Raw genomic sequence first — 288,358 nt, forward strand, 5'->3', positions numbered from 1 at the left:
TTTATGATTTTTATTGCGAACGTTATACAAAAAGTATAGTTATATCGCGAAGTTATCACATAATATTTGTTGCAATGATAGAAAAAATTAAATAGCAAATTTTAACTTCACATAATATTTTACTCTACCTATAACATTTTTTTTATATTTGGATACGCTACAATTGGTACAGTTAATAAAGTAAGACATTAAAAATGTAAATTTATTTTTAAATAAAAATTACAGTTTGAAAGTAATTTTCATGACATGAAGAATACTATATTTTTAATGAATCTAATATAATTCAAGGTATATGTGTGACAGTTCACTTAGCATAAACAAATGCAGCGAGGCGCCAGTGACGCCTTGCACCGCCGCTTGAATATGACAAATAACATCAAAAATGAAACTACACGAATACCAACATAAAATAAAAATGTCAAAAATTTAAATTAAGGATTAAAATATTTAAATTTAGTACGCGCGTCCCGCTCGCGCTCCGCGGCGACGGGCGAGTCTGCGTCCCTTCGGGCCTGATGATGCCTGCCATGGAAACGGACTTTATTTGTTCTGGCAACAAGTTAAATATAAAACATATGTTGTTAATAAATATATTTAAAACGTTATATTAATATATTAATTGTTCCTTTTGTTTCAAGTCAATATTTATATAGCTGTGAAAATATTTTTGTGTCTGTAGTGATATAGAACATATTTAGTGTGAACGTTGCAATACAATATGGGATTTTTTTACAATAAGGGAAAGTTTAAATGGGAATACTAAAATCAGCAGAAATTTAAACCATTGTGATTTGAATGTTAATATTAATTTACGTTAAAAGAACAACAAAAATAAATCAATTGTTGTATTGCTCAAATACTACTTAATAAAACTATTATTACGAATAAAAAGAAGCCTTCTCCATATTTTTTCGACGGGTCCCAATACTATAAATTAATGGAGTGTACTCTGCCAGAAATTTTAAATATTTGAAAGCATTATACGGTTTAGAAAAAAAAATCAAAGTCTCCAACAACATAATATATTACATAAAATAAATAATACAATCATAAAGTAGTTATAAATGCAGTGTTTATAAAATGTAATTGCGGTTTTATGGTCCATATATTTTCGGGATGGATGGAGCGTCACTCGGGGTCGAAAATCGGGAAGGACTATTATGGGCCCGAATAAGGCGATTAGTTTTAATTAGAAGACGAGACGGTACGGCCCATCCATACTAAATAAACAAACTCGATAGTGTTTGTTTACATAATGATCGAACCAAACAACAGGTAATTAATACTTGTCCGTGAAGGATACTTTTTTTTATCTAGAACATTCCGAGCATAGACAAAAAATTAGAACTGTGCCCTTAATAATAAATCTAACTTTCTTTGACATAAACGTACCTCTGTCAACATTTATATAAACAGGTTTTTTTTTTTAATTATACTCAAAAAACATATTAAATTATAATTTAAAATATTATTAATTTGTAATGGTCGTTAGCGAGATTGGTTTAAAAAGCATGGTTTTTCAATATAACTGCTAGAATATCCACAAACATAAATGAATAAACGATTATGAAATCCATATCTTCCACATGAGGGACACGAGGGAAACGTCTGAATTAGTCGCAGGTATATCCTGCTAGTGACAGCTTATAATCGCGCCCCCAGCCCTCGCTGCACTCGACAGCGACCTTTGTACACTAATCGTAGCTACTGTATCAGTACTGCCGTTGACACCCCGCAAAAATGAGGAAACGCAATTTCTTTTTGACAGCAAAGTTTAAGAACGAATCGATCACAGATTGCAATAATCAAAATTAAATTGTAGAGTTCCAAGACTTATAAATTATAACTATGTGTAATGTTTTTTTTTTCTGTTTTAGACTTACACGGCACTGTGTGTGGCGTTGTCTTTAATAACCTTTATCCCAAATTTCAAGCTTTGATTAAAGGACAAACATCGAAGTGAACACTTTTTTTTATTTTTTTGTTTAGGTAATTTCTCTAATAAACACAACATGAAAAATATTTACTAAATTATTTTGTGTAACACAAAGGGAAAAGATATAAGATTATATATACATTATACGTGATACGGATGATCAGTGACTCTTAAAAGTGTGGAAGACGAGAGCGGAACTCTTTCATAGCTTTCATTTCTTTCAATTGGTTGGCGGACGAGCATATGGGCCACCTGAAGGTAAGTGGTCACCACCGACCATAGACAAAGGCGCTGTAAGAAATATTAACCATTCCTTACATCACCTATGCGCCACCAACCTTGGGAACTAAGATGTTATGTCCCTTGTGCCTGTGATTACACTGGCTCACTCACCCTTCTAACCGGAACACAACAATACAGTGTACTGTTATTTGGCGGTAGAATATCTGATGAGTGGGTGGTACCTACCCAGACGGGCTTGCACATAGCCCTACCACCAAGTAAATTGTGTTATGGAAAGTCAGAAGTAATTACGGTACCACATACACCCAGACCCAAGAAAACATAGAAAACTAGTGAACTTTTTCTACATCGACTCGGCCGGGAATCGAATCCAGGACCTCAGAGTGGCGTACCCATGAAAACCGGTGCACACACTACTCGACCACGGAGGTCGTATACTAGGTTATCCTCACTCTGATAAGCCGATGTATCAGCAAACCAACACTGCCGAGGAGATATCAAGCGCAGCGCAACAGTATGTGCTTTAAGAGGCACTGGTATAGTAGCGAGCTACTGCCTAAGAATTATCAAATTTCTTCATAAAGCTCTACGTCTATTTTTTTTCGGCCCACGATTTGACTTACTGCTATGTAAGCCACATTGTTGTGTATTTACTAATTTAACGAGTAAGTTGTTCAAAATTAATTATGAAATTCGCTAGTAATGCAAAAGCATAATTGAACCAAAACGCTTCAGTGTATAGAATCCATGTACTCATGTATCTAAATCGAAAGTTTGCCTTAAATCCATTTAAGGGCCATCGAGTTTCAAGATCTTTATTTGTGTTTGTAATGTATTTCGCGTCGGGGGTGAAGAAAAACATCGTGAGAAAACCTTTATCTCATAAAATTCTGCTACAAGACTACTAAACATACACGTTCTAATTAGGTAAAGGGCCCTAACATTGGAACATTTGTGATATTGTATAGTACTTTACTTTTTCCATATATGTAATAAGTAAAAAAACTATAGATATATATATATAAATCAGGTAAATTATTATTAGTAGTAATAATTAAATTATTTAGTAGTAATATGATTTCTTTAATTAACAAGCCTACTTTTAATGATAGTTAAGAAACTTATTAAAAACAAGACCAAAATATAAAATAGCTTTTCGGTCTTTTTGTGGATCCCAGTAAATATTATTTTAAATAGAGTCATTCGTCTCGATTCATAATGGGTAATGCAAAAATAATACAACGTGTCAAATTATTATGTTTTAGCTAAAATAAAAACGTTTTAGCTAAACAACTTTTTTTTTTATTTAAATTTTATAACATCAATTAAAACTATACAAGGAAAAACCTGACTGTTAACGTGTTGAATGAAAAATTTAAATAAAAAGCCCTCTGTTTCAAATTGAATAATTATATAAAGTCGCTTTCTATTAAAACTTACAAGTAATGTAACTCTAACACGCCAACAATATTTTTTTTTACATTTTTAACAATTGACGTCTCAGAGGTCAATGATACAACTCGGATCCAATGTTTCGTTTATTTGTTTACCTATTCGCAATTTCCACAATTATCTGCCGTCAGTATGTTTCAGGTGAAAGCAGAGTGAAAGGAAAAGGGATGTCAGGAGGTGAAGGCGAGGGTCGTATCGATTGCCACGCCCACCCGCCGCGCGTTGCCAAGCGACGCACGCCCGCCTTACCCAGGGCAGAAAATATCTTGTTTTACGCTACGCTTACATATCATAACGAATTCGGTTCCTTGAACGATGAGTTTAATTCATAAAATAACTATGTGTTATTTATATGTGAATACCAAAATACTATATTTAATTTTAGTGCAATTCATGCAGGCTTAAATAGTGTAATTTTTGCGTTCGAAGTAAGAACGGTATATCTCTCTAGTGTGTAACAATATTGAAAGTCTTTGTCGTCGAGTCATTGTGGAACTGTGATTTTACAATTAACAGTGCAAGATTGAATATGGGTGTTAGTATTTTGTAACTGGCTGATGTTGATATTCAAACTATAATAAAAACAATAGAACTCCTTTTTTAACTTATGTATGTGTGTTATAAAAAAAAATCTAAATGTTTCATAAAATACAACTCTTTTCTAAAATATTTCGATCTCACAAAATATTAAGACAATTATATGAACTATGATTATTGTGCTCTGAAGTTGTTCAAGATGTTAAATAAGTATATGCTCGTATAATAAATATATATCCTTGTTCAGCAGTAAATATCCATTAAAAATGTCAATCTGTACGATTGAATAGACATAACAGTACAAATATTATAAATAAATTTCCACATCATCTTATTAAAGATTTTATATTCATACGATGACCTCATATTACGATTATGAACTCTCTCAACATTTGAAACAAAATGACCGTGAAGTAGGTATGTTTGTCAATGGTCAGATACATAAGTTTAAAAAATATTTAATGAAATAAGATATGATATGATGGTAGCTTGTTCCGATTTACATACACGATAAGGTCCAAGGGTTAATAATTCGTTTCTTTCGTCGGCATGAGCGACGCACACAAAACAATCACAACACAAGCAAATTTTATTTTCATTATACTTATATAAGCTTAAACGTAAATAAATGTTATTATGCTTTCATATTTAAACATATTTTAAATTATTTCTATTATATGTAAAATAAATAACTCATTTTCTCGTTTCCAAATTCATATGGTCATTGATATTTAATTAAACAAGCTGCTTCGTTGGTGTAGTGGCTGGTTCAGAAGACAGCAGCATCCTGATTTGCAAGAATGAGTACCGTTTGGGCAAAATAATGCGATTTCCTGTCGAAAAAATCTCAATATCAGTCTGGATTTGGATGTGTTTGCGCCCTTGCGCCTCTCGAAAGTCATTGTTCCTCTATTGGAACTATTTTCGGTCGTGGCAGATTTCCCTTCGGATTTAATGAAGGATAAAATATACAGCACACTTATGTTTACACATCAACCTAGTCTCTTTTAAGGATTACCACGTGGTGAAGTTTCTCAGTAGGTCTATGAGCATATGAGCAAACGTCTAAACGGTAAGTCTTAAAAAAAGATTAATTTTAAAAATACAACCTTTGAAAGAATTGAATAATGGATGAAAATTCATTAGAAATTCATTAGAAGTTCGAAATATGAGAGTGGGGTTGAGCTTTAGCTTATAAACAACATTAAACTGCATCAATCAGCATTTTAGAAAATATTCATACCATAATGGAATTAAATAAGGTATCGAATCTTGTATGGAGTTTTATCACTTAAGAAGTGCCAATGCCCAGTGCAGATTTGCAAAAATAAGTTAGTACCCAAAAGTATAGAAAATACAGATGATTTTTTAACAGTGATTAAGAAATAACAAATTAATCTAGTCATTATTTCGAACCTTTAGGACGGAAATATAATATATCTACTTATAAGTATTTAAATTGTTTTATTTTTCATGTGTTGCCCCTAGGAGCCTTAAGCTAAGCCGCAGATCGTTGTTTTAGGAAATTCATACCTTACAAGTGTTAAATATTTGATAACAGAGTGTATAACTACAATATACCTATGTAGTTCCTGCAATTTCATATGGAAATACCAACCGGCTATTTATCGAAATAAATATACAAAACCATCATTTACATTCTTTATACATTCATGGTTATACAATATAAGCACGTGAAAAAAATAAAGATAAACACTTTTTTACAATTATAAAATATGCCTACATTTATAAAAAGATAATTATATTATATAGGTATGTACACCTGTATCTATTGTGGTCACACGAAACTTTCTTAATGTAAGTTTTTTTTTTTAATTACACCATAAAAAAGTCAAAAATATTAAAGTCCAAGATCCAAACATTTTATTCCAGTTAAACATTTTAACTATAAAAATATTAATGATAAAAAAGTGGGTGCCCCTTACAACCCTAAAACCTAGTGTTATTTACGACCCTTTTATCTCGAATAGCCATCATCTTTTGTCGCAGCCGCAGTTTTTATAAAAAACACTGTCTTGAAAAAGCATTGATTGCACAAACCGCCATCGCCTACGCGGATTACTTTATAGATCCGATCTTTATTGTTTTAAAATATGTCGATGTCAGAGATACATTTTTTTTTGTTTAAATTAAGGAAATTGACTTAGCTTTAATTTAATTGTTGATGTTTTTAAGGACAAAGAAGGTCGTTTATAAAATTAGTATCGTATCCGTGCAAAAAATATATTCATTAATTTATTTAATATATCCTTATTAATGATGTATTAAAAAAACTAAAAAATGACAAACAATGAAAAGTTTTGCTTATCTTCAGTCCCACTGCTGAGTTTTTATTCATGCATACTTTCGTTTTAAGTAGACGACATGAAGCACAAAAATTCAATGCTTGTCCGATTTTGAATCTGCAATCTTTTCGTGATTCTCGGCGAAGAGTCTCGTATTCTAACAATTGGACCATCGGCATCGGTCTTCGCTATAATATAATAAGGATTTACTACATTCCAAGTTGTTTACTAAATATTCGATTCAAATAAAAAAAGAATAGAAGATAACATCTCGTATCTAACATTCAGAAATAAAATATATTATACACCTATCATATTAAAATTATAACCTATAATTTAATTTTCAAAACGGCTACATAAAAAACAAAGGTTTGGTGTTGTCAGGTGAAAAAAGTGGTCGCACATTCGTTTGTTTTTTTTTTTATATGTTAACCCACGTTACAGTTTAGTGGTTCGGAATAGATAAATGAATCGTGTTCTAGGAAAACGTTTCATATTTTATAATATTATAGGTACCATTTACCACGATACCATAAATATATATTAATCATTGAAAAATATGTATCGCTGCACTGTTGTAACGCTGTTCATGTTGATCTTATTAAAAAAATAACTTAATTGATTGTACGTCTTATTTGTAATTACTGGATTTATTTTAACACCGCTGTGCTCTGAGCACAAATGCCTTTTTAGACTTGCTTTTTCAGATGACTCTTTCGGTTTACATGGTATCTCTGGCCATTTGCGATTCGGTCAAAGTCGGATCGAAATAATCGGAATTGTATCGATACCGATATAAATAAGTAGAATTGGTACCCAGTTACAATTAATCTGAGGCAAATTTTTTTACAAATAGACGAAGTTGGATCGGAGTAGAATCGGGAAAGTATTACCCTTATAATTCTACTGAATTGACCCCCAGACTTCTCGACAAACTACGGGAGAACTATGCAATGTGTCATTCAAGAACTGCTAATTCATTCTATGTACAATAAAAAATCAATATCAGATATAATTTTAATAACGTTTTTGTTGAAATCAGTAAATATGTTCTGTCCATTTATAAATATGCAACAATTTATGCACGGATCTTTATTTTCCCACGAAGAAACGAGTTACCACGAGTCTGACGGACGACTCCCATGACAGGACATCGTCTGGATCGATCAATACTCAGATTGATGACTTACAGGTAAAATTTAATTTTTTTTATACATAAATGTTGCATCTTATTTTTTTTTTCGTGTTATATAGAAGTACAATACGTATAGAAGTATATAAACTGATACTGAACTGACGGCTATAAAACCAGCATATCTATTCTTAATAATAAATAATAATAAATAAATATTGGACAACATCACATACATTACTCTGATCCCAATGTAAGTAGCTAAAGCACTTGTGTTATGGAAAATCAGAAGTAACGACCACAAACACCCAGACCCAAGACAACATAGAAAACTAATGAACTTCTTCTACATCGACTCGGCCAGAAATCGAACCCGGGACCTCGGAGTGGCGTACCCATGAATACCGGTGTACAAACTACTCGACCACGGAGGTCATCAAAGTATTATATTCTTTAAAGTATTATAAAGTAATTCTGTCTGTCTGTTGCTTTTTCAGGGCCAAGCCACTAAACCGAATTTGATGAAATTTGCTATGAAGTAAGTTTGATGAACTGCAAGGAAAGACAGAAGCTTATTTTTTATATTTATATTATAACGACCAATCCCTAAACGTAATCAAAGCCGCGGATTACAAGTAGTTCAATATAAACTTTAAAAAAATATATTATCAGCTCACAAATACATTAAAAACTATTTTTTAAGACCTTTATGCGCTTTAATATAGAAATTGGTTACCGCTTAATAAGACTAATTGGACTTTTTTTAAAAACTTCAATAAAAGAGGAGGTTTAAATTTGAATGTGTATGTATTTTTAATATATGTTCGGGCGTAACTCCGTCACTGGATTTGCAATTTTTTTTTTGTTTGTATTGAGTTTATTCCGAAAAGGTCTCATTTAAATGTCGTACAGATCTGATGATGAGTTTCGTAGACATAAAACGGAATTCTTCAATAAATACCTGTAAATCAACCGCAATTGTTGTTATATTACTGCTATTAAATACATGACTTCTTTTCTTTATACATTTATCAAAAACACGAAGACTCGTTATACGTCTTAATTATTTTTCTAAGTTAATTTAATTCTGAATAGATTTTATAACATTGCAAAAAAGTCTGACCAAGAAACTAACTTTAAAGCCTATAAAAAAAAAATTAAAATTTTCATGGTTTGCTTGTAGTATTAAGTCATAATAATTTCTAATAGAGAAAATAAGTATTTATAATAATTCATAAAACTATATAATATACTGAGAGGTATTTATAGTTTAGTAGGATATATTATTATGACTTAAATTATTCAACATTTTTTTGTATCATCGAGTGCTGTGAATCTTTTGAACTATGATTCTTAATATAACCATTAAGATGACCTTATCTGCTATACAATAAAAAATCTCAGAGGTTTTTGTAATAAGGTACAACTATTTTATCGTAATTTATTTTGTTGTTCCTTCTAAATTCAATCAAAACCGTTATTTCCATTAACAGGTGGTGAAGTTTTTGAACTTAACAATGGTATAGAGATCCATCTCTGACAATGGATTGCTCGATCTACAAGTCGGCGCAACAGATGCAACAATACAACCTCGAATGATTAATTGTACGAAACTACAAACGTTTTACATGCAGAAATAAAAAATATAACAAAAATGAAACAAAACATTTTTGCCTTTTGTTTATTGCGACGACGCCAACTTGTCTGCACCAGACCGATTCGAATTTAGAACGCCGATCATTAATTATATTTTTGTCTTACTCACGCATTCCATTATCGAATCGATATGATCTATAGATCGCATCTACGGGTCTATCGATCACGTGCTGTGGAATCTAAATTTTATTCATTTAGTCGCATGTTTTTGCACATGGCTTTTATTGGTGGGCACCATGAAATGTAAAATTAATGATTAAATTTTTTTACTTACTGTATTTTTAGGAAATAAAGGTCGTACTGAGTATGCTTAATATAGTTAGGACTTTTAGGTATATTATTAAAAATAGGTTGAAAAAATATGATCAGTTTTAATTATATTTTTATTAATAAGCATCGTAAAATATTTTTTTACATAATAATAATATCTAGTGCTTACATTATACACTTCTGGCTTTTAATAATCATTAAAGAACGTTATTTAATAATTTGAATATGTATTAAATATTAAAAATGTTCATAGAAAATACTTTAATAAAGAGAACTAATTATCTGTAAACAATATTTCATCTTCGGAGATGGCATGACGCGAGACAAAAAACGAAAGGTCGAAAAGACCGCGCCAAAACCAAAACGCTCCGTTCAAAAACAAATAAAAGCTAAACAAAAAATGACGATTGTTAATAAGCTGGATGACATTTGGGAATTTAAAAAATGTATCCTAAGCATTATTAACAGCGTTCATGAAATGGACTCTATATGATTATTAAAATGAGAAGACAACAATTACTTACCTACCCTAAGACCGAAGTCCATCAATTAACCCGGCGGACTGTTTCGGATACATGTATATATATTTTATTGTTTTATTGGTCGGACATGACGTTTTATAAACGTTATTCGACGAGCCAGTCTTGTTTCGTTTCGAAGATTGCTTCTTCGTAACAAGCTTCGGATGGCGTGATAGCAAATAATTTTATAAGGACCTTTAACAATATGTCAAGCCCGTTCGTATTCATTTTTTTCTTGCTTTCAATAAATAATACGTTTGGTCATAAGTTTACATTGTTCGATTTCGAGCGAGACGCAGCTTTGGAACGATATTTTTCAAAATTTCTTTATTTTCATAAAAAAAGACTACAAAGCGGATTCTTTATGCATTTCGTGGATGCATTTGTTATTATGGGAGAATGATAATGTGATTATTGTTTTGCGAGCTTTAGGATGATTGATAGTCAATTGTCACGGCTAATGAAGTATTTTGGAGTCTTTAAATTTTATACCTTGAAGGTTCGACAAAATGAAACATCGATTAATTTTTAATTCACTGATTGATAGTTTGCGATGGGGTCTATTAATTTGATAGTTTTTATACAACTTCTTACTTATTCGTCCTCAGAATAAAAATAAAAATTTCAATAAATATATTTGACTGCAAAAAGATTATATATCTAATCTGAAAAAAAAGCCTTGGCATTACCAGTTATTACAATTGTCATGTTTATAAATAAATTCAAATATCGAATTGTAAACTAAGAACGTGGTTCAATGGCTTCTATCGATGACCACACTACTTTGAGTTTAATTTCATCAATTCTATTCATAATGTTTTTCTATCGGGACAATGTCGGATAAATTAATAATCCACGCCTTTAACATTATAAGTAATTTTAATTTAGTCTATTGGTGCTTTCGACACGCTCTCTCATAAGAAAGCGGTTTTTTTGTTAATATAATTGTTATTGTTGTAGCTCGTGTCGATCTTTACGATTGTAGGCATCGGCGATTGACCGATAGCTTAACTATTGAGCTCTAATAACATTTATAGAGGCACAACTAGTAAAGTAAATTGCTAGACGAAGTTGCTTCAATGTATTTTGATTCTTATACGATAACGACTCTAAGTCGATTTTATATATATAAAACCTTTTATTTGTAATATTTGATTTAATGTACCGACTTTTTATCTGGGTTATTATTTTCTAAGGTTACAACCTCTAACCTACAGATTTCAATGTCTTATTAGCGAACTCAATAATAATTTAGAAATTCGTTTTACATGTTTCAGATGGTATGGCAGTTGTCAACAAATATACCAAAAAAAAATATCCCGAAAAATTTACTTTGCATTATATAAATACACCTGAATCGTCGGTCTAATTGCTTATTACAGATCCTTTAGGTCCAGATTCAAACAAAAATGTCCAATCGTGTCGACTTACCCCTGTGCAAACTATCTCCTCGAAATTGAATACTCTTTTTGATTGGTTACTTTATCTGAAGTCCTCTCAGGACTTTGTTATTATTATTCCGCGTTTTATCATCCGTAGTCTGTTAAAGTATAGTACAAAATCAGCGTGTCCACCTGATGGACTTAGATGTAATGTCTCTGACATTATTCCACCTTGCTCTTGCTCCAATGCATCTTTCACCGCGAAGCATAATGAATTATAAACATTTTTTAATGATATAGGTAGCCGGACTAGCAAATAAGTCACTGGATGATACCACCACCGCTCATCCGCAATTGGGCTTTAAGAAATATTAACTATTCCTTACATCGCCAATGCGCCACCAACCTTGGGAATTAAGATGTTATGTCCCTTGTGCTTGTAGTTACACTGGCTCACTAACCCTTCAAACCGGAACAAACAATACTGAATACCTTATAACACCCAGTGGGTGGTACCTACCCAGACGGACTTGCACAAAAGCTTGTAAAAACAAAGTGGTAAGCACTTTGTTCATCTGATAACTCGTCAATTACAAAAAGATTCTAAATAAATACTTATAATTCTAAATGATTCTACCTTCTGGAATACTAGCAAAACCTGGCAGACGTTATCCTGCTTGTGTATGCATTGTCATGGCTAATAAAACGATCTTAAGTTTATGTGATGTAGCGCCATCTAGCGGCTAGTGAGATAAAGTGAATAGTATAAAAAAAAACTTCTAGAATAAACATATATAGGTACTAGGTTTCATGGTAATCAGTCAATCCGTGTTAAAGTATATTGGTGATATACAAATATATATACATATATACAATATGGTATATATTTTTATATAATTTATTATATAGAGCTACGAAAACTATTAGAATGCGACATACGATATAAAAACTTTTTACTAAAATTATAAGATTAATTCTATAGACCTAAAAATAACATTATATTTTATAGCACTAATTCAGTTTTGTAAAATAATAGCTGTTACTACGAAGTCTCGTCAATTTATGAACATCTCTTTCAAATTAAGTACTTTGATCTAGAGACATTTATAACCTTTTATTTATTGGAATGTTTACTCAAATACTTAAGCGATCCTTTTTTAAAAAAATAAAAGGATCTTAATATTCGTAGGCGGGGCTGCTCCTCCCTGGATGACCAACCCGGCTATTATCCACTTAACCGAATCACTTCTGTATCAAATAATTTATTTGTAGCCCAAAGCGTACAATTTTTTCGCGTTGGCCATAATCAAATAAATTATTTTTGTTAAAATATTTATTAATAAAAAAAAACTTAAATGAACACTCATTTATCACAAAGGCGAAAATAAAAGAGGACTGATTGATGATTAAGTACTTTTATTAATTATTTGAGATCATGATATTCTATTACTAATATACAACGAGCCACAATTTCTTGTCATATTACCTACATAGTAAGACAAGGAGATAAATAGAGTGTACTAATAATATAAAAAAAGTAATGAAAACCAAAATTAATATTATTATCATAATTGTCCAACAATAATAATTGTATCCTAATGACATAATAATATTTTTAAATATTATAAACGCAAAAAAATGTAACTTTAAAAAAATATTAAGTAAGAACATAACATATCAGGAAATATTAAGCGAAGAAGTACATTTCACAACATATTTAAATATATTTATTAGTGATGTACCGTGGACTAATTACAATAATTATCTATATATATATTCATTATTTCAGAACACATATACATTATTAGATAAGTTTATTTCTGAAAAGTTTCTTTATTAAATTATAAATTAATGGGCAGTAATGGGTAACCCTTTAAGAACAACAAAAGTACTTTATATTGTATAAAGCTAAATGAAATAACCCTGTTACGAAAGGGAGCCCGTGAAGAGATTCCTCTGGGAGCAACTAGTTCGAATTTTTGTCCCCTATATAATTAGATTTGCCACAAACACTTGTAACTGTGGGAAAGGAAAGTAAATTAATTGTGTGCGATCTAATACAATTGTTGCAAGTTATTTAGATGGCATTTGTTAACAAATATTATCTATACATAGATTGTATATGGTTACCTATAACTTGACCACTAAAACTGCATTGTAAATGCAAAATTTGAATTTTAATAAAGATGATTTCAAATTCTACTTTTTAATTTTCTTGAATTAAATAGTTAAATTAGTGCTTTATTTTTGTACAATCTCTGGTGCTGGTAGAACAAACTCGAAAGTCACAGCAGAACATGCTCGTGAAATGTCAGAATTGACAATGGCATAAATATAACGTTGAAATGGTCCACGTAACAAAATAGTGTATCAATGTGTAAATCAGTATTCAACATTTTACGACTGTAGTACGATGTCAGTTATTATTTTTGAGTGAATGTATCTATAGTAAAAAAAAAATACTATTTAAATCATACCAATATTATAAAGAGGTGTTGTACACCAAAAATTAGATTAAATTAAAAGATTAGCGATCTTCTCCGCTTTTATTATTTCCATTAACTTATTTTTTTTTATCACGAGAGAACTACAATTCGGATTCATATGAAACTTTCATATTCTTACTAACAAAGCATTCCTTTTATTAAACAAGATAACTTTAATGTTCTATTACTATTAATAATAAAAAACAATAATGGTTTCTGTCACTAACAATCTTGTACACTAGTCCGTTTCTTGTACACAAGCTTAATAAATTATTTTATATAATTCAATCTTTATTTAATTTTTTCTGGTAGGGCTTTGTACAAGCTAGCCCAGGTACCACTCACTCATCACATATTCTACCGACAACAGTAACAACTGAGCTAAGGCCTCCTCTCCCTTTGAGGAGGTTTAGAGCTAATTCTACCACGCTGTTCCAATACGGATTGGTGGATATATATGTGGCAGAATTTCTTTATTTAGACACATGCAGGATTCCTAAAGATGTTTTATTTCACCGCCGAGCACGAGATGAATTATAAACATAAATTGGAAGTTCAGTGGTGCTTGCCGGGGCTGAACCCGCAATCATCGGTTAAGATGCACGCGTTCTAACCACTGGACCATCTCGGCTCGAAACGAATATATTATACTGCCGAACAAGCAAGCAAGCAACTTAGTATTATTGTGTTCCAGTTTAAATAGTAAGTGAGCCAGTGTAACTAGGTACATGCACAACATACCTAACATCAAGTATTCAAGATTACTGACACATTGGCGATTTAAGATGACGACTCATCATCAGGTGGCCTATTTGTCAGTCTGCCACCCATATGAAATAAAAACATATTGGTTTCCATTTTTTTATATTAATAATCTTTATAGTTTTGATAATAGATTGATAACTTTAATATTAAGGGATGTTTTTATAATTCAGTTAATACTGATGCATTGTCTTTTTAATAATAGGGTTCTGTTATTGGTTTTTGTTGTACGGTCCTAAGTCCTCTAAATCAAAAAATAATCAACTTTTTTATTCCACAGTAAATCTTGTTGGCTAATAAACTCGACTTAACCATTCACCCTTGCTGTAATCAATGTCTAATTCCGTATTCGCAGCTTACGATAATGATTAACGACAAACTTTATTAATTCGATCTGCTGGGATTAGATGATGCCACGTAGTGAAGGGTAGGTGGAAAAAACAAACGAATTTTGCAAGGGATCCGGCGCCGAGGGATCTTTTAAACTCCCTCGAATAGGGCATTCAACTGTACTTTAACTTTAATACGTATTTATTTTTTATTTTACAGATAAATATCAGAAATATTGTACCCAATAATTGTATACTTGATGGTACCTGTTGGTAATGCTGTTAATGGTGGTGGTAGGTACGATAATAGCCGCAAGGATTAGATTAAAATCTGCTTTTGTTAATCAGTAGAATATTAAGGTATCGAGCTATATCAATGACATCTCTAATTAAACAAGCAATAAAAAATGAATGTACTGTACCAATATTACAAAAAACAAATCAGTCTTTTTTCTTCCGTGTTTACACAGATAAATAAACAAACACAAGATATACTTAAATAAAACAATGATAACATTATACGTCGGGTGTACTTATTTTGATTTATTGTTAAGTATTTTTTACCATAACACCAATGGCATGTGAGTAAGATTACGGTAAATAGAACTGATTTAATATGATTCCATTATACACTATTTTGATAAGAGCTTATTGTTTTCTCTTTCTTACAAATGGAGTTGAAAAAGATAGTAAGTATATAATTTAGTCCCGTCAAATAGTCAGACAATAGTATAAGTCAAAGACAATATGTACAACTAAATTGCATTTGTAATTTATAACCGCAAAGAACTTTTGGATTATGTATATATTAAATATTATTATTATTTTTAAAGTTTATATAAATGCGGCATTTTTTTAGGCGGCAGCCCTAGTTTATCAAATCTGTGTGTCAACAAACGGGGTTGTTTTGTCTGCCTCGGGGGATCTATACGTTTTTAATAAACATATTTACAGTGCAATAACGTTTATACTAGTTACGTTTAAAATATCAACATTTTGTTACAGATAAAAACTATTTCATAACAGAGACAAGAAGTTCATTAAGAGAGTTCAAATATAAAAAAAAAAAAAAACGTTTATAAGCCATGCAACTATGTATTTACAACTGCACTAATAATAAAGATAGTAATACCTAATATGTGGATTGTGTAATTTTCCTTCAAATTAGAAATTAGTCACACCATCTTAATTTGTTAATATTGTTATAGCAGCCTGAGGATTTTTTTCGGTCTATATATATTAATATCATAGGTACTTACACCCTGAAGAGCTCTTAGTAGTATCTAGGCGACTGACAAGCAACCAGTAATTACAGACACAAAGGACATAACATGTCAGTTCCCGAGGTTAGTGTAATAAAATCATCCTATTAGAATAAGCGTTTTTAATATTGGCGTCAGGCAACAATTTACTTAACTAAATTGCAATCTACGGCTGGAGCTCTTCAAAATGTGACCATAACCTAATTTTTATATGCAGATATCGTCACATAATCACAGGGACAAATATCGGCTTACGCTATTAATATATAAAATATATTAAATTAATGGTTGCGTTACATGGTTTATTTATAGACACGGGACATAATATCTAAAATTTCATCGGTCGTGAGAATAGATATCAATTTATATAAATCTCCAGGGCCGAGTTCGACAGCGGAGATGACCACTTCAAACAGGGAATTTGCTTTTAAATTATTGGTAACAATAATAGACAAAAAGTACTACAATATTTTGAGCCTTCCACATGAACGTGCTATCAGTATAAATGAAATGATAAACTAGTATAAAATTCACATAGAAGAATCATTGAACGAAATAAATCACGTAAACCACCTTTGGGTAAATCCGCGTGCGCACGTAGTGATAATCACAAGTCCGTCACGCATCAACCTCAAGACGCCTCAGTAATGGTATAAGTTGGTTTGTGTGTCTGTTTGTTACTCAATCATCTATTCGAAAAGAATTTAACATAAATGTCAATTATGTTGTGAAATAGAACAGCTTATGATTTAATTAACTTCACCTGTTATAGAGATATTGTAACTGATTTCAAATTTCTAACCGAACCAATTGAGCTGACATTTCGCACAACTTTTGGTACATACTGGTGTTGAAACACAAGCATATCTCATGCTTTTTTTATTAATGAGATATACACCAGAATTAATAAGTAATCTCATGGCGTCACGTTCTTGATTCATTCTTAGTCTTATCTAACTCCAAACGGAATGTCATATTCAATATCTTAAGTACCTATCTGCCTTATCTTAAACATAACAATAATGTACAATCAAAAAAAGAATTTACTATATTAAACTATGCATCTTTTTTTCTGGAAATATATTTTTTTTATTTTAACCGCGAACTCACAAATATTTCGTAAATGCGTAACGAATAACGACCGTGTGCCATTAAACCTGGAATAAATATTTCAAAAGACATGAGAAGACTATTTTAAAATTTTCATAACTACTCAATTAATTTAGTATATTATTAGATACTTATTCATATTGTAAACGAATACTTCGAAACAGTATAAATTATTTTAATAAATCATGACAATAACATTATTTTCTGCAGATAGAATTAGGTGTAGCACTTGACACTTGGCAGAGAACAGTTATGATACTCCTCTGATGGTGGTGTTAAGTTTTCTTTAATATGATAAGTTGACGGACAGGCAGCCGAGCCACCTACTGTTATGTGGTCACAGCGCATAGATATTAGCGCCGTTAGAAATACTAACCATTCCTTACATCGCCTATGCGCCATCAACATTGGGAGCTAAGATATTATGTCCCTTGTACCAGTAGTTACACGGCCTATCTCACGCTTGAAACCGGAAACAACAATAGTAAGTATTGCTTTTTAGCAGCAAAATACTCGATGAGTGGGTGGTACCTAAATGAGCTTACCATCCACTTTCCAGATATTCTAAGGACAATGAAAATGGTGAACCAATAAAATTACCGGTATAATTGGTATATCACTTTAGATTCATAATATAATTTCCGTTATTGGCGTAATTGCGACATGAGAAGTGGTTCGTTGGTAGCGGTAGTGCAGAAAACTTGGTTTGGGCCGAAGACGATTTTACATCACGTGACATTTGCTCGACTACCATCATAAAAAATAAAAAACTTGTAATCGTAACAACATAGGATATATCATATAAAGTATGCCCAAACCGAAGTCGAACACTACACAACATATGAATATTAATGATTTCACAATTCGTTACGCGTTATCATTTCGTAACCATTTACAAAATACGTAAAACTGACACGAATAGTCTCAATGAAGTCATTCAACTTAGTGAAAGAAATAAAATATACACCCATTAAAAATTAAGTTACGTGATTATCCAATAAAATATTGACCTCGTCTGTGAACTACTTAACAAGAAACATACAAGATTAAATCCTTACAAAGAACAAAGTATATTTTCAACAACGCAATCAATATAAAAATACATTTGTTTTGCTACGCTAATATACAAAGTATTAAATGACGAGCAGGAAAATAATTTAATCGCAATGTAATAGTTTCATCGACACTTTCCTTATTATTTTACCAACCTCAACTCATTTTATCTCATGTGACGGCAAATAGCAGATGTGTGGTTTTATTTAAAACAAAAAATAATAAAACTTATAGCGCGGAAATAAGAACTAAACATTTTATTACGCGCCTGTAAATATTTTAAGGAGGTACTCGACAGATAATAATTCGTGAATCTTTGTTTTCTTTACGAGTTGCATGTTATTTGAGTGGAAAATGGTAAGTTATTGTATTTTACAAAATTTTTAAATAAATATAAGAAAATATTTTAGCTTTCTATTTATTATGTCAATGTAATTTTGTTGATTTATTTAGTAATTAATGTCTATCTAACAAATTAATCGTTTAGTAAATAATGTAACCTTGTGCACCTACTGCAACAAATTCGAGGTCATAAGCGTGATTACAAAATTATTTTATAATTTTTATGCATTTTATACAAGTAATAATGATTATATAAACAACAAAAAAACTATAGTAATCAATTGTTATGTAAAAAAAAATTCTAATATAAAACAACTTACTTTTTCAGACTAAAGGAAAAGCGTTAAGTCTAACTGGAGTAGTTGTGCTTCTTGTGATTGGAGGCTTAACGGTAGCATTTGCAACTCCCATTGCGTCGGATCCAACCAAATCCATCAACAATGGACCTGATTCTTGTTCACCGGTTATTATTGCACATCGAGGCGCAAGTGGTTATGTACCAGAACATACGCTTGGGTCATATGCCCTCGCTATAACAATGGGAGCTGACTACGTTGAACCTGATCTTGTAATGACAAAAGACGGACATCTAATATCAAGACATGACAATGTACTAGGATTAACTACAGATGTTGCGAGTCATCCAGAGTTTGCCAATCGTCACCGGACTCAGACAGTTGATGGAACCGAAATTAGTGGTTGGTTCACGGAGGACTTTACCCTAGCTGAAATTAAAACTTTGAGAGCCGTTGAACGTATACCGGATATAAGACCAGGCAATGCACGAATGGACGGCGCTTTTCAAATCGCTACTTTCCAAGAAATTATTGATCTTGTAAAAGGTATGCAAAGAAGTCAACGACGAACAATTGGTATTTATCCTGAAATAAAACATAGTAGTCACTTCAGTAATATAGGTTTGCCAATGGAAGAGCTTGTCGTCAATACATTCCATAGAAATGGATATTTAGATTCCAACTCTCCGGTTTACATTCAATCATTTGAAGTAAACAATTTGAAAGAATTAAAGAAACTAACTAATCTTAGACTACTGCAATTATTCGAAAGTGACAAATCCCTCCAACCAGCAGATCAAGCTTTGCTTAATACCAGCCTTACGTATGGCAATATGTCTACTCCGGAAGGATTAGCTGAAGTTGCAAAATATGCTGCAGCAGTTGGTCCAGACAAGAGCTTCATAATTCCCCGTAACGAGGATAACACTCTCGGCGAGCCTACCAGCTTTGTCGAAGATGCTCATGCAGTCGGTCTAAAAGTGCACCCTTATACATTCCGTGCTGAAAACACTTACTTGCCTAAGGAATTTCAGAGTGACAATCCAGCAAAATCTGCTTCCGGTGACTTAATGGGTGAACTGCGAAAGTTTATTGAGGCTGGAATTGATGGACTTTTCTCAGATCAGCCGGACATTGCCGTACGGCTACGAGGCCCATGCTTATAAGCCGACCGATTTTATGTAGTATGCAATTTATACTTAAATACTAGCTAATATTATATTATTTTTCTGTAAATATTAATAATCTGATTCGATTCTACGTTAGTCAATGGTATTACGGCAGACACAGTTGCAGCAGTTGCTGCACTCGCGTAAAGATTAACAAAAGTTTCAATTCAATCATTCGAACGAAGCATTTTTGATACAAATGTAGCATCGAATATGAACAAAAGCAAACATGATTAATATTAAGTAACATTGCTTTTAAAATATTTGAATCGTCTAATTAATACATTAACAATAAATGTATATAATATTATAGTTCTTTACTGTTATTCCATATAAGAACGTATTTCACAGTATTAGAATAATGTTAATGTTATTTTGGTTAATCATTAAAAGAGATTGTATTATCTTCTTCTGAATGACAATTCAAAGATTACAGAAAGAGAAAAATCTAATTTTAATTAAGCAACGCTTTTACGAGTACATAGTAAGACCGTAAATAAATAACATATCCGTCAACCCTTGATTAGCCTAAGTTTTATCATTTATAACAACACTTGAGAAACTCACCAATACATTTTTGTTAACAATCACAAACCGACCTTTAGTGTAAAACTTTAAATATCGCATTAAACATATTATTTTAATTTGTGTTTAAGCTAAATAGTCTTGTTTCTTTAAATCGGTCCTATTTTCTCAATAGTATATCTGAGGTCGCTATAGTTATTGGAATTGCAACTATTTTATTGTACAAATGACAAATATTAAAAAAAATATCTTCACAAATTTTATTTTACTTTTCAACAATAATTTATACTAAATTCTAAATAGTCATGTACTTATAAGAATAGTTGATAAAATTATATTTAAAACTAGTTAAACGTTACCACAATTTCCTTTTGATTTCTTGGAAACCCATAATATCGATTCAATGACTTAATATGCGCTTGTTGAGTATGAAATTTTAACCATTCCTTGCAACGCCAATGTGACCAGCTGTTGGTGCATGTAGTTGCACTGGCTCACTCGCCCTTTAAACCAGAAGACTGTAATACTAATTATTGTTGCTTAGAGGTAGAATATACATGTATAAGTGGGCGGTTGCACAAAGCCCTAGCGCCAAGTAAACGCACAACGAAGAAATTCGGCAACTCTTTTCTGTGTCGCACCGCCAAAAACTGGAATTCTCTACCAGCATAAGTGTTCCCCTCCTCTTATACGCTGGGTTCCCTCAAATGAGGCATGAAGAGGCATCTTGCGTGCCGGCATGGCGAGGGCGACTATTGCAGTTCATTCTCCTTGACTGTAGTTGCCGTCTTCGCGTTTAGACTCCACTACCACTTACCATCAGGTGGAGAGGAGTCATACTACTAGCCGGTTAATATAACAAAACATATATGACGATATAGAATGCAGACATTTTTTTCCATTATCGTTCAACAAAAATTGTTTTGCTTGACTATACAAATTATCATTTTGTAAAGAATTAACGAAGGATTAATGATAAACAAACTAGATATATAAATTAATAACATTTAAAATATATTAATTAACAATTTCCCGTAACATAAAGATAAAATTAATCAACACAAAAATATAATATTGATCTCTGTGATTTCATAATAACTGCCTTTTAATATGGCTATCTGCGATTTACCAAAATTAAATCAACTGTTCGTTTTAAATACAAAACTAATTACGTTCATTCAGCAAAGAATAAATTCAATAACATAATCAGAAATTACAAAGAGCTTAATCAATTTGCGTATTTTTAATTTTAAGACCAGATTGAATATATTCGTTTTATCTTTATTATTATATTCATGATAACTTAGTATAAATTCAACCATGAAGGAAAAAAGACGTGTTATATTACTCCTTGTTGAGGTTCTCGTCTTTAATATTGTAAACGCTACATCGTTTTCCGATTTGAATTTAAAAAGACGTGGTGCTGATGATTGCAAACCAGTAGTTGTAGCCCATAGAGGTGCTAGTGGCTATGTACCTGAACACACACTTGGTGCCTATGCCCTGGCAATAACAATGGGAGCCGATTACGTCGAGCCCGACTTAGTGATGACTAGTGACGGACATTTAATCTCACGCCATGAAAATGAACTGGGCCATACTTCTGATGTTTCCCAACGTCCTGAATTTGCTCAACGTTATCGTACCCAAAATGTGAGTGGAAAAACTGTTACAGGTTGGTTTTCAGAAGACTTTACACTAGCAGAAATAAAAACATTGAGAGCCACAGAGCCAATACCAATCATACGGCCGGGAAATGCAAGACTGGATAAAGCCTACGACATACCAACATTCCAAGAAATAATTGATCTAGTAAAGGCCCTAGAAATAAGTGAAAATCGTACAATTGGAATTTATCCAGAATTGAAATATGGCTTGCATTTCCAAAACCTAGGATTAGCGATGGAACCAAAAGTAGTAGACATATTTCATAGAAACGGCTATACTGAGAAAAATGATCCGGTTTATATACAATCATTTGAAGTCAGCAATTTAAAAAAGCTAAAAAAACTTACAAATCTTCGGCTTTTGCAATTATATGGGGCTCCGACAGCAAGACCGTTTGATCAAGCTGAACTTGGTACTTGCCTTACTTATGCTAAAATGGCAACTCCAAAGGGACTTGCGAATGTAGCTGAATATGCTGCAGCTGTAGGACCACAAAAGAGCTATATTATTCCTCGAAATTTAGCGAATAATTTGGGTTCGCCAACAAATTTTGTAAAAGATGCTCATGCTGCGGGCCTTGAAGTTCATCCATGGACTTTTCGAGCAGAAAATGTATACCTGCCAAAAGAGTTCCAAAGTAATAATTCATCTATCGCATTTGGTGATCTTGAAAGTGAAATTAAAGCATTTCTAGACGCGGGTGTGGATGGTTTATTTGTCGACCAGCCTGATATACTGGTGCGCGTTCGAGGGCAGTGCAGTGACTGACATTATTTAACTAAAATCATATCTCAAGTGTCACATGTTCCTATTAACTAAAACCTATGCTATATATTTATAAATAAAAAAAAAAAACAATTTATCTGAAATTATATATTAAAATCTGAATAAAACTCATTTTTGTAATTGTATGTTTACTGCTTCGAAGATTTCCAAAAATAGATGGTAATATTTTGCGTGTACGTATATCATTAACCCCAACAAAGTAAGTAAATACATAAGCCCTTTATTTATTACTTTACACATTTGAGTAAATATGCGTCTTTTAAAACCTAAGTATAATTCAACTCCCAATACTGTATAACAAAACAAAGACTAAATCTATATGACTTTATCTGGATAAAAATCAGAATTTGTGCCTCATGAACGAACCATATACTTTTCCTCATTGTAAAATTTGGAATACCCGCAAATCTCGTGCTTTTGAGAAATTTCTCTTTCACATCTATATATATTTAAAAAATACCAACTAACAGTGACTAGTAATTTCGGTGCCATTCGTCATAATTTAATCGATCTTATAATCTTTATCCTCTTATAGACTTAGAATTAGTATTAAATGATTTGTTATCAAAATTGTTGTCAACAGAATATTTTTTTCCTAATTATATACAGTATGAAAGGTCTCAAACGATATAATACATATATCAAAAAGTAGATAGACGGACCAGCAAATACACCACCTGATGGAAAATGTTCCACCCACTCGTCACATATTTTACCGGAAGGAACGGTAATGTTTTTTATTTACGGTGCCAACGTATCTAGACAGGGTTAATACCATAACTAAACAACACTTTTTTCAATTCGTAAAAAATTAACAATTTTGTGAATTTAATAAGCTAATAATGAGCAACTTAAAGTTATACGGTTATTTACATCTTATCTAAACCCGAATGATTACAAACGAACTAATTTATTTATTACTAATTTAATATCATTCTTTTAATATAAAAAATACAGAAATTTTTATAATGTTTTTTTATTCGTGATTATTAATTTTATTTACACCTGAATTTACCGATTTTCGGACCTTTTTCGGATTTATGATATGATAATTGGATTCTCCGTTTTTTGATACAAGGAAACCGAAGTGCAATGTTCGTAATTGCAATATTGTTAACAAATAAAATGAATCATTAAACTCTTTCCAATTTTTTTTCAATCCATTGTTACGCCATACTTATTTTGGAAATATATTGAACAAAAAACAGGCGAATGACGGTACATTTCGGTCCTCTTGTGATTTTGATTCGACGCAGGATATGAAACACTGAAGTCGCATTTGGAAAGTGGCAGCAAAAATGCCCTATACTTCAGCGCCTATTTGCATAATTAAATTATAAATATCTGAGAGGATATATTCAAGATATTCAGGGAAGTCAGTTTCTTCAATACTGAACATTTCTAGAACTGAACATTGTAGATTTAAATTACTTTTACGATAGAACTTTCTACAATTTTTTCTTATTTCTGATCTTACTGGCAAAGGCAGTATCGTTCATGCAACCGGTTAAAAATCAATGGAATAGATACTACAAGTTGTATTGGTAAAGATGATGGTGCTTCAGCGATGAGTGAAAGCTAAAGCACCAAACGACTTACCAGCATTACGTAGACCTTTTGGACCCGACGAAGCGACTATAATGATAAGATGTACGAATATTTGTGATATGCAACTTCTTTGTCTACAAAAGTGATGCCGCCATAAACTTCTTGGCAGCAGATCATATCCAGGACACGCCCTGTAAAGCGGCAAATGCTGATGTACTTATTTACTCTAATTACTTTAGTATAACCTACCTTTGAACTGGTCCGCACTTCTGGTAACCCGAGAGATCATACAATATTATCTTTTATTTACACGTATTAATTGAATCAATATCTTTTAAAAAATATATAATGTGAATGCATAGGCCTTAGCTATATTACATCATCATCCTCCTGCCCTTATCCCAATTTTTGGGATCCCTTGGGATCGGCGCAGCATGCCTTTTTCCATACTTCTCTGTCGGACGTCATCTTACAAGTAACATTATTTATAACCATATCGTCTTTCACATAACACACTCGTCGTTTCTTTGGTCTTAACTATAATACATTGAGACATATATAGATAGTTTATGTATAGTTATGTCCTACATTTTCTAATAAAAATAATCTTATTAGCCAAAAATCTTAAAATAATATTATTTTAAACTTTCCAATGATAAATATGATCATATATTTTTTTATTATTATTAGATTATAGCTTAAAACACACAAACTTACTCAACGTATATATATTCTTTCGTTGATACTAATAAAGACACGAACGGTAGTCTTAGTTAAATATATCTAATTATTATACGCCACTAATTTTCTAGCGAAGAACTGAGTTGACGTATAATCAATTTGTTTTTACCAATAGATACTAAAAGCAAATATGGGTAAGATAGTATTATTATAATTAATTTGGAATACACTTTATTTATGTACTTTGAAATTCATTTCGAATCATTAACATTAAACATAAAAAACATTCCGTATAAAATTAAGAATACACATCCAATATAATTAAATTATTAATCTATTCCAACATTTTTACTTTTTTTATGTAGACCGTACTTTTAGTACTGAACCAACTTATTGCTCAAAGAGACCGTTCAATTCCCTAATCGAACGGTCTCTGAGTAAATGCCTTCATTTACGCATTAAGATTTAAGGGCTTAACCTCAAAGCCTTAAGCTAAAATAAAAAAAATATCAATGTCATTCCGTGTTGTTCACCTTCCGTCAAATTGTCAAAGTCAATATTGTCAAAATCATACTGTAGTTGCATGAGTTTAATTTTGTGGTTTGTTTATTTTTCAAAAGTTTGATAATAAACTAGTTATTGACAAATTAATATGTAACGTTGCATTAAATCAAAAAATCAATTCAAGGGACGAAATGTGAACATAAGCAATAAATTTGTACTTTCAGAAATGATAAGACAATCATTAAAATTTCGAAAGACTGTAACCATCGTTTGTGTTTTATCTTTACGTAAGTACATAAACTTAAATAATTGTATTTTAGCCATTAAATGCAATAATAAATTTCATGTCACGAATAAGATACACGCCTGATTGCTTGTAAAATTTAATTTCACCACGTAATATACATTACTATTATTTTTGCAGTTATCCTTATATTTCTTATTCTTAGGCAAGATCAAATAAATAGTACAGGAAACGTCAGACAAAACCAAAGAATAGATAAGGAGTTCCAGGACATAGCATACCGAGATTTTAATCACAGACCAAAGAAAAATGATTTCAATCAGAATATCTTAAAAGACATGGATACTAATAAAGTTGCTGACAATTCAAAACAAGAGCTCGCTGAAGCAAAAGCGCGAATAGAACTATTAGAGAAAAAATTAGCTATTTTAGAAGGGAGAATACCTCAGAAATATCCTGATGTCAAATATCTTGGTTATAAGGAACGAAAGAGAATATTGGTAAGTCTTCATTTTATACTGAAACATGGTTATAAATATATATTTTTTGTTGCTATTACGACATGTCAAATGAAATAAAACTAGTAATAAAAAACATCATAATAATCTTAGAAACATAGATATGACAAGTTTATCATGTTGGGATCCTATTAATTTAACAATTATTAGAAACCCAACATATATTTGAATATTAATCAATTCTAATTTAGAACAAAATCTTTCAATGAACATTCTCCTAAAATTTTCTTGTTTTCTGATAAACATCAAATTCTACAATATTTCAAGTCTTAATATCTTCTATCAAAGTTTTTCTAAATAGAATAATAATTTTGAGTGTTATTTATTATTTCTTACAGGTCACTGGTGGGGCAGGATTTGTCGGATCCCACCTTGTCGACATTCTCATGACACAAGGCCATGAAGTAATTGTTGTTGACAATTTTTTCACAGGCCGCAAAAGAAATGTTGAACATTGGTTTGGACACAGAAATTTTGAGATGATTCATCATGACATAGTGAATCCATTATATATAGAGGTATAATAAATACAAATGTTTCTATATTATAAGCTCTAAGCCGTAATGATCCCATGTTTTTATAAAAATCCTATCATTTGTATCTATACAAGGGTAATTTTCCTGACAATTTTTGTATGGCTTAATGTAGCAAACAGACAGATAAGAGCTACATTTGCATTTATAGTTTCAGTCTTCAACAAAAGCAGACATAATTTCCTTAGCTAAGACCCACTTTACATATGTAGAGTATTGATTGAAAATTTTATCTTAGACCAATCTATAAAATTAATAACTTTTGATGAAATTGAATAAATTGACTTTCACATGTTATGCCACATCAGTTTACTTCACATTGTCAAATTTGTCACAATATTATGCCATATGGGACCATGTCTTGTATCTTACTCTGAGCATGTAATGATACTGTTTTGTACATCCATATTATGTATTATAGTATAGCACTTGTTCCATGTGTCCTGCAAGCATGTTCCCTTAAATTTATTGATAAGACTACCCTTTCCTTTACTATGTTTCTGTTTGTTGTGTTTGATATTATTTATTAGTATTTACATATTGAATATAAATAAAAATAGTTCAATAACTATAATATGGAACATTCTAATTGTCACAATATTAATGTTCATGCATAATATTTTTATTAAATATAAAGTTTAAGATAGTCATATAACTGAAATATATTGACATACTTTGCCAGACTTTAGAAAGTTGATTGAAAATTATTTTACATTGTATACACTTTTTTATTTATATATAATTATTTATTTTTCATTTTAACCTATCCATTGTTATTTTAAACATTTTATATATCTCCTATCCTATTGTTCACAACAATGAAGTTGCAATGTGCAGAAATTAAAAATGGCCGAAATGTTCAAATACATTTTCTTCTAAGTTATAATAGTGTTTTTGTATTATTGGTATAAATAAATTAAGCTGAATTAGATAACTTGTTGTTGTTACAAACTGTTATTCAAAGTACAAGTTCAATTATAAATTTCTTATAAAAATTTAGACTTTTTCATTTAATATTTTTTTAAAAATTATAACTATGATATGACATGAACTTCAACTACATATACCTAACTTTTTCTGTTAAAAAAGATTTAAATTTCAACATTGTTTTACGATTTCAGTTCTCGAGTTATATAATTAAATAATATATCCCAAATAGACATTAAAATCAACTGTGTACTAAGTTTACGAACATTTTCTTCTTGGTAAAGTTTCTGTGTAGGCCCACTCACTCATCACATACATATTCTACCACCAAACAGCAATACATTGTATTTTTGTGTTCCAATATGAAGGGTGAGTGAGCCAATAAGACTACAGACACATATCTGGTGATATACTTCTAACAACACCAATATCTAGGGGCAATATTAACTTACCATGAAGTTGCCCCTTACGAACATACTTATTCTGTAGAAAAAAACTATTGAGTTGTGACAAACTCCATAGGTTTTACTTGTAAACTTAAAACATTTTATTATTATTTTAGGCAGATGAAATATATCACTTAGCTAGCCCTGCGAGCCCACCTCATTATATGCAAAACCCTGTGAAGACAATCAAAACAAATACTTTGGGAACAATCAATATGCTTGGTAACTATAATTCTTTGTTAATGACATGTATTAAACAAATTATCAATAAATAAATACATACTAATTAATAATACTGATATATAACATTTTAAAAACTTTTAAAAACTCTTCTTAAACCAAGTCTCATCTAGATCGTCTGGGTAGGTATCCCACTCAACTCACCCTCGAGGTGATTGTAAGGAATTAATTAAACTACAAACAAGACATATATTTTTTTGCCATGGTTGGCAGTTCGTTGATTAAGTAATTGTTAACATATCTTACTTTGCCAGTGTCTATTGAAATGGTGAATTTATCACCTGGTGACCCATATGTAGACTAATTTTAGACTCATTAATTAGGTGTTGCAATAAACATATTACAGGTTTAGCGAGGAGAGTGGGAGCGAAAATTTTAATAGCAAGCACTTCAGAAGTCTATGGTGACCCAATGGTTCACCCACAGCCAGAATCTTACTGGGGCCATGTCAATCCAATAGGTATGTAACAAAATACTATCAAAACCTATTTTGCCAGTGTCGCCCGTGCTTTACCGTACTGTTACCTCATCCAGTGCGAAATTCTTAAGATTAGAACATTTGAAATTAGTATAAAAGTACCAAACAAATATATGACAATTAATGACCTTAATTGGAAAGTAAACTATATTTTTCCAACATATACAAATCGAATCAAACAACGTATACAAATGACAGATAAGAAACACCAAAATGTATAGAAATTACATTAGTACTCAATAGTTTAACCGTAGAACATTTACAGGCTGTTACTGTGAGTTTTTTTTATATTTTATTTACAGGGCCGCGTGCGTGCTACGACGAAGGCAAGAGAGTGGCAGAAACATTAGCGTACTCATACGCTAAGCAGGAGAACGTGTCTGTACGAGTTGCTAGAATATTTAATACTTATGGACCTCGGATGCACGTTTCGGATGGAAGAGTCGTGTCCAATTTCATCATGCAAGCTATACAAAATTTGACTATTACAGTAAGGAAACTATAAATAGTTTTAAGCTAGTAATATTTGATAGATTATAAAAAATTAAGGCCCAGTACTGAGATCAAAATTCGAAACGGGTCAATAAGCAATTCTTAGTATCAGCTCGTAGTCTGGAAGTTAAGTGTGGGTTAAGCACGGAATGTTTAAAAATATACGTAAATTTGTTGGTCATGCTCCTGAACTCTTGGGTCCCGTTGGATCTTCCAACCACAACCAAAAATTTATTGGATAAAAAAAATTTGCTAATATAATACACACATTTTTTTACTGAACAATTTTTGTTTTCTGTTAAATAATGTTGTATACAATCACAAGGCTTTCATAGCCGAAGTATAATTTTGTACATTAATATATTTCTTTGAAGAAATTAGTATTTTAAGCATATTTTTTTTCCTAAGTTTTTAACATTTATTTCTTATCAGGTTTATGGCAATGGGAAACAAACGCGGTCCTTTTGTTATGTCTCAGATCTGGTAGATGGTCTGCTGGCACTAATGGCTTCCAGTTACACTTTACCAGTTAATATTGGAAATCCAGTAGAACACACTATAGAAGGTACATTTTCTTCTTCATCTACTCCAATCAAAGTAAGACATTATTAAATAATTAATAAATAATAATGAAAATGTATTCCAGAATTTGCTGTAATAATAAAGAATCTAGTCCCCGGGTGCCGTAGTACCGTGGCTACTGGTGCTGCTGTCGAAGATGACCCTCAGCGCCGTCGTCCAGATATAACCCTTGCTGAAACGCATCTCAATTGGTCTCCTAAGGTATTATCAATTATATATTTTTGTCTAATATATTGTTTGGTTGATTTAAATGCAAGCCAAGTTTAGGACATGTTTATACCAAATACAAACAAAAAATACAACTAAGAAACTTACTTACATAATATGTGTATACCGTAATAATTAGGTTTAGATACCAATTTAAATTATATTTTTTATAAATGGATACTTCTTAAATAGAAATGATATTTATATTTCCCATATTAATATTTTGTACATATGTTCATCAGTTGTTCCTTTATGATGGACAAGCATATCGCTCTCACTTGTCAGTTCACAAATTTCAATATTAATATTCATGATGGTTTGCTGGGTAGTAGGCATGTGTGCAAGTCCATCTGGGTAGGTACCACCCACTCATTAAATAGTCTACCGTTAAGCCTGTACTTAGTATTGTTGTGCTCCGGTTTCAATAGTGAGTGGACTAGTTTAACTACATGCACAAGGGATATAACATCTTAGTTCCCAAGGTCGGTGGCGCATGGGCGATGTAAGGAATATTTAACATATCTTACAGCGTCAATGTCTATGGTTGGTGTTGACCACTTACCATCAGGAGGCCCACTTGCCCATCCGCCTATCTATATCGTGCAAAACGATCTTTCTTACACACTTACGCAATTATAGTGATATAATTTAAACGACGATTTCAATATATTTTTTTTATTTAGATATCTCTACAAGATGGGTTGCAAAGAACAATTGATTATTTCAAAGAGGAGTTGTCGAGAACAACCTTCTACAACAACCAAACATACATGGATGTAAAAGTAAAAAGTCGACATTAGATATAAACTAGAAATCCTCTATGAATGTGATATTAGCATTACTGTAGGTATTTTCAAAATAGAATCTGGAAATCTAATCTAAAAATCTCTTATAAATATGGCGTTCTGTGTTGAGATTCTGTTCCATTTATTTTTGAAGTTATTTAAACGAGTGAGAATTTAAATTTTTTATGTAGATCTAGCACAGATAACAAATTTTATTAGATCTGCATTTACGCACATCTTTAATAAAAACTAAGTTTATGGAGCTTTTGATGTCTATGGTTCCCAGTTACTGTCAGATTTATGTCATAAAGGTGGCGTTTTCTGTGTTAAACATTTATATATAGCATATTGCATTGGTGAGTATATCAATTAAATTTTTAGTATTTAGTAAGAAAATTGCTTTGATAATTTCATAAGATTAATAGATATTAAAAACAGCACATATTTTTCACATGGGATTTAATTTCCATGACGTCTTTCATTACCATTAAAATAAGTTATTTTAAACTTACAACTTGAATAAATGTTAGTTTTTTATAATGTGTTTATTAAATTTGCATTTTATTTATATTATTATTTTTTATTACAATTATTATGTTTGACAAATGTTTTGTGTTCAAATTTCTTAATAAAAATCCTTGCTGTTATAAAAGTTGTTTTTATTGATTGCTGAAAATGATTTCACTTTCATCTCGACTTTGTAAATCAAGCCTACTTTACTTTATTCAAACCAATACACATTAGACTTAATTAAATTTATATTATATATAAATTGCACAAATAAATTTCACACACAGTACAAGCCCAATTTTAAGTTACAGAACAGCAGTAACCACATAATCATCAAATTGTATAAAACGATCCACACAATTTAATAAGAAATACAAAAAATACTATTATAATATAGACTAGAAATTTTATATCTCACTAACTCAAAGTATGCATGAAATTTATAAAAAAGAAGAGTTGTTGTGATGAGATTAAATTTTTTAAAAAGAAAAATGTACTAATTTGTCTATTTACAACATATACTTGGCAGTGCATTCCAATTATAATGATAAGATTTTCTTAAAGCTGATTCAGTCTTGCATAGTTTAGTTCCCTGTGAATGAATTAATGTTTTATACATCTGGAACATATCCATGGGTGTTTGTTTATGGCGGACAAGCATATTGCTGTCACAGCCTCGAGATTTCCATTCTGTATCAAATCTGGTATCATGTACTCTATTGATACCATCAAGGGCCGCTGTCCAAACTCCCATTGAAACATCTTCTGAATTATAATGACTGAAAACAATACAAATACTGTTTTTATTATATTTGCCAAAAAATTTATGATACAAATTTGTTTGTTTTAGGCAAAAATATATCCTCATGTAATTACATAAATAAATAATACCAATTAGTTTAAGTACTAAGTAGCTGTTTGCAGTGAGCCAAGGAAATATAAATAGAGCCTAATATTATTCAAAGATATTTGATAATGTGATAGGACATTTTCTTTAGTATGTGGTATATTTATTTTTAATTACAGCACCAAAATCTATGGGCATGGATGACTACTTACCATCAGGTCCACCTTTTACATAAAAAAATATGGTGACATATATAAGCTGTTATTATTACAGATATTGATGGTAGTTTACTGGTTTTCAAAGCTTTTTTGACATAGGTATTATATATAATGTCTGTGTGATAACTACATAATATATATTTAGCAATTTGGTGTTATAAAATTCTATAGAAACACTATTTATTTAAATTGAGAAATATTTATTTAAATTAAAGAAGCCTATATTGTGAAAAGTTATTACCTTAGAAATTGTGAATTTTTGGCTATGTAGTCAACAATACTACGGGAAATAACATAGCCTCCCCCAAGCGCATATGGTAGATATGTGTCACATAGAAACCATTCTTTTTCTTGCCATTTACCATTTAAAAACACCTTCGCTCTACCATCAAAATAACCCCAATATAAACCTTTATATGTAGGTAGAGATTTCTGAAACAAATAAAATATTTTTAGCTTGAAAATTATCCTGAGTATACCTAAATGTAAGTATGCAATATGAAATATATGTTTTAGGTATATTATGTACCTTATAAGTGACATATTGGCTGATCGTTGGTCCACTCATTTCTGGAGCAAAAGCCTCAAGATCTCTTACAATTAAGTCAACTCTAACAAATGAGTCATCATCACACTTAATGACATATTTTAGATCTTTTAAATTATTACTCATCCATTCTAAAGAGTGAATTAATTTTTTAGCTAAGTTTTTGTAACTATCCTCAAAATTATTCAAAAGTAGTAAATCATTACTTCTAGTGTGTTCAGCTTGGATCTTTTTCATCCTCTCTGTGTCCAAGCCTTCAGTTCCCACAATGAAAAAACATTTAATAAGTTCATGTTTAATACTGTTCCCAGTCCAAGTATGATTCCATTTATATAAATGTTCACCATTTTCTATAAATATATTATCAATAAAATTAGCCCATGTTGCTCTTATCGCATCACGTTTCGCCTCATTCAAGGGGTTGCTGATGATTAACACAGCATATTCTATTTTATCTAAATTGTTGTCAAAGTTTTCCTTACTTTTTCTTGTGCTAGCGTTTGATGTTGGAGATGCACATTCTATCCTAATGAAACTTAAAGTAATACCACAACCTAAATAAAAAAATAATATACTAGCGAGGATCATGCCTTTATATCGTTTTAAGAACACAGCAAACATTCTATATAATACAATTGATAAATCATTCTTCAAATGAGTCTGATCACTAAAATTACTTGTTTTGCGAATTGTTTAAATTATCAAATAATATGTTCGTAGCACTTACATTCCGGTTTTAAAGTAAATAATATTGAACAGTTATCTCTCGATAGTTAATAAGGTTTTTTGAAGAGTTAAAACTCACAGTCAAACAAAAAATATTTAAACACAGCTCGAAGACTTGAACAGCTTATGCCTTGCTGGTATGACAATTGACAGTTGATACTTGACAAGTTGACATTTAACAATAAGGGTGATATTGGCGAAATATTCTGTGCCTTTTTGGCACAAATAAAAACCAGAAAAAAAAGGAGAATCTCGTTACCTGTATTCTTCATACCAACTTCTGTCAATATTACTATGATTTTTAAAAGAACCGCTTAGAAGTAAATTCAGCGCAAGCTCCGTATGGATAATAATAATTTAGCTTAACAATTTGTTTAAATAAAACAATAGTATAGTAAAAAAAATACTTTGTCGATAGAACTAACACAGATTATACATAAACAGCATTTGGAACTTAAGAGTGCATTTTATTTATTTATTTTCTAAATAAACAACATTATATAATATACAATTAAAACAAATGACGAACTAACGGTATACAATAATTGGTTACATTTACATAATAAATTAAACCCTATTGTTAAGTAATATACTATAAACTAATTTACACCTACCTTATTAAAATTATATACAATTTCTTAATTTTTATCTATCTTGGGGCTAAGACCGAGATATTGTATCTACATATACATAAATACCGGCTAACATATAAACAAGTATATAATCTATTATATATTTTGAGCAAAATTTGATCATGGAAACCGAAACAAAACGCATTTATTTGAGGTCGTAACGTGTAATAGAGTCATAATAAGGTAATGACATAAGCTATAGACGGTCAGTGTGCAAGGCATAAGACAGCTGCAGGAATGACTTAAACGTCAAATTAGTACCAATTTTTCTGTAGTAGCGAATAGGTTATTGTAACGGTGCAAATAATTTCAGTTGAATAAAATAATATTATTATAAATAAATAACAATTTTCATACTACATAATATTTACAAATTATACAATTTTAGTGTCATAATTACGTATTTTCATAGGCGAATCACTATAAACTTACTCGTGATAGCAAATTTGTAAGGGTACAAATAAAATAAATTGGCACAGAACCGTGTATTTGAAGTGGCGCCATGCACTTATTTATCAGATCCTAAACTTATTCTACACCAACAAAAACGTAAGAGTTAGTATTTGAAATTACTAAATAAATAATACTTTGCTGTTTGTTGTGTAAATTACGTTACCATAACTATTTTTATTTTCGTAAATTTATTATAAAAAATAAACTTTGTTAATAATTTGAATACCCTCATATTTTTTTAATAATGCGTTAAATGTGTTTGGTATACATAAAATTATAAGTTGTTTAAGTGAATTTAGGTATTAAAATATTGTTCTTGCAGTTTCAATAAACTTATAAACAATGGAATCAACAAAAAAAAAGGGAAAGCCACCCCATCCTCGGGCTAAGGCGAACCCATTTTCTGCATTGACTTTTGCGTAAGTTTTTTTCAAAATAATATTTAAATAAGTTATATTTATTCATATTCTAAAACATTAAAATAAAATATTGTTATTTATAAATTGTAATATTTAGATGGACTTTACCAATATTTTGGAGTGGCCTTAAGAAAGAATTGGAAGAATGTGATTTATATGAACCTTTAGATGAACATGCCTCAGGTAAGTTTAATTCCTTACTAAATCTACTTATATTATACAGTAACTTGTTTTTTTTATACTTCGAATTTTGATAATGAAAAACTAGTTGCCTTATGTTATTAGATTTTGTCACATTTACTACAAGTACATTTAGATAAAAAAAAAAACATTTTTTTTAATCTGTCTCAATATGCTCAAGGTAAACTACCTATATATCCAGACAATCTTATCCAGTTGAAATATCACCTATTATTAGTTCTGCAATATCAAAATTCTTTGTGTACATTCCAATTTAATTATAATACTAACAAAAATATATTTAGTTAATAATATGTTGTTTTAAAATTATTTTCTTTAAATTATTAATATTTACTGAGTAAATTACATCATAGGAATATCCATCTCTATTTTAATATTAATGTTTTGAATGAAAATTGTTTGTTTGTTTGTAATATCTAAAACAAATGAACCATTTCTAAAAATTTTCACTGGTATAAAACTGTAATATTCCCAAGAGTGATACAGGTTTCTAGTAAATAATAAATTATTAAACAATAAATATGCAATCTATGTATGCTACAAAATATATAATACAACAATCATTAATATTAACATATTAGTAATTTATTTAAATGTATCAACAAAAAATATTCAGGGAAGCTACAACATTGTCGCTACTATACACAAATGATTAATGATCTTTATACTGTCTAGCGTCGTGACATACTTGTCTTATTCTTTAATTGACAGGCAGCCAATATTCATTAGACCGTTTATATTTCATAACGAACATGAGACATACTACTTACGAAGCACATGTTAGCTTAAAAGCTGTTAAAGTAATTAAATTGTTATAAAATTTTAATAAATGTCTTTATTTTAATACAAACAGTTCGGTACAGTTTTCCCCATATTAAACATTACTACTCTGTTATTCTCATTAAATAGGCTGATGCAAAAATAAATTATCCAATCTGCCTGATAGATCCTTAGACTATCACATTCAAAGGAAAATAAAATATTTTACCGATTTCAGATACGGTTATGGATACTAATTTATTTCGGATTATACGATTGTTTCAGATAGTATCAATTACAAAAAAAAACAAAACTAAAATTCTAAATGAAAAAAAAAAACAATATATGAATTTGACTTTATTTAATTTTAAATATAATCACAGAAAATTAAAATCACGAATAGCTTTAAAATATAATTAGCTACTCTCTTTAAGTATAACAATATGCAAAAACAGTTTGGATTACAGTTACAGGTAGATTTTTATTTCGGTAATCCGACAGTTTCGGTTACGGTTAAGGAGCTCCATAACATCCTGTCTTATATTCTTTTAACTATTATATTTAATGTAATGGAAGGGAAATGAAATTCAGCAATCCAAACACAGATATTTACATAATGTGAAAAAAAGAACTATTGTCTCTGTCCATATAAGTATACATATATTTCGACCACACATTATGTACTCTGTCATTACTGTCCTATTATACAGCCGGTATAATTGTTGTTCTGTGGTAATTGAGTGTTGATACCATGTGGGATTTATTGATGTAGAAATGATGTTAATGAATTTGTATTTTGTTGAATGTTTGTAATCATGAAGTATTTATTGTATACTTATCTCGATTATTTAACTACGATTGTAATAATTACGTGCACGTAATTGTTATTTTCAATCTAGTGCAAATGTTTTGTTGTTAGTCTTGCGTTTTTATCTTATAGAGAAAATCTTAATTCCAAATTTAAAAAAAACTTGTCTTATTCGTAATCTAAATATTTTTAGTTGTCTTGATTAATAAAATTATATATTATTATAGCGTTTGTCTAATTTCAATCAGGTCCTCTTGGAGATAAGTTCGCTCGTTTGTGGGAAGAAGAGGTGGCCCGTGCGCAAGGGAAACGTACGCCCAGCCTTCTAAGAGTGATTCTTAAAGCGTACGCAGCGCGATGCATGCTTTATGGATTCGTCCTCTGCTTTATGGAATGCGGTATTCGGTAAGTTCCTAACAATACTATTAATTTTTATAAAATATATTATTATTGATTTACTTTTTTAAGCATATAAAATTAAGCATTTTAAAATTATGCTCTAAATCCTTTTTATAACTAGATCGTTGGTCGCCTCGTTGGTCTAGTGGCTATCTAATAAAACAAATTCCTGATCGAGGCAATAGTGAGATTATAATAATAGCTCTCCGGAGTTTAATTCTATGACTTAGAATGCGTAAAGCTTTTGGTCCTGCGTCCAAACTTTCTCCGACCGTGTCGGTTTCGCTCTTCCACTGGGTATGAGAGTAAGGGTATAGAATGTGCATGCGCACTTATGCACTAAAACATATTTTGTGTCGGGTAGGACTTTGATACATATAATATGTCAAATATTTGAAATTCCTATTTAGCTTTCATTGAAAGCTTATCATTGGTGTTATAAGAGGTCAGGATCGATCCTGTGATTATTTACATCACTTGGCGACCTGAAAAACCATTGCGCTACTGATGCTAAAACTAGTAATTATCAATACCCAAGTACTTAGACCGAAGCAGCAGTACTCATCCTGAGTATTGATTTTATGATAAACGAAACATTAAATGATTGTATGTTTATGTGGTGATAAGAAACATTGAAAAGATATGTCAAAAGACACCTCATTTATTATAGCTTTTTACAATAAAAGCAACAAAAAAAAAATCAGTAAAGTTTTGGAAATGATTGAAAAATAACATAGCACGTGTAACGCACACGTGGCAAAGATTAAAATCCTTATTGCGTCAAATATTTTGAAATTTCAATCTCAAATCGGTAAATTCCACCGCGGTTTTACCCACATGTGGGGGAAGGTTTTGGGTACTCCTTGTCTATGTCCTTTTCTGTACTTTCGACAACATATATACAAATGTTCTGATGATCGGATAAGGAGTTAAGACGTGAAATCATAACAAACACAAGAATTTATTTGGTGGTAGGAATCTGTGCAGGCCTGTTGGGTAGGTACCAGTTACGACCCACTCATGAGATATTGTTCATCAAAATAGCAATTAGAATTGTTATATTCCGATTTGAAGGGTGTGAGTGAGCTGATGACTATAGGCACAAGGGACGTAACATCTTAGTTTCCAAGTTACGCACTGGCGCACTGGCGATGAAAGTATTTGTCTTTTTTCTTACATGCCATTGCCGCCCGTCCGCTAACCTATAAAATAAATAAAGTAATTGACGAATCACATTTATAATATTATATAGTATAAACAATTTTTATTAAATACATTTATACTTTGTGAAAAGAAAACTAATTAAAATAAACTAGGTATTTATCGTTGTGTTGCAATTTCTTAACGAAATAATATTTTTTTATTACTCTCGAGATATATTATGCGAATTACGCGTGATGTTTGTGATATTCCGGGGGTTAACGTATTCTCATTTGCGGACAAGGTGAAGTGACACTCAATAAATTGTTTAATTAGGAGATTAACTTAATATTCGTAACACCAAAACAATTTAATAACTTTATTGCAATCGTAACGCAACTAAATGAGTCATTATCGCGTGCCCTTTGACCGTATTGTTGTTTGTTTTAGACGGTTTAAGGACAGTGGGGTAGCTATGCCAGTGCAATTAATGCGATTGTATTAGTCTCCTGATTTAAACGAGCTCCAGCAATATATAACGATTATTTAATTTCAAACCTTATGTTTGAACAAGAGAGAAGCTCATAGTTGTTTAAAAAACCATAAGAAATAAAAATAAATAAATATAATAAACTATAGCTTAATCTAATTGAAGAAGGATTAAATATAACAGCCTAGCCTTTAGATTTTTTTAATGAAATAGGTAAATAGGCGCTCGAGTAAATGTCTAGATGACTGGAGAACTAGATGGTACATACTACTTTTTTATAACTTCTCATAACACCTGATGACCAAACCCTTAAACGCTACCGAAGCCGCACGCCACAACTAGTACTATATATTAAATGACTGCTTCATGAATACGATGACCTCGTAACCAAAATTTGAATTCAAATAACTTTTTCTTGAAATTCCGTTTCTTTTGTGGTAAGGATTTTAAGCTATTGTATGATATTACATATTATTTGTTGTAAGTATGTATATGTCATAATCTGCCATACGAACATAGATAGGCCTTTATATTATAATTAAAATATTATTTTCGATTTTATGTAATAAAATATACATTTAGATTATTGTTAATAATATAGAACCGAGTTAGTTTTATAAGTTGGATTTATCTGCTAAATCAGATTACCCCAAATAAGATTACGTTGTATAATTCTATTTAATATTTTTTTTTTTATTAAAATCTGCACACAGAACAAGTGATAAATCCGACGAATTAAAAGGTAGAAGTCTATTAGGTTTAGTTTAGCAATAGAAGTATCTTTTATTAGAATAGAAATGGGGACCGTATATAATGGATTGTCGCGACTCTCGACTATCACGCGAAATACGAATTGATTCCTAACGAAATACTTTTCGATTGTATCGTTAGATAAAGCGATTTTAGCTGGTTCATAGAATATCTTCGTAAGTGGAATGTACGTGTGTCTTCAAACAACTATATGGTTCTCGTTACGTGATAGTACGTACAGAAAATCGTGCGTATTTTTCATAACATGACGCGTTTGCGCTAAGTATATCTATTAATATAGTATGTCCGTGGCGGTGATAGTAATATTGGCTAGATATTGGAGGTATACTGACTTAAAACAAAGTAATATATTTGACGCATAATAAAAAGAATCAATCTTAGTCGATATTTATCTATCTCTGTGTAACAAAGAACAACGAGAGTCGGATGTAATTATGAAATATGACGCTGCATTAATCTGTTATATAGTTTCGATGAATATACACATTGCACATATAATATATAATACGAAACTGTAAACAGTTATACCGTAAGCAGATACCTACATTTTTTTATCGCAAAGAGGAAAATTTGTAAAATTATTTTCGTTTGCAAATGTATTTTGTAATGTAACGATATTGCCTTTGATTAGTGGAGCATTTTGAAAATAATTTTATAGGAATAAAAGGGAATGGGAATTATTTTAGTGCAGGATCAGTGCAACAGAATTGTTACCGTTCTTTTTTGTGTCGCGCTGCCTCATTGGTTAGTACCTAGCTTTTGAGAACACTTGAGTTGAAAAATTAAACGCCTAGCCATCCTAGTTGGTCAAATTAAATTTAGTTTTTTTGGTAAGAAATAAGTAGTAACACGTAGAGATAGAATGTTAGTATGTTATATCCGACCGTTACGAGATTATGGGAGTTAGGCAGTACGCATCTGAGTTTGCACATAAATATATCTATCTAAATTCGACATAGTTGTATTTGGTCGTCGTGTTCGTATACGGTCAGGAGTAATAATTGTTGCCGATCGCCTTCCACCAAAATAAATATGAGTGAATTTCGGCCACACTTGATTCTAGCTACCTATTATTCTTACTGTTTGAATACGTTACGTCGTTACGTGACATGCATTAGACATATTTTAATAACTAGCATGGTGACAGCTTTACATGTAACAGCGTACTTAGGAAAATACCTTTGATAATTACACTCGTAGTAATTTTTACATAGCATTTACGATAGACATTAAACGAATTTAATAAAAGTGATGTAAGGAAGTCGCATTTCAAAGCGATTATTAATCTGTAATCTTTATTGCACTGTCAGTTTTTTTAGAAGTATGTGAAGTACTGGCTGGTCGCTTTAATAAAAATAATTACTTTCGACATTTTCTATTGGTTAGTCGTTGACTACGTAATGTTTTATATTGAATACATATGTATATATTGTTATTTCAAAAGGTCGTAAAGTTTAACTGTATATAAATAAGTTCCGAAATGAATAATTTGGTCATGAAACTCAAAGAAATAATCAGTTTTGATATTCTCGTATAAATTGTATCATTTATATGTACATACGACCTTGTTTTAAGTATAAAATAAAACACCATGTATAATTTTTGTAAATTGTGTGCATTGGAACATACATTTATTTAAATGTATTCTACCAACGAATTTACGTATAATATATGTAATGTACACAAAAACGAAATCGTAGAATGGAAAGATATCACATGTATTTCTGCACTTATACGTGTATAGCAATATAGGTAACATCAATTTGATAGAATCGTTATAAATACAATTCTTATGTAAATTAGACGGTTTATGTTGTCCGTAATTTAGTTTTTTTTTTTTTTTATATAAATTGAACAGCTCATTTTTAATTTACTTGGTAAAGTTGATAACTATAAATGATAAGGTCTAATCATTATTGCAATTAATGTGTGGGTTCAGCTACGAAGTAGATACGGACAAGTTTCCGATGAATATGGATTTCTTCACGACATCTTTCTTTAAAGCCGAGCGCGAGATGCATTTGAAATAGAATTTACTTAAGATACTCGGCGGTGTTGATTGAAATTCTCGACCTTTCGACCTTGGGACTCACGTGTTCTGTTCGGTTTGGCTATCTCGTCTAATTTTGTCAAGGCTGCAGATCTTTTGATTTGATGTCGTTCTATGAGATAAAAGTGCATCTATGTTTAAGCACTATAATGACTGAAACGTAAGTAAGCCACTATAAATACATTAACTAGGGTATTCTTAATTTCTTTGGTAGGCGGGCCTTTAGTGGTGAAAAAGGGTGGGTTTATACTTCGTATAGTACCATCGTTCATCAACAGTCAGAATCTACTTCAATTTTTATCCAACAAAAGCCTCACCACATCTCGAGAAAGAGCTTACTCTTGTTGATTCGTGTTGTTTTGATACAGCCGAGACATTTTAAGTATGGATATACTTGACTTTTAGGTTTCTCAAAGCGGTAACTCCTGATACTCGAAGGTTTTTTATTTTATGTTATAGGCAAGTGTTCAGGCACCACTGTTCGTAGTCAATAGGGTATTTTACTTGGTGGTAGGACTTTGTGCAAGCCCATCTAGCTAGGTGCCATTCTCTTATCATACAGTCTAAGTCAATTTAATTGCCAAGCAGCAACCGCGTACAGCATTAGAGTGAGCCAGTATAACTATAAGCATAAGGGACATAACAGTTTAGTTGACAAGGTTAGTGGCGCATTGGATATGTAATAAATAAAGATTAAAATTTCTGATGGCGCGCGCTGGCGTCTATGGCTACTTACCGTATACCAAATAAATATACTTATTATATATTGTATCTATATGTGGTCGATACATATAAGTATGTAGCGATTCGAATGTTGTTAGCGGCTAACCGCTAGTTACTGAAACAACTACAACCAATTGCTAAAAATTATTTTACTGTCATCGTTAAATTAATTCTATATGTTAATGCTATATGGGTATTAAGGGTATAAGTTATATTAATATCATATATTATTAAAAAATTGCACTCGTGCGAAGCCGGTGTCTGTTGCTCGTAATCTAATAATTTGAAAAATAAATTTGTTGGATTTCTAAAATGCTCAATAATCATAAGTACCTACATATATTATTTTATAGCTACGCATTTTCTGATAAAAAAGGCAACAAAAGACTCATCAATGGGTTTTATTTATTCCCAGGATGCTCGGAAAATATTTCGACATAATTACAGCTAATTACAGCACGACTAGTTTGAACAGCTGCAATTAAATATTTCATTTATAATAAAACAGTAACTCGTTAATTATTTGATTGATACACAATTTTATAATTTTTTTTATGAAGTCTAGTTTCTATGAAGTATCTTTTTTCTTGACAAAGCGAAATAATTTACTTTATTACATATTTTAATTGCTAAATTAGTGTTTTTTTGTCAACTAAGATTTTGTAACGTATTTCCTAGAACTTATTTATCGTAATATTTCAGCTGATGGCACGTTCTAAAAGATGAACGAAACGAACGATCCTTTCTATAAAGCAGAAAAAAAATCTAACCCTAGAATTAGACTTTATATTTGATTCCCTTTTCCTGTAAATACATAAAAAAAATTTCAACGATGTACGGAAAATTTCGTGATATGAAACCAGCCTTGGCTTTTGTAGTCTTTACACTGTAATTATCCAAACATTGACCTTTTAAAGAATGTATGGAAAATAATGATTCCTAAAATTAATCCGCTATAAGTGGCTTATTTGTGTCTCCTTTTTTATATATATAACATTGGCAGACGGTGACGACCTGGGTCACTGATGGTTAGTGTTCAACATTGCCCATAGACAAAGGTATCGTAAGAAGTAATAACCATTCCATATATCGCCAATGCGCCACCATGTCCCTTGTGCAAATTAAATCAAAATATACTTTATCCAGGTAAGCGTTTACCGTTATTTTATAGCACTTTTGAATCGTAATTTTGCACAACTATATTAAAGCTATACCTACCACTGATTCCGAATGTAGATTCTATAGAGATGATCCAGCAAGAAAATCAGTACTCTTTTCCAACATTTGATATACAACATGTACAAGTAGGTACGTGACGTTTCACGAATACTTATAATACCAAGCGTTTCGAATAAATACAGATAAGGCGTGAAATCATCTTTCCGCGTCGAGTTTCCTTGTTATAATAATGCGGTTTATCTTCGATTCAAGAATTTACTTGGAATCCTTTAGGCAGACATCTTTCGTCACGGTAGCATGCGAAAGCGATTTCGTGACGCCCGCCGAATAGACGGAGGGAGTACCTACCGCTGGTTTTTTTATGGGTATTCCGGCGTACTAGGACGCCTAATGCGCCCCATTAGGCGTCCTGGGTATCGGCGAGTCCCAGGTACACCATTTCACTCGGGGGAAACGCATACCGCGAGAAAAAAAGGCATGGCTATCCTTGAATACTTAAACTATCTTAAAAGATATACTAGAAACATATAATCACTACATAGTACTGTCTGTCCCTGTTTAGGTCTTCAAAAATACGCAACCGATTTTAATGTGTTTTTTTTAATAGATAGAGTGATTCAAGAGGAAGGTTTATATATATAATTCATGCATAATATAGAAGAGACACACTGATAATTTTAAAACTTTACTGGCTTATTTACGAAGCGATTTTATGCTATACAGAGTTAATCCTTATCCAATTAAGTACCTTAAATACATTAATATGGTCTTTACAGAATGTCATTTTAATGTATATTTTCGAAGATGTTACATTGCAGGGACATAGCGGTTTGAATTGTCTAATGTCAAAAAAGCTGTGAAAGTTGTATATAAAGACATTCTGTAGTATATTAAGTATCAGCATTGCACCTGCGCGAAGCCAGAGCTAGTATAATACTAAAGAAAGGCTTTAGTGTATACGTATATATAAATCATAACTATAATTCAAATTTATCTTTCGTAGTATCCAACAGCCACGGATGCTCGGTCTGTTCATCGGCTATTTCGGACAAGAAAATCAACTTTTTATGCATAACCGTCTCATGGACCTCAAAGGAAAGGTTATGCGTGTGCGGCAAAATAACACACTCACAAAGTGAGATAAATAAAGAACAATTAGTGTAGTTATTGGTCTTGTTAGTTAAGACTACAGCGGTAGTATGATTATTTTCATGGAATTTCACGGAAATCGTGTCAACCATATATTCGTACCGTAAGAGGTTCAATGATCCCGAGGTAGATCGATCGTAGTCTAATTTTAGATTTAATTAAGGTTACATTTGTGGACCGGCAAGCTAATTGTATTTATTCTGCGATAATTGATGGTTTTCGATTTGATAATTGATTAATTATTAGATAATTATATATTTTTTGGTAGTTTTTTTTTTTCGTGAAAATACGCATTTAATTCGACTTCAATTGTGATTGCGAACTCAAGTACAATCAGTCTGCCGTTACAACCGTACAATTGTAGTAGGTATATAGTGATTACTCTTATTAGGTAGTGAGTATATATTTCTAATGCTGAATAATTGGAAATTTTGTTTTCAATGTAAGTTATTAGAAAATGATACTGTATTTTTTGTTAGAAAAATTGTATATAGTGTGGTCACTTCTCAACAATGAATAGCATTTAAAAAATCGAAAATAGCAGTTGTTGAAATGGAAACAATCCTTTCGTATTGTCATAATAAGTATTCAATCCATAGATTTAGAATCATGTTGAAGTAGTATTGGTTGTAATGAATAGGAATAATTTTATTAATATGTAGTTTTTTTCAGCATCGCGCAGCCAATTTTCCTCGGATGGCTTGTGGAATACTACAGTCCTGATCAGAAAACAGTAAAGCCAACTGAAGCTTATCTCTACGCTGGTGCCGTTGTACTGTGTTCAGCGCTCAATGTCTTCGTCGTACATCCTTACATGATGGCTATTCTACATATGGGTATGAAGTTCAGGGTCGCTTGCTGCTCGCTCATATATAGAAAGGTGAGTCCGATAAATAACTATTTATAAATGCAATACATCAGTTTCCAATGAAGGTTGTATGCTCGTGTAATAAAAAAATATACAGGTTCACAAAACTCCTAACTCCAAATTAGGTAACAAAGATACATTACATCTCTTTATAAAGTATATCCGTGATTAGTCTGTCGCACTGAATCTCAATACGATATATGTAGGGTTATGTATTATTATTATTGTAACTCTGAAAATCCTTGTTAATTATTTCAATATAAATCATAAATTGTACAGAACACTGAATAAACGAAACAAGTTTTTTTCCTACTTACACGGTTTAACGCCTTGTCTTGAAATAAGTAAAATAACAATGTTGCGTGCTGTATCACTGTGACGTCATATTCTGTAAGAATCGAGGTCAGCAGGATAAAAAATTGCCTAAATAAGTGATTACTTTCGAAAGGGCTGTATCGTTATCGTTATACATAAATGTGTTTGAATCACGCTACATTTAAACCTAATATAAATAAAACGTATATTATTTTATATTTATACAAAATGTCTTTTATGTATACAAACAATATTGGATTTACTTACTAGTTGATACTAGATGGAATATCTATGTTTGCGTGTACAACGTACATGGATGGGGTGTTTAAATAGCCTCGAAATGTTCGCACATTATTTTCGTATCTACTAATAACATCTACACGATGCGCTCCGAGAAAAAAATTGCAAGTCATTTTTATTTGAAAAGATTTGTAAGATTTTGAAAAACTATTTTGTAGTGTGTAATATTCAACCTTTTTTAGCAATATTAAATATACTTTGTGTATGAAATTTATAATATAATAAAAAAAACATTACAATTTAAAGGTATGTCTATAACACGGAAGTAACTCTGTCTGTTTCCTCTTCACGCTTTAACCGCTGAACCGATTAGGGAACGAGATAGGCTATTTATATATTATTTATTTTAATTCACCCCTCGATTGAGTAAAATGGGTTGACAATAAAGTTAAAGTTTTATAAAGTTTCCGCGGGTTAAGCCGCCGATTCAGCTAGTTAATAATATAATTTAAATGTAATCTGTGGTTTTGTTAAACTGCTCTATAAAATCGATTCATCTCTACAAGATATTGCCTATTAAACGTATTCTTAACTTCTAACGAACTAGACAAAATAACGAGCTAATCCGATGTGTGTATATAAAAAATATAAACATAAAAACATTCAAAATATAAAAATATAAACATTAATTTATTATAAAATGAATGTAGGTATTTAATAGTTGTTTTAAAAATGTCAATTTCTAAAAGGTCTTATACCTTAGGGATGGCACGGTACAATTATTGTTGCCATTAAATTCTACATCCAAATGAAGGAATATAAATTACCCTTTTATTTTTATATATATGTATTGTTAATTACATACGCATTAATGCTTTTCGTATTCACCTATATATTTATTTCCCTGATTATTTCTGTATGTTCGTTTTAAATCCAAATTCCGCGAATCATTAAAATTGGTAATTGAGTCACTGGCAGGAATTAATGATTAGACGACCTTCGCTGAAAATTTATACACAATTGCGGTTCAGTAGTTTGGTCATGAAAGAGCAATAGATAGTTACTTGTGGATTTATAATATTAGTATAGATATTTTGTATTATTTTACATTACGTAAGGTTTTATTGTTATATGGAACATCTTTTGTTTTGAGAAATGAGCAAAATGATATTTTGACTTGTTACCAAATTTTAAAGATTCGGTATTTGATATTCGGTACTCTATCAAAGTAAAAATTAACATATATACATTTATCATGAAAGATCTCCTCTGTTTTTAGTGTTGTTATAATGAGCAAAAAAAAAATAGGTTTATTATTGAAAAACTTCAAAATGCCCACTATCTGTCATGTTGCTAACCAGATTTCCAAAATGTAATTGCCATACAGCCCTTTTATTATTCGAATTGCCTTTGCCATAAATCTAAAAAAAAATGCCGTAAAAAAATTATATTCAGTATTTAGTTTCGTACGTTCGTATTCACAGTTGGAGGAAATTGCGTGCGGAGTAATCATTAACTGTCATTGTTTACGTAACGACTGCCTTGAGTATTTCCCATCTTCCAAGACTGACCGATGACTATGAATTGATTTTATAATTAGATGCTCATTGTCAGTCATATTTACAGAGAATCTTTAAAATTTTGACTCTTTGTCCAAGTTATTGTTGAGTAATTTGCCATGTTCGTAAATTATGTAAATATACACAAGTTTTCAGTATTACAATGGTGTTAATTATACGTAGATATGTGTTACATTTGGGCCTGTTAGGGGAACTGTATTTTGTCACGACTATATTAATCAGACTTTTTGGGTTATACCCATAAAAATATCATTAGCATTATTTATGTAAAGGCGACATGATCATAAGAAGATTAAACTAACGAATCACAAAAAAAGTAAAGAAAATAAGTTCAAAAGTAGAGGTCTCGTTTTTCTTTGGTTGTGTGTCTATTAACAGACTACATGCTTCAGAATCAAAATCATGCTAAATCCATCATCCTCCGGGTACTGTTAGTACTAAAATATCAGCTTTCAGTTCAAGCCTTGTTTCATTAAAGGAAAATCGTGTAAAAAAACGATTACGTTTTTAATAGAATAATTGGTAGTGAATTGCATAATGATATTTATTATAAATAAATACCAGTTTGTACGACAGACATGTCTATGTGTATGTCAGGAGTCAGTTTGGAGTTTATTCCTGCTCTAATATGGGTTGGTGGACGAAAACTAAGTCTACTAATCTATTATCTGCTTCGTCCTTAGTCACTACGGCTCTCGAAGACCGCCCTGGGGGAGACGACAGTCGGTCAAGTTGTGAATCTGCTCTCCAACGACGTGAACCGCTTCGACGTGGCCGTTATCTTCGTGCACTATCTCTGGATCGGGCCCCTGGCGACTGTTATCATAACATTCCTGATGTGGTGCGAGATTAACTGGGCGGCGGTCGTCGGCGTCGGCTTCATGCTCGCGTTTATACCGTTGCAAGGTAGGATTACATATATGTCAAGGATATGTATATTTACAACACAGCGAGCAGTAAGCAGATGTTGAACTGCATCGAGGTATTACATAAATTATGAATAGATAATGAAAAAAAGAAGCAAGAAATGCAACAAAATACCTTTTTGTACACATTTTTTTAACTTATTAGATAAAGAGCGTACAAAGTTGACCTTATTGCTTTAAGCAATCTCTCACAGGCAATATTTATCATAATATGAACATATGTATGGTATAACTAAATCAAAAACATAATGATTACGGATAGACCATACAAATGCTGAATTATAAAAAATAGTAACGGTTTTAAGTATCTAAGGCTGTTTGTTTGTACATGTTCCACTGGAGAGGTTTGGTTTTGAGAGTCACAGATGTCTGATTTGAAGCTGATTACTTTGTTCCCAAACGCTGGTGAATGCGTCTTAAACATAAAACACCTGTAAATTTGCGTTCGTTAGTTAGGATCCACATTCATAACTATAAATAACTTTATTACTGTAAAAATTCAAACATTTTTTTATTACTTTTTCTTGAGAAAATGAATTTCCTGATACAGAATTCTTCGACGTCTTGCGTTTACGTGATGAAGTAACAAAATATGTTTTTCAATACTGCAGAACGCAGGCATTCATGGTCTGCTTATGTCGGGTATACTTAGTAATTGTTGCAATTGAATTGCCGAGCAACAATGCTTTCGTGTTTGTATCTTTGGACGCAAATGGTGTGCGGTGTCAGTGAGCTAGTATTACATCGTTTTACAACGATCAAGCTTCACTTTATGGTGAGGTTCGAAATTTTACTCATTAAATCGTTGACAGTTTTAATTATTTTAAGAAATTAATAAACAAAAAAGTAAATTCAAGGTCATATTTATTCATTTGCAAAGATCCGTTTTCGGTAATACAATAAGTTTGAGTTTCGCTAAAAAAACTATCAGATGCAAATATAAATATAAATATAAAATGACATATCCTATTATAAAATCACGAGTTAATCTTATAATAATTCTAGTGACTATAAATTTCATTAAATTCAGTCCTGTGGTTTAATGCAAAAGAAATCATATCAAAATATTCTTTATTAAAGTAGGCTCATAAAAGCACTTTGGAATCGTCATGTTAACAGTATTGAATGAAATGTAAAGCTACCACCGGTTCGGAAAGTATATTCTACCGAGACGACCGGCAAGAAACTCATTAGTTACTCTTTTTCACCCTTTTAATTACATATTATGTTCGTAAAGTACAAGTAATTTTTTATATATCCAGTCTAGAAAGTCTTGGCCGTTCAAGCGTAACAGGCAGATTTATCATGACATTATCAGCCTGTAAATTTCCCACTGCTGGGCTAAGGCCTCGCTGTTCCGATGCGGGTTGGTGGATACACAAGTGTCAGAATTTCGTTGAAATTGGACATATACAGATTTCCTCACGATGTTTTACTTCACCGCCGAACACGAGAGGATTATAAACACAAATTAGGCACATGAAAATTCACTGGTGCTTGCCTGGGTTTGAACCCGCAATCATCGGTTAAGATGCACGCGTTCTAACCACTGGGCCATCTCGGCCCGGCAGATTTGTAATATTCCTATACTAATATTATAAATGCGAATTTAAAATATTAATATAGATCCATTTACTAACCAATTCTTAATTTAACAGTGACAAAATTTAATTAAAAAAATGAGTAACTCTTAAATGTTTGTCACTTTGGACAAGAGCCTCTTACAAAGTATGAATAGAACGATTTCGAGTTTATCCTATCACGAGTACCGCGCTAATTGACTGCGGACACGAATATATAAATAGTACAGTAGTACATTTTTTTTCTCGCGTTTGTTTCCTCGTGACGTTTTCCTTCGCCGATGAGTACGAAACGATTTATAAATATAACAAAAAATTTTGTAAACGGAAAACTGTGTTGATCTTGGCCGGTTAGACCCTGCGGTTTTTTATAACAACCACGTGTCCATTACGCAATCTCGCCTCTTAAGTTATTGACTTAGAATATTATGTTAAAAAAGTTTAATATTAGTATTTTTAAAATCATCGTTTTTCAAAATTATATAAAATTTTTAAGTGCTCACGAATTTTTACATGATACTCAAACAAATATATACAAATTTAAAATTCTTGTCTGTCTGTTTGTTACCGGTAATCTCCGAAACGGTTTAACCGACTTTGACGAGACCTAAAACTAATACTAATTTATTTTTAAAAATGTTGAACATGGAAAAATTAACACCCTCAAAAAAAAAGTCTGTTCGGGCGGGACAAAATCTCCCACTAGAATAAAAAATAGTATAAAACTAAGCCACTTCGCACCGTTTGTACGCGTCTATACAAAAAGTGTTATAAGGGGAAGGTTTATATTTATTGTATTAACATATTGTAGAGAAAAGCCGTGAATTTCAACGATCCCAGCCGGAAAAAAAAACAAGATTTTTTAATTTTTATGTGTTTTCTTTTATCGAAAAGTTCCATATAGACATGTAACCCATGTAAAGCCTGGACGGAAAGCTAGTATAAATATAAATCTAGTTCATGTTAGTAGTAGTATTATCCCCGGTTACGTGTAAATAGTGGAAAACGCACTTGACACATTAGAGAGTCGATTTAATCTTACTTAATACGTACTGGCTTACCTTATACGGATTTCGAAGGTTAATCGTAATATCTAGATTTAAACTAATGCGACGCCACGTCGTTAGGAAATAAAATATGAGAAAGGTAGACTAAATTATTCGTAGTTGAAGCCATGTTATGTGAGACCATACTTGTCCGAGACAGCTACACATCTTGTTTAATTAAACCGTCTTCGTTAAGCCAATTGAAATCCACTATTGGATAAAATTATGATTATTAATGATAAAAAACTTAGTAATTATTGATTTCCAGGTAGGATTCATATAAATGTAATTGTACTTTATGTACTGTAATTGAAATAGTTGAAAAGAGTAACTACTGAATCTCTTACCGGTTCTTCTTGGTACTACCTTCTAGGTTCCGAGCAGAGGTAGCTTTACATTTTTAATTCAATATTGCAATACGACGTTTCAGAAGTGCTTTTATGAGTACTCGAATAATTAATACTAGATTTTTGAATCTCGAAATATCAAAATCAAAATACCCGTACCTCCGACCATAGCCATAACTCTTGATGAGTTTTCAATCTTCAAATCAGGGCCCCATCACTTATTATAGAATATCTGAAATGTATTGCTTCTATAATTTTTAGTCAAATAAGATATTTTTAATTAATTACGTTTACCAGCGATTGTAACATTACGATATAAGTTAATCAATTAGCTGCTATGAAAATAATTGACTATATTTTTGTATGTTATTTTTAATTTATAATGTAACAAAAAAGCGAGCGATAGATCGAGGTCACGCGGTGCATTGATCTATTCGGATCCAAACAGATAATGGGGAGGGCGTCCTTTGAGACGAACGAATATCAATTGATTACAATTATGCAACGGTTATTGAACTGGAGTTTGTTTTGTTATTATTCAATAATAAAATTATTTAATACCTTGTAGCATTTGTAAAAATAATGACTGTGTTGTTTCGGTGGAACTTCGATAGATGTTTGTATAATTAAAGATATTAAATCATATCACCTCTGGCGAAGGACAAAATTTGATGTTTTGTTTTATAATGTTAATAGTTTTATAATAAAATGCACCGGGATGTTCGGAAATGTTTCGGAAACTACCGAAATACTAATACAAGAACATCAAAGAAATCAGTTTACTCATCCATACGAGATTAAATTTGATAGTTAATATTATTTTTCGTTCATATGTTTTTCTTGACATTTGATTGAGCTTCGCTTTGTATAAATCATGATTAAAATATAGATTTTTCTCTTCAATATATAACTCGCTTTCACAACAAGAGCTGACTAAAATATTTTGTATGTTAAGCGCCCCTTAGTCTTAACGATACGCGGCACCAGCCAAAGCTTCCCAAACTTATCGTCAGGTAAACGATCGACCGTTGTAATTTACAAAATGCATAATTTTACATTGTTAATTTTTTTTATAATACATATTATACGAACTGCGGTGATTTCGTATAAATTTTATGAGAAAAATTGGTTGATTATATATTTTTTAAACAGCATATTTGGGCAAGCGTACGTCAGTGCTACGGCTGAAAACAGCGTTAAGAACGGACGAGCGCGTGCGACTCATGAACGAAATCCTCTCCGGCATCCAGGTGATCAAGATGTACACGTGGGAGAAGCCGTTTGCGGATTTAGTAGCAAAAGCCAGAAAGTGAGTACTATATAAACTATATCAATATACAATGCACATATAATTCTATATAACTGAACTGCGTTTATACAGATGTATGTATATAAAGAAAAATAACTATCTGTTAATGTCCTACTGCTGGTCTAAGACATCATCTGCTGCAGGTCTAGTCAGCATCTGATGCAGGATTCCTTACGATGTTTTTGTTCACCGTTGAGCAAGAGTGGTGGATTTGAACTCAGAGTCATCGGTTAAGGTTCACGTCTACTAACAACTGGAGCTTTTCAATATACAACTAGGGGTCGTGATATGGATTTGTAGTGTTAAATTATATGTACTTACCAATTAGGTTTTAGATGTAAAAATTACAGGTAGATACGGTATTAAACACTCAAACGCATATTTCTAGACTGTATAAAATATGACAATTCAATTAAAATAATTTGATATTCATGTCACATTACTAATTTTTAAATACCACTTTGTAAAAAAATTAGCAATTTAATATAATATTAAATAGAGGAATATTATAGTACATAGTAAATACTTTTATTAAAATATAATTTTAATAAAAGTATTTACTAAAAAGTTCTACTTCGCGTTAAAAGTATCCTCTCATATACCCCCTATATCCCTACTATTCCATCACGCAACTCTACGGGTTGAATATCAATGTTGAGGCATTCTGCCTCATCACAAAACACATCGAGATTTTCTCACGATGAAGGGAAACCCCTTGACGTCGACCGCAAAATAAATTGTTTTATAAATTTGGTGCGTGAAAACTTTATAATGCTTACCCGGGTTCAAGACCTAGACTCTCAAGAAAAGTAATATATTTAACTGTTAATTACAGACAAGAAATAAAGCAGATACGTGCAACGTCGTACATCCGTGGTGTGCTGACTTCGTTTATAATGTTTACAACGAGAATATGTTTGTTCTGCTCGATACTCGCGTACGTGCTGGAGAACAACGTTATAAGCGCCAAACAGGTGTTCGTGGTCACCAGCTTCTATAACATACTGAGACAAACTATGACTGTGTTCTTTCCCCAAGGTGAGTTCTTTATTAACATTAAAATAATATTATATTTTACGTATTTCAAATAATCTTCTTTCATATACATTCTAATTTCACATACACACAGAAAACAAAATTTGGTAATTAAAATATATTACTTATCTTCTTAATATTGCACGAATATTGCTTAAAAAATATTGTTTATTTTTGTTTCGTTGATATTTGTGCAACCTAAACAATCGAAGATCGTTTATTTTTTCAGGTATAGCACAAGTAGCTGAAGCTTCAATATCTATAAAACGACTTCAAAGTTTCATGTTGTACGAAGACACGAGTAAACCAGTGCCAGGTCTGGCGGACATCATAACGTCTGCGAAACGAAAAGGGAAAGACTCGAAGGAGAAAAAAACAGACGCTGCTCCGTTAATCAAAGACATTCCGGAAACTAAAGAAACATTACCCGCCCAAGATTTAGGTCCACTTGTAAAGAAAGATGAAGCGAAACTAAGTGGTGAGTTACAGTGAAGGCTTTCATTTAATTTTAACATTTAAGGAGAGTCGATGTCAAATTATAATGGCTCATTGATGTGTAACATCTTCCCTCTCGCTTTTCCGCAATCTTTATGAGTAAATTCGTGAAAAGGGACGGAGGTGTGTAACAGGAAGCCGGGTAAGCGCGCGCTATTTGTTTTGACCAATGAGCGCGCGCGTATCTAGAGCTGGCTGTCAGATGGTGCCAACACATTTTCTAAGAGCATAAATTAAGTTTCCTGATTACCAAAGGGAAATATCAGATGTTAGACATCATATTCGACTACTGTAAATCGCAATTTCGATGTATGAGGTATCATTAGAATTATCTTTATTCCGAATGTCAAAGAAATTATTTAAAATAATAAGATCTATTTTCCGACATATTGCATGTACTGAGTGCTATTTTGGACATTACTAACAGATAAGAGTAATGCACCACTAGAATCGGGCGAGGAGGACGACGAAGAATTGGCAACTCGGGTTGAAGAGGACGCGAGAGGGGTCAGACTGAAACACGCTAACGCCAAGTGGATCGTCTCCCACGCCGAGAACACGCTGACTGACCTATCCCTCACCGTGAAACCTGGCAAGTTAGTATTATTATTTAATAATATAATTATTTATTAAACACTAAATAATGTAACTACATCTACTATCTACCCCCAAACGGCAGTACTAATTATTGTTGTGTTCCGGTTTGAAGGGTGAGTGAGCCAGTGTAACTACAGGCACAAGAGACATAACATCTTAGTTCCCAAGGTTGGTGGCGCATTGGTGACATAAGAAATGGTTAATATATCTTACAGCTCCATTGACTATGGGCAGTGGTGACCACTTACCATCAGGTGGCCCAATTGCTCGTTCGCCTATCTATATCATAACAAAATCGTCTTGAGCGAATTTTGGCCATTTTCTTAAAACTAGACTAAACTAGCCACAGTATGAAATCTCGTGCACCAACTGTCTGTGGTACAGACTAAGACAATTTGAAGGTGAACATAGATGAACTCATTATTCCCTCAATGGTTATGTTATATTTTACGTAGGTTCATTGGTACATTAATGCACGATCGTACTTTTTGTTAGGACTACCAAGTAATCCTTGATAGGAAACCATAATAAATTTATATGCTCGACCCGAAGTTCTAGCCAAAATTAGCTACTAGACCAAAGATATTGTTAAAATTTTCGCTTAGAAGTCGTATTTTAATTGAAATAAAAAAAAATGTCGATCTTTTTATAAGGAACATATAATAAATGTCAGTGAATTCAAGAAACTATTAATTTTACAGGTTAATCGCAGTAATAGGTCCAGTTGGCGCTGGGAAGTCTTCGTTGCTGCATGTTTTGCTGAAAGAGCTACCACTTCAGTCCGGCAGTGTTCACATCGGAGGCACCATTTCGTATGCCAGTCAGGAACCATGGCTATTTGCAGGTAAACGAGTCATAGAATAAAAATATTTATCATTATTTACCTTATATTTTTGAATATCAATACTGTTTTTTTTAAATGTCCCTGAAGTTGTACATTTGAAAAAATAGTTAAAAGAGACTTGTGTGGTCTGCAGGCAGCGTGCGGCAGAACATACTGTTCGGGCAGGCGATGGACCGGCCGCGGTACAACGCCGTGGTGCGGCGCTGTGCGCTCGACCGGGACTTCTCGCTGCTGCCGCACGGGGACAAGACCGTCGTCGGCGAGCGCGGGGTCAGCCTCAGCGGAGGTAAGCATAAGTTCTGTGTACCGGTAACGGTAGCATGCGAAAGCAATCTCGTGACACCCCCGAAGTGGCGGAGAGAGTAGCACTGGTGTTATAGTGGGTGTTCCGGTGTACCAGTGCGCATTAAGCGCGCTGGGTACTGGCAAAAAAAAAGGATCGGTGTACCTGCATGAATCATTTGTCAGCAGAGAGTGAAATATTTGAAGTGTTATTTGTAACATAATTATGAAAAAATGCGTGCGTATAGACTACCTAGAGTCTATTGCAACCGCAATAGGAGTAAAAGTGGATATGTAGCGGAGTGGAATTGCATTATTCTTAAATAATGAGACACTAAAAAAGAACTGTTCGTAGTGTACAATATACCAGAGATTTGCTTATATATACTCCTAATGGAAGGCCCTGGAATACATGATTTTGTTCATACTGGTTTTAACAATATTTCGACCTAGTAGCGACGTGTGTATGTTGCACGTTCCAGGCCAGCGCGCACGCATCTCGCTGGCCCGCGCGGTGTACAAGCGCGCCGACATCTACCTGCTGGACGACCCGCTGTCGGCGGTGGACGCGCACGTGGGCCGACACCTGTTCGAGTCGTGCGTGGTGGGCTACCTGCGGAACACCACACGCGTGCTCGTCACGCACCAGTTGCAGTTCCTGAGGGACGTCGACCAGGTCATACATACATCTTTTATTAACAGAATAACACAATTGCAATCACAAAAATTAAACTGTGACTATCATAATAAATTATCATTGATTTACTCCATCATTCTGTATAAATAAATATACAGTAAATATCAACAAATACCAGGGACCTTCATTTTTAACGATTATTAATATATAGTTATATAGGCTGTAAAATTTTGTAAGAATAGTTAAATATTAATAATATGTAAATACTGATAATGATAATAACAAACAATTGAATCAACAGATTATTATATTGAAGAACGGCTCTATAGCGGCCGCAGGTGACTTTGAAACACTAAGCGCATCCGGTCTTGATTTTGCGACGTTACTCGCGAGAGACGAACAGGACGACGACAAACCTAACGCCGACGACAAAACTAACACGGACAACGAGGAGTCGGTGCTGCAGGGCAGCTTCAGAAAGAGACAAATGAGCATTCACTCCGTAAGTTCTTATTTTTATTGCAATTTGCTATTATTAAAGCTTATAAAGAAATATATGAAATAATCTAAGATAATTTTACGTAAATATTGTAAAATCAAATAATTGTAATTTTAGTTTGTCACAACAAATAGAAATCATTAAAAATCAGTAAAAACTGTATTTTAATTTTTGAAAACGACTAGGTGATGATAATTACATTTAATGGTAGTTTACAAGTCAGTGCTATAAAACCCGCGCCCCCCAGGTGAGCTCGGTGGACAACCTGACGGCGACGGCGCCGCCCGAGGGCGCGCGCGAGGAGGCGGAGATGCGCTCGGCCGGCGCCGTGTCGGGCCGCGTGTACGGCGCCTACCTGCGCGCCAGCGGACACCCGCTGCTCGTCACGCTCATGGTGCTCGTGGCCGTGCTGGCGCAGCTGCTGGGCTCCGCCTCCGACTGGTGGACCAGCTTCTGGTGAGCTACCGTGCAACTCTTATTATATCGTGAATGCCTCGCAAACCGTGAGATATAACCAAACTGGATTCCGACCGACCCAGCAATACAGAGGAATGTTCTTAGGCGGTAGCGTCACTAGAGGGTTAGTAGTGCTATCCAAACGGGCAGCGATTCACTCGAGATGTCGACTATAAAATTGACGTCTAAAAGCTAAAATGATTTGACTCTTGTGCCTTTGTTGGTTATAAAAGCTGATTCACTCTCAACGTTAGCAACAGAATGAGCTTTGATGAAAGAATATTTGCAACGATTGCCTCGATTGGGTTATTCCCTCGAAAAATTTGGTATTGTTTACATCCCCTTACCTCGGAAAGCATTTAAAGGCGTCGGTTTATCTCTTGAACTCTATCCGATCGTGGTGGATTTGCCTTCTCATCGAATAATGAGAGTGTATTTGCTTATTTTATTATGCGCACACATGTCATTTGTCTACCCAGACAGCTAATATCCAAATGAGAGAATGGTCGCAGTGGAACTTTTCTGAATTATGTTATTTAGTAGGTGACGATATTTATCATATTCTGTTCGCGTTCTTTAAAGGGTCAATCAAGAGGAAGATCATCCAAGATCAGTAATAGAAAACTTAGATTCGCAAAACGTGACCAACCCACTGCAGTTTACATCCAACTTCACGAGATCGCTTCCTGAAAATGCATACTTTAAATCTGGTTTAACTAGATATCAGTGTATTTATATTTATACAAGTGAGTACATAATTCAAATATTTTTAGCTTGTTTTTTTTTTGTTGTTATAATATTTCTTAAGTACTAAATAAAAGTATGTATATAGCTTAAAATATCACAATGGTATTTGTTTTGTCAACCCTATTACAGTGGAAAGAGGGCCGAATGGAGATCTAAGTATTTATTACGCAGTATTGAAATTAAAATGAAGTCATATACAGTCATAGTCAAGAATAAATTCTAAGTTTCAATCAAATCTGGGTAAGATATATTCAAGGTTAAATCTAACCTAACATGTCGATTAATACGTAATCTTTTTTCAGTTATGGTGGTGGCGCTAGTGATAGTCTCCCTACTCCGCTCCTTCATGTTCTTCTCGATGGCGATGCGAGCGTCGACGCGCCTGCACAACAACATGTTCTCGTCCATCACACGGGCGCCGATGCGGTTCTTCCACACCAATCCGTCCGGACGGATCCTGAACCGATTCTCCAAGGACATGGGGGCTGTTGATGAAGTGTTGCCCTCTGCTTTACTTGATGTATTGCAGGTCAGTCGTGAAAAAAATTAACTTAGATACAGCAAAAGTGAAAACCGATATCAGTTTCGAGTTATTATTTGTTCATTTTCATATACCATATGTAGGAGGACGGGGAAATGGGCCACCTGTTGTTAAGTGGTAACCACTGTTCATAGACAATGGCAGCGTAATTTCTTTAACCATCCTTACATTGCCAATGCCCTATTATCCTTGAAAACTAAGATGGAAACACTGGCTCACTCAAACTTCAAACCGGAACACAACAATACTACGCATTGAAGAAGAAGAAGAACAACAACAACAACAACAACAACAACAACAACAACACTTTTATTTGGGACCGTACAAAACATTTACACAAAAGAACATAAAAAAAAATAATATTAACAATAAAAAATGAATTGATACAAAAAAGGGTTAAAAGAAACAAACAAAAAAAATACTATATTACAATAAACATATATGACGTGTCCCAAATAGGTAATTATACTTGATTTGAATTTTGAAATTGCTGCATGACGGTAGAATATATGATATGTGGGAGATACCTAACCAGACAGGCTTGTTAAAGTCCCTACCATCAGGTAAAGTGTAATGCTTAGGATTATTAATATGAGACGAATAAAGCGAACTAAAGTTTATTATTTTCACTTTATTAGTTTGTATAAAATAAATTTTACAGATCGGTCTCTCGCTGATCGGTATTGTGGTGGTGGTGGCGGTGGTAAACTACTGGCTGCTGGTGCCGACGCTGGCCATTGGGCTGGTTTTCTATGGGCTGCGTATCTTCTACATCGCCTCAAGCCGCAGCATCAAACGCCTCGAGGGTGTGAGTGAGTCATCTCTGAGGCTAACTGCCATGACCCTTGCTATATCACATACATACACTACCTTTAACTGTTATATTTAAGTTAGATTTGATTCAGCTTCGTAGCTTCCTGTATATTTATGATTATTGTTTAGCACTGAACTAGTTTAGTGCACCTTCATGTGAATGTCTTAAGAGCGAGTTTTCCTTACCCGTGCGTCCTGTGTCGTAATAATCATCTGTTGCATTTTATTTAATATGATATATGCTAAGCTATAATTGCTATAAGCAAGCACATTTTTTTAATTTATTTATTATAATGTTTGTAAGTAGCAAATTTAAGTACCATAAGTATTGTTTCTTTAGAAAAGTTTTTCATATAGCCAAAATTAAAAAATGCCCTTTTAAGCAGTACTTAAAAAGGTATTTTATCTCTCCCTTTCCAAATTACTTTTTTGTTCTTATATAACAGAATGCCATGAATTGTTAAACTGGCATTTGGGCTACCAAAAAGGAAGTGGTCATCACCACCCATAGACATTGCTATACAAGTTTCAACATTGCGAACTCAGATTTAATGTCCCTTGTGCCTGTAGTTACACTGGGTCACTCATCTTTCAAACATAACAACAATATTAAGTATTGAGGAAATGAGGAGTGGGTCGTACTTACTCAGACGAGCTTTGTGCAAGTATTTAAAGTACATAGTTATCAGATTAATGACCAAAAAATTTGTAACATTTAAATTTTTCAACACAAATGTCATTGTGCACAGAAATTATACTGACAAAAACTATATTCTTAATGCTATAATTGTAATATATTAAATAAATTATTTTAACCAATAAGGTGTGACTAGCACCCACTCAAAATCTATTGGCCTCTAGCAAGATATCTTGCTTTGTTCCGGTCATTGAAAAGTTTCAAGTTACTGTGACTACAGACACTAAGAATATACATCTTTGATATTCTGCAGTTTGCATTTTCGGTGTGAGGAGTGGTCTTCCTCCTTTATCACCTTCATACGGGAATTGTGCTCAGACAGCCATACTCTTGTCTGACTCCAAAATTATATAATCGTTTTGAACACCGGTATTATCTGTGTCATTATAATTATGTATTAGGGTTCCACACGAGTTAAAATGATCCCTATGGTCCCTGTGGGTGATAGTGGTGTGGTAATGTTATTATACAGTGTAAAACATTTTTAAATGAGCGAAAAATATTTTTGTCAATTGGCGGTAGATTTTTAGATTAACGCGTTCAAATATACAATTAATAATCAAACAAACTCTTCAGCTTTATAATATATAGCTATATAATTAGTTAAGATAATGTATTACTGCCTCGTTGATCTAATGATTAGATATGAGATTTTGGGATCCTGGGTTCAAACTTCGGGGAGGGTCGATTAAAAGTTAATAGGTTTTTCTGTAGATTTAAGCGCGGAGTCTGGAAGTTTGAAGTATGTACAGAAGTGTGTTGGTCCTGTGCCTGAACTCTCTCCGGTCATGTCGGATCTATCGTACCATCGGATACGAACACGCATTTAGATACACTTTTTATTCTCCTTCGCACTTCGCAGTTGTGCACTATAAATTGTCCTGCGTAGGTGGCTAGTCTTTCTTTCGAGAGATCTGTTAGGACGACATCAATAGATAATGAAGTTGAATTCTGTTATAGTGTATCCTTTTCCCCGCAGCACGTAGTCCTGTATTCTCTCATCTCAACGCGTCTCTGCAAGGCATCACGACAATACGAGCGTTCGGTGCTCAGGAAGCTCTTATAAGAGAGTTTGATAACCATCAAGACCTTCATAGCTCTGCTTGGTGAGTGGGCTATCGTTTTGTACAAGTTTATGTCGCTTTCATATTTCAATATCGGGTATTGCTTTTGTTATGTGCAATTTTATAGAAATATTTCGTAATTTTATTACTCTGTGTCGTTCCTCTGTCTGTCATCTAACACACATGACACAAAAAGAATCGATGACATCTTGAATTATATGACTAACCGATTTTTCATTATGAAATATTACAAAACGTTTAATATAGCTATCAATAAACTAGGAAAAATTCTTTAATAAACTCAGAATAGAATTTGTAATATTTTGCGCCATAAATTGACTACAACAGTGACGTCATGATCCTTGTTATAGGTATTTATTCATCGCGAGTTCCCGTGCCTTTGGTTTTTGGCTGGACCTTGTGTGTGTCGTTTACATAGCTGTAGTCACATTAAGTTTTCTCGTGTTCGGTCAAGGTAAGACAATATTTATATAAACATTTGAATTGCTTCAATTATTTCGATGTTTTTTTTAAATGATACAGTTTTTTTATTTATATTTAATTAAATGTATTTATTGTGTTCATGTTATAGAGGAGTACGGTGGTAACGTGGGTCTGGCTATCACGCAGGCGATGGGTTTGACCGGCATGTTCCAGTGGGGCATGCGACAGTCCACTGAGTTAGAGAACCAGATGACCAGCGTTGAAAGGCAAGGAAATTTAGGAAAAATGATTTTGAGAGTAAACTGTATTGTATGTACCTTAATAAAAATAAATTTATTTTTACAGAATACAAGAATATTCGCACATCAAATCCGAACCGCCATTAGAGTCGGAGCCCAACAAGAAGCCGCCGCCATCTTGGCCGGATATGGGTCGCTTGAGTTTCAATCACGTGTACCTATACTACTCGCCCGAAGAACCTCCGGTCTTAAAGGACCTCACTCTGGACATACTGCCGAAAGAAAAAGTTGGAATTGTCGGTCGCACTGGTGCTGGAAAATCTTCGCTGATAAATGCCTTGTTTAGGTAACTAGTTGATATCTATAAGCAAAATTATAATTATAAAATTATACGACATTTCTCTCTTATAAATCTATAGCAGAAAAAAACACGATTAATAAACATAAAATCAAACAAGGTATTTTGTAAGATTTGATGGTTTTACAAGTAAATAAAATAATTGTAATAAAGTTGTAACAAAAACGTTTTAATAATTAATTAATAAATTATTGCACTGATATTATTTCTTTCACAGGTTAGCTACAATCGAAGGTGAAATCATAATAGACGGTCGTGAGACGTCCACCCTGGGTCTGCACGAGCTGCGCAGTCAGATATCTATCATTCCACAAGAGCCCGTTCTGTTCTCTGGCACCATGCGGCATAATCTAGACCCCTTCGACGAGTATCCGGATCAAGTTCTGTGGCGGGCTCTCGAAGAGGTTTGTGCTTTTCACTCTTCCACTTAAATTTTATAATGACTATTATTCACCAACCCACAATGGATGAACACCGAGGTGGGACATTTTCGAGCTGCTGTCTATGTGGTGTCGCAGGTGGAGCTGAAGGAGGCGGTGACGGAGCTGCCGGCCGGGTTGAGCTCGCGCATGTCGGAGGGCGGCGGGAACTTCTCGGTGGGGCAGCGCCAACTCGTGTGCCTCGCGCGCGCCATCGTGCGCCGCAACCGCCTGCTCGTGCTGGACGAGGCCACGGCCAACGTCGACCCGCAGTCAGTGCCTCGCCCATACGCCATGTCGGACTTGTGCGACTCGCGCCCGACTCCGAGAAACACCTTGATTACTTAATAGGGCTCGAGAGAGACCGAATTAATCATGTCTAGTCCAAAATAAGTTATTTCCTTTAAGATTTTGTTGACTGGGTGTTGTATTTTGTTTGTAGCTTTCTAAAGGAGATGAATAAATTAGGTAATAATTTTATTAATTATTTTGATCTTTCACAGAACGGATGCCTTGATTCAAACGACGATAAGAAACAAATTCGCGGACTGCACTGTACTTACCATTGCTCACAGATTACACACTGTCATGGACTCGGATAAGGTACAACATCCTCTAAATAAATACTTTATATAGAATGAAATTTCTTAAACAAGTGTTATAAAATGTATTTCAGTGATTTCGGCCAAACAAACAGACATACAATATATTGTACATAATTCATATATCATGATTAAAATGTTTGTATGATTTTTATTGATTTTATTGATGAAATAAATAATCTTTTCAATAAATATATATATATTTTTTTTTAATGGAATGTATCTATTACTTGCCTTACATTTTGGTTTTCAATATATGTAATAGGTGATGTTTTGTTTATTAGGTGCTGGTAATGGACGCGGGTCAGATGGTAGAATTCGATCACCCGCACATGTTGCTACAGAAAGAGGGCGGAGTGCTCCGTGGAATGGTGGACCAGACCGGCCGAGCCATGGCCGAGACTCTCGCTAGAGTTGCACTACAAGTAAGTTTTAACACTGACTCAATATCAGCATAAATGCCTGTATGACTCTACATAGCTCTGCTGTCGAAACAAAATGAACAACTTTAATATTGAATAGACATATCTGGAGGAGATCTCAGTCTATGGCATTCTATATAGATTCGTGGAAAGATGGCGTATTGAATATTGACAATGTTGTTATTAGAATTTCGGAATACAATTGAAGTTGATAGAAGTATTTCAGTGTAATCGTGTTGTATTAATAGCGTATTGATCAAAAGCTGTTTGGAGTGCATAATATTGAAAAGCTTAAACAAATGGCGTGGAATAGTAAATGTAACATTTCTGTTTAATTTCTGGCGACGTTTATGTCATATTTGTGACTAGCTGTTCCGCCCGCGACTTCATGCGTGTTTGAATTTAACAAAAAAGTTATTGTTGTAGCCTAAGTTACTCCTTAAAACATTAGCTTTCTGCCAGTGAAAGTCCCGTCAAAATCGGTCTAGCCGTTCCAGAGATTAGCCGGAACAAACCGACAGACAAAAATTGAAAAAAAAATTATGTTGGTTTATTTACCGCGTATACATATATACGCATTTAGTAAAAAGCGGTTATTTTAATATTACAAACAGACACTACAATTTTACTAAAACCAAAAATATCCAATCAACGCAATATCCGCATAATACAGTAAAGTGCGCCGTTACATTAATATTTGTGTTATTTTGTTCCAGGCGTACAAAAAAAAGAACTCACTAGAACAAGAAGCAACGGAGTGATGCTTCATAAGTTGTAGAAAATTAGAATGATTATTTACTTAACTAATATTAGTAACTGCTTCGAATTTTGAAAGATCTAAGATGTATGAGATTATGCTTCAAAAAGTGTTTAAAATGTCGTTTACATAATTTTAACCTATGGTTAATTAGGGGTTGACGCTATTATTTTATATTAACCAATTGTATATTAAAAATATATACAACTCCTAAATCATTATAGGTTATTTTTAATAGATCTTATTATTAAGAATAGAATATAAATTAATGTTACGTGAGTTTATAGAAACTTATAAACGAAATTGTTTGTGCCGTTCTAACATTAAATGAGACGAATCGTAATAAAATTTTGAGGTTTGTAATATTTTGTAATATTCAAGAGACTATCGAAAATAATGTTCCTGATATAAATTATTAATATGAGCTATAATTGATTTTGATTTACTTATCATACGCGGGGATTAAAATAGGTAGTAATAAATTATCTAAGTTCGAAGAGAGCATACAAGTCTATAAACTCGAAATATATTTATTAGGGTTAATTAAATTTCGGGATCCCGGAAATAGTTGTAGTACTGGTTACACATGAAATTGAAAGCGTTGGTTTTCTAGCAATTTAATAGAATATAAACAATATCGAAGATTATAGCAAGTATCTTTTTAACCGACTTAGCTGAATTAACACTACCGATTTCGATCGCCGCTTTTTATACGAAAGTACGGATTGTGTACTTAAATGTAAGCATGTCTAATTAATTTGTTACTTATTTTCACAATTGCGTCCCGCAATCATGTTAAATTATTATAATGTACTTAGAATAAATGATGATGAAATTTTTGTGATTTTTGGTTACCGTTGATGAAGATTTTGATAATCTGTGAGAAACTTTAAGTTATTGTTAAAGTTTCGCAGAGTGATTCCTAATGTTACTTAAAAGTAATATGTGTGATATTGATTATAATGTGTCCAGTGCCTGGCTACTTATGAAACTTATTTTTTATGAGAAATTGTTAGATCATTATTACAACGAAATACAATTTTTATATTTGCTAATCTAGTATTTTATTTCCTTTCCATGTTTCACACCGATTTTATTATTTCATTATATTGCTTTGCTAAAGAATATTTTATTTATGTAATAAACGTGTATCCTCCACTTAACAATTGTGATCCCACAATTGTTAAGTGTAAGTTACACTTAACAATCTAAAACGAAAACGTTGAACTAATCGTTCAATAAAGTACCTAACTATCTCCTCTAGACAGTCTTCTTTAGGTTTTTTGAAGCATATCCAATCCAACTCCAGAAAAGTTTTGGTTATTACAAATCCGACATATTTTAGCTTCCATACCATTATTTAGTCCTTTCATTTTATTGAGTCTATAAGGTTTTTAATGAAAAAAAAAACATAAATATTAGCTCATAATAGGAGGAAATATTATTGCAATACATAACACGTCGAAATGTTGTCCTTTTTAAAATCTGCCATTCATGCATACTTACAATTGTCAGTATGCAGTCCGTCAAAATACACGCATAATTGACATATTATCAAATAATAAACACAAATAAAACCACAATTAACTTTATCATTTTATTTTGAGGTTTATATAATTTTATACAGTAAGTTTATATTAACTTAAGATTACTATAAAAAAATCTGGAATGTAATGAGTATATAATACTACAAAGGATGAACTACTGGTTTTACAAACTACACATTATAATGTGGGAAAATACTATGCAACAATTTACAGTCAAACAAACACTTGCAAGACTTAGAAACGGCAGTGTGTCAAGAAGTAAAACGTCATGTTTAAAATTATACAATACTAAATGCTATAGCAGCCTTTTCGAAATTTCAATGGAGGACATTCGTTATGAATATAATAATTAAACTATAAATAATATTATTTAATCAGTCCGTTAACTTTTTTTAAAGTATAACAAAATTTCTATAATCATTACTTTGTAAATTAGTTTTCACCTCGGACGACCCTCCTTAAATAGTACAGTAAAATTTTTGTTAAATTATCTAGTATATATGTCACCGTATAATTAACGATATTTGCAATTATAAGGCGGCGTATACATTTAATGTAATATTTTTAAATACAGAACGTCTTCACACACTGCTGTACATTCTACGTATCGATTATCACAGACCTCAAAACCGTCACTTTTTTTTTAATTTAGACATTTTACAAGAAATTAAATTAAAAATCGACGAAACTAGGAAATAGCAAATGGAAAGAAACACTTATTAAATTAATACTCATTTTCTTTACGATAGTAAATTATGCATAAACATAAATAAAATAAATAAAATACAACCGAACATTTAAATATTAATTGTCATGTTTGCAATTTCCCTTTGGCACAAGAAAGAGAAATGGAAAGAAGTTCGTAAGTATGAGAGAAGTAGATACTGAGATCTTAGAAAACTGTATACAGATTTCAAGTTGACTTATAACTAACTAAAATACCATTAATGTGATCGAAAAGTTTTTATAACTAATATCTACTCACAGTCTTCATACTATTGGCGGCACAGACGTTCATTATGAAAACCACGCAACATAGTCTTGTCCAGTGTCACACACTACCTATCACTATTTTATACACATTTCATAACTGCCTCGTTTCTGTACAGCTGTGCACGAGTCTCGGACGAAGTCTTCATGCAGTGTTTCACACGAGCGCCGTGAGACTTCCCGAACGAGAATTTTTGCTCTCCTCCGTTTCAATCGTTTTCGATTTTTCCTGCAACGACATAATGATGCATTTTTATTTAACCCACTAATGTCCATCTAAAACTAAAGGTAAAGAACGGTAAAAGTTAACATATCGCGAATGGGTGCCGTCCAAAGAGTGATGCAATTGTGGCAATTGTTGTCTAGCGGTATATTTATCCCAATAGGTTTTCGTGACATAGTATGGGGGGCCCACCTCCCGTGCGGGCGCGGCGGGCTTGGGCGGCGGCGGCAGCGGCAGCGCGAGGCGCAGCGCGGTCCAGAAGGCGCGCTCGTGCACGTGTCGCCACGCCACGAGGCGCGTGCGGCGCAGCACCTCCACCAGGCTCTCCCCCGCGTCCTTCGCCTCGCGCTTCAGCTTTGGCAGATCCTGTTCACCATTTCCCATTCGATTAGTATTTATTCATTTAACAGAATACGATTACAAATATTTATATATATATATATTTTGTGATATAAATAGGCGTACGTGCAAATGGGATCACTGTCCATAGGAATTGGCGCTGTATGCATTATAACGCGTATGCATTACCAACCATACTAAAATGTTATCTCCGTTGTGTCTGTGGTTACACTGGCTCACTCACCCTACAAACCGCAGCACAATAACACTTAGTGTTGCTGTTTGACGGTAGAATATCTGATGACTAGGTGTCATCTGATTGAAATTCCAAAATTTTTTATAAGTTTACAGACCTACCTACCACCAAGTTTTGGGTGTCACGATATATTTTATACTATTATCTTTGGGTTCCTTGTTAACCTACTTACTGAACAAATTGAAGATTACTGTATTATATTGTATTATACATATTGTTTATCGAAGCAAACACGTAAGAAGCTTAAGTCTACTTATATCATATATTTCTTAACATATCTGAGAAACCTTAAAGTTTTGTTTTAATGTATTGAAAATACCTTGCAATTGTTATTTTAAAGAATTTGTTTTATCATTGGATCGAACCTGCAGCAGTACGACGACAGGGGGTACGGGTAGGGCTCGCAATTGTCTTAACGCAGTGAGCAGCTGCTGCGGAGTGTACTGAGCGGGAGACAGCACCGCCACCAGCGACCGGCCGCGGGACACCTCGCCGACCAGCTCACTGTACCCTGAGGACCAAATAATATTCAATTTATTTGCGTATATTTCCTTCTACTATATCTACTATAATTATGTTGTTGATGATGTTATTTTGTATGGTTAAATAACGATATTGATAAAATAGATAGGCAGACTGATAAAAGAGTCATCTGATTGTATGTGGTCACCACCACCATAACATATACATAATAAAAATACTAACCATCAAACCTTACATCGACACCACCTATTTAAGGAACACAGAAGTTAAGTCCCTTGTACTTATAGTTACACTGGCTCACTCACCCTTTAAACCACGACGGAAAATAGAAGCTGTTTGACGATAATATGTGATCAGTGGGTGGTATCAACCCCGATAGGCACGTACAAAGATCTACCACCATAAAGACTACGAAATTTATTCCATCATGTATGTCATACCTTCGTTCTATCCAAAAAGAATTTTTAACTTTAAAATTTTCTTGGGAGCCGATCATAACCTAACTGATATTTATTGCGTCTTTTTCATTTTTTTGATATAGTGCCTGGCTTGTATGACTTTATATCATGAGGCTTCGGATTCTCATCGGACTGTGAGAGTGCAGCAGTGCACACACTTGTGCTCGACGTATTGACTACCCTGGGCGAACGGGCGGTACTCACAGTGGTCGGGCTGCGTGGACAGCGTGACGGCGTGCACGCGGTACTTGTACTTGATGGCGAGCGTGGGCAGCAGCGCGCCACGCACCAGCTCGCCGTCCACCGCCGTCCAGCTCACCACCACGTCGAACTCCTTCTCCAGCACTGGCGACATCACACACAGTTGAATTACTTATTCTAGCAGTGAGGCGTAGCAAGCATTTCTTTGACTCGAAGATTATAAACATTGTTGTAAGTCGAACTGCCGATTCCGTTATAAACAATCTCTGTGCTGACTCAATGGGACAGTACTTGATATATCATGAGAGTATGACATTAAAGAAAACGGTAACAGGCAAGTATTTGAGTTCTGTTCATTAAGATGAAGAGATTGAGTAGAACGAAATCGGCAACACCGTCTCGACTAAATCCTAGTTTCTTGGAAATTTACTTTTCTTTGCTATCGGAAAAAAGAGTATAGATAGAAGACGTAGGCATATTTTTTTAATAAGTGAATTACTTTAATTCTGACGTGGGCCAATAGGAGTCTTGAACGAGCTCGACCCGTCTGCCTCCGCCCCCCCTATGTGAGCAGACAAAATAGAGTCAACGTTAATTCTGTGAAGAGCATCGGGAAAGTCGGGAACTGTAGCTCGTATACTTTGATCTATCTCTCTGAGGGTACGCTTTAGCTCCTATAGTTAGCCAACTACGCAGCAAGTGCGTGTGTTGTCGGTTCATTGTGGTGGTGTGTGGTACCTCTGGCGCGGTGCGCGGCGGTGGCGGCGCGCGCGCGGGCGTGTCGCGCGGCCAGCAGCAGGCGCGGCGTGCAGCGGCGGTGGCAGGCCAGCACAGACAGCAGAAGCAGCGCACCTGCCGCGCCGCCCAGCGCCAGCGCGCGCCACGGTACCTCCGCGCCGCCGCACCACGAGGCCTCGTCCGCCGCCCCGCTATCTGCATGCGCACAGAAAAGCCAATATTTACCATTAAAGAAAAAATAGTGTTTATTAAATAAATACTTAAAAGTACAACCGAAAACCGATAAAATGAAAAACATTCATATTATGGCTATTAGACGTCGAAAGCAACAGTCTCTCGTAATCTGACTGGCTAGAGAAGACCCGATCTAGAGCGAGAAATAATTAAAACTTTTCAAATTAATAAGCCCAAATTGGGACCAACAACATAAAAAGTTGATCCGTTATTCAAATTTCATTTATTGAAAAAAAAAACAAGGCATCGGCATGCTTACAGTTTAGTAAACAAACCTAATCTGAAAGGAACACAAATTTGTTTTATTAATAATTCCCTTACGTTTGTAATGTACGGTGACGTAGTTTCTGGAGACGACCTCGTTGCTGTGCACAACGCACACGTACGTGCCGTAGTCCTGCGCAGACACCCGCTTTATGCTGAGGTAGGAACCGATTATTTCTTTCACGTCCTCTCTGAAATATTAATAACTCTTTAATTTTAAACATTTATATCGTATAAGAACCGCCATATCTATAAACGTTGTATACATTTATAACATTATTTATACATGGTTATACATTGATTTGATATTCGTAAGAAGAAGACACAGTAATATTAAACTAATCACCTCTCAAACAATAATTTTAAATACGTGCACCATTTCTATGTAAATCTATAAAATATAAATAAATAACAGTAACAGCCTGTAAATTTCTCGGTGCTGGGCTAAGACCTCCCCTCCCTTTTTCGAGGAGAAGGTTAGGAGCATACTACACGCTGCTCCAATGCTGATCGGTGGATTCACATGCATCCACCGTTCGTTCTTTCGTTGAAATTAACATGCAGGTTTCATCACGATATTTTCCTTCACCACCGAGCACGAGATGAATTATAAACACAAATTAAACACATGAAAATTTTATGGTGCTTGCCTGGGTTTGAACCCGCACTCATCGGTTAATATGTAACATTCTCATCACTCGGCACTAATAATTATATAAAATATTATTTAAATAGGCTTATACGAGGTTACTTGTACCGTTTTTTGTAAGATTTAAAGCTATAACTTTCGTAATATAAATTCTACTAATACTAATTAATTAATTAATCATTCCATTTAGGAAATCCTGTGTAGAAATGAACCGATTCGAACGCCGGCCTTTTTTGTACCCGTATTTTTTTATAGAATAATATAATTTGTCGTATGTTGTCTTTACAAACCGTTTTATTTGCATATTATATTAAAATCAAACGGGTAAAAAAGTATTACATATGTATATTTTTGAAGAGTATTTATTGCTATAAATGACTTTAAAAATATTAAAAGACCAATGTAACGTTCTGTGTAAGTATATATATTAACGACACAGGTTAGTGGACGGGCAAGTGGGCCACCCGATGGTAAATCTTAACAACTGTTCACAGTTATTAGCGCCATATGAAAATTTGGTCACTTCTTACATAACTAGTTCGCTACCAACCTTGGTAACTAACTTGTTACATTTAGTTACACTGGCTCACTCACCCATCAAACCGGAACACAAACATACCAAATATTGCTGCTGTATATAATTATCTATAATAATATAATAAATACGAAAGTAACTCTGTCCGTCTGTTTGTTGCTCTTTCACAACCAAAACAGTGAACTTCGATGAAATTTTGGTATGGAGGAAAGTTGAACTCCACGGAAGGACATAGAGCTTTTTAGCCTAATACTTGTCAACCAAACCCTAAAACGGGAGTAAAACCGCGGACGACAACTAGATTAATAATTATATTACTTAGTCACTTTATAGTTTACACTTATACACTTTCCCGTTTAATCCAATCACCGTAGTCAGTTACGTAACAATAAAAACTTAAGTATCCTTAATCAATGCAATGTTTTATTCTTATGTATGTAATTAAATTAATATACATATATTATATTCGATATGATAATCAGTAATCTATTGGTACCAAACTTTATCTAAATTAAAATTAAAATATCTTAGTAATTATATAAACAAAAAAATCGATTTTCTGTATCCGTAATTATGACCGAATAATTGTAAAAAACTGTCCATATATTATTAATTAACTTTAATTACTTCTTATTTCAAATCACAGATCGAATCTGCTTCAAACGAATAGTTTTTATGAATTTCCAAATTCATACGTCCGACTTCACTTCGAATTTCAACGTCAAAGCCGAGTAAGTATTACGTTTTTATATTTTTCAGATACGAGATTTAATTACATTTATTTCATACGAAAATGAAACATAACTATAATAATTTGCGTTATATTAAAATTAGCCATCATTCGCTATGTGTCTCTAATACGCGGAAAATCTAATTCTGACTTTCCAGAACTGAATTAAGTAATTTTGCTAATGGATGCAAGCCGTAATCCACTTAACGGAGATGACATTACGTGCACATATTTCCGCTGTATTTTCAGACGATCAAAAATTACACGGAAGATATTTAAATTGAGTTTTTCCTGAACTATGAATATTTTAAACACGTTCTCATTGTATGTTATATATATGTACATACGTATTTATCATAAGGCCGGGTTTCTAGAGGAATAGTGTAACCTATTCAACTGAAGTTTTTTTTTTTTTAAATATAAATCATTAATCGAGTACTCAACGAGTTAACTATAGTAAAGTAATAGCCAGGAAATTCCCTAAATGTTGTCAAAGGAGGTTTTAGCGTGAAGAAGAAAAAGTTGGACTTTTTTTTTGAGGCGAAGATTTGGAGCTTATTCCACCATGCTGATCTAATGGGAAAGGACCATTATGGCGGCGTGAAACCAACTGAACTACGAAGACATTTCTAAAGAGCCTTAACGTAAACCAACCATCGACTCCAAATACATGAGATGAGGAAAAGTTAATGATGACGATATCCCAATCATAAAATATAAGTTATTGTTTATGAATAAATAAATATCTTATCTATATATCGTTCAAATTTGATACGTACCTCGTGGTTTTGGTCTCGTTCTGTGTTACTAAAAGTTCACCGTCAGTGCCATTTGGCCACACCTTCCACCAACGAAGGTCGCTTCTAGCATCCGCCAAGTACGATCGACCTATAATTAAATGTGCCGTTGAGAAAAACTGAGAGAATAATATAAAAAAAATAATCATGTTGACTCTGAAAACGCATGCGAATATTAATTTTTTACAATCAGTAAAAAAAGATGAATATCGAATTGGATGTTGTTCGCAATTCACGGAAAATAGAACACGGGAGAGATCAAGTGTAAAGACGCGGCGAAGAGCCATTTATTAAGTTATTTTTTATAACAGTGGTGTAACAAGCTTTTTGGCACCTAATGCACATAAATGGTAGTACCCTTTACTTATTATGACAACGAAAATGGACTGCTGAACGACTGAACTCAAAGAACTATTCTAGGACTTGTAAACTATACACGTTCGTTGTCCTCGTAAAAAACTTTTAAGTATTTATGAGAATCCTTTAAAAAATTTTTATATTTTGTAATAAAATAAAAAATCATTTGTGCCTAGCTGGGAGCTGCTGGAATCAGACCCAATGTGACCGCATTGGTTACACTGGTATCGCTACGCCACTGGATCACATATATTTTAGAATTAAATGAGAGCTCAAATAAAATAAAATAATTACATATATTAGATAAAATAACAATACACACCCACGTAGTATATTTCGTCGCTTTAATTGGTAACGTAATGAGTAGCTGCTAAAAATACAGCCGGCTAATTTCTACGAAAACCGCTGGCAACATTCGTGAGCGGACGAGTGTCAATTATAAAGGGTCAGAGATGTGTTATTAATATTTTATTTCGGTAATTGTAAAAGTGAAAACTTACCAATCAACGCTTCGCAGAACAGCCGAAGTTCGATCCCTTCCTCCACCCACTGGTCCTTCGAAATGAACATTGTTTTCGGCGCATCCGTTGGTTTTTCTGTGAAAACACGTTCGTTGAAGCGTTTCAAACGGTCATTTTTATTTTATATTTTTATTAGCAATAACGAGAATTTATTTACGATAAGAATCTTTATTAAATATTGTCTTCCTCGTTCGGGTGAAAGCGTAAAAATATAACTTTCTTATATTTAGATCTCAATGTAACGCTGAGAAAGGCTCAAAGCAATATGCTTTCTAAATACTTAAACATCGTACTTTTTAGACAAATTACGATGAACAAATCATCGAAATCAGACGAATATCACTGAGTCATCATGTGCTTAATTTGACTTTATAATCATATCGTGCTTGACCTGACGAAATAATCGTGATGTAACCTGACGAAATTCCAGCGCATTTGAATACATCAATCCTGTATGTCGTGTATGCATCAGCGTGTCAGCGACTCCAATCCTTAAGAGGAGAAGAAAGCCTTTCGTAGCTATGAAATACTTACTGGCTGTAATATAATAGCTCACTTAAATTCAAAACAGCTTGAGATAACCTGTATTTGTTAATATAAATTAAGGATCATCACCCGTACTGCATTGGAGAAGCGTTATAGACTAAGCTCAAAAACCTTTTCCAACTTTTAGCAAGATGGAAGGCATTTGCCTAACCGTAGGACTGTTACAGACTGTTACTTTCAAGACTCACCTAATATATCTAATCTGACTGTATGCGTTTCGCTGTGCGTCTCGTTGCTGAGTCGGCAGGTATAGTTTCCGGAGTCAGCGCGGGCGGCGCGCCTCGTGTATAGCGTCTGATTCGCCGCCTCGGGATACAGGATTAGGTTGGACACGCCCGCAGACCAAGGATAAGCTACGCCATCTTTGAACCTGGACAAACGAAAGAGATTAATTAATGGTGATATTTCACACTAAAGTAAAAGCAATTAAAAATGAATCTCTAATCATCAATAAATCAAATATGAACTTGTAAAAGTATTCCGAAACATAACAATGTTCGAACGCGACTAATCTGACTTGTAGTCCGGAACGATAATGGTCTGGTTTTGATTTGACCGTCTATAATCTCAATCGAATTTTTACTCTGGTATTATTATTATATGTAACCAGGCACCCATCCCGATATGCACGTATTATACATATAAACCTTCCCCTCAAATCACTCTATTTATGAACATTGCATAAAAACCGTAGCGTAGTTGAAAAGATCTAAGCCTAAAAATAATACAAGACAAAGGGCCCACTACAAATTTTTTCAACATTACGGTGCAAATCTAATATATATATTTTTTTTTTATTGTAAATATATATTATAAATAACGTAAATCTATACGACATCAAGATACACCGAAATCGCGGAGAACACATATGCGGATATCGTATTGATAGACGAGAATGGGAATGTACGACAAATAGTGGATACCTAGTTTTTAAATTGATATTGTTCAATCATTGCGTCTCAATTCAACAAATCAAAGAACGCTACACTCAATAATATTATGTCTGTTTTCGATTTACACACGATTTAAATGAGAAATATAAATATTTATAACCGTTTTTCTTTTGTTTTTCATATCTAGCGAACAATTTATCTTGAATTATATATAATATAATAAAGTAGGTATAAGATATTGTGAAACAGACAAGTAGGTACTTTTTATAATAAATGCGAAAGTAGCTCTGTCCGTTACGTCTTCACGCTTAAACCGCTGAATTGATTGAGGTGAAATTTGGTATGGGGATAATTTGACTTCCGTGGAAAGACATAGGCTAGTTTTTTCGTCGAGGGGAATAGGGTTGACGGTTTGTGTGCTTTAGTTAGAGTTTTATAAATTTCGTGCAGGTAAAGCCGCAGGTTCAGCTAGTATCTTATATATAATTTGAGTGTACTTTTTTGTATAATATTTGTAACGATAACAATATTTCGTAATATTTTCAATCTTATTGAGATTGAAATCAAGATAAAATCGGTTCAATTCGAATATCATGATTTTAACATGTAAAAAAATATAATTACAGTGTAATTAGGTATTATTTATCTACGTACATATATAAAATTGTAACTAGATTTTTTTTGTGAAGTTTTTATCTTTGTTCCGAAATCAAAGGAATCCAAGAAGAACTGAATATCAAATGTAATTAAACATTTTTTGGTAAAATTTGTTTCAGTTGTATATTGTAGAAGTTCCTTGGAACCAAGTGCCTAATTCTTAAAAAAAAATAACATTGGTGGAAATTTATATTATTCCCATGTGATAAAAGGTACACCAGTACCGTACAAATTGCACCCGTGCGAAGTCGGGTCAAGTCGCTTTTATTTATAACATTAAAAATATTTTTAGACATATGAATGTTTTACATGTACTGTTAATTTATCAATTAACAAGATTAAATTAAATTTAATTCATCGAGTGCTATCAAGGATTTGGTGAATTAGTGAGAATTTCGGTTATCCTTTTACTAATCGAATGGAATACTTATGTATATAGTTGGTATACAATAAATATATATATAATGTATCAAACACGCATATTATCATTTCTATTGTATTGTATAAATTAATATGTCATGTCTATTAATGTTTGTGTAATATCCGAGTTTATTATGACAATATATTATTATATAAATTGGCAAATTAGAAGTGTATGGGAGTTTTTTTTTGTATGATGATAACTGTGTCGAAAACAAATTTTAATTTATAAAAATACGTAATAAAACTACTTCGAAATTGTGCAATGGTAAAAACGTGGGCATCTTAACCGATGATTGCGAGTACAAACCTTGTCGAGGACCATTAAATTTTCACGTGCTTAATTTTTGTTAATAATTCGTCTCGTTAGGTAGTGAAGGAAAACATCATAGTGTCTAATTTTAATGAAATTCTGCCACATGTGTATCTACCAGTCGCATTGGATCAGCGTAATGGAATAAGCACTACCGGGAGTGGCACAATTAAAGCCGTTACCTTACTATTGATATACGTGAATATTCAATGTAAGGGTCATGTTCTCATGAAACAAATCACCAACGATCAGCGTTTACAGAAACAATATAAAAAATAAAATTAAGTCGGTAGTTAATAACGAAAAAAAAAAATGAAGTTACAGTTTTTATCTTTACTATAACTTATCATTAACTAAAAAACTATTAGTTTGCTAATAAATTAATTTATGAATTACGTTATTAATTATTTCATCATAGAAATACTGTCAGTTAACGAGCTCATATAATCACGGTAGTCATATTTGTCGCGAATAATTAATATTTGAAACTTGTATACATTAAGTAATTTACGCAACACACGTAATCAAAAGTCTACCTTTTATAGTGAGTCATTTGTCCAACTTTTTGCCAATATACGTCATCCCTGAACGAGAAGGTTGCTAGGCGGCGCGCACGCAATGAGAATCGAAATCGTGGGAGCATTTATAACGATAACACATGCGGATGATGACATATGTATAATGGGCTTCTAATTTTATCCGTTTATCTTACACCCGTCGAACCTAGAAGGTAAGTGCTGAAACAGATTCCTTGAATTTTATAAATTTAAACAGTCTCTTCAATCGATGTAATCATAATATAGATACAGATGCTATCACAGAATCACGTCAGTTGTATTATGTGTATAAACAATTTACATTAATTCAGATAAAGATCGTAGAGATTACGCATAAAAATGTTCATAACAAACGTTCACGATATGTAATGAGGTATTGTGCGTTCTTATTATTCGCAGTGGCGTTTGAAGAAAAAAGATCAGATTCAATGACACTAGATAACAATTAGGAAGCAAAGTGGACTGTCATTCCGGGCGGTCGCGGACCGACGATGATGGCGGGAAGCGCCCGGTGGGTTGCGTCGCGAGTCGCAGCCGGTGGCGCAATGCATTTGCAGCTGCCGATTGTCAGCTATTCCGAGAAATGGGGATTACATTATTAAACTCTCGCAAGCGGGGAAATCGTTATTCTCTAAGGCTTCAAATGACATTCAGGCGACGTTAAATCTCACCGTGAGCGAGAGCGAGTACCTCTAAGAAACGGCGAAGGCTAAATATTTAGATTCCCATAATTCCGATAGAGTCATACCAGCTGTAAAGTGTTCAGGGAACGAAGCTCGCACAAACAAAACGTCACAAGAACCAACGATTCCCGCGAACAGTAAAATTTTGCGGTAGCCGTTTTTGAATCGTTTGAAAGTAAAACAAACATTTGTTCGATGTTTCATCGCAAGGCCGCGTGGGGATCGTTTCCGAGAATCGGCGCCGGAGCGCAACCTGGTGTATATCCATTAGGTAGATTCACCGGTAATATCCGCTTGTTCGCAAAGATAACTTGCGTGTATAACTGTACCGTGAAACATTATCTTGGAACATTTAAAGCTGATGGAACTTTCAAATCGTTCCACATATTGCTTGCTCCCATTACGCAAAACACGTACATAGTTTACTTTACAATGTGCTTCTAAGAAAAAGTATTTAAAAGTGTGCGTATGTTTACAGAACTCGGTCCCTGGGAGAACGTTGCCAATATTTATATCTTTTATGACAATGACTCATGCATCGTTCATATAAAACACAACAAAATTCAATTATAATTGATGGACTTGATTTGGATGTGTAAAGAACTTATTGTATAATTATACTGTCATATAAAATACGAATAATATTGTAAAGTAATACGTAACCATTCAACATAACTGTGTGTCACTCGCTGGCAATTATTTTTCCGCAAGAGCGAAGATTCGAAGAAAAATTATTGAAACGAGTTGTGTTGCACGCACGCGGTTTTGCCAACGGAAATCCATAACATTGTAACAGAGTAAAGGGGAAAAAGAATAAAAAGTCGAATGCAGACGGAGTGCGGTGCACTTTGTAGGCTCCGCTCCGCTGTTTTTTGTATCTCGGTGCAAATGTTCATGACGTGAGACGTCTCCGGTAACTCGAGGGCAATTATTTTGAAATTAGTCTGTCAGTGTATGATTTTTTTTTTGTGATATTTTGTGGGAAAAGGAGTATAATCTGTGAAACGGAGTAAATTAGTACCGTAATTATATTTGCGATTATTGGATGGTCTATACTTAAAACCTTGTTTTTTTTTTTTTAAATTACAACTAAATAACAAGTCTAACAAATATTATTAATAATATTTTTTTATTGAAGTATGTAGTTAAATTAATAGGTATATAATAGAAAGAACCTTTTTGAACATTTAAATGTCAATAGTGCCTATAATAATAGTTTAACGGTAGAAGGGCTTGCTGGCAACTCTTAAGGTCGCCCTGACCCCTTGGCCTATTGTCGACATTGTCGTACGCACTCTTAGAACATTATTTACATTTCAAATACAGTTAGACAGGAAATTCTATGCTTACAATCCTGACTAATATTATTATTGGGAAAATGCGTTTGTTTGTTATGTTTCAGTTCTTAACTATTCAATACAGAAGAGGATCTAGCACGTGACCCCCTCTCCTCTTAAACCCAGGCGAACCCGCAAACAGAAACCAGTTTCGAATAACTATCCTAGCGACGCATTCCTGTGATAAAAAAGAAATCCCTCCACATCCTTCAAAACCAACAAAAAAATATCTGTTTTCTTACATAAAATGAATAATACGAAAACGAAATAAAATTAAAAAAAATCTCCGAGATGAGGTCATTGCGTCTCGTCCGGCCATGCATCTCGCGAATATTTCCGAAAGGCGAACCGGTCTTTGACCCGAGTGTCGGATTGCAGTCAGGATCCAGCCACAAATCATTCGTGCATCCAACACCGCACAATGGATACATACAAATAAAACGAACACATATATACCACCTATGTGTGTATTTATACACACACATAAACAAGATAGCTTTTATTTTATCCCATCTTATATTTCAAACGGTTATTCCACCAGGTAGCCATGAGTGAGGACTGAGGTTTCAAAACAATGTACACTGGCAATAGCATTGAGATGAAGAATGATGGGGCTGACGCTAAGTACTGATAAATAATATTCCTCACACATACTTAGATCGTTAACAAATTTAAATATTTGGAATTTATGGTAAAATAGATACGCGCCTGTTCTACTTAACATTTTATTATAATGTTTGAAAAACATCTAATTTGGCAAAACGCTAGAACACGTGAATCTCAATCGAAGCACTATTGAATTTTCACCGACTCGAGTCGTAAATAGTATCTCCCCTGTTCGTTAATAATTAAAAAAAATCAAGAGGTAACAACTGTGTATCGGATGAAATTCTATCACATGTATATCCTAATATATATGTATATATTAATGTACTGAAGCAGTGTCTGAGATTAGCTTTTTAGTATTTTCCCAGCAATGGAACATAAATATTAATTTTTAAAATCTTCACGTCACTATTATTAATTAATTAAAATTAAAAAAAGCAAACAAACCTTAGTTACTATTGTACGAAATGAAATTTGAATATAAGAACAGCTCACCAAAGACAATATTAACATTTAAGAGAACTTGAAATCTATGCTAATACTATAATTGTGAAAGTAACCCTTTTATCGCTTCAAGCTTAAACCGCTGAACCCATTTAGATGAAATTCGCTGTGGAGATAGTTAGAGTCCAGAGGCAAGATATAGGCTACCACTTTTAATTCAATCCTCTATTGTAAAATGGGGGTTGACGGTTTGTGTGCGAGTTTCACAGGTTCAGCTAGTAAAATGTAAATAAGAAATGATTTGAAAAGTAATATACTTGAAAGATAAGCAGAGACAAAAAGTATTGTGACATTAAGTTTATATAGACATCATTAGATAGCATAAAACAAAGTCACTTACCGCTGTCTGTCTCTACGTATGCTTAGATTATTAAAATTACACAACGGATTTTGATTTTTTTTAATAGATAGATTGATTCAAGAGAGGGGTTTATATATACAATACATGTACAATATAGTAGAGTAACACTGATAATTTTAGAGGTTTCTGAAGTTATGTCGTAAATAAAAAATTTTTTTTGCGCTTACATTATGAACGCTGGCTGAAAGCTACGAGATAGATCAAATTAATGTATTACAGTATTATGCACCTTAAAAAGTTCTTTAATAAAGTCACCGATGGTATGTGTCTATCTCTTAGGGATAACCTACAATAACCATTTTTTATCCTTTACTTTTTACGAGAGATAATGGCTTATTAGTACCTTAAATACATTGCGCATTTAATATAGATCAATATGGCTCTTTGCAGTCTATAATTTAAATGAATATTTTCTAAGATATTACAGATTTAAAACGCAGGGACATAGCGGTTTGTATTGTCTAACGACCGAATAACTGTAAACGTTTGAATTGCAGCAATGCACCCGTGAGAAGCCGGGGCGGGTCGCTGGTTTACTATAAAATCATACTTTTTAATGATTACAACGAATTAAAATGATCGTTAAATAATAATTATAGAATTATCTCAAGTTGATACATTCGACGATACGGAGATTTGTAATAAAACTCGTTTAAGATACGACATAATTATCTTTATTTACCTAAAATTTTACACGACTTTTGGACAACAATTTCCTGTCTCTTATTAAATATTTCATTGGAAAAAGTTTAAATAATTTAATATTCCAAGTCTATCTATTAAAATATTATAAATGCGAAAGTAACTCTGTCTGTGATTCTTTCACGGCCAAACCACCAAATTGAATTTGATAGGAAAGATTACTGCAAAAGTGTATGAGCAATGATAAATGCGATCTCTATTCACTAACCTAGTATCGGTAGGACAGCAAAACGAACTCGATCGGAAAAAATGAGCCGCAGGACCTACGTGCTTTCTGAGGATTGGGAGTAGAGATTCGTGTAGTTTTTAGTCAAGATGTTGTAGTGTAGTTAGTGTAGTATTTAATTTAGTTGAGTCCAGTATGCTAAAATCATATTTTTTTTATTGGTTCGCCCCTGGGTATTCCTAGGCTCTTTGGAATCTGCATACTATAACCTATGCATTGACAACGAGGCAATTATACAAGGATAACCTACTTCAAATTTAAAACGGATATAACAACGACAAAACTAATAAAACATAAATCCTATTTGAGATGAACGGTTTTGCTGAAACAGATTTTTTATAATAAAGTAAGTAGTCAACAAAAACAAATCATACAAGTGACTTTCCGAAGAAATACCAACTATTTCAGTAAACACGCAACTTTAGAAATAATAGAATGTAATATTTCTGAGCCCTTGCTTTTCCAAGTGGCTTGACCTTCGAACAGTGAACTTTTCGTCAGGGTTTTCCAAATCATGTTTACTCAATCAAAACCAGTTATATAATCATTTAAAGCATAACATTTAAAAGTATTTCTTATTATTCACAGGTAAATAGAGTTAAAATTACATCTAAAGACATTTCTTATCTGGACAATAAAATTTACATAACAAATTACGAAAGACAAATAAAGTAACTAAACGTACGTTCAGATAGACAGACGCGGCGGGGAATTTTGTTTTATAATATTAAATGATTATAATTTGTTGGTTTTTCAAACAGTCATGTAAAACTCTACATGCCACAAGCTATTGTGGTTTGTGACCCGACTACCGAATTTAGGGTTATTTTTTAAACGAGCACTTACAAGGGGAATCACAAAACTTCAACTATATTCTTAATTGCGACTAAAATCACTACATATTGTTTGACGTAATTAGCTAATATAGCGTCAAGGTCAAGTAATTTTTATACTATCTCGTATATAGAAGATAATATCCTCCTGACCAATTATTTTTACCGCTAACCAATTTTAATGGAGACTAGAGAAAACACAGGATATTATTGTGCACGAGCGAGCGCGCAAATACAGGTGCACTCTTTATACCCTCACCCCCTTAATCCATTGGTACGTTAATTCAATACTACCCGAGATAATTCAGGCGCAGAAATTACGGCTTTAATTGCTTTCCGACGCACGGGAGTACAAGTGTATTTTTCATCATCATCAGCTTCTGAGAATTTCATGACACAAAAACCGAATAACTTTTATTTGACGCGAATCGGGATTTGAACTCGGGAACTGAAGCTTTATAAACTAGCCCCAAAGATGCGGATGTACGACCAGCGGGTAATAATGTCGTTTCATCATATTTTTTCATGTTATCAACTTTAATGTTAACCACCTATTATTATTAAATAGATCCGGTTTATATTACAAATTAATTGCATGAACTTGGTTCATCCCGGTCATTAAGCGTATTAGAGATAATAATTTTGTCATTTTCTTTCTCATTCGCTACGCATTTGAAACATGAATAAAACGTATTTTAATAAACCCTTTAGAGAGTATTTCAGCCTTTTCATCATTAAAAAAAAACTACTTTTAAAGTCGATGTATTGTCCCAAGAATCATAAAAATATATATATTTTGGGCTGGATATGATTAGTCATTATACCAACTAACCAAAAATCTAATATGATTTCTACTTAAGATTAATTATAACAATTATTTAATATGAAGTTTTTCGAATAGGTATAATAAGACTTCAAATATGGTAACTAAATGACTTGCCATTCAATATGTAATCATAATACGCAATCACTTGTAATTGGAATCCTGGAACGAAGTCACCAATGTGGTATGAACATGTGTTGTTGTGATTTGTCATTGCTGATACATCGCTTAATTAGTTTTTGTATGTTGATTGTAGTTGGTAGTATACTTTATATATTTGCTGGTCAATATCCCACAGCTTGAAGATTTTCTTTCGATATCTTTCTTCTTGCAGATATTATGAAAACATAAAACGCGTGAAAAGTCATTGGATTTTAAATCATTGGTAATGATTCTCGTGTTACATTCGCAAAGTCATCTGAGATTTTTGTATTATGACTGAAAACATTTACATAGTTAAGTGTAACGTTATCTAGTAATTTAACATCCGTCCGAGAAACTCCGACAAACCATCGCACCCTTTGTTGTCGGTATGATGATCGTTTCTTTGAAACGACCACAATTATATACATTTCTTGTGTTCACTTGTCACACGCCGGTGAAACGACATCGCCCTTACATTGCTCCATAATCACATGTTTGTCCGTCACGCACCGACGACAATAATGGTACTATCAACTGCGTGCTTGTGGGAAATGGAAAATAAACAACGTTGTTATTTACTAAAAACAAGAATATAATGCCTTTGTTATTTATATATCTGTCGCGGAACATTCGCGAGTGCAGCGATGAATAAAATGATGCTGGTTGAAATTAATTAAGTTTTATTTAATTACAATGAATGAAAAAAGAGAAAGTAGTCGAGGTCTTTGCCGGTTCTTCTCAGTATAATCTAAATTCCGAATCGTTGCTTTGGTAGCTTTACATTTATATTTCTTGAAAAATTATGATACAAAAGTCACTGCCTACTACAATAAAATACATTTCTATTTTGATTACTTTCCATAAAATATATAGTTAAAGTGGTATTAAACCGGTCGAATAGTTTTAAAATGTTTATTATTAAAATGGTGTTCCTAAAATATATTGGTACAGTATTATCATTGTCTCAAAGATTAAAAACGGCAAATAAACTTATTTTACATACTACGATCAACCAAGATTACTTAAAAAAAAGCCTTTGTTTGTTTTTATCATTCTAAATTTTAAATGTTCAACTCTTTTTAGTACGCAGTGTACACAAGTTTAGATATACGCAATAATATTCGTGTAGGAAAAAGTGTGTAGTTTTCTATTGTGTCAAAGAAAAGACTTCAATGAGAAAATTGACATACAATAAACCTCATGAAGCACGAGATACAATCATTAAATCAATAAGACACTACCACAATACCTACTTGTGTAATTGAATTTCCGAGACATTCAATGGCGTAATAATAAATTGAGAAAAAACATTGAAAGAGTTTCTACTTTCGCAATGGTGTCATCGCTCTTAACGAAGTTACGAAGCAGAAAAGCAACGCGTCAATAAACGGACATCCACAAGCAGCAGCACGCGACGCGCCGCACCATATACACCGCGATTCGCGATAAACTCATGATTTATTGAATCCTCTCTTTGAATTTATATCCAGTTGATATTCGAAATCATTTAATAAATCCTACCGATATAACGATGTACATATTATACACCCATATATTACTTTTTACGAGAACGACCAACAATTAAGATACGACGTACGTTTTTCCTGCAAGAATGATGGGCACCTAGTTGTTACCGGTTACAAAGGCGGCATGAGTAATTATATAGGAGCAAAGAATGTTGAACTACATGTTGGCATTTCAATTAATAGCAGCCTCGCAGAAATAATATGGCTAGCGAGCGAGTGGCGGCAGCAGTAGCGTTCCTCCGGTAATACTCGTTGTATCGCCACTTCTTACAGTTACCGCGGGACGTGATGCGAGGGATGTGCGGTGTGAAATTAGAAACAGCGAAACAAACTGTTACAAAGCCCCTCAGGCGCTCTGTTAATAAACCGGAGTCATCATTGCTATAGATGAGCAAGCATTACTACTTTGTTAAGCACATAACATAGTATAGTACAATTTTCGAACGAAAGGTTTGTAATCATTTGAATTCGACTACCTTGCCCTGATTTGCTTTTATATTTAGGAAATGAATAAGATTTTAGGAGATGCGTCATCTGTCATGCACATATTTAAACTTATGTTCCTGGAACGTTTTTAAGTGAAATATATCGTAAAAATACTACGCTTAACTAACAATAACTTCAATGTATTGAATTATTTTTGTAATAACCGATCAACTTTAATTTTCAAGCTGCCATCGTTTAATGCCATCTTACAAATGTTACCTACATACTAGGCTGTTAACCCTCACGTAGGTGTTCGAACACATGTGTATTTAACGTGTCTTACAAGTTTTCTTGCTACATGCTCTGCCTTATATGAAATTTAGAGTGTCTATTTCACATAAAAAGGTAAGGGCGGGTTACGTAAGTAGCTTGGTCATATAACGCATATAACGCGAGTGCGGTGTTCCTCGGCGACGGTAGCGCGCAGGAAACGCGGTAAAAACTACCAAGAGGAAGAGAGCACTTTGTGATTGCTGTCTTGGTGTCCAGGGAATGTATTCTAGAGGTACGTAATGACGCGTCCCGGAACAGACAGGTGGCTCGCGCGGCTGCGTATGGGCAAGGAATGCCGCCGCGCTTTGCCTCGCCTGGGAACATGACGCCCGTCAGCTCGCACTGATCGCTATACATCTGTAAAACTTGATCCAGGTACTTGATAACGGCCTTCCTAGTATCGCTCGTATCATTATGACCAGACAAAGGTCTAAGATTTCTTCGGTTTACCCGATGAGTCATTTGACTCTATATAGCAGGCAGTTTTATTGTAATAGATTTACTATACTATAGACTTAAAATAGTCACTATTTCTTTGTTAAGAAATCGATTAGCGAATGTCTATTTATCCTGTATGATTTCTAAGAACAAGTGAGTGTAGTTTATGTATCGGTGGCATTAACGATCGTTTTTCTACTGCAACGATTTGGGCGGACGTGTATCCATAACAGTAGTGCGAACGCTACCGGTGTTGGAACGATGTCTTTGTATTTAAATGAGGTGAGTGTAGTCGGAAACAGGAACCATTCACCTATCAACTTTTGGTGATAAGCCTAGCATAACAAATACAGGATATATCGTAACCTCTGATGATCATAAGTTTTGCAGTAGGTATCGCAATCGACTTATGTACCTACACCATTATATGGTATCAGTTTGAAGATTTATCAAACAATGGTCATTTAACATTCGGTAGCCGATCACGGTTTCTTGGCACTACGTGAAACTGCAAGTGCACAGGAATTTATTATTGCTATAAGTCACGCGACGAATGTTAAATAGGCAGGTATTCACAGACTACAGAATCGTCCGTGCGTGCTCTTGCGACGTGTATTCGATTGTGCGAAATATTAAATATCAAATTCCGCGAATCGGCCGGAAATGGCTCTTTCATTATGCACGACGGGTGCGTGAAATGATCGATTTGGATGACGAGGGCTCCGACGGCGCCGCTCTTCTTCAAATTCCTCGATAACATCGTTCTTAGAGGCGCGGACGTGGGACATCGTTCATAATAAAGGTCACGTTTCGATCATATTCTTAAAAGGGGTCCGGACATATTTGAATCAAATAATAATACACCACATGTTATATCATGTTGGTATACAACCAAATAAAACATAAAACGAACATAAACCATGCGAATACGGAGTTTAGATATGAGGAGTAAGTTATTCTAAAGCGTACGTGCGAAGTAATGTATGGTGACCACCGCAGGAGATGGGGACCGACGAGCAGTGCACGGCGACAGCATAATAAAGTCCTTATGGACATCACTGTCAAGATGCGCGTGCGATAGCACCTTAGACGAGCTCCGTTTATACATTACAACCTTACGATATCATGGTATAGGCAATATTAGTTTCTAATGTTTAAAGCTTTATCGTTATTTATATTTAGAAGTTAATATATCGTCTAATATTGCAATATGTATTATTCAAGTGTTTAGTACCTGGCTCGGTGCCATTCATCCGTTAATAGCAATTGTAATGTTTCGTTGTTTGACGAATGTTACAAAGGCTTTATTCATATTTATTAGTAGCCTGCATATTATGAGCAGGAACATGTATTAGTTGAGTTCATTAAATCATAATTAATTTTATTCAAATAAACCAAAGAAGCGGAATAAAGTTTTCCATACAGCTCTTACATGTACTTTTTTCTTTACAAGAATGATTGAACGTTAAGCTACCATCAGCTTCGAATGTACCTCACGAAAAGAAACGAAAGTAAACTATGTAGTTATTATTTTATATAGATTATAATAGGTGGCGAATTATTTATGAACAAATTATTTTATCATATCAACACTATTTAACATCTATATTTTTATGTAATGCCTTTTTTATGGATGTTTTTCAGAAAAACGTTATAAAGAAAACATATCATCTAAAAAATTTAAATTGCCTCAAAATTAATAAAGTTGTATACCAAGCTTAAATGAAGTCTCGTTCTTACATTTCTGAACTACATAACAATTACTAATAGGTATAAAATAACTGACATTCATTTGTTCTAAATGTAATGTTGTGTAATTGTTACCTTTTCTAAAATAGTAATAAGATGTTGAAGTCGGCCTAGTTCTTCGATTGTGAAATGTAAAACTGCAAGGTACGTTTTGTGTATTTTGAAACTTTCCGAGATCTTATTTGGACTTGACATCGTCATTGCGTACACTTCGCTCGGAAGAAAAACATTTCAGGACATAATTTAAAAATTCTGGGATAGAAGAATAGTACTATTATCTAACAATAGGGCTTAAACATTATCAGTTAATCAAAGAGCTTAATCAATACATTATGAGATATTTTACATTTCATGTTTTGGGTTCATGTTTGATTTAACCAGTCTATCAATTCGTAGCCTTGATATTCAGAGAATTGACATAATGTCAATCAAGGTTCAATTTGTCAAAATGTCAATGAGGATTTTGTGTTTGGCGGGAGTCACATCACTTGATCCATCGTGTTAGGAGAATCCAGACGAATCCCGACCATCTGGCAACGCTACTTGCAATACTAGAGAACGTCAATGCGTGTTCGCGTGCAGTGCGGCGGTAGCCTCGAGGGCCCGTCGGCAGATCTTATAAGCACGCAACGATCTTCCAGCTAATCGGACGATGTATCGCCGACCTCACTTAGCAATTAGTCTTCTCGGTAGCAAATCGCACTATTATATTAAAATTAAAAAATGTATCCTTATTAGAGACCCAGTTATAGAATAAATTCGTTGTATTGTCGAGTGGAGTCATTATTCGAAAAAAGTAACGTCTACTATTACAGAACTGGTTGGAACCCGACGTTTGTGATGAAGTAAAAAGTAGGGATATGCAAATTGCAATAAAGGCTACGGAGATGTCTTTAAAAGCCACGATGTGGGATAAAAAATTAAACCATACTATTATGACTTGCGGTCCTTGAACCTTTGTAACTTGTACTTATTGCTTCTTAAAAGGAAATAGAACCAAGATGGATGGCCGAGTGGTGAGAACGCGTGCATATTAACCGATGATTGCGGGTTCCAACCCAGACAAGCATCACTGAATTTCAATGAGCTTAATTTGTGTTTTTAATTCATCTCGTCTATTATCAATGAAATTCTGGCACAAGAGACCTTGGCAGTAACAAGCCGACGTTAACAGGCTGTAAGGTTAATTTTTAACTAATAGGAAATAAAAGTTGAGTATAAAAAGTGGTGTCAGCACTGACTCACCAGTTCACTTAATGTTATAGAACACGAATCAACATATTATGTCAAAATAGGTATTGTAAAGGAAACATACTCAATATTATGACTACTATCATAAGCACGCCCAAGCGATCGCAATTTCTTAACTCACCTTAATTAAAAATCGCGTAAAAACAGCGCTGAAAAGCCGCTTTCTCATTCATTTTGGTCGATGAGTAAAAAACTGTGTACGTACCGGTACTAAGAATGCAACACCTCGACGGAGGTCTGGAGTATGGACCAATATTTATTTAAGAGGTGAGCTGTATGGGGGGAGGGTGACCGGCTCGCCGTGATGCTGGCCGAATGTTAATTTTCACGATGAAGCCATTTAACGGACGTGCACAGACGATTTAACGAGCTCGCGCTACATTTCTTGAAACCCATACGATACGACGGCCGTGCAATGTCTATTATCGCATGAATTATTATGCGATTTTATTGAATTCGTATTAGAGATATCATACTCGCTACATCGGTGCGTTTGTTATGCATGAGTTTCATGTAGGAAGGCAGTGGGAGGAATTGTTGAATTGCTTTAATGTAATTGCATCAATAAGATTTTAAATATAACTTCAGCAATATTTTGAGTTAAGTAATAAATATCCTATAAATGTGACATAGCTGGAATTCCCAAATTAAGAAGAAAGTTTTGGAGCTTATTCCACCGCGCTGCTTCAATGCGCGTTGGTAGATGGCTTGACATATGAGACAGACTTATCTAAGAAATACAGGTTACCATAGGTTTACGATGTTTTCCTTCACAGGCTAGAGATGACATAAACACAAATTTAGCCCATGAAAATTCGCCATGTTGCTTTCGCGAGTTTGGACCTGTAACCTTTGAGTCCCCTCGTCTTCAATATTTTAGAAATTAATTTTATATAACCTGTTCGTTATTGACTAAAGAGTTAAAAGTATCTAATTATAAGTAAATGTGACACCTTTGTTGTTGTGACAATGAATACGCCTTGCGTGATTCCATTCATGGTTCTTTTGAACTTCGGTGTCAAGTTTCCCATACGACATTCCTCGCTGCCGGCGAACACGGTGGTCCCGAGATGAGATATATCATTACAGTGTAATAATAATGTAGGAAAGATTCGCATCATTAATGATGTCGAACAATAACAAAGAAAAATATTTTTTTATTTATTTTAAATGACCAACATAATAGTGCCCAGTATTCGAGCATAAGAATGTTTAAGAAATGCCTCATATTTCTTATTTTTAAAATATATATATACCTGATTACTTTTAAATAAAAATAGCTTGGAACAAGTTATTATGGTATTTACTATGCACGTTTTACCTGCCTACCACTTATATGTATATTCTCATTATATTTCAGTGGTATGTTTTTTCATTCAAAAAATCTTAATGTAGGATTATTAGGATACTATGTTATGATAATATAGGATTCTTAACTATATAACTGTCTAGTATATAATACTGAAATTATAATATGCGGAGCAGTCAAATACACGCCCCCGACGAGTCAACATCACTGTGGTTCGATATTTGTATAGAAGAGATGTGTACACTAGAAGCAAAAGGGATCGTGTGAACTAGCGCGGGCGGAGGCTGCGGGGTATCCGATCTCGGCAAACTGACATTTCCGTTTGAAATCATTACCGCTCATTAGCTTTCATTTAAACGCGTGTAAACAATACGTGTATCGTTCGACTTTTAAAAGAGATAAGAAAACTACAGTCACATCAAACATTTTCCCTTTGCTTCCATTGTTCGAAATAGAAACTTGATATTTTGTGTATTTAACATTTATATTTTGTATTAATATAATTAGTTTTTATTTTGACTTAATGATATGTTATTTATTAATTTATTTTAAATAAAAAGTATTAAAATCTTTCGTTAGTGTATAGGTATTTAATTCATTGATTATTATCAAGTTGCAATTATTTCGTAAGATATAATAGTTTCTCAATAAAAGACGATGCAAAGTTTGTATATTTTAAATAGATAGAAATCATATACATAAGTATATTGCAGTATGGTATTCACAGGGCAGGTAGACGACTAGACGGTTGTGAGAGCCAATTTATTGGGTATTCAACGAGCGTCTGAGAATTTTGAATAGAAGAGCCTCCAGCAATTTAAAAAATAATACGGAACTGAATCAACTTCATAAATTCATAAGTAATAGGTGCAATTACTGTAAATATTATACATAAAATTCTAAATAAAACCTCTTTTGGATGAGACTCTTCATAGTACTTTTTAATCATAATTTCTGATTTATCACTGGTTTGTATTTTAACCTAGCGAGAAGAACGAGAAAGCAATTATGTTGTTACTCTCTAACGGCGATTAAATTACCTAAGTATGTAAATTGAATACAATTGAATTATTATTTATCCTGCATAAAATCAACGAACGCTAACTCCACTTTTTTATCGTCTTCATAAACTCTTATCGAGGAATACGCTTAATTTATCAGTGTTTTAAACGTGGTATTTAAATGTATTAATTGGCTAAACTATAACTTATATACTCGTATATACTTCGAAGTATGTGTTACAGTTCTTAATTTTATGTTAAGCTAGATCAAGACCATTCAAATTATAGATTTTTAAAATAAGGTTCAATATACATAATTTTTTTTTTACGTAGATAGTTCAGTTTAAACTAATTTATACTTTGCATAACGATTTAATTTCGGAATGATTTAATATATCAGACCATATAACATTGAAATTGTTAGAAAAAAAATATACTAGATATTGCAAAATGTTGTTTTTATTCAATGGGTGTATCCGATACTCAGCTGTCAAAGTAATTGACATTTGCATATTTTTTTGATGCGCTGCTTTGGATGGACAACATGTGAAAACTATTTACCGAGCCGATAATTCCTAGAGCCATTCACTTTTTATACTAAATTTATTCAAATGTGAATGCTGAATTTACTGAAATGTGTGAAATACGATACGAAAAGGAATTTTAAATAACATTTATCAAGAATTTGCAATGACTAATATTCGTTGCATGTGAGTGCAATGACCATCTTTATCTTTTCTTTCTGAATTCATATCATTCATTTCAAAATTTTTGACATGAGAATAAAATATATACCAAATACGATATAATATATGTATAATATGATCGATTTTTAAATTACCTTTCATTACATAGCCCGCGATTATGTGACATATTGTCGTTAATAATAACCACAAAATGCAAAAGTCATAAAAGAAATGCAGAAATACAGAATAGCAACAATTATTAAAAAAAAGAACTAAAAGTTTTATCTCTTTAAATTTAATGTTTATAAAATAATTTATGTACCGACAACCGTATCCTTTATAAATCGAGTAAGCCAATATTTATTTTGTCAATAGGCGTGCCTTTCTTGACTCGATACAAAAATCAATAATACCTTTATAATTAAGTATTATTCACACCGAACCGTTTGTCCCCCAGTTACTTCTGAAGTCAATAAAAAAAATCCTAACAATGCTATTGTATTTCGAGAGTGGAAGTGGATGCGAGAACAGTGAACTGTCAAAGATCATACAAGAGATAAATAAAAAGGACCATTGTGAACACTGCAACTGTTCGTGTTTAATGGGCCCGATCTCTGCTATTCATAACAATATTTAATATGAACGCGAAGGTCCTCTGAGCTTTCGGCCGCTATTTTACACTTTGATAATGTGTAACTAAATTATTTCACGACTGATACGTTAGTTCTTAAGTGTCAATAAATACGAAGCTTCGTTATGTTTAGTTACTAGAAGAATGAGTAATATGCGAAAAATTTGAAAAAAGGCGTTCAGAGCCCCTCAATATGTGCCTAGTTTCTTTGATTGAATACACGAAAAACTAAAATTACTGTAATTGGCACACTAATTTTTATTCATAACTTGTACTTCTTCATAAATGTTTTGAACATTTCAGTCAGACAACTATAAAAATCGGTTGTGTGGATTCTGAAATAGTGTCGCAAACACAAACGGATCCATCGTATCTTAAGTCGGTTAAATCCATCGCGTTAATCAAATTCACGCCTTTGACGCAGGAAGCATTTCAACTGCGCCAGGCAATTATCGACAAACTATAGAAATAAAATGTGTCAAGTTGATTTCTAGCTAATTAACGCCGAGTGTTGCAGTTATACCGAAAATACTCAGTATTTTCACAATCACTCATTAAAGTCACTCAGAAACGATATTTCAACAACGGTTTCCGTTTATTATTAGACTGTTTCTCAGGTTAGCTTAACTGAGATTTCGTTTGAAAAGCATATTATCCTTAAAAACACCAATTACTTGCTAGACTAGACTAGTATTCCATAGAGAATTTAATCTTTAAATCGAAAAGATTTTACAAGAAAAATATTTATCCGTGTAAATTTATATTAGTATTTGCTATAAATCCATAATGAATATCCGTGTTTAAAATTCTAGATATAATAAAGCGTATAAAATATAAATTATTAACACCCGGTTAAACGTATCATGTCAAATATGATGGACTCTTACATTCAAAGGACGACTAACGAATTTGTGAAACAATGCGACCCTACCTGTACGGGCGGCGGCTTTTAAAGCCCAAATAATCGGTTCAACAAATCGAGTCGTTTTAACATGTCAAGACAAGCTTCGCTTTTTTTTCGTGTGAGGAAACAGTGGGACGCCTTTAGATGTTTTGTATATTTTATGGCCACTTCATTAGTTGTATTGAATTTAAAACGACCACTGGGAACACCTTTATTGACACATCAGAGATTAGCGGGAAGGTTAAAAGTAAAATAAACAAAGAATAGATAGGTTCTTAATTTTATTAATTTTTAAACATTTTTCTACGTTAACCACCATTTGGAACTAGACATTTTTGTACAGGACGTAGGTCAATAACTAAACGAACTTACAATAAAGTAAACAACTGAGTTATTCATTATATAATATTGTTTCACAAATGACAATAATAACGCTTAAATATTAGGTTTCATATTTAAAAAGAAAAAAAAACAGTCCTTTGAACAAATAGATAAAAGATACTAACTGTGACAATCACTACTGCGAGGATGTAATAAAAAGACAAGCAAATCTCATAGAATGCACACTAGATGCACGAAGCAGGCTGCGCGGGCGATGCAAGCCGTAGGGGCGAGACGACGGGGGGAACGGGTCGCGGTGCGCAACAAAGAGCCTTCCGGGAACCGCCACAATACAGGTTTGCGACGTGCGATACCTTCGCAGATACGGGCTGCGACCGACCAGGTACTCACCGAGCCCTTTTGTCAACCATAACGACACAACGGTTTACGGTACTCGTTAAACGAGTTTCGTACTTATTGGAAATTCAGCGAGCGGATTTAGCTTGACGACATACAAAAAAGTCACGTCGATAGATTAGAATTTGATAAGTTAGCACAAAAAAAGTGTTTTGAATTCTAACATGTGCGAACACGGATCACGATAGCGTCATGATTCGCAGTAGCTCTAATAAAAATTAAAAACGAAGTCACGGAAAAGTATCGAAGATTGATCACGTGTCGAAAATTATGTCACACGATAATGATGTGCGATGTTTATGAAAGTACAAGTAAAAACTAGATATGTTTGAAGTAGATAAGAGTAGAGGTGAAAGTAAAAGTGGGATAATAAAATTAGTTCCCGAGGAGATGAACAACTCGTCCATCGGCGCGGACGCAGCCTTTAGATTTATGAGGACTAGAGACGATTTTCTCGATTCTCCATGGGTCATCACACATATAACTCACCTCGCTGCTTTGATTTTAGGTCGATAAATTGAGGAATCTTAATTACTATCTATGAATGTATTACGATTATGAATAATTAATTTTAATATGAAAATAATTACTTACATATATATTCAAAGAATAATTTCCTTAAGATATTAATATGTATGAAGTAATATTTAATGTATCATAATGATTTTTCTCAAGTTCAAGATAAACCAGGTGTCACGATTTTAACATTGAACGGTAATAAAAAACGTATGTAATATTTTTGACGGATTAGATTAGGAACGATTTGGTTAAAAAAAGACACACCAACGAGTCGTTACCGCATTTTCTTAGAATTGCTGCCGGTAAATAAACTAACACATTCGTAAGCGTGTCAACAATACATATAATATACTTGTGTTAATAATGACGTATGTCGATACGTAAAGCGATACACGGGATACCCTTTTTGAAATGTTGAACTTCTTCATCGATATTTTTATCTTAAAGTTATAAATTACTGAAGCCTTGGTGTCTAAAATTCAATCCGAATAAGCATGTTTACTTTAAATTTCCGACATTTTTCTGTTATCAATTTAATGTTTTATTTATTGTATAAAATAAAGAGAACTCGTATTAAAAGGAAAACCGATCCAACTAGTAATATAATTACAGTTTTAAGAAATAGATTGCGTCAGCTTCTTATCTAGCACATTTTAATACAAATCCTTTACTAGAGTTTATTCAGAAATTTTATAAATAATGTATAAATTATAAAATTCACCCAGATATTCAATCATTTATAGAGTTATTTTTAGCAGCATTCGTATTGAATGTTCACGACCCCGGAACCGAATCGAAGGAAAAAAACAACCTCTCGTGTCACAAGCAGCGTGTACTTCTTAGAACTGTCTATCTAGGATGATGATTTTATACATTGCAATTTAACAAGTTAAAACAAGTGGATAATGACATAATCCATTCGCCCGCCGGCCTAGTGTTTCATATCAGAAATGTTGTGAGTCACGCGAATCAATTAAACACATTTGAACAATACTTATTATTAACCTACTACTTATTGTTAGATAAACTCCTTGATCGCTATCTCTTTTCTAAGACGTTGACTAAACAATGTTCTACGATTAAAATCCACAATTATAATGTGATTGCTTTTTAATGCCTGTTTTCGTATTTGATTTACGACTAACTCGCCGTTAAAGTATATCCTAAAAGTTTTTACGTCATGTACTTTCGACGTCTAAATTCGGCCTCGTAGCCATTTCTATCATCCGTAAGCAAAACAAATCGTTTCTTGAATAACCGGACATAAGTTTGATTACAAAAAAAAACCTTTTAAACATTGTTTTTATTTGATTCATATTACGGGAAAATATTAATAGGTTTAGTTGTAGGATACTAGATTGTATTATTATCATTTTGCCAATGAGTGTGCAAAATCTATTCACATTTTGATACTACTACGTGTTACTAAGAACCTAGTGATATTTGTACAACTATATATCAAGAACTAAATTGACACGAGGATGGATTTCAAGAAATCATCCCTTTCAATTCGCTTTAGTATCCGCTATGAAGCTATAATATCATCTTGTTTCATTTATGAGTAAAGTACACATTATTGTCACAGATGGAACACGATACGTAGAAGTAGGCGTGGGCGAATCGAGCGATGTCGAGTGAAGCAGCAATCAGCACTTCTGAGAAGCTCAGTTGTTTTTGCGCAGGTGCAATCAAGTAATGTTTTATTATAACCAACGCTGACCGCTAGCGCTATGAACGCGATTGTTCACAGCCTATAGATAGAAATTTTAGTTCCGTGTCATTAACAATCACGTATTTCTTACTACGAATAACATAAAATCAATGCGTTTTTCAGGATCTATAGTCAGGGCCGAAAGTAAGCGGTTAGGTATTGAATAAAACTCTACGTTATAGGTAGCATTATAAATATACTAATATATGTATAGTAAATAGTTGTGATCGAATCGTGGAAGTATGAGAAAATAAGTTATGCTAATATAGGTAATAAACTGACCAGGTATAATAATTATATCATACGTATATACACAATCAATGTAATTGCTATGTGAAAACTGGTTGTAAATACATACGAGCTATTCGAAGGAGCGGCCCAGGAAAACAATTACGAACCAATATTAAAGAAGCGAATAAAACGCCGCTAGCATACGATTCTACGAAGTCCGATAATAATTGAAAGAAATAATAGAAGGAAATATATTTTTTTCATTGTACCTCGGAAATGGTACGAAGGCGCGTCAAATGCAGTCCATTTATAAAAAGTTAAGTTATTTAAATAAGATCTATAACGATTTAAAAATATATTGTATTGTGATTTTTTTACGACAAGATGTACCCACTATTATGTTTGACGGTTCACTTGGTGTTACAAGAATTCGTTTATTATTATCAGACAGTGTTCGCTCAGACAGTACTTGTGGACATTTGAATAATCGTAGACTCCCATGGCACCCAGACATTGACGCACTAAAGGCGATTATAATTTTATTCGCGAACACAATGGATAAAAATTCCAAGAGTTTTAATGTTCGTCGATCGACACCTGTGTATTGTCCATCGAAAATATTTGACAGAGCAATTTTATAGTCGTGAGTGAAATTTGATTACGTAATTAAAATAATTGCCACTCACCACTCGATGCTCCTGTAACGTTTCACGCAGCAGTGAATGCTCTTGAACTTGTCCTGGAAACCGTATTCGTATGGGATCGGTTCCTTGCTGAAGTGCATCGAGGATGTGTTCGTTGGGAATGTGTTTGTGGAACAGTACCCGGCGGCAAGCACTCTTGACGCGCTCGTCACCACACCCAGCACCAATATAAGCCACATGATGGATTTACATCCTGTGAAAAAAGAAACGATACAATATTAAAAATTAATGAATGAATGATCGATGAATGAATGATATTGATTAGAATGAAATATCGTAGGCATGTTAAAGCGAGATATCTATATATTTCGTTAGATTATTGTAATTCATTGTCAAAGAGAATGAATGAACATAATAAATCACGGATGTTAAAGCGTCGTCAACGGACAATCACCTTTACACAGAATTATCAATAGCTAATTGTTTTACTCCTGCTTGGAAAGTTCGAACCGGTTTTAGAAGCGAAAATAATCGATTGCATCGTTTTTTATGGAAAAGCTGAGGATTATGATAAGAATAATAAAAGTAGAAGATTAAGAATTATTCGGACAATTAGAGGTTTAGTCGTAACTCGAACAGTCCATTGACATCCGTTATGAATTATGATATATAGAATTAAACTATTGCAGCTATGACATTAGTACAAACAATTACATATGATATATTTTTAACAAAGCATATTATAAATTTAAATTTATGAAAAAAAAGTTATAATATTATTCAATGCATCGAGTCGAGTTATGTAAGAGTTTGTGCAAGTTAAACGAATTTAATTGTTCTTCAGTAACTTCTATTATCTTAGTAGTAATTATTCGAAAAAGTAACTAGGTAGTTTCTTGCCGGTTCGTCTCGATATAATCCTACCTGGTGGTAACTTTACGCTTAATATAATCTTGTATAATTACGATTTAAAAGTGCACGCAAGCTTAGTTTAATTAAATGTATTTAGGTTTTTTAACTATTAGTTTTGTATTATTTGTCAATGTTTAATTTGTCAAATTAATATCTCAATTAAAAGGTTACTATATCTTTTAGAATAAATTCACGACAAAAGTAAAGGATATAAGTAAATTATCAGCTAATTAGATTTTACTAGTATGTTGATTGAGAAATACAAATAACATTTAATTCATGGCTACTAGATTGTTTATATAGCTTTGTTAAAAACAGGGCTTAAAGTACTTTCTGGGTTAATAAGTAAAATTTAAACTTAACATGCCTTTAATAATAAATTATCCCATATACGATTTAAAAAAAAATACAAACAATTATTATTTAAACATGGTCGTTTAATGGGCGTGCAAAAAAGTTTTTTGCAAAGTAAATTAAAATAATTTTGATTGTATTTTAAATAAACGACAATATATTGAAATGAAAACAAGGACATCTAGAATTTTTGTTTAACTTAAAAACTTATCTTGAGAAACGAGTGCCGGCTTACATAGCTCGCAAGACTCGTCGGTGAAGTTGCGCACACAAAAAATTAAAGGTAAAAACTTCTTTAAAAGGCGTAAATGGACAGGATATAATAACCTAGATGCCAGGACAAAATACCTAGTGTAGTAACCGAATGACTACAATTCCAGGAATGTTGTAGTTTCGCAAGTGAATAGGTGTTTTCCAAGAAAGACTAATGTGTGTATCTGAAGTACTGTTTTTATACTTGCCAGCCCTACATATTAGAATTCCAATAAATTAGAATTAATTATTTTTTTACTGACAGCCACCCCATTCGGTTAATAATCCTCTCGGAATAATAGGTTTCGAATTTCAAGTTAATAGCATAATGCATTAGAAGTTACGTAAACAACTTCAACTTAAGTGACCGCGCTGAATCGACACGCCTGATGTTTTGTTATATAGATGTATTTTTATTTGGATGACATTTATAGGCTATAATTTTTGCTAAATTATAGTCATAGTACTTGGTAGGTACCGAGATTTGCTTGGCTATATATATGGTATATATAATAGTAATAATGAGTTATAAAAAAGGTAACTTGTTTGGGAAAAATTTTGTTTTTTTTCTGGAATGACGCTTATGAAATTCATATAGTTAGATAAAAGATAAAAGCAAAACTTTATCTATATACAAGATTTTAGGAAATTGTACCTACTTGATAATATCCATTACAAAGAGTATACAAATTTATTTTAAATATAATAACTCTTAACATTGGTAATATAGTGGATATAAGTATGACTAACTTACGAAAACGTGTCATTAAATTAAAAACTAAACTACACAAGTTTCTTACCGTTTCTTTTAGGTAGAAGCTGTTTTCCGAAATGGTGGTAGAGTTAAAGTATTTACATTATTTAATATTATACATTTGATTTTTAATATAATATTAAATATTTTAGTCGCATTTTAATATTTTAAAATATATTTAAACTGACTTAAGAATTGAAAATAAATGGGTCGAGTCTTGATTCTGTTTCTGAAAATGATGTGTAATGATTGGGTACTTATTTTACCAGGATATGTTCGTTCTTACAACAGTAAGTAAAACTAAAGATGTATTATTATAGTACTGTTGATTTCAAACTTAGTATTAAAACATTGAACAGCGTCTAATATTTTTTTTATTCATTGGTAGGTAGGTACATTATAAATGCCATTAATGGCAAACACAATATTTCTTCCAAGACCACAGATATCCATAAAAATGAAAAATTATAACCCCTTTTCTGGACTTCATAAAAAATATTTAACATTCATAATGGATGAATTACGTAGTTTTTTCGATTCATACTTAAGCTGCGGGCGAGTTAGATTTTTTAAAACACCTTATACTTAGTAATTTTACTACTAATGTTACATTATTTTTAAGATTGGGTAACGAAAACTAAGTGTAAATATAACACAAAGGCATTGTATCCTACATCCCATGGTCGGTTATACCTATATTAAAAATAAGAATAGTTTAGTAAGTAGGTACGTAAATACCTAACAATTTCTTACATTGGCATTTTCATTTAATTAAAAGAAGTGACCATTTAAAAACATTTGCCTGTCAGTTACAGTAAATAAAAAATAGGACGAGACAGTTTCATCGTTAAACATTTAATCTTCTACGGCTTTACATACCTTTTAAATGCTGTATAGAGGCTAATTAGTTAAACTATCATAAAATTATTTCTTTTACTTAACAATTTTAACTACACAAGTAAAATTAAGTACCCAAGGCCACTAATCTATAAGTCTTACTCAATCGAAATCTCTAGAACATTTAGATGACTTTTAAAACAAACAATAGTCTCAACGGACGTCTATCGACTCATGTTATATACGACAAGGATCAAAAGCTCGTTCGTTGCGATGAGACGAGTGATTTTTGCAATTACCGACAAACGGCACACATATCTGAGGGCAATTTGCCGCCCCTCTCCGCAAGCTCTGCTGATCGCCTTCTCGGAAAAGCAGTTGCATCAAGTGTGCTGCGCTAGGGCGATTAACGTACTAATTACTGCGCACTGTCGCCGCCGTATACCACGGAACGGAAAGGCATAGCAAAAAAATCTCACTAGTTTCTCTATATACGCAATAAGGTAGATCGACTTAGACTCGTTTGTTAAGTTACATATACGACTTGTGTAAGATTTTTTTATTATTTAATATACACAGAGTACAATTCTACATATTTTATTTAGGTGTAATTAAAGCTATTCTGGGAAATAACTTACTCAGCTGCGATTTACAATTTAAAATTATATATAAATATTTATTATCAATTACATCGGTATTTAATGGATAATTTAAGCAAAACAGGAGATAATATTATGAATGTTGATTTAATCATGGTACCTATGCAATAAAAAGGTTGTAAGATTTTTTTTCAACTGTGTAGCAAGTAAGAACTAAAAGCAAATTCTAACAAAAATACAGTCTTGTTGTTTTTTTCTGATAGCTGAAAGCCACTGTCTTTAATCAATTTTAATATCACAAATGCAAAAATAGCTCTATCTGTCTGTCTGTGTGTTACTTTTTTTTTTAACTAGTTAAACGAATTTGTTGAAATATGGTATAAAGGAAGCTTGAACCCAAGGAAGGCTTTTTACTTTTTTATACCTAACACCTGACGACTAAACCCTAAAATATGGCGAAAATACAAAGCCGCGGGCGACAATTAGTATTATATATATTTTATTTATATCATAACAGCTATATAATTTTATATAATAATTTGACCTATGATAATATCGTTTCGATAAATCTCAACTACGGCATATTTTCGCAGGGGCACCCGAGAGATATTATAATGTTCAACTATGTGCAAACACATAGTTCTACTCTCTATTCCCTTAATATGATAGTTCGGTGGAATAATAATTCAACATAAACAGTTGTATCAAACAAAGATAGTGACTTGAAAGCTTAAGCTTAGGATCTGTAGCGATATATGCTAGCCATTAAAAATATTACGCAATCCTGCCTTTGTAATATATATAAACTAATTATTTATATATTAATTTATTTTGTTATTATGAAAACAATTGTTTTACAAAGCATGATTTATTTATATTTAATTGATTCACAATAATAAATTCCCAAAAGATTGCCATTACTTTAAAATTTAAAGAGCTCATCTAAGAGGACAAAACATAAAAAAAATTCATAAGCTTGGCGGTAGGGCTTTGTGCAAGTCCATCTAGATAGAAACCTCCTACTCATCATATATGCAATGGCTAAACTGGAATAGTTAGTATTATTGAGTTATTATTTGAAGGGTGAGTCAGCCAGCGTTATAGCCCAAGGGACATAATATCTTAATTCCCAAGGTGTACATTGGTGATGTGATGAGTTGTTAATATTTCTTATTATACGATTGTCTATGAACCGTGGTGACAACCAAGCTATCAGATGGTCTATTTACTAGTATATCTATATATATAAATTCAAAATATCAAAAACCTATATAATGAAAACATTATTACTCTTCATATTTAAAAAATATTGACCACTGCACCACTCATAATCATAAAGGTGAAGTATATAATTAAAGCATAATGTTAATTGAAGCTTTATATCAGAGATTTATTAAAATATATATGATAAAAAAATTAAAAATTTATAAAAATGTATGATAGGTGCTGCAATCCTGTGATTTTTTTCATTCAGAAATCATTTTGATAATTTTATTGTCCCAAGAAACAGGTACAAGATTAACTTTTAAGAATTAAAAATAAAATATGCTTAAACTATAAATATTATTGTGTATGTGTTTTTTTTTTAAACAATATTTTTGATATTATACTTAATATAGCCTTTGTTTGTTTAAATCATTACTTAATGCTAGAAGTAAAAATATGTAACAAATAAAAAAATAAAATAATATTGTAATCCCACATCAACAGCAAATTTATAGTAATTTACATATAACAATGATTTGGGTTTTTATTAAATAATAAGTTATAATTAAATAAATTTTAGAGCATTAAAAAGCATTAAACTGTATTTCTTAGTAGATAAAATTGCTGAAAAAGAACCATTCCAAGTAAAAAACGTTACTCACCAAAACCAAAGATGATAAAATCCAAATTTCCCAGAAATGTAACTGCAAAAACTTATTTCAAACTACAATGGCACGGTTTAGTCACTACACATTTTTGAGTAAGAGTTTATATTATAAAGTTCCTAAACTAGATTTAAATATATTACTTAAGTTTCTGTAATAAATAAACAAATCGAAATATAATAATAAGAAAAATATTCGTTACAATATTAACGACATGTCACCGGTTTCGAAGTGAAAACGTAACTGAATTGTCATGTGTCAGTGTTGTATGAAGTTGACAACTCTCCAACAGCCATGCTTTAGTTGACACTGACAGTCTGAACATTGAAAAAAAAACTTTGGGCGTTCCGTTTTACAATGACCGACTAGTTTAAAATATATTTACATTTTTTATACTAGTATAAAATATTATATTTAAAAACACGGATGAAACAGTATATTTGTTTATACAATTTTTGAGTTATTTCGAATCGCAGAAAAAAGACAAGACAAATAGGCAACTCTTGAAAATTCCGTAACGTAATATTAATTTGATAATGTTTTCAATAAATCTTTAATGTTATTAACATTAAATACATTATAATTATGGACTATGTTTGCGTTGTAAATTTATGATATTTTATAAAGTGATTGGATCAAATTAGTGACGTTTGGTAATCCGTTTTTTTTTTTACCTATTAAACACCTAGTCATTCAAATGCAATTAATTTTAAGAATTTTAAAATCTACTATCTAATAATGAATCATAATTATTGTATAAAACCTATAATTTTACCTCTTAACATATGTATGAAATGTGACAGGTAAAAGGTTTATTCGAATGAAAATCAACATACTGGCTAATATTTTATTACATTACATAACTTTTTGCTCACTTGCAGGGTCAGATTTAAAGGATTTAAGTGTTATTTTGGTGGAGGCCCATAATAATTAACAGTTCTAGGACAGTAAACGCCCTTAGAAGTCATATTCAAACATTGAACATATTGAGGAGGCCCTTTTCTTGTGGAGACCGCAGGGCAAGAGCCTCTATATACCTTCCCCAAATCCAGCCCTGCATACTTCTATTTTAAATTTTATTCTAGGATATATAAAAGAGAAAAATATTCGTAGATATATACCAAACCTATTATAATGGGAAAATGGAATTGAATATTGTTTTATAATTTATGAGACATTATTTCTTTTTATTTTTCGGCATGTTTTTTTTTACGTTCCGTAAGTAACGGAACGTTCCTATCGCGCGGCGCACCATGACGCCTCGCCACCACGCTTGAACGCGCGTAGCGGCTCGGCGCAAGCGGTCTTCACGGGCAAGTCTGGCTGCGCGCTCTTTTTTGAAAGTCAGCCATGCACGCATCTCGCCCTCGTGTAATTTGTACTGCAGAACATAGAACTATTTAATATTATAATGAATTAACATTAAAAGTTAGAATGTTTTTATTATTACAATCAAACCGAAATATACATTTCTTCATCATCATACACATAATATATTGTATAACAAAATATATTGTAAACTGCTCAGTAAGTCTTTTGGCTTGTTCAGCTGTAGACCATGACCATTACCAAATCGTCCTTTAAAATACTTTTTGTATATTTTTTATCTGTGAATAGAAATCTAATCTATTCTCTCCTCTCTATCCTATTACAGATAACTGGTTCATATTAAGGGATAAAAAAAATATATATAATAATCAAGATGGCAAATTTTTTTTTATATCAGCTATGAAAAGCCAATAACAGTATATATACTTATATTCATATTTGAAATATATCCGTATATATATAGAATATTATCAATAATGAAATGATCAGTTTTTACTGAAACATCATAAAAATGTACAAATAATATAATTATTGGTGCATGTTTTTACAATCCATCATAATTTAAAACTACTTATAAGATAATTTATTGAGCGAGAACAACTCGCTATTTAGCTAAGAAGTCAAGGCTCTAGATTGGTCGCTCAAGTTATTAATTAAATATTTTTAAAATAATGAAATTTAAGTTGACAAAAATAATGCAAGAAATATAAGTTAAAGAAAAACTAGCGTTTAAGATCTAGAATAACTAATTTTTTATATCATAAAATATAAATGTAAAACGATAGGCGGTTCAAATTATAAACTTTTAGACTCCTTGGCACGCTCAAAGGAACCCTCGATGGGAATAGTGAACCTCCATTTCCCCAACGGCAGGTGAAACAGTATACATGGCATTCGTATGGAATTTGCTACTACACTGTAAGTCTACGGAACACTGGCTCTCAGTCTATGTTGAATTCGGTTGCTTGACAGCAAACGAGAGAAAGTACTTAAAAAGAACAATCTGTAGGTATTAATTTAAACACTTGGCTAGTATTTTTTTTTTCAGTTACGCTTTCAAACTTATTAAGTACCCCACGCTGCTCCAAAGAGGTTGAACAAGTATACGCGAAGTATTAGATGTTCGGTACTCCAATGTCCTTTCTATACCACTGATGACGTAAAATTGTATATAACGTAAAATTTCATTCATAATATTATTTAGAATTACCAAAGACTCTAACTCTCCTCGGCGTTTCACTGTGACTCGTAATTTTTCGCACTGTTCGGTGAGTCGACTTTCTATATCGACAGTATCATTAGCGTACCGCGATTTCCAGTATTCCAATAACTCTTCCCGTTCCTAAAAGGGAGAAAATCAACAACAATATATACATACATATATCCTGAAATTCCGAAACAACATTTTAATTATTAATAAAATTACTGTGTGGTAGAAAAAAGTATATTGTCCGGTCCTGCCGACCTTGTAATCAATTTGTATTGTACAACTATTTTATACTTAAATTATTAAAATAATGTAATATAGATAAAAAATATTTTGTTTCTGTAATTCATACTTAGATACAACAGTTATAGCCTGACATGTTAGGTTCATTTATTTATATACAGTTAGTTCCAGTTACTTTAAGTCCCGGCTATTGCGGGGGTTCTATATATACTATTTAATGATAAAAACAGTCGCTATAATATGAAATCGTTTATGTATTTCTAATTTTATTAATGTAAATGACTATTTTTTTATAATGTTATTTTTCAATGATTAGTTTAGCTAATAATGTGAAAAATTGTGAAATATTTATTTTTAGGATCATTTGGAGCCAACAAACTATTTCTGTTAAATAAGTAACAGAATGCTTGGTCGTCTTCTTCCGAATGTCAAATTACCTAATTATTAATGCTAGGTATGGTCTCCAGACTGACAGCCCTGTCTTAACACGAGGTCCGTCGTTGACAAGGCGCCCATTTTATCGATTGTTATAAAAAACCTCCGGAATAGCTCAATTTCAGCGCATATAATAAGTTTTTTTTTTCGTTTTTAATTTTAGTAAGGAAGTAAAACTGATTTCTAAAACACTTGGTTTAATAAATATTGACCTCCTTTTCATTTAATTATTAATTATTTTTTTCGTACATATTTTCTTCTATCGTCTATTGATTACCTAAAGAAAATCATTTATAATACTTCAAGAATCCCAAGAATTTCAAGAAGTTAAAAGTTTTATGTGTCACAAAAGCATTTAAACTTAAAAGTAAGTTTGAGCGAACGCTATTACAATATTCTAAGACTAAGTCACCTTAAGCGTAACAAGTACTCGGATACAAGCACTGTCGTGATGAACCTCTTACTCTCCCTCTGCAAAGTCTCTTAAAAATACTTTTAAGGGACCTTGTCCAGTCGACTTGACTCGAAAGTCCAAAACTTGACCATCATCTGCTGTCGAATTTTTTACACCTATTACACCCTGGATTAAGACAGGTCTAAGCCTTGTATACGATATAACCTTTATCTGTAGAGTATAAGCTCGTAGCAGTTCATCATGCACGCAGTCCTCAAACTCAAGCCGTGGTGCTGGTGTGATCTTGGTTTGTGTTTGTAGTTCCACAGATTCAGCACGTGCGGTTAACCATTTATCCACATAGTTAAATTGAAGACGCGTATTCAAGACGCTATCCTAAAAATAAAAGTACAACGATTAATAAAATCTATAAATATACACCTAATAAAAATAACATTGTTTTTAATACTATTTTTTAGTATTATTATAATTTTTTTTATGTTTACCTTTATATTATCACGAAGAAACGCTATTTTTATGTCACAATTACGAAGATCAAGTGACCATTGCTGCCTGTTTCGTTGCAATTCCATCGTGATATCTTCTATTGACCTTGAAAAAGAAATAGTTCATGGTTAAATGACGTGTGAGTATTTGTTTTTTTTTTTTAATAAATACTTTACCAACGTTTTTGTCTTTTGATATTGAGCCTTGAGAGATGCGCCGGAATTGGCTGTGGATTCCAACATATTCACAGCTTGTTTTAGCGTATACCAATCACCACCTTCGACCAATTCAACCAGAGTTCTTAAAAAAACTTCCTTTACAATTTTACTGAAATAAAAATAAATATCTGCAGGACATGTGATTGTGATACTAAAGAGGAAAGGTAGAATATATTATTTATGTTAAATTAGAACTTATTAAAAGCCATCATACTTAATTTTTTTGTATTAACGCCTGTTTGTTTGATCTAGTAATAGCGATTGCGCTACAGCGCCATCTACATATTACTGGTGGAACTCACCGATCTCTAACAAGTTTGTCATAGAGTTGTTTTTGTTTCTTACTTCGAATCCCGCAAGCTGGAAATCTTCGTTGAGCACTCCTATCTAAAAGTTTATAATGTCGAAAGATGGAGCCAGGGGTAGAATGAAGCCAACACAAATTTATAGACCTATTCACTCACGGAGAGCGCTTTATACGTTAAATTAATTATGTTTTAATGCAATAAACTTAACAAATATAATCTAATTTGTACTTTTTTTGCTGTCTTTACTCACAATCGATTCACGCATACTAAGACATATTGTATGCATGAGCGTTACTCACTCACGCTAATGCACGCTGATAATAATTTAAAATGAAGGGTCGCGCTTAAAATATGTTTTGATATGTTAAGAAAATATAAAATAAATATGACTTACCTAAAATGCCCATTTGAAGCAACACGACTTCTAAGTCAATGGCGAATAATAGTGCGTCCATAATGGCTATTCTGTTATAAGAAAAACTTTATCAAAATATTAGCCAAGATTATCTGTATTACAAGAGCGTGTATTATCACTTAGATCACAAATTCAATTTAATCATGTTTTCTTTGCATAGAACTTATTAATTTTTAGATCATATTTTAGTGTTGTATCGCATCGCCTAGACAATAAGTAGGTAGTTCAAATGAAAATGGCAAATGACGTATACCTATAATATATATATATATTGATAGGGATTGCATTTGGGTCAGTATCATCCAATCAGTCACGACCACAACATTTCTATCAAACAGCAACAGTCTTTGTATTCCTGTTCTCTGGTTTGAAGGCTAAGTGAGCCAATAAATAATCAATGTACGTGTGTGTGACGTACAAATGTTATATCTTAAATACCATAGACATCTAAACGTCATCTAAACGTCATCCAGGATCAATATTCACAAAATATAATAATTTAATGTAATTATACAGTACTTAGTAAGTAATTTATTATTGAGAAAAAAGTAACTATTGTTCTGTAGCTGATTCTTCTGGATATAGTCTTATATTTCGAAGCTGTATTCAATTTAAATTTAATTTAATCTTCAATTGTGACTTTTAAAAGGGAGCTTGTATGTTTTGTTTTACAAGCTTTTGTTTAACTCGCAGTGTTTTTTGATTCAGGTTAAATCTTACAAGCTAAATCAGAACCACGTGCTTTTATCCTACAGACTTGAAATTGAACATATCAGTTTAATTCCGATGACAATGCATTTTTATATAAAGCATGACTTGTTTCTAAATCAGGATTGTCTCCAGACGTCGCAACTGCTCAACGGGAAACAGTATAAAAACGAAATTTTGTATTCTTAAAATGTGTTTACTTTTAATTTTAAAAGTTGCCCCTTTGCCTGTTATCCTATTACAAATAAAACAAGGATAAATATATATTTAATCTACCAATAAAATAGTTACTTTTACTATATATATATATATATATATAAACATTGCTTTTGTCCTTACTTGATGAAGCATTGTGTGACAGTTTACTGATTAAACATTTTGTGGTCGCGAAATGCAATTTCCGTATCATTACCATCGTATTAATTTTATAACGGGCACGAGGAACGTTAATTTTTTCATATTGGTTTTGACGTTTTATTTATTCATAATCTATATAAAAATACTTTTCTTTCATATTTTATAATAATACTATTTAAGTTACTTATATATCGCCAAGATGGATGGCTGTTTGAACACGTGAATCCGAGACTGCGGGTTCAAACACGTGCCAAAAACTACTGGATTTTATACATGTTTAATTTGCGTTAATTTTCATCTCGTACTCGACGATGAGCGAAAACATCGTGAGTAAATCTGCATAAAAGTCAGCCACATGTGCATCCTGCATTGGAGCATCGTGGTGGAATGTAAGACAAACCATATTCTCAAAATGACAGGATTTATCATTTATGAACTAAAATTAGCAATTTTTTATCTTAATTTCAATAAGATATATAATTTTAAATTACTTATTAATACCCGACGGGTTGAATGCGTGAACATATAATCGTCGTGCGGCGCGACGTTATCATCATCACATTTATAACAGTCCAGATATAAGTGTTTATTAACTATTGTTACATAAAAAATTATAACTAAGTTGTGCTTTGTCTTATTGGCAATACAAAGATTTTCAATATTTTTTTATGACACGCCTATGTGAGTTAATGTTATAAGTACCTCGTATGCGGTTACGGACCTCAACGCAGGAAATCCGTTTAAAGATTGTGCATACACACATTGGGCGTTGTCATTCCAAGGGACATTCTGTAATTATCAGAAGAGATACCTTTTAGCCCCTAATAGGGTGTCTGGGGAAATGTTTTTTGTCAAAACGTTTCATGGTTACAAAGAGGCAATAAACGTAGATAGGGTAAGACAAAAATAATCTTTTTAACTTGAAAAACATTAAGCTTCGTCTTTAAAGATATTTTTCAACCAAGTCCCAAATGCTCAACCGTTTAAGAGACGCCTTAGATGTAAAATTCGCAGACTCTATCCTGGACCCTTACGTCACTTCCGTTCTCACTCCTACTCCAACCAAATAAACGCTTGAATGTAGTGGAAAAATTACAATAAGTAATTTTATGCGTCTCGCTAATGTGGAATATCGCAATTGATGTCATTTGAAGGCGTTTATATTATACTTCGAAAACATTATTAAGTTTGTATTAAAGCTAATTCTATTTATATAAGAAATGAAAATCCCTAAATTCAGATAATAAAATCAAGTTTACTTGGAATGTAATTAACAGTATTTGTTGAAAACCTAAAAAGAAAATTTCGGTATGGGATTAACCTGTGGAAATAGAAATGAACATTTGAATTTGGAGGTGGCAAATACTTACGAATTTTCTTCAACCCACCGAAATAACTTCCCATTCAGTCATCTACTTTAGAACCCAATAAATTACTAACAAATAATGTTCCCAAATGTAGCGTTGAATTATCATTTGAACGATTTATTAGCATTAGATATTATAAAGGTATTTAAGAGTCTAACATTAAATAAACTAAAGACCTTTGGGGTCTGTGCACTAATCAATACTAATAATAATTATGATATAGCTGCGTGTGTGTATACTCTTTTTTAAAAGTGCTCAGGATTATATTAATAAAATGATACAGTTGCTTCAACAACAAAAACAACAATATTATGTATATTCATAATAATATAGATATTTTTTAAAGAGACGGTGACAATCATTGTATAGACACGAAGAGAGGAAAGGTAAACTAATAATACCTAGTTTCCGACTTCGCAAAGTTAATACATCCTTCCTGGGGCACGGTATTCGTTTCTTTTTTAAGTTTCCGCAGTGATTTTTTTGAACTTGCCCTATTAAAAAAAATGCTTAAGATCATGTCAAAAAAAAAACATTGCTAAATAAATCGTAGACTTAATATTTAGTAATTTCTAAGCAGGCATATGAGAATTTGATTGTACTATTCTGAGTTTGTTGCCGGTACTTCTCGGTAGAATCTACTTTCCGAACCGATGGTATCTTTACATTTAAAACAACACGGTAACACAAAGCAAAATTATATTTCTCTACAAAATAGTGAGAGATGTAACCGACTATTACTATGTATAAACCTCTATAGTCTATTCCAACCATAAGATAAAACAATTACGAGATAAACAAAATATATAATTTTGACATTCAATTGACGCGATATCATTGGTCGAAATCTTGAATAATAATCAATGATATTCATTGTGGATTCGCGAAAAAATGGCATTTTAAATTTCGCCGAAATCGTTATCGGAACATTGGATCTTAAATTATAATGCATTGATAGTGAAGTGGGATATTTTTTTAATCAATTAATAAAAATCAAGAACTGTTTGTTGTGCATCATATACTAGACTATAAGCAAATCGCATGGAATATATAAACTTCTGGTTTGTTTATTTAACTCTTTCTTCAATTGGAATATATAGGAAGTATACTTTGTTACTTTTTAATTTTATACGTGGTTAATGAATCTAATAAGATTGTATTTACATTAGAGATTATAGTTTTATATTTTCTTCTGGTTAACGAACACTTATATCTTTACTTCACACTTCAACACTAAACTATTTTTGTATTAAAACTATCAACACGATTGCTTTCGAGTGGAATATTTTTAAAGCAAATGGTTTTATTTTTAAAAATATACAACATTTATCAGCCGTACCGAAAGTGTGTGCAACATATTTGGTCATTCAGTTGAGTAGGACTGATTAAATATTCAGGTCCAATAGTTGATGCGCGCCAACGCGCATTATAAACAGGAAAAGTTAAATAAAAAGATGTAAAAAACGTTTAAGTGTATTTTAGTTTATCGACATTATCATAATGCCATTTGACGATGCTAAGAGGCAATACATTTTATATATTAGTAATAAAAACTCAACCAAAATAAATAATTATTGATTTTATTTAAAAAATAATCATGATTGATATGTATTTTATGAATCGGGTGAAATTGTTTTGAGGTTCAAGTCATAATTATTTATCCTTAAGATATGCGAAGAAAATTAAACACCGAATTTTAGCTTAGTAACCTGTCTCAAATCTTAATCCGTTACATCGGAGATACGGAGAGCGTATTATCGTGCAAAATTTTGCATAAATACAGGTGCATTTCGAGATGATTTTACATCATGTCTGAGAGACGAAAGTATTCCTATGACACCATTACTTTCCTGATTCGTTCTGCTACTGAGATTTACTCAAGTGAAATTCCAAACCCAAGATTTGAATCTGAATCCCCTGGGTCTACAGTCTTATTAAGCTAGACATTAAACCATTTTGGCCAACACACACATCAATCTCAAAACTACCAACTTTAAGAACTTTGGGCACCTTAGAACCTGGACTACTAAAACTTGGATCCAATTGTTCAAGTCACGAAACTTCTAGCATCCTAAGAATCTTCCTAAAATAATTCGTTTTCGAAGTAGAGTTTAAATTATAATTTAAAATTATTATTAGTCATTTCCGATGTAAATTGATGTTAAGCTTTTGTTCTCTAGCCTTGGTTGAACTGATTACTGATTGATGGTTATAATACTTATTAAATTATTCAACAAAATTTTACTATAGAATACCAATCTGAATTTTATTAAAATAAATTAACAATAAAAACCTTTTTAAAAACAAGCTTTCAAATGTGTCAAATGTGAAATGACGTCATAAGTTAACAGTAAAAGTTTGACATAGCATAACAAGTTTTTTTTAAATAAATGATTGTTTTTAAAAAGAAAAAACCTTTTAATTTATTTTTACTTTTTAGTAATAAAGTTTATTTACATCATTTGATACCCATATTGTAGGAATAAATTAAAAAATATACTTATATCCGCCATTTTGGGTGTTCCGCCATGCAGGATTTAGAATGACGTCACACAGTTAACTATGCTTTGTCTTCCAAACTGTACAAAATGTGCACAAAATTTCAGTGTAATTGGTTAAAGATATCGGCTTCTAAATTGAGTTGCAAGGTTTCACCTGAACATACCTATGTACATTACAGGTTAAATAAGAGCTTGTGAAAGAAAAGAAATAGCGTGACAGAAAGGTAATTTTCCGTCATACGAATATGTCGTCAAATGTGTTTAATTTTGCTTCGTACTTAAAGACATTGCCAAAGAAATATTTCACATGGAACCTTTGAAGCCTTTCAGTGAATCCTAATTAATCATATTATAATATTATCTTATTATATTAATATATATTATGTAGATAACAATATTGTTTTAGTAATAACATTTTGTCACCATATTTAGTAACAGTAGGGTGCAATTCAATTCAGTCTACAAATTATATTGGTGCGAAATATACACTGACTTAACTAATAGAGGAAATGAAATACAATGTATTGAATTGAGGGATATATCAACCTATAATAATTACTATTTGTAACCGCTTCTTCGCAGTAATTTAGCTAAACTGTATATAGGAATTATAAACCTAAATAATTGAATTATTAGAAAGGAGAGATAGTTTGGTTTGAGTACACCAAGCTATCGAACATTGAATGCGATTTGTTTATAGTTTGCTGAGATAATAAAGAAGTACCTTTTATGGTTAATTTTTTTAACTTAAAAAACGGAGAAAATATAATAAAATACATCCTAATCCTTAGATTGGAGTTGGAAAACCTTAAAATTGAGTTGATTATTTCTATTGCTGAATAAATCGATCTATGCCAAGTTTTAAAAATTAAAAATACTTAATGTTGAGGTCTTTAGGCCTTAAGGTGTCTAAATATCTAAAATCAGTGTCCATATTCTAGACAAAGTACGGAATTTTTTATAATATCATTATTAGGTACCTACTAGCTACTTAACTAGGTACTTATAAATGGAAGCCATACTTCTTTTATTTTGATTATATTTATTGAATATATAAGATAATAAAATAATAATTAATAATGAAAATAATAAAGTTAATAACAGGATCATCAAATTAAAAAGAAATTGAATTTTGACGACAAACTTAATCTGATGATAATGATGGTAAGTGGTCACCACTAATCACCCATAGATATTGTCATGTTGTCAGAAATATTATTAAACCGCCAATGCGCCACCGACCTTATAAGCTATGTTATTTCCCTTGTGCCTGTAGTTACATTGGCTCATTGACAATTCGAACTGGAACACAACGATAATATGTATTGCTGCTTGCCGATAGAATATAATATATAGTGGTATAGGTTAAGTGGTACCCACCGAGGTACCAGGTAAAGGTTTGCACAAACCCAAGGATACTTTTTGTAATGCCTACTACCCCATATATTCGATTCGTTTTAAAAAAAACTCACAGCTTATCGTTACTGTTATACATCGTTGGTCTAGTGGCTTAATATGAAGTCACTAATCCTGAGGTTCTGGGTTCCAATACCAGATCGGGCCGATAAAAAGTTTTTGGGTTTTTCTGTCAATAAAATCTCAATAACAGCCCGAATTTCCAACTTTCAGACAAAGTTGGAAGTGTACATTCATATTGATCGAAAGGGCGCGTACAGCCGTTGGTCCTGCACCTGAACTCTTCCGGTCTTGTTGGATTTGACATCCCATCGGCGTATGAGACTGACAGAATATAGAGTACCTATACTCTCTATTCCACATTATTCGCACACACGTGCGTACTGGGAGTGAGCTATAGAGAATATCATCTGTGTGTGCGTACACACTTGTGCACTATTATATGTCGCGCGTAGTTGGTTTGTCCCATGAGATAGGCCGCCGTAAACGAAATTAGAAAAGACGACATCATCACGTCTATTATTAAATATTTATATTTTAAACCTTAAGTTATTCAAATAGGAAGTATTATTAATTAGCATAAAAAATAAAGTATCCTATCCGTTCTTAGAGGTTCATCCTAGTTCAAACCAAATTTCATCTAAATTGGTTTTGCCGTGAAATGATAATAGAGAGACACTGAATTACTTTCGCTTTTATGATATTAATATATATATATATAAAATTATACGATATAGTTATTTAAATTTCAAATACGATATTATTAATAAAGTATATCAAAATATTTGGAGTGTCAATTAAAAAGTTATGAGTTTGTTTGTACGTTGTGGTGACCCTTAGCCGTTTTGAAACTAACAAATTTTTCTAGCTATCTATTCATATAAACTTTTATTCATAATTGTTCCACAGAATATCTGTAACCAAAGTTTCAATGCATAACGTATTTTGTATTTGTAAGCCGATTGATACAAAACTAACACTAAATGTAAATTGAGGCTTATTTAAAATCGGTAAAGACGTTACTGAGATAAAAACGCGCAGACAAAAATAAAAAATCTGATAACCATAATTAAAAGATCTAAATCGTTACTATATTTACTACCCCGAGTAATCTGTTTTTTTTTTCCATTTACAGACATCGATCGGTTTCTGTTTTATTATATTATGTATAGAGTAGCGACCCGTCCCTGCTTCACACGGGTGCAATTTTTTAATAACTTGTTATGATATAAACATAATTTATACCAAATAGCATTCAGAAATAATGTACATTTCTAACAAAATCATCAAGCGGCAAGCCGCATTAAATTGATTTTATTGAACAGAATTGAAATTGTAAGTAACTAGGATGAAGAGCATAAGAGGTCAGCATTTGAAAATTTTATTAGACTCAATAAATGGGAAAATCATTTCAGATATATTCATATCTTACAATTTAAATATTGTGATCTAACCTCTGTATTAATTCTACTGTCGTCGTTTATAGACATTAGCAATGTGTCACACAACACTTCACCTCTCGCTTGCTTGTTTTGTTTAAAAACCAAGAGCAGTAAACAGACTAAAGCTTTAATGATCATCACTGATGATGTTGTCGCCTTATCAGAAAGTAAGTTTTTATTCTATAATGTTTAATTTCATCAATGCTCGTGTATAGACTGGTGCGTTTTATTTTAAATTTTCTAAATTAATGAACTTACCTTCCATTTCCGTCCATATTGGTCAAGGAATTGATGCTTTTTCTAGGTTTTAACTTTTTTTGTGTTTTTCGGTCGAAGATAGATGTTTTACGTGGCACACTATTCGCCTATAAATAGAACCATCACTTAGCAACGACTTATATTTGATCAATCATTATGTGAGTGAAACACTCGGATGATGAAGGGGCAAGGCGCCCATCTCATTACCTGATGTATGAGAGCTTATTATAATTTCATTTTTGTGCACCTTGGTGTAGTGGCTAGCTTGTGAGGCCGTTGATTCCGAGGTCCAAGATTCACTACCAGCGGCTGGTAATAAGTTATTGGTTTTTCTATCAGGAATTTATCAGTACCAGCTCAGCGTTTGCAAGCAATTCTTATACTCGTAAAAGAACAAAGAGTGAACATGTTTGTACACTCACTTGTGCAGTAGGTATATAGTCGTATTATTTGTAGTTAGCTACTCCCTACAAAAATGGTTGAGCGCCGAATTCAGCCAGAAAAATAAGGTCATTTAATATGATTTGAAAAATTCCATAGCATATGATTCATTATTATGGTTGGATAGCTCGGACAGCTGATATGTGTTACTACCAGATTAATATTGTTCTAAGCGTCCAAATTAATATCTATTTATAATAAAAACAGAATTCTAACAAAAATTAAACTGACATTTCGTTATATTATATTCTGTTAGTTATAGGCATTTAAAAATGTGTAGTATGCATCGCAGTTAAAAAAAAAACAATGTACACAAGGTATGGTGTGCAATCTCGTTTAGATTTCAAACTGTTAACCGCATTCCATTTCAAATTTACCTTTCATGATAACCGCTTTTACCTAAAATTATTTAAATACAACATTAAGGAAAATGCCGTAGGAATTTACTGAAAACAAAAGAATTTATAACTTCAATAATAAATGGTTAGCTTACATAGTTTTAGTATAAAGTTTTACTCAGCGTTTTAGCATTGTTATAAATGAATTAAACACCTGAAACGGATAGAGGAGTAATATAACTGTCTGGTGGTTTTAATGGCTTCAGAAACATTTATCCGACTCGCTTTAATTTTATAAATAAGTGGCTGCTAGTAAAATTAATTTGTTAAAGTGTGTAAACGTCCCACGTTCACATTCAGGAGAATGTTTGGAGTTGATTTCATACCGCTGCTCCAATGCGACACCACCGAGCACTCTTAGTGCTTAATTTGGCTATAAAAATCTGCCATATGTGTACTCACCATTATCACCTAAAGCAGAGTGGTGTAACAATTTCCAAGCTGAAAACTTCATGCTCTTAAGAGGACGGAGGGACATTTACAAGCTTTAATTTTTCACATAACTTCTTTAGGTGACGCGAGTCACTTCTATAACTTGTATTAATGTGCAAGTGATTTTTTAGTAGTGCAAAAAAAGGTTTTGAAAGTTTTAAATGCAAATGATATGCATGCACGTTATATATGCATGTTACATCAACAAAAACAGTATCAGCACTTTTGATTGTATTGACGTTTTTAATTAATGAATATATTGAGAAATATATAAAAATCAAAATCAGAGATTTCAAATTTCATTTTTAATATATTTTCACTGTTCATTGTCGAATGCAATTTAAGAATAATGTATAACTTTAAAAGGTGTGAGCGACTAAGTTTTTTTTATTGTATTCAGTTAAACAATTTTACAAATTTATTTAAAATGTTTAATTAAATAGCAACGTTGACAAACTTACATAGAGTCTTTAAATATTGTAGTAATAATAATGTAATACCCAATTCCGGGTAAAAATTATGAATCAAAATAAAGTTTTAAAGCTTCTATAACCTCGTTTCTTCGATTATCGTTAAGCGCTAATGAGGTATAGAGTTTTATATAATTATATTATATTAGTATAGAGATTTATATAATTTATTTTTAGTTTTATACATCTAAACAAATACTTTCAAAATAATGCAAGGCTAAATTGATAATTTGCTGTAATTTAAGCAGAAATATTATTAAAACTTTCTCAAGAAGAAATTCAGCTGTAAAAAATCGCGTTCTCACATCAATGAGAAAAGTTTTACAAAGCGTACTGGAATCCTCTGGAAATATTTTAAAACAAAAAATCTCTGCGTAGATTGTTTAATATACATTTCTTCATCATCATACACATAATATACATCTATATCATTTGATCTCAAGGCAAGGTAATTAAGATTTTTCTTTTATTAGGGTTATTTTTAATATAGTTCTACCCTCCACCTACTTTTTGTTGCTTTGACATCTCAAGATTTTAGATTGTTTTACCATAGGAATATTTATATATTAATTCATAAGTTACGATATAACGAACCGTAGTATATATATATCCGGGATAAAATACCTTGCAGAGAAAGAAAGAGTATATTCTCAGAGTACTTTTTTTTGTATTATATTTTTTTATAATTTCATAGGTACCTGACCTATAAAGATATAAGCAATTGCATAACATTGCATTATTACCCAAAAATATATACAGTAAAATTATTTAAAGCAATTAATAAGAATCTTAGAAGATGTATCTCAATCGGTGTACCAAGTGTATTAATGTGGTGGATATAATAACATGAACAATAAACAAACTATACGTTTTTGCAAAAAGTAGCTACTTGCAAACTACTTTTATAGTTATCTCATATTTGAATATACGTTTGAAATTATTAGGTATGAAATGAATTTAATTTGACCTTAATGGAACTTTCGAAGTACGAATTATAATGAGTGAAAATCGCAATTCATTCCACGGAGTATTCGAAACACGCAATATATAAGCTCTATTTCAGGTACCTAAGACAATATTTAAACGTAAACGTTAAACGATCCAAATAGTTTCCACGACAGCCGTCTTGTTCAATTTGATCGAGAATATGAAAAGTATTATTAATGGTAGGATTTCGAATTATTAATTCGTAATGTCCGGTATTTAAACCACATACCTAAGTGGACCTTACCTTACCATGACATTGTTAAATAAAATATTTAAATATAATATAAATATTTTTTGTCGTGGTGATTATTGTGAGCTGTTGTTCGTGTTTTGTTTCGTTTCTACTCGGAGTTCACACGTTCGCCAAAACTGTCATAGCATTATCTGATTAATTTTATCTTGAATTCGTACATTTTACAATGTTATAATATTTTATTTAACGAATGTTATACGTGTTTTACTATTGTATTGTATTGTATACTTTAATTAATGATTTATGTTTATTTCATGGATATTGCTTGTTATGTCCTATCTAGATAGATTAATTCAGGAAGGAAGGCTAATAAAACAGGAGACTTCTTTTTTATATTAATTTGAAAATAACTGGTATACATCTTATTTATACCAGTTATTTTACAATTATATTAGACCAATATTATATTATAGTAAATAAAGCTTATATCAGAAGATGTCGTGCGTTTCTGAAAAGGTTTTAGTATATAGAACAAGACAACGTTTGCCGGAGGTTTTGCGTGTTTTCTAATGTACAATGTTTGGTGTTTAGAATTATAATTATATATACTTTTGTATTGAAAAATGTGTTAAGCCATAGGCGTTCAGTATTATTCTATTTATTTTATATTAACATAAAACGTTATTCAACAATTTATTTACTATCAAGATGGTTAGTAGTTGTACTTCTGACTTATGAATAAGAAGAAATTATTATGCGTTATTTTATTTGAGATTAAATGTACAAGCATTTTCAATGATCATCGTATTAATAGACAGACAACAATTATTAATTTCGAAAGTTACTCTCTCTGTCTGTCTGTTACTTTCATATTCAAAACACTGAGTCGCATTCGATGAAATTCCGATGAAGGATGGACATCCTTGTCTATGCCTATGACCTGGTAGGTCCACACGACACAGACTTTTGTCGCACAGACTTACAATTCTGACAAGAAAATGTCTGTAAGGACTTTTCATTACCTCCGACTTTTAGTTTTGCGGATGCAGAGTTTTTCAATCATTTTTCTTAGCAGTATCCTTGCAAACCTCGGTGCGAATAAACTGTTCTTGGTGATATATATTGATAAAAAAAAAATGATTTAAACGGTAAATGTATGTATAATGGGACCGTCAGTTGGAGAAGGGGGGAGGATGTAGGAGTTCCATGAACATCATCTTTGAAGATAAAAAGTAGGGTTCGAAAAGTTTCAGTGACAAAATAATAGATATTTTTTCCTCGGGTATTTCATTAATTTTTCAGTAAAAAATTAATCAATTAATCATTATTCACTGATCAATTATTTTGCTCCAAATAATACGCAGACATACATACATACAACTTTCATGCAGAGCTCAGACTCTTCCAATACACCGACTTTTGTCTGCGCTGCTAAGATGCAGAGACAATATTCAATAGAAGTCTGTGTCAAGTCTGTGTCGTGTGGCCCACCATAAAGCGCGACCAAAGCCGCGCGCGACAACTAGTAAGATATAAAATAGACGCCAACAGTTTGACATTCGCGTAGGGATTGGTTACAACGCTTACTATAATATTAGATGTCTAGACATAGTACGTAGATAAATTTTCGTTTACATGAAATTTAAAAAGAAAATGTACGACTATTTTTACCATTTTTTGATTACAAAAATATGCAATTAATATAAGTGGCGATGCAAAGGGCTCTTTACTTGACGAAAACGCGTCGAGAAGTGGGTAATAAAATCATGTGGCTCTCGGCGCGCCGCTTTAAATTAAATCACCTTTAATTATCACTTGACGTTCGTAGACTCGTAGCGTCGTCCCGCTGGCGAGCCTTCAGGCGTAGCATTAGCGCAACTGTTATACTAATGTGCAATAATAGCTAAAACACGCACTACAATCCGTAATGTAAGAGTTTTATATCTTCGCAAAAACTCATTAAGGTAATGACGAGGTTTTTATGCTCCTACACACGTTATCAAATGATTCGGCAATGATTCTCAATCATTAATAGATAGAGATTAGATCTTTCAGAAGAACATGCACTTCGCATTACGATTAAGATATAAGACAGAAACACTAACAAAACCTATTTTATAAAATATATATTTTATAAAATTAAATTTAAATAGCCTGTGTCTGAGGAGACTTTTATTGATAATCTGTATAAAAAAATGTTTTAAAATAATAGGTAAGTAATACATCGATTACAAAATTCGAACATAATTTAAGCATCGAACGATATTTGTTTCATCATTTCTATAATAATCAATAATATGTTTAACGCTACAGAGTATAAGTAATACTGAAAACAGAGTCTTATAACTCTTTAAGGAAACACAAAATTCAAACATAACATAAAGTCCTGAAATTTATTGTCGATACTTAAGATTTTATCATCCTTCTTCTGAAGTCTATTTTAAAATACACTATAGTATGGTTTATTGTTATTGTGTTGAGGAATCGATTTTCTATCCTTAATTATATAATCAAAATCGTGCTGAATTTTTCGGACATCGATAAATAGAAGATACAAAATATGCGCACAAATTTAATTACTTTCCACGTTTAATTTTTTTAATATACTAGAGACATGCCTCATAAGTATAGAATTCCTGATGGCAAATAGTTACCTTCGAAAAAAAGTATTTCCGCTAGCTCTAGCGTTAATGATGTAGTGGTAAAAAATTACATTTCTTCAAAAGACTTGTTATATTACGCACTAACTGTTGCCCGCGGCTTTGCTCGCGTGGAAGTTGAATATATTTACAGATTAATTAAAAATATTACGTTAATTTAAGAGCCCTTTGATCACATTGGTTTGTATTTCACCCCTTAGGTTAGAATATCCAGAAACGCTTAAGTACGTATCTACTCATTTATAATCAGTGAACCTAAAAATAAAGTTTTATGCTTCTTAATACAAAAATGACGGACTTCCACACGAAAAGTCAACCTCTATTTTCCACCCCTTAGAGGTAAAATATCCAGAAACAATATATAAATACGTATCTACACATTTTTAATCAGTACCTAAAAAAAATAAAGTTTTATGTTTTTAATTTAACAAATTACGGGCATCCGTACAAACTTCAACCCTTATTTCACTCCCTTAGGGGTAGATTGTCCCTCCTTAGTGGGTGTCTACTTAATAAAACGATCCCACTCACCAACTTTTTTAAATTTACGCTCAGCGGAGATGAATCAGTCAGGACATGTTATTTTATAAGTATAGAAGGTTTTATCTTCGTTATGTAAAACAAATACACTGCTATACCGTGGTAGTGATGTGAAAATAGAGGTCGTGGCTTCGCACGCGGATAATTAAAAAATATATTAGTGCATTTTCAGCAAAAACTCGGCTTAGCCACGAAGATTAAAAAAGTGCAGCGCCCCCTTAAAATCAAATTTCTAATAAACCTTCCTTTCTGAACTTTTATATTACGAAATGAAGTTTTCCAAATTTCAAATATTTCTTACGTATAATATTATATATAATATAGTACATTTGCATATATAGTTAGTCTATCAGGACTATGTATTTTATATATTACAAATTAAAACGAACAAATGTTGTCCTTTAGGTGTATGTTTTATCTGTATTTATAAAAAAAACTATGATCTTCATTTTGAGTCATGACGCGTCCAACAATAATTAAATTGTGTGTAAACAAATTAAACTATATAAAAATAAAATAAAATATGCAAAATATTATCCATTATCAACTACTAATTTATATAACAAATAATATATTTTAATGTGAATACAACTTACAAATTGGTATACACCAACCTTCATGGTTTTCGGTCAAACGATATAGAAGTCTAATAATCTCGGACATACCAACATCCTATTATATACAAAATATGTATATAATATATCATAGGATATTGTACTTAAAGTCATTGTTTACACACACATTAATAAAGTCACATGATATAAGACAAGAGTAGCTAATAGGATGTGCGGCTCTGATTACGCGCAATCGTCAACGACAAAAGGATAGAGCAAGTCGATGTTTAACTTCTGTGTCTGTAGTTGCCGAACCAAAGTTTTCCCATTCATCAAACGTCAGCTGAATAACCAATTTAATATTTATACGCGATAAAATTACCAAAAATCATCAATATCATTCATTCGTATGTAAACGGGAAATTCACGTTCAAAAATATTTATTTTTGTATCAATTAATAAATTGAAACTTTTACAGTTGAATGCTCTTTAATTCCCTTTTCAATTTTTAATCTTCATTAACAGTTTCAAATATTATATAACATAGATGTGAATATGTGAATCAACAGTGTGCAGTGGTTCTGAAAAAGCTAATTAATGTCGTCAAAGAGAGGCCTTAGCTTGAAAGTTGATTGAGCCCTTTATTACAGCATTCCAATTTGATGATGACGGAAAATTGAACCAGAGCATTTTGTCGATATAATGTGACATTTTTAGTTTATAAAAACTTACGTATATAAAAACAAATAAATCTCATTACTTATAATGTAAAAACAGCCGAGTTATTCCGGATTAGAAGAATAGAATTATCAGTGAAAGTGAGATACGATTATGAGATTTTTCGCTTATTGATATTTTCATTCTTAATTATGGCGTTTGGGAACTAGCACTAAAAGATAAAAGGATTCCTAATGATAACAGGCAATCGGTAGTTAAATCTCGCCACACTTTTTTTTAATTCAAATAATTTGTTGCTCATCAAGGTGGGTTTAACAGAAATCTCACCAATAATAAAATAAAATAAGTAAATATACTGATTAATATAATAATAAGATGAAATAAGTATATAATAAAAATTAAACACACAACATCAGTCCTTAAAACAACTTAAAAAACAAAGATAAAAGAGTGATGACAAATTATGCAATAAAACATTGTTAATTACTTAACAATGTTAAAATCTTCGGTCTAATTAGCAATATCGAGTAAGAATGGAATACTCTATTAATTCATTTCCAATAATTCAAACTAAAGTTATTTTTAAACTCTTTGTATTTAAATACATTAATAAGAATATTTTCGTAAATTATTATAGATAAGATGACGCTTAGAACAATCACTAATTCAATAATCTTTAATTAATATTTATATTATTTTCATTCAAACAGAAGAACAAAACTTTTATCCCATATATATTATCTGTACTTATTAATACAAACCACAATAAAAGGCGTTACACTCGAGTCTTGTATCAAATGGGAATAGACCAAACTTACCTACACATTATTCGCGTTAACCAACGAACACGATGCTATATCAAAGCCATGCGTCGCATATTTCCCCGAGGTCACGTTAGCATATTTAACAAGACATTGTTTAAATATCACTATTATCAAATTAAGCCACGCTATTTTAATATTAAAACGGGAATATATTTGCATATTACATAAACATAAAACAATAAGTTTAGTTTTTAATCACAAGCACTTGTTTATATAGGATTTAATTTTTTTCCAAATCATCTGATTTTTTTAATTTAACATCAAGATGGCGGCAACAAGGAACGCAAGTTGAATTTAGTATGTGAAATAAAACGAATAACAATAATTTAACGTTTTTATTGAACGTAATTAATATTTAAATGTTATAGACTATTACATTCGCCTACATTTATAAGCTAATAGAGATCAATGATTATAACATAAGATTTACATGTAACAGCTAACCTGTACATATCTATAAGTAACATAAAAATAGGTGGATAGTTCGTTTTTTTATACAATTACAATTTACTAAGATAGATAGTTATATTACTGTAGTTATAGAATCGGTTTATATCGATATCCAAATTTATTTGGCACAAATCATATAAAATACCTACAACTAGAAAAAAAAATAATTTTAAATTATGTAAATAATATATAATAACACTGTGTTTGGAGTGAATGTTGAGCCAGTTAACATTCACACCGAAGTAATTGTAAAATAAACGAAACGAAATATTTTAATAAGCAGTTAAAATAAGGACGGTAATTCTGTTAATTATAGTATCTCGAAGAGGACTTAATTTCCTTAATAAATTTAAAAGTTGACGTAATTCTGTCGAGTGTCTTGCATTCTAAACACTACGAAGAATATTGTTAAAATTAAGCTTCGCGTCTAAAATTGCTACTTTTGTATTCATGTTTTTAATTACCGGAGCAAATAATACTGCATTCGTTATCTACTATTTAAATTATACATATTGTTAGGTTTGTTCTCTCGAAAATATAGATGGTGTCGCAGAGTCTTGTACGCAGGTGGCGAGAGCATCCGCAGAACTAAAAACGGCTCCCATTACTCTTTAATTGTCGTAGCGAGATGATACTGAATTAGCCCAAAAACCTGTTAGAAAAATAATCTATAATTCCAATTACATTCCATCAATTACACTTAACAGTTTGATTATTTAATTTAAAAAAAAATGAATGAAATAATAGCTCTTTTTGTCAGGTTGTAAATTAAAAGGTAATAGAGCACTGTCCTTCAAAAACTTGAAGTTCAAAATTGGTAAAGTTCAAAGTTTCAATTAACAGCTTTGAATGAATCTTAAAATAAGATAATACCTTCTTGTACGAATTTTCGCAATCAGAAACAAACGAATATTTTTAATTACTATAAAAAATAATTATGTAATCGTTTTAACTTTCAAAGCACCAATTAAAATTAGGCTTTAATTGCTAATTTAATTATTTCCAACGGTATAATATGTTGATCTGGTTAGAAGAATCAGATTTGTGTTTATTATTATAACGCTATATTGAACATATTTATTCATATGATAAAGGAATATTATTGCTGTATTATAAATAAAAAAAAACATGGCGTCGTATATTTGCTATATTAGGTATTATTTCATACCTCGTTTGCCAACGTTTTGCAAGAAGACTCTGTTGGCGACCGCCTGCCGTTGGTTTGCTTCGCGCATTTGTTTGCGGGCCACTTCGAGCAGGAGTCGCTGGCGGAGCACCTCCATGGGGTTGTTGATGGAGAGCGACGGCATCTTCCGTTTCGGCCTCGCGCGCCCTTCGTGGATTTCGGCGACATTCTAATATAATTAATAAACATTAAAATATCTAGTAACGTCTTGTTTAAAAATCTCATTACAAACTAAAACTATTTGCATAAATTTTGAATTTCGCTAACGAGGTACACGTAACGCGTTGCATCGCCGTATAATATTATTAAAGGAAATGTTAAACGAGATTTCCGGGTTTTCGGAACGCCTTGTACGTATCGCTCAGTTATATAAACTTTAATACGATTTCATGTTTCGTGAAAAATGTAAATTTCATTTACAAATTAACATTGATTGGATGTCAATAACAAAGATCAAAGCGGTTAATTGGCTTTTGTAACCGATATAGCTAATTAACTAGAAATTGCGTGGGTGGTAAATTTTATTCGTGTTAATGATTTTTACGGGCATTAAAAACAATGACATATCAACTTATGCGGTAAGGTGTCCCGCTGTGGTTTATTGTAGTTGTCTTCCAATGAAATGTTTGTGATGTTCAAATCATTTCTTGTCATGACGTTGTATTCGCAGAGATGTTTATGTCAACTAGAGGAATACAGCTTAGCTTTCAGTTTAACCACCGGCTAATTAATTGAAAACGATATGTTTGTTATTATTTTATGAGTTCTTTTAATTGTATGAATTTGAATATGAGCGTATACTAAAATGTATTTGCTCTGAGCATTATTCAGCACACAGACTTAAAGTTTAATATTGTATTGTACTGAATTTATATTATATAATAGATTTTATTTAGTAATGAGTTTGAGGAAATTCAATTGAAATTAAACAACAATACGTTATAATTTTAACAATATTTATTTGTTTCTAAGGAAATTTTTAATTTCAAGCTTAAAAAAATTACAATAGAATTAAGTATTACATTCTATTTATAAACGTTCACATTTTATAATAATAACCATGTTAATAGAGTTAACTACAGGGTTACTTGAATTCTATCAAACATTAGGATTGAGCTATCATTAAAAGTTACCTACATATTAAATAATCAATATGCTTAAATTAAAATATCACGCAGCAATCGTTAGATCAATAATAACAATAATCAGAAGAACTCGTTGCGGAGTGACGCTGTAGATTGTTAATATTTATCCACCTCCGAAGATCTTAAGCCGAAACCTGAAAGTAAAAGCAGTATTAAAATTACGAAGAGCTATGTATATAATTGTAAACAGATTCAACTACAAGTACAATGTTAAGAAGTAAAAAAGTTGTAATAAACATTTCACAAACTATTGACGCATTGATGTTGTCATGTATAGTTCATACCTCTCTTTCCAATGTCGTTGAGGAAGTTTCTATTGACTGCGGCCCGGAGAGCATGCACCTTCCTTTCCATCTCGAGATTCAGCTTATTGCGTAGAACGGACATCGGCATGTCGATGGACAGCTGCGGCATACGTCGCTTCACACGCTCATTCTCCTTCGCAATCACAGTACAAACTCTTTTATTTTTTTGGTTAACTACCTCGTTGGTCTAGTGAAGAGCTTATGAGGCTGCGGATCGAAGCTTAAATCATGGGAAGGGTAATTAAGTTATTAAACTTTGGGACAAATATCTCAACTCGAAGTTAGGATGACGGTAACACAACTTAATTCGTTGGCCGTGGCGGCAATTCCAACAGGAAAACATAAAAATCTATTTGTAGTCATATTTAATAAGAGCAAGATACTAAATAGTAATCTAGCGCTCTCTTTCTGATAAATATACATACATATATGTAATATATTGAGAATAAGGAAAACTGTCTTAGCAGTTGGGCTAAAATTAGATTATAAAGATACATATGTTTTACCAATAACTATTAATAACTACCGTAAAAGGATTGTATCTTTATTATTTAAAAAATATGCCAGATCATTCAAATTAAATGTAACCTTAAAACACGGTGTTCAATATTAGAATATTATTCTTATAAAACACATAAACAGGAAACGATAAAATATAACAAATGTACATTCGTTTTTCAAACAATTTTATTAATCGTCATAATAAAACCTTTCACAATATTATAAAGTGTAACTTTTTTATTTTAACAAACTATCTATAAGTATTTAAATATTTAATATTTTGTTAGTCGCAGGACGGCAAAAATTGGCTTCTATCTTCTAATATGTGAATATTTAATGCTTCAATATGCAGTCTGGGTTACTCCAAGGATCTACAAATGGAAGAAAAATAGTTATAGACATTGAATTACACTTTATACAGCAGTAAATAGCATTATATTTTAATATTCCAGAGCCAAACAACAACACAATCAGTTTCATGTAACATGAAAAGTTAAGTTAGCGACAAAACGTGCTAGTTGAATAAAAATAACTTTGCAACATTTACTGAACAAATTCATGATGTTATGAACATATGCAGATAAGTTGCAAATTTAACGCGAATTATTGAGTTGAAGTTGCAATTTAAAGTGCTTAACGTGTACACGGGAAACAGGAAATCAAACAAGACAAGCAAATTCATTCTCCAACAGAAGCATTACACATTAAGTTTGAGTCACATAAGTGTTATCACATTCAAAGTTTAAACAGTTGTTTCTAACCTCGCTTTCCCACGCAGTTCAGAAAATCTCGGTTGGCGTGTGCTTGTCTTTCCAGATAATTGTTGTATGCCTCGCGTTGTAGGACTTCCACCGCAGGATTCACGGACACGTAGAGGGTGCGTCGTGAGCGAGCCAGACCCTCATTACTAGATACCTTTGTACACATCTCATTCGTTATATGACACCGACACCGAATATGAGTTCGTCTATTTTGACGTCACATCACTAGCTCTTTGTATGCAGAATATTGCGTCATCCGACATGCCGTCCAAATGAAAGCCTTTCATTGCAAAGGACATGAATACCTACTCATGAGTTTTATTTCATGCTTGGAAAATATTTAACTAAAGATACTTATTAATTTCTCGCTTTTACACGACATATTCACGAAAATGTATTTTAATATTTAATACACAAAACACACAATTTATTTACAATTTAGTTTATAATATGTATATATTTTTTAATATGTATACAAAAATATATTTAAATAGTATTAATAATGTGTATTTATATTGTATATCCGTACAGTCGCTAATTACGTTTGCCTACTCGTAAAGGAATGGGAAGTATCAAGTTTACTTTTCAAGTTTACTTAGAAAATAATTAAAAGAGTCCATTTTCTTTTGTAACACAATTAGAGTTTAGTCAATATCAGGCTGAGGAAGATACTTACTTGACTTGTTTTATAATTCATAAATTATTGACAAAACGTTGTATCTAAACGCTTTCGTTAATAGAGAAACCGTTGATAGTTTGTAAAATTAAAACTCATACATTTGATTAAGTAATTACATCAATATAAATACTTAAAATTAAATTAATATAAAAATAATTTGAAAATATGTTAAGTGAATGTTATATATAACTATTATAATACCTGAGAATCACGCGGTACTTCAGCTAAGAGGTAGAGCCAAGGCGCGCCGGCCGTGAGGCGTCCGCTCATGGAAGGAACAGCGTAGCCGATGCTTTCCTACAAATAATCGATTCATTTTAAATACAAGTCTATCAATCATAAAATTCGGGATACTTCTTCCCCACAAGTGCTTCCCCACAATAACGGCTCAATTCTACTCTATTGAATATATTGAATAAAATTTCATATTTATTCAATTCTAATTTATTGAATAAATATGAAATTGACAACTCATATGAATTGTTATATCTACAACTAAATGAATCGGGAGTATAAAATGTAAAAAAACATTTCTGTACAGAAGTGTCACAATTATGTTCGTAGGTGATAATTAGAAAATGACCCCCCCCCCCTGTTTAAAATTGTAAACAGAATGAGAAAAAAAATACGCAGAGTTTATTTCACCGGTTCTCAAATCACAGGCCACTACTATCCTTGAATATGTAAGTGTAATTCGTGTATATTTAATAAATGTATTTGAATGGAAGTTGAACTCGCATAAGTAAGTTACTTATTGAAAGAATATTATACTTTTGCATGATTCTTGTTAAAATTTGAGTCAAGACGTGAGGCAAAATTCAAAATAATATAACGGAGTTGAAACCCTCGTACACTAAACCAACAACGTTTTATTACATTCGTCAACAAAACAATAAGGTATTATACGTAATTCTGTAAAGGGTAAATTTAATTATATTATATTATAATCTTCAATATAAATTAATAAACAATGAAGCTACTTGGTGGTAGAGCTTTATGCAAACCCGTTTTGGTACCTCATCTCATCAGAAACGGAAATGGTATACTTAGAAATTTTTGTGTTCCAGGCTAAGTGATTTAGTGTACCAACAGGCACAAGGTACATAACATCTTATCCCCTTAGTCTTAGTTAGTATGGAGTGGTCAATTTTTCTTGCAGCGCCAATTTCCATAGGCGGTAGTGACAACTTACCACTTGCCTCTTCTACCTACTTGTTTTAAAAGAAAAAAAAAAAGAAGTACTTAAGAGTTTGATTTAAGCGATTTTCTTTTCTTTAAATGGAAGTTAGGCAAAGAAGCGAAATATAACTAGGCAAGCAGTTATACGATTCGAGTTCCAAAGTTTCAAGTGGCGGTAAAAGTTATTTGGCACTAGGCCAAACCTGAGTTAAAACTTAGTGTAGAATTAGTACTTCTTATACGTAAGTACGCTATGAAGATATTAAAGTATCTGTAGAGTTTTAAGAAATAGTGCAATTATAATGTTAAATAAACCGAGCTTCTGATGTTTTGCACCAATATTATGTCATTCATATTTATATTACATTTATAAAAACAAAGACAAGAGTCACACCGCTCTTAAATGTATCTTCATATAATACTTTTATCAAATCACTATGATAATTATTCGCTTGTCGTTATCACATTTATTTGGTGATAACGAAAGAGGTATTCTAATACTGCAAGGAAAATAATTCAGCGGACAGACCTAAACAGTGACGCCTGCCTCATGTCATGCCTTTTTAGGAATGTTTTTACTGGGGGATTGATGGGTTAGTACATCCATGCGTGCTTTTAGCGCACAGCGGTGATAGAGTAGATAGTACATAGTAAACCAACCCGAAGGACTGTAGCCTCCTTCAGTAAGACCGTCACGGTTCAAAAGGAGACGGTGGAGCGGGAACGGAAAAAAAACCAACCCCGCTCGGCGGATACGACGAAGACGTCATCTGACGTCTCGTGTTATCAGCAATATATTAAATTTTAATTTTTTAAAGCTTTTATAAACACATTGCTTGAGATTGCAAAGGCTAAAGTCTCTCCGGTCATACTCGACAAAATACACGTGGATTATCTATATGTAAATATATTTTTCATATGTTGTTCAAAAATAAATAATCCAATTCAAATAATAAATATAAATAGACTCGATACTAAAATATATTTAACTAACATATATCTCAATCATAATTCAACAGAAACCTTCATAATACTTGCTAAGTTGAATTGTTATTACGACCGCAAACTTCCAATACGAATTGTTAACACTTTGACATGTGATTACGGTAAAGTTTATAACTAACAAGGGTTACAAGCGTTTCGACTGATACTCGAATATCAACTAACAAATTACTTTAAGTAGGCGTTATCAAAACGATTAGTTGTCGAACTTTGAGTTATGATATTGAAGAGATTCAAAATAATTTTGATTTAGATTTTTACTGACTATTCCGGTCTTATTTATTTTATTAATTACTTCGAAGTGTTTCGTAATTACAGTACAACTAGCCACCCACTTCACAAGGCCTATTCAACTCTTAGATTGAAGATCAAACATAAAAATAAAACCGGCCATTTTTCGGCTGGTATAGTTGAAATTCTCGGCTTTTCTCTGCTTTAATATTAATGTAACATACATGTGTACAAGCCTTTATCTTGAATCACTCTTTTTATTGATTATAAACGTATTACAATTTGCGCGGTTTAAAAGATATATAATGAAAATTGTGGAAAATAGTAATAACTACTGAATTTATCACCGATTCTTCTCGGTAGAATTGCATTTGCATTTAATTTAACACTGTATCGTGACGATTCAAAAGTTATTTTATGAGCCTACCTGAATAAAGAATATTTTGATTTTGAGATGTGTACAGACGGCGGGAAGCGACTTTGTTTTATATAAAACACTTCAGTATTTTTGTTTTGGTTTTTATTAAAAGAGGTTTGTTTAATCAATTAAAAAAATATGAAAAACATTGCATCTCCTTTGCAAAATATGCAAATTAACCATAGATATCTAGATTGTTCAAAACTTTTGGTTATTAAATCAGTAATTTTTTTAACTAAAAACTTTTATTCTTTTAAACCACGATGTTATTCTGATGTCTGAAGAGAATCTCTATGCAAATTTGAAAGTTAAGTGGCGATCATGAAATTTGTACGTGACGTTTTAAATTCAGTCTTTTCATAGCGTCTAGTGGATGATCCACTTAAAAATTTAGGGCTAATATCAAATTGTTATTTTGGATGAAAATTGTTAATTATAAGTTTTAATACCAATGTCCTTGACTTTTATACACGCATACATAAATATATATCTAATAATACGTGCACACAAGCAATAAGTTCTACCGATCACTGGTCCACCTGTTGTTGTATGTTTTTACCAATATTGTGTAATGGCTGTATTTGATATGGCTATGGTATTTGATATTGTTGTGACTCTGATTGTAAGTCTTAACTGCTGTTGTTTACTTATAAATAAATAAAATAAAATATTAATTATATTCTTACAAATTGCTAAATATAAAAATGATTAAAAATAGCTTTTACTTTTTGCGGGTAAATTGGCTCCTAACGTATTTGTTACTTACATCGTCGGGTGCCGTTGAGTCGAACTGCGCCCAATCGATAGCAGGTGTAAGCGCGTTAGATGCAGGTGCGGCCTCTGCGCACGCGCAGCCCGCTACCACCATAGCGCACCAGATCGCCCACGACATCTGAAACGAAAATATTTGTAGTATCTCTCTCTCTCTGTAAGGATTATTCGACTTCAGATTAAAGATTTATAAATAATATATACATATAAAAGTAACAACCGTAAATGTCCCACCGCTGGGCTTAGGCCTTCTCTCACCTTGAGGAGAGCGTTAAGAGCTTATTCCGTAGATGATCATTGTTTTATTTTTTACCGCCAAGTACGAGATTAAATATTATAAACACAAAAAACCAGCGTCGTTCGCCCGGATTTGAAGATTCATTTGTTCTAGCCCACTGGGTCATCTCTGTTTTTTGCCATTTAAATTAGATATCATATAATGTAATACAATGGGAGTGCCAATATTAAACAAATTGAAGTATAATCTACAGATACCCCAAAAACTTTATATTAAAGTTATCTGAAATTTTTATTTAAGAAACATTAAAACGGCTTTTTTCCGTAATTCCTAAAATAATTCAATCTGATTGACTTTCCATACACAGCTAAAACTACTGAGTCGAGAAAAGCTGCAATTTGAAACATGGGATTGTTTTATCCGCTTTGAATCGATCTTCGAAAACTTCAACTTAACTGAGAAGTGAGAGAGATAAAATTGTGTGAATTTTACAACTAGGCAGCTAGCCGTATTTCTAGTTGATATAACTCAACTTCTGAAAACTGAGCTTATTGCCGGTACTCCGATGAAAGCTTTGCATATAATTTAATCATTTTAAAATAAAAAGTGCTCGAAAGAGTTTTTTTTTCATAGAGATTATTTTGATTTCGATATATTCGTATACAGAGCTTGTTAAAAATGTGTTTGTCATGTGTTTTTTCTTGATTTAAAAATAATGTACGAACTGTGATATATGTTTAATTACATAACATGGATTTCCTCGAATGAACAATTAATAGTCAGTTAATTATTATCAACCGACCACAATAACATTACTGGGAATAGATTCAACTAAAAACGAATTATTTTGTTCCATTATACTAATAACTATAGATTGTTTAACATTGGAAGTTTTTTTTTTAATCTTCTATTATACCTGGGACTTTAGTCATCTGATTGACTATGCTACTCCCGTACAAGCAAAACACAATAATCAAAATCAAACGAACTTAGAACCTGATTAACTTAATATTACTTCATTATTATAATAACATAATACATCAATAATCTGTTATTTTCTTTAATTATAAGGTATTATTAAAAACTTCTATTCAGACATCATATGATTTTAATAAACGGGGAACATTGGAAGTTAATATTGTTGTACAAAAAATTCAATTACATTGGTACCTATACCGTATCTCAAACGTACAGTCCGTAAATGTCTTATCATATGGCATATTCTTAAATAGCATAATCGACAGTTAAACAGATGAAATACTTAAAGGAAAATATCACCAGCTAGTAAGTGAGCACCTGTGCTCTTCCCAAGCCAGCCATTAGCAGCGAGCGTTAGTCTGACCACTTCATTTGGAAGACCTGAGAGCAATATTTGCACAAGACTGTACATTATCACTGTTTACGGGGCAACTTAGTATCGTAATTAGGTATATAAACGATATACTAGCTATTTGTAATATTTATATAGATTTAAAGTGACAAAGAATTCCTTGTAATTTAGTGAAAGCTTCATAGCTACAGAATAGTATTTATAAGAATCATAATTTATTTCATAATCAATAAATTATTCGCTTTCTGAACTCGGTTATATATGATGATGATAATCAAATCACTTGGTTATAGGGCTTTGTGCAAGCCCGTCTGCGTAGGGACCACCCACTCATCATATATTATAAGCAACAATAATTAGCATTCAATTCTCTTGTTCCGGTTTGAAGCGTGTACGTAGCTTTAATAGGCACAAGTTTCGAGATGAGAATTTCTCGAAGAAAACCTTAATCGAGACACGCGGTAGCGTGTCAGCCAAGTTCAAGTAACAGAACTGGCGAGCAGCACCGCGTTTAATATTACACGAACCACTTGGAGCCACTTTTGAGCCAAGACAGACCTTAGGCTACAATATATTATCCTAAGTTATAAGAAGAAATGATATTTTATGTAGTTATAAATAAATTTCCGGAAAGACCATTGAACTTGGCACCCATTTAAAACACACTTCTTTTGTCGTTGAAGTCAACACCCAAGGTATATATCATAATATTGGACTTGGCTCTCATTTTTACATTTATGTTTTTGATGGGATTACTTTTAACTACCCGATCCAGGGTTTGAACCACTAGACCAAGGAGGTAGTCAAACAGCCAGTGGAAGACAACATTTCTTACATGCCATGATTTCTTGTGACAAGAGGTCTTTATAATGATTGCAAAACAATTGGACGTGTATATGTTTCTTAACATGGCACTTTACTTCATCTTACATTTCAGTTATTTCTGTGACGGATAAGTCATTTGTATTCATCCATCACACTTCAAATTAAACCCAGGCTTATAGCTGTCTAGAACAAGTCTATATTGTTTCCACGCGCTGTGATATCACTTGTCGTACTTAAAATGTTTCTTAGCTTCATGGAACCGTATATAATATAACATTACAAAAAAATAATTTTAGGAACATTTGAGTGATAGAATAAAGAATTAAATTAAAGAGCAGAAGGAAATATAATCATATTTCAGAACTTTGAATTATTGTAAAAATTATGGCTATTTACAAAAATATCACAAACGATTTTTAAACTATTTGTCTAATAAAATACGTAATATATACGACGCCCGTATTCGTTATTATAATTTTACAAGTATAACATGTTCGAACTCGCATGAAAACCCCGATGTATCAGTTCCTATTAAAGAGTTAAGCAGATTATAAATGAACCATGCATCGGGTGAATCAATTCGCCGACTAACAAAGTTGCGACTTGGTTAATATATTATATCAAATATAGTAGATATCATTTTTATGTAATTTAAATACATTACATATAAGTTAATATCACTAACTAATACATATATATATAAATAAATATCAACCATTCTTTACATCATCAATGCCGACTTTGGGAACTAAGATGTGATGTCCTTTATGCCTGTAGTTACTCTGGGTCACTTAATCTTGAAACCGGAACGCAGCAATACTAAGTATTATTGCTGTTTTTCGGTAGAATAACAGATGAGTGGGTGGCACCCACACAAGCAAGCACCGAGTAAGTCTACTTAAATATAGTACATTTTCTGCGTAAGTAAAACCCTCATGAGCCCAAAACAAATTATATAATTATAAGAAGAAAAAAAATACCAGCAAAACTCATTACACAATGTAATAGTGTTGTGTGAAAAACTGTCGTTAGATTCAAATGGCGCTAGTTGAGACCAGGTAGAAATATACGAGAACAATGAGAACCCGTTTTAGAAACAAGCTCGGTCTCCGTTGTGTAATCATCTCGCCGAGCTGAGGTTCGCGCATCCGTCAATTTGTTCGATGTTTTATTTCAGTGAAATATGTGTTAAATTGCTTGAAATGACGACCTTGCTTCCTTGCGAGATCATCAATAATTTCGCTGTTCATGAATCTTGAACCGATTTTTAAGATGAGATAAATGAGCTATATGTATAATCAGGACTGGAATTGAAAATATATACATAGAAAGGCTATTTGATAGCAGAATATTTATGTTTTCTAGTATATAGTATTCAACTGACGGAACCCTGGTGCTCTTTAGCCGATCTGATACTACCTACATATACATATCTATATATACCCTTAACATGAAAGAAGAAAAGTAATAATATTTTTAAATATCTATTTAATTTATTAATGTGATTTAAAAATAATAAAATATATCAGTGTAGTGCGTGTTGAGAGAACTCATGGCATTGAACACGTGGATCTTATGAAATGCTTGCAGGTTCAAATATAAGCAATCACTTCTGAGCTACTAGCTCTTTTTTGTTTTTGTCATGTAGGCAACCTTCATGAATTACAAATGGAAATTACATAACTCTGTCAAAAGCATTATGAGATACACATATAAATATCATTTTTGTTTTAATATGGGAGATACCAATGCTTTCATCAGCACGGGATCATACTATATTCAATACTATCCGTTGTCTATGACTGTGTCTTTGGTATCCAATGGCATAGGTAAACATTTACCATCGGGTGGCCTATTTGCCCGTCTATAAACAAAAATCATTAAAAACGAACTATCTAATAGAATCCAATTAAAACTTGAACAGCAATAAATAAAAATGACAAGTAAAATTAAAGTTTAGAAAACACTCCAAACTTCAATCTGTAATAAATATAATTTAATTGAAATATCAAATTAGATTAACCAGTTTCTCACAACTGAAAGCTAGTAAAACACACAATTAAATTAGATTCTAAAGGATCACTTTAGCAATAAATAAAAGCGGTAACTTATTAATTCTTAATACAACGTAAATAAGTTAATACAACCCTTTCCGGGAAGTAAATAGTACTACTTATTCTTCCAGATACTTTACTATAGAAAAATAATACTTTCTATTAGAATTCCGGTTCGAAGTCAATAAATGACCTCGAGGTCTTAATGCAATGGATTACAGGCTCAAAATAAGGCTCTAATACATTTGGATAGCAATGCTGAATATTTATATATATAAATTGCAGATAAGTTTTCCTTTCTGTCATATAATAAAATATATATGTCTATCCAAGACTAAAATATGGTGATAATTATCACTTTTCAGTTCTTAGTCTTGATTAGTAATTATTTTGTACAATATACTAATGATTACTACAGATTCCCCCGCTATGTGTACTCCAAATAACCATTTGTGTACTGTCAAATATTATACTAAACAGAGACAAAGAGATTTAGACATAGACAATTTTATTACTATTTTATTAATATTATAACAGATGATGATAAGGATGTCCTCCTGATTGATTACGTTCTCGGTGGCCATTGACAACAAAGAATACATTACATTGTAAAATAAAGTGATAAATATAGTGATATTTCATGTGCTTAATTTGTGTTTATAATTCATCTCGTGCTCGGCGGTGAAGGAAAACATTGTGAGGAAACCTGCATGTGTCTAATTTCAACCAAATTCTGCCACATGTGTATTCCACCAACCCGCATTGGAGCAGCGTGGTGGAATATTCTCCAAACCTTCTCCTCAAAAGGAGAGGAGGCCTTAGCCCAGCTGTGGGAAATTTACAGGCTGTTAATGTAAAATGTAATGTAACTTCAAAATTATCGAACCATATGTCAGATTTATGTATTCTTGCAATAATATAATTGAAAAAAGTCCCGTTATATTGCGGTTTGGTCCGGCCCATTCTATTTGCTAATCAAAGTTAAACATAATATGTTAGTGCCAATAACTTACTGCGTGCAAATAATAGGTATTGCCTACTTCACTGCGAAACCGGTTCGGTCGTTTATAGGCTGTTCCAAATTTTTTTCATATTTACTAAAATAAGATGATGATTTATGATGAATGTAGGTGAAAATATTTTAGGTTATTTTTGGTGATTGTTTCTCTCATATTTATTTAAAAAAACTGTTGTGTATACATTATACTTAAGCGTTTTTTTACCATAGACATTTGTTTCAAAACGTCGCCATACTAATTTTTTCTTTGTAATTTGTCGTTTCAATGTGAGTGGAAAAATATTTGTAAGAAAATTTTATGTGAAATTATTATTCTAAAAGTATTTTGCATCAACTAAACCATTACAAAACTATTTTGATTTTTTTTAAAACTTATTAGTTATTTAAGGAACAACAATATTTAATAATAATATTTATTAAATATTAATAATATGTATTTGATTCAGATATGTTTTTAAAATTCTACTATTAATAATATATTATAATTATAATCACTGAGAACAGGTCTGTGTTATAATAAACGAATTTATTAGAGTACGATACTCTGTTTAGAATTGTATAATCTTGTATCGAAGATCAATAAAGTGTGTGAGAGTGCACATGTTTTTACAGAGTTACTGATAATTTTTTGACCGAAAAGTAATAACTTTTTTGTTCGCCCGACTCACGATTTCAATCAAATCAATGAGGCATACTTCTAAAAACACTAACAAGAATTCATATGCGATAAAAAAGCGTTCGGATACGTTAACCACATACATAACATATAAATGTATTTATACATAGTTAAGGTAGTAGTAATATTTGAGACGAGAAATGTTAAAGGCGCTTATTAGAATACTTGAATAAGAGAAAATACCCTTACTCGATAGTTAGTTAGTTAGTTAGTAAGAACATAATCGTCTTAATCTTAACAAATAAAGCCCAACGACAACCCTAAATCAAAAATTTATATAGTATCGAAATTAAAAAAATATGTCAAATATTTATTAACAGATATACTTGGTGGTAGGTTTTTGTGCAAGTGCACCTGGGCAGTTACCGCTTTGTATTGTTGTTCCTATTGGAAGGGTGATTGAGCCAGTGTAACTATAGACACAAGGGACATTACAAATTGGGAACTAAGATTGGTGACGCATTGGAGATGTAAGGAATGGGCCAATGTTTACCGGTGGTAACCACTTTCCAACAGGTGGCCCATTCGCCCGTCCGCCTATCATAAGAAAGTGATAGATGTGATAATAAAACATTTTATTCATGCTCTTTAACAAAATGCTATGCTTTTTCATAATTTCATAACATAATAAAGATAATACCGTGTAGTGAATGAGAAGGTAATTAATATGTATTTATCCTTAAGATTTAAATATCCTTCATCAATCAATGTATAAATTATGTTGTTAAGATTAAAATATTCTAACAACGAAACATTATGATCGATCAGATCCGTCTGTATACTTTTCTTAGAAATCAAAATAAAGTTCAACAACGGCTTTCAAGAACCGATACCCTAACCCATACTTTACCTATTTTGAAGAGAAATATTAACAAACTCATAAAAGAATAATAAGGGACTAATTATGTAGGCTTATATTCTTCTTTACGTTACATAATATAAACATATTGGCCTTAAACGTCAAAATCTATTTTAATATATAGATTATATTTATATAATACTATAACATTCGGTAAGCTTTCATTTTATTTTACTTTTTCAATTGGTAACATTTGTTATTTATGAACGTATATTGGTTTAAATAATTTTTTTTAAAAAGGTTTGTAGCTAGATATTTCTTTTTTTCATAATATTTTTTTAAGCATGCCTAAGCTAATTTATCGTTCGTGGTATGAAAAGCTAGGCAAAGGTCAGACTCCTTACTACTTTCTGAACACAAATAATATCGCTAAGCGAAATCCATCTCAACTTTGCAAATAAATCGTTGAAGCTACATCTAATCTATTCGTTGGGTTCTATAGTTCACAGGTTAAATGCCTACGATAAATTTCCTTAGATGAACCTTTTTATTTGAACAAGCTTCGTGCCCTCACTTCAATATAAACTGATACTAGTAAACTCTTGGAAGTTGATGCAGACTTTAGGATTTATGACGCGACGAAGCAAATTTACGCAATTTGATCTATTAAATTGTTACATATGTAAAAATTAACAGCCGTGAATTTTCCAATGCTGGGCGAAGCCTACTCTACGCTTAGAGGATGATCTGTTCTAATGCATTTTGATACATGTTCGTACAATCATGCAGATTTCAGAAAAAACAAATTCAGCAGATGAAATGTCTTGTTTGTGCGGGTTCGAACTCGCAATCTTCGGTTGAGATTCGGATGTTTTAAATACTGGGCCTTTTCGAAATAAATCAAGCACAAGATTATTATAAGTTTATAATTACTATTTAAATATTAAAACAGTAGTATTAAGTCGTGTAAAAAGCGATTTAATACGCATCATAAAAATACCGTTACAATATTTGAAACGGCTGGTGATATTAATTTAACGGGTCATTGTAAACGAAATGGTAATAAAGTCTGTATTGTGATCATGACTTTTACTTTTTTATTTTAAAATACAAGAATATTTTATATTTAGAAGAAATTACGAAAACTGAATTAACAACAACCTTTGCTCATACAAAAATATTTCTATATGATGATATGACGTCACGTTTAGACTTGTTGATTTGTTCTAATTCTACAAAATATAGTTTTAAAAGGACTTACATACATAAAAAATATTATTAGGCTTTATTGCAATTTCACATTCTCATGGTGCATGTAATATAGCCTCTATATACACATATGATGGTAGCCTTTATATTCGGGCGTTTTAGTATCTAATGACAGTCGAGTCTACTTTATTTTCTCGTTTATATAAAAACTAATCGATTTCATAAAGATCTATGAGGAAAATGAGGATTAATTTTAATTAATATATATAAATAAATAAATATTGGACAACATCACATACATTACTCTGATCGAAATGTAAGCAGCTAAAGCACTTGTGTAATGGAATCAGATCAGAAGTAACGACGTTACCACAAACACCCAGACCCAAGACAACATAGAAAACTAATGAACTTTTTCTACATCGACTCGGCCGGGAATCGAACCCGGGACCTCGGAGTGGCGTACCCATGAAAACGGGCTTACACACAACTCGACCAAGGAGGTCGTCAATACGCTTATATGCTTTATATCGAGCGTAATTAATAACACAGCATGTTCAAGTATCGAGCAACAAGTTCACCGAAATCTTAGTGACATGCAACAAGTGACACGGCTGCGGGCTCGGAAATAGGCAAATATTGACGTAGCTCTACGACCGGAAGTGCTCTGCTTTGAACTTCCGTTGTACTTCTATGTATTTGTATTGATAGAACTTCACAATTAACTATCGATTATATTACAAGTAATGCTTTGACGATATGTTCATTTTGAAATTATTTCATTTTGACATTAACAATCTTAAAACATCTTAAAAAAATGTGATGTTTATTTACATAAGTTTTAAACGTAAATATATTATTTATTTACTCGCGTACTATAAATAAGACAATAACACAAATAAGTATTATCCTCTTCGGGCTGTATTTTTGGTCATTTGTCTAAAATAATTAAGCATCCATAGCCCAGTGGATAGAATGCGTCAATCTTAAACAAAAACTGCGGCTTCAAATCCGAGCAATGACATCTGATTTTCAATGTACTTATTTCTTGTTAATCATAACCGTTGTTCATAAATATAGCATAAATTGTTCAATATAAAAACTGTAATAAAAATATGTACGTACTAAAATATAAAATGGTTGTGTACAGACACATATTTCCTCGTGGATTATTCGGTCATCACTATGTTGTATTATATAAATGGATTAGCTACATCGTACGGTACGTATTATTATGTACATATGATTATTTAAAAAAAAATCTAGCGCTAATAAAGCGTTCAAAACAAGTAAAAACCCATCAAAATCGGTGCAGCCGTTTACGATGAATTTAGTGACATAAACGTACAGAAGAATAATAAACACATACTGCAGTACTTTCTATAATATTATCCAATAATATCAAAGACAAAATTTCACGATTACATAAAATAAATATATCAGCAGTTATAAATAAAATATCTACTACACTGAGCGCGCCTATCAGATATCCAATATAGTATTTGGAGATGCATTTCAGATTTACTCGTAACTAGTTTCCAATACGACAAACTTGTGAAACTCGACATCTATAAGTAATTGCTCCTATTTCAGACGGTGAGCACATTGTACTTATTACAGCTGCCTTTCATTGCTTTTTAATTGATAGCATTATATCATGGTATTAGAAAAAAGTGCATACTATATAACGATTTTTATTCTCTGACGATAATAGAATACGTTCTTCTTTGCATTCGAGCTATGCGGAATAATAAAATGGCAGCAACGGGGACAATTCCTCTAACTGATAACGGTTTTGATATGTTACCGGTACTATTCCGATCCAACTTCGACTATTCCTCACAAAAATGATCCCCAGCTTAATCGTGATGATAAATTCACCTTATTTATATCGATTATCCTAAAATAACGTTTATATTCAGATCAGACCACGTTTCCATTTGATTTCGATATAAAATGTCATAAAAAAAAGATGTTATTTGAACCAAAGATCTTCTGTGAATGTGAAAGCACTACGCTATCTAAGATATTTCAAAAATATCTGAAAGAATGCATCAGTAATAAAGACACTAAAGTATTTTTTTGTTATATAATGGTTAAATTATGGTTATTAGCCCTTTCATATTATAAACTTCATTCTATTATAAATACTTTTATCAGTAACTTGGCTTTAATTATATAAATATTAACATATATATTTCAATATATAAAAATAAATATAAAACTACGAAATGTGACTTCATCAAGTGAGACTATGGGGATTTGCAAGATCTGAGTCAAGTTCAAAAAGGTAAAACTATAAATGAATGAACTGTAACGATTCATTGTGCCTACTCGACTGTTCTGGAATATTCGAATCGCAAAAAGAAGTGTCTAGTTTTATACCTTTTGATGTCTCATTAGTGATGAGAAAATTTTAACCTGAAATTCCATTACTTCGGTATTACTCACATATGTACTACTTTTGGCATGAACCAGCATACAGAAAATATAATATAACTGATGAATATACGTATTATGTTATGGAATAATTTGACTTTGAAATGTGGAGATGACCCACTAGTTAGACCACGTGATTCTTAACCGATGATTGCGGTTGAAATAAGCACCGCAAAATTTTCATGTGCTTAATTTATTTTTGGTCTTTGATCACGTGATCGGTGGTGAGCATCGGAAGGAACCTGCATGTTCCGTATAACATGCAGGTTTCCTTCCGATGTTTCGCATAACAGCATTTCTTCCAAGAGTTTAGTACAGCAGTATCGTCATTCAATCAGCAGATTATTACAGGCTGTTACTTTACTCTACTTACTTTAGAATGGTAATTGATTTTTTTAAATCTTATAATAATACTAGACTTCACTTCTAGAATAAACTACAATCTATCCAGTAAATATCGTAAGTTACAAATGCGACGGTAGCTGTCTTTTTCTCTCATCGCACTAAGCCACTGAACTGATCCTAATAAAATTCGACATGTACGTTCCTAGGACGTGAATAAGAATATAAGCGTGTAAATTAGGTTTTACGGGAAAGGTATGACACGGATGAGTCGCTGGGAAATATTAGAAATCATACAGAACTGGCAACATGATGTATATTAAGATTTATTGTGTGCGGGCATGGTTATTTTATTTTTTAATTTCTTTAGTTTTTAATTTTTGTTATGGCTCATATGTTTCTGGTTTTCATATGTTTTAACTGTTACTGTTAGTGTAATACAGCAACGGTTGTCCTTCTTGTATCGATTTGCTAAATTTCATAAAGGTCAGTTGAACGATATTTGATGTTTATGAGCTACAGTACCAGTTAGTGGCGAGGTATAATATAACGAAGTGAATTATATAAAATGCTTATCCATAAAAAGCCCCTATTTGCGCAAACTTCATGATTGCTTAAACAGTTTATTATAATATCCTACCATTAGAACTAATGTTTCTAGAAAAGTCACGTGGCGAAACGAATGCCACAAGCAAATATTCGTTACGGCTACCTTCTGAAATCAATCAAAATTTTGCCTTTCAATTATTAATTGGGCATCGATCACCGAAATTCTCTGGAAAATATTTCACTAGAGTTTTTTTTCCTAAATGTAAATTTATCTATGTAAATTTCACTGTCTGATAAAAAGTAATTAAAAAAGAACTAGTTTAAGCAGTCAATTCTTTAACTCGGTGAATTTTTATTATTAATAATAAATTTATATTAATAGTGATTATTTATATTTTTTAAGTTACAGTTAATTCTATAATGAAATACGCAGCCGAATTTATTTGTATATATTTTATATTAAAAAGTAATTGCTTTAAGCCGCAATATTAGGTATTGCGACTGCAAAAGGTCAAAATTCATTAAAGTAGGCTCTTACAAGGCCAAATTGAAGTGTCGATGGCTCAATGGTACTAGTCCTCTGGCGATGTAAAAGTACAGATTCGATTTTAATACATAAACAGTACCAAATATACTACAAGTAGCGCGTAACAAGTTAAGTAAAACTGTTTATAATATATACTAGGCTGAATAATGGTTATTAGTTATATAAATCAATACTCAATCAATACAATAACCTCAAATACAGTTTGTATTTGAGGTTTATTTTTTAAAAGTTTTTGTATTGAAAAATATTTTGTGTCTGGAAATGTCGAGATGCTGAATAATTTCTGCTATCACTTTATAATGTATAATGAGAATTAATATAATTTTATAGACACATTTACGATTCTTTATTGCGCATTTACGCGTCAAAAATGTTGGACTTACCAAGTTGAACAGCAGTTCACAGAACGCTACTGAAAGTTGAAACGTCAAAAGCTAACTACAAATATCTCTAGAACGACACCGGGAATAGTGGTTCGGTGGTTCGTTTTTCGTGGAAAAAATTTATGAAGTTTCTGAATTTTTTTTTTTACCGCGCATTGAATACTATACATATACTTTTTTATCGTTCGCTTCGCTCGCGTTTTAGAGGTTCACCGTCAGGTGATAAACATATAAAGTAACCTGTCTTTTCTTAGGGTTTGAGCTTGGTTCAAATCGAATTTCATCAAATTCCGATTACAGTTACTTTTATTAAAAGAGGTCTTGCAGTATATTCTGGGCGTCTACTAGTAGTTGAGTTGTAGTAGTACTTACAATTAAATTTTAGTAACCCTGCATCAATATGACGTATTTAATATTTTATTTAAAACAAGTATACAGTTATTATACACAGTATATAATTTCACTTTCGTGTATAGTTTTACTTGTATACAATAAATCTCCTTATTAAACTCATTACAAATTGACTCACTTAAATAATAGGTACTTACCATGTTGACGGAGTTATTTAATTGCTGAGAGTCGTAAATCTATCTGAAACAATGAAATAATATATAATATACAAACAGAACATACAAAAAAAATGTAATCGATGACGAATTGAATTGCTATTCTGTAAGAACTCACTTCGCATCTCACTCGTAAATCTTATTGATAACCGACTCTCAGTAATAAATTATTATGATACGTGTTTTAAATTTTATTTTTATGGTAAATGTCGGTTATACCTTTCTGAGATAAGTAAAATGTTTTTTTTTTTTTATAAAAAAGCTCTGGAGTTCAAATAAAAATTAACGAAATAGACATTCTGAATGAACAAAGCAATAAATATTACATATGGAATGTTCATAACATGTCATTGTTCTAGATTATTACTTATTTTACTGAAAACAAAACACATGCCGTCGAAAATACAAACAATTTTTATATTATTATTACAAGAACATAAGTCATATGTTATTAAAGTCATTATACAACATATTGAATATAATTAATGAGAACTCGAACAAAGAATATCAATGCTTGCAAAACAGATTAAAAAAATAAAACGAAGTTGTGCTTGGCTGTATTCGGTTGGTACATAGACTTGGTAGTTAAGAATAAAAAAAATAAGAAACGTATAACGTGTTATGCACAGGTAACTAACATATCGTATAATTTATATAATTTCGGGTATCATGTCAAGCTCTCGATGAAAAGGGAAATGATCGACATGACCTAATTCAGTCCGTCCGAGCTTCGTATCTAGAACACGGGCATTTACACTACAGATTTTAAATTGCTCCTTTAGTCATACGATATGCCCTTTGGTTTGTCACATTTAGAACTACAATTTCATAATTAATAAATATTAATGATGAATTAATGACCAACACAGTTTCTCCCATACATATTTTGAAGATACTATATGTAAAATTTTAACAGCGATACATTAAATATATAACAGAAATAATATATTATTATTTAAAAAATATGGCTAAGTGCGAGTTGGACTTTTGAAATTTCAACTGTCTTACTATCATGGTTCGGACGGACAGTGGAGACTTAGTAAAAGGAACCTGTTTTACCTAAAAATGATAAAATCGATGACGTCTCCAAAAATTGAATTATTATTATATATTTAAATTCAAAAGATTTGATGAAAGTAGCCTTCTATTAGATAGAATTTAATCCAACACATGAAAAAATAATTATGGCTCTCTCGCGATGATTTGTTTCATCATTGCGTACGAGATGGATTATATATTATAATAAAAGAATATCAAATAATTTGTTATTGCTTCAAATTTAATTAAACAAACAAAATGAGTGTAAATTACAAATACCTGAAATCACGTATCAGCTTTGAACGCGTTTATCAAACCAATGAATTACAAATTCAATCGAACCCAACAAATTGTTTTAAATAATTCCATTTATACTGAGCCAGATTATCTTTAAAGAGTACTTATCGTAGGCTGTACATGTAATAATGAAGTAATGATTAAAAAAGCTGTATTGACCCACACAAAATTAATGTATTGTTTTATTGGACCAGTAAGTCTGAACCGATGGTCATGAGTATATATGTGTTTATATCGTCTAATACTCGGTTCTAATGTAAAAGTAAATGTCTTAAGCAAAGCAAGGATATTGGCAACCTTAACTCAAGATATTTCAATTGGCATTCACTGATTTTAAATAAATTGTTCATAACGACAATATTTCTCATTTTTTTCTAATGCCATTTAATTACACCTATAAAGATAAGAGATCAATAAATCTCTAAGATACTAAAAAATTATATAATACAAAATACGTATAAAGATGGACGAATTTGAGCAAAGATTGATAATTTTTTTAATGTATCAAAAGGTTTTGTTGCTTTGCTCAAATTCGTCCATTTTTATATGTATTTTGTGCATCTTTATCAATCCTGTAAACAATATAAATTTTCTAGAAAACATAAATTCTCGACACCTATTCATACTAATATAGATTTAGTTGTCAAAGCCGTTAAGAGTATTAGCTATCATCTAGTAAATTTAATGTAACATCCATCAGGTTGAATTATAGTGTGGTGTAAGACGATTTAGGAGCTGCCTTTAGGGCTGCAAGTAGGTACTATTAATGCATAATCAAGTCAGTGGTAGAGCTTTCAATCAAGACATCCTTGTACCTGATTGCCGGTCAATGGAACAATACGGACGCGCATAATTCGCTAGCAGGTGATCGAATCTGCCATTGACACATTACATCCGAATCATTACACCCTCTCAGTGACTCAACGCAGACGTCTAAGCTATTATGTCATATATAGCTACGGCTATTATATAAAACTGAAAACTTTGTTCGAACGCGTCAATGGGATTTGTTAAAAAAATCCTTTGGGTCGTCTATTTCTTCAAAAATATGTAATGACCATATAAACAAGCGAATCACGGGGGCGTAACGTATAACGCAAAAACCGTGCGGAGCAGCTAGTATATTGGTTATGACAGAATGGTTTAATACTTTTATTTGGCGATTTTAATGACGAGATTTAATGTTATCTACTAATACTAATATTATAAATGGGAAAGTACTCTGTGTGTTACTATTTCACAGCCAAACCACTCATTTGAATTTGATGAAACTTTTTATGAAGCAAGCTTCAACCTCATTGAAAGACATAGACTACTTTGATACCTAAAACCTGACGGCTCAGTCTTTAAATACGAGGAAAGCCGCGACCGACAGTTAGTCGTTCATATATTTTTTTCTCAAATTGTCAATAATGATTATGGTCAATATGGTCGATATTACTACTGAGAGAACACTACTAATTTATAATATTTTTTTATAAACACAGTATACATAAATTGTTATTAGAATGAGTAACGCGTATTTGATTATTGTTTTGATTAATTGTAATATGATTTTCTCTCGTTATAGATATGCCATTATATGGTCTTTAATAAGTTTATTCCTTAATAATTACGATCAACTGTTGTGGACCGACTCTGACAAAGTTGAATTGTATGTAAATTGTATTTCTTAACAGTTCACAACTGGATAAAACTTGCCTTGAAGGCGAAGTTATAAGCGGAGAATGATTTTTTTTTTTCATTAAAGTGGTAATAAAACATTCACAGAATAATCTATAAAACTTTCCACAATATAAATAATATGTATATTGATTTACATTACTTCATAATATATTATTTTTACAATAAAATATTTTTTTGTATTATATTAGTTTCTAAAAATAATCCTTTTTTTATCACGTCCCTAGGTAATTATTCAATTAAAGCGCCTAGATTATTGGTACAATATGCACAATATTATATTATCTGTTGCATTAATGGTATTATAGGATGGTCAATAACGCTATAATTATTGAATGCCGTACGTGCTTAGATTTTAACAAGATATAATTAGTGTTAATACGTGTTTAACCACCGATTATATAAGCACCTACGTGGCTGATTCAGTGTACGTTAGATTACTCGTACTTTTCACGATAAAGATATTCGTCAAGTTAATTTAAGTTCTTAATATGTTTTAATTATATCATCTTGATTTTTTATAATTTAATACGTAATATTCTTATTCTCCATAGTATAAAACAAAGTTACATCTATGCACTTAGATCCTTTCTATGTACATGTACAAGCATGATAGTAAAGAAAGGCCAAGAAATAAAACCTTCCTAGTCGGAAAAATCAAGAATTTTTCTTTCTATGTTTGTCCTTAAATTTAAACCCTTATTTAACCCATGTAAACCCGTGTTATATTATACCTACATATGAAATTTATCAACATTTACAGCTCTGCTTTAGATCAAGCGCCGCATAGACAGACACTAGTAAATACGTTACAATTTATGTATTATTGTTAAATAATTTTCCATTTATTCTTTTATTTAATTTATAATTTCATTGTAAATGTACTTCGTTTAAAGTATATTGATTAACTACTACTACTTCGAACAAAACAAATGTTTTAATAGGCTCATTTTAATTTATTTGTTAGATAGAAAAACAAATTTTAAAAATGATAGAAATATTAAACTTAATAACTTGAGTTTTTAATTGTGTTATAAAAATAAAAATTGACTAATTAAAAGTAACTTCGTTAAAGTAGGTCGCCTTTTTCGATCACGAAAAGGGAACAAATAATGCTTACACAATTTATATATTTTATAATTCTGGGATTTTTTTAATGGTACCTTTGCTTTAGTTATAAGGTTTATAAAATATACAGCACTATATATATTGGATATGACATTTATACATAGTTAAGTGTTTTATAAAAGGACAAGACAATTATTGTTCTATGATAAGGGTTTTTTTTATTTAATAAAAAATATTTGTCAATTTGAATGAAAGCAGTTCAATGTTTTATTTTGCGGTCAACTTTTTAACTCAAAACAGGCCGCTACTGAGAATTTATCGATAAAAAAATATCAATAACTTGTTAACTGGTCGAACCCGGAACTTGAACCCAGAGCCTCGGAAACTTTATAATTAATAAAAATGTACATAATGTATTTTTATTTCATTAAAAACAAGAGACATCAGAATTTTCTTCATTTTCTAAACGTAAATTTACTATAAGTTATAATGTGTCTTATTTACGGTGTACATGGGCACTAGTCTACATGCTACTGCTCCGAGGTTGATCCCGCAGCTTACTATATTTTACGGTCACTTTCTCGTGAATCTTTTTAATTGTAATCCATGCATTATTAAATCAGTAACGCATACCTTAGTCCGTAATATTATCTAAGAAATTATTCAAATATAATCAAAAGTTATTAAGTAATAATGTTTATATACATATAATGTTTATACTCGTATGCACATTTTAAATTATTGTTTCTGTAAAATTTAACCTGCTTGAATTTATATTAGTTGTATATACTTCCCAATAATATAATAATGATTCCCTAAAGAGCTTTCTGTTAAAGCACACTTTGTTTCAACTTCAAGTTCTGTAAGTTTTAATAATTTTCAATAAAGTCGTTATTACTCTTTAAAATTTGACTCGTTTTATTGAACAAAACTAGGGAGTTGAAAGGTGCGTTATTTTGATAAGCAACATACAACAATTTTAATAAGCGACCCATCAAAGACTTGCTCGTGTTAACGATTAAAATATAGCGTACTTGAAATTTTCAATCCTAATTTAATATAAAATAATATCGTAAATCTCAGAGAAATGAATTGATCAAAGTAACAGATCTCAAGCATCTATGTACTCGAAAGTTCTTTAACAAACGTGTTTGTTGTAATTTTTATATACACTCATGCTTTGCGAAGGACGGGTAATTAAAATAACCTTATCATAGACTGAAACGTAAAGACAATCTTTTTTTTTTTAAACTCCGTTCGTTGTCTTTTATTTCGCGGCATATTGTCTTGGTTTTTGCGGAACAGCGAGTTTTTATTTAGCCTGTTGAACACGACAGCTTAGACTCTGGGAATGACACGAGAAAAATATTTTTATCTTGTAAAATATAAATTAAGAAAAACTATTTTATTTTTTTCTCAATGTCATCGTGGAAACTTTAGCATGTTCTAATAGTTACAGTATATTTGTTAAAAATATTTAAAGTTTGAAATTTAAATTCATTTATCAATCATCTTCGAATATAACAAACGATTTGAATTTAATCTTTTTTGTTAGAAGCTTTTCATTCAAAAGTTACCTGTTTGCGAAAATACACTTTGAAGTTTTACCCTCATCACGCAAAATAGGTTGAATAAAAAATTCAAACGCTTTCCTTAAATTAAATTTCAAGTATGATTGAACTATTTGTGGTTGCTTTAAGGGAAGCTTAATTAACAAAACTGAGGTGCTAAACGGTAGAGTAATTAATAGTCAATTAATCACCCTGTAATTTATTCAATAACTCTTAACGACTTATGTTCAACCAAGCTAAGAAATGTTCTGTCAAACGCAATATGCATTTATAAAATGTATACGATGCTAAAAAGTAAAATTATTATTTAAATGTCATTATCTATTTAATATAAATGATCTGTGGACTAGTTATGATTTTTTTTGTTTAATTTACAACATCCACGGGCTCACAGTTGCCTGCGCCTTTTTTTACATTTTATTTTTATAAATTTTGGCGTTATTTTATATTTTTACTGAACATCAGCAGAACTTCGCTGGACTTCGAGCTTGTCTTCTTGGAAGACATGATTCATAGACGCGAATAAAAGTGTCTTTAAAAAGTAAGAGTCTGACGACCTTTCTTGAGTTCAATTGTTAGCATATGCTTTAGGCGATTCCTAATTTTTGAGCGACGTTTGTATTTGCCTAAATAAAATTCTATATGAATCATTCAAAGCTATGGGACAAATATTGAATAAAAAGGTGCAATAAATTAACAATTTTGTAAATACGGATCGTACAGTTTCACGTAATCGAGTGTCAGTCAGTCAACGTATCAATTAACATCGAACAAATAAAACTTTGTCGGACGACCGCTTAAACTATAAAAAAATATATTTTATAAAAAGAACTGCATTTTCATGAATTGAATCAAAAAGTCAGCTCAATATAAAAATTAAGTTTTCAATTATCTTAACAAATAATTTATGTAAGGCCTTTTAATCTTTGTCCTATCGAGTGCTTTATATTCACTGCTTAAGCATTCGGATCATTGCGCTATAAATCAGAGACTGACTAGGATTGATTAAATAGTGATGACTATGCTCCGGTCAAGATTAATGCTGGAGTAAAAGCTTCAAACAATCCTCTTACAATATTTTTTGTAATTCCTATATGGCTATAAATAAAAATACTGATATTGACACTTTCATAAATGAACAACATTAATATTTATTTGATAGATTAATATTATTTAATATTTCAACGATAACAAGCATGCAGACACTATCGACGTTATTTTGCAGCCCCAAAATAATATGACGTAAGTTGTTCACATGGGAACTCATTCGTATGATAATTTTATTACAAGTGCTATGAAAAGAGGGTAAAAGTGCAGATTATCGAGACTTGAAGCGCAAACACTAACAATATGTATGAGAGCGTCGTAACACACGCATTTGTATAATTTTTCCATTTGTAAAGATCAAACGAGGGTGTTATCGTAATTATTATGCGGAAACTAATATTTGTTGGATTTTTCATGCTCATTTATTTTTAATCTTTTAATTAAGTGTAGTATGTGTTTGAAATATATAAAGGGATCACCAAATGTTATGTATAATTTCTATTACAAGTAAAAATAAACGTTTAAATAAAATATATTTTTTCAAGTTATTTATACGTCTAGGCTGTCAAAGCTGAGAACGCATCAAAAATAAATTTGCCATAGCCAAATATAATATAAAATTTTACGTATGTCACGCGTAGTTGTCACGCGCACTAATATAATAAAGTTGGTTGACTTGGAAAGTTTGGCTTTGTTTTCATTCTTTTATAATGCGACACTATATATATATATATATATATATAAATAATTCATAATAGCAATCTATAAAATCGGACAGGTATACAGATACTAATAAAATATAATTATATTGTATTAATAAGATCCAACTAAATAGACAAATGACATAAAACTTTGCGTTATTTTATCTGTTGCAGTTAACAACAGATAACTTATAGATAACAAAGTACTACCTTTTATAGTTTAAAAACATTATAAGTGTTTAAGATATAAAACGTGCCATTAGCTTTTAATTTTAAATCCCTCTTTGACGTTACTCTATAAGTGGCTTTGACATTTTAAAGTGGAATATTTTTGTTACTACAATATTGTTTAGTATGTATTTATGATCTGTGATATCTATTAAGTATAAATTTTGCTTCTTATTATGAATAATTTATTCTTCTAATCATTGTCATGTTTTCTTCGATCATGTTTTCATATAAGGATTGTCATTTAAAAACGTCATTATGTCGTCGTATATAGGGTAACGTATAAGTTTAATAATATCAAAGAATATTAAATAATGCATTATTAAATAAGTCATATCAGACCATTAGACAGTTAGACAATTAGATACAATATAAACTATAAAAATGTAAATTTAGTATTCGTTAATTTTCATATAGTTTATATGATAAATTGAAGTACTTATATACAATTAATATACGAAATTTAATTAGCATAACAAAGTATCTAGCAGGGGTCAGTTATTATCAGTAAAATTTACGACGTAATTCCGAACCTTTAGATTGTATTTAATCTTGTAAACGACGATTCAAAAGAGTTCGTTGATTATCGTTGAATTTTTATTGAAATTAATTTTTTTACCTTTTTATATATTTTTACATAGTATAGGCATATGTTTGCAGAAAAGAATATTTTAATAAAATTAATCAGATAAAATTTTTCGATTATTTTTTCTATATGACATTTACATCAATTTAAGAATTTATAAAAAGTCAATAAAAGAAGAAGTAAGGGAATATTTTAATATCGCTAGGACTATGTAAAATACAAGATCGATTTAAATCTTGGATTGTGCGTGATCGACTAACTAACATTCAAAAATATATACTTTTAATTTAATTTGTGTACAAAAAAGGGAGAAATCTCAAATAAACGTTTCGCGAATACTTTGTAAAAGATTTTACGTATAGTATGTATATTATAATACCTAACCTTTTTCTAACATATATAAACTAATATCACATCGTACTGTGAAAACTATTTTTTTTATTGAAAAATACTCCATACATTTGTAAGTTTCGTTTTCGTGTTCCCGCTGTTCCTAAAATTGACGGCATAACAAATAAATGTTTTCGTCGCAAAACCTACTATTACGTTCTCCTATAACATGTTTAACGTGTCGTAATAATTATTACGGGCCATTACAGAAAGTAGCTTTGCTTTTATCTTATGTCAATATCCTTAACATTCGAGTGATTAATGCCTTTAATCTCTTACAGTACAAAACTATTAAAACAAAGTAAATTAAACTTTAAATATAGATAACGTTGATGTAATTTGACTTTTCAATTCGTTAGTTATGACATTTACGAAATATAAATACTCGGAAAGCATAGAACTCGTAACTTTATTTGTAACTAACGACCCGCCCCGGCTTCCCTTGCGGAATCTTAGGTTTTACTGGAAAATCTTAAGATTTACCGTAGTTCGAGCTTTTACAGTAACATATCAATTGAAATAAAACTAGTTTTTTTAACGGATTTAATCGCGTATATTAATTATTTTATTTTAACATCCCGACGTTTCGAGCACTTTGCAGTGTTCGTGGTCACGGGCAGACTAAGGTGACATTTGTCTGTTCGAATTAAAAAGAAATATTATTTACAACTACCGCCAACGATTTCTTAATTGGTATCTTGAGTAGCGTTCCGGTTGCACGCAGAAGGCACTAACTGTATCTTTAGGTCTTGCAGTCTGTTGGATTTGGGATTTTAAATTTTTAATAAGTGGATCCCAAGTGTTAGAAAGTCTCCAACCATCTTCTCTATTGAAGTTCGGATGTTTTTGAATTTCAATAGCCTCGCGTATCATTCTAGGAATGAATCTGTGTTCTCTAGCGAGGATCTGTGGTTTATCAAATCGAATAAAATGGTTGGGTTTATCCAGAGCATGTTCACAGACTGCAGACTTTGAAGAACGCCTATTTTTGACATCTCCTATATGTTCCTTGACCCTAGTACCGATGCTTCTCTTTGTTTGACCTATGTAAGATAAACCACACTCACATTCGAGTTTATATACTCCCGCAGTTTGTAAAGGGATATTACTCTTGATAGGTCTCAAGAATAATTAATATACGCGATTAAATCCGTTAAAAAAACTAGTTTTATTTCAATGTGTAATAATCGCGAAAATCTAAGACAACATAACATATCAATTGTTTTATTCAATGTTGTTTTTCAACAACATTCTGAGAAATTTATCATTTCATACATCTTACACATTTTCAGACAGTGAATAATATACTTTCTAAGATAATTTATTACATTATACACAGATACGTAGTCTCGTAATTTTTCTATGAAACATTTATCATCTATCATTAGAAGATGATATATTAGTCGTATATATATCATTAATAATATTATATAGTACAAATAGTTTACGATAATATACACATATACTAAACTAAATATTTTAAAAGTGTTTGCGAATATATAAATCAGGTTTTCCCCGTTTTTACATGAATTAAATTAAAAATATAAATTTGAGAACGTTTGTACGATACTCAATCACGCTCGAACGACTGGTCGGATTATTAATTAATATTTTGTGAAAATTATTTTTGCAATCCAAGATTATATATCATCAATAATAAGCTAAATGTAATATATATATATAAGGGCAAATGATTCAAGAAAAGAACGATGGAGAAATACTAAAATAGAGGAACTAGGAATAGCGTAAAGTGCAATGGAGTCTTTGTCCGAGTAATGAAAACTAAAAGTGCATGATTAGATTTTTGGAGTCTATTTTTTCAGTTGAATTATGAAAAGTGAGAAAAGTTAGGATAAAATTCCGGATAGCAATTTTTAATGGTAAACTAAAGAAAAGTGCTCCTTAATAAAAACTTCATATAAATGTTTATATAAAATAATTACCTAAAGCCGCGGCGCGGCTTTGACGAAAAGTGGAGTTCATGCTAGTGGGGTTGCCAAGTGTCTAGCTAAAGTCGAACATATTTGAGTTGTAACAATTCTGTCCGACCAAATATATACGTGTCCGGCATTAGGTATAAAAATGCTAGAAAGGTCGGGTTAAATTAATTAATGCTTTTGCATTTTAGGCTTGGTTAGGTAGAAACTGACTATGTGACTATATGCACGCATTTGATTTCCATTTATACAAATAGTTAATTGTTAATTAATAAGATGTGATTTTCTTTAACTATTGAGAGTGTTCTCAGAGATTCACAATCATTAGACGATTAGACACGACGGTTGCACCACATCTCATGCATGTATTCAGCACCAAGACTGATGAGCAAATAAAAACTTTAAAACGACGAAACTTTGAAGTCAATGTATAATACAAAACTTTATATAACATCCACCATCTGACAGTTTTAGAGTATGTTTGTTTATTTCACTAGGTGTTAGAGAACCTTTCAGTTTTCCAATGTGAAACATGGAGTGTCTCTCCGACATTTTTAAACGACGTCCTTACATCAATGGCGAAGACTTGTTCTTGAATCGGACCATTGCGCATGAAATGTACACACATTTACTGATACACAACTTACACAAACATTTACAATACAAAATATGAAAGAGAACAAATGAAAAAAAAAACTGCATCAATAAGGGTTTCCGAAGAGATTTTCTTTAATAATAAAATAAAATAACCCACTACAATACAATAGTAAAGTTTGAGTATAAGTAAAACTATTTTTTAATTTATAAACTTCAGTGGAATGAATTTAAAAACTTCTTAGTTTTATATGCGAATTTCTAGAAGGAATTCTGGTAACTTAATACTTCTAGAACAATAGGTATACCGAATCACAAAGAAAACTTTACTGAATATTGAAAATACTTTAACCGAGAACGCTGTTCTGTTCGGCGAAGAGCACTATTAAATGTGATCTAATAAAAACAATAACGTAACATTATTACTTTACATTATTGTTTTTTATGCGTTTGTAATGTAGATATATTTTTTTATCATTTTAGATTAAATAGAGCTCATTTTTAGGGTTCGGTAAACCTTTTATTAAAATTCCGCTGTACATCCGTCCGTCCGTCTGTCCTCTGTATCTCATGAACCGTGACAGTTAGACACTTGAAATTTTTACAGACGATGTGTTTGCGTTGCCGCTATAAATAATGGTACGGAACCCTTCATGCGCAAGTCCGACTCGAACTTGGTCAGTTTTTTTAATTGTTAACGATTTCTTCTAGTGTATATTTTATTTATATGAATAAAATGTTAAAAATGACGTAAATATCTTATTGAAAAAAGGGTTCGTAACTTTTTTAAATTTTCCTAATAATATAGAGAAAAAAAATAAGAGTATAATCATATTACAGATAAAAAAAAAACGATTAAACTCTAAACTGTCTAGACCAATTTTAAGATCTATAAATTATGACAATAGATAGACAAACCTATTCCTCTCTTTCTTTTTAGATGTTAGCAAGCGTAACAAATGTATTCGATATTTATACAGAACTAGTAGTCTCTCGCGGAGTCGCTCTTTAGGGGTTGATCGTCAGGTGTTAGGCATAAACAGAAGCCTATGTCCTTTCTTGGAGTTCAAGCTTGCTTCATTTGCAAATTCGGTACCACCACCGCACATAGACAATGGCGTTGTAAAAAATAACCATTCCTCACATCGTCAATGCACCACCAACCTTGGGAACTAATCGTAAGATGTTATGTCTCTTGTGCCTGGTTACACTGGCTCACTCACCCTTCAAACCGGAACACAACTATACTAAGTACTGTTGTTTGGCGGTAGAATATCTGATGAGTGGGTGATACGTACCCAGACGGGCTTGCACCAAGTGCTTGGCTTGTTTCACATATTATATTTGGTACAAAAATACTTTCCAATGTTAGTATTACTTTTCCAACAACCAAATTCTTAATGTTATTAGCGTTCTACAAATATTCACTTGTCTAATTTTCAATTAATCGCATGCATTTATATATATAAAAAAGTGGCGGAACGGATCTTGGGTAACCGAGAGCTCTGGCGCAACTTGGACGAGGCCTAAGTCCAGCAGCAGATCACAAATGACTGATTATAATTTATATATTTGCTAAGCTCCTAATCAAATTTAACATCAAAGGCTAACTTACAAAATGCGGCTCCCAAAACAAGAATCGGATATTCAACAAGTAACAAACTAAATATAAACTTATGTCCCATTTAAATATCAGTTTGTTGATTTTTATTTGCATAATCCTTAGTAAATAACGAAATAAATGGATACATTTAATGGCTGCGGTCGTGCCAAGTTGCATAAAGTTGTCGGACCCGAAAATAGCAACCAGTCCAAAAGATAGGGGTGAGCCAAATAAAACACGACTTTTGAATTTGATTGCGCCCACTCGCAATCGTTATGTAAATTCCAAACAGAGAATTTATAGTCATTCTGGATTCACAATATGTAAGGCATCATAGATATGACAAGTTTTATATTTACACCAACGACTGAAGAAAATAAACAAATGAAGGCTTGTATTAAGAAAATATAAATAAAGAAGAATATAAATAAAGAAGAATATAAATAATATTGTCTTGTATAAAGCTATATACATATATGTTAAAATAACTGGTAGTTCATATAAGATTTATATTATTTGTTTTTTAAAATTTAATTGTTTAAGATTTATTTAAATGTTCTAAATCAAACAGATGTATATGAAAACAGTCCTAAAATAATATTGAATTATATTTAAAACTACCTCCGATTCGGGACATAAATTCTATCGAGAAGAACCGGCAAGAAAATCAATAGTTACTCTTATCTACCAATTTAAATATTTTATTAAATACAACAAAATTTAATTTACCCTGCATGTAAATCTACGGACACTTCACGTGTTTGATTTATAAAAAAAGTACCTAATGAAAAGTAAGTAAAAGTAGTAAAGTCTTCCCAAAGTATAAAAAAAAAATACATTATTTATGTAGGCTACTTAAAGCTATCACCGGTTTGAAATGTGGATACTCAGTAGTTAGTTAGTAACTCAATAGTTCCTCTTTTTCATCAATCATACAGAAAATCACACACACAGAAAATTGCATCTTATGTATTTATATGTTATGTACATGAGCTTTAAATTGATTAAATAGTAAATATAAATTGCTCTGTGAGAATACATAATCAAATCAAATCAAATCAAAATCAACTTGAATCAAGAAAGCTTTTACAAGCACCTTTGAATCAATTAACAAGATTAAATTAAATCTAAAGCTACCAAAGGTTCAGAATGTAAAATCTACTGAGAAAAACCAAGTAGATATTTGGTAGTTAGTTTTTCCCAGTCAAATTATACATCGATAATAATAAATGAGGTGACTATTTTTTTTTTTGGAAAGCCTAACTGAAATAGTTACTAAATTAATACACATAAAATTTACACCAGAATATTCAGCGGATTTCAAAGAATAGTAAAAAGTATAAAATATTATTAATCTTTAATTTTTTTTATATAATATACGTATAGGCGGTAGGCCCAGTGTAACTACGGGCAGGGTGGACATATGATTAGCTGCCAAAGTAGGTGGCGTATTTGTGATGTAGGAATGATTAATAATTTTAACCATACTTACCATCGGGTAGGTCATTTGCGCGTCCGTCTACCAATACTATAAAAAAGAGTTACACTTACCAAGCAATTAATTACAATTTAAATTTAAACTATGCCTAGCTTGTATTTCAGGTTCTTTTATAATGTTTATAATTGTTATGTAAATAAAAGTCGTTATGTTAATATCAATAGAAATAAAAGGGATAATTTAATGAATTCAAACAATAATTTGTTTCATAAAACATTTCAGACGTAACCAAGTGAAGCAGAAAAACTGTTTCGTGCAGATCCGACCAGTCTCCTCTGACAGCGGTGACTCGTTATTGTTGAGGAAAATAGTAATGAAAAAAATCCTAAAGACATATTTATATAACATTTTATTGAACCTTCGTTCTCGAGTATTTGTATCTGTTATATTTACTAACAATAATATTTATTGCAGATTGATTACAGGTTGTCTTCTTTATGACATATATCCAAAAATCTATAATATTATATGTGTAATAGTAAATATAATAAATAACTGTAACTCTGTCTGTTATTCTGCTTATAACGACTTAGGTCTGCGTCAGATGATTACGAGGTAATTAGTGATTATGAGTTAAGAGGTTATTCCACCAATCAACAATGTGGGTTAGTGTACACATATGTGGCAGATTGTCAACCGAAAATGCGTATTTCCTTATAACATTATCTTTAACAATACGTACGTACATACGAGATGAATTATAAACACAAATTAAACACATTCAATTATGTATGGCTTGTACATAGTTTACGGGTTCTAACTACTGGGCCATTGCGGCTTTAATATGTGGATATCATAGAAGGTGAAGTTGCATTTTAAAAGATTTAAATTGATCATAAACTGAGTTAAAATCAAAGTTAAAGTAACGGTTTCTACTTCAAACAGCCAAATATTTTATTATTATTATTAATAAGTATAATAAAATAATATATGTTCGCATCCCAGCTTCATCACTTTCCGGCGCGGCTTCCGCTCATAATACCGTTTCCCTAAAATATAGCTAATGTCAACGCGTGTGGCGTTCCTCAAAAAAGGTTCACTCAGAATTTTGATATGTTGATCTATTATAGAGACGAAATATGGGGTTAAATAAAATATCCATTTGAAAGATAAGTGTCCTTTAGCAATAAAATAGAATGGATATATTTAGAATAGCTTTTTATTGTAGTGTATTTGCTATGAATGTATTAATATTGTTAATACAAAAGTAACTTTATGTCCTTGTCACCTCATCACTGTAAAACAAATGAATGGTTCACTGAAATTCGATATAAAGGTAGCGGGGGACCTTTCTAAGGACATAGGCTTATGAATTACGGGATTTATGTGAAAATATATTTCATATTTACGATTTATATATAAATAATAGCGTCCTGGCTTCGCAAGCAATTTATTGATAGAGAAACAAGTATGATAAATACAATTTGTACCCAATAATACTCTCTATAGCTTCTAGTAAAAATGTAGTATTGGATCATTAGTTCTGGAGATTACCCCTACATACAAACAAACAAATTTTACCTCCTTGTAATATTACTATAAATGTATGTCTCTGTTTATCTGTATATTTGTTTCTAAATGGTAACATTAATACTGTATTGTTGAATAATATAATAATACAAGCACATTTTAAACAACAAGGTTTTTTAGTATACAAAATTCGTACCAATCGTATGTATAGAATTAAAACATGCTTAACATGAAAATTTATTGTCATCGGATCTGAAGTAACACGTTAAAATTTCAACTTATTAGGTTAAGAGTGCTTCTAATTTAGCTTGCAAGATTTGACCTAAACAAACAAACTTTGCAATTTATATAAAAGCTTGTAAAAAGGTCCGTATTCTTATAGAATTAAAGACATTGTATAAAACATTCTCCATGCTCAAAAGGCAAACGAACAAAGCCTAAAAATACAATAACTAAAACATTATAAACATAAAATAATGTTAATTATTTATTATAATAAGACTGAATACATTTATTTAGTTTAGAAACATTGTTTTTGGTATCGTTGGTTAAATAAACTGCATAATCAAATACGACATATAATGTTTGTATTATAATTAAATACTAGTTGTCTGTCCCGACTTCCAGTCACCACCCTTCATAGACCATCGCCAATGCCGGGGGCCTGTTGCCGTCCAATCTAAGGAGCCAAAATGTTATGTCCCTCGTGCCTGTAGTTACACTATCTCAGTCACCCTTCAGCCCGGAACACAATAATACTAAGTATAGATTGCCGGTTGAATATGTAATAAACATGTAATGAATTAATGAAAGCATTTTATGTATATGCAATAAATTATTTTTGTCTGAATACAGTAGCGCTGTTTAATGTATATAAAATGACGGTTCCGATGTATCGTGGAAATGTATGCGTTTGGATCAAAGTTATGCGTGAACGGAGACTTCAACATTTCTGTTTCTCACGCATTCCAAATCAAACTTTGAGATTAGTTTAGAAATTCCATCTCGCCTTTGTTGCTTTAATCTAACATTTGATTTGTAATGCAAGAAATAACAATTATATGTACGCAAAAACTGCCTTGGTGTATATTAACATAGATAAAATATCCTACTGACGGGCACATAAATCTCTTATTATAGAAAAGGCTTGGGGCTTATTCGGTCACTTGGCACCGCTGCGGGTTGGTTGCGGTTGCGGCGTATATACATGAGGCTGTGTTCATTCTGTAACATGCAGCTTTCGTCGTAATGCTTACCTTTACTACTCCACGAGATCAATTAGAAATACAAATCAATCACGCGGAGACTTAATGATACTTGCACAAATTTAATCAATGTGCTTCGAATTTCGAACGCTTGAAAATCGTACGGATATAATTAGTACATATTAATATCGGAAAGTACTATAAGCATGTAGTAAATAAAATCATATCGGATGATACATTGACGAAAACCATTCAATTCTATAGAACTGATACATTAGCATCTGTTTCTTGGTTTTATGTTCAGATATACGAAGACGCTCTGACCAATTAAATATAAAACAATTTTATTGTTATTATAATTTAATATTTTACATTTCTTCTTAATCTATGCTCGTGTCATATTAAAATTCTATATACTGTTATAACATATATATATTACTTGATTTTAAAATTGTTTCGCTATCTTCTAACAATTTCTTATTAGAGTGTCATAATTAATCTAATTGAAACAATTAGAAGGGACCCGAAGCTAATGATTTTCTTTCTATATTTTTAGAACTACGCTAAGCTTGAAGACTGCCTCGTGAAATTTCATAATTCGGATGATAATATTGAAAATCAACTGCGGAAACAGACGTGAGCGAATAATTTTATAACCTTGATTATTTTACAAATTTGAAGCGACGGACTTGCTGCGACTTTATAAGCATAATTTTATAAACGTGCTCTCAATACGTCATTCAATAAACGTTACATGATAACAAACAGTATATAAATGTGAAGCGGTTATACGCAGTGAAAACTGGATTATATAATTATTAAATAAATAATCTAATGGTTATTATTAGATTTAGGGCATGGTAGTGCCCTTGCCAAGACGAGCCAACCGAAGCGCAAGGGCCTAACTTTTCCCGAAGCGTTTCGTCGTTTTTTTGAACCCTTATAACTTGGGCTTACTAGATAAAGAAAATTCTCGAAAAATGTCGTCAATAGTGAACTTATTGAACATATAGTTTTAGTTACATTGCTTTTATAGTTTAGATTCTATTCATATCTTAAAAAAGACTGATTTCGTCCCTGACTCTCTGATGATCATAAAAAATCTATGGTATTTCCTAATGTCCTAGATAGCTGAAACTTTGGTATGTAAGCTAGTATTGGTATACAAACATCATATAAATTATAAAACTTGCCACTTTTATCCCCTATCCCCTTAACTAGGGGGTGGAAGTTTGTGTGAGATTTCAACGATATTGTCGATAGAGGTCTGATAATTGATATAGGGATGCCTTGTTACTGTAAATTATTAAAAAAATAAGAAATAAAACCCAAAATAAAAAAGAAAATCACAATAAACTTACAAAAAGAAATTGAAAATCACCAGAAACATTTTCATGTAAAATATTGTCAAGACAAGACCACAATATGACTCACACTGTCAAAAAGTTTTCAGATCTTATGTATAGCCATGCTTCTAACTCTACAAGGCCTAACTTCACAAGCTCTACACCTTAGACAAAATATGTGGCAATGTGGTGTGGTCATGAAACGTCTATGAGAATCCAAGACAAGTTTTATTAAACATCTATAATTTTTAAGCCACCTTTTTACGTTAACAATATATTACGTCAAAATACAAACAAATTTAAAAAATATACTTTGAATAAGTTAGTAAATTAAGTATTAACATGAATTCAATTTTAATTTCGACTTCCTTGTATTCCTTTATTATCTCTTAGAATTAAAACGTGAATGGTAACATCAGGAAGGTGATATTACAATAAAATAAAAACTACTAGAAAACTCAGACAAGAGCTAGATTCAGTCAATAAAATTGATTTATTATGACCAAGCAAACAGCTATAAATCATAACGAGTCGTGACCGTAGCATACTCTACCCTGCACTTTGACATACAATACAATTAACGACAATAGTTAACTACTAACAAACGCGCGCGATGATTACTAACACATATTTAAAGGCAAATATAATGAATAGTATATAATATTCATGTTATTTTTAAATATCGAATGCGTTTATTTTAATAGGAACCAGTAATATTTCATAACTTCAAAGAATTAATACTTGACTTCGAAAAAACACAAAAAAAATTGTTATATGTATATAAAGTGAATGCATATCATATATAATTTAAAATATTGTACATTTTCGTAATTGTTTATTGTGAATAAAAACTATTTACTTGATATAAAACCTTTATTGGATTGAATAATCCAACGACACGTAATTTGTCAAAATATAATAAGTAACATAATTAAGAATGCTGTAAACATTTTTTTTTTTGTTTCACCGTAGTCGAATAAAAAAAGTAAGTAAGTAAGTTTGTGAGTAATATATATCTTTATTTCTATAAATTATAAATATAAAATTAAAAGTAATGAATTTTTTTTTTTTTTTTTTAATGATAATTTTATTTTTATAAAAATATAACTTAATGATTTAGGCAGTTCAATTTGTATCTTAGATATAATATGTTTTAATCGAGATGAGAATATTATGAATTTAAAAAAAACTATATTTTTTATACAGGTTTTCATTTAAAATAAAAAGAATTGAGTAAAATGACAACGATTAATGCCGACCTCCTTCTTATTACCTAATTCTGTCGCGAGTACTTTTTATCAGTCCGGTAAAATCCAGCAACTTACCGTAATCGGTGTTGAAGAACATTCTTAATCTCAGGCTGAATTGCTACAAAAACGCAACATTTAAAGGGCTGTCATATTTAAGCAAAGTAGGGATAAAACAAGCAGGGATTTCTTAGTAAAAGTTAGACAGAAGATATATTTAAATATTTATTTTTTTAACTTAAAGTAAAATAGAACTTTGACTTAAGAACTTTGATTTAAAAATAGGACTGATTTTTTTTGAAAATTTCAAGATCATTATGTTCAAAAGAAAGGCTTCACTTAATTTATGTTAATTGCTTAGGACGGATATCTTTGGGAAACGGCTGAACGTTTTCCAATGATATTGAAATTGATAAACTACGAAATTCTTAGGAAAACCTTGGGGTTATATTATTTGAAATAATATCTATGACTGTGAAATTTCTTAGGCCTATGCTCCAGGCATTAACTACTTTTACCCAATTTCCATCAAAATTTTCCAGTCCACACAAAATATATCAGTAAAAATAACCATTAATAATTCCAAAAAATATATTTTAACAGCTATAATGATAAAAGTTCGCATGTAAAAATAATTGTGTTGTCGAAAATTACTATTTCCGAGGTAATTGTCGACGATCCTTAATCTCGTCTGGGTAATTTAATCAGGCAGATCCTGCGGGCATCTTTACCGGACATCATGTCTACCTGACTGAACAAAATTAAATAGGATCCCGCTGTATTCGAGGTTTGCAAAGCCACTTCAATAATATTAAAGTCTCGATTTAAATTTATGATATCTATAGGTATTTATATTATTCCCAGGATGTACCCAACATTATAAATTCCTTTTAACGTATATTTTACAAACAAAAGAATGGGTATAATAACGAAATCAGATTTTTATACACTGGATAAATCAATTTTTATATACTTTAATGATGATTTGGAAATGAGATCGTTAAATAATATAAAACTAATAACATTGATCCTACTAACATTATAATTGTAAAAAGTATGTTTTATTGAATTCGAAATAACGGTTACGGCAAAACTTATAGATAATGCACGAAGGGAAAGCCGCGTTTGAAAACGAAAAATACGTAAATCAATGAACTGAACAAACGATTTATAAAATGTGCTTGTAAATAATCGATATTAAAACTCATTCACTGTTAAAATGTATTATTTTAAAATTACCTTCTCGGTTATAAATAAAAATCTGTTTACATGCATCAATGCAAGAGGCAATACGCTGTGATGACAGATTTACGCGCCATATCGCCCGCGACAGCTGCGTTATGCCGAGTGCACTTTATGAACGATTTGATCAGAAACCAATTAAGATTTATATAAACTGATTTGATATTTGAATATCGAATAACGGAATATGTTTTGTTTGACAGCATTATTTTTTTTTTTTAAATAGTTCTCCTGTTTATAAGAACAATCTAAATTGGTCTGTAGATGTTTTGAAAAATTACAAATAACAAATTATTTAAAAAATGAATTTAGCTCTCATCACACAGCGAAAGTGTGTTCAAAATGTCATATATAGCCTCTTATGTGACTTAATAAATATTTATATAAGCTGATTCGATATTTGAATATCGAATACCAGAATTCGTTATTAATTAGTAAAAAAATCGTCAAATAATCAAACTTTTTTTCTCTCCTCTTAAATATTTTAGTCTGTTTAGGGTTTGTAATAGGGTCTCTAGTTTAAAATTCAACTGTAGGATTTAACCACACATAAAAACTAACAAGTAAAGGTAAATAAAAGCTTGATGATAGCATATCTGCTAAGATATATTAATATTCTAACGGAAAATTAAAAGACCTACGAATAATTGAATACCTATTGCGAATTAATTTCCTCGGAATTTCCAGATACTGGTGGTAAAATGGTAATCATTATCTAGTTACAAACTGTAAATAATCATTTCGTCTATAATTGAAATTTAATAATATCGTAGTGGCGAGTACAACGAACCTAATCGAACTTAATATAATCTATTGAGATTTTTTAGTGACATAATATATTTAGTTATTACATAAGAATAGAGAATGTAAAAATAACAGCTATTATGATATTATTCGCATAGTTAAAACATCGAAAAGAAACATTTATTAGGCGAACAAATTAAATTCGCTAAAGTTCTGTGATAACTGAAAGTTTAACTTGTTAACTTGTCATTCGTGCTATGGAGCTGGTCCAAACCCTTAGATAATAGATTCAAAACATGTTCCCGACACGGGATTTGTCGGCCCCTATCTTAATTACAAAGCTGTCCCATTGGAACAATGTCTTCATTCTGTTTCACTGAAAATACTATGGAATTAATAAAAGCCTTATATTAATTAATAGATATTAAACAAATTTGTCAAGCACCACTGAATTTAAGTGTTCGTAATTCCTCGTGCTCGGCCGTAAAGGAAAATATCATGAGGATACCTGCAAATGTCTCATTAAAATGAAATTTAGCCACATTTGTTCCACCAACATTGCAGCGTGATCGAATTAGTTCCAAAACATTCTCCCCAAAAGGAAGAGGAGGCTTTAGTCCAACGTCCCACATATTAACACACTCATTTTTAATTGAAACATATTTGTTATTTCTTTTTTAATTTGAAAGTAATGAAAGGTTCGTAATGGCTAAGGCTGGTGTTCAAAGCAATTAAGAACCAGAGATAGAGTCACTTTAAATTTTTTTTTTTTGTTTCCTACTACTGGTATTGTTAAATGGAAACGTCTGATGTTTTAAAATGAGCTCGGAAGTTATATAAGTTTTTTATTAGCTTCAAACAGTTATTAAAGCATTCGTCTCCTATGTAATGAAGTTATTAAATACTACGTCTACTTGCCTCGACTACGTACGGGGAAAAGGAATATACATAAAATACTAAAGTACGTACAATAATCGTCTCAAGACTATATGAAACGTTCGTCAACAGTAAACGCTGTTACATGTATGCACAAAGCACATCTTTTTTTTTTGACGTTTTAATTTATACCCAAATATCTTAAAATAAAAAGAATATTATACACGACAAATTATATTATCATATCATCGGGACTAAGCTACAAATCAATTGAACTAAAGTTATTGGTTGTACTTTTAAATTTTGTAAGCCTTTAATAAATAAATTTGCTCATAATAATTTTAGACAATTTCAATGGAATGGAAATAAGTATAAATTAGCTATTGTGTATTCGAGACGAAAGCTTCGTTGATTTGAACAATCTTGATGGTTCTATTTCTTCATGTAGGAATTGCTTTAAAAAATTCTTCTTTACAGGTGAAATAAAATTAGCGGTACGTAAGTTGCCGTGCGTACATTACTCGATTAGATTGTGAACCGTAGGGTAATAAAATACAACATTTTTAAAAAACCTTTTTTTGGAAGTTTCTCTAATCCTTACTGAGCTGTTGTTGAAAATAATCTATATTAGTCTGTATACCTACGTTTGAATCAAAATTTTATAATTAAAAACAAAATAGTTTTATCAAAGTCAAAGTCAAAGTCAAAAATCTTTATTCAATATAGAAGTGTTTGCACTTGCTTATTGATTGTCAAAAATCTACCACCGGTTCGGAATTTAGCACCTCGGACCTGAGAAGAACCGGCGAAAGAAACTCAGCGGGATATATTTTTTTTATTTTTTTTAACCATTTTCCATGTAGGTACAATGATAAGTATATTTTAGTTGTTTGAAACAGCCTGGAGGCGATCATTTCATTCCCAAGGTGAGCAGTCAACTAAAAAGTCATTAGTGTTGTAATATCCTTTAGCACACAAACGCTCTTTAACGACTCTTTTGAATTTTATAATTGAATAATTTTGAACGTTTTCTGGGATCCTGTTGTAAAAACGTACACTTTGCCCCAAAAAAGAGTTACTAACCCTGTGTAATCGGGTACTTGGAGTAACAAGTTTATTCTTGTTCCTAGTGTTAATAGAATGTACGTCACAATTTCTAATTGTGACGTACATTCTATTATATCTCGTAATGTTTCCAATGAAAATAATTTCTTCTATATCAGTACTGAAGTATAATCTAATCATAAAAATTAATGCATTTTTATTTAAATTGGAATTCACTGAATAAAATCGGTTTTTGAAAAGTTCGAAGTGAAACATCGAGAGAACGAAACCAGCCAGAGGCTATTGCGGTAATCGCGGCAGTGAGTTACTCGACGACGACTTGATGAAGTGTTGCCTCTCGGAGAAACTACTAAGCGTACCGATTAAAAACTTGGACAATTTTCTCAATCCACGATATTTAAAACTTTCAGACCTGTAATTGCTTTACACTACACTCAATAAAGCTTGATCTTACGTTATCACGTATAACACATTTAATCGTACATATATCTGACTTTGTGTTATATATTACAAGCTGACAGTTTCCTAAATTACTATAAGCCAATTTAAATATCTTGTAGGAATGCATACATATCTAAAACAGACAATAAATATTTCATATTTTCTGACGAACGGTTTCGAGAAATAAAGGCCCAATTGTTTTTCTATTTACGCAAGGATCCCATAGCCTATCAAACCCTCATTCTTTCCGTATACTCCACTCGATGCTTTGTTTACTATTCATTCCCCGTAGCTAAATGAAAATGTATGTGTTATGATAGGTATTCATATTACACTGTGATTACAAGCAATCATGGTCAAGTCCGCGAAGGTTTCAGACTAAGTAAAATGATATTAATATTAAAACCCAATCGATGTACATCTAACATAATGCCAATAAAAATTATTCGCATTCGGGCATCAAAGAAGTACCTATATATAAATCAAACTTATAAGTAGATACTGTGTAGCTTCGTGAAATATGGCCAGAGTACTAGCACCTTTCCTCGTTGCATCGCAATTTTATAAATGAATAACGAATAATCATCAGCCAGAATGGTGATGATAGCACCAAAAGAGGCAAAAATACGGGGACTATAGTAAAAATATATAAGCCAAGGTTTATGTTTAAGTTTTTAACAAATAAATTGTAAATGTTCCGTACAATATATCGTTACGAATTGTATAGTTTACGTATAGTCGATACAGCTAAAATACGACTAAAGTTCGTAAAAAAACTTATCTGTCCCACTGAACGGTTTACGCAAACCACTATATAAAATTTATGCATCTGAACATAGTAACATACGGAATGTTACTATTATCGGGGAAACGGAAGTTTACACTACTCTATGTACTGTATAGTAAGATTGTTTTAAAAATTTCATGACCAACTTAGAGTTCCTGTTTTTTTTTTTCATAATTACCTCTACAAACCTCTCGAAGTATCTAATATTGAACTATCGATTCAGAATAATTTTAATTCATGTTCTAATATTTTCTCCGCTTTTTTTTCAGTTGCTTTTTTTTCAGATGAAATTAAACCGGAAACATCCTGTTGTTAATTCGTCTAAAATGACCAAGCAAAACACTTCTTACAATCCGTTTGACCATTCACCTCCTTCAACTTGTCCATGTCTAAGTTATTTCTCAGAGTATAATAATATAAAGTTACATAACTTAAATTTACTTTAGTTTAGTTAGACTGTTATAGAAACTATTGTTACTTTAAATGTAAAAAAAAAAATAAAATGTTTTAATGATTTTGTTTATACAGCTTCATTTAAAATAATATTGACTATTTAAATATCCTCAAATAAACATAAAGCTTGTGCTTAAGATGAGAACTTACAATGAAAAGCGATAACAATAGTGTAACCATTAAATGTTCGCTATTTGTTTCGAAAACTCTGCGTTAACTCTATTGCTAATCCTTAAGGTGCATTTGATGAGATAAATACTACATAGTTATAACATGGTGAACGATTTCTGTAGCGAAAAATATAATTTTCAATGTTTTTAAATTAATATCATACATTTTGAAAGAAAATAAATTTCGAAACGCTCTGTCAAAGTTATTAAGGAAAAAGTTATATATTGAAATTGTTTCACGCTTAAGGGCATTATGATTTTTAAATTAAAAAAATATATATATTAAAATAAATCTTTATACTGTTTTTTAGTGTTTATTAATAATATTATTCATACTAAACTAAAGGATATCTTACTGTCGGTGCGTGTACACAGTGTACAGTGTATATAAAGTACGGAAATATTGCTAAATTATTCGTCATTTTAAGAAATGTTTCAGCAAAAGTTCGCATGATATGATTTTCTTTGCATTTGTTGAAAGGTCATTCATGGGTCAACCTGTATATGGAATGGATATCAACATAAAATACACGAGTTTTAATCTAACCCTGGCCGAGCGCCCGAATCAATTCGGGTAAGCATTTTTAAATTTCCAAGTACTTTAATTGTATATACGTTTTCGTTTCGTACTCTGTTGCTGGAAAATATCTAGAGATGTGCAGATTAAGATCATTTTCAAAATAATCATAAGATGATGTGCTAGTTGCATAAAATACTTTCATTATCTTGACTATAGAAAAATAATCTACTCGTCTGCCTCCTTGGTTTAGTTGCAAGCTTATAAGGCTAAAGTTCTAAGTTCAATCCCTTAATAACTGTATTGGCTTGTCAACAAAAGGATTAAGTTCCATAAAAAAATCTCAGTAGTATCAGGCCAGGTAATAGCTGTGCTTAGTTTTTAGAGCCTCGGAAAGTACGCAAAGTCTTGCCATCCGTCGGATTATGAAAGTAATGAATAGAGTAACATTTGTCTTTGCGGAAATACTCGTGTAATATAATTCATCCTGCTAATTGGCTTCTCTCCCTAAAGTATGGTGCCCATTTTAACACTTAAAACTTAAACTCAAAATTATCATCTGAACGACTTATTTGAAAAGAATCGAACAATTTCATTTCAATTTATATCCAATAAATTTCTCGTACAGTACTGATAAAATAATTCTGAAGCTATCTGCTTGTGGACCCTATAGATTTGCCATACAACCCCTGGGGAGCGTCCCAGAATAGGATAGAGCCCTTTGATAAGAGCACCGAGTTAAACATTCATAATTCTATAATTAATTACTGTCTTATCCCTAAGCTATGAAATTCGAAAGATGCATTACGATATTTAAATTTAATTCTAAATATGTTCACTTATATTTTCTTATTATGAGTGCTTTAGAGGTAATAAATTTCTATAAATTGGATCGAAATGAATGAATGTTTGTTTTATCATTATGGTTTTTTTAGAACTTTGGTAGGATGGATAGGCAATGAGCCAATTCGGTAAGTAGTTACTACTGCCCTTAGACTTGTCGTCATATTAATTTTAACCATTCCACACATCATCAATGCGCCACCTACCTTGGAAACTGAGTTGTTATGTCTCTTATGCCTGTAGTTACACTAGCCCACTCATCCGTCAAACGAATTGCTGCTTGGCGGTAATACATATGATGAGTAAGTGGTACCTACGTAGACGAGCTTTTGAGGTGGTAGGGCTATGTGCCTAATTATAAAATTTTTCTTTTTAATTCCTATTATCGTTAGGAACATTCATGAGCAATTTTTTAATAAGTCTTCATTTAAAATTCTATTAAATTAAAAAGCAGCTTAAATATCGATTTCCGATACATTTAGCGAATTTATTTTTATTGTAATTACCCATTAAAATTATCGGTTCAAGCGTTTTGCAACCGAACGGTGCAATAGCTTAACGAAAACACGAAAACTCTGCATGAAAGTGTTGTGTAACTTACTGTGTGGGAAAATATATACAAAATTTTAGTTAATAATCTAAATCTAAAATATCTTAATCTATATCAAAAACACATTATATAATAATTCATATATATACGATTTCACTTTTTACTTGGTATTTAGGAATTAAAATAAAAAATGCGCGTTTAAATAATCCTATAAATAAATCGCTTCACTTGACACTGACTGGCTTATAATATTAGTTTTAATCTAATTTTTGGAAACATTATTTCTAACCTTATTTCTATCAGTGCGTAGTCGGGGCTACACACACACTAAAATCTTTAAAAACTACTGAGGTATTGAACCTGATTGTAAAACAAAGATGTACCTCGGCGCATGTAAATAGTTTTGATTCCTAGTGCTGGTAAATAGTGATTCTTAAATATTCAACAAACTACGTTGAAGATTAATACATCACTATTTACATGATGTCAACTACGTACAAGCAATGTATCTCTAGCATTAATTATTCAAACGTTGTCAGAAATCCAACCATTGTCCCTCTGAGTCCCATTCACTCATTTGTTAAACCGTACCTCCACTCTATAAACTTTACCGAGCTCTTGTTATTATTTTAATACAACATAAACGCATGAATATACCCTTACAAAATGACATTTGAAATTATAACGTACTACAAGTTCGACTTCCTAAAACAAACTTAAACTGTTTATTTGTTTGTTATAGTCAAATATTATGTCAAACTAATATCGGTCCTTCAAATCATTTATTTGATCAGCAAAATTTATAGCATTAATTAAATAAAATTTATAAAATATCCAATTGATTATGTAATTGTGGGGATTGCCTTTGCGCTTGTTTCAGCTCAGACATAAATAAATTTGGAGCTATTATATTGAGTCAACGTCTCATTGATGTGAACTGCAACAGGTACGATTCGGACCATTTGGGCTATTGGTGTATTTACAGTTCACACATAGCACGAACTTCACGAATACTTAACGAAAACTAAAATATTTTCAACCTCTTGAATCGCCATTTTATATGTAACTGAAACATGGAGCGTTTCGGAATGTAGCTTCTATTAAGGAGACCGTAACTATAACTTTGCTGTATAACACTTAGTTAGAAAAAAATAAAAAGCATATATAAAATTGATTCGCCATTAAATAAAAACCTCGAACTAGAAGAGTTAAGTCGATATGTATAATTATTAAATAAAAATATATATAAGCATGTATATGTTTTATTTATTTATTTATATAAAATTTATAAAATTAATAAATTTTTTTTTTAAATGAGACCAAATTTATTGTTACATAATAATTGTTAATACCATTGACAGAAAAAGTAATACTTTACAAATCTCTTAAATTGTTTCAATAATATAGAATCGCTTTTAAATAAAACCTATCCCACAAAATGATACACATAAAAAAATAGTTTTAATAAACACTATGGCATAAATCCTCAAACCAATAAAACGATGGAATAAGAGATCTATTCCGTGCTTTAAAACAGTTCACTGGCTGGGTACTCAAGTTTGATTAACCTGCGAGATATGACTTCGAACGTCATTACGAAGCTACGAATATTTTACCTTCCATTATAGTAAAAGCTGTGCATCTATTATAAAATTCCACTTTGCCTTAATGGTTTATTATTGTTGAATTACCTGTTTTTTATGTTTCCTATTAAATAAAGTGTATCATACTAATTTAGAATGTAGGTTAGAAATAGATATAGAAGACATACTTTACCCGCCCCATACTTTTAATATCCGAATTTTACTTTTTCGTTATATTTATATGCCACGATTTCGTGTCCGTCCATGTTTTGAAAAAAATCCACCGAACAAAAACCTAAAATCTTTTCACTGAAATAACTCACACAGTGAAATCCTCGTCGTAATCTTACCATTGTTTCGACTTTTAAGCGAACGAAACAAAAAATGAAGCGTTTTTATTGTAGATTGAACATACTAGGATATATTTTATAGTTAAATATGATATATTTTTAATGACTTTTTTTTTTTAAATAAATAACGGAAACATAAAAAGTTATAAGCTTTTTATTTTTTAATACCATAGAAATATAGTGCGGTGTACCTGTAAGCTTATATCCATCAGCCTGTTCGTTCTGTATTGTCTATTATTATTGTTTTAGATTATTCGATATCACGATAATATGTTTTATATATTGAAATGTATTAACGACAAAAAAGTTACGAAAAATAGCTTAAAAATCCCAGTTACCCATAAAATACTTTAACGAACGTAACGAGAAAAGTTAATGGAATACTCATCCCAAGCCTAGTAATTAGAGATCCGTCAAATTGGAACATCGGAGCCTAGCAGGAAGTGTTTAACTCTTTGAAATGTTACAAACGTTTTGACCTTGAATAGAAGTTTAAAAAAAATATTTACAATTTGCTGTAATTAATATATTTAAGAATATCATCAATTAGAGATTCGGTTAAAATATTTTTTAAATTATTGTCTAAAAAAAATCGAGCAAATTAACGCCAGTAATGTATTATAGAATATTTTTGAACGATTTTTTTATTGTGTTCGGATCAAATCAAATTGTTTGTTGCTGTTTTATTTGTAGATACTTAATAGCTTATATATAAATTAAGTTTGTCAAGAGAACAAAAACATTTAATAATGTTAAACGTCATTCAAAATAATTGTTTTAATTAGTATTGAAAATAAATTTATAGCCTTTGCTATAAAGGTACTTAACTAAAAAGTAAAAAATAATTTAAAAAAAATATGTTGTGACGTAGATGTAAGTTAAAAGAAATTAAAAAATATATTGTACACTTACCTCGTCTAAAATGTCGAATTTCGATGTGAATTGCAAGTCTATATCAGTTAAAATAAAAGTTTATTACACGACAACTTATTCACAAGTCACTGAAAAAGTATGAGGAAAATAATCGAGGTGCGTGATCAGCGATGTTCTGCGGTCGGTCGCCAAGTTCTCCGAAACGTTTGGGCGCGCCAAAGTTGTGCGGACTGGGTACGGGCGGCGTGCTTATATCTAAGAAGGCGGGCAGCGCACGCATGCGCCGGCACCATTCATGACATGCTCTCAATGACCGCCTCCGCAACCGTCATCGCTCATCGTGTCATTTTCATTTCGTAATTGCAATTTAAATATGTTAATTTGTATTTTTTCACTTCTATCTACAGTATTAATTGTTGACTTTATATGGCTTTTATATTTATTGACACACATACCTACTAATTCAAATATTATAAAGTTAACTAGCGACTCACCCCGGCTTCGCACACGTGCTATGACATGACATACAGGTGATATTAAATATACTACAGAATCTCTTTATATACAACGTTCAGAGCTTTTTTTGTCATTAGACAATACAAACCGCTAAGCTTTTAAATTCATAATGTCTTCAAAAATATTATTTTAAGCTACATGCTGTAAAGGCAATATTTAACTGTATTAAATGCACAATTATTTTAAGTTACTTAATTGAATAAGGATTAACGCTTGAAAATCGCTTCGTAAATAAGCCATTTTCTCGTAAAAAGTAACGAATAAAAAAGAAGCGGCCAAGTGCGAGTCGAACTCGTCCATGAAGGGTTCCGTAGCAGCAAGTAATAAGATTTATGTTTATGAAATTAATTTTTTTTTAATATTTGAGTTGATCGAATGAAAAGGTAAATTGCGGTTTTCTATTTATGACGTATTAAAAAAAACTACCTACTAGATATCGTTCAAACCAATTTTGGGTGGAAGTTTGCTTGGTAATGTATATCATATATTATTTTTAGTGTGATCATTCTCTTACTTTAGAAGTTACAGGGGGAGGGACACACATTTTACCGTTTTGAAAGTGTCTCTAGCACAAACTATTCAGTTTTTTTTTCTAATTTTGTGTGAAAATCTTAATGCGGTTCACAGATTACATCTACTTACCAAGATTCAACAGTATAGTTCTTATAGTTTCGGAAAAAAGTTGCTGTGACATACGGACGGACAGACAGACAGACATAACGAATCTATAACGGTTCCATTTTTTGCCATTTGGTTACGGAATCCTAAAAATGGTTATTGTGGATTATACCTAAGAAATAGACATATACCAGTACGGACATTTTTATATACCTTTTTAAGGTGTACAATACCTACTATAGTACATTATTTTGATTTATCTCGTAGGGTTCAGTCAGTGTTTGCAATGTAAGCACAAAAAAATGTTTATTTACGACATCACATTAGAAACCTCTGTAATTGTCAGTGTTTTTCTACTATATTATACATATAATGATTCTTTCTTAAATTACTCAATATAATAATAAACCGCATCAAAATCCGTTGCGTAGTTTTAAAGATCTAAACATACATACATAGATAGGGACAGACAGACAGCGGGAACAGACGTTCTTTTATACTGTGTAGTGATACTTAAAATCATTTATAATATTAGTTCGGATTTAATATTTTAACCACTTTGTCATGTTAAATCACATACATTTTATTTGGATAATATTAGTTGTTGCTAAAGTCATTTCCAAAGCGTAAAGTTAAGAATGAAGACCCCTTTGAATTAATTCATGTTATTTCCGCACCTATGATTTTTTTTAATAAACGTCTTCTTGGTGAATAAGCACAGACTCTGATACATGATTATCAGGACCCAATATGATTTATTATGCCCTTTTATAACTTACTAAAAAGGTTTAAGTCACTATTTAAGTAATTTATCGCTAAAAACTTCGATATATTATTATCTTAACTTTTAGCTGAAACTATGAAACATTTTTATAGGGGTAAGTTCATTTTGTGACTTGCATACATTTATAGCTATCGTGATAGAAAATAGGTCTTATTCCTATACATTTTAATAACGTCTTTACTATTAATTCAGTTTTTCATTAACAATAACTTCTAAGAAGAACAGAAAATACACGCCTGTCACTTTAATAGCTTAAATTCAACTAAATTTACAGCGGACAAAACTACGCAGACCAGCATCTTTATTAGAGAGCTTATGGAGATATCATTTTGGATCTGGATATGGATACGGATACGTGAATAATATTTTATCGGTGTCAGATACGAAATTATTAAGGATTATCCGATTGTTTCTTATAGTTTCGGTTACGGATATAAGATTATTTAGAAATTGTATAAGAAAAAATTACAAGGTATTAATTTCACTTATTTGTGGGCTATCTAGTATTAAGTATAACCACAGAAAAAAATTAATAGCTTTGAAATACAATTAACTACCCTTTGAGTATAATATATACAAAAAAACAATTAATAATATATTTTTTTATCGGTTTCGGTTACGGTTACGGATAGATTTTTATTTCGGATATCCGAAAATTTCGATTATGGTTACGGAGCTCCATTACATCCCAGCTACTTATATAATAACATTATATATTGAACATGCTTCGAAACGCATTCTTTTGGCATAAGTTTTGTATATATTCATTATGTATCTGTATTACAGGCATTAAAAAAATAATCTTCTGATTTATTAGTATGAATAACATTTTCCTCGTGTTTATTTTATTTGATTAAATTTAGTTAAAACCTTTTTAATACTAAAAAAACCTAAAAGTATTTATTGGCGCACTCACTCTTCAAACTGGTAACCGAGTTGGTTTTTCTGATCAGAATTTTTCAGTAGCAGGAACAGCTTTGGATGCACTCGGAGATAGGGGCCAAAGTGGTTAATTCTCTAAGCAAAATTGTAAAGATGAGAAAAGTAATTCTAAGCGTTATCTTCTTAATCGCTCTTCTTAACTTTCGAAATAATAAAAATTAAAAATATACAAATATTTCTACTATAAGGGAGTCATTTAAATTATTTAAAAAGTTCGTGTTTAAACTTATACTTCGTGCAAAATTTCGATAATAGGGCAGCATTTTTTAAAGTACCCAGGGGAGGAGCTACAGTTGAATCCGGCACTAAACAGTATAGAGATTAAGTGTTTATAGTCCCGTACCTCTAAAAGCACATAAGGCTTGGTACTAAGACTCTTAACAGTGGTGTCGGATATACCGTCCAATCTGATTATGAGATTACATTACCTTGCGTAAAGACTTGTGCACTATAAAACATCCAGCGCACTTGAAAATTGCCGCCGTAGGTGAAATCGGTTTGAAGGAAATAATCATCATAGTCCACTTAGACGGGTCTTCACAAATGCCTACCATCGCTTTTATAAGATGTCATTTATAAATAGTAAGCAATTCTTATTACGCCTTGTATAAGATGGTTGCGTCTAAACCGACCGACTTTCTTTACAAAGGAAACATATTCGTTGAAAAATTTCATTCGTTCTGTCAGAACCACGATCCTTACTTATTTATAGCTCAGAAAAATACATAGAAAAATGTAGTATAATAATAAATAAACAAGGCACATTGTGTAAATATTTAAAACGATAAATAATATAAATCTTTTGAATATTATAACATATAGCTGTTTCCAAAATGTCAACGTCAATCTTTGTCCATCCCCCTTTATATGACTATGTCCTAATAAATGCCCCACGCACGACGCAGCCTCAATGTCAAATTTCATTACGTTCGATCCATCGGTTTATATTATGAGATAAAAAACAGACATACAGAGATACATTTGAATATATAATTGAACAAACACATTTGGTGTAGCTTTTGCTATGGAAAATATAATTCTACAATATTGTTATGAAATATCTTATATGATAAGAATCAAGTCTGCTACGCAAATAAGCCCTAATGGTAAGTTATGGCCTTAGCCGACATTGGCAACGGTGGAAGATTCAACAAATCCTTTGAACCGTAGTAATGACGTTAGATGTTTCATATATTTGTACTTGCGTATAAACTTAGTTGATGACAAGTTTTTAACCGACTTCAAAAAAGGTTGAAGATCTAGTTTCTTTGTTTATATCGATTTTGATATGAAAACAAAAAAAAAACGAATGGTTATGTGGGAAATTCAATTCGAACAGAGTTCCTTTCGCTATATGTTACGTATTAAATAACAAACACGTATTATTTAACAACGTTTGAAAATAATTAAATGGCAATGACTAAATTTGCAGTCTACTGTAAAGGTAAGGCGCGTAATAGAACTTCGTTCCTAAAATCAAATGAGTTAGATACTCAAAGCCGGTGGTAGATGTTGACAATCAATAAGAATGTAATGGTTCTTCGTTGAATCTCCAAGACGGTTCCATTTCAATTTCATTGGTATTCGATATTGTCAATTTTTCATTTGAATTTTGAGTTTACCAAAGAATAAATTATAATTATTTAGTGCAATAATAAAATAGTTGTCCCTGAAATTTAAAAAATCTTGATATGAAACGTCACATCAAAGCCTTTGAATATGTAATTGTTTTTCTCTGCGCGTCGAAAAGATAAAGCTTCCAAGGTATACATCGTACTGAAAACAGTAAAATCTTTACAGTTTACAACCAGCTCTCAAACAGCACTCGTGCAAATTGAAATGTTCATAAACTTAACAAAGAAATTACATGAGATTTATTTATCTAATTAAGTATTTTACTTAATAGCACCAGTACTGTCGTTACGTCTCTGTAAAATTAATACTTGGGTATTTGTTCCCGTGCGCACTTTACGTAATAAGTTTTATTGTAAAATAACAACCCGTTTATACCCCACAGTTGGGCTAATACTTCTGTTAGTGAAGTTTTTGAGCTTATTTCGCGAGGCTGCCGTGCGGTTTATGTGATGGATACTTACTATGTTTTCCTTCAAGCCTGAGGCACAATGTTAATTACAAAAACAAATTAAGGACATGAAAAGTAAGCGGTGCTCCCCCGGATTTGTAATCTTCGGTTTAAATCGTATATTACCTGCTATGCTATGTTCTATGATCTCTTTATATTATAATATCAATATATTCAGCCAATAATGTACATAATAATGATCATTTCGGATCTTTGGAAAAAAATACATTTTGATCATATGAATACTGTAATATTATAAATACTAATAAGAATAGACTATATGTAAAGCTGAAGAGTTAATTTGTTTGTTTGTACGCGCTTGTTTCAGGATCTGCTTATTAGATTTGAAAAAAAGTATTTTATTTTTTTTCTTTTGATGTCCCATCTATTAAGAAAGATTATAGATATCATATTATATCATAAACTTACACATGGGCACGCATTAGCATTGCGATTCTGTACGAGTCGACTGTTTTATAAGCGATTTTGATACGTGCATCCTTTAAATACTATAATTATAATATTATATTATCAAGGTCGCAAATCACATTTTGATATTTCACGCTCATGTCCTGAGTTTCGAGTTTCTGTTTTACAGAATAGTTCTTCAGTAAATTTAAGGCGCATGTGATGCTGCGGTTAACAGCCAGTTAAAAGAATAAGCACATTATTGACTTGTGAGAAATACTTGTTATTCGTCTCGTGTTCTAAAACATTATAAGAATAGAATACCTGAATACATTTTGTTAATGTGATTATATATACATGGATATGTCTTTGTTTAACCAGAGTATGTAAGAAATTCTATAATATAATATTCTATTCGCAGTGGAATGGCGTTGTGAATTATGTGTTATGTAGCTAAAATTCTCTTTAATCTAAATATCAAATTATGGGGGACTTTTTAGTATGTTAGAACGAATTATGATCATAGTTTTTAATTTAATCGGGTATTCCACTCTATATGAGAAAAAGTCTCAAATAAATATTTAAGATTGATTAAGTAGATTAGTCGGAAAATGTAAGTTTTAGCTCGTAAAATAATAAAATAAGTTGTAAAATTCAATACAAAATTATCAGTTTTTTTAAACTGTTTAATAGTATGAAATAGTAGCCGCCATTTAATTATGTCATACATGAAAAAGTGTCAACTGTCACCTGATCATTGTAGGTATATTTATATTTTTTTTTTTTAGTTATTAAATATAATCACGGCAGACTGTATCGTATAAAGTATCGTAAATAGATCAAATATTTATCAATTTTTTTTGTTGCAATTCCCAATTTTTGTTCTAACATAAAAAACCTATTAGATAGCGATAAGATATGCAAACTAAAGTTATTTTAAGAGAAACAAACAGAATTACAACAAGTTATTTCAAATAGATAAAGAATACTTCGAGACCCTTCTCCCAACTTCGAACCAAGTTTTCTCGTATTTATATCAGTTGGCACTTGAAGCCACAATTTGTACGTTTTTTATATACTTAGTAATCTGGAATGCTACACCAAAGATAAGTCAAAATCAAAATAAACTTTATTCAAGTAGGCTTTTACAAGGACTTTTGAATCGTCATTAACAAACTATTTAGGTAGGGCTATGTGCAAGCCCATCTGGGTAGGTACGACCCACTCATCAGATATTCTACCGCCAAATAACAGTACACTGTATTGCTGTGTTCCGGTTAGAAGGGTGAGTGAGCCAGTATAATCACAGGCACAAGGGACATAACATCTTAGTTCCCAAGGTTGGTGGCGCATAGGTGATGTAAGGAAAGGTTAATATTTCTTACAGCGCCTTTGTCTATGGGCGGTGGTGACCACTCACCATCAGGTGGCCCATATGCTCGTCCGCCAACCAATGACATAAAAAAAAAAAAAAATTAAGTAAAGGTTCGGAATGTAGATTTTACCGAGAAGAACCGGCAAGAAACTCAGTAGTTACTCTTTTTCAACATCTAAAAATACAGTCATGTTAGTTAATTACAGTTATATATGTATGTTATGTCTCCTGCCTGGAAATCAACAAGCATTAACTCCACGATTTTTTTTCATCTATATAATTTTGTATCGAATAGTATGCCTTCTTTACCAATGTATTTTTTACAAATGACTTGAATCTATGAAACGGCAAAGTTAAAAATGTCTGCGGAATTTTATTATAGAAACGAATACCTTGCCGCAAGAATGATTTATTGACTTTGCGGAGTCAGAAACTTATTATTAGCTTATCCTTACTTATTGTACACATACAATGATTATCACTGATTGTCCATTTTGATTGTCACTGTCCGCGCGTCACCAACAAATACCTATTAAATTCTTCATCTAATGATAACAAACGGGTACACCGATATAATAAATATTATTAACGCATATAAACAAATAATATTATCTCTGAAACATAATTTCAACTTTTACCCTCGCGGGATCGAAAGTCTATTTATCTTTTCCTGCCTTTAAATGAGTTTTAATGTACATTATTTACAAAAAATGCGTAAAAATCCTAATGATATTTATATTATTTAAATTTAGTGGGGTTTTTCTTAAGACAAAAGCATTTTTTTATTTTCCTAAGCGATTCATATTTAAATAAATAATTCATAGTCCTTTTTGTAAAGGAAACTGTATAAAATGTGTATTTATTTTAAATGTTAATTATAAAGTTAATTTTGTATATGGATTACTTAAACTGTTTTATTTATGTTAACGGTATTTTAAGGGTTGTTTCCGTTCTAAAGTAATAATTTAAATATTAACATAAAATACTTAAAACATTTGTTTAATTATCTAAATTTTATACAGTAATATTTTTACTTACACACTACGATAAAAATATATTAAGCAATAAATACTTACGATACGAGATGTTAGTAGCGTGTTAGTCTTCAATAAATGGTGAGTACGTGCAATAAACCGCGTTCGGAAGCTTATTTTTAGTTTAAAGTAGCAACTAGGCAAAATATCGATTAACGATATCGACATTGAACCTCCAAGGTCTCAAACATGGGCGACGAACTCGCGAACGTGTCACAATGCATGATGGAGTTGCACGATATAAATAATTTAATATTACCTTCGCCAAATTATTACGTGACCGTGCTTTGATATGTCATTGAACTATCTTTCTTTGCAATTTTTAAACACATTATGACCTGCGGGGACTTTTCAAGTAAATAATACAACTATGGCTTAAAATGTAACGCTTCGAAGAAGTTTTAGAAGTGAAAATATAAGTTACATTGTCTATATATATTTTTTTACGTTCAAACGTTTCGATTACGAAAAATTATGTACCCTAGGAAAGTTTTGCAGCTTTTCTCAGGAAAATAATAATTTAAAAAATTGTAGAAAATAATTAACATATTTCTTAAAACATCCGAGAAGGTAAGTAATACGTACACTATCACATTGTATTAATATATGATCTTTATAGATTTGAAATTACAAGGTATTGTAACGTCAAAACTATAAAGATTTATATCAATAATGATTAAAAATTAATATTTAATAATAATTTTTTTTTTTTAAATTGTTCAAAACATATATATCTTCATTTTATTTGAAGATTCTTCTAATACTATTAAATCGATCGTTAAAAAAAATCACATTATCTAATATCACAGTAGGCATACTAGACTCGATAGACCAGTTGAATTAGTATTTGACATCGAAAAATTATAAGTAGTAATTTTCCTTTGTAAATCGTTAGGGGGCAGTTACTGGCAGTCGATATTTTGGTCTACCCCGTTTTTTGATCTAATTTGACTGGGCTAGTCTTGTACACTTTGTTAAATATCAGATGTTCGAGGACACATTAGCAAAACTTTAACAAATAAACTATTTTTTGTAGGAAGATGTGTAGATATCGAAAACTTCTATAATTTCTACTATTCTACTATTTTTGAATAGGCAAGTTAAGATGTTTGAAGAAATGCATAAGAAAAAATGTACGAGTCGTGTGGTTTAGTGATGTATTAACAATGGGTACACTGATTGCGTACGGACGGGGAAAAGGGTATTTTATATAATAGCATACATTTATAACGATTTCGTTAATTATGACTCAATTCTGTCACCAAAAGCAATTCAACAAAAACAGAGTAAAAATAATCGCTTCCTTAAATAATGTTAAGGTTTTTAGAATGTTTGGAATCTGAGTAAAGTATTATTTCAAACAAAGAGTTTTACCGTCTGTTTTATAAACAATTCCATAGAAATCGCCAAGCGTTAAACACAAAACAAATTGATCCAAAAGACAAACGACAATTATCGAAAACAGCCAACCGGAAAAAAGGACGAGCTCGATTTTAAACAGTCTAGAGAATTTAATGACATTAATTATTATTATAACCGGATTGTATTTAAACGAATAAATCAGTTATTTTTGTAAATTGTTCCGACAGAAAGAACTAACCCCTTTAACAATTTTTAAAAAATAATATATACTAAAACTTAAACCCCATACTGACTGTGGCAATATTGGTCGCTTAAAATTTTTAAAATATAAAAAGGTTCAAGTAGCCCATTGATATCTCAGAACTCTTAGCCTCTTCTGGCATTCATGAAAAAGTTAGGAACTTATTCAACCACGCTGCTTCAATGTGTGTTGGTAGATACACATAATATAGCAGAATTTCATCCAGGCTACATCACGTTTTTTTCCATCGAGATTAATCATTAACAAATTAATTACATGAAAACTTAATGGTACTTGCACAGATCTTAAACTGTATTCTTAATTTATTCCACTGTATCATAAGTACAGATAAAACACAGAATCAGATCTACATCTTAAATTGATACCTATAGTAGTTAACGTCGGATATGAAGCAATAGTGCTTATGTACTCGTACATTCATATCACGATAGAATGCACGTCACTGATGCAAACGCGTCATGTGCTTATTTCTATGACGTGTATCAATCAGGTGGCTCATTTGATTTGTCCAGTCTGTAATTAGTCATACAATGCATTATTATAATTAGACAAGAAATTGATAACAATCCATATCAATCGTTTAACACTTCTATGACAGTATACGCATATGGACGTCATAACAGTTACTTAGGTACATATTGTATCTAGTGATTTATGCTTTAGTGTTAATTATGTTTATTAGTTAGTCCTTATTTCACAAAGCAAGAGGGATTGACGTCATCACTGCAGTAAAATCGTTTATGGACCCGAAAAGAAACGGTGTAAGCTGCTGGTAAAAACTAGTATTTTACGATTGCCGGTTTTTACATTTTAAATTGAATTTTGCTGCTGCTGCAATTCATTCAAGACCAACACGTCTTGTCAAAAATAAAAAAAAAATCATTTAAAAAAGGATTTAACACATAAGCTTTTATTATAAGCTAAATTGATTTTTGCCATATCATTGCCAAACAATGTCTCATTACATATATTATCTTCATTTGAATCATTTACATTACTTGAAGAAAACGGCCGATCTCGTAGAAATCTGGGCTGCAATTAAAGTGGGGTTCCGTAGGGATCAATTCTTGGTTCATCTCTATTTCTAGTTCATATAATGTGCTTTATATTTTATACAACAGACGCTTGGTACCACTTTCGCCCGCCCTGGCTGACCTAACGAAAGCGAGACGTATTAAAGTCGCAAAATGATGGTGATGAGATATGTGCAAGCGATAACGGAATATAAAATTGACTAAAATTTCCATACCCACCGGATGAAAAGAATCGCCGTATTTTGTTGAATTGGAATTGAATCTAAAATAATTTAAAATGCCCACTTAGTTTCTTTCACTTTAGTTCGTCGTAGGTTCGAGCTTTATTTTTTACAGCTTTTTCAGTAAAAAATCATTCATTCATTAATTTTGTCGATATGGTTGCCCTAGGGTTTTCACGAACGACTCACGAGCGGAGCATTGTACGGGAGGGGCCGGGGATGCTTTATACCGACACGATATCACAGCTCCAATTCGTGCCGAGGACGGCCAACGTAGTAGGAATCCCACATAACCCGGTTTCCCCTCCAGGGGTCCGGGTACCTTTTTGAAGGTATCCTTGCGTGAAAAAAAGTGTTATCGCGAAAATTTACATTATCAAATAATCCACGGCATAACTATAAGTAGATTTATTAATATAACCATATTTATTAATTCTCTACTCTAGGACTTAATTAGAACCACTCATCGGCTTCGCTATCTCTGTGACTCGTGAAGCCACTCGTGGTACAATCCATTTCTTACTTGTAGTATCATTTTGTGCAGTCAATAATGTACAATTGACTCTCAATTGTTTTATATCCTACGATGAATCGATCAATAAAAAGGAATAAGTAACTTATATTTGAACAGAGAAAAAGGACGGGGCTATGCTTATAAATGTTTATTGTTAACACATTTTTTTAATTTTTTATCTTTGTTCACCGACTACGTGAAGATTAGACTGATTTGGAAGAAACTGTATTCTGTATAGGTCACAGTATCGCTTGTATATTGGATCCTGTTTTTTTTAAATATATTGTTCACTGGAGAAGGCACGCCGATCCACGTTTATTTATCGTTTACTATTACAATTTAATAATAAACGATAATTAGTGGGTCAACCGCAAAACTTCGCGTTTATTCAAATGATTTTTAGGAAGTTCGCAACCTATGAGAGGTTTTGTTTTGATTTGAAGTTGAAGTCACTCATCTACATTTAGCGCCAAAATGATGATACTTCTTTTAAATTAAATTTTTAATATCAGATCTATACTATATTCGTTCAGTTAGAATGTTTACGTTTTAATTTTTTTCTTAGGCCAGTATTTTTTTTCTGCTTTCTAAAATTAATTATTTGTTAAATCGTAATAATTTAGTAAATTCCAATCAAGAATCTTCTTTAATTTCCTCCACATCTACAGCTGGAGCTTTTCAAAATGAGACTAACCGATTTTTATATGGAGCGATTCGTCTCAAAGTCTCTAGGACAAAAATCAGCTTAACTAATATGTAACATTATTATTATATATTAGTTTATATATTTGTATTTTATTTTTGCCATCTTTGTTGATCGTTTTACGTACACTAAGACATAATTTAAATCTTTCATGAATAAATTTAAACACACCCACACTTGCTAATGGCCACATGCCATGGTATCTCATAAGCTAAGGAACCGATTTTTATTTTGTTTTCGTGGTTAATAGATGACTTGAATGGAAGTATAGTCAAAGAAAATCTGTTTAGCTATTTGAAGATCATCAGCTCTTGTCAAGTTATAGAGGATATGACCAACTTCTATTCTTATCAATTACGTCAATGCTATTACATTTACATGTTGCATACTTAATTTTTTTTATGAAGTAAAATATGGTGGTCCATACGACAGAATAGTAGTCGTATTATCGAATGGACCATATAGTCCATATAGTCAGTGGCCTCAACCGCGCATTGACACTGTCAGAAATATTTGTTTAACGGAAGACTATTCCAGAATATAGAAGTATCGGAGAATTTTGAAATGTTCTATTTAATTAAATTGCATTAATTGCATTAACAAACTGTAAATTTCCCACTGCTGGGCTAAGGCCTCCTCTCCTTTTTGAGGACAAGGTTTTGGAGCATATTTCACTACGCTGCTCCAATGCGAGTTGGTTATATATGATATACATGTGGCAGAATTTCGTTGAAATTAGACACACGCAGGTTTCTATACGATGTTTTCCTTAACCGCCGAGTACGAGATGAATTATAAACACAAATTAAGCACATGAAAAATCAGTGATGCTTGCCTGGGCTTGAACCCGCAATCGTCGGTTAAGACGCACGCGTTCTAACCACCGGGCCATCTCGGCTCTTAAATTAAATAGAATAATAAAAAGTAATTAAGTTCCAAACGAGCCTTTTAGAGTCTTAGTCCGATAATAATATATACGTAATATACATAATATGATATTCATATAGATATATGTAGCTCGAACTATTTTTTATTTGCAATAACTTTTACACTAATTATACTAAACATATATATAACGAAAATCCCACCCTTCAGAAAACTATATGGAAAGAGACTTAGTTTTTTTATGCATGAATTTGAAATGAAATATACGTAACGCATTAATGAATGTAATAAATATTATAAAATAAATCAAGGAGGTTCAATATCACCCGCAGTTACATTATGTTAAACACTTGTTTTATGAAAGTAAGGACAAGACCAATACCTTAAAATATTACTTGTCTCCTTGAAATATTTACGAGGCAATTAATAAGGCAGCAATTAATATTTTTTTATCGACGGCTGTTCGGCCATTAATTTTGAATAATTCATAGAATTAATTTTCTTTATGTCATGACTACTTTTTATATTTGGTCATTGTCTCTCAATGTTTAATGGAAAATTTCCTAAAAACTACCGAATCTTCTTCAAGAAATATGAATTTCTCCAAAAACGGTCGACGTATAACGTTACAAATAAATGACTTTATAAACGTACAATCACATCATCCCCCAGAACGCGATTTTTATGTATGTTTAGTTTTAAACCTTTACTTATTTAAAAAAAAAATACATATACCTGCTGTAATCATATGTATCCTCAATGTTCAAACAAAATTAAATATAAAAAAGAATCTAAAATTGTCTGTGCTTTTGCTTTGGCATCTGCAGTCGGACGTGTATCTAGACCACCTGGACCACCACTGCCCATAGACGTTGGCGTTGTATGAAATTTTAATTATTTCTTAATTAACCAATGCGCCATCAATCTTGGGAAATGAGATTTCTTCCCTTCCCTTTTGTCTGTTACTTACAGTGTTACACTGACTCCTTCTCCCTTCAAACCAGAACACAAAAAAATACTAAGTATTAGTGCTTGCACATAGCATATATGATAAGTGGGTACCCACCCAGAGGACAAAGCCCAACCACCTACTTAATTATACTATTATTTTGGTTTTAAATTAAATTAAAGATATTGTTCTTAATAAGGAATCTATATAAAAAAAAATATACGTAAATATAATTAAAATATAAAATAATCAAAATCTTTTTGAAAAGTGTTACTAGAAAATCTTTCAACTTTGTTATGTATATTTATGTGAAGTAAATACTTTTTTTATGTTTTATATAATTTCTAGTGTATTTAAATATATCATATGGCAATGTTAAGCCAACCTTCGTCATAGCGGTAATGACATCACATTATAAACAATGATGGTTAAAAACCACCCTAAATAAAAAGTTATCGTTTTTTTATGGAATACACATATATTAACGCGTTAATTAAAAATAAAAGTCAATATGCTGTCCTGAATATTTTTTCGTATTTAGGACTTATTATTTAGGACTTATTATTTAGGACTACAGCACTAATGAAAAAATAAAAGACAGGAAAGGTGACGAAGAGAAAATTTCGAAATTATTTTGTCTTTTCGGATTACAATGTTTTCCATCATAAAGAAGATAGCTTTATGATTGTGGTGACGGGCAACTACGATAAATTAACATTTTAATTGTGTGCGCTAGATCGTTTCAGAAGCCGACTTTTAGCAGACCACCGATCACCAGCCCTGGAAAATCAGCCGCGACAGCCGTGTGACGTCCAATCGCGCATGTGACAAGTAGTTAATGGGTTATATTTTCGCCAATAACGAATGCGTTTAATTTGACACAAACCATGTAAGTAAAGTAAACAACGAAATAAAAATTAAATGGACATAAACTCTTGCATTTATATTAAATAGTTTCATGTACATTATTTCTGTTCTTATATAAAGTACAAAATATAATTCAAGACCTATAAATATTAATACATATATATTGTGTATATACACTATTGAACCCAGAACAAAAAAAAATATAATATACTATATCGTGACTATATTTTCAGATAATGTCCTCAAAATCACGTAATTCAAAGTCGAAAATTAAGATATTTTTAGACACACAGAGTCTAAGGAAGATAACGCCAGAAAATAATAATTTGATTACTTATACACTAATGACGTTCTTAATAGTACTTGGGATATATTTCTTTACCAAAGATTGGGAAGGACTTACGGCTCCAGAAGAAATAGATCTTGGTTCTGTAAGGATAATGCGACGTACAACTTGTCGCATGTTCCATCGTATAAATTCGAACCAGTAAACAACTCAAAAGCAATGCCTTAACTTATTTGAAAATTTATTATGAAACTGTACGGGTTTTCAATAATAAAGCGTGTGAAAATTTTGCAATAAGCGCTTCCACTGGCTACATTTGTTCTTTGGACTCTTCTCTACAATGCTCTATCATGAACCACACTTTCCTCTTTTTATTAGTATTCATTATCTTACCTACTCTAAGTTGATTAATGAGTTTAGGTAAACCCAAATAAAAGATAAGTTTTATATGTTTGAAATATCTTTCATTTTCGTTTAATATACGTTATAATAAATATGCTTTTTAAAGAACTCCTCGAGTTCAAACCATTTGAGATTATTTACTGTCAACCTCCACTTCGAATGCCTTTAATTCATTATTAACAATACTCAAGTCAGCAAAACATGCAATGTTCGTTTTTTCTCTTCTATGTACGCTAGTAGACGCTAAACCTAGTAATCGACCCTTCTGTATGAGTAAGTCTCCAGCTCGTACTGGACATTTCCCAATAGTTTGCACGCATATTGTTTTGTTCTTGTTAAAATTTAGTAAATATTCACCATTGGTGTAATTATCTGCAATGGATCTAGCAATTTGTAATGGTAATGTTCTTTCGCCGCGAAAGGGTCTTCCAATTATATAAAACTGTCTCTTCAAATCTACTTTACCACTAATTTTAATTTTTTTGATACAATCTCTCATATTTTCAAAACTGCTTAAAAGTACCAAACTTTTTGTAATCACGCCTTCATGAGGAATAGGATCCACGGTGTCAACAGAAAAGCCTTTTTTACATCTGGGCCTGAAAAAAAGAAAAATTAAAATTAATGATCTCTTCGGTATATCAACTGTCTATAACATTTATTTTGAGCACTTGTACTGTGCCGATTTCGTTCTGGTAAAATTCATAGAATATCTGTAAGCCTTGAATGGGTTAAAGCCTGGCGTTGAAAGTTCCAGAAATTCTCCGATTTTGTAAATATAGATATAATTTAGTTAAACAAATAAATAATAAATAAATATTGGACAACATCACATACATTACTCTGATCCCAATGTAAGTATCTAAAGCACTTGTGTTATGGAAATCAGAAGTAACGACGGTACCACAAACACCCAGACCCAAGGCAACATAGAAAACTAATGAATTTTTTCTACATCGACTCGGCCCGAATCGAACCCGGGACCTCGGAGTGGCGTACCCATGAAAACCGGTGTACACACTATTATTTATTGTCTTCTATTACGGTCTTTCAACTTACTGATTAGGGTTTCCCAGACGTAACCGAATAGGACCTGATTTTATGCATAATTCATTTGCTAATATCGAAGAAGAAGATACGACTGCGCCTATACATATCACTTCATTTGACGAGACCGAATGAATTCGTGCAGCATACGGGTAGTCGTCTACTTTAACCAAATTACAATCTATTTCAACATTACTATAGAATATCTCTGAATCAAATCCTCTATAATGCATAACTAAGTTATTAATAACAAGAGCCATCGTAGATATAAATATGGTAACGAGCAATGAAACTATTCCAATTTTACTTCTTTTTGAACGGTCATCCCATGGTTCGTTTATAAAATTAAAATTAAAATTATACTCTTCTTTTTCCAAGTCTGTGTTGACTTTATTGTTTTCAAAATTATTTTCCATTTTAAAACTTACGTGAAACGTTAATCATAAATTTAAACATCAACGTATTTTCATTGTCAATATTCAAGTAGGCTTATAAATTAATAATTGACTGTATGTTTTCTTTAGTAAATATATTTATCTCTCCCTGCATGTTTTACAATGAGTATTTACAGATTTGAATTAGTTATTTTAAAAATACATTTTTAATGTTTAACTACGTACTTATACTTCTAGAGTTAAAAAAGAAACATTAGCTAAGCTCACATTATTATTAATAAATTTTATTTTTAATAAAAATCATTATAATTTTGTTATAGGGATATTATATATATTGTCAGCGGAGGTCAATATGATTTCCCCCACATATGCAATACTTATTACTGGGCTCGCTCGGGTACAGTACAAGGGCCAAAGCGCGCATAACCAGCTCGTGAGGCTGCCTCACCATGCCCCGTACAATATCGGTGTGGACCGTTGTGCCAGTTGGTGACAGGAAGGAAGGGTCCCGGCGGCCACTTCCATGGGTTTCAGGGCCCCTACCGTTTGGAGGGTCAGTGTACTTTACCTTTTGGCAGCTTTTTGGAGCAACACATCTCTGTGCTTCGACCATCTGTGTCGTGGCAAAGCGTCGCTCGCTTCACGTCTCCTTCATTTAGAAATTATGGTAGCGCGTCATCAAGAAAGATCGTTCAGCGGTGCACACCCCCACCACAAATACTCTGTTTGATGTCGAGTTCACTAACATCCGTGGACTCCACGCTAACTTCAACGCTGTCCACCATCATCTTGAGACAGCACGGCGGGAATATTGTTTTTTACGGAAACACAGATACTCCGACCTGTCGATACCAGTTACCTCAGATATCCTGGCTATATATTTGAAGAGTCCTTCAAAGCGAAAGCTGGAGTGTGCTTATTCGTCAGGATGGAAGTCGGTTGTCACCGATTGCGCTGCTTCTCGCTGTTATTGGTACGTTTGAACTTGGTTCATCAGAATCGAGTCTATGTGTGCTTCTTCAGATCCCACAGTGGTGAGTTGGAAACAAATCGACTGTTTGTCCATCTTAGTCAGGCGCTCTTGAGCAACATCTGCCATGTTGCGCAAGAACTGTTTTCTTGCCCGGAATTCGCGTATATGACTTAACCCAACTGTTTCATCAGCCCACCCAAGCGCCTTCTCTACTAGACCTTTTGCTGACTTCTCAACCGGTGGAGTGTTAGGTCCATGAGCATGTACATCTGTAATTACTTATAAGGTAATACAAGAAATTAATTTGTAAAAATCACTTACAAGCGTTAATAATTATTAAAATGTACGTTTATTTATTATTATATATATTGATACATTCATATAAGTTTTAATTAATTCATATATTCCATACATTTATAAATTTATAAAATAGTACATTACAAACATTTTAAGCCATGTCTAATATTTAACAGTTCATAATGGTTTAAATGAAAATTTTGTAATGGCAAGTTTTACAACTGAAGACAGACATTGTATAACATCTTGGTCATGTCTGTCGTTCAGAGATGCCAATTTGGGTGTTTTCTCCCTATATTTAGGGAGAATGAGGATGTTAAGGAGCTTTTTATGGTTACATTTGCTTAGGGGGATTTTTGGGAAAAAATTTGACAAAAGTATAAAAATCTAAAAATAATGGAAAATAAGAAAATAAAGGATAAAGTAAAAAAAATATACAAAGAAAAGTTTAGTAAATTTGAGGAAAATTTAAGAAATAAAAAGTGAGAACTGTTTAATTTAAGTGAAAACAGGGTACCTACAACAAAAACTTTCGGAGTTGTTAATCGACATTTAGGGAAATTTTAAGTTGGTTTTAGGGGAAATATTGTATACGAGTAGGTATCACTGCTGTCATTGTCAGACTAGATTTATGTCAATTATTTGAAACTATTTAGGAAAAGTAAATAATTGCAATTTCGTTGTTAAACTATTCGTATTGTAAAAGTATACACGTATACACGATCACGATACGTTATTAGGATACAATATTTATTATAGTTATTAGTTTTAAATGAACAATTAGGGCTTTAGTTATGCCTACTGTAATTTTATTAGATGTTTCCCTGTCTATGTCCCGGCCAGTGCCGACGACGGACACGACAGAAACCCACACTCGATTTACGTTAGCTACAGCCGCTATAAACACGTTTCTAGACTATCTATGCATACACGCTAAATTGGAATATGTCGCATTAGTCACCTTCTCCTCAGTTTACGAAGGTATTCATATAAAATCCCCTAGAAAACTTTATATCGATATTCATTATATACAGGTAAAAAAATTACAAAAATTGTTGCAGTTGCGGTTCCTTTTACACGTGAATTTGATAACATAAGGGTAAAATTACCTCTTTTGGATGACGGAGACAAAACATGTATAGAAACAGCTCTTCATGGAGTTAATCAGCTGATTCTAAATGAATGGGGCTACCAAACACCAGTTCAGATAATTTTGGTACTAATATTAATAATACTTTGTATGAATTACTATTATCTATAGTTACAATGGCCCTTTTTAATGCATTATTTAAACCTTTGTTCTTCAATTCATTAAAATGCTTAATTATTGTTTTTTGGTAAGATACAGTGATAAATAACATATTATTATTGGCGCTTATTATACACTCAATAGGTCAAAAATTTTTTTTTTTATAAATGTCTTTTTATATTTAATTATATATATTATAAAGTGCTTCCCTGCATAGTTGTGACTTTAAAAATCAAACTTAAACAGCATTTTATATTAAATTTTTAAATTTCATAAAAAAAAATCTTTGTAGATTACGGATGGCAGTAGTGGAGTGGGTGCAATTGGCAGAAATCGCATAATTCAGGCCCTTCCACTACCACCAACATACCCTGGAAAGATACATGTATTACCTATAGTATCTCCTCATGATTCAAGCTTGCAACATGGTATTAAAATATAAGATATGCTTTTTTTCATTTAAATATTAGTATTAATTTACTATCCAAAACTATTATTGGTTAAGTTTGTTAAAAAATTAGATTCTTAATATTACTTAAAATTTAAGAGATCTATAGTTAATTAATCTATAAATTAGGTATTGGATCCTTTTTTTAAAACAGTTTAAACAGACAATGTTGAAAATTAATTTCTAATGCAAATATTAAAATAAAATATTGACGATAATGATTTAATTGAATTGATAGTTCTTTAAATCCATCTCTTTGTTTTTTTTCTAGCAATGCCACTATATCAGAAAATTGTTGATCTCGCATGTAATACATCAAATAATTCCAATGGCAACATAACCCGTGGTGCTATCTATTCTCCTGATCAGCTAAACGTTCCTGGAGTAAGTATACAATGTAATATTTGTTTAAAAAACCACAATAGTCGACTAGTAGAGTGTGATACACCATTAAAGGCATTTACAACAACTATATACAACTTTTTACCTATGGGTGAAAGAATACTACTATCTGAAGCACAAACCCACCCTGGTTCATGCTTCAGATACCATGTGGTTTTCTGAAAATATATAATTTATATGTATTTATTTTTATACATTTTTGAAGTAATTTTATTATAAATTTTAAGGTAGTAGCAGCTATGACTCGTCTATGTGAACAGCATTATCAAGAGTTTTGGTGCACTCTTAAGTGTGGACAACTCGAAACAAGAGTGCAACTCTTTCCAGCTCCACAACCTGCTTCCCACGAGGGTTTATCTGCAAGTTACACACTATCCAGTCAACTACATGTAATTGGGTTCTTACAACAACAAGACTTAGGTAAGTAATAAAACCATTATTGTTTTTTTTCCATAGAATCAAATTCGCCCAGCGGTATAAACTTGGGACATAACATCTTAGCTCCCAAGCTTGGTGGCGCATTGGTGTAATTTAGGGAATAGTTATTATTTCTTACATCGTCATTTTCAAGTAGATCGTATTTATTACGCTATGGATCCCCAACTCCTCGACAGTGTTCCGCTCCAGATCGTCGGTGCATAGTGCCATCTTTCTCCAACGATTATTAAGTGTAAAACATATCTGAAGATTAAACATTGTTTGAATTTATTTCTGCTATTTTTTTTTTTAAGGTACACCAATAGCGATTAGCAAACACCTCGTCATACCTCAAGCTCAAATTGGTAGCAACACAACACCTCGTGAAAATTATGGTTCTAAAACACCTACAAAGGTACGTGCAAGATAAGTTTATGTCATCACTTCTAGAGCCGACTTATAGACACGTAGTAAAAAAAAAAAGGTTTTAACGCCAAAATCGCACACCACTCACGTACACATACATCGCCTCACAGGTTTCGACGATGTGACGTCACACTCTTTTTAGTATATATTTTTTATAAAATAGGTAAGCGGTCAATTAAATGGGTCACCTGGTGATAAGTTGGCACCACCTGGCAGTCAAGGCACCCACCTACAAAATATGATGGGCAATTTTTCTCTCTCTTATGACATGAATTCTGACTTTGCTTATCTTCTATAATCACTAAGAATGAATACCCATAAAAACAGATTTACATTTTTCAAAAATTTATAAAGGTGAGCTCCAATAGAAATTTTGTGCAACTTTTTAATTTTCTTTAACTCGTAACCAGAATCCTAGTCAACGATTTCCAAAATCCGAAAATGATATAATCTATCATTCTACCAACCTAAGTATCACCCTCTTAAGTGGATTGGCTTTAATATATGTATTTTTCTCATATACATAAGCTGAATAGACTCTATTACCATATTTCGAAAAAAATGAATTTCAACTCAATTACAATAACAACAGTACAAAGTGAATTTACAACCCAATTACAATAACAACTTTCATCCCCCAATTAACCCCCTTAGGCGATTAATTCTGAAAAATACGTTCTCATTTTTCACCAACATTTCATAAGGTATTTGTGAATGTTCATCCTGGGATACCCACTATCAGTCAATAATTTTAAAATTTTATCAAGTAGAAACATGAGTTGTTAATAAATGAATAAATAATCAAAGAAAATATATAATGAAATACTTTCAGGTAAACCCTGGTTATTTGACTTGTTGAGGGTTCAGATTTGCACTCAGATTGCTGTTGTAAAATCATAAAAAAACCTTATTATTAATTTATTTTTTTTCACAGGAAGGGAGCAGCACAGAAGGAACGTCAACAGAGGACGACTCCTCTGACCCGAGTAAAGTTTCCAATTTCTGCGTTCTGTTACATGGAGCACTAAAGGTAATGCTGTAAATATATTTTTGTCTTAAAATTTAATATTCTTTATTTTAAGTAGGCTGTTATACTTATAAGCACTTTTGATTTTAACGAGGACATAAAAAAACGAGGCAAGAAAAACAGTAGTTATTTTTTTTAACTATAGTCTATTTCAACCGAATGGTGACAAAAGCCAAATAAACAACATTTGACAGGTTGAAAAATCTATGATATATCATTATGGATTTGCGAAGAAATGGCATTTTGAACGTCCATGAAAGTATTATTGAAACTTTGGAAAATAAATAAAATAGGTATAAATAGTTAAATGGAATAGTCCTGTGTTATAAATAAAAATATATTAAGTATAAACTCTTCGTTGTTTATATAGCTGAGTTAGTAGCCAATAGGCATACGTAATTTTATATATATTATTATTTTTTAATTTATCACCAATTTATACTATTGATTAGGTAGAAGGCATGTCTGCGATAGTCCAGCTTGGAGCGGACTGGTGGGGCACACTATCAGCTTGGTGCGAAGTATCGAGGGCTCGACGATCATGCTTATTACTGAGCATCCTCAGACCTGGAGCTTCGGCTGCACCCTGGCTCGGCCCACTGGACCAACTGGGGCCTGTCGAGGAAAACACTACTTCTAGTAGGACTTTTGTTATAATTGTCCGTGCACCGTTTCCGATTTAAGCCTCGACAGGGAACGCTAGTTCATACTTAGACTGTTAAAAGAAACCAACATTTGTAAATAATGAATCCTCTCAAATTTATCGCTGTGTCTTCTTTTGTTTTCATTTTTTGCATTTTCTAAGTAGACAAACTCGTCCAAATCCGTTCCGTTAGTAAATGTCCAAAACGCATGTCTCTCGGCTCTCACAGACGGGCAAAATGTTCGCTTTCAACTCGCTCGCAAATCTTTTATTCTATATATTATTTTAAATTCTCTTGTATTAGAGGATTAAATGAATGAATATATTTATGGCGTAACTACCATAGTTTATAAAACATTAGCAACAATTTAACCAAATCTAGTTTCTAAACTCGTGTGACATATCGCAATCTCACTTTGTTATGGGATTTAAAAATAAAAACTTGTACTGCAATAATATAAAGTATAAAGATACATCTTTGAAAAGTGTGCAATTTTAGAAGATAATACATAATAGTTCGATTTCGAATTTTGGTAGAGAAGATGCTTAAAAATAGAAATCCATTTAGTTACTTCGTTCTTTATAAATCTGCAATTTTATTTAACACTTAGAAAAATTAGAAGTGTAGTTTCAGCTAAATATAAATCATTAAGAAATAAGGCACTGTGTTTTAGACAAAGACCATAACGCCCTCACTTTATTCAATTTGGATTTGTTTTTCAGTTACAATTTTATTATATGTTACAATTTTCTCAGCGGACACGTTCCCGGTGCGCTCGTGGCGCTCGTACAGCGGGGGCGGCTCGGGCTGCGCGTGGGCGCGCCCGCATGCGCTCCTCGCCGACGTGCAGAAAGTACTGAGACACGCTAGGAAGTTGCCCGACAAAACCCAACATCTTTACAAGGTGAATAATTCAATGAAAATTATTTTATTTTCCTACAGAAGCAAAGATTATTTTTTTCTGCTTACAGAAATTAAATAAATAAATTTCAACTTAAGTCAACTGCTAAAACTAATATTGGCCAATATTTCTAATATTATCTTTTTATTAATTTTATTTATATGTCATTGTCACTAGTTTTCATCAAACTCATCTTGGTAATAATAATATTTTCCATTAGATTTCAAGTTTTATTAGATAGGTACACGAACGAGCAAATGAGCCACCTGATAATAATTGGTCACCACCAACCAGAGTCATTGGCGCTATAAGAATTAATAACCATCCATTACATCGCCATTGCACCAACATTCAGAGTTAAGATGTTATGTCCGTATATTGTGTATAACATGAATGTGATTTACCCCAAAAAAAAGTTGAATACCACAGTTGTCTTTCATTGGGTTTACTATATTAGAAGTTCATTAGTTATTTTTATATGTATAGCCTCATTATAAAAAATATAACTGGGTGAATATGACCTCGCCACGTTATCACTAAGTTGTGATACTTAAAAATAAACAACATTGATATCCAGGAACTGAACCGATTACGCCGTGCAGCTATATCCCTTGGCTTCGCTGAACTTCTCACATGCGTGGGAAGCGCACTGGAGCGAGAATGCACCGCACTCCCGACAAGCGCGCCACCTGAATGTGCGCTACAACTGGCCCATGCCGCAGCCGCGTTACGAGACCCAAGGACAGCGCTTGATATAAAACACACACTTCAACCACTTGCTACAAATTTTACTGTTACGTCTATGTCTCATTAAATTATGAATTAACAAAAATATTAAATGTATTGTATACTAAAATCGAACGATAAGTTTATTCTAGTTTAAAACATATTTTTAAAGAACTTATTTGTTTGATTAATTATTTTAAATACATTGACTTATAAAAACAATGAAATATATTTCTAAGACGTTGAACTTATGGTATTTTTTTTCAATAGTTGATTTACTTTAAAAATAAATCTTTCAAAAATCTTTTATATTATACTTATATGACAAACAATATACTTCTATGAGAAACTCATCCTCCTGGCCTTATCACAATTTTACTTGGGGTCGGCGCAGCGTGTCTTCTTCCATACTACTCTGTCGTATGTCATCTCACAAGTAACATTATTTTAAACCATATCGTCTTTCACACAATCCATCCATCATTTCTTTGGTCGTCCCCTACGTCTATATCCATCTACATCCATGTTCAAGACCTTCCTCACAACATGGTCCTCATTCCTCCACATAACATGCCCATATCATGACAGCCGGTTTCCACATAGCTTCTCGGTTACTGGTGCCACTTTCAAACTTCATCTTATATACTCATTTCTTACTCTATCCATTCGCATAACACCAGAAATTCCTCTCAGCATTCTCATCTCCGCCACATGCAATTGTCTTGCAGTCATCCCTTTTGTAGCCCAACAATCTCATCCATATAGATCAGCAGATCTACCCATGGTCTTATAGACCTTCTCCTTACGTTTAAGGGGAATACGGGGTCACAAATTGTTCCCACAACCTGCCGCCATTTCATCCAACCTGTGTTAATCGTGTGCTTCACCGTTCGATCTATTTCGCCATCGCCTTGAATGAGTGAACCGAGATACCGGAAGTCGGAGTAGAATGGAAGGAACAAGCCATCAAGCGCTATGTCTTTAGGACCGGAGAAATATCAGAACATGTATTCAGGCTTCGTTCTACTGATTTTCAAGCAAACATTCTCCAGTTTCTGTTGCCAATCTCTCATACTGCTCTGGATCTCAGGTCCATCTTTACAAACCATTACAATGTCGTCGGCAACAAGCATGCACCAGGGTGCCTCTTCCTGTATGTCCGCCGTTAGAGCGTCCATAATCAGCAGAAAGAGGTAAGGACTTGCCGACCCTTGGTGCAACTCTACAGACACACTGAACTGGTCGGTGTTGCCGGCAGACGATCGGACTTAGGTACAGGGTCCCCTGTACATAGCACGGACTAACTCCACATACCTCCCAAGCAAACCTTTCTCTTTCAATGCCCACCATAACACTTCACGAGGCACCCTATCATAGGCTTTCTCGAGATCAATGAACACCATATGTGAGAACGTCTGTACTTCTCGCACAATTTCTATGACAAACTATCTTTTATTATACTTTATTCTGTTTATCAATCCGATTAATTACTAAAATTTAAAGATATCGTGCGAAACGACTAATCTCTTATTATTTTATTTTATAAATCTATAAGATTTTTATATATCTTCAATAACTTATCTAAGATATTTAACATTGAAACTATATAGTAGCTATAAGCTTATAGCTTCCATTTAAGTGTAATGTCAATGTCAAGTTGTCAAAATAATGCACAAAATAATAACTGTTTATTACTTACTGGTTACTTCGTTGTAACTTTTAATAAATAAGATATTAAATATCACAGTGAACTTGTTAATATTATTTTAAACACATAAAACTTCGCTCTACTGAAAAAGAGAAAAATAAACTTAATTTATAAATTCAAAAAATGTTCGCAAAATTACTTTGTCTCAGTTTTGCATCGATTATACCATTCATGTTCAGTTTAAATGGGGAATTCGTATTTGACGATTCAGAAGCTATTGTTAAAAACAAAGATATTACTTCAGAATCATGGTTAGACCCATTCAAAAACGATTTCTGGGGTACAAGTATTAAAAGCAATTTAAGTCACAAGTCCTACCGGCCTTTAACAATTTTATCGTATAGGTAAGTTTTAAATTTATAATCGGGACAGGACAAGTGTGTCGACATGAAATTAATTATACAAATCCTTATGTATAGTTTATTAATTAACATTTTTTTTGTAGGCTGAACTATTTACTAAATAAAGAGTTGTCACCTTTACAGTTTAAAGCTACAAATCTCTTTTGTCATGTCGCATGTTGTGTACTTATATGGATGTCATATGACTGTATTTGGAAAAGAGTAAAAATGAGAAATGTTGACAAAAAATATTCTATAGATGTACCGTTTCTAGCAGCAATTCTATTTAGCGTACTCCCAGTACATGTGGAGGCTGTATGTGGTGCTGTTGGAAGGGCAGATTTATTATCTGCCATAACATTCTTTGTATCATTCCTCATATATGATAAAGCAGTTAAGACAAAAAGTATGTTAAATATTTATTTATTTATCAGTATTATATTAGCAGGAATTTCAATGCTCTTTAAGGAGAATGGTATTACTGTGCTGGTGAGTGAATGCAAATTTAATTGATGAAATACTTCTTGTATATAATGACAGTTTAGTTATAAAATATAATTCTGTGACCTAGAGCTAATCTCACATTTGGTACTGAAATAAACATTGAAAGAAACAATCATCGAGGCATATGACTTTTTGCATAATATTTTTCGTATTAGCAATCTTAAGCTGCTTATGTAACACAATATTTTTTTTTTTTTAAATGATTTGGCAAATGGTGAAATTTATTTTACATTTTATTGAAACAAGTACTTTAATCATTTTTTTGTATCAGGTTACAAAATTGTAAAAGTGAAACTAAAATTACTATTTGAATTAAAATATTTTAGGGGATATCCTGTGTATATGATTTAGTAATTAACATAAAATTCAGATCAAAAGGAAGAGTAAAAAGTCGAAATAAAATAAATAATTATATAAATGTACATGTGGATAATAAATCTATCTATAGAATAGCATGCGTTATATTATGTGCAATGATTCTATTATATGCAAGATGGATTGTGATGGGAGGTACTAAACCAGAATTTAAACCAACTGATAATCCTACAGCTTTCAGTGATGATCTCTTTACTAAGGCATGTATATTAATTTACTTTAAAAAAGTTATTTAATTTTTAAACTACCAACCTACTTATGGAGACAAAACGGCTTAATCTGAATGGATAAAAGATGTGAAACTTGGCAGATAATTGTAGAGCTTAAAAACCTGGCAAGCACCCTTAAATTTTCATATGCATTTAATTATCAGAAAACCTGCATGTGCATGTAATTTAACACATATTCAGCCACTGACTTGCATTGACACAGCTCGATGGAATAAGCTTATACCTTAACCATTTTCTATAAGGGTTGCCTCAGCCCGGCAGTGAGACATTTACAGTCTGTCAATTTAATTTTATTATTTAACTTTGAACCTACATTGCGTCAACACCTATTATTGATATTTAAAAATAAATGATTTTTTTAATGGAGTCTATGTATATAGATAAGCTAAATATACTGTAATACCAACTACGTATTGTGCTTAAGAATATTTAAGAATGAATATTGTGCATCGGCAAACATCGGAAAAAAACGAATAGTATTTTACAAAATCCAGTGACAAAAGTAATTTGCTCCTAAAATATAGTTGCAATTTTAAATTGATCACAAACTAGTAAGTGTCAATGGCGTTCCTAAGAACAGCAATACTTGCAAGTAAAGAGAGCGGAACGGTCTCGGAACGAATAAGTAAGTTATTACTACGATTTTGGTTTTATGGAATCATACAGATCAGTATCTCCTTATCGTGTTTAATTTTATATATATTTTCGAATGGTATTTCTTAAAACCTTCACCATTGGTAAGAGTATAGCTTTCTTCTTAGCGGTCGATCATAGTTTATTAGAAATTACAACCAAATAATTTATATGCATATATCCACACCTTATGAACAATATTACAATTTGTACGTACAATTATCCTTTGAGTACAAGCTCCTTAACTAGGCCGAGCATATGTCTCAGACGCTAGTCTCTTCCAATGACGTTATACAATAATTATATGAATATAAAGTTCCATACATACATAGGTAATCTGACTACGGTAGAAGTACGTTAATTATAACAAAAGAGTTGTAATTATTTTTGTTCATCTACCGACTTATTTCTTATAAGATCATATTCGTAAATACGATGTTAGCCGAGGCAAGATATAAATTCTGAAGTACAAATGGTTATGATAGAGGAACACCAAATTTTTCTAATAATTTTATATTGTTTCAGGTAGCAACGTATAATTATATTTATTTCCTTAATATTCTTTTATTAATATGGCCGCAATGGCTCTGCTATGATTGGTCGATGGGATGTGTACCATTAATAAGGAATATACTGGATTATAGGATAATATTTGTATTATCTTTTTACCTCTATGGGTTATTCTTTATTATTTCAATTGCTACGAAAAAAAGCAATTATTCGATTAAAAGGTATGTTAAAAGGTATTTTATTTATACTGTTTAAATAATTATTATAAGAAATATGCAGATGAGAAACTTAAATTATAAAATATTTTATTAGAATGTCCTTCTAAAAACAAAATAGTCAAATATTTCTGACATATATATTTCTACCTAAGGCTTGACCGTTTCGGCCATAGCCGGCAAAAGTAAGTACGCAAACATTTATGCCAGATGGTAAGACACAGCAGTAGAGAGTTCAGACACAACACCGAAGGCTTTACTTGCTTTCCTAGGCTCAGCAGCTTAAACACGTCCAACTTTGAAACTCCAAATTGCTACTAAAAATTTATTTGAAAATCGATAACCTTTGGGCTCATACGGATTTTGAACCCCGGATCCAGAGATCGGCAGTAAATTGAACAAACGTAAAAATTTAAACATATACAGAGCTGACTTATCAGCAGATATACTAACAACTAATTAGTGTATTTTTAATAACACTTCACGTTATACAGTCTATAAACGTTGTTTGCGACTGATTGAAATGTTTGTTTTTTTTTTTTCAGGATTAAATTATTAGCTGTTTCATTGATGGTAATTCCATTTCTTCCGGCTGCTAATATTGTATATCCCGTGGGTTTTGTTATCGCCGAGAGAATACTTTACATACCCTCAGCGGGCTATTGTTTGCTCATCACTATTGGATTATACAAAATGAAAAAAAAATACAATAATTATTTCACGGTTAGTTTGATTTTTTATATGATGATGTTAGCTCTTCGAGAATATTACGCACGTCGTTAATGTGTCAGTATTTTTTTTTTTGTTAATTGATAGTAGACCTTTCTTCACCAACTCATCATGATATATTCTACCGCTAAACAGCAATATTTTTTTATTGTTGTGTTTCGGTTCGAAGCGTAAGTGAGCCAGTGTAATATCATACAAGGGAACTGATATGTTATGCATATAATTTCTCAAGCTCGGTGGCTCATTGGCAACGTAAGGAATGTTTAATATTTGCTAAGGTGATGTTGACCACTTACAATCAAGTTTACATCCGCATTTGTGTTTAATGTGCTATTTAATAGTCGTTTGCAATGGTTGCTTAGGGTATGAGAATTCATTCGTTTATTTATTTAATTTTTTTAATATACTTTTTAAAATATGCATATTACATATTTGTTTATCCCTATTTTAGACACACATATTAAAAGATAATCACAAAAACACAATTTTCAGTTTTGCTTGCATCACTTTCAGATTTGCCCAAACTGTTGTTTCCTAAAAACGTCTGTTTTTAATAAACACTGCTTAAATAAACGTTTACATAATTATATACACCCTTTCAGCAAGTGGAAGTATATTTTACTTGTATAATATGTATATTGGCATTAAAAAGTTGGCGAAGATCTTACGACTGGCAAAATGAGTACCAACTTTATACAAATGCTTTAAACATTTGTCCATTAAATGCCAAAGTACACTACAATGTTGCAAAAGTTGCCGATGCCAAATATCATGCAGACTGGGCTTTAGCAGAATATAAAGAAGCTATAAGGTATAAAAAACTTCAAAAATATATTTGTGTGATATTTATTCATATATTATATTTATTCAATATTGAGTTATTTGAGATCCAGTGAAAAGAACATAAGATTACACAAGATAGGACTAGAATAGCTTCGTTCTTATACTTGATTTATTCCATTTAATTAAATTAAAACTTAGCTTTTAGAGACGATTGCTTTACTTTTTAAAGATTTTTGAATGTTAATATTCGTTTTTCAGATTGTATCCGGAATACTATCAAGCGATGAACAATTTAGCGAATCTATTGAAGAATCAAAAGAAATATAAGGAAGCAGAACATTATCTAAGAATATCTCTCCATTATAAGTGAGTAAAAATGTTGCAGTTTTTCTTGGAATCCTAATTAATGGTATAAATGCGAAAGTGATTTTGTTTGTTTGTTACGCAACTGAACTGATTATCATGATAATTCGCGTACACGTTGTCAGGGGTACAGAGAACAATATACTCAGCTGCTCTCTCAAAAACACGTTGGCCAAAAATAGTACAATATATAATTTGAATTCATTTTAGTATTTTTTTTTGGAACGATATTCTTCCGCGCTGCTTATAGTACAGTGAACTAAATCGCCACTTAATGATAAACCAATATGCGACCTTTCTTCTCTTTCTCTTTTTGCCTGTCTCTTTTTTATATACAATTTGTTTGTTGTTTTAATTCAAACTGGATTTTTTTTTATTTGAAAAAAATATTTGGTGTCTTATTATTATTTAATTTCTATCAAACTTTGTTATTAAATAACAGATATAATTTCATTGTATATCTGTTATTTAATACATAAATTATAGCGAGAGCAGCTTCGTTCCAACTCAGCGTCTCACTTCACATGTCATTTTTAACTTTGTAACTGTTTTACTACTAAGCGAGCTATTATAGTTCAAACTCTTTATTATTAAATGTTAAAATTATGGTTTTACTTAGATTCATTATTAAGGCTAAGTAAGTAGAGGCACTTAGGGGGTTTACCCTTTTTTCAACAATCGAACGTCGAAACCATTACTGTCTACGGCAAATAATTATATTATTATCATCAAACCTCTTAGTGATAAGCCTTATCAGCGAACAAGTAACACTCATTCTACCACTTAACAGCACTTCCGGTACCGGTACAGGCACAAGATAGATAACATTTTAGTTTCCAGGTTCAGTGGCACATACATACATTAGAGCACCAGGAATGATTAATATTTTCATGGTGGTGACCACTTACCGTAAGGTGTTTACCAAGCCGTAATAAAAAACTAACTGATGATATGTCTATTTTCCTCTAGCTAGCCTTTTCCGACTACAAGAGGACACAAGCCAAATAAACAATATTTCATATCGTTTTGTCACCATATCATTGGTTGTTGGCTTGAAGAATCTATGATAAAAAAAATCGTTTTTTAACGTCGACTAAGTTGTTATTGTAGTTAAGTGGAATTGTATTATAAATAAAGATATATTCATTAAGAAGTATGATTAGTGCACAATATATTCTGCTGAGCTATTATCACATCGCATGTAATACGTCAATCTAAGATTTGTTTATCTTTATTCCTTCTTCGATTTTAATAGGCTATATATTATATATATATAACGTAATAAAGCTCTGCATAGATCCTACCCAATAACCTGCATATAGTCGTCTGATTGATAATTTTATAAATACTAAGATAATCCCATAGACAATTATGACGTTTATTAATTAATTCCTCACAATAACACAATCAAAACACATTTTTTTTATAATAACAGTTTAAAATAAAATATGTATAGTATGTAAATTAATAACACTGGCAAATAGTATGTGAACACAACGATACTAAATATTGCTGTTTGGCGATAGAAGGTATCATGGTGTGATACCTACCCTGACCGACTTGCACATAGCCCTATCACCAAGTGAATATGTATCCTAATAATAATATATTTTTAGAAACGACTTTCCAGCGGCTTGGATGAATCTAGGAATCATATTAGCCCATACAGGTCGTTACAATGATTCCCAAATCGCCTACAAAACTGCATTTCGTTATAGAAAACACTATCCAGATTGTTTTTACAATTTAGGAAATTTGGTAATTATGATTCAATTTTTATCTCGGATTAATTTTATTTGAAGTTTAATTTAAACTTAAATATCGTTCTGTTTTAGTATTTAGAATTGAATAAAACAAACGATGCATTAGAAAACTGGTTTCACGCGATCAACTTAAATCCTAAACATGTATCCGCTTGGACGAATCTACTGGCTTTGTTGGATAACACAGGTATCAAACCCGCAAAAGTATAACAATTCCAATAATTTATATTCATGTAGAAATAAATTAAATCCTTAAATGTATGTTTTCAGGACAAATAGATAAAGCTTTGCAAATAATACCTAAAGCGCTTGATGAATTACCAGAAACGCCGCTAATACACTTCGCTATTGCGAATATTTATGGAAAAATAGATGAATATAATAAGGCGGAGAAATATTTTCTGAAAGCCATCAATTTGTTTCAGAATCGCGTTCAAGCTATTCATTACGCCAATCTTGGTAAATGTCTACTCCCATGCAGTGTTTGTTTCCGCTATAGAGTAACCGCATAATATAAGAGGGCTGCCACTTTCGTAAACAAAAAACTTTATTTATTTTATGGCAAATCATAATATTATTTCATTTGTTACAGGAGTATTGTATCATCGTTGGAAAAAATATGACTTAGCAACGCAAATGTATCAAATGGCTCTAAAAATAGACTCCAAATTTCCCAGCGCACTTAAGAATCTTCGTAATTTGGAAAGACTCAAAAATAAATCGAACTGATACATTCCTCAGATATTATTTCATTTTAACTATATGCTTGCTTTATTAATACCCACACATTTATTTTATAGCAATTGTATATTGATTTCGGTGTCTATATACATAATATCGTTTGATACTATTATTGCTATTTAGACTTACGCGTCAATAGAGCAATGGTTTACGGGCCACCTAGCGAAGTAAAAAGTAGGATTGATCATGACCCCTTGGGGTAATGCCACTCCTAACACAAGTGATAAGCTTAAAAGAGGAGTAATTAGGAAGGTTCCTTGAATACCGAAGTGTTTTTTTTCGCTATTCAAGGATAATAATTCGTTTTTTACAATTTAATACATTCAAGGACAAATTTAGCTTAAAAGTGCAATATGTTTGCCTTTCCTCAGAAGCTTATATACAAATTACTTTTGAAGTGATAACTTCTCATGGAAGGGTTAACCGTTTCGTTACGAAATATTTTACGTCAGTCTGTTTGGCTTCATATTTCAATATAAATATTAAATAGTTCATCTTAAAATAGTTTAATTTATCACTTATGTCGGACGTACCGAAACGCACATTTTTTTCCTAGCATGGAATTGAAGAATCGTATTTGGAATAGGTCAATTAGTTGAAGTAAAAAAAAGCAAGTAATCAGCGCTATAAAAATGTCAAATAATGGCCAAAGGTTGATTTTGATTCATTCTCCTATATTTTTCATATTTGTCATTAACTGATCGGTATTTTATTCAAATAGTAATTGTTTTTATCTAAGTTTAGCTGCAATAAGTGCCTATAATTTGAGCTTCTGTTTAACAGGAAATCCAGAACCTTTTTAGTCACGACGTTTGTATCATGTCTAGAATTTTTCTGTAGGATTTCTGAAACTAACTCGAACCTACAATGTCTAACCTCCAAACCGAAAGATAATTTAAAGACGGCGTTCTTTAGTTGTCTTAATTGCTCTATTCAAGCTCTATTCATTAAGTTAAAAAATACTTTACCTCCAAACTAGTGTTGCGTATAATCGATAGACTATGGATAATTAAAGTGCTAGCGATAGTATAGATCAAAGCGATACTATCGATAGTACTATCGATATCCTGAATAGTTCTGCAACGCTACTTCAAACCCAAAGACAATTTAACAACTGCGTTGTTATGTCGTCTTAATTTTTCTATTTATTCAATTAAACAATAACTTTTCAATATAGCAAATTATAATGCAAAATTATAATTTAAAAGTAAGGGAATTAATAGAAAAAGAAGCAAAAGACTGCTGAATGCCTTAGAATTTCATCGGATTTACAAAAAACGGTAGGCGAGGCTGTACAGTGCAATACCTTTCTGAAGATCGAATACAGTTAAAAAAATATCCGCTGTCATCTGTCAAGTTAATAATCAATCAATCATACTTTTAAAGTTTAATTTGAAAATAATACTTTGAAATACCGACTTCACACTTTATATGAAATATTTCATTATTTATTATAATGGAATTTACTCCAAGTTTATCAGCATTTCAGGGAGTGATCATATCTGCCGACAGTGTGCATTCTTTTTCTAAATTAACTTCCAGAGGAGGTAAAGTAAATATCATAATACACTCAAAAAAACATTTTAAAAAAAGATATATATATATTACTATCTAATTTTAGGTAACGAAGAAAAAATACAATATGTTATAGACAGTATACGAAATTTCTTACAAAAAGAAAAATATATGATTGAAAATAAAATCTTAGAAGAATCAGTGCAAATTATGCGTAAATTTACTTTTTATGTAGTTATAAATGCAGATCTAACTATATTGGAAGAAATGGTAGACTTAGATGGCATAGATTTTGTTATCTGGACGATACCAACAATACCTAAATGCCTCATGTGTGAGGTCTTGTGGAGACTACACATGGATTCATTCGTTTACGAAATATTAGTATTCAGTTGTCCGCAACTAGCCTTGGAAGTGGCAGATGCTTTGATAGAAAACTTCAAGTACTTCAATCCAACAGATTGCTTGCCTAAACTGAAACTTTTAACTGCTGCATCTTACAGACTGATCTGCAGGTTTGTTTTCTTTTATTTGGAACATGATGAATTGACTCATGGCCTAAACAATTTGCAAAATTGTCTGAAATATTTTTTGGACCCACCCAATAAATCCAAATTAGATAGCCTCAGTAAGGACGAAAAGTATAAATTTATTGGAAATCGTTTATATTTAATGCTTTGTCTATTAGCAGATTGTTTTAACAACTTTGTCACAGTACAAAAATTGAAACCATCAGACTTTCAACAAATATATGAATTAACTTACAAGGAGGGTGCCATTAATGAAAATCAAACATCAATACTTATATCTGATTGTAGTAATAATTCTCTATTAGAATGTATAAATAACTCTCACATAGCTTTATTGGATGTATGCAAAATTTTAGTAATGGATGTCAGCGTAGAAATATTTTGCGCTTGGAGCGAATTCGAAGACAATGGAAAAAGCATGCAACAAACTATTGGTGAATTATGTTACAAAGTTCACAAAACTCTATGTAAAATTGCAAGTGTTTCAGAACACCCAATTGTCACTATGCTGCAACAAATATCATGTAAACCTTTAGACTTAGTTGAAGTAGTAAAAAGAACTAAAACCGAAGACATTGTGGAAAACATTAATAAGATGGATAGTGAAAGTGCACAGTGGGTGAAAGCACTGCTGCATATTGACAAGTTGTGTGAGAATAAAGTCCTCATGGAGCAAATTGCTAATCATTTGGACCTGTTAAGTGAAGATGAATGTTTTAAATTGTTTAAAATTTTACATAGTCATCTACATAATAATACTGAAAATGTAAAACAGGAACGATTATTAGCAGTTAGGGTATTTCAGCGATGTAGCAGTGGCTCGAAACATGAAATTGTAGATGAGCAATTTAATAATTATTTATTCAATGATAACTTTCAAACTCCTGAGTTTGACAATATGATGACAGAATTTTTCAATAAACTTATCGTCTCACCAGACATGGATGTGTCTGACGTGCTGTCTGTATTCCTGCAAAATCCTAGAAAAGTATACACCAGAATTTTTACTTTAGCAAGTGAAAATATGCAACAAACTGATATTATGCTTAAACTTATGAAAACACTAGAAAAATTTGCAAAGCACTACTACAATGAGGAAACAGAGCCATGCATTATTCTAATAGCTAAAGAAATCATTACCAACAATTTAGACACTGATGAAAAGCAAAACAATTTTATAAATTTTTTAAGTTGTATTAAAACATCAAATGCTATTCCTGGGCCAAAATTATTTTTATTGGTAATTATGCCCAACTTGCACAGTGCTCTTCTTAACAAAAACATCGATAGTGTTTACATTCATTGCAAACTTTTACAAGAAGCGTATCCCCTCAAAGAGTTAATAGAATACAGAGCTCCAACACTGGCCATGCTAGCACAAGTGCTTGACACTGTGAGATGGAAGATCAATACATTCATGGCACTTTCTCCCTCTACTTTGGAACTTGTTTTAAAGTTACAAACGTCACTTTTAAATACATATGAGTCCCTTATTCCTGGTAAGAATTACATTTATCTTCCAATAAAAATTATATAACAACTGGGGTTTATTTTTTAATTGATGAGAAAAATTTACAATTTAGTTCCTGGTTCCAATAATTACTCTATTAGTTCCATTAAATAATAACTATATAATTCTTTAAAGAATTAAAATTTGATATTCCTACAATGATAAAAAAAAATCTTTTATTATAATTACAGAGAAGGAAAGTACGTGGTTAAAAAGTAAATTAAGAAATATCAACCCGTTGAATATGTATTATTTTAGACGTCTTTGGAATCCACCCGGCAACACATTTGTAGAAGTCATAAGTGGAATACATATACACAAAGACATGGACATAGAACATTTAACACTATGGCTCTCCCAGGTGATAAGAATAAACCACTGCTTGATAGAAATAATCATTATTATTATTGATCATATTAATAAAGTAATCCTTCTTAGCCCTTGTTTAAAGTTTGGAATGCGTTAGTTGTTGGGCATTAAGGCATTCCAAACTTTACTTTTGTAAACAATTACAGACATTTAGTTTGCATTTACTGATGTATTTACGCAATAAAAATCATATTGTTATATCATTTAATGAATAATTGAATAATTCATTTGATATTATAAATAATGAAAGTAACTTCTGTCTATGTTACATTTTCTGAACTAATTATGATAATTTTTATGTGGAATGTTAGCTCAAACCCTCTGAAGTTTATGGTATGCCATAGTCATGTATAAAATACACTATGTTTGAATAGTATTTGTATCTTTTTTATTTTTCTATTTAAGGTGATATGTTCAACTATTTTACCAGAATGGTATCAAATATGGGACAGTTTAACGGTTTTTGGTAATGGAAAAATTTTAGATATATTTCATGATGCTTTACTTTTAATATCTGTAGCAGAAAAAACAAACCATACTGAAACTACTAAGGGATGTCTACTATATTGCATCAAAAACTTTGTTGCCACAACAAGGGTGAGTTATGCAAATTTATATAGTTTATTATGAAATTATATATTTGTGTGTTTGAAAATAATATGTTATGAAAATTTTATTTATTTTCAGTATAAATTCTTTAAGATACCGATAAGTGATAATCAAATAGCAACAGTTTTTAATAAATTTGCACTTATTGAAAATTTTATAGAAGAAAGTGACATAGAAGAATTGTCAGTAATATTTTTACCATTATTTGCTTTCATAGCAGCAACAAAGGAAGAAGTTCCCATAGACATACCACAAATGTTATCAAACAAACTAAAACATAAAGTATTTGTAGATATGATTAACAATCTATTTATTAAAGAAAGCAAATCGGAAATTAAAACTTAATTCTTGTTTAGTATTTTTATTTTATTACAATAAAAAATTCAATTAATTTTATAAACATATATATGCTGGTATATATAATAGGTATATATAAGCATATATGGGTATATGCTTAAAACATTATGTTAAAATAAGATCATTATATGATAAAAAATCAATAATTATTTACCTTATATACCTTATTTTTAATAACATTGGAGTTACAATAGCATCCTAGCTGCTTGCACTTTTCACAAAGTTCTTTTGGATGCTCTCTTTTTTTTCTGGGTCATCAGAAATATCACAAGGCTGTAATTCTCTCTGTAAATTAAAATATTCTATGAAAATTAATAAAAAAGTTAGTACAAGACACTGGATGGGCAGGAATGCAATTAGAGTGTAAATGTATGTAAATAAATGCAACAATTTTGAATTGACTCATGTGTAGAAAAATATATTATCCTATGTAGGTAAAAAAAAAGTGCATTAATATAATTATTTAATTTTGGGCATATGATCTCCTTTCAATTCTTAGTTGAATTAAATAGACTTCAGATAATGGTTCTTGAATACTTACATGGCTGTGTGTGTAAACTTGTTTATGGCATTTTTTTACAGATCTGGTACTTGTCAGGCCAGCAAAGTCGACTGTTCCAAGCACGAGCACATTTTTTGCATTTATATTCACCAAATTTGGGTCCATCAATATTTTTTTTGTTTATAGCATTTAATTTAGAATTTATTTTGTTGGAAGTTACAGGTCTTTATTTTAATCCTTCAATGCTTTTTACACTAACTGGCCCACATTTTGGTCTTCCTACACTATTGGTACTTGTAGTATTTGAAGGTTTGACTTTTGATACAACAGTGTATTGATTTACTTGTCGAGTTTGTAGTTGGTTTGGCTGATTAAAACTGCTGGTTGGCTGAAAGAAAAAAAATAATATTTCTATATCTTCGAATTTATATTTATTTTGTTACGAGGCGGAACTTACATATACTGGATATGTGATTCACTGAGAATATAATTCTAATCTCTCGTTTCTTATACAGGCTCTAACAAATTTTAAACCTATTTTATTTTTTTATTTTATAGAGGGCAAACGAGCAGGAGGCTCACCTGATGAAAAGTGATTACCACCGCCCATGGACATCTGCAACACCAGGGGAGTTACAGGTGCGTTGCCGGCCTTTAAGAAATAAGTACGCTTTTTTCTTGAAGGTTCCCAAGTCGTATCGGTTCGGAAAAACCACCGGCGAAATCTGGGTCCACAGAGTGGTTGTGCGAGGCAGAAAATGCCTTAAAAATCGCTCTGTTGTGGATTTACGGACATCTAAGTGGTGTGGGTGAAATTTAGAATTTTGACGAGATGTCCGAAGGTGAAATTCAGCTGCCGGGATTAATCCAAACAATTCCTCGGAACACTCCCCGTGGAAAATTCGGTAGAAGATGCAGAGTGATCCAACATCTCTACGCAAAGCCAAAGGATCGAGCAGATCAGAAAGAGCTTGATCGTCGATAATTCGAGCTGCTCTACGTTGGATACGGTCAAATGGAAGGAGCTGGTACTGGGGAGCACCTGCCCAGAGGTGAGAGCAGTACTTCATGTGAGGCCGAATTTGCGCCTTATATATAGTCTTAGGCGATGGGCCGACGTGAAATACTGTCCTGCCTTGCTGAGCACACCAAGCTTTTTTGATGCCAATTTGGCTTTGCCTTCCAGTTGACCGCGGAACTGAACGAGGCTCGAAACATCAACGCCTAGTATTCCGATACTAGCTGTGGCGGCTAACGGAATGTTCCCGAATCGTGGAGATACGAGGAATGGTGTTTTTTTGGCGGTTAACGCGCAAACTTGCGTCTTTTTGGGGTTGAAGTGGACTAGGTTTAGCCGGCCCCAGTTCGAGACTTCGTTTAACGAAGACTCGATTTCAGACACAAGTTTGTTCCGGTTTTCTTCGACGTTTTCCCGAGAAATATTAGCACGGCCGGTGTTTGAGGTGTCAACGGTACAGTCGTCTGCAAAGCAGTGAATGTTCCAGATTTGCAACAAGTCATTGATATGCAGAAGAAACAGAGTGGGTGACAGAACGCAGCCTTGTGGAACACCAGCGTTGACGAATTTTTGGTCGGAGCATGCACCGTCGACAACAACCTTGATGCTCCGATCTGCCAAAAAGCTGGTAATCCAACTGCATAATTTCCCGGGAAGCCCATAGGAAGGAAGCTTCGAAAGAAGCGCTTTGTGCCACACGCGATCGAAGGCCTTCGCTATGTCCAGACTGGCTGCTAATGCCTCCCCCTTGCTCTCAACTGCTTCCGCCCATTTATGAGTAAGGTAAACTAGAAGATCACCGGCTGAGCGACCCCGACGGAAACCGTACTGGCGGTCACTAATCAGCTGGTACTCCTCTAGATACCGCAATTTCCTTGGTCATCCAGAGTAAAATTCGACGCGAAGAGAGAGCCTAAAAGATCAGCTTTCTCCTTCGCGGTATGGGCCAATAACTCACCGTCCTTGTGCAGAGATGGAAAGGAAGGCTGACAGAAATTCCCAAGAACAGCCTTAGCGAGAGACCAGAACGCATGTGTTCCTGAAGGGAGACGCACCAGTCTCTCGCCAATTCTGCCAATGTACTCCGTCTTCGCCTTAGCAATCACATTTTTGAAGGATCTAGAGGCAGAATTATATTCCTTTCTGAATGCGCTGGTCTTTACATCACGAGACGCTGATGCGTTAGCCCAGTCATGGTAACGTTCCCATTTTCGGCGTGAGGCCGTTTTGCAGAAACGACCAAACCAGGGCTGGGACTTGCCACCATACCCTGAAGCACCACATCGGCAACAGAGTCGGCAATAACGCTCGGATCATCCAGCGAGAAACAAACTCGCCCCCATGGGTAGGAGGCAAAGAAGGACCGCATCCCATCCCAATCCGCTGACTTGTAGTGCCACACGCGGCGGCAGCCCATGAAACGAGGTCGTGAGTACCGCGTAACCGGAACTGTACTCCGAACGAGACAGTGGTCCGACAAGCCCAGAGGGGGATCGACGATAACCTGATAGCTATCCGGATGAGTAGTCAGCAAAATGTCCAACAGGGAAGGTGTATGATCCTCCACGTCCGGTATTCGCGTTGGCGAGGTGACCAGTTGTGTCAAATCATATGCTAAAGCGAAGTCGAGAACAGGTCTACCCGCATGATCGGTAGTGTGTGATCCAAGCCATTCGGCATGATGGGCATTAAAATCACCAAGAACCACGATCTCTGCGGATGGGATCTGCTGCAGTACGGAATCTGTACCCATTTAGACGTGCTCAACCAGTCGGTCGGTTTCGGCATTACCGCTATGGGACCTTTAAAGGCAAGCGTAGATTCGCGGATGATCGTCACAATCTACACGCAGCCAGATAATCGATAGGTCCTGTCCTTCAAGGCTGCCGAGGCGTCGAGAGCAGATATCATCTCTGACGTAAACGTTTTTTAATATCTTTGGAATTGAAAGAAAAGGCAGCAGGCTGTTAGTTATAAATAGAATTACATATAGCCTATTCCAATGGAAGCAGTAAAAAAGATAAACAAACCTTAGATTTACGTATTTCATGCGGTTTGCTGGCACGGCAGGGCCCCGAATACGTTATATTGAAATGATCCCGCACTCCCGGTCTCTTCGATCCATGCCAAGGGTGACCACCAGTAACTGCTAAAGGATATTACAACACTAATGACTTTTTAGTTGACTGCACACCTTGGGAATGAAATGATCGCCTCCTAGCTGATTCAAATAACTATAATATAATTATCATTGTTCATGGAAAATGGTTAAAAATATATATATATATATATATATCCCGCTGTTTCTTTCGCCGGTTCTTCTCAGGTCCGAGGTGCTAAGTTCCGAACTGGTGGTAGATTTTTGACAATCAATAAGCAAGTGTAAACACTTCTATATTGAATAAAGATTTTTGACTTTTGACTTTTTTGACTAAAATAAGACGGTTTGACATCCATTTATTACTTTACTTTTTTTTATGTTTTCAACTTACGTTTGCCCTAAAAACCGTTATTAATAAGATATACAGTTTTGCGTATCTTTATTTTTTAGATCTACAAAGGACCACTATTTTTGTTATACGTAGTATTTATGTCTAACAGACCAATTAGTCAGCGTACTCTGAACTTTTTTTGTCTTCATGGTATGAAGGTATGTTTTCTTATTTTTTTCCAAAGAGGTTCTTCTTAATAAATATTTATCGAAATTAAATAATACAAAAATAAATTATAGTCTATTTTCACAATCTATCAAATTAGTTGTTTAATTAAAATGATTATATATTTTTGTAAATGTGACGATTCTGATCAAAAATCTTACTTCAGTGATGACGTATTTCCAAATATTTACCAAGTGTATGGAATGGTTGGGACTATTTTGGCTATAATAGTATGTTGGATTCTTTATACGCAGGTATATTGCACTTCATATTTATTTAAAATCATTAATGCACTGCGCAGACAATCTTAGTGTGTACCGCTCACTCACTAGTAAACATCATCAGTGGCAAGGCAAGACCGTCTTAATCTAATATTAGGTACGCGCGCCTCACCGACGACGGTCAAGTCTTAGACCACCGGTGAGGCGATCCAAGAAAACTTTTTTTGAGATTGTCAGACCACTGCTTTCATCCGAGCGCTTGTTACGCTTGTTGTGTAAGGAGAGCTTTACATCGTCAATTCGCAAGCTAAATTGGGACTTCAGATGTTTTTGTGCTTGTAAAGACAATGATTCACTCATCCTTCTGATCAAGAAGCAATACATAATATTGTAGCTTGTATCCACGGGATAGGGAGACTCCTACGGCCAGTTTTTATTGTTTTTAGTTTTGAACCTCATAAACGTTTTATTTTTATAACTCATTTTAGATAATAACAAGAAGAAAACAAGTATATAACATCAACTGCCATCATCGAGCTAGAATAATTAAAAATGTCCCAAGGCGAAGAAGATAAATGAAAACTCTGTTTATAGATACTGAATATATTGAAAAAAATATTTAATTCACAATATAAAATATTTGTTTCCCCAACCATTAAACACAAATAAAATTGTATTTTAATTCATAAAAATATGAGTAAGATAAAATTTCTATATAGTCTTATAAACATACGAATCATGCTAATACGTATTGTTAAGGTAAAAATTCTTGTCTTTTATTTTATTACAGTCTTGTAACAAATATTTATGTTCGTCTTCAACTCGACCCCTCTTTAGTAAATACACTAATATATATTGATACGGGAAGACTGGAACGTTGTGGTGGAAGAAAAAACGTAGCTTTACTCTTTCAATTATTTTCATATCGACGAAACAATACTCCGCTGAACAACAGCTCCCAGGCGTCCTGCAATAAGACACATGCAAATTAAAATATTTAATTATCTTTATATATAATTGCGGCCTAGTGCTAAAAGGGCCAAAGTACGTTTTTGATTGAAATCTAAACATTTCACTATTTTCTCAGTCCGTTAAATTGTAAACAATAGATTGATATGTTCTGAAGCGGTATTAGTTTAACATTACTAATATCAACGATATTAGGCAAAAAGGTATATCTATAATAGTATTATAAATGCGAAAGTAACTTGTCTGTTCCCTATTCACGCTCAAACCGCTGAACAAATTTAGATGAAATTATGCATGGGACATTTTTATTCACCCCTCGAAGGGTAAAATGGGCGTCGACGGTTTGTAACAAATTTCGCGCGGGTTTTACATAAAACCAATCTGTCTATTGTTTCTATCTGATACTTTAAATATATCTTTAAACGATATTTGGAAATGAACGATTATTACTGATATTGCCCTTTTAGCACCAATAACAAGACACAGAGTATAATTCGTCCTGGATGTGAACTATTGCTAATCGGCAGGACCAATCTTGATCGTTATTTTGTGTGTTTAAGTAGATTTCTTGATGTAATTGCGATCGGGTTCCATAATTATTTTTTAACATAATAGTTTACATTCTTATTTCACTCGTACGCAGTCGTTTCGGGCGGCTCGTATTAAATGTCAATGTAAAATAATATTTAGTTATGTACCTTGGATCATACGTCACAGGTTTCGCTTTGAGACTTTTGAATATCATTTGATAGTACTGTCTGTATTTTTTCTTCATTATAAGAACAATCTGTTTTCCTTCAAATGGAAACTTTGCGTGGTTTGTCTGCAACTCCAAATGCCAATAAACAGCTGCCTTCGCTACTTCTAAGCTAGTGTTGTCTATTTCCACTATTTTAGGCTGCCGCATCCATTCATACATATTTTCCTTTAACAAGATATTTTTACTATAAAAAATAAGTCAATAATAACAAAGACCAGGGGAAAAACCATTAGAAGTGTTCTATATACACTCTACTCCAACCATAACATAAAAGATGCCAAATAAACAACATTTGACATGGGATTGACGTGATTTCATTGGTCGTGCTCGTGAGCTTGAATAATCTATGATATACATTATGGATTTGCAAAACAAATACGTTTTGAACGTCAACGAAACTTATAGAAACTTTGGAAGTACAATTAAAGTGGACATAAGTAGTTTAGTGGAAGAGTATTATATTATAGTAATATTAGCCAAGAACTATTAGTAGTGTACAATATAGCTATTAACCAATCGCGTGGCAGAGGTAAATCTAAGGTTTGTTATCATTATTCCTTTTTCGATTTAAATAGACTATACGTCTGTTGTAATAATTAAGTTTACATTGAATAAATATGAAAAACGACGGTGATAATTGTGGTAGCTTTGCATTTAATTTAAATCTGTAAGATAACGATTCAAAAGTGCTTTTACGAGTCTGCTTGAATAATTAATATTTTCATTTTTACACATTAAACAAAACAAATAGTGTAATATAATATACATGTTATAAGCGTTTTCTTTGTATGTTTTTATATATTAAAGAGAGATAAATTAAGTGCAAACAGAACGAAATTGATAATCCGATAAAATGAAGCGTTAGTAATTATATAAAATACAACTGTTTAGTTGTCTTGAACTTTGATCTGAATGTATTTATGAGTCCTGAGTATTTTGTTCAAACCAGCATGTATAATGTAAACCAGTTAAATTATCTCGAACCAATACCTACCAGGCTTATATATATCAGGTTTAAACATCGTGAGGAAACCTGCATGTGTCTAATTTCAACGAAATTCGGCCACATGTGTATTCCGCCAACCCGCATTGGAGCAGCGTGGTGGAATATGCTCCAAACCTTCTCCTCAAAGGGAGAGGAGGCCTTTATCCCAGCAGTGGGACATTTACGGGCTGCTTATGTTATGTTATGTTATATATATCATACTTATGCGAATATGAACCAAGCACGAAATAATATCAATCATTACGGACCAAACCAAACCAGGGCAGCAACACTATGTTTATAGGAGCTTAGTTTAAAATTAGTTTCGATAATAATCTCTTATAATCATTTTGGATTCATGAATGAATGGCGCTTTGAATATTGGCAATGTTCCGATCGGAATTTTGGGCGAACAATAATATTAGACATATTTAGTTATGTCAACTATATGTAAATAAATGTATCTGAGCTATTAGAAAAACGCATGGAATATGTCAATCAGAGGTTTGTTTACTCCTTTGATTGATATATGTTATAGGCATTTCTACCATGCAAAAGCAAAATCAATCGTTTCTTGAATATAATAATGGGATTTTAGGTTATCAATAATGATAATACCTGTAGGAATTTTTTGCATCGAAAACTATCATATATGAAACTTATATGAAGTAACCATTTCCCTGTAGCGAGGGAACAAACCATCATCCCAGTGAATGTATCATTCGGTAGCACTGATATAAAATGTGTCGACAACATTTCCATTTTTGTGTTTTCAGCGACGACTCCACCCAATTCGTTTATCATGGCCACGATCCTATCACGATCCTAAAATAAAACATGGAAATAATTTATAAGCTGTGTCAAAGAAATTATACATATAGGTAGGAAGGGCATAAGAGCCACCAAAATATACTAGCCGAATCAGCAGCTTCGACAAAGAAAATGCCTCAACAAATTGTGTAAAACCCTTTACACACATTAACCCATCACCAACATTAACCCATCAATGAGTGAAAAAGGAACCTATGTCCTTGTTGTAAGCTTGCCGTACTAAAGTTCATCCAAAAGTTTACTACTTTAATCAAGATTTATTTTATTAATTCTATTATTGTCTCTTTCGGTCCATTGTTGATTATATATTAATACACTATAACCTTATTAATTCTTGTAGACCCTACTTGCATATAGCCATCTGAAGTACTGATAATAATTTAATCACCAATTTGTTACACATAATTATTCCTAAAGAATTGTAAGAAAATTATTCACACGGAAATTCCAGACATTTGGCGATTGAAAGCTAGTCCAAAATAAGACTTTGACCATCACAACAATTTTTACATAAAAAAAAAAACCATTTTCAAGCTATAGAATTTGATGCGAAAAGTTCTTGAAATAATATTCTTTTTAGAACTTCGATCTAATTGGCTGACTCACAATACCTCTACTATTTTAATACTTTTTTTATAAAAGAATATGAATATTTGTTAATGACTGTATCTGTTGAGTCATCTGAAAGAAAAAGAACAAAAGCAATAGTTAAATGTATCCTCACATGTATTTGTTCAGAGAGCATGAAAATCTTTTTATCACATGCACATATTAAATTCTGTTTCATTTTCCATGAATCTTCAGATGTTCCACTTGGAGATGCATAGTCACTATCTATAACAAAGAAATGAATGGTAAAATTTAAAAACGGTGACCATTAAATTATTTTATGTGTTATGTATATGATGCTAATACTTAGCTCAACAATTACAGCCTGTTACTTTAATAATACTATTAATTTGAAAAATTACTGTTTGTAAGGTTGATAAACTAATGAAACCAAACTTTTAATGACATATCAGATATATTATATATTTTTTTAATTTGTTTTAGTATAATGTACAACTTATATGGTACAAATATAATAAAAAATAATGACATTATGTTACAGCCAATATAGATAAAGCTAGACAGATTTGCTATGTGAAATTTCTTGTACATCATAAAGTGCCCTGTATATATTTTATTACCTGATACCTCTTCTGGAAGACACGCTTGAATTTTACTTATTACTTGAGTTTTTGAATTTATTGGACTATAATTTGTGGCCTTCTTCTTCATCTTGTAGTTTTGTATATACTTCTTAAATGGTAGGTAAACTGATGTCTTTGCTTTACCATTTTCAATGAATTTACGAAAGCTCACCTTTTTAGGAGTACTTTGGCGACTGAAAGACCTTAGAAAAGGAATATTCCTATTTATTTTATTTTTAAATACTTAATAATTCAGGTAATAAATAGTATGTAAAATATATGAAAGGAAGGTTAATTTATAGGAAAATAAGAAATCCCCAGGAAACAGAAGTAAGTTTCAATATTTACTCAAGCAGTAGGTTAGTGCATTCCCGTAAAGCGCTGTGGAGGTCCCAGGCATGCCTAAATTTTTTTTTCACTCACTCATTTCCCAATTTGGAAAAGAAATTTTTTATGGGACTGTTAGATATCGGTGTAGGCTTCTGTTCGATTTTTTGACACTCTATCTCTTGGTAAATGTCTTCAATGGACCAACCTATTTGTCGACGGACAGCTTTAGGCTTCCTAGTTTTTACAATCATTGGAGCAAAATCAACACAATCAATGCCAGCATCACTGAAGTTATCAACTTTAAAATGAAGCACTTTCAAGTGCTCCAAATATCCAATTTTATCAGAGAACATTTCATGGCAAACAGGACAGACAAAGTGATGGAGTTTGACATTATTTGTGCATTTATTTAAATGTGTCACATAATCCCCATATTGATCATACTTCTCGTCACAGAGAACACAGGAAACGTTAACATATTCTGGAATGCTTGTAGTGGGTGATCTAGAAAGTGTAGATTTTGTTGGTGTGATATCTGCAGCTACTAAAGTTTCATTGCTGCTTGAATTTTGAAACTGATTGTGCTCAATTGTGCATGTGACATGGCAGGTATGTGCACCGTAATTGTTATAAGACTGACTGCAATAAACACACTTAATAGAGTCAATGTCACTGTCAGTTTCATCACTAGTCTCATAGCAAGGACTCAATTGTCTCTCTGCCCTTCCCGCTTTCAACAAATTCTCATTATTTTCTTCCTTTATGTACTCAGTATGCACATGAAATTCTTGATTGTATAAGTCATTATAATCAGTAACTGCAGGTTTATCGATTTGCATATCTGTAGATTCAAGTATATAATTATTTAGTTTAATATTGTTACTGTATGTAAAAAATATAATTATTAAAAAAAGTATTTACCAGGAAACTTTCGCATTAAGTCGTCAATTCTTTCACATTGAAGTTTAAACAAGTATGCCGTGCTCAAGTTTTCGATGCAAGATGTACACACACGGTCTGATAAACCATCACCCTCATGAATCTTAAAAATATTATTTTATTATTAACAAATTATTTTTATTTAAAGTGAGGTAATAAATACTAGAAGCATCATAATAACTATATACCATTTAGCATTATTAATAGTAATGAAGTAATTGATAAATAACGCGAAATAGCAATAATTCTTCAACAACAACAAACACAACATTAGGAAATATTTAAAAAAACAAAGGCCTAGGGTAAAGCTTAATTTACCTGAACATTAGCAAAAGCCATAACCATTTCCGATAATCGAATCGTATCATCTTTCTCAAATATCGAACAAAAATCTCCGATTTTTAAACACAACCTGCATTTATGAAATAGATTATTTATTTCCATTTCCACTTCTATACGTCTCAACATGCATCACGCCAACATATTAATCAGGTAGCATTTTTCTACTTGTTAGTTGTTACAACATATCAAACTTGTTTTTCAACATTTTGAAATTCGAAGTGCAACGTACAAAGTGACAACAGACATTGATATTTGTCATTTGATATGTGTTGACAATGATTTAAATGCGTGGGTTGTCAGAATCAAATAATATCATTCGAATCAAAAATTCCTTTATTCAATATACAAGCATTATACTTACTTATAGATTGTCAATTTAATTTAAATTTAATTAAAAAAAGAAAATACCCTGACCTAAAAAGAACCAGCAAAAGAAACTCAGCGGGTTTTTTATTTTAAATTTGTTAATTATTTATCTTTTTGAACAGTTATGAAACATGCTTTTTCTGTTTTCCTCTAATCGATTTTTTTTAAAGCCCGCTAATACTACATATACTTTTTTTTCGGATTATAAAATCTTAAGTTGGGTCATTAGTTGATTAACAAACGTTTGAATCAAATAGACATATTTTGTTTTTGGTGAAATTTACTTAGAATACGTTCCGGTGGAATTCGTATGAAATTTCATACATTTCTGTATACACTTTTACGTGTGAAACCCATACATATTATTGCTTACTCATTGTGTTAGATTTTTAGGTTAAGAATTAACAAGGAAATGACTACTCAAATCTTTGTTTTTAAAATTTAATTGTTTTTTTTTTTGTCTCTACCGCACCTATTAATCTTCAATTCAATTAAATTCTTAGTTTAATGGCTTTTAGTTGTGCCGACAGGGCATATATTATTTCGCCAGTGTCACATAGGATGGAGAAGACACGAAAGAGATTGATCGGAACGGTTGAGGAAACAAACTCAATTAAATTTTGAAGACTAGCATAGTAAAAGCAACCTATTAATCTTATATTTATATTCGATCCTACGTGACATTTGTGAAATAATCTGTGTTAAGTGTCATTAACATTTGACACTTGACTTATTTTGTAGTTGGTTCAACTAAAAGGCAACTATAAATTAACTAACAACTAAAAGCCATTAAACTAAGAATTGAATTAAATTGAATAAATTAACTAAGGGTTGAATTATTATTTATTTACAAATTTTAAATAATAATTATTATGAAAATAATCTATTTCATTCTTTATAGTTATTTAATTACATAGTAAGTAAAATATATAAGAAATAATAATATAACACTTTATAGTTTATTTTTCTTATAATTTAAGTACACTAAATAAATTTGGGCAAAGTCGAGATGCTATATTGTGATTAAGTACTTTCAAAAATAATCATAAACATGTTTCAACCTGAACTCCATGTTGATAAAAACATTTACAAGAAGTCTTTTCCAAAATTTGACAAACCTAAAGTTATAGGATATATTAATATTGAAAATGTTAAATATATACGTAAGATTTGTGAGGATAAAGTCAATTTAGATTTAAATTTGCACATTGATAAAGTTAAACGTAAACCTGATGACCTCGATGTTAAATTGACTGAGTTACTTAAGTTTTTACTTGAGCATGAAGTGAGGTTAAATTTTCCTATACAAAATAAATTAAATGATGCTCAGTTCTTCTGCTATCGAGGATTGATGACATGCGTGGCATGTACTCCATATGAAAATAAAGACCCATGGGAAATTGTTGCTATATTGTATAAAGGAAATATATATCTATGTGCGAGAGAAACTCCTGATAAAAAAAAACAAAAGATGTCGATGTCAGCAAGAGATAAGCAGTGTACTTCTTGGGGTTTTAAGTTTGAGCAGTATATGCTTTCTGGTTAGTAAAATTTTTGCATGGAAAAGTTATATTAAATTATTATACTTTAATATTGGTCTTCTGGTGAGAGAAATTTTCATTGAAATAAGTATTAAATTATCTACTTATTTATATTTGATCAGTGACCCTTATGAGGGTTTTTGGATTAACCTATTAAAATTGTATATACAAAGATTGCATGACCAAGCTCAGAGATGCAGCTCTGAATTTAGTTGTGCTCAATGAATGAATGAATGATGCTTAAAATTTACATAGGATGAAAGTTTGTAACATTTGTATTCACCAAACAATATAGAATAATGTTTTTAAATACACTTTAACAATCTTCTCTAAAGTAAAGGATGCTTAACCTATTTTTTATACATGCAACATTAAAATGTTATTATTGATTTAGATGTACTAACATCATGTTTATATAATACTACAGATAAACCTGACACATTACCAAATCCAGATTTACCAGTAGATGAGACTGAAGAGTTTTCATTAGTAATGACGACTAAATTAAATGAGCATAAAATTGTCTATGGTGCAGAAATGGATGCTATAAGATGTGATAAACTACCAGTGACTTCTCCGCCTGATACAAATGATCCTGAAGTAATAATAAAATATCTATCTTCCCAGCAATTCATTGAACTTAAAACAAACAGGCATATTGAATATTCAAGACAAGAAAAATCCTTTAAGTAAATATGGGCTACTAATAAATATATTTAAAAGTATATTAATACTTTTGACTTCCTTAACATATAGCTGAATAGTTAAACATGTGGCTTTACCTTTTTTGCGAAATTTATAAAACTTTACCTAAACAACATACAAACTATTTTCCCCTTTTTTACCCCCCAGAGGGGTATATTAGAAAATAATAATTAGTAACCTATGCCTTTCCTGGAGACTCGAACTATCTCCACAATAAATTTCATCAAAATCGGTTCAATGGTTTGAGTGCCAAGAGGTAACAGACAAATTACTTTTGCATTTATAAAATTAGCATAGATTTTCTTTTTGAGGTAGTGTTAATGATTACATACATATGTTTTGTAAAAAACCTTCATAAGACAATTTTTTGAACTTTACATATTTTTCAGGCGATTTAAAACAAAAAAATGGTGGTTACAGTCATTTCTTGTTGGAGTAGACACAATACTTTGTGGATTAAGAAATGATAATGGAATTGTAGAAGAATTAAAAATTTACAACATAAGAGACCTGCCCAAAATGTCAAAGGTAATATTTAAATACATAAAAAGCTTCTATAACCTATTCCTATCACAGGAGGTGTAAGATAAATAAACAAATTTGACATTAAATTTACACGATATCATTGGTCAAGATCTTGAATAAATGGTATACATTATATATTGTTAAGGGAGATTTTGTCATCCATACCGAAAACATTGCTTTTTCAAGGCAAATGAAATGTAAAGTGGTAAAAAAACATACCACAAATAGACCACACAATCAACAAATGAGCTAACCAAAAAACCAGCAAACTCTCCAAATTTGTTGAGATCTGCAATAAGTTTGCAATATATCACATATGAGCCATTAATTGTTGATCCATATTAGAAAGGGTAAATGTGGTAGAATAGTGTTGTATTTTGTATAAAGATATATGTACTAATAACTCTATGTAGCACATAATATAGGACATACAGCAATTCCCATAGATAGGAAATCTTAGGTTCTTTAACAACCAATATGAAATCTGTATACATATCAGATGCCCACTTTGACCTGATTTTCCTATCTTATTTCGATTTCTTGTATAGACCATTCCATTAAGACCTATCTAAAGATATGAAAAAAAAAAAAAAAATATTTTTTTTATTTTTTTCCAGGGTTATTGGGATCCGAATGTTTGCTTTAATTTTTTAGATACATTTTTTACATTCGTCAAAAGATGTTTAGCAAGAGAAATAAAACGAAAATATGGAGAAAAGTTTTTAAATAACATACAAGGTTTACCATTACTAAGTTTACATTTCAGTTGGTCTCCTGATAATGCTGTCCATGTTTCAGATCATTATTGTCATGATGATGATCCTATATTACATGAATGGTTTTTACAAAATTTTGGAAAATTAAGGAATGAATAATAGAATAAATAGATAATTATTGCACACTGTAAATATTGTTTTATATAATAAAATTTATATTATTATTGTGTTGACTCTTTTTATCATTTTTATTCAGTATAAGTACTATCTAGTAATAGATTTAATCAATAGTTTTAAATTTCAAGTGTTGCGCCAGTACTAATTGACAACCCAACCAGCTTAAAAAAATATGGCTGCTTTAAAAAACAAATATGATACAATTAATTTATAGGTTACCCGGCACTATATGAGTTTGCGAAAATCTCTTTTTATCACTCTCCTTGAATTAAAAAAAATGACGGTCCTAACTGAAAAGACTTTTATAAACGACTTAACCTAAAATAACTATCAAAATATTTAATATTTTTATGAAGATTATATTATGAGTCATAAATATTTAACTCCGCTTTTCGGAATGACCAACATAGATGTCACGTAGCAGTTAACAATAAATATTGTTAATATAGTCCAGGTGGATCTTTGTGAGCTTACTCAGGCTGCAACAAAACAAATCCAGGGTGGATTCGGCTATCACGTTGAGGGTACGTAAGGTGCGCGTCAGTGGCGCCTCCTTGAGCAATTTCGTTCGCCCGTTGCGCAACGCTAGCAACAACGGTCGATGTCTCCGCCACATATCAACTGGCTGAATACATCAGCATTATGGACTACACCTCTCAATACCTTAAAAACATATATTACAAGCGCTAGCTCTCTCCTTACCCTTAGCCCATTGTACCCTGCCATGCCTAGGACAAATAATGCTGGGTACATCAATAATAAAACGCGCAATGAGAGTTCAAGAACCATGGCTGCCCAAGGCGTGGAATTTTGTTAGCTTTAATTTCACCTGCATCCAATAGAAATCAATCAAGATTCGGAGTCCACAAAACGGATAAAATTTAAAAGGTGCCGCTGCCTTAACAGCAACTGCAAAATATATAATAGATGAAGGTGCGCTGGTTGCAAAAAAATAAAGATGAAGGTTTTTCAGTTGCTGATGCACAAAAAAAACAGAAAAGATGCTAATTCATTAGAAGAATATTACTCATATATTGATAGTTATTAGGTTTAATGTTTAAAATGATATAAGCTCTAAATAAATAAAAAAGTCAACGGTAATTTGATTTTTATTTTACCTATAGATTGGCTTATGGTTATATCAATGTTAAATTAGTTATTTTCTGTAATGTCCAATAAAAGCCAATTTTTTTCGAATAGAGCAGTGACCCCCGTGAGATACCCAAAATGACCCATGTGTGGGTTGTGGACAGAAAACAGTGTTAAGATTTTTTAACTCTTGATTTGTTTTCTTCCAAAATCTGACTAGTGGACGGAGGCACAATATTTCCTATGCAAGTAAAATCAAATCCTCGTCTCAACACTTATTATTATTCGCGCAATTTATGTAACATACACGCTACGCTTTGGGTAGTAGTGCTTTGCTCGCAATAAAATATGAAAATTGAATATTCCACGAATCCATAAATATTGGAAATAACTTATATAAAATATTATAAGGTGTATTTTTAATTTTGTATTCTTTTTGTTTGAGAAATGAAAGTCTTCGTAAAGACAGTGGCGGGACAAGACCAAAAATTTACGTGGAAAAGATACATTTTCTGAAGTTCTTTACACAACAAGCCCGCCAAAAAAAAATTTCCATTGTCAAAACAGATTTATTTTAAATTTTATTTATAAAAAATGCAAATATCTTAACTTTAAAACCACATTTTGAACAACTTTCTTACTGTAGATTTCAAAAGCTTTATTTTATTTATGAAAACTATATAATAATAGTGATAATATTATTAAGATATTCCATTTAAAAAAAAAAAAAAACGTTCTTTACGAGATATTTCAGTAGTTTAACCATAACTTTGAAGGCGCGAAGCCGCTTTAACCGCGAAGCCGTAGGCTGTGGCCCACGTCTAATGCCACCTCTGTGTACCTACACGTATCACTGCTGGGAAAAGAGCTGCAATGTTCTCTGATAAGATTTAGGCCGAATTTTCCATACGGACGGCTTCGTAAAACAGCACATAACAAACAATTTTAAGAACATAAAATACCTGTACTAGTCGGATTTCACCCGGTATGTTCAGTTAAAAAAATATATTTACCAAAACCAAATAAACAACATTTGAAATCGAATTGAAGCGATATTATTAATATACTAAGATATTCATTATGGTTTTGCAAAAAAATTACGTTATGAACGTCGACGAAGTTGACGTTTTAACTGGAAGTAACATTAAAGTGAATATTACAAGTAGTTAATTGGAATAGTTATAAAAAAAAAACATATTAATCAAAAACTGTTAGTAATGCACAATAAAACTGGGCTTTTAGTATATCGCATGAAATACGTGGGTATATATAAGTTTATCTTTACTCTTTCTTCGAATGCAATCGACTATAGGTATTTAGCACTTGATTCGCCCACGCACGTGTGCAATAAATTAAAATAAGTATATATATTTCTTGCAAGTAGATACATATTAAAACTAGGTATATCAATTTCTATCGTACCATTTATTATCACTGCTTAGCAAGTGGTGTAAATCAACATCCATAAGACTAATCAACAACATGGATATTTTTACTTAAAATATATATTTAAAACCTTATTTCATATCGTACATTTATAAAAATATTAAGAAATAAAAACAATAATATTAACGGAACAACATAATTGTAATAAAAATAAACAGTGTCATGTTTTTATACGTCTACAAAAATTAACGTTAATATGTACATAACAATAATAATGATTATCGAGTAACAAATTTCCATCATATGACATAAAGGTGTCTCACTACAACGATGACGTTACGTCTGTTATTTTGCCAATGACGCTATATAAGCTAAGGAATAAATGTTTTATATGAAAAATATATTTATACAGACAACAAATCTAATATTTTAATGACGGTATCGAGCAAAATCTCTAAAATTTTAGTTCTTTTAGTTATACTTATGTACAAATTGCGTTAATCTTTAGAAATTAAGATTATAGTAATTTGTACATATATTTTTATATATTTCATAGACAAGGCAGTAAGTAACTGCCTATATATTTTTACCTAATAAAACAATAGCCTGTTTTAAAAATCGTAATTGATTTTAATGATAAAAATGGCGAGTGACCGAATATGTATAATAATCGGTTTATAATTGTAACAAATATTAAGTCCTACACTGATACTCATTAAATAATAGGACAAAAAACGCCCATATCAATATTCTATCAATGAATTACACAGACAATGTAAAGTGTAAGAAATATTGCCTCGGTGTATATACACGAAACAGCGAAACATTTATATCATGACCTAACTACCGAAGCATAGACAAAGTAATTTTAGCTAAGTACTTATTACAATACGGAGACATAATTAGACGTATGATGGATGTTACAGTCAAGATATATCTTAAAGAACTAAACACGTTATATAAAATAACATTAATCTATATACAAAAATCTCTGTAGAGATCTTATCAAAGACATCCTTATGTATACATTTTCATCGTTGAAATATTACTTATATTTTTTTTTTTATTCGAATCGATTTAACTGTCGATGTCCTCGATGAGATCTCGACAAGTCTTATTCGTTAATAACACATTAATCTTGACAGTGTACACTTAGCATAATAAGGTACAAGACTATTTTGGTATTATGTACCAAATTGGAATATACTGTTGTTCGCTTAGTTCATTGTCTTATTATTCGAGACAATTCTCAATGAAAATTAATAACTTCACTTTCAAAATATTTATAAACTTTTAACAGTCTTCGGTTTCACTTACATAATTGTATATCCCTGTCAAATCAGTGTGTCATTTGTACTAGCGTTTAACAATCCAACTACTAAGCCTGTTGTATATTATTTTTCGTATAATATAATATGTAATTTAGGCACATTACCAGGAAATAAATATAAACTTCTACTTTATTCGAATGCTGTACATTTTATTGATTTCATATCATCAGGATGTACGGCATTCGAAAATGATATTTTTATAATTATAAGAAGCTTTAACAAAACATTTAACAATTAGATTGAAATAAACATTCCGATACTTTAAGGTCTATCTTGACCAAAAACAACTGAGGTCAGTCAACACTCAACAGTGGTACTTGAGGTAATGTTAACTAACATTGTAACACATTAATATATTATATTAACGCCAACTCGCTCCTTTGAAGTGGTGATAATTATTTGACTAACCTCTTGATGTTATTAACAATATTTATTTTCAATTTGGTTTCCCATATAAGCTCACTGCAGCCATAAAGGGCACGTTTAAAATTTATAACCGCATTACATGCGGTCTTGTAAATTTAGTATATAAGAGAAAAACTCCTATGCGATAATAAAATATATTAAAATCTTTGTGCTGATTTACAATAAATTCATATTTATAAACTATATACCTACTATTCATATAAGTTCTTCTTAATAAATCCAATTAATCATAGTTCACTTTGCACGCTTGGCGCGCTGTTTGGTCTGTTTAAATCTACATAGCTACGTTCAATATTTAGAAGGAATTGATTAGCTAGCACATTTTTATTTCATTTAGATGTTGATTGTAACGCTCCTACATACATATAAGTATATATAAAAAATTTCGATGTTCTTTTTGAATTTACAATGAGCTTACATATTGTCATGAAGCGTGCTTACAGTAGTATTAAAGACGCTGCCCGCGGTATTACGACACGTCGGTGTTCAAACTGTACTTTGTAATTAATAATATTGCGGAAACTATGTAATGGTTTTTAAAATAAATTTTAATAATTAAAATTGAACTTTTCTCTTATTTCATCTTTCTGTATCATGGTGACCCATAACTAATATAAATTTCCATTGATTCACTATTTTTGTTTCGCTCTTTTGGACCATTTACTCTTATCGTATAATATATCGATTCGAGCGTGGATCGTTACTATAACGTTCTAAAAATTGCGTAAGTGCGACAAAGTGTGTTATATAGGGCGTCCTACTCACACGAACCTTTAATACTACTATAATTCTCAAATCAGACACTTAATTTGGCCCCGTTAAATAAAATAAATATCACGAGAATGCTGATTCAACAATGAAATAGCAATGAATGGCTACATTATTCAATAATGAATATCGACTCTCACGTCTTTCATAATACGAATAGGCCTTTTTATATTCATGAATTTCAAGGGACATATTTAAAACCTGATTAATATAAATTATGAATATTTCAACTGAATCTCATTCATTGTTAGTATTCCTTATTCTATTATGGAGATATAATATTCTTATCACATTATTGTGGTGCATTGTATTGACTCATATTTTTGGGAGTGTGCGATTCATATTTTAAACTATATGTTGAAATAATTTTACCTTCACTGAAGGCATAAAGACATTGTACTCTATAAAGATATCCAATACTCGATATCTAACTGTACAAAACATTGAATCTAATCTTATTTCTAATTGGTGATAATCATTTTGCCGACTAGAGGTCAACATACGGGGTACCATCTATTTTGTCGAGGTCTGCTAACAAATCGGCAGCTGGCGGAAGGGGATCTAATATGTCTTCGCGTAAAATATCTAGCGGCGAAGCTAACCCTTGGTCACTTTCTACGACGGATCGTATTTGATTAGAAGTACAGATATCAACGGAGTTTCCATTGATAAGGAAATCTCTGTTACTATAGCTAAAAACACTCCTATCCTCAGGTAATTGCGGAGTCGACGGTACGGATTTTGAAGATATACCGTTGGAAACATTAGAATAATTCTCAGCGGCAAATAATTCTCTGGAACGACGAGAATCAATTTGCAAATTTGGAGTCGTACGTTTATACGGCAACGGTGTGCTGGGTACTGATCGCGAAGTATAATATTTACTCTTCTCATTTACCATTTCAGTTAAATCAAATTCTATTCGATTTGTTCGTTTTAGAAACTCTTCAACGTTTGTACACGCATCATTGGGAAAAGTCTCGCTGAATTGAGCACTTCTATCGATTAGCGCACCACCACTTGGTATAAAGGAATTTAACTGTTCTTCAGTTAGGATCTGCTGATCGGGCAAGGAGTCACAACCATTTGTCAGAGTATCATTAGTATTCAAAATGTTAGCCGTTGGTCCGGCATTAAGTACATCGTTACTACTATCAATCGCGTCGTATATCTTATCTAAAGTTTCAGGATTAAGACCGGCCTTTGAAATATCGCATGTGTCTGCGAGGGAACCGAAATCACAAAACTCATTGGGCACGGGCGTCGGAGGCACGGAACCGACAGGCGTGTTGTTGTAGCTCAGTAAGCCAATGTTCATTGGTGCTTGTTTAAGTGGAACGGATTGTGATCTAAATGAAGGGTCGTGGCCTAATCTAAAATTAGCCACGGGTTCTTGAAAAAATCTACTGACCTCACTCGACAGTGGATCTGCTGATAGAGGTTGAGACAGTTCGCCATTCGTGTTATCACGAAATGCGTTCGGTACAAAGTTCAAACACACGTTGCTAGTACCGTTTGGCACTGTTGAATTTTGTAGCAACTGCTGTTTGTAATTTGAAAGAATGTTCGGTGATGGAGGAGCCGACATCGGTTGGCAATATTTAATATTAGGCCCACTTACGGAAGTTTTCGAAAGCATAAATTTTTGATCATTTGGTATCGCAAATGGCATGGAACAAAGATCATTAACCCCTAGTGATAAGGGAATACGCCTTTTTCTGCCGTTATGTTTCGGTATAGGTCGAGAGCAATAACGTGACCTCGGCACTGGTGTATTCCTTGGACTGACAAACGGACTAGCTGCTGTACTATGAGAGATGGGCGATGTTTGCAAAGATCCACCCATTATTATAGTTTTATTCGTTTTAGATGGACTGTGCCCTCTGTGCCCAAAACTTAGTGGTGATTTCGAATTAAAATTCCCAGGTGAATGACATCCGTCTGATATAGGTACGAAATCGTATTGTTGAGTCCGTGTGGTTGGACTTTGAGGTTCGTTGTGGCAATTGCCGTTGTAAAGATGAGAACCGGCAGAGTTTATTAGTTGGTTGTGATTATTTTCCGTGGGACAATTTACAGAAATTCCATTTTCATTCGAAATCGTATCACAATTTCTATTAACAGCTGTGTCATTTTCATTTGACAAACTGGTGCCGTTTACTATTTCGATAATATTACCGACTGGCTTAAACGCTCCTTCGGAAATAGTAGTTTTTGTAGCATGGGGCTCGTGTTTTTTATCTGTGGGATGTTCCTGGGATTCCTGGTTGTTGATTACGTTCTGAGAAGTGGACCCACCTTGTGTGTGATTTTTTAAATTCTTAGCCAGTAATTCACGCAACTGTGATATTTTTTCATTCTTTCCTTGGCTGTGCTCGTCGTGTGGGTCCTGACCTGTTTCTAAAAAAGTAACTGGATTTCCAGCCGTGTTTGGATCTGCCGTCGCGTCGTATTCAGTGTCTCGGTGGTGAAAATATTGCAATAGCTCTTCCTCGTGCTCCTGACTGTTCCCTTCATTGAGATAATCATCTAGGTCATGCTTGTCAATATTACAAATGCTGATTACACGTTCTCGATTTAAAATCTCTGAATGTTTCTCCTCACAAATCATTCCTGTTTTAATATTTATTCCGTCTAGACCACAACAGGAATCAGGCGTCGCGGAGCGTTCGTGTTGTTCCGCTCTATCTGGAGATAGTCCTTTCGTACGACCACAAAATTTTCTTATTTTATTGCGATCACACTTAGGCGTCGGAGCCTTCACCGACTGTGTCGGACTCGCCGCCTCCTGTTCCTCCCGGGCCAGCGCCGCGGCGGTGCTTTTGGACCGGCTCGTTAAGTTTTTTGGATCCTCTAAAAAAGCAACCTCAGAACGTACCGGCTCCACGGCGACGGAGGTAGACGAAGACGCCGGGTCGGTTCCGACGAGCGACTGACGCGCCGCGGCTAGCTTTCCGCCTAGTATTTCGGCCGCCCTCATTTTTTTCGGCAAATACTCAGTTCGCGGAAATTCTTCAGAGGGTTGGTTCACAGACCGCGTGTCGGTCTGCGAGGACCGCGGCGAACTAGCCTGGGTCTCACTCTGATACGTCTCCAAGATCAACTTTTTTCCGGGCAGCGGGAGGCGAGCCGTCGGCGGGTCCGGTGGCCGGCGCCGCTGCCACTCGGTGCGCTCAGTGGACAGGTCCAGGGACGCGTCGCTGCTCAGGTTGATCGGGACATTGTGCGCGGTGTCGGGGGGCACGGCCAGGTCACGGTGCGCATAGGGCGGCTCGAACACGTAGGGGTCGGGGCGGTACTCGTGCACGGAAATGGCGGGGTGCGGCGCGGGCGGCGCGTGGGGGGGATGCGGTGGGTGCGCGCGGGGGGGCGCGCTGTACGGGAAGGTGGGCCGCACGTCGTACACGGGCACGTACGCCGGCTGGTAGCCATACGCCGGTTCGGACAGCATCTCGCTCTCGTGTTTCACAGGTTGGTGCTGACTCACGTAGGAGGTAGACGGGGGCGACTCGCCGGAGACTTCCTGCCCCTTGTTTTTCTTTGGTCGGCCGGGGGTTCCCTGCGTCTGGAGATCGTCGTAGAGCGTAATAAATAAATGTCTATTAGTATATTTAATAAAAACTGGTAAAACGTCCGAACTTACTTGTAATTTTCGTTTTAACTGTTGTTTCATTAACTGCGGACCCGATACTTCTTCCGATGCGCCTGAAATAGCATGATAAAATTATACATATTTTAATTACTTAAATAGATTAAATATACGATAGAGTGTACATTTGTTTTATCACATAACATGAACACTTTGAATTGTTGTTAGGTTTCCAAGACGTTTCTTAACTTTAATTAGAGGAAAAATATATGTACCGTGAGCGGCAACTAGCGGCGGCGGGGAAGCGCTGGCCGGTCCGAGCGGAGCGCGCTGAGTGACGCTCATAGACACGAGATGTCTGGACAGCTCAGAGATATTCACAAACTTCATGCCTTTAAAAAATATATACATATTATGCTAGAAACATATTTAAATAAATAAAAGTAAAATTAATAAGTCTCCTACTACTTAAACAAGGAGGAATTATTATTCCGTAAGTTTGTTTGTGTAAGCACAAGTAACAATCCGACTGAAGACAGATCAGGTCCCTCGACGTATTAGAAAATATCGAATTTTACTACTACGGGACTGTTACTAATTTAATAAAATATCCTAATATAAAACTAAGGAGGCCTTAGCCCAGAAGTAGGAAATTTACAGGATGTTCATACTATGTTATATGTGACTTACCGAATTTATTTTCAGCCCAATCACAAACTATTCTCTCACTTTCTTTCATAATTCCACTCGGCTCCTGAAATAATAAATACATTTATACAACACATTACTACTATTAAAATGATTAATAAAAATATAACGATATACCTTAGCAGATTCATCCAAGTCGGGTAACTGCGGTACTTCGAGTTTTACTTTTTTACGAAGACCAGCGTAACAGTATCTGGACAAAAAGGATTTTTTTAATAATAAAACAATATCAATGTCAAAAGTAACGAATGAAATTTATGGGAAAGAGTTGGTAAAACTCATTTTGCGTCAGAAACGTCAAGATATTCCTGATTACATGGACAGGAAGAGAAAAGATGAATAAACTAGTTTGACCTTGAAATTATAAAATGATTCGTCGAAATGTTAATAACTATTATAGATTCGTGAAAAAAATTTAGTCTGAATGAGACGACATTTTTTTATCGTTACACTGGAAGACAAATTAAAGTGAATATAAGTCGTTAAGTATAACAATGGGGTAATTTTAACAATCAAATTTCCATAAACAGGAGCAATTGTTGGAATAATATATAAAAGAAAAACAGGACGAAGTAGTTGGAAATTCGATCGATACGATCTTTCCCCATTGCTGATCTTGCCCCAACTTAACCTATTATAGATACATGTATGTATATTAATATTATTAATCAAGAACAGTTCTTCGTATGTAATATAATAGTGCAAATTCTATGAAATATATAAACGTAAGAAATGAATATAGAATAGGGAAGTTTTGTTCAAATTTGAACTTTACGCTTTACTTTTATTGTACCTAATATAAAATACACGTAATCATGTTTTTTCCATAGTAATTTTAATGAATTCTCATTACCTAGAATTACCACGAGTTCCCAGGCGACGTGGACGAACGGTTGGGTAAACTTGTTTCATTACTTTACCAAAATCAGCAGTCGATAGTGGCTTCATGTTGCTACTCATACAATGGGCTCTGAAACAAAAATTAAAGCTTGCCGATTAGAGCTGTCATTTAGGAAGCAGTAAACATTAACTAAATTACAAACGCAAATCATATAATAGGTTCAGCAAAAAAATGTTACAAAAAACTGATGGTCATCTCCAGCGATTTTTATTGGCGTAGTGTGCGTGAACCATAGTGATGTCATAGTTATATATATATGGCGGACCAGCAAGTGGGCCACCCGGTTGTAAGTGGTCACCACCGCCCATAGACATTGGCGCTGTAAGAAATATTAACCATTCTTTACATCCCCAATGCACAACCAATCTTGGGAACTAAGATGTTATATCTTGTGCTTGTAGTTATACTGGCTTACTCACTCTTCAAACTATAACACAACAAGTCAGCATTGGTGTTTGGCGGTAAAATATCGGGTGAGTGGGTGGAACCTACTCCGGGCCTGCACAAAGCCCTACCACCAAGTAAACTACTAATTGGTGTACCAGAAACTTTAGTTTAGAAAACTATAATTGCTTTATTTTAAGTGAAAATAAATTCAGTCTATTATACAAACTTGCTAAAACATTCTAATAAATTTTATAATTCAATAGAATCTCGATATTTCAAAGTAAAGCTAAAAATTTGTATTACATAAAAATGACTAACAGTTATTTAATTATCTGTATATTAAAAAGGTGTATTTAATTCAAGATTATATATTTCGTCTTTTAGTTCTTAGAACTTAAATAAATGTATCCTCTGGAAAACTTTAATAGTACTATAAAAAATATTTTATATAATTCAGGGGGTTTAAAAATATATTATATATACATTTTAAATTATATTAGGATTTATATATTTTTATAATAACATCACACTTGTCATATCTAAGAAGGAAGTAACTTCAATGCATATAATAAATTGACATATTGTTGAATAGTAGTACATTACAGTATCAACAAATATTTCATAATATTGCTAAACTATTTTTTTTTTTTTTTCACCTATAAATATCTTTTAAGCATATTGTAACACATGTTCAGATCCATGTATAATGTTTAATACCAAAGTCCTTGTCATTATTTTAATCTAATCTATATTAAATACCTATACAAAATTATATTGATAAGAGATGTTTGATTTTTTTTTTAGTTTTTTTGATAACTTAGCCCTTAATAAGGGAGATAATAAAAAAAGATAAAATCTAAAGTTATGACATTGAGTTACGTCAGATTGCATGAACACTGTATCTTTTCTGATAAAATGGCATTATTTCCAAAGAATATATTGGAAGTATATTTTATTTTTATAGTAAAAAAAACAATAAATTAACATTAAAATAATTTTATATGTTATATTGGAAATGACTAAGTATATGTTATATCATTATTAGTGGACATGCCACTAATAATGATATAACATAGGGTTATGGATAATAGCAAAAATAAAATAAAGTACTTATTTTTTTTTAAATATTCTTAAGAGCAATATTGATAGGATAGTGTTTAATTTATTAATAATAATAAAAAAAAGTGTTAAACGAAAAAAATCATCAACATTATATTTTTTTCTCTGCTTTGCAATATTATAAATATATTTTTAATAATAATATGTTCTTGCAATTGACATTTTAATTTATCTTGGACAATTATGATATGATTATGGAAAGAAAAAATTAATAAAACCATAAAATAATACTCACATGTATTCATCATAAACATCCTGCTTAGGCAATGAGACATCAGGATCAACTTCCAAGTGTGTCTGTATCCAAGTTACAGTTTGCTGCAATTCAGCTCTAAAAAGATAAAAAAGGACTCTCAATACTTTAGTGGTTATGGTGTACACAATTTCTAATTGGCAGGAATTTCACATATTGCTTTCTCTTTCATATGATTGGGGCAGAAAAGGAATGCAATTAGTTTAGTGTAGAGCTAGTGTACAATAGGATAAAATTTCTATTCATATTAAAAGATATGATTCTCAGATTTTTTTTAAGGTCTTGATGCCTTATAAGTATTGGAAATGAGCAAAATATATCAAATATAATGACATTGATCTATTTTTATTGCACCAAACTTAAAAATATAAAGTACTATTTTTAAAATTCAAATCACCTGGATCCCAAAGGGTTGATAGGCTGCTTCAGAGGGTCATGTGGAGGTACGCCAGTTGGTAGTCGGAGATAAAGCAACAGTCTCTCCGCTCCACTCAGGGCCTCCACTGCCTCTAGCAGCTGTGACACTCTTTGTCTGCCTTCTTGACTAAACATTGGATGTTTTACAGTATTCATTATTATATTTCTTATTTTTAATACTGATAGATAGAGATATAATGTAAGATAATAAGTACAAAACCATTTTTATAATTATTTCAACTTGTACATCATCATCATCATATGTATCAAACATATCAAAAAAAGTTAGAAATGCTTTTTTATTCAATATGATAAATAATTGTAATTACAAAAGATTTATACCGAGTTGTATTTAATAGTCTAAGCATTTATTTATTACTTTGGAAATGATTACCTGTCTTGTTTTTAAGATTTAATAGCACAGGCTATATTATTTAGAGTTAGAAAATAGTAAGCCAATAGATATAATGACATTTTCATTCTATTACCATAATTTGATAGGTTTCAATAAGATAGATATATGTTTACTTTTGTTTAATAAACAACTAAAGACAATTTACTTCTATTAAATGTCACTTCAAACTTTGCAGAGGCTACTGAGGAGAAGATGATCAGGTATAAATTCAGCGTTGTATTGAATTACTTAAATATTTATTACCTGAGAGTGTTCTCGACAATTTGCTGCATGGAAGCTATTTTGCTTGAGTCCATCTTGGAGACCATACCACCGGTTGGACTAATACCGGTACCCGTGGCACTCGATGGGCCAGGAACGGCACTAGGAGCGACGACACTTTCTTTATCGTAAGACGCAGTTTGCCTATGTTTTGGATGATTGACATTTTCCCGATGAAGTTTCGCGTCATCCACTAATTCTCTTTCAGTTTTAACATTTTTCGAATTATCATCAGTAGCCCAAGGTTGAAATGGAGTTGTGCTTTCCATTCTAACCCTGACAATTTTTCAGAATTATGTTTTTTGATTTCATATTGAAACATTTATCATAATTTATTATGCGTAACAAAACTCCATTTTCTTGACAATTGACATTTGATCAGCTGTGCGGTGAGGTAGAGTAAGGGGGGGGACATTAGACTGGGTTTCTATATATAAAACAAACAGTACAAACTACGTTTTTTATTGTATTTAAATTTTTATTTGTATAGTTTTTATTACCTAAGAAAATTATAATATTTAAAAGGAAAAATATTTTCCCCAAGCAAACCAATTATATAGGTGAAAGGAAACTGAAACCAATAATTATATTATAATAATCAAAGTATTTTACAATGACAAAATAGCAAAAAGATAAACAATTAAAACATATTAAGTGAAAAAATATTGTATGCAAGTTTTATTTTGTAATTTTTTAATTTTAGTACAAAATTGTACAGAGATTTTATTAAAATTATAAGTAAAAATATTTTTGCCAATGTTATGTATATACATTCGGGATTTTATTCGTAAGTAAACTAACCGAAAAAGCTTTTATGGGGAGGATGTTTCATAATATTTTTAACATCATTAATTTACACAACAAAGCACATAACAGCTGATGATAAGCATTTGATACAGTATCCTTATTAATTGTATTTTTATCGAAATTTTACTTTATAATTATTTAATTTAAAGTTTTATAATTTTAATGATATGCTTAAGATTTTTGTTTATTTCATATGTGTTTTTATTTTCAAACATTTTATTTTTAACATTTTATTTGATCATTGCTACTGTGTTTTTATTTTTTATCTATAATCTAATATCTGTTATTACCTGCTAAGGCTGCTATAATATAATGCTGTTATGTTCCTACCTTAAAAAATGACGTATATTTACATATTTGTATTTCCAAAATAAGTACTTTTTTAGGAAAATTCATCTATAAAGTTGATTTTTCTGAAGAGTGGAGAAATTAAATATAAGGTACAAATAAAAATCGCAAAATTTTAATGTGTATTTATTTTTCGGGACACAATTGTGTATTGTATTTTTTTAAAACATGTTATAAACTTTATTTTGACATATTAATCGCATAAGTTGACTACAAACAATCATGAATGTCTTATTTTTTATAAAATTGGTAGCCGGACGTCTAATGGGTCACCTAAACAATGGTTACCATCGCCCACAGACATCGGCGCTGTAAGAAATGTTGACCATTCCTTGGGAACTAATATAATATATCCCTTGGATTCATACACTTCTTAAATGGGAACACCACAATACTGAATATTGATTTTTGATGGTAGAATATCTGTGTTGGTAAATTATGAAACACTTATCAGATATTTTTTTAAGATTTTTTCACTATCAGTTTTAAATAAAGAATAAAAAATACATAAAGTTTTAATAATACAACCTTGAGCATGATTTAATGTGTATTTTTGGTTGCTACATTAATAGTATATATTTCATTTTATATTTTTAATATTAATTTTGTGTTCTCACAACTTAAATTTATTATTATTCTAGTTTCTTCTAAAATCTTCTAGTTATCTTAACTATTATCTTTGTAATGGACCAAAATGTATATAGATATTAGTTGTAAATTATATGAAAATTGTTGTCAATAGATAATTCTAATTAAAAACAATGAAAAGTTGATGAATAATTATGATGTAATCAAATTTCCTTCAGTGTTTGAATTTTAACCCTAAAGTGAAAGATTTTTCTAAAGTTGTTGTTGATTGTATACCAGATTAATGCAACATGCAACTTGTCAAAAATGATAACACTTCAAAATATTTTACAATAACAATATGTACATTATAAGAAAATTTACCAAAACAAAAATAAAATGACAAAAATTTTACTTATCCTTTGATCACATTAATTGAAGTTCTATACAAATTATTATTGCCGTTAACCTTCCTAATAACTTTTGTTATAGCATTAACTAATAATTGATTAGATTATTAAATGTGCATATAAACCTGTTGTTATGGCATCCAGCCAGCTCAGCTCATTGTGAGTGCATTGCATTTTCACCATTCTCACAAAATCACAATGGTTCATTCTATATCAAAATAACTTTGGGTCAAAATTTTAGTCAATTTCGGCTGAGGGTAGTGTTTTCTGGCCAAAGGTGGCTGAAGCTGAAAATAAAGGTTCGGTCGGACGCTATAAATTTTGTATATAAAATATTAAAAACAGATTTTTAAAAATCTATATTGTTTTATTCAGGTACAAGATGGCTGATGATATTGATATAGAAGAGCATGATGTTATGGAAAATCCAATGATAAAACAGATTTTTCCAGATTTATCCATACTTAAAAAAGAAATACTAGATTATGATGATGGTATGTATTTAATTATTAATTTAATAATAAATGCTTGATTAAATAATAAATTTCAATGATTTATACAAGACAATGGACATGGAGTTCTATAAATAGTTAGGTACTATATATAGAACTCCATAAATTATAGTTTTTTTACTGAGAAAGATTTTGAGGAATTAAGTAACTGTGTGTCATTGATATAAAACAGATAAAAACCAAATGGTGTTTATATGTATAGTATGTCATTCAAATAAGAATAACTATTTCTTAATCAATGCCTGAAAACAAAGACGATTCGTTGCTATTGGTATGGTGAGCAAAAAAATTTTTTCTATAAGTATTTATTTACAACAGAAAAATGAAGATTTTATCTGCATCTAGCAATTCCGCTCATTTCTGATCATTTTCAGATTAGTCATAATTATCATTCCTGTTGCAGCATAATCTATCTCTTATATTTAAACCACAGCAACAACTTTTATTTTAAAAATTGGAAAAAAATACAAGTTAATTTTTCAGCCTGGAGTTGTTGGACTCACTAGTCCCATCCGTTCAATGGAACATAAAACTATAAACTCATTGGTTTTGGGCTAGCAATACTAAGTTTTCATAAAAATATGTTACGCAAAATATTTTTTTACTAACCATACTTTTCAAGTGACATTGACAGGTCGAGGTGACTGTTTTTTTAGCAATTCTTTTATTATTTGGATTGCATAATATAAAATAAGATATCAAGTAATTAAAACTTAAATACATAATGTATAAATATAAAATGTAATTTATAAACACCAAATAATTTATAAGTTTACATTTTATTATTTTACTTCAATATTGTTTTTACAGATATTCATCATGAATTAAATTCTATTTACGCATCTGAAAATCAATTGTACAGAAATATAAATAGAAATAAACTAGTCACAGGTAAATTTACGAACACGAGAAGAAGTAAACCAAAAAAAAATATTTTACCTAAAAAAATAAAAATGCAATTAATATCAGAAGTTAGAATTCATTTGAAAAATATTAGGTCTGAACTATTAAGAAGTAAAAAATTCTGCAAAACATGCCTAATACTTTTTTCTAAAACAGATGGCTTCATTAACCATCAATTGCTTTGTCATAATGTAATAGATAATGGAGAAGATACATCTCATAAGCAATACAATGTAAAAAGTAACATAGAAAAACAAATAGAATGTCCAGTGTACACGAACACAGATTATTTAAGCCAACATGACAAAGACACTAATTTTATAAGAAACATGAATGACACTGAACTTGAAAAACCTAATAAGATTAATGCAGTTGATGTAATTGTTAAACCGAATGACCCTAAAGATAAAAGTAATGATAGCAATTTAGCGAAATCATGTTTTCATTGTAGTGTCGTTTTTCCATCTCGGCAATCCTTAATAGATCACTTGTATGAAATATTAAATAACAAGAACAATAAATTACAAAACTTACAGCACACAAATGAAAGAGTATTTATTCAGAAAAATTGTGAAATTTTACAAAGTGCTAAAGATCAGCAGAAAATTAATAAAGGTCCAGCTGAAGAAGACGATATACATACGAGTAATTTATACTGTTGTCCAATCTGCTCATATTATTTCAATGTAAAAAAGTTCTACGTGGGACATTTATTGATTAAACATAAACTGATTAAAAAAGTTCAAATTAAATCCGTCGATTTCAGTTCGAAATGTAAATTTTGTGACTTAAACTACAGCGATGTTCTATCATATAACACCCATTTACGTAAAAATCATAGAAATGAAATGATAAAAAAACATAGTAATGAATTATTTTTACTTAAAAATAAAGATTTTCAGAAATCATCAAATACTAGAAAACTAAAGAGTACGAGAGAAATAAACCTGCAGAATATTAATAATAATTCACAAGATATCAATGATAAGTTACTTTTGAAAGGAATAAATGAGGTTCGTGTATTGGCTTCAAAAGTTATTCTTTTTAAATGCGTTAAGTGTGAGATACATTTTTTAACATCTGACTCTGCAACAAACCACTCTGGGCGCGTAGTATCTGTTAACTGGAAATGCTTAAAATGTCAAAATACTTTTAAACGAAATGACAAAAATCTCCATAAAAAACAACACACATATTCAAATTACTTCAGTGTAGTAGAAGTAAATGGTGACGGTCAAGATAAAATGTATCAATGTCACAAAAGTGACGAGAATATTAAGAAAGAACACTTTTCAAATCAACTGCCTAGTTGTGAATCTCAATCCTCAATTCAATTAAGGAAATATATTATGCGTTATTACTTTTGCTCTGCTTGTAAATCTTACATACCAACACACGGCAATGTGGAAATTCATCGTAAATCGAATTGTGTAAATATTAAAAAATACGTTTGCGAGTTCTGTGGACTTATGTTTAGTGGAAGACTTTTAACTGTTCATAGAAAGTTACACCAAAGATATAATTCGAAACTGCAAGATTTTACATTTTACGATTTAAGTTCTAAACAAATATTACCTATAAAACCTAGTTTTCCCAAATGCGTATCCTGTGAAATCCATTTCATTTTTAAACATGAAGTTGAGAGTCACGTATGCGAAAAAAGCGTTTATTCTACATGCCCAGATTGTAAAACGAAATTCTCTGATTCAGCTTACACATTACATGAACAATTTCATAGTTACGAATTAAAAGAAAATGATATTAATTTAGTCCTTACGTTACCCGACGCAATGGAAGATACTAGTCCAAAATATAATTGTGCCGATAAAATTCAATACCTTTATACATGTAAAAATTGCGACGTATCTATGAATGTCTATGATGAAGTTATAGAACATTGTCATTCGCATGCTAATCTTAATAAAATAGATTTAAAACTAGATGAGGTTAAATGTAAAATATGTAATGTCACTTTTGTTAGGTCGAGCTTTAAACAACATCAAAAGTTACATTTAATTTTTACAAAGCATCAGATTAAGTATTTGTCATTTGATGTATTAAATTTCAATTCCAATAATGATGAGTGGCTTGGACATTTGTTTGGTTCGTTTGATAAAAATACAATAAATAAAATTATTGACAATTCTATATACAAATATGAGAATCGAGTAAGAATGGAGATTATACAAAATGGTTCAAACGCATTAACACTTTTCAAATGTGACGAATGTAAGTGTTATGTAAATAGTAGTTCTATTTACAAACATATAGAGAACTGTAGTATCGATTCTGATAAATTTTATTGTAAAACATGTAACATATCATTTGCAAATATCACTTCTAAAATTGAACATGAAAAACATCATACTGATTTTAGATTTAATATGTCATTGTGTAGAATTGTTACTTTCAACCGAGAAGAAGATAAAGTTTTTAATAAAAATATATCAAGGATAAAATATTACGTTTTATATCAATGTAGATATTGTCATGAGGTTCTCGAAGGGAAACATTATTTCATTAGCCATAAGTGTTACTGCTACAAATGTAAAAATTGTAATATATGCGGATTACTTATCAATGAAAGAGATTACGTTAGGCATTTATTTAAACATAAAGTATTGAATAGTTTCAATAGAAAGGTTATGAAAGTCGTTTTGATTGGTAATTATATTTTAAATAAGAATGAAACAAGAACAAATAGCCTCATATCTAAATTCACCGGAATGGTATGCGATTATACGTTTTACAAATGCGTTAACTGTGACGTTTGCGTTAGAGATCAACGTAGTACAATTCGACACTACTGTTTAATCGACGCTGCTAAATCCAAGTGTCCTCGTTGTGGCTTGAGTTTTGATGAAGGAAAATTTAAAGGTCATCTGAAATTGCATGATACCGATCCGGACTTTACAAAAGATACTATACTGATAAAAGAATTCGGATGTAATAAATCTACAATTGAAGAACATTGTGTATTTGAGAACGTTAAAACTGAATCAAAAGATTTTCTAGTGAATAATATAGTCGTCCCGAATACCGATGTTGAACACACTAATGAAAGAAATGATTTAGTTCCATCATCAGAAATAATAGTTAAAATTTATAAGTGTTATTGCGGTCTACACTTTATGAACCAAATAGAAATAAGCGAGCATATTAAGAAGTGCTCTGGTTTTATTAAGAGTAAACAAGATTGTTTCAAGTGTGGACTTACATTTACTCAGAGTGTTTTATTTAAACACTTATTGGAACATCATGGGGGTAAAAAAAAGACATTTAAATACGAAACTATTGTATGTTCTAATAATTTTCCACCTGTATTCTAGCGTTCTATTTATTATGTGTATTTTGTATAAAAAATGATGAAACCAAATGATTTCTTCATCGAATTGGTTTTTGTTTTTTTTTTTTCAATTTGGTTTAAATCATTCGATTTACTTAAGATAAAGATATTAAAGATTGCACCGGCAACAGCAAACCCTTTGAATATATATACTTATATGTAACTGATTAAAATAAATAAATTACTAAGTATTCGTCACGATAATGAATATTAAAACCTATCAGTGAGCTTACTAAACAAAATATGTTTCTTTAAATATGTAGATTTCTTAAAATTACTGTGGTGAGATGCTGGTAATTCAAGTATCAGTATCCATTCAACACAATAAAATAATATTACTTTTTCTCCATACAAATGATTACTGTACGTTTATTTTGTTGTATAGGGAATACTATATAAAAAACATGTTCTAAAATGTGACTATGTACAAAATGTAAGTATCAAAAAATAAATAATTTAAAACTTTATTTTCGTTTTATTTAGCTTACTAGCAATGGAAGTGAGATGATATTTAGATATTTCTCAAATATATATTTTTTAAATATGAATAACTATCTTAAAAACAAATCTAAATGCTTAATCTCTCGATAGTTTGTATTAATCGATACTAATTATCAATCAATATTATCATCTGCTCTTTATGAATATTTAAAATTTAATTGATTAAAATTTGATTGATATTGTCTATTTCATTATAGTTATTCATGTCCACAGACAGTAAAAGATGTATTGTAAAGACTAATGGAATGTTTGTTTCTATATTTTGGCGTTTTAAGATTTATCTAAAGCAATTAATTGTATCGTACATGGAACGACATTAAACAAACTTAATCATTACGGCATTTATAATAAGGCTCTTAAACTCATTGCTTTAAATCTCACTGAAAAACTGAACGATTACTAACAATCGAATAAAAAATTTTAGTATATAGGTATGTGTGTGATCTCGAGTTCAAATTTGATGTCATCTTATGTTAAAATTAAATGGTGATATAAACTACAAACTGTGATATGAAACTTAATAACAATAAGTAATTACTTCGCTCTAAATAGACATTCACCCTTGCATGAGTTCCCACCATGTCTTACCTACTCATGCGCCTTTCTCTAAATATCGTATATTATTTAAAATTAATACAAGCTAAGGAGAAAATATTCAAAATAGTGGATCCTACTTGTTGGTAGGGCGTTGTGCAAAGACACTACAATACACTACTATGTACTATATATATATATATATATATATATATAACTAATCACAACCAAGCCGGGTTGTATATATAAGATGAGTGACATAGTGTAACTACATGCCCAAGAACAAAATAACTTAGTTTCCAAGGTGAGTGTTAAAAGTATGCCAATCAATTGTAAATAAAAAAAATTCAAGATTGAATGCTGAAATACCTTTGCCTTTTCAAAGAGGAAAAAAATAAAAAGTCGAGTTTGAATTTTGATTGACATTGACAGTCAATTATAAACCATGGCTGAGTCAAAAAGATTTTAAAATATTTCTCAAATCAAATCTTAAATCACAGTGACATTACTCAGTAATTTACAATAGCAAGTACTATTTTTATTTATTAAAAGGATGAAGGCTTATTAATAATAAAGTGCTGTTATTTTAATAGAAATAAATATGTTTCTACACGAAAGAATTTGCCAATGGCTAGGTCAGTTAAAACTATCTCGAGTAATTTTTATGGTATCAGTGATATTATTTATCGTGCCTTTAGTAACTCACTACTATTTGTCTAAGGTAAGTTAACTAGTTTATATATTTTTGTATTTTATAAACATATATACATCTATAAATAAATTATATGTTGTAGGAATTGTTTATATTTCTAAAAATAAAAATTAAATGTTAATTTATTTCTTCTTAAGAATCTGTTATTTTACATGTAATTTAAAACATGAACTTTTTGGTAATATCAGTGAATTTGTTTCTTTTTAACTTAATTTATATTTTTCTTAAGACAAAATTTGATGTATACATTTTATTCATGAGTAAGAAGAGAAAATGCATTGCATGTCTAATTACATTCAGTTATTTAGATATCTTAGAAATCAGCATTTCACTTAAAAACACTTTCTGTTTGTATTAAACTATAATAACAAAGTAAACAAATAATATAAACATTTCACCAAGAAAGAGTAGAGATAATCTTAACTTGGACATAGATATTCCAAGATTTGCTAATTTTCTCTGCTATATTAAGCGATATAAACAACTCTTAATTGATATGTCTTTATAATATATGATAATTAATCCACTTACTCAAGTAATATTATATCTACTTTAATTTGTCTTCCATAGTTCCTTCTGGGTAGTACCAACCCAGACGGGCCTGAACAAAGCCTGACCACCAAATAAATTCTTATTAGTCATATTTATAGTTATATTTTTCTATGCTTAAGTAATTGATTGTAAAATGAAATAACAGTTTTATAAGGCAATAAGCAATTTTTTAATGAAGATATTTACATTTTTAACTTAATATTCTCTTGTAGTATGAATCAACATCCATGTCATTGGGTTCAAATAGCATGCGACACACTTTGGAAGCCCTCGGTGATTTATCTACAATGAATGTGGTTGATCTTAAAATAAGAATTGAAGAAATGTTGAGAATAAAGGTATTACGGTTTTCTGTTATATTTGGATAGTTTCTTTTGGGTACAAATCTAAAATCTTGTAAAAATATGGAATTCTTTCAGGCTTCGGTATCAACGGAGTTGCGAGAATTGGAAGAACGACGTGGAAAATTACAAAAAGAAGCTGCAGCAGCAAGTGCTAAAGCGGACAGCGTTAAGGCTGAGTACGCACGGGCTACGGCCGAACTGCAAAGGTTGCGTGTGTCAGCGGACCAAGCACGCCTTGCGCAGTTGGAAGCGATCCGACGGGATTCTCCTGAACTTGCTCCCCCTACACAAATTCTTCCCGTGAAGCCTCCGTCGATTCTACCGCCTATTAGTTCAAGTTCCGAAGGGCATTGTCGTATGCATTCCTGCTTTGATCATTCACGTTGTTCTTTAACGTCCGGTTTTCCAATATATTTTTACGATCCTGACATTCATAACCCGCTCGCTAGCGCTGAGGTCGACGGATTTCTGAAAACAACTTTACGTCAAACACTTACCTACAATTCACACCTAACGCAAAACCCTAATGAAGCATGTGTTTATCTCGTTCTTGTGGGAGAAGGTTTTCCGCTCGACAAAAGTCCCTCGTGAGTTTTTTTTATGTTTTACTTTATTACTTACATACATTGTAAATTTCATTTACTCGATATGATAAAAATGTTAAAACGTTCTGTTTTAGTTCGACAGCAGACGCATTTAAGGTGTTGTTGAATGAGACGGCTATTAAAAGCTTACCATATTGGGGAGGCGATGGTCGTAACCATATTTTACTAAACTTGGCGCGTCGTGAGTTATCCGTTGGGTCCGGCGATGCCTTCCATACCGCGTCAACGGGAAGAGCAATGATCGCCCAATCCACGTTTACTTTACAACAGTTTCGACCAGGTTTCGATATTGTAATGCCCCCGGCTCTCGGGCCTCCGGGAGGAGACGTGTGGGCAGATTGTGCTCCTTTAGCACCAGCGAGACGTAAATACATACTGAGGTAATCATAATTTTGTGAAGCATGAAATTTGAAGAGTATGGTTTAGTATGTATTCATAAGCATCGTTCAGTTTTCAGGGCTCACAGACGCCAACACCGCCGGGAATGGATAAAGACGATGATAAAAATCTAATCGAATCTCTCCAAAAGGCAGCAAAATCGGCACCATCTTCAGATGTATTTTTCTTACAGTTTGAGTGTGATCCGCCCATAGAAAGGCGAGCAGTTATACCGATAGGGGATTGGGCGCTCTGCGGTACAGATCGCTCGCGACGATCCATTTTACGCGATTCTACATTTGGTTTGATACTTGCTCCTGCTGATAGCAATTATGCTACAACAGCCCTTTTACAGGCGAGATTATATGAGGCGTTACGATCGGGTGCTATTCCGGTAGTCCTCGGTGGGGATCGGATTCGTCTTCCGTATGACGAGGTACTAGATTGGCGAAGAGCCACCATATTATTACCGAAGGCTCGCGTAACCGAGTTGCATTTCCTCCTCCGAGCGCTGTCTGATGCAGATTTACTGGCGTTTCGAAGACAGGGCCGTGTATTATGGGAGCGATATTTAAGTTCGGTGCAATCAAGTATGGATTCGTTACTTGCGACGATACGAATGCGCTTAAACATACCGGCACGCCCGGCGTTAGCCATTACGGGTTCACCTGCGTTCAACGATTCGTACTATCCACCAAAACTTGAGCCGCCAGCCGTAGACACTGAGCCGGAAGAAACTCTCGGACCGTTAGAAGCGCCTTACCCCAGTCCAGCATATCGGCGAAACTACTCACTCTCTCTGCTGCATGGATACGAGTTGTGGAACGAATGGGGCGAACCGTTTGCTCTGTACCCACAGCTGCCATGGGACCCACCAGTGACGTCCGAAGCTAGGTTTATGGGTTCGGCGGCCGGTTTTAGACCCATCGGTGCTGGCGCAGGTGGTTCTGGGAAGGAGTTTAGTGAGGCTCTAGGTGGCGATCGTGCGCGAGAACAGTTTACAATAGTCATTTTGACTTATGAACGAGAAGCAGTTTTAGCTGCGGCTTTAGCAAGATTACGAGGGTTACCGTATTTGAATAAGGTAATTTTACAGATTTTTGTCATTTTATTTTAGAAGTATAATTTGGTAGATTCATACCGAGAGATATATTCTTTAAAAAAATATTTGTAGTACATAAAAACATTGAAAAACTCGAAATATTCGATATGATCCGATATGATTGTATATAGTCCAATCACTTTGTATGATTCATTTTAATATTGGGCAAAGGAGCCTTCGATCATAACTTTTTACGTAATTTATGTCATAAATAATTAGATAGGTTTGTGACGTAAAAGTTGTTCGTATACGGAAACGGATTCCTTCACCATTCCGAAAACGTTCTTAGTCGATGTTCCACCTCGTAAGGGGGGGGGGTGAGTCTCTCTCAGACTTCCCGTGCCCAACTTGACTTGAATGAAAAAACAAAGTTGCGTAATGACCGGGCCCGTCCCGCGCGCAGGTGGTGGTGGTGTGGAACGGCGTGAGCGCGCCGACGGCGGCGCAGCCGTGGCCCGAGGCGGGCGCGCCGGTGGCCGTGGTGCGCGCGCCGCGCAACTCGCTCAACAACCGCTTCCTGCCCTACCACGTCATCGACACCGAGGCCGTGCTCTGCGTCGACGACGACGCGCATCTGCGCCACGACGAGATCGTCTTCGCCTTCAGGTATTCGTAATTGGCAGCCATCGCCATATATATCAACAATTCGTCAAACCTTAAGAACTAAGAGATTGTATGTAGCTTGTACAAATTACATTGGCTCACTCAAAGTATTGGTAAAATATCTGATGAGTGATTAGTTTTACTCGCGGTAAGGTTTCGCGGTCGCCTGGTTAGGTAAAGTTTCTGCTATGTGGTAATTCCGATTTATACGATGTTAAATTAAACCATTTACAGCATAAAAATAGTTCATAATAGTATTTTTAAATTAACAATAATATCTATCTTATCCGAGTTTATCTTGCTGACCAATTGAGAATAAACGGTTTTCTTTTAAAATGAAATGTTTTTATTTTTTCTCACATTTTTTCTAAAACTTGAATTAAAACTAGCTTAAAACCCCGTAATAGTGAAACTAAATTGACGTGCGTTTGTATTATGACTCTTTGATGTATCGAAAACGATGCAAACGGTCAGGCGACTTGTAGCGAGTCAAGGTAGTTTGAAGCCTGTTTCTCTCCTTTATTCAGGTAAACATTTAATTTACAGAGTATGGCGTGAACATCGAGACCGCATAGTTGGCTTTCCTGGGAGATATCATGCCTGGGATCTTAATTTCAATAACGGCTTCCTCTACAATTCAAATTACAGGTAAAATATATGATAAGTATCTAAAATTAAAAAAACCGATACCGATGTACCGATACCGGTTTTAAGGTCTTTGGGATCCAATTATGAGTCGCGTCCATTTCTAACCTTTGGTTTCTCTACTAAGGAATTCGTGACTGTTGTTGTAATCCTAAGTTTTTGCGAATGTTTTTGCACGTTATGTCGCGAAATAGCTTCTGTACAAATGGCTAGCTTTGTTGACATTGGCCGTTTAAAACACAAAAGTGACAGGATCGTTTCTCATTTTTTAGAGTAATTCGTCCTCATTGTTTTAAAGAAACGAATCTGTCAGGCATTTTGTGTGGTGTTAATAATATTCGAAAAATTTGATTTTATTAACACTTCCGTGCATCTGAGAGCACTGTCCGTTGAGATCCTGACAGACGTGGTAACGCTGCCCGCAGCTGCGAGCTGAGCATGGTGCTGACGGGCGCGGCCTTCGTGCACCGCTACTACCTGTGGGCCTACTGGCGCGCGCTGCCGGCCGCCGTGCGCGACTACGTGGACGAGTACATGAACTGCGAGGACATCGCCATGAACTTCCTCGTCGCGCACCTCACCAGGAAGCCGCCCGTCAAGGTACCACCACCCACCCCTACCCGTGCTGCTGACCGACGATCAACGACCGGCTCGCGACAGACTTACGAGTCGAACGCCATCATAATTGCTATGGTAGCATGTAGTAGGTATATAAATGGTCGATACTCGGTCGAGGCTTGGGAAGTATTCATTTGTCGATATTTTTATAAAATAGCAATGTAGTGCAAAGCAATTGTAATAAAGGAAATACATTTTTATTTTGTTTTAACTTTTAGTAATGGAGTTTCGTAAATTTCGTTCTTAGCGGATGTCTACACTCTATAAGGAACCTACCTGCTAAATTTCATTGGAGATTAATTTGTATGCATAGTAACTAATCGATGTGTTTTCAATGGTGTAGGTGACGTCTCGCTGGACGTTCCGCTGCCCGGGCTGTCCCGTCACGCTGTCTGCTGATGAAACACATTTCCATGAAAGGCATAAATGTATACAGTTTTTCTCACAGGTAAGTCAACTTATCCGTTTCAAGTCAGCAAAGAACTTCGAATCTTAAAACTATACCACTTCATATTTCTATAAATGTATTTTGTATAGAAATGTTACAATAGATATTCTCTCATGACAGTAATCCATAACTGACTATTCTTAAAGAAGACTAGTCACGCAGATATAGAGTAGGGTTTTAGTCTTATATAATCTGTTTAAGAGTGTTCAGACAGCGGTGTTCTTTTACGTGCTTTCCGAATCATGAAATTATAACAACTTACTTGAACTACTTCCGTTTTGTGATAGTATTATATAGTAAGAACTTTTTAATAGACAAACCAAATTTATTTTATTGGTCCGACCCATACGGGGTCCCTTAAAGGCTAGCTACTAACTAGCCCAAAGAGGTATTTATGTAAATAATTACGCATTATGCAACCTTTTTAAGGATTTATTATTTTGTGTTTCGAGTAGTTTTTTTATTTACTACTTTTTTAATTCAATTGTTATTTGTTACAGGTGATGGGCTACACGCCTCTACTATCGACGCAGTATCGCGCTGATTCCGTGCTATTTAAAACGAGAATACCTCACGATAAACAGAAATGTTTTAAATTTATATAATTTACATAACTTTGAATTGACATTTTTATTTACATTCAACTTATATTTTATACAGATTCTTTATTTTAGCAAATTAAAATCAGGAATCAAGATCGCTTTTTACAATTCGGGTGTTACATATTTTTTTACATAATACCATAAGTTCATATAATTTATACAAGTTAAAACATAGCATTTTTAAGTTAAATGTAACTTAGAACAAATTCGAATTAAGTTGCGTCACGAGGTTTTTATTATTTTAAATTTTACAATATTAATTTTATTACATAATGTATTTTTTTGAACCTTTTTGGTCGTACAGTTTTTATTAAAAACTTAATCAAAATAATGTATATATTGTACAGCTTTATAGTTAGGGAATATGCACAGATGTATAATAATAGATATTCTATGAAATCTCAGTATAATTGGTATACATGTAATGATTTGCTTTTTAATTTTTGTGTTGTTTTTTGATTAATTTCATTTTATTTTGTAAAAATGTATAACAAGCAGCTCAAATACTGTAAGCAATTAATAGAAAAAAAAAAACTGTATTTGGAGAAAATAATTGTTTTGTAATTCGAATTAATGTCAGTGAAATCAATATTACATACCAGTATTAGTAACACGTTATTCATATGCTGTAAGTAAAGTTACAAGTGCCCACAAATGCCCCACAGTTGGGTAAGAGCTACGTCATCTCTAAAGCAAAAGTTTGGTATTTATTTAACCATGCTACTCCAATTTCTGAATACACGTGTGGACTCGATATTTTCATTTACTGCTGACCACAAAATGGATTTTGATAACACGATAAGTACATGAAAAGACTGGGTATTTCCGCGTGTTCTATGCATTACGCCATTTTAACTTGCAGTACATGTAATATATTTTTGTATTCAATAGTTACAATTACAGAAAGTGAATAATCTTTATATTTTTACGTGGACATCTCATAACATTTTTTTTTCATATAAGGCATTTTTTTATTTGTGATCGAAGTTTTAAACGCACTTGAGTTGATAATCATATGGCTCTAATGTATTTAAATGTAAACAACAAAAAACCTTAAATATGTTAGTGAAATGGTGACTATTTGTTGAAGTAAAACTTCTTTGGACGCGATGAGTCGTCCGCTCATCGAGTACGGTCGCATTAAGCGCCACGTTGCTGTATGTAACGTCGAGTGAATCGTTTCTGACTTCAGTCAGGTTTCATACTTGTAAATTAAATTAAATATGAATTCACCGGTGCACTAGAAGTGCTGTTAGCTGGTACGCATTTGTTAGTCAAATAAAAGTTTTTCTTTTGTAAATTAGAGCAATACAGAGTTTTAACTTTGGTCTAGTGAATCTGTAAGACTGACTTGTTATTGTCTTATGTACTTTAGTCTTAACTTGTAAGTATATGTTTTGTCCAAAGAGGTTCTGCATATTTGTAATTGACTTTGTGTTTGTTGGTGATGTTTCCGGTGTACACAATCTCTAATTTTGACAGGCTAATATTGCTATCTCTTTCTGATATGTGGGATTATAAAGGATAGCTAGTCGTTTAGTTCTTAAATTTCGAGATTGTGTAGATCAGTAGCCGTATCAGTGTGTGTTTTTGTATTATGTTGGTTCTAATAAAAAAATAAAAATATTACTTTTTTTATTTTATAATATCGATCCTTAACCCCAATTTTACTTAATATATGTTGTGACAATTTTCAACACACCATGAAATGTCTTGTTCCTTACATTTACTTAATAATCCTTAAATAAAGAAGTATGTCTTTATTTGCAAATTAAATTGAATTTCATAGATAGTAATGTTGCTATTTGAAAAAAGGCATATTTCTTTGCAAGCTAGGATTTATTTGGTGTCTATTTTTAATACAATATTCGTTTTAAAAATTCAGTTCAACTGCTTGGGTTAACTCGCTTTAATATGCAGTTGCAATATCACCCTTCATAATAACTGGTGTAATTTTTCGTTCAACAAAGGTGTATTTATATAAAAGTTTGGAAATAAATAGACACTTTTGGTAAAAACTTACACTTCAATTGTTTTACATTCTATTATGTATCGAATATAATTCATTTATTCTGTCATAATTTTGGGTGTATGAATGAAAAACTTATATGCTGATTTCCAATAAAACCGATAGTTATTTGCACATTTTTACAGGAAATAGAAGTGCGTCGAACAATTTCTTAATTCACAAGGTAATCAACTTTAAGTTTTCTGAACTAAGAATAAATGTTACACACATAATCTTTAGATCTTTTTTATCTATAGAATAAGGAATTAAAACAAAATAAAAAATAAAAATAATCACTGAGGCGCGCCCCTGGATGTAAGAGTATCGGCGTGCGTTTGTACCAGTGACGAACGTGTTTACAAGATGTCTTAGTGTGAGTGAGTACACTAATGTAAGAAAAAAGACAGAGAAAATATTACAAATTAGATTATATTTATGAATGCACGCCGATTATTTATTCGTGAATGAACAGATCTCTACCGTCTATTTATTTAGTAATGACATTTGGGTATGATGAAATGACAATGCAAATGAAGTAAAATACATTTATTAATTAATATAATTATTACAACTTATTCTAGGACATAATTATTGACACAATTCTTCATCTTAATGCAGTGTTTAAATGATTACATGCAAGAGTATTTTATAACTTGGTTTAATTTAATAAAAAAAATGTACGTATAACAACGGTGGTGTTTTCAGTGTCTGTGGAAGACAAAAAACAATTAACTGTTTTTTTTTTAAAGAAACAAAACATTAATGACAACAGTAATTTTGGATTAAACAAACAAACTATTTACAATAATTGTAAAGTCAATAACCGAATTTTTCATGAAACTGTAATGAATAATAACTTGTATGTTAATTAAATAGTTAAATTTTAAAGTTCATTCAAGCTTATACTTTTGATGATATTTTTGTATAATTTATAATAAATAAAAAATTAATACTAATATAAATTACAGTGAATAATTTAGTATTCAATATAATTTAATATATTTTTATAACAGTGATTCTCACGCACAAAGGTAAATATTTTGATTTCAAATTCCAAAAGTTTGTGATGCAATTCAAGCCATGTGTTATCAATTAAGTAACTTATGAAATAAGTGTGGCAGTAAAGTTTTAACTTTGATCGATTTCGAAGAGCACTCAAATAAAAACATTTTTGTATAAATTATTTATATAAAAATATTTTTATCACAAATATTCGCTCATAGCGATTACACTAAACCTAGATCGAGATTGCTTTATAATAGAAGTAATTATACATAGTTATACAAAAGGTTTGACATTTGTGTATAATTTAAAATTTACTTGCAGATATACTGTAAGATAACATGTCAAAAAATCTTAGCAATTATACATGATACTAGCCGTATTTTTGTATAATAAGTACTAACGTTCGAATGTATATTCATTGATATATTTTTATTCTTAAACTGTTCATGATTACATTTTTGATTAATAATCACTCGTTTTGAAGGTACTGTTCATACGTATCGCTGGATGTGCATCGGGCGGGTGTCGCGGGGGACGGAGAGGGGCGAGGGGGCGCGCGGGCAACGCCGCGGCAATCGCTTTCAGGCCATGTCGTCGTTCTTGCCGTCGAGACGTTTCAGCTGAAATATACACGAATGTCAAAGTTATACCTACAAAAATAATATTACTTACTATATATTTACATACTTATTAATTTTTAGTTTTCTGTAATAATAAGTAATTCTTAAAATATTTTTTGTGTAAAATAAGTATGTGGTTGTTAAATATTTAAATTATGTGTTATTTTTATAACTATCATACAAGCTTACGGTTTGTTCAACAGTCCACGCCGACGGCGCGGGGCGTCCAGAGTGCTTGTGGATAAACATTTATATTGAACACCGAAATTTCGATTTACATTTTTTCGTAATTAAAAATTAAAGAGAAAGACTATTATTGGAATATGTTTATATATTAAATTACAAATGAAATACACTATATCTTAAATTATTTTTTAGTTTAAAATGGTGATAATAATAATTATATTTAAATACAGATATACCAAATAAAAATTGTCATAGTAAATGTCACCACCTTTTTAAAGATGCTCTTATGGAATAAATTGAAACAAAATCGAAGTAGGGGGTAATATTACAGCACAGTCGTTACCTCCTTCTCATCGGCGGCAACGGGTCGGTAGCGCGGGGAGGGAGCGTCTGTCGGCGGAGCAGAGAAGCCGTGTACGTACAGCAGAGCCGCCGCCACGCCACCTGCCACCGGGCCCGCCCAGTACACCTAAGCAATACCACCGACCATCACCATTAGAATTTTACAAGAACTTGCAAAACAAGAAACGAGATGGACTACTACATGATATACACGTAGGTCCAAATGAGACATACACCACAGAATTTTCAAAAGCTAAATTTGAAAGTTTTTATGGGAGTCAGCCATTTTTTAAGTTAAAAACCTGAATCTTTATGTTTAGAATACTGATTAAAAATGAGTAAATACGAATTTAAGCGTGTTTTGATATTCTACCACAAAGGGGGTGAAATAAGGGTTGAAAGTTTTTATGGAAGACCGTCATTTTTTAAGTTAAAAACATGAAACTTTATTTTTGGGATACTGATTAAAATGATTAAATACGTATTTAAGGGTTTCTCGATATTCTACCTCTAAGGGGTTTAATAGGTGTTGACTTTTCTTATATAAATTAGTCTGGAAGTCCATCATTTTTTAAGTTAGGAGAAATAATTTTTATTTTTGTGTTACTGATTAAAAATGAGTAAATACGTATTTAAACGTTTCTTGATATTTTACGCCTAAGGGGAGAAATAGGGGTTGACATTTCGTATTCTGGTTAGTCTGAAAGTCCGTCATTTAAGCGTTTCTGGATATTCTACCCTAAGGGCTGAAATACACACCAATGTGGTATACAAAGAGGTCTTACATTAATGTAATATTTGAGTTAATTTGTAAATATATTCTTATTCTACGCGAGCGAAGCCGCGGGTAACAGCTAGTTTAATATAATCATATAAGTACTTACAATATAATATCCGCTAGTTGCAATAAACTGGGTTTAGATGACGTAATGCCTTTAATGTTCGAGGGATAAAAGGTAAAACCAAAGATTACTAATAAAACAGAGGTGTATTACGTTGGTATCCTAACATCTAATTAAAATATTATACACCACGTGTGACCAAGGGCAAACTAAACGTACCTTTCAAACACCTTACAATAAATGTACATTGATTTATAAGTTTTGTTTATTTAGTTTTAGTTATTTTATAAGTTAAGTCGGTGGTATAACAAATTTATACCTTTGCCTAAATATATAAAAATAATAAGTTGATATTAATTATAATAACAATAGTAAACAAGGTAAAAGTTATCTTAACCAAAAACTAATAAAATACTAAATAAAATACTAATAAAAAATATCAGAACGAATTAAAAAGCATTAAGAAATTAATTATTAGGTTTAACTCTCAGGTAGGAAATTAAGCAAATAATATATTTTTCATGAATGATTTGGCTCAGACAAAGATTATAATAATCGTTGAAATAAGGTAGGATATCTCGCGCGGGAGTGTTTCGTATAAGCGTTATCGGGATTAAATATTCATCAAACGAAACTGATAATGTTCAACAAACTGCCAATATACCAAATCGATAGTTATATTTGTAACTCAAAACGCTCCTATGAATTCAGGAACATCTGAGATGACAAAAGTTACATTAATCAACTGAGATGACAAAAGTTACATTAATAAAATGAACTGTTATATTATTTAAATGAATCAAAATCGATTTTGTTTTATTGCAACACCGTTGAATAATAACAGTTATAATTTAAATTTTAGAAAAAATGTGTGACAAAAGGAGTCCCTACATGTATCTATACATCGATATAAATCTCAAATAACACGACGGTACAATACTTGTCCATTATATTGTAAGTGCATATTTTCTACAAGTAGGCAACCTCGCTGTGATTAATAACCTTATATTTTCTATCTCGTTTACATCAATTATGACTATATTAGTATTGCTTATGGAATATTTTATTCATTTAATATCGTACTTGTTTTGCATTTTATAACGAATAACTATTCGTTATAAAATATATTCGTATTTAAAAGTAATTTATTTGACTTTTCGGTTATCTATTAGGTTATGCGATATCAATGTTTTTGAACTGAAAATAAATAGTATGTCTATATCATCGGGCTAAATTGGGAAAGAGAAATTCGTGACTTAGAAACATCCGGGAATGAACTGGGATAGCCAACACCGTTAAGTAACCTTTTTTGTTTGGTGAAGGACAAGTCATTACAAATACAACCAACCTTAAAAGTGGCGAGGCTCAAAAAAGTTTGAGATTGTTCTACTTGAATAACAATTAAATTTGGTACACATATGATTTTTTCTTGCTCTCCATTTGATGTCGTTTCATAGTAAGAGAGGTACACGATACATATATACAGGTATACGTACACGATGAGACGGTAAACAATTATCTTACCCAGTGATCAGCCCATTCGCTAGCCACCAGTGCGGAGCCGAAGGAGCGAGCCGGGTTCATCGCGGAGCCAGTGTAATCCACCGCCAGCAAGTGTCCCAGTGTTACCGTCAGGCCGATGGCGAGAGGGGCGGCAGCTTTGCTGTCAGGTTTGTTCGGGTCGCAAACCTGCAAAATGCAAATAAAACGACATTTTTATTCATACCAAGTAGCTGATAAAGTTATAAGTTAATGAGAGACTTTTAATTGTTTTGGTGAAATGTCCTGGGCGTTTTTTTTCTTATTAAATAGTTTAAAGGTTTTTATTATTTTTTCGGATTAGGTTTAATAAATGTTGGAAGAAGTTAAACAACGCCTAATAGCTTAAATACTTTTTTGCTATCTCTTAACTTTTCCTAGTGTCTGTCAATGTGTTATGTCACTTGCACTTGTTTTCAATAAACCGTTTTTAATGCTTATATTCTAAATCTTATTATTTCTACAGGTTATGGGCCCAGACTCGTATACCTAATTTAGAGTAAACATTAAAATATTTACCGTTAAAATAAGTCATAGTAAAGTATTGCGCGATATATTGTACTTTGCCGGTCCCGTAAAGAATGGCCATGAATAACATACAAATTGAGAAATTGGTCGGACGGCAGAATTACTCCACATGGAAGTTTGCAGTAATGTCATATTTACAATTGGAAGAATTGTGGGAAAATATTGAACCTGGTACCGATGTCGATTTTAAGAAAGATGTCAAAGCAAAGTCGAAGATAATTTTGTTGGTTGAACCTATGAACTACGTACATATCGAAAATGCAAAAACAGCGAAAGAAGTCTGGAAAAACCTACAAAATGCGTTCGAAGACTCCGGGCTTTCGAGGAAAGTCGGCTTACTTAAGGATTTGGTCAATACTTCATTGGACAACTGTGGTATCGAAGAATATGTGAATAAAGTTATGAGTACAGCGCATAAGTTGCGGAACATTGATTTCGAAGTAAATGATGAATGGTTGGGAACACTCATGCTGGCAGGTTTACCGGATAATTATAAACCAATGATCATGGGTCTGGAAAGTTCCGGTATCAAAATATCATCAGATTTTATTAAAACAAAGCTCTTACAGGAAGTGAAAGTTTCCGAAACTTCTGTATTTTTTACAAAGCATAAAAATACCTCTCACGACAATAAAAAGCCAAAAGGGAAGGGGCCTCGTTGCTATAGCTGCAATAAATATGGACATTTTAAAAATCAGTGTACAGTACAAGTACAGAAAAGTAATCAAAAAACCTTTGCAGCAGTTTTTTCAGCTTACAGCACACTGAACCAGGATGACTGGTATATTGACTCTGGAGCAACAATGCACATGACAAGGCGCTCAGACTGGATGTATGATGAACAGACACCTCCGGTTCATAGAATAAAGGTGGCAAACAGTGAAGCGATCCCTGTGCAGAGTATGGGTAAAGTAAATATTCAAACCAAATTAAACAAAGATGAACATCGAATACAGGTGAGAAATGTTCTGTTTATTCCTGAATTAACTACAAACCTATTATCTGTCAGTCAATTGACAAAGAATGGCTGTAAAGTGGAATTTACTAATACTGGTTGTAACATTTACAATGGCAATAAGAATTTAGTAGCAACAGCGAAGCTAATAGACAATATGTACAAACTTAATGTTGTAAGTGGAAATGCATATGCTGTGACAGATTTAATTACATGGCATAAAAGAATGGGTCACTTAAATATGGCCGATGTAAAGAGGTTACCTCTATGTACTGAGGGTGTAACTATTTCTGGTAAAGAAGTAAATACTGTTTGTATACCCTGTTGCGAAGCAAAACAAACACGATTATCATTTCCAAATTCGGGTTCTAGAGCAAATACATTACTTGACATTATTCATACTGATCTGTGTGGTCCGATGGAGACTCCATCTTTAGGTGGAGGGAAGTACTTCATAACCTTCATAGATGATTATTCTCGAAAAGTATATGTTTATTTTCTAAAGAACAAATTGGATATTACATCAGTGTTTAAGAAATTTAAAGATGAAGTAGAAAATGAGCTAGAAAGAAAAATAAAAATATTAAGAAGTGACAACGGAAAAGAGTTCTGTAATAATGATTTTTCTGATTTTCTGGCAGCTTCTGGAATCAAACATCAGACCAGCACTCCATATACGCCCGAGCAAAATGGTGTAGCAGAGAGGATGAATCGGACGCTGGTAGAACGTGCAAAGTGCATGTTGTTTGAAGCAAAACTGCAAAAAACATTCTGGGCAGAGGCAGTCGCCACTGCCGCATATATCATAAACAGATCCCCATCACGTATACTGGCTGAAACAACACCATATGAGAATTGGTCTGGAAAGAAACCACACATTTCTCATTTAAAGATATTTGGTTCTAAGGCCATGGTACATGTTCCTAAGCAAAATCGTCGTAAGTGGGATAGCAAATCACGAGAATTAATCTTTGTAGGATATTGTGTGAATACGAAGGGATACAGGCTTTATGATAAAGTTAGTAAAAAGATTGTAATTAGTAGAGATGTGGTATTTATTGAAAATTGTAACGTTTTGGAAAATGTTGCTCCGAAAACTGTGTCAGTACCACAGCAGATTACACTTCCTCTGAGTAGGACAGAGATTGATTGTTTAGACTCAGAGAATCAGACAGAAGAAACAAGTATCAATGAAAGCTCACAAAATGAAACATCTTCAAGTAATGAGAATTCATCTGATAGTAGTATCTCGAATAGACAAACTGATGAGACTTATTATCCTGATACAGATGATTATGATGATTGTAATGATGAATATATACAAAGTAGAATTACATTGAGGTCACATCAGAGAAAAAACATGGAAGGCAATAATTTCATGGGTTTTATGGAAGTTTCAGATCCAATAACTGTTGAAGAAGCATTAACAGGTCCAAATGCAAGGCAATGGAAAGAAGCAATGGATGAAGAGTACAAGTCCTTACTTGAAAACAATACTTGGGAAATGACTACTCTACCAGCTAATCAATGGATGAAGAGTACAAGTCCTTACTTGAAAACAATACTTGGGAAATGACTACTCTACCAGCTAACAAACGTGCCATACCTTGCAAATGGGTTTACAAGGTAAAAAGAAATGAAAATGGAGAAACTGTTAAGTATAAAGCACGTCTAGTGATTAAAGGATGTTCACAAAGGGCTGGAATCGATTACACTGAAAGTTTTTCACCTGTTGTGAGACTTGCATCTCTAAGATACTTGTTAGCTTTGGCTGTAAAATATGATTTGGATATATGTCAAATGGACGCAGTATCAGCTTTTCTGCAAGGCGACATAGAAGAGGAGATTTATATGAAGCAACCACATCTATATGAGAGTAATAAGAAAGTATGTAAACTTAAGAAATCTTTGTATGGGTTAGAACAAGCGAGTAGGCAGTGGAATAAGAAGCTTGATTCTACGCTGAAAGAGATAGGTTATCATTCCAGGACGAAGCACATTGATGTGAGGCATCATTTTGTTCGTGACAAGGTGCTTGGTGGGGCCATTGACGTTCGCTACGTTCAGACGGACATGATGGTCGCAGATGCTCTAACGAAAGCCACGACGCACTCAAAATTGGTTTTCTGTGCCTCCAAGATGGGCTTATGTTTAAGAGAGGATGTTGGAAGAAGTTAAACAACGCCTAATAGCTTAAATACTTTTTTGCTATCTCTTAACTTTTCCTAGTGTCTGTCAATGTGTTATGTCACTTGCACTTGTTTTCAATAAACCGTTTTTAATGCTTATATTCTAAATCTTATTATTTCTACAATAAATATTATCTAAGTAGTAAGTAGTAAAGGCTTATTTTGAACAAAAATATAAGTAATTTAAGCCAAACACAGCGCCTTTTTTAGTTTATAGGTCTAAAAACCGCAACGTCCAAGCTTCAAACCCTGAACAAAAAAATAACATAGTTCGATATTGAAGATTATTTCGTTAATTTATAATCGAATACTAGATACCTAATTTTTAGAGTTAGTTCGTGACACAGCGGAGTCACGCGAAACTGAATTCGCCATTGCTTCTTATTTAGTCTCGGGTCAACGACCTATAGTGAATTAGTACAATATAAAAACTATAACGCCTTACAACCAGTTCTTCTTAAAAAAGTACTCAAGACAAATGAGTATGAAGGTATAAAGATAAAGTGAACTTTACTGTGCGGTAACAAAGTTTAAATATTGCGAGTAGTACTACCTAAGTATATTACGGGTTGAGTTGATGTATTTTTTAATTTAAAACATCATTTGTATTTTTTAATTTAAAACCATTCTTTAGCGATTTCATAAAAAGTCTATATTGTATAATATATAATGAAAAAAATATAAATGTTTTATTTTCATCATCAACCATTCTTGAATAGAAAGAACCAATAGATAAACTTATGTGACACATACACGACTTTTCTTATCGCAGTGTCCTTTTTATTTATTTTCCTCGTCATATAACAACAATGAGACGACGGGAGGAATTAGATTTTCGGACTGGGAAGCTGCAGATGCGAGACGAGAACTCAAAATTATTTTTAAGTCTTGTAAAATGTAAGAATACCCATAAGTTAAATATTACAATAACCCCATGTTAAGAATTATATGGTTTGTACATGAGTTCATTATGAAAAAAAATGAAACAATGTATAACTTTTCAAACAATGTGTAGCTGGCTGCTTCAAAGTGAAACTTTTATAAAAGAAGCTATCCTTTATACCAGAACATATGATTTTTGTAAAATTTTCTTTTGAAAACTGTTTTTGTGTGCGAATTACTCTTGCGGAAAAAATATTGTTCAAAACAACTTCATGTTGTTCTCTGAACGGATTGAAAACTACTCTAGACGAATTACGAACATCAATCAGCATTTTCAATATAGATACTATTTAACAGATCATTTAGTCAATGAATAAATTCCGTGTAATTTACGTATGTGAATGTTTAAAACATTGATTTGTTTGCATCTAAATACCGTGAAGGTACTCCGTCCGTGTTTTAATATTTCAATGAGTGCAGATTAGCGGAGATTGTATCGGTTCAGTAATGACGTCCGTCACGGAAGCTAATGTTTTATTCCTATTCCAGTACTGTCATTAAATCATTAAACATAAATAAATGTGATGTCTTCGCTTGCAAATTAATCCGTTCTTAGCTTGCAATTGCTGATACATGTACATGTTATGTTTGCGATCTTGTTTTAATTGTTTTATTTACGGATTGACTAATGAAGCTTTGTTTTGTCATATTGTTTTGTATGTGTTTTTGAGTACATTAGTGCGTTAATTTTCTTTATGTTAAATTGTTCCTGTACGTTATATACGACATTGAAAATTAACGAAACGTTTATATAGTGGGGCAAACGAATCGCCTCTTAAATAAAGTAACCGGACATAAGTCAAATTATTCAGAGTCTCGGCGCTATACTGATAAACATTTTCTTTGTTACAAACTGCAAGATCCCCACTTAACGTAGGCTCTATAGGTAGCTGTCTACATTGCTTTTACTACCGAGATACCGAGATAAACTACCGTTCAATAACTATGTAAAACGAGAACATAGAGATTACAGAGATATATAAAAATACAAACATGATCCTGTTTCTAAAATTTGTATATTTCTGTATTGACAATGTTTATACTTTTAACACGTATTTATAGGGAGACTTGGTACATATATATTAAAAGTGTAAAAGATACGACGATTTACTCTGTAAGATTTTTTATAACAGTATTTTATCCTGTTATATATATTTCCTTTTGAATGCGTCCAACATTACAACCGTCTACAAAACCCGATCTCTCCAAATGACAGTTATAAAAAAGTGACAAAAACGCGAGCTGGTTCCGAGAAGTGTTCGACGCTGTTAACATTATCTTTATGCGAGGAAAAAATTATTTTTGATATCGTGTTTTATTTTGTATGACAATTATAATGAACTTAATCAATGTTATTTTCAATCGATGCAATTGATACCGGCGTTAATATACTTAAATATATGATAACACTTCATTATTATCTAAATAAACGTAAATAGAAAGAAATTTAGTTGACACGTTAGTAAGTAAACATAATAATGTTTGTTTGGGAAGCTGTGCTTTAGATAATTAAGGAAAAATCAACTCACTCCACAAACGACAAACACGAGGACAAATCCGAGGAAGAACTCAATTCCAAATCCTTGTAGTTGCGTCACATTCTTCCCGAGGCCCGTAACACCGAGTTTGCCAGCAACGTCGTCCGGGGTGAATGCCTTAAGAAGTCCAGAACCGGCGGCGGCGCCCGCGCATTGAGCTATAACGTACAGGATTCCACGGACAGGTTTAATTTTTCCAGTGGCAGCCATACCAGCAGTAACAGCTGGATTTACGTGACCTCCTGATACATGTCCTATAGCCTAGAGAATAAAAAAATACAATAATTAAATCTTTATTTATGTAAACAAATCATAAGTTATGGTGACTTACAGAGCCGTTAATATTTTCAAGGGAGGGCCTCGAAACCTCAAGAGAAATGTAAAAAAAATATTAGAGATCAGAAAAATTATAGGAATACTGTTGGGGGGTTGGGGTTTGAAAAAACGGTCATATACGAAGCTCAGTAAAGATTTTATTTTACAGATTGGGTTATCCATATTTGTTTAAGCTCATATGATAATATATTCGTATAAATATTATAATGTTATATTATATGTCGTTATATGTTCCGACTGCAATGTTTCTGCAATTATACGATGTTAAATACAAAATTAAGGCTTATTAATCTGTGTCAACTTAAAACCAAGTTAAGTAAGGTTACGTAAAGATAACAGTATCATATTTATGGCGTCTCATAATAATTATTCAGTAAATTTTTTACATATCGCATGAGATTTAAAATTCTTGCTTTGAGATAAAGAGATTTATGGTCAAGATTTATTATAGCCTACATTAGAGAACAAAGCTCGGACAGTTTTTTTTTCTCTTAGAATTTGTTTTTTTTTTAATGTCACTATGTTTGAAAAAAGTTAATTCACAATACAGAAACAGTAATTATTTTTTATAGTTATTAATAGTATAGTAGTTTAAGTCATGGAATTCTCTTATTTCCTAGAAAATCATTAACATGTCAAATGTTATAACAATCAATTCAGTGGCTTGGTGGGTTGATCACGATGCGTGTAAATATAAGGAGACGTCTTTAGCCTTTATTGATTATAATATTCTCTACAATAATTAGTTTTGGAATAGATTCGTATATAAAAATAAAAAAAGTATTTACCACTTACTAAAGACATATATAGACTAAATTTAAAAACAATTAACCGAACAGCGTTTAGCCATATTAAAAATGAAAACAAAACTTTATTTAATTTAAATAGATTTTATAAATGTCTTTCGTCGTCATTTGGTTACCTCATCACGATTAAACCACTGAACCATCGTAATTAAATTCCACTCGAGGTAGCCTGTGGCTTAGATAAGGGAGGGGTTTGAGGGAGAAATAAATATGACGTAGACAGAGCCTTGGGGAAAAGCTGGTATGAAAACGTGCATATTAACTAAAGATTACGGTTTCGATTTCAGGTAAGCAATGATTTTCTAAACTGTGTAAGTGAAGCGTGGAGTGTAATGTTTAAAGCTTAATTCAAACTTTTATTAAAAAACATTACGTACCGAAACAATGGCGAAGACAGATAGACCGAAAGCGAGCGCTATCAGTACGATGTCAGGCGCTGCGTCCAGACCTTGTGAGATGTTGATGCACGCCCCGCATCCGAACAAATTCAGGAGCAAATTACCTGGACAATACGAGATTAGTACAATTAATTAGTATAAATCTTTCTCTTAATTACTACATTATTTTAAAGCATCCTTTATCTTTCGTTGTGTCTGTAATAAGGTACATATTGAAATAATTATAATGATACAACTTTGTAACTACATATTAATTTGGTTTATAGTTTTAATCAAACCTATATAATATTGGTATTTGTAATAAATTGGAATATCCCTAACGTTCCATATATTCCTACTAAACTGTAATCTTTAAATTTTTACAATTATATCCGTTTTTTGTAAGCTTTACTCCTCTGGCTAACTTAGTCTTCAAACCGGAATTCGAAACAAAATAATACATACGTTGAAGTGGTGATATGGGCACGGTTTACTAAGACAGTTAACATCTTCATTTTTAATATTTGTCAATTATGTGAATATTATTAATAACAAATATAATTGTGCCGTATCCTGTTTTATTTATTCGTAAGCGGATAATGGTTTTATTCGCTTCACGTCTATTAAAATAAGCCACAATTAACTTAAAGATAAACATGCGTCATGCGTCTGCAGGTTGTAAAAAATACTCATCTAATTCCTCTATTTCGTATTAAAGAAAATGTAGTATCGATTATACCTATTTATATTATATTCTCAGTATGTTAATCGGTTTGCAAGATACCTTCCGTTGTTTTCATATATTTTAATGCAAATTAGCTACACTTTATAGTTTTAAATAACACTAACCCATATTTTTTTGTTCCAATAATATTAACTTATTTGAAAAGCGATATTTATTTCGACTTGTTCAGTCATCTCATCCCCTAAAACTATTACTGTTTTACGTTGATATAAATAAATATTTACAAGAGAGTATTTTTGATTAAAGTTGAAGGTTTTTATATGATAATGGTCAGTTTTACTCGACCACTTCTCGGTAATATCACGAGTCACGATCTTACTATCTGTGATTTTAATACAGTAGCCACTAATTAAGGCGTGGATAATACTTGAAGGGCTTCATACAGTACATTAATTCTTTTTTTCTCGATAATCGTTACCGGAAAAACTTTAAAATATAAATAAAATATATGGTAATCTATTCGTTTAAAGTTTTGTTTTTTAAATAAGATAAAAAAATATGTAAAGTATCATCTGAATTTGTTAATATTAGCCTTTTTTCCAAAGCTGTCTATCACAAGATTTCTATTTACATTTAAATATTTAGTAATATAATACTTAGGGATACTTCGAATTATTTTTGTAGAACATATTTTTTGACAATTTTTTAACTTATTTTGATACGCAAAAATCGCGATAGTCCCAAATTAATTCAGTGCCGATCGAGATGTTATGCTAAATGGACTTTTGACACTTTTCTCCACTAACACAGAGCACAGGGGCATGAGGCATATTTATTGCGAAAATATTCCATTCTGGATAAACCCAGAGTTTAATTATTTAGTTAGTAATTTCATTTCTATTTCCCTTAAAAATATTATGTATTCCCTGAGATACGAATACAATCAAAAATTATGACAATATATTTTAATTCATACATGCAGAAAGTATTATACAGTAAGGTATAAGGTATACATTTTTGGCTACCGGCACTAACATTATACATAGTAATAAAATCCAAAAAAGGTTCTAATCTTATCTTTCTAGCTGCGAGATTTTCATGAAACTGTTTTGCCATGCAATTAACAACTAATTAAAATATCTACCATTACTGGTATAGTATTTACTATTTAATTTTCACTCAACGACGTCGAAATTGTCATGTGCTCCTTTTATTTTATATATATGTATGTATGTATGTATGTATGTATGTATGTATGTATGTATGTATGTATGTATGTATGTATGTATGTATGAATGTGTAAGACAGCTTACCAATAAATTCAGCGAGCAAGGCTTTGCTAATACCCTTCGCGCCTCCGGAGAGTTCATCCAGTCCAATCTTGTTGCCCAATTCACCCATTGTTCTGAAACGAAACAGGAAATAGAAATTTAAAAATACGTCAAATGTTTTGAAATGTTTACTTATTAATTGCTATAAATATGTTATGTACAAGAATACGATCTGCTTTAAATTGAAAGGTATAGAAAACGATCATGTTGATTATGAAGAAAAAAAAAACATTCTTAGAACTAAAATTGCAGTGGATTAGCTAATTTGTATAATTCCCGTGACAATGGTAAATGAATTCCAACCGAAATGCAATTACGTTTGTTACACAATGACACAGTTTTTTAAACATCAACATGGTAATCACCAGGTTGTTTACGCCAACTTTTAATAATATTTAAATTAAAAAAACCAACAGTATTTCGTTTTTTCAGACCAATCAGTACTGTCTGTATGTCTGAATTCGATAAACTCGAAAAGTACATTTAATTATATGTTTAAACAGGGGATGTATTAGTAATCTATTACGTTCCTCTTAGACATCATTGGTGGTAGACTTTGTACAGCCACTTTGGAAAGGTACCACACACTCATCAGGTATTCAATCCCCCAAACAGCAATACTTATTATTGGCTCCGTTTGGAGGGAGAGTTAAGGCAAGGTTGGTCTCGCATTGAGGAATGCTTAATATTTCTTACAGCTCCAATGTCTATGGACGGTGGTGACCATTTATCATTAGGTGGCCCATTTGGCAGTTCACCTACCTATATTAAAAAAAAGGATAAATATAACCACACTAAGACGTATATACGAATGATAATATGAGCCGAGATGGCTTAGTGGTTATGTTAGTTGTAATGTTAATCGTATTCGAAGAATTCGAGTTCAACCGTACCTTTGTACCAATATAATATGTATTATAGTATTGTAATATCGTTTACCCGGCAAACTATTTATATATGTAATAAAATGTACCGTTATTTCTCGGAAAACGACATATTATGCGGTGATATTCAACCTTTTTAGTGGTTCACTCCGTTAAACCAGCTCATAACGTTTCATTCGCTCTCTTACCTTCTCTCACAATGCTTATTTTAATTTAAACAAATAATTGTAAACTGAAACATGTTTTACACACACACACACACACACATATATATATATATATATATATATATATATATATATTATAACCTAGAATTACAAAAACATTTTATTTCAAATACCATTTCCATGTATATATGTATGTATATCATCGTCTCGTATAACGTTTTTGTTTTTAGTCGTGATAGCCCAGTGGAGATTTTCATTTAAGTTCGTCGAGCGTCACTAAGTTTCCGTTAGTTAACTGAGATTAAATTTGATTAAGAGAATAATTTAAAAATAGTGCTCTTCCTTCTTTTTCCGTTTTACTCATGAGCATGAGCGTGTTTCTTTTAATTATACCCTCACAACTCTTTAACAAATGCTACCTCTAGCAGCCTGAAGTGTACCATGATGGAATAGTAGAACCTTTCCTGGTTTTAGCCATTGGAACATTTACGGTTATATAAAATTCTAGATTCACCTCTAATACTAATGGACTATTGTCATATCAATAAAGTCAGTGTTATTTAATTTGTAGGTATAAAAGGAATTTATTTTCATTAGATAAATATTTTGTTGTTTAACGTAAATAGCATTTACATTTTTGTATGATTCTAAAACAATATAAAATGATTATTGCATTGATACATCCGGCTTATATAATTATTATAATAATAAGTGCCTTCCGAAACTCTATCTAATATACATCACAACAAGTCATTTTAAATATCACATTGGTTAATACTGTTTTTGAATCGTAAAACGCAAATCGCAAACAATAATTTCTTAACTATTCTGACATCTATGTTGTATATAGATTATATTTTTACCTTTAGATTTGATGTAATTGTTAATTAATTACAACAAGTACTGCAATTCTGCATGACAATTGCTAGTTCTGGTATTATTACCTACTATTGAAAATGAATTACAGGCGAACCATTTATTATAAAGCAATAATATGAACTTAATGTAATTCAGTGGAATGAGTATTCCCGAGAACGATGCGGGTCGCTGTTTCATTGAATCTGATAAATCTAGTTCTACACCAATTAACATTTTTTCACGCAAAGCGGTAAACTTACACAATATGACAATAGCGTTAACAAAGGGCCGTGTCAGGAACAATGTACTCGTGAAGCATAATGCGAGCGATAGGGAAATGAGCATGGGATTTGAACCGGAAGTAAATTATATTAATTAGAAAGTGCCGCTATCATTGGCTGGAACAAAGCACGGTTCAGTTGCTATACGGGTATACTTAGAGGAACACTTCAGATGAAACGGTTCACGGTAAATTTTGTGTGATTCCGGACATTTTTAAACTTTGTAGCGTAATGAGGCTAAATGACATTAAGTAGCGTGTATCCGACACTGACAAATTGCTTTATAAAGGGCTTCTATAATAAAAACACGTGGGCGTTAAAAGAATCGACGTTCGAAGTTTTGTACGACAGAATAATAGTCAAAGTGTCTGCAAAGAGAGAAAGCGTCATATTTATTTCACAAGAAAAATTATACATTTCTTAAAGTCATTGAACTTATGTGTAATTGTTGGTTCTTGAATTGTTATTTAACAAGAGGTTAAGATGACGCTTCTTGTAGAAGAAAAAATAACGAAGCAAGGTCAGTGGCATATGTATGTATGTATGCACCAAAGGTTGGCAACGATCCATATTTAAGTGCATCAGGATTCGTAAAAGGTTCGCGCTGTTTGCCGTGACCGAACCTATGTGACCTAAACGATTAAACTCAAACATTTTACCTTTCTCAAGTATCAATTATGCACCGATGACCTCTAAAATAAAACACGCTTTTTCCTCTTAAATACGAATTCGCAGAAAGCGGAAATTTTATTCATATAAACACTTGGGGAGTTTGTAACCTTCGTAAACAAAAAAAATGTTAGTAGGCCAAGAATTATAAGTAGTTTTATTGTATCCTTGGTTTCATTCCCTTTATGTATTCGTATAGTCTATAAATAACAAAATTGCTGCACTTCGAACGGAGGCCTGTATTACATCATTATGTAATGTTACAGCCAAGTCATGCTGGTAGTATTTGCGTTTGATTTAGATTTAGTTAGTCGCTTATATGATAATAACTTGCGACAATAGAGGAAGATACGTGAAGGTATTTCACGACAGCGGTGTGTGTGTGTGCTGTGTGAATTATTATAAATCGTAATTTGTACATGTAGACGTTAAAAAAAATATTTAGACTATTAATAAGATAGCATATACAAAAAAAAAATGATTGAGTTAATTGTTCAGTGGAACCACGACTTTTGTGTAAAATCAATTTGTGTTTTACCATAATCTGTTTCAATGTATAATTAAAATGTTTTTTAAATCGTTTATTCGGAATTATACTCTGTGACCTTTTGTTACTTATGAAAAAAAAAAGAAAATTGAAATTATCTGATTGATTTTTATATTACGGTGATCATTAATATACGTTACGTAAATAACGTTGACGCGACTGTGTTCTAGAAAGCTTTAATGAATATTGACTGTTAGGAAATATTCAGGATTTATGCCATTATGGTTTCGAGCTTGAAAAATATATGAAGTGACTATGATTATAATGTCGTGATAGAATTGATTAGCGGCCATGAAAGTGCTATCAAAAAGTACAGTCGTGTTTTATTGATATAAAAGAAATTAGGTCTTCTCTAGTCAGTCATTAGTTAGTAGATTATTCTTTGAAATTATCGATCCATATAATATACAGTGTTTGATCACTGTCTATATAACTATACTTATATGTATAGATTTTTATCAATAGTAATTAATAAATAATGATTTAAAATTATTATTTAAACTAAAGACAATTAACAAATGTAAGTTACAGAGTAATAGAAATTACAATTATTTTTCTTTTGAAAAGGTTTTTTTTTCTTATAAAAACTTAAAAAAACATACAGTTTAAAAAACCCAGACTTAATAATTATTGCTATTCGCTTTCATTTGTGGGTTTTATGAGATAAAATAATCAAGTTGAAATTAATATTTAAAATGATAAGTATCGAAGTAGTAACTAGTTTTTTTATATATGTCGTTTTATTTTGCGAACTCATCGATAGTCCAATAACTAGTGTACAATTCTGACTATAAATAAAATACGATATATAACACGAACTTTTTCAACTGATAGAAACTTGGAAGATGGCTGTTTAAAATTTTAATCAAGCCGCCATTAGTTGACGCTTTGGTAATCGTGATTGTAAATGGTTCCCTGGGCAGTGATTGCGTATTCCCATCGTGAATTGAATTAATTTGCTTATATATGTGTATGTTGCATTCTTTATTAACGGGCAGTTTTTTTTTTCATATATTTTTCGCATCTGTGTTGACATTGCTTTAGTCTAGCGTGCTGTAGTCATATAAAACGTATTTTGTGTCTGCCTTACGAATGATTTATACAAAATGTCGTGGAGTACATTAAACTAGCTGTTCTGCGCGACTACTTCCGCGTCGAATTGATTTTCCCATAGATAAAGTGAATATAATATACCTATATCATTATCCAGATCTCAAACTAGTTCTATGTCAAATTTCATTACGATCGGTTCAGTGGTCTAGATGTGATGAGGTAAAAAAATACACAGATGTTTTCGCGTTTATAATTTGAGTCTGATGTGTCGTAAAATTTATTTAAAATACATACTTTACACTAAAAATCACTATTTTAAGGACAAATGTTATGTTGTATCTCACTTAATTTCAAGATGGGAGAAACAAATAGAAGTCTTCGTTAAAATGTCTACGTATAATACTTGCACATGTATGTATACATATATGTATGTATATATATTTTATTTAATACATATATGTAAAGTATTAATACAAGAATATCACTAGCGTATATTTTAAGTATTCAGTCAGTCGTAAGGTGCGCTTTAAAGTTACGTCTACATAAATTGGTTAAAGTTCGACAACATGCGTTTATTATACGCGTATTATTTCTCGTTGCTAGAGCTTTGCGCAGATTTGGGTTGGTACCACCACATTACTCTACCCCTTAACAACAAATGCTGACACATGGGATCTTACATCTTGGTACCGTTTGTTAGTGCCATGGTACTGTTTAATACAGGAAAGCAGACAGTATCGAAAATATTCTCCATTTCTTACACAACTAATGGGCCTAATGTTTGTCTAAGAAATAATAAATAATTCATATTTTTTATGAAACTATATGGCATGACTCTCTTCTTATTGTATATTGACGTAATATAAGTAAGTGATTAGGATATCCGGTAGCAATTTACTGATGAAATGTTGATTATTTTGCCATTATGTCAAATCAATGTCGATAACGTCATTGATTATTGTATTTAAAAATATTCGAATCATATGATCTGATAAATTTGTAGATAGATTGTAAAATAAAAAAAAAAAATAAACATTTTTTTATTAGATCTCAGATTTTTTGATTTTTTTAGGCATTAAGATCGTTTTTGTGATTTTTATATACGATTAAATGTAATTAGTTAAATTTATTTTTATTCAATTATCTTTACAAATCGAAACAGGATATTTAAGATATATGTTATTACATGATTTACCGATTTGGAAATTGGAACGTTGGTCTAAACCGCAAAATATAATTTCTATTGGAATAGCAATAAATATTATGTTAAAAATATCAATAAACTCAGCTTACAGACTGATTGAGATACGTTTTACATTTAATTGGAATTTGTTGTGTTCAAATTAAAGCTAAGCTTTTACTGTGTTTGTAATTCATCTCGTGCTCAGCGGTAAAGGAAAACATCGTGAGGAAACCGCATTGCGCAGCGTGGTCGAATAAGCTTCAAACCTTCTCCTCAAAAGGGAGGCTTTAGCCCAGCTGCGGAATATCTACAGGGTGTTGCTTTACTTTTTTACTGTGTATCACTGTACTGGTTTATAATATAAAGTTACCGATAGTAAATAAACTCTTAACACCCTACCCCCAAAAGGATAGACAAAGTATATGGGGGCATTGAACCCAAGCCCGAATCTACGAGTCATCTGAACTGAAATATCAATATTCTAAACAGTAGCTACATGTATCTTTGTTAAGTCATAGTAGTTATATAAAAAAATCAATTGTTATTTTCTAATTCGTTGAACGTAATGGATATCCGGGACTATAATGTACACTAATGCGTAATAATTTCGCATTAGTACCTTTGGTAGTAGTGAATACAGTAGTGTCTGCTAATGTAACGACGCACAATTTTATAAAAAAATTTGCCATTATGGAGCGACGTCATGAAACATTTTTTTTTGTTAGTTTATTATTAAATAAATATACAGTATACCTCGTTGGTCTAGTGATTAGAAATAAGGCCACAGATTCCGAGGTTCTGGGCTTAAGTTCCAGATCGGGTCGAAGAAGTTATAGGGTTTTTATGGCAAAAAACTCACCCCGGCCGTCACCCGTCCGTTCCACGGACAGTACGTTAACCCCTTGGTCCTGCTCCTGAACTCTTGCCGACCATGTCGGATTTTCATTCGCCGCCCATCGGATTAACTACAGGCACAAGGGACATAACATCTTAGTACCCAAGGTTGGTGGCGTATTAGCGATGAAAGGAATGGTTAATATTTCTTACAGCGCCATTGTCTATAGAGACCACTTACATCATCAGGTTGCCCATTTGCTCGTTCGCGAAACTATATTATAAAAAAGTTAAAATTATCAGAGTGAGCGAATAGAGCCTGTGTTGGCGCACACATACATATGCACTATAATATGTCCTGCGTAATTGGCTAGTCTCCTTTGAAATTAACTACCGTGACCGAAATTTGTCAGGACGACACATCATCATTATACGCCACGCACACATGAGTACATTGATGTGTAGCAATGTGTTCGTTGTAGTTTATGATACATTTGATCATTTAATATTGGACTTATCCGAATAAACATTACAGCAGCAGATCACGTCGTTAGTAAACACATAAATTGAACACGAATTAACTGCATTTGCGTTGTAAAGCGGACACAAAATTCACAATTTTAAGACTCAGTTGCAGTTTATTTTGCAGGGATTATGGTGTGGAAATTATTAAAAGCACATTATGATTGACTTGTATTAACTCATGCATCGGATATATTTTTTTTGGGTTGATTGTAAACTCTTTATATTCCTCGTATTATTTTTACTTACGACAGTAAATCGTTAAGTAATTGCTCATAATGACATTGGCTCAACTTCATGATGAATGCAACCCCAATTATTGTTGTTTACCAGTCAATTATTAACGCAATGGAAACTTACTTCCTTAACAGTAAAATCGATGCCATTAAAAAATATTATTTGCAGAAAATTATAAATCTATCTCTCTCCCAGGAATATCCTAGCTTCCCCTTCCATTCGGCATGGTTCGGTGTGAAGAATATTTGCTATACAGTTATCGAACATAAACTTTGAGATAGATGACATTTGCTCACGTCACATAACATAGACCAAACGTCGTGACCGGCTTCCAGCTATATCAACGGAAAAGTTAAGTCTCTGTTTGTGTGTGATATCCTTAATAATGATCTATAAAATAAAAATCTTGGAACACTTTTAGATAATCAATGTTTTCGTATATTTGGAAAACAGACTATATTATAGACCTTGTGCAGCTGGCTAGGTTAGTCCGTGTGAAAAAAATTACTGAGTTTAGCCGTTGTTATAAACATGAAAAGGATTTTAATGAATGTATTTTTATTATTATTTTAATAAAACGAAACATTAATCTACAAAGATGTTTCTAAGACACAGAAACACAAAACACATATAAAAGTTTACTATGACGGTACATCGGTTGCGACTAACGACGAACGGTCGTAATGCACGTCTTTACGATTTGTGTATTGTTGCAGCGAGTCCTTGGAATGGTCGTAATCATAACGTGGAGATATTCAGCTATCGTGCCAATTCTGTAAACTGGACGTGAACAATATTATTTATTGGTCGGTCTTAGTTTGTCTGGCTGTATTGGAGATTTTCAGAAAAGTATTAGTCTCTCTTCTCGTTCTCACCAACCAATAACTCTCTATATATAATCCTATGAAAGGATATTATGGACGTTGGGTAATAAATCGATGAAGTATATACTGGAAGAGGAAACATTTATATCTATTTACGCCTAGCCAGCTTGCAGCTAGCAAGCGGTGTGGTAGTACCTAAATATAAATATTAAGTTTTATATCCTAACATTGTATTGTATATTAATATATATATGAATAAAATAGCTGTTCAATGTAAGCCAGTTTTTAATCTATAATTATACATATATAGTATATAATTACAACGGCATTAGTTTTGATAATGATTGAACGTCCAAGTGTACGTGTAATATGTACCTACATTTGTGACATATTTCAAGATTACTTTAGAAGATATCGAAATACCGAATATTGATTCGATAAAGATATGTTATTTGACTCGTGGGATGTTTGTAGAAGGTTTTATGAAGGGCGTCGATGATGACGTTCATGACAACGACGCACGTCGCCATTTTGTTTTTTTTTGAAAATCGAACAATTATTTCGCGAAACAATTAACTAATAATAAAATACTAAAAAACGAAGAGCTAACACTTTTAACAATACATAATATTTTAAAGAATCTGAAATATTATAAATGCGAAACTTTGGACGGATGGATGTTTGTTACGCAGTCATGTCAGGATGACTGAACAGATTTTAATGAAATTTTATTCAGAGATACATAGATTGAAATCCGGAATAAATCCTAGGACTTTTGTCGGTACCTTTCATCAAAAACTGAAATGATGCCGCGTCCAGAAACTAGTTAGTTATATTATTTATTGTTATATGTTAATTATTTTTGATTTTCTGTGCCGGGCATCGGATTTTAACCTTCTTAGTTATTATATTAACTATGTGCGACAGGTTTTTGTTTATGGTTTCTTAACAATATATAATTACTAGTTTTACTGGATAATTATAATATTTACTGGCTTATATAATTATAATAAGTATTTTTTTCTATATATAATTAATATGTGTATATGTATGTTTTGCTTTTGTATTGGTAATTTTTATATGCTATAGTATTTAGATACTGCTAATAAATAATATCAAATAGTTCTTTTGTTGAGAAAGGTTATAAAAGTTCACGGAACTATGGATCGGACCATAGGCATCAAGGAATCTGGTAAAGTATATATCTATTGGTGAGTAGCAGATGCACTTGATTATAGGTTTGCTTATTTATTTATTGGACCGGGGTCCCTTTATGCTTTTTTAACTTCCCAAATCATATATTATCTATCGCAATTTAATGTTATTTATAATTAGGATGATTTGACAAATAGGAAAAATATTTCCATTGAATTTTTATATTTAATTCTCATCACCGAAACATATCCAATTGTATGTTCTATAGATGCGAGAAATTATTTCGTTTTTACTGTAATAATTAGTGTTGGCTCGAGGTAATTCGTGAGCGACATGTATTATGTAAATAATGTACATGAAATAGGCATGTATAATCCAAATTTAATGCTGGTGAAACCACGTGACAGAGTTTGTACGTAACTAGATAATAAATTAAAAAAAAAAAAAACGACCATTAAATACTTTTTTTTTATCTTTGCCCCTTTTAATCTACCTTCTATACATTTTGTATTAAAATTAAACTATTACACTTTTCCACGCTATAAAATTTGATAAATTATAGCACATGTTATATGGCATTCTTATCACGATTAATGTTATCTAAAAGAAAATTGTTTGATGAAAAATTAACTTTACAATCTCTTTCATTTTTAGCGCACTGGCGTCACAATGTTTACAATATTATGCTAGGTTTATAAATAAAGACAGATAACTAGCTACTATTAGAATAACTCTGTTTATACGAGGCTAGTAACATTTTAAAGGTTATAGCACGATGCCTTTATGTCGGCTGTGAAATAAAGCTTATATTATACAACAATTATATGTTTAAAATAAATTTAATTTTATATTTTTTCAATATTAAATAAAGGGCATTAGTTGATGATGAAGCAAATGTCTGTTTTTTCGGTGATTGACTAGATGTGATAGAAAACTCGTCATGTTGTAAGTTGATTTTGGTCAACTGAAAGAAATGATTTAGAAACTTGATTCTATATACAACGTATAGCAGCTACTAAATACATTAATACAGAAGCGGTACTATAATTCAATGAGGTCGCTAATTCCTTTTATGAATATCTATGTAACACTATTGGGAATTTCAATGCTGCTTCACAATCGAGCCCTTAGAGACGTCGCACTCTGAAGCAACCTTCGCTTTCCATAACACGCTCTCGGATTAGCCATATTTGCTATGGATTGCGAGAAAACGTTCATTATATCACTTTGACGCCTTTTATAAACAAATACGTGTTTACGTGCAATAAAAAAACGTAGTATGGTGAAGTAGTACTTAGTTGTATCTGGAAAAATAATATGTATACAATGACAGGCTACGACGGCATGTGATAATAATTATTTATTAATGAATGGAAAATCAGTCTAGATGTTTTGCCATCGTTCCATGCAAATATAGGACTAATTGCACGGGGATGGAATGATTAAAATTTTCCTAAGCTTAAAATACATATATGGTATTATATTTATATGACTATCTTTTTCACGCCGTAGTACATATTCAGAAACTCTTCTTTAAAGAGATTTTCCGGTCACGGTGGCAAATCTAGGACTATGCTATATATTGCAGGAGGTAATTTAGTGTAAAAGTATGTGTGTGTACACAATCGGAGAAATATAGTATCCAAAGATTTTACGTAATTTTCGAGGCGTGAGTCTGTAATATAATAAATTTCAATTTCCTAACACCGACAGGCTAAATAAGACATCCCAATAACAATTATTGGCTTCAGGATCTGAAGAACTATAAGCTAAGCTATACCACCACTGGAGACTGATTACGTGATATAGTTCTAATATTATGTATTAACTAAATTTACATATTAAAAAATATGCCATTCATATGCAAAATCAAGAATTATTAAATATTTAATGTGTGTATTGTATATAGAGACGAGAGGGCGGTCAAAAGAGATCTTATCAACACACAGTAACATCATTCGTGTCGGCCTGTTAACAAATCGTCGTAATTTTCAAGTCTAGTCAACTCTGGGCAATAAGTAATAGACACAAATGGCAATGAAATAATAGATCTTTTCCCTCTGGGCGGCGCGCCCGTCAGACGGGAATATTGTAATATACTTTGAAACATGCTACTTGGAAAAGTAATAAATATAGAGGAAACGCCCCTAATGGTGACTTCAACACGCTTGCTTTGTTATTATCAAAGTACTTTTCAAGGTAGTATAGTTTTAGTTAGTTAATTTTCGTGATTTTTTAAATGCAAAGTGCTGAATGTTTAGGGCGATATTAGTTCTATCGTTTTCACTGTTCCCTTGTGTGGCGTGATATTTTTCTCGTCATGAAACATTCAACTTAGTAGTTTCAATATTTGTAGCTGCATATCTTATAATATATAGTTAGTTAGTTATGAAAAGACGGGATGATCGGATCGGATGAAGATCGGGATGGTTGTCGAGACTGCCAATAATTTTATTTTAAGTTGCACATTAATTGAACCTTCGTAGACATCCAATATGTGTAAAGTCAATTCTGCTACTGCATGTACATTTTTACTTAAAAAAGTTCGTTGATCGATGAGACTGTACATCATTCAATCTTTGGAATTTGGTAACAATGAACGCCATTACATTTTTCTAGCTCAATGAGGTATATAGGTGCTTATAGACCATTTTTTATGCTCTTCGAGTGAAACATGCATTTCATGTTTTCTGGGCTGGTTTGTTATTATTCGTCATTTCGTAATAAAGAATGGCTCTATTAAAAGCGGTCGTCTTCGTTCTCCGACGAGGAACTGGTACTGAATGTCACGAACTAATTCAACACGCACAGTTTGTATCAAATGATACCAAGGTTAAATAAAACATTTTGAATGAATCTAATTAAACGGTTTTCATGCCTATCTTACGACATAAGATAGGTATACATATAAGTATTTTCTATCATACAGTTTTGACAAAAAAATTTAATATCTGGCCTTTTTGATTTAAATGAACACGAATAATAACTACTGGTTCCGGTTTTGCACGGGTTTATATAAAACGTTTATACGTCGTAATGCATCTAATATATTAATAGCATAAGCCGATTTTTGTCCCAGTGATTATGGGAGGATAGCTGCACATAAAAAAAACTTTTATGGTCTTTTTTTTAAGAGCTTCAGCCTGAGATGTGCAGAAAAATAAAGAGGATTCTTGATTGCAATTTAATAAATTGATACGATTAAACAAAAAATAATTTTAAAGGGCGGAAAGAAACTACTGGCCGGGTAAAGAGCGGCGCTAGGGCTGTATTAAAAAAAAAAAAAAACAAATGTATAACATGCGAAAAGATGTCGTCAGTTTACAATGAAACTAAATCAAAACAAAACCTGTCGGTTTTGAAATTTGTAAAAATCTGTTGAATAAACGTAAAGTTTCGCGTGCGACCCACTAGTATACGCGGTGCACACCAATGAAGCTCTAAAACGGCTTAGTCTTTTTTCGACATCTTTTAGTGAAAACCGCATGAAAATCGGTTCCGTAGTTTTTGAGTTAACGCTATCAGACAGAAAGACACGGTATAAAATAATCAACTACATAGTAAAACTCACATTGTTCACAATAGATTTTCGTTAAGCAAGTTTGCCTAAATACCTATATTTTTTGAATTTATAATTACAGTAGAATGTCTGGAAAGACATTCGACGTTCACGCATCACTTGCGTCCTTGTGCATTGACAAAGGTTCCACGTTAACGATTCAATGTTATTGTTTGATAGCGTCTTGTTCAGTTCATCATAAATACATATTACTTATGTTTGCTTAAAATAAAAGCCATGTTCGCACATATGATCATTACTGAGCAAATACTTAACAAGAGCTTTGCAATAAAGAGATTATGATTTACTTGGTTTTTTTTTCTCCATAGCCTTTAACCCTTTTTTGTGTAACGTACAACTTTTATGACGTCATACTATTTCGTAACTTTGTAATAATATAATTGAGTCTGCAATACTAGTGAATTCTTCCAACGATGCTTACACAGAAAATATAACTTGTCATGTACCTGAAAATCGACTTTATCAAATGAATACCAAATTATTTTAAAAAATCCTCTTGGCTCTTTAGTGTGGAATTTATCAGCCCGAGGGCTCAAAGTGCTTTAGAAAAAAGGTAAATTGATGAAACCATTTAGAGAAATGATTCTAATTTTAGTGAGGTATCGCGTGTATATAATTGCATTTTGTAATCTTGGAGGTAACATAGTATTATGATTGTCAAAACAATGGACAGCAAAACATTGGAAGAGCGTTGGAAATACCAAGCCACTCACGCGCAATGTAATTATCTGAGTTTTTTGGTCATCTCAACGAATAATAGGACCGAATGTTAGTCCCACATCACGCGTTCGCGGTCTGCCGTCGACGGTAATTGTATACCGAGAATTGAGAAGGTAAAATGTGGGGGTTACGCTCCACGGGTCCGGATGACTCGGAAATTTTTAATAAAAAAAATCTGTAATGTCTCGCTCAAATAGCGTAGGTTAGAAAGAATAGGGCTATCTAAAGTACTTGTAGATATTTTTTGTTCGTTTTAAATTTTATGGGTTCGTTACATAAATTACAGCGCGTCATCTCGTAGGAGTACGTTGTATAAAAAATATATCAAATTATTATAGAACTGGATCGTAATATTCGACTGTGTATTGTGTTATGTGTATTGATTTAGGAGGACGAAGATAATTTGTTCTTTTCTGAATCATTCTTAGGTACCCGAAGTATCAGAATGTAGCCTGGTAATATATCCTGCTGAGGTTTCTATACTATTGAGGAGAACATGATCTTTTTCTACCATGCTGCTCCAATACGGGCTACTTACAAATGTACCAGATTCTTAAAAAATGACAGTTTTTTCACGATGTCTTCTCTAACCGAGCGTGAAATAAAATATATATAAATAAATTAAGCATATAAAAGCTCAACGGTGCATGCTTGGGCTTAGATTCATAATCCCCGGTTAAGATATACATGTTTTAGCCGTATTAAGAACCTAAATATATCGAATTATTTTGTAACGCCGAAGGTACTACTGGACAATGGTATTTGAGATATGCGTGTTTGTAGTTTTTATCTCACGATGTGTATATAATAAAAGCAAATAATTACACTGAACGTTTTATCATGACGTATCTAAAAGTTTGTCTAGCGCATACAGAGAGATAAGATACTTTTTAACATTATTTCAGTAGTCAACTGTGTTAACCACTTCTTGATAAAAACATTGCCGGATTTATGTTATTATTTCATTTGAATGATATATAGCCATCATTAACAAATACTATCTAAAGGGGAATTACGTTAACAAATATGTTTTACGCGAAATAAATAATAGGTTATTAATATCCTTGGAAAATATTTAATTACAAGTTTATTAATGTAGGAAGCACTTTATAAACAGTTTTGCGCAAACTATAAAACGTACGAAGGTCTTTTCAAATAATTATTGTTTAACGGATGACAAAAGTGCATAT

General features: G+C 32.1%; 18 protein-coding genes across 31 annotated transcripts in view; 10 read left to right on the forward strand and 8 right to left on the reverse strand.

The window, feature by feature from the left end:
• The first annotated feature begins 18,501 nt into the window (after window positions 1-18,501).
• On the forward strand, window positions 18,502-21,020 carry LOC125074725 (glycerophosphodiester phosphodiesterase GDPD5-like). The gene is made up of 2 exons (XM_047686143.1): window positions 18,502-18,794; window positions 19,108-21,020. The coding sequence occupies exons 1-2, from the start codon at window positions 18,774-18,776 to the stop codon at window positions 20,239-20,241; spliced, it is 1,155 nt and encodes a 384-aa protein (XP_047542099.1). The 5' UTR covers window positions 18,502-18,773; the 3' UTR covers window positions 20,242-21,020.
• Window positions 21,021-22,003: 983 nt separating this feature from the next.
• Window positions 22,004-23,278, forward strand: LOC125072247 (glycerophosphodiester phosphodiesterase GDPD6-like). Its single transcript, XM_047682784.1, has one exon. It carries the CDS (start codon window positions 22,090-22,092, stop codon window positions 23,203-23,205), a length of 1,116 nt encoding a protein of 371 aa, XP_047538740.1. The 5' UTR covers window positions 22,004-22,089; the 3' UTR covers window positions 23,206-23,278.
• Window positions 23,279-25,600: 2,322 nt separating this feature from the next.
• Window positions 25,601-31,886, forward strand: LOC125073251 (UDP-glucuronic acid decarboxylase 1). Of its 4 annotated transcripts, XM_047684006.1 has the most exons (10): window positions 25,619-25,646; window positions 26,181-26,243; window positions 26,381-26,700; window positions 27,057-27,236; window positions 28,741-28,846; window positions 29,211-29,324; window positions 29,645-29,832; window positions 30,267-30,399; window positions 30,481-30,617; window positions 31,307-31,886. In XM_047684006.1, the coding sequence occupies exons 1-10, from the start codon at window positions 25,643-25,645 to the stop codon at window positions 31,421-31,423; spliced, it is 1,362 nt and encodes a 453-aa protein (XP_047539962.1). In that variant the 5' UTR covers window positions 25,619-25,642; the 3' UTR covers window positions 31,424-31,886. The 4 variants fall into 4 exon arrangements, with proteins under 4 accessions (XP_047539982.1, XP_047539962.1, XP_047539974.1 ...); XM_047684026.1 differs by lacking the exon at window positions 26,181-26,243 and having other exon boundaries at window positions 25,601-25,646; window positions 26,406-26,700; window positions 31,307-31,885; XM_047684018.1 differs by lacking the exon at window positions 25,619-25,646 and having other exon boundaries at window positions 25,875-26,243; window positions 26,406-26,700; window positions 31,307-31,880.
• A 175-nt stretch (window positions 31,887-32,061) lies between these two features.
• On the reverse strand, window positions 32,062-34,543 carry LOC125073279 (beta-1,3-galactosyltransferase 6). 3 transcript variants are annotated; one of them, XM_047684047.1, is made up of 4 exons: window positions 34,516-34,543; window positions 33,513-34,084; window positions 33,225-33,415; window positions 32,062-32,697 (listed from the first exon to the last, which is right to left on the reverse strand). In XM_047684047.1, the coding sequence occupies exons 1-4, from the start codon at window positions 34,526-34,528 to the stop codon at window positions 32,424-32,426; spliced, it is 1,050 nt and encodes a 349-aa protein (XP_047540003.1). In that variant the 5' UTR covers window positions 34,529-34,543; the 3' UTR covers window positions 32,062-32,423. The 3 variants fall into 3 exon arrangements, with proteins under 3 accessions (XP_047540003.1, XP_047540013.1, XP_047539995.1); XM_047684057.1 differs by lacking the exon at window positions 34,516-34,543 and having other exon boundaries at window positions 33,513-33,787; window positions 33,875-34,409; XM_047684039.1 differs by lacking the exon at window positions 34,516-34,543 and having other exon boundaries at window positions 33,513-34,409.
• Window positions 34,544-35,136: 593 nt separating this feature from the next.
• LOC125073233 (ATP-binding cassette sub-family C member 4-like) lies at window positions 35,137-66,643 on the forward strand. Of its 3 annotated transcripts, none has more exons than XM_047683983.1 (27): window positions 35,137-35,443; window positions 35,664-35,760; window positions 35,858-35,943; window positions 37,777-37,933; window positions 46,102-46,309; window positions 49,116-49,338; window positions 53,484-53,640; window positions 54,476-54,678; window positions 54,905-55,153; window positions 55,598-55,766; window positions 56,469-56,611; window positions 56,745-56,897; window positions 57,376-57,569; window positions 57,832-58,032; window positions 58,277-58,485; window positions 59,068-59,231; window positions 59,535-59,761; window positions 60,435-60,585; window positions 62,263-62,389; window positions 62,719-62,822; window positions 62,940-63,057; window positions 63,137-63,376; window positions 63,606-63,792; window positions 63,907-64,079; window positions 64,311-64,410; window positions 64,694-64,834; window positions 65,548-66,643. In XM_047683983.1, exons 2-27 carry the CDS (start codon window positions 35,684-35,686, stop codon window positions 65,590-65,592), a joined length of 4,206 nt encoding a protein of 1,401 aa, XP_047539939.1. In that variant the 5' UTR covers window positions 35,137-35,443; window positions 35,664-35,683; the 3' UTR covers window positions 65,593-66,643. The 3 variants fall into 3 exon arrangements, with proteins under 3 accessions (XP_047539939.1, XP_047539960.1, XP_047539950.1); XM_047684004.1 differs by having other exon boundaries at window positions 55,619-55,766; XM_047683994.1 differs by having other exon boundaries at window positions 35,137-35,437.
• Window positions 66,644-67,198: 555 nt separating this feature from the next.
• LOC125072294 lies at window positions 67,199-104,428 on the reverse strand. Its single transcript, XM_047682870.1, has 11 exons — window positions 104,189-104,428; window positions 98,655-98,865; window positions 75,645-75,826; window positions 74,890-74,985; window positions 74,015-74,123; window positions 71,379-71,512; window positions 70,824-71,018; window positions 70,089-70,229; window positions 69,309-69,454; window positions 68,541-68,714; window positions 67,199-68,354 (listed from the first exon to the last, which is right to left on the reverse strand). Exons 2-11 carry the CDS (start codon window positions 98,849-98,851, stop codon window positions 68,283-68,285), a joined length of 1,446 nt encoding a protein of 481 aa, XP_047538826.1. The 5' UTR covers window positions 98,852-98,865; window positions 104,189-104,428; the 3' UTR covers window positions 67,199-68,282.
• A 940-nt stretch (window positions 104,429-105,368) lies between these two features.
• LOC125069213 (dynein regulatory complex protein 9-like) lies at window positions 105,369-109,287 on the reverse strand. The gene is made up of 6 exons (XM_047678622.1): window positions 109,227-109,287; window positions 108,827-108,911; window positions 108,306-108,411; window positions 108,025-108,195; window positions 106,731-106,862; window positions 105,369-105,572 (listed from the first exon to the last, which is right to left on the reverse strand). The coding sequence occupies exons 1-6, from the start codon at window positions 109,285-109,287 to the stop codon at window positions 105,369-105,371; spliced, it is 759 nt and encodes a 252-aa protein (XP_047534578.1).
• Window positions 109,288-126,089: 16,802 nt separating this feature from the next.
• On the reverse strand, window positions 126,090-177,288 carry LOC125072304 (diuretic hormone 45). Of its 3 annotated transcripts, none has more exons than XM_047682883.1 (6): window positions 177,119-177,288; window positions 147,059-147,101; window positions 134,097-134,222; window positions 130,702-130,797; window positions 127,092-127,278; window positions 126,090-126,575 (listed from the first exon to the last, which is right to left on the reverse strand). In XM_047682883.1, exons 2-6 carry the CDS (start codon window positions 147,059-147,061, stop codon window positions 126,535-126,537), a joined length of 453 nt encoding a protein of 150 aa, XP_047538839.1. In that variant the 5' UTR covers window positions 147,062-147,101; window positions 177,119-177,288; the 3' UTR covers window positions 126,090-126,534. The 3 variants fall into 3 exon arrangements, with proteins under 3 accessions (XP_047538839.1, XP_047538848.1, XP_047538856.1); XM_047682892.1 differs by lacking the exons at window positions 126,090-126,575; window positions 127,092-127,278 and adding exons at window positions 128,192-128,388; window positions 128,539-128,692; XM_047682900.1 differs by lacking the exons at window positions 126,090-126,575; window positions 127,092-127,278 and adding exons at window positions 129,355-129,431; window positions 129,822-129,975.
• Window positions 177,289-192,441: 15,153 nt separating this feature from the next.
• Window positions 192,442-193,787, reverse strand: LOC125073878. Its single transcript, XM_047684963.1, has 2 exons — window positions 193,384-193,787; window positions 192,442-192,923 (listed from the first exon to the last, which is right to left on the reverse strand). The coding sequence occupies exons 1-2, from the start codon at window positions 193,785-193,787 to the stop codon at window positions 192,458-192,460; spliced, it is 870 nt and encodes a 289-aa protein (XP_047540919.1). The 3' UTR covers window positions 192,442-192,457.
• A 1,891-nt stretch (window positions 193,788-195,678) lies between these two features.
• Window positions 195,679-201,445, forward strand: LOC125073869 (integrator complex subunit 14). Its single transcript, XM_047684953.1, has 10 exons — window positions 195,679-196,017; window positions 196,098-196,252; window positions 196,578-196,713; window positions 197,005-197,117; window positions 197,363-197,555; window positions 197,867-197,967; window positions 198,913-199,008; window positions 199,458-199,644; window positions 200,405-200,553; window positions 201,128-201,445. Exons 1-10 carry the CDS (start codon window positions 195,831-195,833, stop codon window positions 201,362-201,364), a joined length of 1,554 nt encoding a protein of 517 aa, XP_047540909.1. The 5' UTR covers window positions 195,679-195,830; the 3' UTR covers window positions 201,365-201,445.
• Window positions 201,446-202,968: 1,523 nt separating this feature from the next.
• LOC125073886 (protein O-mannosyl-transferase TMTC4-like) lies at window positions 202,969-210,170 on the forward strand. Its single transcript, XM_047684972.1, has 11 exons — window positions 202,969-203,328; window positions 203,430-203,814; window positions 204,156-204,404; window positions 205,593-205,798; window positions 206,338-206,515; window positions 207,124-207,332; window positions 207,563-207,670; window positions 209,284-209,425; window positions 209,503-209,617; window positions 209,701-209,889; window positions 210,023-210,170. The coding sequence occupies exons 1-11, from the start codon at window positions 203,108-203,110 to the stop codon at window positions 210,157-210,159; spliced, it is 2,139 nt and encodes a 712-aa protein (XP_047540928.1). The 5' UTR covers window positions 202,969-203,107; the 3' UTR covers window positions 210,160-210,170.
• A 1,357-nt stretch (window positions 210,171-211,527) lies between these two features.
• LOC125071096 lies at window positions 211,528-215,049 on the forward strand. The gene is made up of 5 exons (XM_047681191.1): window positions 211,528-211,718; window positions 211,793-213,715; window positions 213,918-214,087; window positions 214,501-214,692; window positions 214,783-215,049. The coding sequence occupies exons 1-5, from the start codon at window positions 211,628-211,630 to the stop codon at window positions 215,047-215,049; spliced, it is 2,643 nt and encodes an 880-aa protein (XP_047537147.1). The 5' UTR covers window positions 211,528-211,627.
• Window positions 215,050-220,052: 5,003 nt separating this feature from the next.
• Window positions 220,053-226,035, reverse strand: LOC125071595. Its single transcript, XM_047681919.1, has 8 exons — window positions 225,785-226,035; window positions 225,449-225,569; window positions 224,621-225,368; window positions 224,195-224,400; window positions 223,729-223,838; window positions 222,792-222,998; window positions 221,127-221,353; window positions 220,053-220,426 (listed from the first exon to the last, which is right to left on the reverse strand). Exons 1-8 carry the CDS (start codon window positions 225,932-225,934, stop codon window positions 220,201-220,203), a joined length of 1,995 nt encoding a protein of 664 aa, XP_047537875.1. The 5' UTR covers window positions 225,935-226,035; the 3' UTR covers window positions 220,053-220,200.
• An 889-nt stretch (window positions 226,036-226,924) lies between these two features.
• Window positions 226,925-229,879, forward strand: LOC125072324 (decapping nuclease DXO homolog). Of its 2 annotated transcripts, XM_047682935.1 has the most exons (5): window positions 226,925-227,004; window positions 227,155-227,715; window positions 228,143-228,404; window positions 228,810-228,948; window positions 229,563-229,879. In XM_047682935.1, the coding sequence occupies exons 2-5, from the start codon at window positions 227,226-227,228 to the stop codon at window positions 229,818-229,820; spliced, it is 1,149 nt and encodes a 382-aa protein (XP_047538891.1). In that variant the 5' UTR covers window positions 226,925-227,004; window positions 227,155-227,225; the 3' UTR covers window positions 229,821-229,879. The 2 variants fall into 2 exon arrangements, with proteins under 2 accessions (XP_047538891.1, XP_047538884.1); XM_047682928.1 differs by lacking the exon at window positions 226,925-227,004 and having other exon boundaries at window positions 227,031-227,715.
• Window positions 229,880-232,381: 2,502 nt separating this feature from the next.
• Window positions 232,382-243,274, reverse strand: LOC125069964. The gene is made up of 9 exons (XM_047679602.1): window positions 242,871-243,274; window positions 242,193-242,339; window positions 241,778-241,873; window positions 239,989-240,105; window positions 239,253-239,328; window positions 239,118-239,181; window positions 238,703-238,819; window positions 238,482-238,543; window positions 232,382-238,403 (listed from the first exon to the last, which is right to left on the reverse strand). Exons 1-9 carry the CDS (start codon window positions 243,155-243,157, stop codon window positions 235,326-235,328), a joined length of 4,044 nt encoding a protein of 1,347 aa, XP_047535558.1. The 5' UTR covers window positions 243,158-243,274; the 3' UTR covers window positions 232,382-235,325.
• A 725-nt stretch (window positions 243,275-243,999) lies between these two features.
• On the forward strand, window positions 244,000-249,802 carry LOC125075045 (zinc finger protein 845-like). 2 transcript variants are annotated; one of them, XM_047686603.1, is made up of 4 exons: window positions 244,010-244,135; window positions 245,103-245,319; window positions 245,396-245,514; window positions 246,343-249,802. In XM_047686603.1, the coding sequence occupies exons 3-4, from the start codon at window positions 245,403-245,405 to the stop codon at window positions 249,762-249,764; spliced, it is 3,534 nt and encodes a 1,177-aa protein (XP_047542559.1). In that variant the 5' UTR covers window positions 244,010-244,135; window positions 245,103-245,319; window positions 245,396-245,402; the 3' UTR covers window positions 249,765-249,802. The 2 variants fall into 2 exon arrangements, with proteins under 2 accessions (XP_047542568.1, XP_047542559.1); XM_047686612.1 differs by lacking the exon at window positions 245,103-245,319 and having other exon boundaries at window positions 244,000-244,135.
• Window positions 249,803-251,269: 1,467 nt separating this feature from the next.
• On the forward strand, window positions 251,270-259,051 carry LOC125073472 (exostosin-3). The gene is made up of 10 exons (XM_047684324.1): window positions 251,270-251,537; window positions 252,293-252,418; window positions 252,500-253,011; window positions 253,104-253,409; window positions 253,480-254,491; window positions 254,913-255,115; window positions 255,659-255,760; window positions 256,183-256,357; window positions 256,719-256,823; window positions 257,324-259,051. Exons 1-10 carry the CDS (start codon window positions 251,418-251,420, stop codon window positions 257,426-257,428), a joined length of 2,766 nt encoding a protein of 921 aa, XP_047540280.1. The 5' UTR covers window positions 251,270-251,417; the 3' UTR covers window positions 257,429-259,051.
• Window positions 259,052-260,427: 1,376 nt separating this feature from the next.
• Window positions 260,428-288,358, reverse strand: part of LOC125071294 (aquaporin AQPAe.a) — a 40,251-nt gene continuing 12,320 nt past the window's right edge. Inside the window, exons 1-8 of one of the 3 annotated variants that reach the window (XM_047681478.1) lie at window positions 280,156-280,174; window positions 273,637-273,728; window positions 271,639-271,763; window positions 270,111-270,380; window positions 263,953-264,117; window positions 261,588-261,713; window positions 261,248-261,292; window positions 260,428-261,058 (exon numbers count right to left, since the gene is read on the reverse strand). In XM_047681478.1, coding sequence (XP_047537434.1) covers window positions 261,020-261,058; window positions 261,248-261,292; window positions 261,588-261,713; window positions 263,953-264,117; window positions 270,111-270,380; window positions 271,639-271,763; window positions 273,637-273,724 — 858 coding nt within the window. In that variant the 5' untranslated portion in view covers window positions 273,725-273,728; window positions 280,156-280,174 and the 3' untranslated portion in view covers window positions 260,428-261,019. Of the gene's footprint in view, window positions 261,059-261,247; window positions 261,293-261,587; window positions 261,714-263,952; window positions 264,118-270,110; window positions 270,381-271,638; window positions 271,764-273,636; window positions 273,729-280,155; window positions 280,175-288,358 lie in introns of those variants that run through there. The other 2 variants (XM_047681486.1, XM_047681495.1) reach the window with 2 other exon arrangements.

This window comes from Vanessa atalanta, chromosome 2, assembly GCF_905147765.1.
Source record: "Vanessa atalanta chromosome 2, ilVanAtal1.2, whole genome shotgun sequence".
In the NCBI taxonomy this organism is placed as follows: Eukaryota; Metazoa; Arthropoda; class Insecta; order Lepidoptera; family Nymphalidae; genus Vanessa; species Vanessa atalanta.

What these genes read in the sequence shown, in the direction of transcription:
- LOC125074725 (XM_047686143.1), top strand. Translation starts at nt 18,774, where the DNA reads ATGTTATTTGAGTGGAAAATG. An exon ending in TGTTATTTGAGTGGAAAATG is followed by an intron (nt 18,795 to 19,107) that starts GTAAGTTATTGT and finishes TTACTTTTTCAG; the next exon opens with ACTAAAGGAAAAGCGTTAAG.
- LOC125069964 (XM_047679602.1), bottom strand. Translation starts at nt 243,157, where the DNA reads ATGGAAAGCACAACTCCATTTCAACCTTGGGCTACTGATGATAATTCG. An exon ending in GATGTTTATGATGAATACAT is followed by an intron (nt 240,106 to 241,777) that starts GTGAGTATTATT and finishes TTTTTGTTTCAG; the next exon opens with AGCCCATTGTATGAGTAGCA. An exon ending in GGAACTCGTGGTAATTCTAG is followed by an intron (nt 239,329 to 239,988) that starts GTAATGAGAATT and finishes CTTTTTGTCCAG; the next exon opens with ATACTGTTACGCTGGTCTTC.
- LOC125072247 (XM_047682784.1), top strand. Translation starts at nt 22,090, where the DNA reads ATGAAGGAAAAAAGACGTGTTATATTACTCCTTGTTGAGGTTCTCGTC.
- LOC125072324 (XM_047682935.1), top strand. Translation starts at nt 227,226, where the DNA reads ATGTTTCAACCTGAACTCCATGTTGATAAAAACATTTACAAGAAGTCT. An exon ending in TGAGCAGTATATGCTTTCTG is followed by an intron (nt 227,716 to 228,142) that starts GTTAGTAAAATT and finishes ATAATACTACAG; the next exon opens with ATAAACCTGACACATTACCA. An exon ending in ACCTGCCCAAAATGTCAAAG is followed by an intron (nt 228,949 to 229,562) that starts GTAATATTTAAA and finishes ATTTTTTTCCAG; the next exon opens with GGTTATTGGGATCCGAATGT.
- LOC125073878 (XM_047684963.1), bottom strand. Translation starts at nt 193,787, where the DNA reads ATGGAAAATAATTTTGAAAACAATAAAGTCAACACAGACTTGGAAAAA. An exon ending in CGTCTGGGAAACCCTAATCA is followed by an intron (nt 192,924 to 193,383) that starts GTAAGTTGAAAG and finishes TCTTTTTTTCAG; the next exon opens with GCCCAGATGTAAAAAAGGCT.
- LOC125071096 (XM_047681191.1), top strand. Translation starts at nt 211,628, where the DNA reads ATGGAATTTACTCCAAGTTTATCAGCATTTCAGGGAGTGATCATATCT. An exon ending in TAAATTAACTTCCAGAGGAG is followed by an intron (nt 211,719 to 211,792) that starts GTAAAGTAAATA and finishes ATCTAATTTTAG; the next exon opens with GTAACGAAGAAAAAATACAA. An exon ending in TAACACTATGGCTCTCCCAG is followed by an intron (nt 214,088 to 214,500) that starts GTGATAAGAATA and finishes TTTCTATTTAAG; the next exon opens with GTGATATGTTCAACTATTTT.
- LOC125073233 (XM_047683983.1), top strand. Translation starts at nt 35,684, where the DNA reads ATGGAATCAACAAAAAAAAAGGGAAAGCCACCCCATCCTCGGGCTAAG. An exon ending in GACTGTGTTCTTTCCCCAAG is followed by an intron (nt 54,679 to 54,904) that starts GTGAGTTCTTTA and finishes TTATTTTTTCAG; the next exon opens with GTATAGCACAAGTAGCTGAA. An exon ending in ACGGCCAACGTCGACCCGCA is followed by an intron (nt 64,080 to 64,310) that starts GTCAGTGCCTCG and finishes GATCTTTCACAG; the next exon opens with AACGGATGCCTTGATTCAAA.
- LOC125073869 (XM_047684953.1), top strand. Translation starts at nt 195,831, where the DNA reads ATGCCTACTGTAATTTTATTAGATGTTTCCCTGTCTATGTCCCGGCCA. An exon ending in CTTACAACAACAAGACTTAG is followed by an intron (nt 197,556 to 197,866) that starts GTAAGTAATAAA and finishes TTTTTTTTTAAG; the next exon opens with GTACACCAATAGCGATTAGC. An exon ending in CGAGGAAAACACTACTTCTA is followed by an intron (nt 199,645 to 200,404) that starts GTAGGACTTTTG and finishes CAATTTTCTCAG; the next exon opens with CGGACACGTTCCCGGTGCGC.
- LOC125075045 (XM_047686612.1), top strand. Translation starts at nt 245,403, where the DNA reads ATGGCTGATGATATTGATATAGAAGAGCATGATGTTATGGAAAATCCA. An exon ending in AATACTAGATTATGATGATG is followed by an intron (nt 245,515 to 246,342) that starts GTATGTATTTAA and finishes TTGTTTTTACAG; the next exon opens with ATATTCATCATGAATTAAAT.
- LOC125073472 (XM_047684324.1), top strand. Translation starts at nt 251,418, where the DNA reads ATGTTTCTACACGAAAGAATTTGCCAATGGCTAGGTCAGTTAAAACTA. An exon ending in CCGCTCGACAAAAGTCCCTC is followed by an intron (nt 253,012 to 253,103) that starts GTGAGTTTTTTT and finishes GTTCTGTTTTAG; the next exon opens with TTCGACAGCAGACGCATTTA. An exon ending in AGACGTAAATACATACTGAG is followed by an intron (nt 253,410 to 253,479) that starts GTAATCATAATT and finishes AGCATCGTTCAG; the next exon opens with TTTTCAGGGCTCACAGACGC.
- LOC125072304 (XM_047682883.1), bottom strand. An exon ending in ACTCAACGGCACCCGACGAT is followed by an intron (nt 130,798 to 134,096) that starts GTAAGTAACAAA and finishes GATTATTTGTAG; the next exon opens with GAAAGCATCGGCTACGCTGT. An exon ending in GCAAAACGTTGGCAAACGAG is followed by an intron (nt 126,576 to 127,091) that starts GTATGAAATAAT and finishes TTTTTCTAACAG; the next exon opens with GTTTTTGGGCTAATTCAGTA.
- LOC125073279 (XM_047684039.1), bottom strand. Translation starts at nt 34,151, where the DNA reads ATGTTTGCTGTGTTCTTAAAACGATATAAAGGCATGATCCTCGCTAGT. An exon ending in GCCAATATGTCACTTATAAG is followed by an intron (nt 33,416 to 33,512) that starts GTACATAATATA and finishes TATTTGTTTCAG; the next exon opens with AAATCTCTACCTACATATAA. An exon ending in AAAAATTCACAATTTCTAAG is followed by an intron (nt 32,698 to 33,224) that starts GTAATAACTTTT and finishes TATTGTTTTCAG; the next exon opens with TCATTATAATTCAGAAGATG.
- LOC125069213 (XM_047678622.1), bottom strand. Translation starts at nt 109,287, where the DNA reads ATGGACGCACTATTATTCGCCATTGACTTAGAAGTCGTGTTGCTTCAA. An exon ending in GCTTCAAATGGGCATTTTAG is followed by an intron (nt 108,912 to 109,226) that starts GTAAGTCATATT and finishes ATAAACTTTTAG; the next exon opens with ATAGGAGTGCTCAACGAAGA. An exon ending in CTTATACTCTACAGATAAAG is followed by an intron (nt 106,863 to 108,024) that starts GTTATATCGTAT and finishes TCTCCCTTTTAG; the next exon opens with GAACGGGAAGAGTTATTGGA.
- LOC125072294 (XM_047682870.1), bottom strand. Translation starts at nt 98,851, where the DNA reads ATGTGGCTTATATTGGTGCTGGGTGTGGTGACGAGCGCGTCAAGAGTG. An exon ending in CGTTACAGGAGCATCGAGTG is followed by an intron (nt 75,827 to 98,654) that starts GTGAGTGGCAAT and finishes TCGTTTGTCCAG; the next exon opens with GTTCAAAGATGGCGTAGCTT. An exon ending in CGCCGCGCACCGCGCCAGAG is followed by an intron (nt 70,230 to 70,823) that starts GTACCACACACC and finishes TGATGTCGCCAG; the next exon opens with TGCTGGAGAAGGAGTTCGAC.
- LOC125073251 (XM_047684006.1), top strand. An exon ending in TGAATCCATTATATATAGAG is followed by an intron (nt 27,237 to 28,740) that starts GTATAATAAATA and finishes TTATTATTTTAG; the next exon opens with GCAGATGAAATATATCACTT. An exon ending in ATCTCAATTGGTCTCCTAAG is followed by an intron (nt 30,618 to 31,306) that starts GTATTATCAATT and finishes TTTTTTATTTAG; the next exon opens with ATATCTCTACAAGATGGGTT.
- LOC125073886 (XM_047684972.1), top strand. Translation starts at nt 203,108, where the DNA reads ATGTTCGCAAAATTACTTTGTCTCAGTTTTGCATCGATTATACCATTC. An exon ending in TTAACAATTTTATCGTATAG is followed by an intron (nt 203,329 to 203,429) that starts GTAAGTTTTAAA and finishes TTTTTTTTGTAG; the next exon opens with GCTGAACTATTTACTAAATA. An exon ending in AGAATATCTCTCCATTATAA is followed by an intron (nt 207,671 to 209,283) that starts GTGAGTAAAAAT and finishes ATATATTTTTAG; the next exon opens with AAACGACTTTCCAGCGGCTT.
- LOC125071595 (XM_047681919.1), bottom strand. Translation starts at nt 225,934, where the DNA reads ATGTTGAGACGTATAGAAGTGGAAATGGAAATAAATAATCTATTTCAT. An exon ending in TCTTCCAGAAGAGGTATCAG is followed by an intron (nt 223,839 to 224,194) that starts GTAATAAAATAT and finishes TCTTTGTTATAG; the next exon opens with ATAGTGACTATGCATCTCCA. An exon ending in CCTGTGACGTATGATCCAAG is followed by an intron (nt 220,427 to 221,126) that starts GTACATAACTAA and finishes GTCTTATTGCAG; the next exon opens with GACGCCTGGGAGCTGTTGTT.